At 47.5% G+C, this 287,324-nt stretch overlaps 1 protein-coding gene and 1 long non-coding RNA gene across 9 annotated transcripts; both read left to right on the forward strand.

Annotated features, from left to right (window-relative positions):
- Positions 1 to 10,234: 10,234 nt before the first annotated feature.
- On the forward strand, positions 10,235 to 214,279 carry ROR2 (receptor tyrosine kinase like orphan receptor 2). 8 transcript variants are annotated; one of them, XM_070590364.1, is made up of 10 exons: positions 10,305 to 10,615; positions 165,643 to 165,720; positions 181,435 to 181,722; positions 182,607 to 182,637; positions 185,043 to 185,135; positions 201,549 to 201,676; positions 205,319 to 205,633; positions 206,949 to 207,194; positions 210,219 to 210,421; positions 211,799 to 214,279. In XM_070590364.1, the coding sequence occupies exons 1-10, from the start codon at positions 10,528 to 10,530 to the stop codon at positions 213,242 to 213,244; spliced, it is 2,916 nt and encodes a 971-aa protein (XP_070446465.1). In that variant the 5' UTR covers positions 10,305 to 10,527; the 3' UTR covers positions 213,245 to 214,279. The 8 variants fall into 8 exon arrangements, with proteins under 8 accessions (XP_070446468.1, XP_070446470.1, XP_070446465.1 ...); XM_070590362.1 differs by lacking the exon at positions 10,305 to 10,615 and adding an exon at positions 11,493 to 11,658 and having other exon boundaries at positions 211,796 to 214,279; XM_070590363.1 differs by lacking the exon at positions 10,305 to 10,615 and adding an exon at positions 11,493 to 11,658.
- Positions 127,995 to 128,802, forward strand: LOC139078662 (uncharacterized). The gene is made up of 3 exons (XR_011531685.1): positions 127,995 to 128,127; positions 128,458 to 128,563; positions 128,680 to 128,802. It is a non-coding gene; the product is annotated as an uncharacterized lncRNA (long non-coding RNA).
- Positions 214,280 to 287,324: the final 73,045 nt, after the last annotated feature.

A 287,324-nucleotide genomic window follows, 5' to 3' on the forward strand; every position in this document is an offset into this window, starting at 1 on the left:
CAAGAAGGGGTGGCACCTACATCAGAAGTTATACACATGGCTACTCCTAAACAGAAAGGAAACCAGTCATTATAAATTATTAGCTGAGTATATTGCTCCATCAACCAAAATGGGGGTTTTGTTGCTAAGGAATAAGTAGAGAATATCTAGGAGGTAGGTCACAACCAGTGTTTACTACACACAGCGCCAAAACAAAGTGTAGTCTAACTAGATAAAACTATCCTAAACTTTTATGCACCTAACAATGTTGCTGAGAAATACAAAAGGCAAAACATGACGTGGTTATAGGAACAAATTTACAAAATCACAAGTTTTTAAACAAGCCTCTTTCAGACATTGATAAATCAAGCAGGCAAAAAATAAGTAAGAATAGGGGGCTGGCCCCGTGGCCGAGTGGTTAAGTTTGCGCGCTCCGCTGCAGGCGGCCCAGTGTTTCGTTGGTTCGAATCCTGGGCGCGGACATGGCACTGCTCATCAAGCCACGCTGAGGCAGCGTCCCACATGCCACAACTAGAAGAACCCACAACGAAGAATACACAACTATGTACCAGGGGGCTTTGGGGAGAAAAAGGAAAAAATAAAAAATCTTTTAAAAAAAAAAATAAGTAAGAATAAAGAAGATTTAAATGAGTGCTAGTCAGAGTTTAGTCTGTGTACCAGTGAGCTGCAAGGCTAGGAACTTACGCTGGGATGTAAATTATGCTCTCGAGGCCACTGTTCCGTTCAGCTAATAGCTTTTTTTATGGCAAAACTTTCTTAACGAAGGAAGCTGTGCATTGACTCACATTCTAGCACAAGCTCCTTACCCTGTCTCAGGCCTGAGAAAGTGCTTACAGACAGACCAGCTACTTTTTGAGTAACGTTGATTTAACTCTTCGTCCACACATAACGATTTCTTCTTTGATCAGCTGCTTTGAGTAATGCTGGTTTAAATAATAACAAGCTTGAACCTAACAACAGATGATAATTATTTTTTCCTAAGAATTACTATATGCCAAGGCTTGATCCTGACAAAAACCCAAGGGTGCACTCTGCCACTGTGCCCAGCGTGGGAGGTCAGCTCAGTGGTGGGGAGCCTAAGTCACGGTGCTCATTTCATCCTCCACGTAAACACTTCATCTTCTGCCAGTGTGTGAACAAGATCAGAGCAATTCACAGTTTCCATCACACGGAGAATGGCTGATGTGTTATAAGTTTGAAACACATTTCAATTTTACCTTGTTAGTTCCATCAGCTAAGCAAAATCCATTTACGAGGTTTATTTTCAGAAAGCCCTGGCCCTAAGATGGAGGAACAAAGATGTTCATTTCTTGTGCTGGAGAGGGACAAGCCAAAGGCTTGGGTGAGGTCTCATTCTATGTTGTAGAGCACATTGAGGAATGTAGAAAAGACACATCTTGACATTCCACAAACCTTTTCTGTGCTCAGTGTCATCCTTTCAGCTTCCTATGAATTGAGGGCAGACATCATTGTGAGGAAAATAAGAAAACAACTGGAATCATAGATATGACTTGCCCTTGCCCTTTACCTCAATCTCATTTCCTTTTCCGCATAGGCTGGCACTGTTTGCAGCTTAAATTGTATCCTTCAGGTCCCTATTCTATGCAGTCAGAGTGTGCAGATCAGGACTGGGGTTCATCTTTTATCATCATTATTTTACAAGAAATTCTATCTTGCGTTTATTGCGTTGTGACTTGCTTTTTTCACTTACAACATGTCTGGAAGGTTTATCTGTCAGTATATATATAGATCTATCCCATCCTGTTATAACATATATATATGTTATAATGTTATATATAACATTCCCCTATTGATAGATATTTAGGTGATTTCTAACTTTTTGCTATAAAAAATAATACTGTGTGTAGTATTACCTAGTCTCCAAAGACGGCCCCCAACAAAGTTCACCTCCAGGTTCCATGTCCTCCTATAGTCCCCTCCCGCGCTGAATCTGGACTGACACTGTGACTCGCCGTACCCGCCAGAATGCAGGGGAATTGGTGCTGTAAGAGCTCTAGAACTAAGCCTTAAGGAGGACCCGCAGCTTCCACTTGGAGCTGGCCACCACGTAAGAAGTCCAATACCCTCCTGCAGAGAGGCCAGAAGCAGAGGCCTTAGAGGAGGACATGCCCCACACTTCCCTGGAGGCAGAGGCCACATGGAGGAGCATGAGGGTGCCAGACGGTGTGAGTGAAGAAGCCATCTTGAATGTTTTTAATCCAAATGTTTAAGCCTCCAGAGTTCTACCGTCCAGTGGAAAACCATCTGGCTGAGCCCGGTCAACCCACAGAGCCCTGAGGGATAATCATGAGTTGTTGTTTTAAGCTACTGAATGTTGGGGTTTACTGTGTGGCAATAGATCAGCGACACTCTGCAATAAACAGCACAACTCCATTCCTTATCTCTCCGTATGTGGTGAACTGAATGGCTAGGTCATAGGGCCCACATATCAAATATTAATAAATCCTGCTGAGTTCCTCTCCAAAATGGCGGCACACCATTTTATATCCCCATCCACAATGACTGGGAGTGCCATTTTCCCTTAAAGTGCTTGCCAGATAAAAAATGGGATTTCATTTCATTTTCCATTTCTCTGATTACTAGTCAAGTTAAGTATTTGTTTTTCTTTGTTTGCTGGCCATTTGTGTTGACTTTTCTGTTAGCTGTCTGTCGGAGAAATGAACAGGATTTTCTGCTGGGTTGTCCTGTGGCTTCTCTTCCGATTGCCCTCCTGGGGCTGCTCCAAACCTCCACCTCCCAAGGTTGCCAGGTACTGTTGGCATTTGTATGCAACTCCTCACAGCTGACAGTCAGCTGCAAGGTATTTATCTGCCTTGGCAAGGCCACTCTCATGTCCACAACAGCCCCATTGTCATACACTCAGGTGGACATCACCAATACTCTCCCAAAGTCTCAATAAAAAAGGAGAATGGCTGCGTGCAGCCCAAGCAGTCCCATCCTGGGACGATAGAGACCAGACACTGTGTACATCGTCTGGCTACTGGCCTTCTGAACTGTCAGGGAATTATGACCCTAAGCCCCTGTTCTGGCCACAATACCCCATCAGCTCACATTTGAGAACTGCCTAAGACCCAGAGACAGCCACTGCATCTTCTCAGCACTGAAGTACCAGGGTGGCCTCATTTGTATCTCTGTCAGACATGCCACACCTTGTGGGAGGGGTCGCATACCTAGAGCGCCCATCACATCCGGCACCACATAGTGGGATTTGCTACGTATGAAGACACCGCTCCCTCCACAGGGCTGCATGTGTCACTCTCCTTGCCTAAAGTTGGAAGATCCAGTCTTTCCTGGAAGCTCTGGTTCTCACTCTGTTAGAGTCCTTGCAGTGGATCCAGTTCTGGAAGGGCCTAGTGAGCCCCAGAGAGCAAGAGCGCCCACATGGACGAGGTGCTCACTGGACCAGCCCTCACTTCTTCCTGCAGGTGAAGGCACTGTGGCTTCGTTCCTCTAACACCAGAGAATGTGCGGCTGTGTCGATTTCATCCAGTTTAGAGAGTATATTGGACAATCTTGTGTTATGCTTAACAATCTTATAAGTAATAGTAAGTAATTTGAAAGGACCCCCTCTTCTCTGTGTCCATTTATTACATCGAATGTGTCCTACAGCTGCCGTAACAAAGCTTCATAGGCTGGGTGGCTTAAACAACAAGATTCATTTTCTCAGGTTCTGGAGGCTGGAAATCTGAGATCAAGGAGTCGGCTGGGCGGGTTTCCTCTGCAGGCACTGGGGAAGGATCTGGTCCAGGCCTCTCTCCAGCTTCTGGTATCTCCTTGGCTGGTGGCAGTGCAACTCCAAATCTTCCCTACGTGTCTTCCCTCTCCACGTGTCTGTCCCTGTGCCCAAATGTCCCCTTTTCATGAGGACACAGTCATACTGGATTAGGGCCCACTCTGATGACCTCATCTTAACTTGAGAATCTGAAACGACCCTATTTCCTAATAAGGTCATATGCACAGGTACTGGGGTTAGGACTTCAACCTTTCTGGGGACACAATGCAACCCATAACACACATCCAAACCAGCGGGGTGAACGTAAGGCAGCTCCCTGCAGGTCTCAGGCCGCCAAAGCTTGAACTGTGGAACCAGGACGGTTTTCTGTGTATTTCAGAGATTGCACTACATAGGAGAGGAGCTGGACGCATGAGCACTGTCCAGTAAGACCATAAATGATAGAGATTCTATATTTGCTTTTAAGATTGAGAAATAAATTATTTTAAAGGGGATTTTTGTAGATATTATAGGCATGAAACGTTGTTGAACAAAAACCTTAGCAGTATTAGTATTTTCATCCAATAATCCTATTCTAGTAACCATGGTGATATAAATATATCTTGGTTTTATTGACTTTTCTTTTCAAAAAAGAACAAACTATCATCTTTAACTGCTCTGCCAGGAAAAATATTCTGACCACATGTGTGGTATAATGGGAAATTTTTGGTCTTTGCCCCTGGTTCCTGGCACGGAGCTGCTAAAGCCCTTGGAATCTCCTGAATGACAGGAGTGTCTTGTGTTATTCATAACAAGCCCCTCTCAACCAGACCTGAGTTTGTGTTAATGAGGTGACTGCTGGAGAGCCCCTTAATAGCTTCATGATGGAGGCTGGTCATCAGAAACACCAAGCCATGATTAGAGGGTTGGAACTTTCAGCCCCGCCCCTCAACTTCTGGGGAGAGGAGAGGGGCCAGAGATTGAGTTCAGTCACCAATGGCCAATGATTTAATCAATCATGCCTACATAGTGAAACCCCCACAGAAACCCCTAAATGAAGAGGTTCAGAGAGCTTCCAGGCTGGCGAACACATGGAGGTGCTGGGAGGGGGGTGCGCCTAGAGAGGGCGTGGAAGGGCCACGCCCCTCAAGCCCATACCTTGCCCTATGCATCTCGTCCATTTGGCTGTTCCTGAGCTGTGTCCTTTCCAATAAACTGAATATAGTAAGTAAAGTGCTTTCCTGAGTTCTGTGAGCTGTTCTAGCAAATTATCAAACCTGAGGAGGAGGCTGGGGGAATCCCGACTTGGCAGCCAAGTTGGACTGGAGTGTCAGTAATCTGGGCACTTGAGGCTGGCTCTGAGGGTATCTCATGGGACTGGGCCCTTAACCTGTACAGTCTGATGCTAACGGCGGGTAGAGTCAGGCTAGAATTAAATTGTGGGACTCCCAGGTGCTGTTCGGAGAAATGGAGACTTGGTGTTGGAAAAGACCACACATTTGCTGTCAGGAGAGGAAGAAGACCTCTTAACATGATTAAGGAGATTCAGACCAGAGCTCCAACTAGTAGTGGCTTCCTCAAGATGACCACCTGCCAGGTGGGGATCATTTGTGGACAAAATGACGAGCAACAAGGGGCTGGCCCTGTGGCCGAGTGATTAAGTTTGCGCGCTCCGGTGCAGGCGGCCCAGTGTTTCATTGGTTCGAATCCTGGGCGCGGACATGGCACTGCTCATCAAACCACGCTGAGGCAGCATCCCACATGCCACAACTAGAAGGACCCACAACGAAGAATGTACAACTATGTACTGGGGGGCTTTGGGGAGAAAAAGGAAAAAAATAAAATCTTTAAAAAAAAAAAAAAGACAAGCGACAAAGGAAGGTATTGTTTCCTGCCAGTCTTCCCACTGCCCTCATTTCTTGACATAAAGATTGGAAATTTAAGATGAAGTTTCTTTGGTATAATGGTTGCACTCAAGCTTTGTGAACTTCTAAAGTTTGTACGTAGTGGTGAAAACTGGAATCTTTGTTCCATCGTACCTGAATCTGAATTTCTGGAAACCAGAAAGCCTATTTAAGCTGTATGTAGACATAAATGGTTTGAGATAAAATATACTTTACAAAGCCATTGTAGTTTTGGATGGATGTGTAATTTCAGGATAAGCCTATAAAAAAATTCATTCAGTGATGTAAGTGTGAAATGGAGAACCTGCTAGCATTATGTTGTAAAGATTTGCTACACATTAGAGAGAAAGGCACTGGGCCAGTAAATGAAGAATTTATTGTATTTGTCCTAAATCAGAGTTCAACACATGAGCATTTTCCTGCCTTACTTCCTGCCTCCCAGCCTCCCTCCTACATATGCTGCTACCACATCGCAGGCATTGGTGGGGATACACAGGCTGCTTTCCTATGGAGCTTCAGACCATTAGGGAAAACAGACCTCAATCAATAAGCTTGCATCATACGGGTAAGATTATAACTGTGAAATGTGCCTCCAGGGGGCCCTAGGCTCTGTCTGCATGGATCCGTGATCATCGTGGGGTGATGGAGGGAGAGGCAGCAGCCCTTAGGAAGTGACAGCCGAAGGGAGGAGTAGAAGGTACCCAAGTGAAGGAAGTCAGGGAGAACATGTTCCAAGCAGAAAGAAGAGCTTGTGGAAAGGCCCCATGTGGAAGGGAACTTGGCTTCTTGAGGAAATGAGCAAGGACTGGAGCAGAATGAGGCTGGGCATATATGGGTCAGATCCTTTATGTAATGTAAAGGTTTCCATCTTTGACTTGAGAGCACTAGCAAGCCATGGGGCAGCAACGTAGTTAGACTTGGGTTTAAAAGATCTTTCCATATGTGTGTGGAGAGCAGACTGGAGCTGGGTGATGATAGAAATGGGGAGACTAGTACGGAAGCTCTTATCCAGGCAAAAGATGAGATTATCTTGAGTTAGGGTGCTGGCAATGGGGACAGAGGACAGTAGGCAGAAGGCATGCAGAAGGTAAAACCAGTAGAACATGGTGGAGAGGCAGGTGACAAGGATGAGGATTCAGGACTGGCAAGGAGAGTGGAGAGAGGAAATGGACCATCTTTTTTTTCTCCCTAAACCCCCAGGACACAGTTATGTATTCTAGTTGTAGGTCCTTCGAGATCTTCTGTGTGAGCCACCACCACAGCATGGCTACTGACAGACAAATGGTATGGTTCTGTGCCCGGGAACCAGGCCTGAGCCGCCAAAGCAGAGTGCACCGAACGTGAACCACTAGGCCCCCAGGGCTGGCTGGGAAACGGACCATCTTGTTTGACAAGCTGGGCTATTATCTTGTTTTGTCCTTGGACTTTTGTATCACTCGCTGCTAGTAGAGCAGAAGGGTATAATTCAGTTGAGGATTTTCCCAACTGAAAAAGAAATGAACAAGTGAAAAATCCCCTCACAGGGATGAGCGTGTATTCCACACAAAAGCCCGACAGGCAGAGGGTTGTGGACTGCAGGCACCTACTTTCCACAAAGTTTGGTATGCACAAGACTCCACTCTCACTGATTTTGTTTGGTCTGATCTAGCATTTAGTGAGACTCAAAAAGCACTACCTATAAGAGAAAACATTGATAAATTGGACCTCATCAATATGAGAAACAGCTGCTTATGAAAAGACACGGTTAAAAAATATTAAAAGACAAGCCAGAGACTGGGATAAAATATTATCTGTATCTACAGCTTTATCTGCCTGAAATGAACTTACATCCAAAACACGTAAAGAACTCTTGAAAATAAGGAGATATACAACCTAGTTGCAAGAGGAGCAAAGATTTGAACAGATATTTCACAAAAGAAGGTATGCAGGTGGCCAATAGGCTGCTCCTCAGATACCCTCAGACCCCTCGGCCTTGAAGCCTTGACATTGGCCAGACACTGCACCAGGAAGGTTTTTCCCCAGATGTCTGCGTCTCCCTCTCAAGCCTTCAATGGGTGCCTACCATCTTCCTGCCACTCTTGCTGGCACACACCACGCTCATTTCCTGGCCCTCTTGCCTGTCCTGAGGCCAGCACGGCTGTGCTCCATGTAAGCGGTCAGTCTCCTAGTGTACACACCTCTCTGTAGTCCCCTCTTAAACGAAGAGTGCCAGCAGGTGACACAACAGGATACTGCGGAAATGGCTGTGCGTGAATTTGAAGGCTGAGTTATAAATGATATCGCAGCTGCCACCTGGCTCTCTCTCTGGGGAAGCCAGCTGCCCTGTTGTGAGGATGCTCAAGGAGCCCTGTATCGAGGACTGGAGGCCTCCTGCCCCGCCTCAGCACTAACTTGCCAGGCGTGTGAGCAAGCTGCCTTGTGAAGACCCTCCGGACCGGGTCAAGCCTTTGATGCAGCCTTGGCTGAGGTCTGACTGCGGCCTCGTAGCTGACCCCGGGCCAGACCTCGATAAGCCTCTCCTGCATTCTTGACCCACAGAAGCCACGTGAAATTATAAAGTTTTCTGTTTTAAGCTGTTAGGTTTGGCGTGATATTTATGCAGCAATCGATAACTAATACAGGTGGGGGGAACAAGTGGCTGTAATTGGCTTTGGACCTAAGCTACATTCTGCTAACTGCTTAGAAAGCGCCTATTTTGGCCCCTCTCATTTATGAAGATAAACTTATTGTGTTTATCCTTCAGTTCTGAACCTGGAGAAAGGGGAGGAAGGACGGAGTGAGGGGGAGACAGGGGAGAGCCGGCTGGAGTTATAGGTAGGGAAAATTTGGGGAAAGAGAAATGCTGAAAAGATAATTTTTAAAAAGCTTTAAGGAATCATATGTGATATAACCCACATTTCTGACCCCACCCAAGAAACTGTCAGCAAAAATCGATGTTGTTGTTTAAACTCTGGGGTCAGGTTTGTGAGGAACCCAGTCATGGAAAATTGCACACAGATGAGCTGCTGAGGCGTGATTAGGTCATTTCCCCTAGGTTCACACCGAGAATAAACGGCAGAGCTGCTGACCGTATGGTTCTGGAACTCCCGCCTCAAGCCACATGCAGTGCAGCGCCACAGGAGGACAGGCCCGTGTCAGGGACAAAGCGGTGCTGACCCACCGGTTTTTGAGGGCAAGGATCCCAGGACCCTTGCTGCCGCCAGGTCTGGTTTTCACTAGATCCAGAATGGCGGAGTCTGGAACTAAGTGCTTCAAGACCAACTCTTAAAGCCTTATTTACTCTTAAAGCATCCTTGAGGGCCCCCAAGGGAAGAAAAACCCAAAGATAAACACCTGGCAGTTCTTAAACAGCCCCCAGGAGAGCGGCACCAGCGCGGCAGAAGGACGGCCTGTGCGCCGGGCTGGGGGGCGCGTCTGGATAATGATTTTACCATCGTCTCCCTTTTCCCCCTGGATCCCCGGCGGCCTCTGGTCAGTCACAGTCGCAGGCTCTCCGGTCTGCATTAGGAATGAGAACTGTGTGGGCTGTTCCCCCAAACAGATTCGGCAGAGACAGTGAGAGGCCTTGATAATTTTAACAGGGGTAATGGCCGGGGCTGGCTCGGCCATGTTGTCAGCAGACCCCAGCAAGCGAACTTGTATTTCCTGCCCTGTGAGAGGTGGTGGAGGGTCAATTCCAGGGGGGCAAGCTCAGCCGCCTCAGGGTCTCGCACCCAAGGCCCGGGCTCTCCCTAATTCACCCCAACTAGCAGGAAATGGTGCTTGAGCAAAAAACGCCCAACAATCTGCCTGATAATCAGTTAAAAGATAAATCTCACAAAACAAACAACGGAGACGCTGGAGCTTCCAAATCCTTTCTCCAAGAGAGCAAAAACAAAGAAAATTCCTAACTTACAAACAGGAGGGTCAGGCCTTCCAATTCCAGACCTTGGCACGTGTTAAGCGAAACCAAGAATAAGCAAGAAAATATGCTATTTGAATTGCGTTCAAAATGTCTTTTACAAGTGAAGCAAATTACTTCTGCATGTTCTGGGGCTCTGCAGAGAACAAATAGTGTTCTGCCTTTAATAGGTAAAATTATACAATTTGCTTTTAACAGTCAACCAAAAGCCGCAGTGGCTTCAGATAGCATCGCGCTCCTGAGGGCTCCCTTCACGCAGCTGCACTCCCAGCGGTTTCTGAGCATCGTGGAGGGACGCGATTGTCCCGGAGGGCGCCGGCGGGGACGCAGCCTGTTTCTTTCCTTAAACGTTTCTTTTTTCCAAGCCCTCGCTTCTCTTGCTCCCGCGCCGCGGATTTGCCCCAGTGGAGGCTGGCGGGGCGCAGTGTCGTCCTGAGTTACTGATTTGTGACCAGGCCTCCGGGGGTCCCGCCCCCTGAAGGTGGGTGCTAACTGCTCCGGGCGCCTCTGCGGCGAGGGCAGCCCGGGCCAGGTCTAGCTGGACGCCCCCAAGGCGCCACCTTTGCGGCCAAGTGTCCTGGGGCGCAGGCCGGAGGCACGTCCGGGGAGGGAGCGGCGGCCCCCGGTGCCGGCCCCCAGCTTCCCGCGCGCCCCGCCCGCCGCAGGCGCGTCCCTCCGGCAGAGGGCGCCGGCGCCGGTCTCGCGCTGCCCATCGGGGCGGGCGAGCCGGGGACCCTGCCTCCTGCGCGCCCGCGGTCCGCCCCCCGCGCTCGTCCCGGCGGCCGGCGGGACGCCCGAGCCCGCGCCCCGGAGCCTCGCCGCCAGCCCGCGCCGTGGCCGGAGCCTCGCGGCGCATCCGGGCCGGGAGAGGAGGAGCGCCACGAGTTCCTCGAAAGGGACCAACTTGCGAAGCGCCCGGGAAACAGAGCAGCGGACGCGCGGCCGACAGGGGTGGTGGCTCCCGCGCCCCGGCCCGCACGGCCCGCGGCATGGCCCGGGGCTCGGCGCTGCCGCTGCTGTGCGTCCCCGCCGTCTGGGCGGCCGCCGCGCTCCTGCTCTCCGTGCCCCGGACCTCAGGTAGGACCCGCCGCCCCGCGCCTGCCGCCTCCGTGCGCCGGGGGAGGCTCGCGGCTCGTGCGTCCGTCCCTTCCTCCGCGCCCGTGCCCCCAGCGAGGGGCGCCTGGCAGGCCCCCCCGCGCCCGCCTCGCTCCGGCTCCCCGGCCCGCGCCCGGCGCCCCGCCGCCCGGGGCTGCTTCCAATAAGGCGCGCTCTGGGGACGGCTAAGTGTTTCCAGAGGCCGGGGCGGGCGGCCCCGGCGCCTGCGGGGCGCCCCTCGCCGGGGGTTTCCGAGGGTTGTGAGTGTGGATGCGGCCCGGCCCGGGCTCCGCCGACGTGTCCCCAGGTTCTCAGGCCCTTGACTCGGCCCTACTCCCCAAGGTTACCCTTCCAGGACTCCCGGCCCCCGGGACCTCCATCTGCCCCGGAGTCGCCCCCAGGGTGGGCGCCACGGTCGGACGAGGCCCGGGGAAGGGGGCTCCCGACCCCTTGCCTCTGGGTCGAAGGGTCCTTGGCTTCCCTTTTGTTGGTCCTCTTCCCCCTCCCCCATCTCCGGGAGGAGGCCGAGGCAGCGTTTCCTGTGCCTGGGGTCGGGGGTCCTTGGGCTGCTTTTGGGCTGTTGGGGGCCAAGCCGCCTTCGGGCTGCACCCTTAGACCTGGGACCAGGGACGAGGCGCAGCTGGAGGGCGGGCTCAGCTCCTGGGTGTCGTTCTCCTCGAGGGGCACCCCCTGTCCCCCGGGGGCCCTGCGTGCGCTCGGCTCCGTGGACCCCGGGGCGCGCAGGAGCTGCGGCGAGGCTCAGAGGCGGCGCGCGGGACCGGCCTGGGGTGGGTGGAGGCTGCGCTGGCCCACATCGGCCTGACCGGGAAGCACCTCCAGCCCGCGCGCCGCCTGGCCGGATTTGGGCACCCTGATGGTGGGGAGGGCGGCGGTGCGCCAGGTTTGGAGGCCGAGGAGGTTCGCCTCAAGTCCTAGAGATGTGAGCCGCCGCCTTACCCGTGAGTGGGTTCCAGCGTCGCCCACCGCATGCATCGCGCACCCCCTCCCCGCATTCCTGCGGGCAGGTGAGCATTAGGGGACCGGCGCGGGGGGCGGGGGTCTCAGCCCTGCTGTCCACTGTGCTCCAGGGACCGGTGCTCCGAATCAGGAATGCTGGGCGGCCTTTCCTGGGGGCCGTTCAAGCAGATGCTGATCACGTCGAACATTCCTGGTTACTTGACTTGGCTGGGGGTTTGCATTTATGTCTCTGCCCCTTAAAGCATAAACCGCTCAGGGTGCAGGCTGAAAAGGTGAGTGAGGTAGGACATTCTAAGTCAGTCTGTGGGATTCCACCACATCCCTGTGGATTTCTGCATCCCTGGCCCCGCAAGAGCCCCGCAGGAGCCCCGCAGGAGCCCCTCTGCCCTTTAGAGTCAGGCTCCTCTTGCTGCGCTGTGGGAGGGGGACAGGAGGGGGCTAAAACCCGGGGACTCGACGTGCGCTCGCGCAGCGTTTGCTTGGCGGCCACGCCGGGGTTAATTCCTCCGCCAAACTCGGGCTCCCAGACGTGGGGCTGCGGGCGGTTTGGGTTGCGTTTGCGGGGGAGGTGCCGTAGGCAGGAATTCGAGGGGGGCGAAGCAGGAAAGGTGAGGGGTCTCCTGCTTACGTCGAGGTCTTAACAAGACCGGGAAAGTTGCTCGCGTTTCAGGGTGGAGAAGTTGAAACATTGCCCTCCTTTCCGTTCGAATTTAAGAAATCTCTGAGGAACAAAGCAATCCAGAGTCAATTTACTTAATTTTTGGACCCTAATTTTCTTTTTTCCAGTAAGGCAATAATAACCTCTATAGGGGAGGGAGTAGGAAAGCTGTTTATAATTCTCTTCCTTCTGGAATGCTAGATTAAGTGAAAATTCAAAGAATACGATCATCCATATTTAAGATATAAGAACAATTTTGTGATTACAGGAGATTTGAGTGTTAGGCATCTTTTCTCCTGTGAAGAGGGATCCCTGTAATTTGAGTGTATTTTGTACACTAAACGTGAGTTGCTATGTGAAAACAGGGAACGGGTATTTATTCTAAAAGGATATGTAAATTCTTATTCTGCATATTTATAGAAGGCTCTGTTCTCTAAGGAGATGAATACCGATTGCGGACTATGTGCCCCTTCTAGGTAGGGTAGGCTGGGACGTGCTGCGAGTGGGGGTTTGGGGGTCCTCCTTCCCCCCCATATCGACAGAGTAGTGTTTACTTCTGGCCCAGATCCCTGGAGTGGTGGTCATAATAAATAATGATAGTGATCCTTCTAGAAGGAAATAAACGAAAACATCTTGAATAAGAAGACTTTGTGGAAAAAGAAAAGTTTTTATGTATATAGCAAGGCAACATGTTTTTCTTATTATGGCTGTGTACCAAGCAGGGAAGGAGCACACATCTGAAATGTTTCCGTTTTTAACGGTGGGAGTGAGTTTAACCCTGCGTCTGCGTGATGGAGAACGCCATCCTGAGACCCTGCACAAGCCGGCCGTGGGACCCCCGGTGTAAGCTGCTGTGTCCTGCGGTGGGAGACTGCTGAGTGGCTCTCATCAGGGAGGCTGAACTTTTCCTTAGTAAAGCAAGTCATGGTTAGAAAATGGACAAGAAATCTGCTTGATATTCTGCGTGCAAAAAAGCAACATGGGTTTAAAAATATGCGTTTACCAGGGGGAGTTTTTGGTGACGGTGATCTGCCCGTTTACGAGGCAATGTGATATTGCATTTCTGTTTTTATTGTGAAACCTTTTTTCTCTTTGGTCAAAGTACAGCCACAGTTGGCGTTTGTGTGTCACTCTCTGTTATGGTGTGATTTGTGGTGAATTACGTGTTCCCCGTAAACGTGCAGCCTCGGTTTAACCTCTGAGACATTTTAGCCTGGCAGAGTCTGGGCTTAACGCCGCTCTTGCCGTTGGAATCTTTTCCAAGATCAATGGGATAGAAATGCAGGAGTAGGGGAACGGCCCATCTGGTTGGTAGGGAAGATTAATCCCCTAAAGGGGGATTTCTAAAGCAAGATTTCAACTGGAGAAGTGGCGCGCCTTTAAAATGCATTCCACGGGAGGCCAGGATGTGGAAAGTTATCATTATGATTGAAATGGAGACAGGGTGTGAGGGGCTTGGCCTCCCTGTGTTCGGCTCCCCGGCCAGTCTGATTAAGTACAGGAAGTTTGTGTACTCTGTGACTCTTTTCCCTGGGAGAGCTCTAAGTGCTCAATTCCAAGTTGTAGTCAGGGAAAAGAAAGTGGCCTACTGAGTGTTATCCCTACCCCGGGTTTATAACCATCTTCTAAATCATTCATTGATGTCAGAGGCCTTTTGGTGTTTATCTGGTCCATTCCCCAGGGGCCCCCCCATAGGCCTTCCCCCCTCCCCCAGCATCCTGTGGTTACCACGTGCAGAAGGGCTGGATTTACCCTGCTGTGCCCCACGGGGGGCTCCTTACCGGCTGTGACTCTGTTCCTGGTAAAGAAAGTTATCATTAAGAGATTTCCTTCTTTGGGGACCCTGCAGTGACTGCCAAGTGGACCCCATGAGTATCATGCATGAAAGGTTTCAAAGCGAAGTAACCAGGGGCTCTGCTTTCAGAGGAAGCTTTGCCGGTTAAGTCTGGATTTTGCTCGGGTGGGCAGTAGCAATTTCGTGAAAGGACAGTTGGGTTGAAAAGGACTAGTTTTGAAAACGCTGCTCAGTGACCCTCTGGGTTCTTTGGTTTTGTGTCGTTCGACTGCAGTGCTGTAACAGAAATGTTCGCAGTTCAGTGGGTAGTGCTGGCTTCTTGAGTTTCGAAGTAAAAATCTAAGCAACAAGAGTAGCTCCAGCCCATTAATTATGGCTGCAACTGGCTGGGGTTTGTACCAGCCTCTTTCTTCTAGTGTGTATTTATTTGGTTTTGTCGAGGACCTTGCCAAGTTGGAAAGAAGGGCGGGACAGCTCTGCTTGCCTGTGCAGTTGTCATGAAATATGTCTGGGGTGTGATCTGTTTAAAATCATATTAACAGAGTGGCCAAAGAATTGTTGAACAATGTTGGGAATTTTCAGAAAGCTTTTCAAAAATAGGGAATTGTGTTGGTGTGGTCTGCACCATTTTTGGGATGTCTGTTTTTTTCTTTTTAAAGTTCTGTCTCTGAAAGAAGCAAAAAATCAAAAGCCAAAGGGAAGGAAATAATTACAAAAAAATTTAGCCTAATTATACTAAGTGGCTCGTCCTCTAGAATGTCTTGAGTTCCAGGGGGAAGTGGTATGTGTGTCTTTAATTGTCATTGGAATGAGCTTCAGTAAGCACTCTGTCACTTTTGAGATGTTATCTGGGGAGAATGTGGCTGCTTCTTCAAGGCCTCCTGAGTGGGGGAGGGTTTCCCCAAATCCAAAATGCTCCCGCCTGATGGTCTCCACACCCCAGCGCCCTCCCAGAGGGCTAGTTAAGCCACTATGCAGTTGAGTTACAGATAGCCTCATTGTAGACTGGTGCTGTGCAGTGTAGTAGCTGCTAAGTATGTGTAGCTGTTTAGGTTAAAATTAATTAAACTGAAATGAAACGAAAGATTCAGTTCCCTGACCCTGCAAGCTGCATTTTAGTAGTTGAATGTGGCCGGTGGCCCCACTCACAGAGAGGACGTTTCCATCCTTGCAGGAAGCTGTGGCTGCCACCACTGGAAGAGCTGGTCCTCCTCTTTCTCCAGGGTCTGAGTGTTTGTCACTGTTGCTTCAAGAACATCTTGTAGACTCCAGAGCAAGGAGGGGCTTCACCTTTTTTGCTCAGAGTTGTGTTTGTTGACTGCGGGAGATTGGAAGGCAAAATGAACTGGATTGACTCTCATCTGTGGAACTCGAGGGCCCTGCCCTGAGAGGGGCTTAGCAGATGTGTGATGACCAAGGCACCAAACCCTTAGCGCTGTGCTTGCATACCAGACAGTGCCGATTTGGGGGAAATGTTAGTTTTTAAGCATTTGCATGTACCTTTTGGAGACGGGGCTAAACAATATGAACATGTGTGTGCACACACATACGTGTGCGTGTGTGCGTGTGTTTGGGAGGGGCGGCACCCTGCTTCAGGGCCATTAAAAGCCCATGAAGTGAGGATAGTGGCGACTGTTTACTTGAATTAGGCTGAGGCTGACGCAGTGGGAGCTCTTCAAGTGGTGGAAGGAAATGGATGTCATGGAAAGTGCAGATGTGAAGAGCACCAGCTGGGGAAAGGCCCAGGAAACCTCCCCGCTTACCTGTCAGGCCCCCGAGCTGTGCCAGGCACCTTTCGGGGTGCAAACGCAGGCTCCCACGTGGAGACCGAGATCACAGGGCCGGAGGAAGAGGGAGAAGAGAGATGACACCGAGGACGTGCTCATGACGGATTCAGAGTCAAGTCCGAACGGGAACGGAATCGAACGTGCATCAGCTGGGACGCGGTGGGGCCTTCCTGCCGGCGGGCAAGGAGATCTGAGATGAGACTGGCCATGTGGGACTCGTGGAATGTGTGTGCAGATGGGAAGGGGCTGAGGAGAGAGGAGGGCAGAGGAACTGAAAGCCCCCGAGCTCGGTGCTTGGAGCAGGGAAGTGGTGTGCAGTGAGGAGCGTCAGGATCTTGGCTGGCAGGGGGTTCGGGACGGGACCGGTGGGCCAGGATGGACTGGGCAGGGCAGGGGTGGCTGCTGCAGCCTGTTTGAGGGGGATGACTTGGCAGCTGCTGGTGGGGTTGTGGGGTAGTGTTTGTACCTAAGAAGGAAGGTGCGTGAAGAATCAAGGGGCCTGGTGTTGGACTTGTTGGGGAATCCCCAGGAAAGGTCCTGGGTGAGAAGCATCCTGAAGAAACTGAGGCAGGAGGAGAAGTCACTCAACCCTGAGGAGTCTAGGGGAGGACGCACACAACGTTTGGCTCCTGGAAGACAGCAGGCTTTGGAAAGGAGAATGAGTAGAGTTTGGGCACGATGAGGAGTTGGGTGGGGACGTGCGGGTTCCATCTGGAAGGTGAGCCGCCCACGGAGGGACAGCCGAGGGACTAGGAGGGAGCGGGGCGCCGCAGGCTGAGGACGCCTTCGGGCACGTTCGGGGCAGTCCACCTTGTAGCCCTATTTAGGATGTGATTCTGTGTTTTCAACTCTTACAGAACATTTGGAAATGGGGAATCTTCGTTCTGACAGTGAGGGAACCCCCAGGTCACCGTATGGCAGTCTTTGTGTAACATTGGATGCGTTTCTAGCCCGGTGTAGTGAAGGACTGGGGGCCACGGTAGGTCTAGAGGAGGAGATGGAGACGGCAAGAGCTCTGTCTTCCGTGGGCGCGAGGGGAGGGTGCAGGGCAGGATGGGGGCCTGGCTGGTTGAGCATCTGTTTCCTTCCGCAAAAGAAACACAGAAAGGAGAAAGCAGAAAGTGACATAAGTTACCTGAGATCTTTTTTATTATTATTATGGTAATATATGCATAAAATAAACTCTTTTGATCATTTTCAAGTGTACAGTTCACTGGCATTGAGTGTATTTGCCTTGCTGTGCCACCATCACCACCATCCATCCCCAGAACTTTTTTCTCCTCCTCAAAATGAAACTCTGTACCCATTAAACAATAACTCCATATTCCCTGTCCTTCCAGCCCAGGACAACCGCCATGCTACTTAGTGTCTCTGAACTGACTCCCGCGGGTGCCTCAGATAACTGGAATTCCAGGGCATTTGTCTCTCTGTAAGTGGCTTCTTTCACTTAGTGTAGTGTTTTCAAGGTTCGTCCATGTTGTAGTATGTGTCAGTATTTTCTTTCCTTTTAAGACTGAGTAATACTTCTTTCCATACAGACACACACACACCCCATATATATACACTGCATTTTGTTTTTCTGTCTGTTGGGGGACATTTGGGTTGTTTCCACCTTTTGGCTGTTGTGAAGAATGCTGTTATGAACATGGCTGTAGAGACACCTGTTCCAGCGTCCCTGCTTTCTGTTCTTTCGGGTCTGTACGCAGGAGTGGAATTGCTGGATCCTATGGTAGTTCTACTTTAAACTTTTTGAGGAACCACCATACTGCCACTGCTTGTCATTTTCTGTTTTATTGATAATAGTCATCATAATGAGTGTGAAGGGGTACCTCATTGTGGTTTTGGTTTGCATTTCTCTAATGACTAGTGATCTTGAGCATCTTTTTATGTCATTTGTATGTATTTCATGGCCATTTCTATATCTTCTTTGGAGAAATGTCTGTTCACATCCTTTGCCCGTTTTTTAATCAGATTGTTTGGATTCTTTTGGTTGAGTTGTAGGAATTCTGTATTTTGGATATTAACTCCTTATCATATACGTGATTTGCACATATTTTCTCCCATTCCGTGGGCTGTCTTTTCACTCTGTTGATGATGTCCTTTGATGCACAAAAGTTTTTAATTTTAATGAGTCCAGTGTATGTATTTTTTCTTGTTTTACCTGTGCTTTTAGTCTCATATCCAAGAAATCATTGCTAAATTCAGTGGCAGGAAGATTTCCCCTGTATTTTCTTCTAAAAGTTTTATAGTTTTAGCTGTTATGTTTTAGGTCTTTGATCCATTTTGAGTTAGTTTTTGTATATGGTGTAAGGTAAGGGTTCACCTTCACTCTTTTGAATGTGGATGTGCAGTTTTCCCAGTATGCTTTGTTGAAAAGACCGTCCGTTCTTCGTTGAATGGTCTTGGCACCCTTGTCATTTGCCATATATGTAGGGTTTATTCCTGGGCTCTCTGTTCTGTTCCACTGGTCTGTGTGTGTGTGTGTCTTATCCACTGTCTTGATTACTATAGCTTTCTAGTATGTTTTGAAATCAGGAAGTGTGAGCCCTCCCACTTTGTTTTATTTTTCTAGATTGTTTTGGCTATTTGGGATCCCTTGAGAGTCCATCTGAATTTTAGGATGGATTTTCCATTTCTGCAAAAAAACATCATTGGGATTTTGGTAAGAACTGCACTGAATCTGTAGATCGCTCTGGGTAGTATGGACGTCTTCATAAGTCTACTTCACAAACGCAGGATCTCTTTCCATTTGTTTAGATCTTTAATCTCTCTCAACAATGGTTTATAGTTTTTAGTGTGCAAGTCTTTTGTCTGCTTGGTTAAATTTATTCCTAAGTATTTTATTCTTTTTGATGCTATTGTGAACGGAAGTGTTTTCTTAATTTCCTTTTTGGATTGTTCTTTGTTAATGTATACAATGTACTGATCCTTGCCTGTTGATTTTGTATCCCGCAAGTTTGCTGAATACATTTATTGGCTCACATAGACTTTTTGTAGCTCTGTGTGTAAGATCCTGCCGTCTGTGAACAGGCATAATTTTACTTCTTCCTTTCCAATTTTGGACACCTTTTATTTCTTTTAAAATTTTTTTCCTAATTGCTCTGTCTAGGCCTTCTAATGCCATGTTTAATAGAAGTGGTGAAAGTGGACACCCTCGTCTTGTTCCTGATCTTAGAGGAAAAGCTCTGAGCGTTTGCCCGTTGAGTCTGATGTTACCTGTGGGCTTGTCATGTATGGCCTTTATTATATTAAGATAGTTTTCTTCTCTTCTTAGTTTAGTCTCATGTCTTTTTGTATAGTTTTGACTTTTGGAACATGTTGATGTTCTGCATGTTCAAAAAATAAAATTAAATCACTAGAGATAGCAGGAACCTAAACCTGAATTCAGGGAAGTAAATAAACCCAACTGTATTGCAAATGTCACATGACTACAGTGACGGAGAAGAAACATCGTTCATGTGAATGTGGACCCAGGAGTTTGACTGTATATCCTCAGTCTAGATTGAAAAACAAAACCTGAAAACAGATCTTGCATTTTTCTTAGTAGGTTTGTTTTTCATAGTGGTGTGGATATAGCAATTCTGAAACTGTTTTGTATGAGTTGTGGGATTAGGCACATGAGAAGTGTGTTGATAGTGCTGGAGTCAGTGTTCCCGCTGTGGAAGAAGGAAGATGCAAATTTGGAGTGAGGGAAGGCTGGGAAGAACCTGGAGGGGCTGGACTGGAGTTGGAGAGATTGGTATAACTCATGATGTCATGTATATACGTAGACATACACACACACATGTATACAAGATACACAGTATGTATTATGTTAAGATTGTAAGCTCATGATTTGTAAAATATGTATTTTCCTATACCTTACAGTTATTTCCTAGCGCCTCATTAGCAGTGAGCACTCTTAGTGCCCAGGCCTTGGTTTCTAAATACTGTTACACGTTAAAGAAACTAAACCAGCTTGGGCGAGCCAAGAGCATGTTCTTGTGATAGAAAATAAGTGATCACAATAATGGTGACGTATCAGTTGATTCTCTCATGGTTCTGGAAACTGGAAGTCCAAAATCAAAGTGTCAGCAGCCCATGCTGCCTCTGAAGGCCCGGAGGGAGAATTCTTTTTTGCTTCTTCTGGTTCCTGGTGGCTCCTGACGTTCACTGGCTTGTGGCAGCATCAGTCTGATATCTGCTTCATCTTTACATGACCTTCTTCTCTATGTGTCTCTGTGTGTCCCCTCCTCTTCTTTTTTTAAGTATGCTTTTTTTTTTTTGATGAGGAAGATTGGCCCTGAGATAATGTCTGTCGCCAGTCTTCCTCTGTTTTTTTCCCCCCTCCTCAAAGCCCCAGTACATAGTTGTGTATCCTAGTTGTAGGTCATTCTAGTTCTTCTGTGTGAGACGCTACCCCAGCATGGCTTGATGAGTGGTGTGTAGGACCGTGCCCACGATCCGACCCGGTGAACCCTGGGCCGCTGAAGTGGAGCGTGTGAACTTCAGCAGTTGGCCACAGGGCTGGTCCCCACCCCGTATGTGTAAGGACACTGGTCATTGCATTTAGGCCCACTTTATTTTTTTTAATTTTTATTTGTTTTAAAGATTGGCACCTGAGTTAACAACTGTTGCCAATGTTCTTTTCTTTTTTTTCTTGCTTTTTCTCCCCAGATCCCCCAGTACATAGTTGTGTATTTTAGCTGTGGGTCCTTCCAGTTGTGGTATGTGGGACGCCACCTCAGCGTGGCCTGATGAGCGGTGCCATGTCTGTGCCCAGGATCCGAACCAGCAAAACCCTGGGCCGCCAAAGCGCAGCACGCAAACTTAACCACTTGGCCACGGGGCCGGCCCCCTAGGCCCACTTTAAATCCAGGATGATTTCGTCTCGAGATCCTTAATTCATTACTTCTGCAAAGACTGTTTCCAAATAAGGTCACATTTGAAGTTCTGGGTGGGTATGAGTTTTGGGGGGATATTATTTAACCTGCTACATTATATAAATAAATGGAAGGGCACTGCGAGAGGACTCTCCCTTACAGCAAAATGCCAACTAAGAAATCTGAGGTAAGTTAGAAAAATCACATTTTGCAAGAATAAATTGTACAGATTGATTTGGGCAAGAGTTGTCAGTGAATGCTGAACCTAATTGATGGGAATGTTCATGGCTCAAAGTATTTCCCTCAGAGTCCTTCTATGCAAGGGGACCATTAGTGACTGTAGACTAGAGAAACTGCCCGTCCCCCACACTGAGTGACCGAGGCTCGCACCACCAGTGCGCGCAGATGGACGTCGTCCTTCCGAGAAGGACATCCTTAGGTTGTGGTCCAGCTGGGGAGGCAGAACCCGAATCTGATGGTGACAAAACCCAGCATGCCCAAATGGAGGGGCATTTTATGAAACACCTGGCCTGCAGTGGAAAACATCAGTGTCCTGAAGGACAGAAACAGCCGAGGAACGGGTCCAGCTTAAAGGAGACTCCAGGATGAGACAGCTAAATGCAGTGTCATTCCAGACGGGGCGAGAAGACACGCTCATGTGGATTCATTGGAGCATTTGATGAAGTTGGAACGAGGAGGTAAATTATTTAAAAGTGTCATCACAGTTAGCTTTCCTGAATTTGGGATTGTGTGGAGGTTATGTAAGCAGATGTCCTTGCTCTTGAGAGGCATACGGCGCATGTTAAGGGATAAGGGCGTGGTGTCTGCAGCCTGCTCAGGGGGTGCAGAATGAAAACAGTGTGCACGGAGAGGGGTGATGAAGCACATGGGGTGAAACGTGAAAAACTAGTGAATCTGGTAAAGGGCCTGGGGGAGTTTTGTGCATGAATCTTGCACCTTTCTGTAAATTTGAAATTATTTTGAAATAAAAAACTAAAAATGTTCACTGGTACAAACGTGTGGCTGTAGCCACTGGAATCAACAAGAGAGTTCAGCAAATTCTCTTAGAAGAAAGACTCAAACGGTTCTAGTTTTGTTAGAAGTGGTGTCACACCTCACACGGGGAGGGGAGGGGCGGCATCCACGTGCTTTGGAGGCCAGGCAGCGTGTCCTGGACAGGACTGAAAATCACCAAATCTTAGTCTAGTTTCTGGATCGCCAGAACTCCTAACATGCTTTTCCTTAGTTTTTTATTATAGAAAACTTCACAAACATACATAAAAGTAGCCTAGGACAGGTGACCCCTATCTCTTTTTCACCCAGCTTCCACAGTTCCGCCTTCTGTTACTTTGTTTCATTTCCCCTGGCCCACTGAATTTATACCTGTAATGCGCCAGCACGAACTGTAAGGACGGTTTTCCATATAATCTCAGTGCTCTTTCTCAGGCAAGCATCATCTGATGCCCAGGCCCTGCCCAGTTTTCCCAGCTCTCTGGAAAATGGCCTTTTCCACGTGGTTTGTTTGCAGTGAGGTCCAGGCAAGGTGCGCCCGTTAACCTTGGTTTTCACCATCAGAACGGCCTTCAGCCAGACCCCGGGCTTCCCGTTGGATCTGCAGCTCTGAATTGCAGCAGGTGCATTCCCAAAGCCGTGGGCTCTCGGAGCAAGAGGGAGCCCCGCAGAGCTGGGTCCTGGTTGCAGAGGCCCAGGGTGCCCCCTTGGAGGAGCGTGGTGTGTGGGGGTCCAGGGAGGGCCCCATGAGCTTTGTCTAGTCTGGCCCTTCCCCGTCCCTTCATTCTGGACCCCTCTTTTGGCGGGGTGCTCCTGTCACCACCTCCTGAAGTGCCCTGCAGTGCCCCGCGTGGAGTGGGCCATCCCCACCTTTCTCAGAGCCCTGCGGCCTGTATGACAAAGGTTCTGAAGGAGGGGGAGGGTTTCGCTTTCAGGTGTGTACTGCCCCCCCTTTTCTCAACAACAACAATAACTCAGGACTCAGTTTTGTGCTTCCTGGTGTAGAGGGTTGGATGTCCCACTTGAAAATTCAGACTGTCGGATGAAGAGAATGAGTTTACACCATATCGGACAGATGAGGGGGTTTGTGTCCAGAATGTGTAAAGAGCCCATAAGACAAATAAGAAAATAAACGCACCACTTTAAAGAGAGACACAGGGTACAGCAGAAAGTTTGCGGAACAACACATACAAAAGGCCAAAAACTTAGGAAAAGATTGGACTTTATTAGGATTCAAGAAAATGCAAATTATGAGACAGTTATCCCAGTGTTCTGACCGAGCTTAGGCTGAAATCAGGGGTGGGTAATGAGGAGCATGTCAGCGATGATGTGGCGTGTAAATCGCCACCTTGGGAGCAGTGTGACATTTCCTGTTAACATTTAAAATGCACGTATTCTGTGGCGTGCTGGTCCCGCTGCACCATTTCTAAGAGTGAGGAGTTGGAAGATCAGCCTGGCTCTTAATGGGGGCCAAGGAGGCACCATGTCTCAACTCTGGATTATTGTACAGCGGCCATAACGAATATGGAGACCTGTGAGTGCCAACAGAGGGAGATTCAAGGAGAGGTTCTGGGTGGGGAGAAAATCAAGTCGCAGAAGGATATGTGCTGCCTGTGATTGATCTAAAAAATCCCAGCCCTGTCCCCCCTTCCTGTGGGGCCGCCAGTCCCCAGAATAAGGTCTCTGATCCACGAGTCAGACTGACACTAGTGGGGGAAGATGGGCGGAGGTCATAGGAATCTTCAGGATCTTTTATACCATTATGCCCCCTCTGCTAGTGATGACTTTGTCAGATCCTTTCCTTAAGCCCCTAGGGAAGATGTTTAAGTAGGGCTGCTGCCACAGTTACTGCCTCTCTCCGATCGTCTTCCTCCTCGCTTTGTCAAAAGTCCTTGTCCGGCTCTGGCCAGAGGGGACGGTGAAGGGAGAACATGGGGAGTCAGTGTATTGAGGAGAGCGGTGCATCTTCAGGGCGCGTCTTGATCTTTGGGGCGTCCTGTGAACAGGTAAAGGAATGGAAGGTTGGAAGAGCAGGGAACTCATCTCAGCTCTTCTCTGGGTTTTCAGACTCTCCATGAGGGGCGTGTCTTGGCTTTATAGACATTTCGTCCACATCCCATGTTAGACCTATTTAACATTTTCAGAGCTGTGATGGAAACTTCCGCCCGAGGCTACTCATGCCAGCCCTACGGTGCGTCCGCGGGCATCCTTGGGCCACCCTTGTTTGGTGCAGACGGGAGCAACCATCTCTGTTTACTCCTGGAATCCCGAGTTTGCACCCAGAGCTGTTGAAATACTTCTACCTTCTGTAAATGGCCCAAGAATCAGACTTCCCTTGATATTCTGAAACTAAAGCAAAATACAGGACATCTAAAAGGATGCTGAGGTGGAAATATGATTGGATCCGTCTTTCAAAACTTACGGTTTCAAGTTTTTATGGCTATTCAGATGGAGATTCATTGCTCTCACTTAATGACTTTTTATAAAGAGAATATTACACTGTTAGAGGTTGAATTGTGTTTCCCCCTAAAAAGGTAGATTGGAGTCCTAACCCCCAGTACTTCAGAATGTGACCTTATTTGGAGAGGGGGCCTCTAGAGGTCATCAAGTTAACATGAGGTCATTAGGGTGGCCCTAACGCAGTATGACTGGTGTCCTTATGAAAAGGGGAAATTTAGATTCAGAGACAGACACGCACAGAAGGAAGACAGTATGAAGACACAGGGAGATGACAGCCGTCTGCAAGCCCAGGAGAGAGGCCTCAGGAGAAACCAAGCCGGCTGACACCTCCATCTCAGACTTCCAGCCTCCAGAACCGGGAGATGGTGAGTGTCTGGGCTTTGTTATGTCTCACACGTACACATCTACACTGACTTGCGTGCTAAGCATGTGCTGCTTTCTATTGATTTTATTTTTGGAGCATCTGCATAGGGATTTATTTGATAAAAAGCTTCCACTGCTCACCGACACCGCTTCTGTTCAGGAGCCCTCGGGGCTTGGGGTGGTAGCTAACTGGCTTGGTCCCAGGACTGGGTAGTGCTGTGGTCAGTAGTGGGGCACAGACTCCGGCACAGACTCACCAGGCCCAGCACGGGCCTCAGTCGGGGCGCCTCTTTGTGCCCCTGGCCTGACACGTTGAGTCACTTGGCATCAGAGGGCAGCTCCATCCTCCCGGAGAGACTGTCATCTGGCACTGCTTCCCTGGATGGTGCTGCGGCCAGCCCCGTGTGGCCTGTGGGGCACCTCTGTGCGGCCGGCCGGGTCCAGGCCTGTTCCCTGGGTGGTTGGTCAGCTGCCCATCGTCTCCTTCACCTTCCTACCAGCTGCTTGCCTGCCTCTTGGGAGGGGACTTGAGGCTCTGACCCCCGGCCTCCCAGAGGTCCAGGCAGAGTGAGGGGCTGGCGCCTCACGTGCTGCCCTCCCGGGCAAAGGCCCCGAGATGCCAGGCGCTGTCCAGGCCTTTGTTTCCTTTGGGGGAGCCTGGGTGACTACAAAAACAAACCCCAAGCGCACAGACATCCTCGGGCTGGGCCCGTGCGGCTGTCAGCATGTGTGATTTGTCCGCCCGGGAGCCTTTGAAGCTGAAGACGGCTGGACTCCTTGGAGGCCGGCACTGGGGAGGCTGGACGAGCCAGATGGAGAGGCAGGGGCCAGGCCGGCTCTCTGCGTCCGGGGCAGGGTCCCGGGAGGGCTGCAGAGGGAAGGCGCTCGCTCGGAGGGGCCTTGCTCTGTCCTCTGGGTCAGAGGGGCCTGCCCTCACTTTTGTGCTGTTCCCAGGCACGGGGTGGCTCCGAGCCAGTGGAGAGTTCCCTGTGGACACAAAAAGGCGTCGACTCCGCGCCGGCCCCGAGTCTGCCAAGGGGGGGCTCCTCGGTGGCTTTTGTGGAGACCCCCGGGCAGTGGGCGGGGTGCATGGCCAGCGGCTCATCGGAGAGGCACCTGGTGGGGGCCCTGTTGGGGCTCGAGGCTGGGGTACCCGGGGCCACGTGGAGGAGGCGTTAGGAAGGGGCACATGTGGGGTGTCAGCTGGAGCCAGGGGCTGGGGGCCCCTGACCTAGGGTGGCTTTAACAGAAGGAGCCCAGAGGATGCTTTGGGTGGAAAGGAGCTGGGTCCTTCTGGTACAGCCTCCTGCTGGGATGTGTAACGGTCAAGCCCATAATTGTTTTACTGGTAAGATTCAGCTAACTTTTAAAGAAAAATTTTTTTTTAAAGATTGGCACCTGAGCTAGCATCTGTTGCCAGTCTCTTTTTATTTTCTTCTTCTTCTTCTCCCCAAAGCCCCCAGTGCATAGTTGTGTATTCTAGTCGTGAGTGCCTCTGGTTCTGCTATGTGGGATGCTGCCTCAGCATGGTCTGAGGAGTGGTGCCGTGTCTGTGCCCAGGATCTGAACTGGCGAAACCCTGGGCCCCTGAAGCAGAGCACGAGAACTCAACCACCTGGCCACTGGGCCGGCCCCAGCCAGGTGTTTTGAAGTACACTACTTTCCTTCACGATTTGCAAAATTCAGTATGTCATTATCAGTTTACTTTGGAAGAAGGAAAATCTGTTGTTTCGCAAGGCAGAGCCCGGGCACAATTACCTCTAATTAGTGAAGTGTTTTCAGAGTTCAAATGAGGTTCATGTACTTTTTTTTTTTGCAATTATTCTAAACTGTGAGTCCACATTTTCTTTCTTTTTAAAAAATAATAATAATTAAGAAAAAAAGATAGTCAAGTTTCTTCTAGTTGACTAACCACAAATTTCTATGGGGTCTGAAAACCAAGCTGATTCTGAATGAAACAAAACAAAAGAAAAAGAAAGAATGAAAGCCAAGTGTGAGTATAAGTTGATCTGCCCAGGATTAAGTTTTTAAAAATGCTCTTTATGCTTGCTTTTAACCCCAGCCGTGGGATGAGGCTGCTATGACTTTTGGGGGTGTGTGTGGGATATTGAGGGAGCTTGGGCCCAATTATCTATTTATAATTGCAAGTGTTTATTTTTTAAAAATCACTATTAAAAACCCTCACAAACAAATTTTACATATTTTCTGTCTTTTATGTCGGCAGTTGCTTCCAAGAGGTCCCTCCTGGTGTTGGGGTGTGACCCAAAGGGACGTCACGTGGCGTTCTTTGGAATGTTTTAATGATATATCTGGGGAATGTATTTATGACTTAAGTAAAAATAAAGAAAAACAAAACAAAAACAAATGCCGATGGTTTGAAAAAAACACAAAACAAAACTGAGAAAGATGTCAAATGAAAAGCATGCCTCACTTCTCACCTCCCTCCCGCTGAGTCTCCCCCAGATAACTCAGCTGACAGTCCGTGCTTCATTCCAGACATTTTCTAGGCACACGTGCTTGTCTGCGCATCTCCTTTATTTTTTTTTTTAATTTCAGTAAAATATACATAACATGAAATTAACCATTTTAAATTACACAATTCATTGGCATTTAGTACATTTACAGAATCGTGCATCCACCACCTCTCTCCAGTTCCGGAACATTTCCAACACCCCCAAAGGAAACCCTGTACGTTAGCAGTCACCCTCCATCCCCCGCCCCCCACCTCTGGCAACCACTAATCTACTTTCTGTCTCTGTGGATTTGCCTATTCTGGAAATTTCATATAAATAGAATCAGACAATATGTGACCTTTGTATCTGGCTTCTTTCACTGAGGATAATGTTTTCAAGGCCCATCCATGTTGTAGCATCCTTGATTTGTTTTTATATACAGTGAGATTGTACCATGCACGCTGAACCGAGGTTTACTGTTTTCACGGAACAATAGTTCTTGTAAATCTTTCCATCTTAGTGCGTACCAGGCACCTCATTTTTTTTGAACCTTTGCTGTTATCTGTCATTTGGATATACATAATTTATTTCACCGGTCTCCTATGGCGGATACTCCTGATTTTTAGCTATTTCATAAAACAGTGCTGTAGGGAACATCTGTACATACATTTTTTGTTTTTTTTTTTCACTTGTGTGAGTATCTCTAGAGTCAGTTCCCGGAAGTGAAATTTTTTTGTCCAACGTATTTCTATAAATTTTTGATAGATTCTACAAAGTTGTTCCCCCGGAAGGTGGCAGCAATTTATACTCCCAGCAAGGATGTGTGAGCTTTTCAGGTTTTTCTAAGCCCGGGCGAACGCTGGGAATTGTCAGGCATTTTAATCTTAGTAAGTCTGAAACAGAAATGGCATGTTAATTCTGTGTATTGACATTTTGAAAATTGTCAGTGAGGGGGCCAGCCCATGGCCAAGTGGTTAAGTTCACGTGCTCTGCCTTGGCGGCCCAGGGTTTCGCTGATTTGGATCCTGGGCGCAGACATGGCACTGCTATCAAGCCATGCTGAGGCGGCGTCCCACATGGCAGAGCCAGAAGGACCCACAACTAGAATATACAACTATATACTGGGGGGCTTTGGGGAGAAGAAGAAGAAAAAAAGAAGATTGGCAACAGGTGTTAGCTCAGGTGCCAATCTTAAAAAAAACCCAAATTGTCAATGAGGTTGAATGTCTTCATAAATCATTTGTGTTTCTTTTTTCTGGGAATTAAATGCTTTTTCTACTAATTTTCTGTTAGTTCTTGATTGTTTCACTGATTTCTAAGACTATTTAGCTCTCTTCCAGATCATATGAAAACGTTTTTCTCTCAGGTTGTCCTTCGACTTTGCTTATGGTATGTTTCCATGCAGAAAGTTTCATGGAGTCAAACTAAGCTAGCTTTTATTTTATGTATTGTGAGCTTTGAGTCATACATTGGAATCTCTTTGTCATTCCAAGATTATTTTTTAAAAATTATCCTTTTTTGGTGAGTTCTTATGATTAATTTTTTATGGTTAAATCTTTCATTCACGTGGAATTTAGATCCAGCTCTTCTTAGTCTCCCGGAGAAGTAAGTTGCCCTGAAATCCTTTATTGAATAATCTGTTCCTTTTCAATGATTGGAAAAGCACTCTTTTTTTTTGGTATTAAAAATTCCATTTTAGTTTGGTGTTATTTCTGAATTATTCAGTGTCCAACTTGTAATTATCATAGCTTATAAATTTTAATATTTGGTAGGATTAATCTGCCCCCTTACCCATTTCACACAGAATTTTCCTGACTAGTCTCAGTTTTCTAGATGAATCTTAGAACAATTTTATTGTAAGTAAGGCTAGTTCTTAAGGGTATAAATTTTCCTATGAGTGTAGCTTTGGCTACAGCTTTTATATTGTTTTACATGTTGCATAATGTTTTTGTTACTTTTCAGATACTTCATAATCTAATTTAAATTATTTCCTCTGTGATTCAAGAATTGTTTAAGAAGAACTTTTAATACTTCAGGGAGATATTTTCTAGTTTTATTGGATTTCTCTCCTAGAGAGTGTGGTCTGCTGTATTCTGGTGTTGGGGAATTTGATGTTTTTTAGTGTTAAAATATGCTAATTATTTGTTACTCCCAATGGGAACGTAGATATAATCTCAGTTAAGAGCAACCTCATTGATTATGTAATTTCATTTTTCTTTATCTTTACTTAACCTTTTTCTTTTCTTTATTTGCCTAAGGCAGAGAGGTGAATTCGAGCATCCTATGCCATTTTTTCTATTTCTCTGATTTTACTTCAGTTTTTGTGTTTTGGACACTGTGATAGTTGCTACATATACAGAAGCCCTCCCATGCGGATTTCACTTTCCTCAGATCCAGTTACCCGTGGTCTGAAAATATTAAGTGGAAAATGCCAGAAAAAAAAATTCATAATTTTTAAATAGTGTACCATTCAGAGCAGTGTAATTAAATCTCATGCCGTCCTGCGCCGTCCTGTTGTGTCCCACCCAGGATGTGGCTCAGCTGTTTGTCCAGCAGATCCATGCTGTAGATGCCATGTAGTCACTTATTAGCCATCTTGGTTATCAGATCGACTGTCACAATGTTGTGGTGCTTGTGTTCAAGTGACCCTTGTTTTAGCCTCAAAGTACCAGAGTAGTGATGCTGGCAATTTGGACATGCCAAAGAGAAGCTGAAAAGTGCTTCCTGTAAGTGAAAGTTCTTGACTTAATAAGGAAAGAAAAATAATTGTATGCTGAGGTTGCTAAGATCTATGGTAACTTTTATTACAGTATATTGTAATTGTTTTATTTTATTTTTAGTTGTTGTTAATCTCTTAGCATGCCTAATTTATAAATTAAACTTTATCCTAGCTATGTATGTCCAGGAGAAAACATAGTATATATAGGGTTTGGTACTATCCACAGTTTCAGGTGTCTGCTGGGGGTCTTGGAATGTATCCCCCACCGATAAGGGAGGGACTCCTGTGTTCATGACAGGTCCTCATTGAGAATTATACCCTTAATAATTTTAAAGTGTCTCTTTTGCTTTTAATTAATTCATGTATGTTAATGTTATGTGATTCTTTCTTATTTGTGATATTTGCCTAGTCAATCATTGCCCTTAAAAGTTTGTATGCCTCCTAGTTGTTTAGAGTTAGACAGATATTTTAAATATAGCAAATAGCTTTATTTGGATTTGATCCTATCTGATTGTCTTTTTCTTCTAGACGATAAGAACTTTTTACTTAGTTATATTTATTGAGAGAATATGTCTGGCATTAATTCTGTCACATTTTTGGGGTTATATTTTCTGTTTTCAGTGCTTCCTTTTTCTTTCCCTTTTGTTTGATTTGTTTCCTTTGACTTCTATGTAGCATAACCTATCCAAATGCAAGTGACCAGAGGTGGAAAATAAAAAGAAGGGCAAAGATTTGAAAGGCAAATATTATGAATTCTTGAAATTCAGTAACTTCACCAGTTTGTGCTCTGATGACCGATCTGTACCCATTTTTCTTGTGACCCATTGTGCCACTTAATTAATTCTTCCTTTGTTTCATTTTCGTGTGTTATGCCTCTGCATGTATGTTCTTCTGTTTGTTGTGTTCTCTCCTCAGGGTCCCTGCTTGTAGGTATGTTTCGTCTGTGCCTCTGTAGTCAGCAGGTCCGCCCTGGCTCCTCGACTTCCCTCTAACCGAGGGATTTGCAGCCTTGCCTGCGAGATGGACTCCCTTGTGGAGCTTCTCATTAGTCTCGAGTGGGACCCAGGTCGTGTGCAAATGCTTCCAGTCACTCTAATGAGGATCTTTCTTTTCTGGAGAGCTTTAAAAACTATGGTGTCTGGGTTTCCCCCTCCCTCCATAACATTCTAATTAAACTGGCAGGCGTGTGGCTTGCATGTCCTTTTTTTTTCATTTGAGTTCATAACAGTTTACATCAGTGTGCAATTTCAGTTGTACATTATTTCTTGTCTGTCATCACATAAATGCTCTGCTTCACCCCCTGTGTGTACCCCCCACCCCCCTTCCCCTGGTAACCACTGAACTGTTTTCTTTGTCCATGTGTTTGTTTATCTTCCACATATGAGTGAAATCATCTGGTGTTTGTCTTTCTCTGTCTGGCTTATGTCGCTTAGCATAATTCCCTCCAGGTCCATCCATGTTGTTGCAAATGGGATGATTTTGTCTTTTTTTCTGGCTGAGTAGTATTCCATTGTATATATATACCACATCTTCTTTATCCAATCATCAGTTAATGGGCACTAGGGTTGCTTCCACGTCTGGGCTATTGTGAATAATGCTGCAGTGAACATAGGGGTGCATAAGTCTCTTTGTATGGCTGATTTCAAGTTCTCTGGATAAATACCCGGTAGTGGTATTTATCATATGGTATTTCTATTTTTAGTTTTCTGAGGAATCTCCATACTATTTTCCATAGTGGCTGCACCAGTTTTCATTCCCACCAACAGTGTATAGGGTTCCCTTCTCTCCACACCCTCTCCAACATTTGTTATTTTTAGTGTTAGTGATTATGGCTATTTTTTAAAAATTTTATTGAGTTTATGATAGTTTACAATCTTGTGAAATTTCAGTTGTACATTATTGTTTGTCAGTTGTGTTGTGGGTGCACCCCTTCACCCTTTCTGCCCACCCCCCATCCCCTCTTTCCCTTGGTAGCCACTAATCTGTTCTCTTCGTCTACATGTTTAAATTCCTCATATGAGTGGAGTCATATAGAGATTGTCCTTCTTTATCTGGCTTATTTCACCTAACATAATTACCTCAGGGTCCATCCATGTTGTTGTGAATGGGACGATTTTATTCTTTTTTATGGCTGAGTAGTATTCCATTGTATGTATATATACCATATATTCTTTCTTTATCCAATCATCTGTTGATGGGCACTCAGGTTGCTTCCATGTCTTGGCTATTGTAAATAATGCTGCAATGAACATAGAGGTGCATGGGACTTTTGGAATTGCTGACTTCAAGCTCTTTGGATAGATACCCAGTAGTGAGATGGCTGGGTCATATGGTATTTCTATTTTTAGTTTTTTGAGAAATCTCCATACTGTTTTCCATACTGGCTGCACCAGTTTGCCTTCCCACCAGCAGTGTATGAGGGTTCCTTTTTCTCCACAGCCTCTCCAACATTTGTTACTTTTTGTTTTGGTTATTTTTGCCATTCTAATGGGTGTGAGCTGGTATTTTAGTGTAGTTTTGATTTGCATTTCCTTGATGATTAGTGATGTTGAACATCTTTTCATGTGTTCATTGGCCATCTGTGTATCTCCTTTGGAAAAATGTCTGTTCATATCCTCTGCCCATTTTTTTATCAGGCTAGTTGTTTTTTTGTTGTTCACTTGTGTGAATACCTTATATATTATGGAGATTAACCCCTTATTGGATATATGATTTTCTAATATTTTCTCTGAATTGGTGGGTTGTCTTTTTGTTTTGATCCTAGTTTCTTTTGCCTTTCAGAAGCTCTTTAGTCTGATGAACTCCCACTTGTTTATTTTTTCTTCTGTTTCTCTTGTCTGAGAAGACGTGGTATTTGAAAAGATCCTTTTAAGTTTGATGTCAAAGAGTGTACTACCTATAGTATCTTCCAGGAGTTTTATGGTTTCAGGACTTATCTCCAAGTCTTTGATCCATTTTTGAGTTTATTTTTGTGTATGGTGTGAGATAATAGTCTACTTTCATTCTTTTGCATGTGGCTGTCCAGTTTTCCCAACACTATTTATTGAAGAGACTGTCTTTTCTCCATTGTATGTTCTTGGCACCTTTGTCGAAGATTAACTGTCTGTATATGTGCAGTTTTATTTCTGGGCTTTCAGTTCTGTTCCATTGATCTGTGTGTCTGTTTTTGTACCAGTACCATGCTGTTTTGATCAGTGTGGCTTTGTAGTACATTTTGAAGTCAGAGATTGTGATGCCTCCAGCTTTGCTCTTTTTTCTCATTATTGCTTTAGCAGTTCAGGGTCTTTGGTTGCCCCTTATGAATTTTAGGATTCTTTGTTCTATTTCCATGCAGAATATCCTTGGGATTCTGATTGGGAGTGTATTGAGTCTGTAGATTGCTTTGGGTAGTATGGACATTTTAACTATGTTTTTCCAATCCATGTGCGTGGAATCTCTTTCCGTCTCTTCATGTCGTTATCTATTTCTTTCAGTAATGTCTTACAGTTTTCATTGTATAAGTCCTTCACCTCCTTAGTTAAATTTATTCCTAGGTACTTTATTCTTTTTGTTGCAGTTGTACGTGGAATTGTATTCTTGAGTTCTCTTTCTGTAAGTTCGCTATTAGAGTACAGAAATGCAACTGATTTTTGTAAGTTGATTTTGTACCCTGCAACTTTACTGTAGTTGTTAATTATTTCTAATAGTTTTCTGATGGATTGTTTAGGGTTTTCTATACATAAGATCATGTCGTCTGCAAACAGTGAGAGTTTCACTTCTTCCCTCCCTATTTGGATTCCTTTTATTCCTTTCTCTTGCCTAATTGCTCTGGCCAAAACCTCCAGTGCTATGTTGAGTAAGAGTGGTGAGAGTGGGCATCCTTGTCTTGTTCCTGTTCTCAGAGGGATGGCGTTCAGTTTTTCCCCATTGAGTATGATGTTGGCTGTGGGTTTCTCATATATGGCCTTTATTATGTTGAGGTAATTTCCTTCTATCCCCATTTTCTTGAGTTTTTATCATAAATGGCTGTTGGATCTTGTCAAATGCTTTTTCTGCATCTATTGAGATGATCATGTGGTTTTTATTCCTCATTTTCTTAATGTGGTGTATCACATTGATTGATTTGCGGATGTTGAACCATCCCTGTGTCCCTGGTATGAATGCCACTTGATCATGATTTGTGATCTTTTTGATGTATTGCTGTATTCAGGTTGCCAATATTTTGTTGAGGATTTTTGCCTCTATGTTCATCAGCGATATTGACCTGTAGTTTTCCTTTTTTGTGTTGTCCTTGTCAGGCTTTGGTATCAGCGTGATGTTGGCCTCATAGAATGTGTTAGGAAGTGTTACATCTTCCCTAATTTTTTGGAATAGCTTGAGAAGGATAGATATTAAATCCTCTCTGAAAGTTTGGTAGAATTCCCCAGGGAATCCATCTGGTCCTGGGCTTTTATCCTTTGGGGATGCTTTTGATTACTGTTTGACTCTCTTTACTTGTGACTGGTCTATTCAGATTTTCTATTTCTTCTTGCTTCAGCTTTGGGAGGTTGTACAAGTCTAAGAATTTATCCGTTTCCTCTATATTGTCCATTTTGTTGGTATACAGTTTTTCGAAGTATTCTCTTATAATCCGTCGTATTTCTGTGGTATCTGTTGTTATTTCTCCTCTTTCATTTCTAATTTTATTTATCTGAGCTTTCTCTTTTTTTCTTTGTAAGTCTGGCTAGGGATTTGTCAATTTTATTTATCTTCTCAAAGAACCACCTCTTTGTTTTCATTGATCCTTTCTACTGCCTTTTTTGTTTCAATAGCATTTATTTCTGCTCTGATTTTTATTATTTCTCTCCTTCTGCTGACTTTGAGCTTTGTTTGTTCTTCTTTTTCTAATTCAGTTAGGTGTAGTTTGAGATTGCTTATTTGGGATTTTTCTTGGTTGTTAAGGTGAGCCTGTATTGCGATCAATTTCCCTCTTAATACAGCTTTTGCTGTATCCCATATGAGTTGGTATGGTATGTTTTCATTTTCTTTTGTCTCCAGATATTTTTTGATTTCTCTCGTTTCTTCAATGATCCATTGCTTGTTCAATAGCATGTTGTTTAGTCTCTATATCTTTGTCCCTTTCACAGCTTTTTTCTTGTAATTTGTGGCTTTATAGCATTGTGATCTGAAAAGATACTTGTTATTATTTCAGTCTTCTTAAACTTATTGAGGCTTGCCTTGTTTCCCAACATATGGTCTATCCTTGAGAATGTTCCATGTGCACTTGAGAAGAATGTGTATTCTGTTTTTGGATGGAGTGTTCTATATATGTCTATTAAGTCCAACTCGTCTAGCTTTTCATTTAATTCCACTGTTTCCTTGTTGATTTTCTGTCTGGATGATCTATCCATTGATGTGAGTGGAGTGTAGAGGTCCCCTACTATTATAGTGTTGTTATTAATATCCCCTTTTAGGTTTGTTAATAGTTGGTTTATGTACCTTGGTGCTCCTGTGTTGGGTGCATAGATATTTACAAGTGCTATTTCTTCTTGATGGAATGTCCTTCTGATCACTATATACTGCCCCTCTTTGTCTCTCTGTACCTGTCTTATCTTGAAGTCTACTTTGTCTGATATAAGTATTACAACACCTTCTTTCTTTTGTTTGCTGTTAGCTTGGAGTATCGTCTTCCATCCCTTCACTCTAAGCCTGTGTTTGTCATGGGAGCTGAGACGTGTTTCCTGGAGGCAGCATATTATTGGGTCTTGTTCATGAATCCATCTCGCCACTCTGTGTCTTTTTATTGGAGAGTTCAGTCCATTTAAGTTTAGGATGATTATTGATATGTGAGGGCTTAATGCTGCCATTTTGTCACTCATTATCTGGTTCTCCTGCATTTCCTTTGTTTCTCGTCCTGTGCATTTTGGTCTACCAATCGAGTTATGTAGTTTTTTATGTTGTGTTTCTTTGTTTTCTCCTTATCTATTATTAATGTCTCTATTCTGCTTTTTTGTTTAGTGGTTACCATGAGGTTTGTATTCAAAATCTCGTGGATAAGATAGTCCCTTTTCTGATGGTCTCTAATTTCCTTAGACTAAACCGATTCAGTCCCTTTCCTCTTCCCCTCCTAAGTTGTTTTTCTCACATCTTACTCCATCTTGTGTTAGGAGTTTATGGTTAAAATGACAAGATTATGTTTGTTTTTGGTGTTTTCCTTTTGTTTGTCTTTAATGCTATTTTTGAGTATTTGCTATCCTGCTCTGATTCTGTCTGCCAATTTATCTCCTTACTCTGTGCTTTGTGACCCTTTTCTCCTGTTATTTTTTTCAGGTATGAGGGCCTTCTTGAGGATTTCTTGTTGGGGGGCTTGTATCTCTTGGCTGTGAGCTCCCTTAGCTTATGTTTGTCTGGGAAAGTTTTTATTTATCCATCGTATCTGAAGGATAGTTTCACTGGATAGAGTATTCTTGGCTGAAAGTTTTTGTCCTTCAAAGGTTTGAATATGTCCTTCCAGCCTCTCCTATCCTGTAAGGTCTCTGCAGAGAAATCTGCTGAAAGCCTGATGGGGGTTCCTTTGTAGGTTATTTTCTTCTGCCTTGCTGCCTTAGTATTCTTTCTTTGTCATTCACTTTTGCCAGTTTCACTACTATGTGCCTTGCACTAGGTCTTTTTACATTGACATATTTAGGAGATCTGGCAGCCTCTTGCACATGGATTTCCATCTCCTTCCCTAGGTTTGGGAAGTTCTCTGCTATTATGTCTTTGAACAAGCTTTCTGCTCCATTGTCTTCTCCTTCTGCTTCTTGAATACCTATAATTCTTATGTTGCATTTCCTAATTGAGTCAAATATTTCTCAGAGACTTTCTTCATTTCTTTTTGGTCTTAGTTCTCTCTCCTCTTCTATCAGGAGGATTTCGACATGTCTGTCTTCGATTATGCTGATACGCTCCTCTATGATATCCACTCGAGTGTTCAGGGATTACATATTTCATTCTATTTCTTCCATTGTGTCTTTCATCGCTAATATTTCTGATTAATTCTTCTTTATAGTTTCAGTCTCTTTTGTGAAGTGGCTCCTGAACTCATTGAATTGTTTCTTTACGTTCTCTTTTAACTCATTGAGTTTTTTGATGATAGCTATTTTGAATTCTGTCGTTTAGATTACATATTTCTGTGTCCTCAGGACTGATTTCTGGGTACTTGTCCTTTTCTTTCTGGTTTGGAGATATGATGTTTGATATTGCTAGAGGCAGTGGTTCTTTTTTTCACATCCTGGTGTTATTTGGTTGCAGTTACTGCCTATCACCACTGGGTGGGGGGTGTCAAGAGCCATGTAGTCTGAGCCCTCTGCCGTCAGCCAAGATCCCAGGTGCTGGAGCAGAGCTGCATGGGTGGGAGGAGGGGCGCTTTCTCCCATGTGCTCTCGGGGTTTTCTTGCTCTGCTCTCACTTTCTGCTCTCCTGGGGTGTTAGCTTGATGAGGTCACCCCCCGCGAAAGCTTTTGCCCCAGTAGAGGGCTTCCCTCTAGGCTGCAAGAGCCCACCAGGGTCCTTGATGTTCCCGTGAATGAACGCCCCCTCCCCTGTTCCTTCCCTCTCAACACCTCCTGTGGTCCCAGATTGCAGTCTTTAGGGGAGGAAGTGATATTTTCTCTTACCCCTTTCCACCTCCTCCAAGGTGGGCTCCAGTCTCTCCGCCCTCTGTCATATGGCTGTGTGGGTCTCTGACGTTTTTTGTGTTCTGTCTGGATGTCCTCTGTTGGAGTGTGAATGTCCTTTCCATTGTATGTTGGAGGGGAGAGATTACTGGGGAAGCTCCCTCTGCCATGATGCTGATGTCACTCTCAGATTTTTTTTTTAAAGCATCCATTGAAACCTATTGCACCATCCGAGTTGAGCAGCTGCTGTAGGACCTGAGTGTGGGAATTTGAAACAAGGGCAGTAGATTTGCTTGGCTTTTCCGTCACCCTCGCTCCCTGGTTTCTGTGATGTGGAAACAAGCATGGGAGAGCTCCTTGCTGAGCAGTGACCCGCAGTCCTGTGACCTTTGTCCCTGATGAGGCTGCTTGTTCGCTGTGGTTGGGCAGGGATGCCTCTGGAAGCTTTAGGGTCATCTGTTTTCCTTGTGAGGTTATGGGGGTGAGTTTGGGCTCCCTCCTGATTTGTTTCTAGTTTTCTGGTGGGTTGGAGTTCAGGCTGTTCTTACATTGTCTTGAAAATGGGGAGATCTCGCATGGGGAGTAGACTAAAACATCTCGGCTCTCCCATCTTTTATCAGAAGTCAAAATGTGATTGGATCATATGTTGAGTTGAAAAGAAGTTCCAAGAGGACCAGAAGCAAATTCTGATGCTGATTCTTTTGTGTCTTTGGATGTCACTTATTCTCTGGGTGCTGCTTCCATCTCTTGATGATGAACGCCCTCCGTAACACAGGATGGGAGCCGTCTCTCTGCTGGTCACCCCATCATGGAGTTGTCTTAGTCTCCTCTGCTTAACTGCAGAGTATTTGTAGTCTGGTGGCATCCATGCTGACTGCTGTCCTGGCCTTGAAGCTGCCACAGCCTGGTGTGGGTCTCTCACATTCTCTTCTGTGGCTGCAACAGCGTTTCCCAAAGTGGGTTCACCTGTTCACTCCTCCCCTGAATTCCTTCACAGAACAGCTCTGGGGCAGCATACTTGGAGACTGACGTATGCCGTTTCACAAAAACCTGACTTGTACTTTTTATGAGGCCTGAGCCTTTATTGGGGTTTCCTCGGAAAGGCAAGCCTGGGCAGAGTGAACAGCTTAGGACTGGCCAGTTTGAATAATTCTGGGGGGCTTCGGGGTGTGGGAGCTGTCCCCCGTTGTCAGGTATCCAGCCTTGGGATGATTTAGGTCCTAAGAATATTGGCTGTGTGTGTGAGAGATAAAGGAGGTGGTGGGGGTGTGGGTTGTTTGCATATGAAAGTCGTGCCCTCCCACCTTTGCTGTCTCTAAGAGCTGGCCGCCCCTGGGAGGGGCAGTCTCTCCCCAGTGGTCAAGGCCACAAATGCCAGAATACAGAAAATAAGAAAATATAGTGAATATGATTGGGCCTGTGAGGAGTGATGCCAAATAGACAATTCCAGAATCTAAGATGACACAGTGAGAACCCCTGGGTGGGTGGGCCATGCCCTGCGCTTTGGCCCTGGCGGGCTGTCCTCCTGTGAATGGAGAGGAGGGGACAGGAGGGTTCTCCTGTGGGCAGGCTGCCAAGCCACACCTAGGCTCCAAGTATGTGGTTGTTTGGGATTTGGATGAGCAAATCCAAACAGGGTGGGGACCACCAAGTGACTTTAAGATCTCAGTTTCCAAGGGTCTTGGGCTGCTCTGTACTGTGTCGTCCTGTCCCCATCATTTAGCCACTCAGAGTAGTTATTGAGCACTTGCTGTATGTCTGGGGGCTGCTCGTTTGTTGGTTTATTCAACAGTGTCCGTGTAGCATCTCTATGTGCTATGCACTTGGAAGTCCTCAGAGCTGAGTCTTTATAGGGTAACAACATCTCTTGACTGTCTCATACTGTTATTATAAATGTCTTTTTTTTAAGTTGGAAATATCTTTGGGACAAGGGAGTGGCTATATGAAGGTGGAGGCGTCTTGGGCAGGACGTGCTCGGTGGGGGCTGGGGGAGGCCGTGTCCACTAGCGCCCTGGCGGGATGGGCTTGTGGGGACAGTGCTTGGAGGGGCTGTGAGCTGTGCACCCAGGAAGGAGGGGCTAGCTTGGGCTGGTTTGTGGAGCCTGACAGGAGAGGAAGTGCTAACGCCGAGGAGTCAGTCAACAAGCTTTGGAGAAGAGTCGCATCTCATGGTTTTAAAAAACATTCTTTAAATCTTCTTAACGTTCAACATTTAATGTGGACACCACACTGTTAATGTTTAAACCATTTCTCATTGGATTGCAAAGAAGATGGGACCAACTGGGGAAGCTGGTGTGGCTCCACTCGCCCTCGTGCAGACCATTGGCGGCTCTCCTGGGCACGTGGAGGCGCCGGACTGTGGGTCGGGGTGTCTCTGCCTGTAGGTTTTGAGGCTCCACCAGACTTTTCCACAGCGGCTGCACCATCTTACGTCCTGCAGCAGTGCGGGACGGGGTTCCGATTTCTCACTTCCTTGCCAGCGCTTGCTGTTGGCCTACTTTTTGATAATGGCCCTCCTCAGGAGGGTGCAGTGGTCTCATTGTGGTTTGATTGGCATCTCCCTCATAGCTAGGATGCTGAGCATATTCACATGCTTGTCGGCTGGTCCTACGTCTTTGGAGAAACGTCTGTTCACATCCTTGGCCCAGTTTTACTTGGTTATTCGGTGCAGGCCTCTCCGTCCCCTCGAGGTACAGGGGAAGAGCCTGGTGACACACGGAGGCTTGAGGTGCTTATGATTAAGTACAACGTGAGCCGTGTCCTCTCCCCGCCTGATGTGCCTGGGATTCCCCAGCCCCTGCGAGCCATTGCCGTCCTGATTGTCTCACTTGCCACAAATACATTTTAAAGAAAACTGGGAACAAGTGTAATTCACCCACATAAAAGATTTACCACGTGTGATTGGTCCAAAACTCTGATTCAAAGTTTTTATCTGAAGTCCACTTTTAACTTCACTCTGTATTAAGGAAAGATGTTCTGTTATGTGTTGAGGTTGAGTTCTTGACTCACTTTGTCCCGCAGGTCACAGGGAGCATGAGGATGTGCCCAGAGCCAGCTGGGGGACCCTTTGGGGAAAAGGGTCAGTGCTTCCTCCTGTCCGCCCCTACTTGGGGCTGGCCACTTGTCACTTGGCACTTGGCTGGGATGGGAGCCTAGTGTCCACTCCAGGATGCTGCGCATCTCCCCCCCCAGGGGCAGGTCCACCTCATGGCAGAGACTCTGGCGTGAGGTTAGCTCTCTGGTGCTGGCTCACGTCCACAATGTGTGGCTGATTTCATTATTAGCTGGTTCTATATTTTAGGTGCTGAGAAAGTACTGTATATAAAACCTCGAGCTTCCATTTTGATACAGGTGCGTGAGGCACATCCCTGGCCCTGCCTGATTGTCTGGGGCCACAGTACTTGAGTTATGTTCACTTTACATGTTGGCTTCCATTTCCCATTTTGTCCACAAATGTCCATCCCCTCCGAACATACTGTCTACTTGATCTATTCATGATGCGTGTCTTTTTTTTTTAATTGCTTTTTCTCCCCAAATCCCCTCCTTACATAGTTGTACCTTCTAGTTGTGGGTCCTTCTAGTTGTGGCATGTGGGACGCCGCCTCAGCGTGGCCTGATGAGCGGTGCCATGTCCGCGCCCAGGATCTGAACCAGCGAAACACTGGGCCGCTGAAGTGGACCACGCAAACCTGACCACTCGACCACGGGGCCTGCCCCGCGTGTCTGTTTTGTGTCTGCTTGCCCGGCCCCGGGTGCACGTCTTCCTTTCCTCTGTTGATAGACCCCCCGGGCGCCTGGAAGAGCACCTGCAGGAGCACCTGGAGCACAGCAGGCGTTCAGGAGGTGCCTGCAATGCCAGCCTTCCCCCTCCGACTCTGCCCCCTTCTCTGCGTGTCTCAGGTGGGAGGGGAACGCACGTGCCTGTCCTTAAGTACAAACAAGAGCCAAAAGTTGAAGGAAAAATTAACACCATAGTTCCAGAATTTTCCAATCAGGCACTATGCTATAGGTCAATATTGGGGCCTGATAAGAACCTGTCATCTCCTATATAATTCACTGAGGATTAAGTTCTTTTCTAAATTGTTACCAGTTACTCAAAAGAGGAGGAGAAATACCTCTCAAAATTTCCATTTCACAAGGTGTCCTCTTAATAGTGGGGGTTGAATTGGACTTATGGGGGCTTTCTGTCACTTGCAGACACTCGGGGCTCAGGTGGCCTTGGTGGGGCACATGTGGGTGGCGGCCTGGGCTGCTCAGGGCAGTGCCATCCAGCCTGGGGAAACATGTTTCAGAACACGTAGGTTCAGTAAATGTTGGAGCTGACGGTGGGTTCTTCTCTTCCTCGACTCCACCCCGTAGTGCATGGTAGATGCCTGCTCTAAGGGCATCTAAGGCCCCGGCGAGGTCACAGGGAGCAGAATCCGAGGCCGGTGGCCCGCTCTGCCCCTTGCAGCCCCTCGCCCTTGCCATAGGCTTGAAGACCTGAGTGCGCGGGTGGAAGCAGCTGAAATGAGGATTTATATCGCCAACTGTCAAAAGGACAAGTTCCTCCAGAGACTGACAACTAAATTGGTATTGTAGGAACCAAGGTACACATTTGGTAAGAAGAAAAAAATTAAATGAGGCCGTTAAACACGTGAAACGATCCTCTGAGGGTTTTGAACAGCGTTAGTGCTGGCAGCGAGGGGAGGTGGAAGACTAATGCTTGGCAGGCTGTAAATCTCGGGGCGGTTGTTCAGATGGTCCTGTGTCAGAGACACAGGGATCTGTGGGTTCCAGCGAACCGTTATTTTTACGAGCTGGCCTCTGCTTTACTGTGAATTTATACTGGATGAATTTGGTGTTTAAAGAAAGAACAGACTCACAGAAAGTAGGCCCGTGTACAAGTCCAGAGCACATCGTGTCACGCAGTTGGGCTGAGGAGTTCTGGTTGTCAGAGAAATCAACTGTCTAAACACGAGGAATGTTCTGTAAAAACCCTGCCTGTCCTCAGGAACGATAACACTTACGCAGTGCCAGTTTAAGAGCAAAGTGTTGTCTTGCTGACGTGAAGAAGTTCGTTCATGACATAGTGTTTGTCCTTAGAGATTTTCCGCTGTATTTGGGAAGCTGGACTGTGGACGTTTAAACTGATGTGAAATGCTCGGCGGTGCGATTGTGCTGAGAGGCGTGACCTGGACAAGGAGGTCAGCAGCGGGTGTGGACTGTGGAGGCAGGTTGCTCTGGGCGGGGAGCCTAGGGACGATCTGGGGACGGCCAGGAAGCTCAGTGTGTGGGCCTGACCAGGGCCCAAGGGGCCGAACGTTAATTCGGCCTGGTTTCGTTATTTCACCTTCAGTCATCTGCAGTGAAAGCAGTTTTTGCTCTGCGTAAGCGAGGCTCTTAGATTTGACCACAAACAACATGCTCAGGACATTGGCGGCTGCTTCCTGCCCCTTACATGTTAACTACAGAATTATTGAGATGGAGTACACAAACCATAAAGTTCCCTTTCACTGTGTACAGTTCACCGTTTTTTAGAATATTTACAGACTCCGATAGTCATCACGACTATCGGATTGCAGGACATTCCATCACTTGTGCCTATTTTGACAAGCTATGAGGTTGCACCGTCGAGACTGACTGTCTTTGACTATTTTCAGCCTGCAACAATGGCAATCTCATAGGTTCCAGCTTTCCAGCATTTGTCTTAGAAGACCTCCTCTTGAAAGCTGGTGTAAGGTCTTTCCTCCATCTTGTTTTAAGCCATCCTAAAAGTGTTTGGGGTCAGGAACCCCATGTGTGGAGAAGAGTGAAAGGGAATTTCTGGGCAGGCCTCAGATCCTTGACATCTGTCACGTGGGAGAACTTGCCCAGTGGCTCAGTGCGCTTTGTCTTCAAAGGGGACAGTAGGATCACTGGATCGCCGGGAGGAGGTTATTGGGACCCAGGCTTCAGTGTGATACGACAGTAGACTTTCTAGTTATAAAGCTGCCTGACCAACGAGCCGGGCTGCGTCCAGGTATCACTGGGTGAGCTCGAGTGTGGTGGGGTTGGGGGTTGCTATGGCTTCTGCTCACCTGTCCAGGTGCTCTCCTGAACACCCCACATGGGGTGCACACTCAGCATCCTCGGCTTGCAGGGGCAGCCTCTTCTGCCCGAGAAGCCCCCATGTTTGCCTGGCAGACCCCACTCCCGGAAGGTGCCAGCTTCAGTGGGTCTTTGTCCTTGTCTGGGGTCCCACAGGTGAAGGATGGTGGGACCCCTCTCAGGGCTTGTGTCCCATGTGGTCTCGGGGCCCTGGCTCCCCTGATGGACCTGAAGCTCCCCGAGGACAGGACTGTGGCCGCCCTCCTCACTGCCACGCCCCCAGCCTGCTCTGTGGTGGGCACAGGGCCCTGAGGTTCCCAGTCAGGGTCGCAAGAAATGACGGGACTGACCTCGTGAGCAGGCGAGTGTGTGCACGTGTGTGCATATATGTGTATACATATACATATGTCTTATTTTGTATGCATCTAAAGGAAAATGATTCTATTAGGTTGAATGAGCAGTAGGAAATCATTGCCTTTGTAGGTCAAACGTAGTTGTTAGTAAGTGAAAGAAGCCAATCTGAAAAGGATACAGACTGTTTGATCCCAACGATATGACATTCTCGAAAAGACAAAACTATGGCCACAGTAGAAGGGTCAGTGGTTGTAAGGGGTGGGGAGGAGGGGTGAACAGATGGGGCCCAGGGATGTCAGGGCAGTGAAACTACTCTATATGATGGTGAAATGGCAGGTACGTGACTTAGGCATTTGTTAAAACCCGTAGACCTTTGTAACAGAGTGAGCCCTAATGTAACTGGGGACTTCAGTTAACAGCGGTCTGTAGATGTTGGTTCATCATTGTAACAGATGTCTCCCTCCCACGCCAGATGTTGATGATAGGGGAACAGTTGAGGGGGTGCGGAGGGAGGGGGCATTTAAGGAGGGGGCACATGGGAACTCTTGGTACCTGCTGCTCAATTTTTCTGTAAACCTAATCTGCTCTAAAAACAAAGTCTATTAATTTAAGAAAAGGTTGAGTAGCACCAATTTGATATGATTAAACTTTCCTTCTGTTAGATTCTTTTAAAATAACAATAATAGGGGCTGGCCCCGAGGCCGAGTGGTTAAGTTTGCGTGCTCTGCTTTGGCAGCCCAGGGTTTCGCCAGTTTGGATCCTGGGCGCGGACATGGCACCACTCATCAGGCCACGTTGAGGCGGCGTCCTGCATGCCACAGCTAGAAGGACTTGCAACTAAGATATACAACTATGTACCGGGGGGCTTTGGGGAGAAAAGGGAAAAATAAAATCGTTAAAAAAAAAAAAGAACATGAAATGCCTTTAAAAAATAATAATAATAATAGCTTTATATGATTTGCATACCATAAAATTCACCATTTTAAAGTGTATAATTCAGTCATTTTAGGACACTCACAGAGTCGTGCATCCATCTCCACAGTCAGTTTTAGAACATTTTCATAACCGCCGAAGGAACCCTCCACCTTGGGCCCTGGCCGCCCGCCCTCTGCCGTCTGTCTCTGTGGCTTTACCTGTTCTGGATATTTCATGCGGTAAATGAGATCATACAATAGGTGGCTTTTTTCATTCAGCATGATGTTTTCCAAGTTTGTCCATGTCATACCATGTATCAGTACTTCATTCCTTTTTAAAATTAGAATAAATTCTTTAGAGCAGTTTTAAATTTACAGAAAAAGTGCAAAGATGGTCCAGAGACTTCTCATATACCCCACACTCCATTTCCCTAATTCTTAACGTCTTAGACTAGTATAGTCATTTCCCAAAATTAGTGAATCAAACTGCAGTCCACACTTTATCCATATTTCCTTGGCTTTTACCTGGTGACCTTTTTCTGCCCCAGGATCCCACATTACATTTAGTTGTCACATCTCCTCAGGCTCCTCTTGGACCTTGTTTTTGATGACCGTGATGGTTTTGGGGAGTGCTGGTCTGGTGGATGGAGAGTGCCCCTCCATTGGTGTTTGTCTGATGTTTTTCTCATCATTAGACAGCTTGTGGGTTTTGAGAGGAAGAGCACAGAGGTGCGGTGCCCCTCTCAGCACATCACATCAAGGGTGCGTGCTGTCAGCCTGGCTTATCAGGACGATGTCCACCTTGGTCACCTCTCCCTCCTTTTTATTGCTGAATATGTTCCAGTGCGTGAAATACCACATTTTACTTATTTATTTGTCGATTAATGGGCATTTGATTCGTTTCCACTTTCTGGCTGTCGTGAATAATGCTGCTGTGAGCATTCATGGAGCAGTTTTGGCATGGACGCACATCTTCAGTTCTCTTGGGTATCTATCTGGGGCTGGGATTTCGGGGTCATATGGTAACTCGATGTTTAACATTCATTTATTTTTTTGGTGAGGAAGATCATCTCTGAGCTCACATCTGTTGCCAGTCTTCCTCTTTGTGCTTGAGGAAGAGTGTCCCTGAGCTCACATCTGTGCCAGTCTTCCTCTGTTTTGTATGCGGGACACTGACACTGCATGGCTTGATGAGCAGTGCTAGGTCCACGCCCAGGATCTGAACCAGCAAACCCTGGGCTGCTGAAGTGGAACATGTGAACCTAACTACCACGCCACTGGGCCAGCCCCTATGTTTAACATTTTGAGGACCCTCCAGACTGTTTTCCACATTGGCTGCACCATTCTCCATCCCCACCAGCAGTGTATGAAGGTTCCAGTTTCTTTACATCTTCACCAACCCTTGTTACTGTCTGTCTTTTTGATCAATTCTGTTTTCTTAAGAGACACAGGGCTAGCTCTTTGAAATTACCCCTGGACACTTTCTGAGTGTCACGTGTGTTCTCTGTCCTCGAGGCCAAGGAGTTTAGCCGTCTGTCTGTCTTGCAGCTCAGAAGCAGCAGGGAATGGGGTCTGTGCCTGCATGGGAAGCATGTCTGGAGGGTTGGCAGATGTTGGGTGCTGGGTCCTCCCAGGAAGCCTTCTCCGTGTTTCCAGCTCATCCATCTCTTTCAGCACAGAGGGCTCTCTGAGGGTCCAGGAGATGTGGCCCAGTGGCGCCTTCCACAATGAGGGCACAGGATCTGCCCACCTGTTGCATGATGAGCAGTGTCCCAAGACTCCATGGCTTTTTCTGTGACATTAATTGTACTTCCCCATGAAACTTCTTTTCCTGGCAGTTTTTCTCCAGGTGTCTTCTTCCCTTGAGTATCTGGATTTTGATTCTTTTTCCTGAGATGATTTTCAGATAGTAGTGGCCAAAAGTTTGGAAGTAAGAAACCTGCAGAACAGTGGAGGCGGGGAAATGATAGTGTGAAAGAAAGAACCTGGATCTGTCTGAAGAAGGAATTTGAAGTTCGTGCCAGACCAAAAAGGGCTGAGCCGAAGGGCTGCTCTTCTACTGTTTAAGGGAGTGGAAGGGATACAGCAGGGTCAGGAGGAAATTAATGACCGACGACGGCCGGTTGGTGATGAAACTGATAAACAACACTTGAATAAACACAGGGAATTAATTTTGGAGCTACCGGGAAGGAGAAAACTAAAGAATTATGGAAGCACACAGTGTCTCGTGGTTTCATTTGTTGCCTAAGACTCGGGTGCGGCAAACATTTTCCATCCGAGGATGGGAAAGCCTTGACCTCCCGTGGAGCCTGGTCTTTCTAAGGATCTTGAGAGTCTTTCTACCCTGTTGGTGGCCAACCGCAGTTTTCTTCCTTCTTTGCCTCTTTCTCTGGAGAAGGTGGTAGTTCAGTATCATTGACATAAGGTTTCACATTCTGTAATTCAGCACCATTGATATAATAAGATTCCGCATTATGAGTGTTGCTAAGTTTCTCTTCTTAAAATTACCAAAAAACAAATAGATTTATGAAATACCTGGTATCAGAGCATGGAAAAGGGCCCCAAACACAGTAATTGTCATCTGTTTGGAGGCTGAATTACCATCAGGAAAACAATGACCATAATGCAAACAGATGGGATCAACTGGCTAATGGTTAGAATACTGATCTTAAGGGAGGGTTTTTGGATTTGAAGTCCAGTGGACGTTGCCACTTGGGCAGAGGAGGGGTCCTGAGGATGGAGGTGAGGCTGGGAGTGGGTGGAGGCCAGGCTCCCTCAGGGTCACCCTGCAGGAGGGAGGTGCTCAGAGAGGCTTTGGGAAGGAGGACCGGGGAGGCAGCAGGAGCCAGGCGAGATGGGGCTGCTTGCTGACTGAGCATCCACAGGCAGGGCGTTCACATGGGAAATGCTTGGCGAGAGTGAAGAACTCACCAACAGAAAAGTCTTGGAAGCTTCCCCTGAATAAAATAAACTAACAGGGCTTGAAATCCCTGTAAAATTATTCATGACTTTGAGTTTCTAATTTCATTCCAGAGTTATGGGCTCCTGGGAAGACCATGGGAAAATTCCAGGTGCCCAAATGATTAGTGGCCGAGGAAACAAATTTCCGTGATTTGATGGTCAGCATTGGCTCCCAGGAAGAGTCACCTTGCCCTCCTTTCTTGTGGCTCTCCTGAGTGGAGCCGGTTGTAGCCAAGATGTGACTTCACACACATCCCAGAATCTGCTGGGCTTCCTCAAGTCCTCTGTAAGACTGTGTTCCTAGAGCCTTTCTCAGTAGATGCTGCGATACGATTGAGGAAGAGATGTCAAGAATTGCCCAACACTCAGTTCTAGAGCCTAAGCGAGCAGCCTGCCCTTTGCATCCCCCTCCTCACTTCCCCCAAAGGAAACAGAAATGTTTTGAACTCTTCTCATGATGGGTGCATAGGAGGAGACGGATCCTAATGAAAAGAGGGCCACTTATGGTGGGCCACCTGTACAGGTTGTCTGTTGGGGGCCACGTGTGGCCGTCAGAGTCCTCGGTTCGCGTCATGATCCTGTGTGAGGTGGAGGCCGTTCTACTTGGATTCCTCCTCCATCACAAGGGGGCCGACACCGGCTGGCCACTAAGCTTGGTGTTGAGACATCAGTGCCTGGAAACACCAGGTACAGAAAGCCTGTGGGCCCCTGCTGCACTTCTTAGGATGGCGGCGCCTTTGTTTGAAGGGCCAGTTGCTGACCCTAGAAGCAGTCCTGATGTCAGATGCCACATTAGGGGAATGGAGATGCTCTACAAGAATGATGGAACCACCTGTGGGTATAAAAGGTGGCAGATCGGCTCTTAAGTAGTGGTGTTGAGTAGACTTGTGATGTTTTAACCTGGAAACCAGCCAAAGAAACAGAAGGATTAAGCCTTGTCCATGTTCTCCTCCACCTTCCCTGAGGGCTGCCCTGCCCACCTTCTTGTGTCTGGGAGCAGGGTGAGGTTCTGAACTTAGCCAGGGCCCACAGGACCACTAGTCATGATTGGCCAAGACCTATCATGGCGACCACATTCTCCTTTGCCGGTGATTGGTCTGAGGCCAGTCTATATCCTGGTTCTGACCACTGAGATGTGAGGGAGGGAGGGGCTTCTTTTCCAGGAATGAAGAGAGTTTCTTGGGGAAAGCCTTTGACCATGCCCCCTCTTTGCTGCTCGTTGCTGGTGTGATGCCTGGAGCTGCCATCTGTGACCATGAGGTGACCAGCAGGAGGGCATAAAGGTCACTGCTAAGCATGATGGGATGGACAAGGAACCTTGGGCCTCAGTGCTGTCACTAGACCCCTCCCTGCAGACCCCTTCCTAAGGAAAGACCTTTATGGTTAGGATCTTTCTGTCCTACCTGGGGCCCCAAACATCCTCGCTGCTGGACAGGAAAGAGTTGTATTGCGTGCGTCTCTCTTAGGAATTTAGTCTCATTCTAGTGCTTGATTTGCTGAACAAGACTGAACTGAACTTTATTGGAGGCTTACACTCTCTGAAAATACATTTGGGATATTGTCACATTATTTTTGCTGGGAAAAATAAAATTGATCCAACTACAGGTAGACCTAGTGAGCTAAAACGAAGCTCATCTGTGCCTGACTTCTTCACTTGTGAACTTGAGGTTGACTTAATTCTGCAGAGTTCCATGCCTGTGGCTTCCATCCTTCCTAGGGCCTGGCCGTGGTCGAGGCCCTGACGATGGAGCATGGCCGAGCCAGCAGACGGGTCCACCTGGGCCGGTGCAGCGGTCAGACTGCTGGTTGACTTTGGTGAGCAATAGGCTGAGTATTTCCAATTCGGTATGAAGAGTTTCCCTGGCTGGAAACTCTCCAGAGGGACCAGTAATCTTATTCTGGGAAAGCTTTTTATTTTTTTAACATTTCGAAAAATTGTGGTTGCCTATATACATAAAACTTACCATTTTGGCTGTTTCTAAGTGTACAGTTTAGTGGCCCTAAGTGAACTGTACACTTAGAACTTTCACATTGTTGCACAACCATCACCACCATCCGTCTCCAGAACACTTTCCATCTTGCAAAACTCAAATCGTCCCCATTGAACACTGACTCCGCGTTCTCTTCTCCCCTCCAGCCCCGGGCACCCATCATTTTACTGTCTTTTTGAGTATCCTAGGTATCTCAAAAGTGAAAGCTTTTTGAGAATCACATTTCGTAAACTCTCAAGGCAGGTGAAAGCATAGACTGGCCGGAAGAGAGGAGCACTTGGGAGAGCTTGGAAAGGATGTCCCTGGGCCTGAGCCTCCAGGGGAAGCAGAGCTCGTGCCCTCGGGGGAGTTCTCTACAGAGCAGGAGGTGTTCGTTGCCGCTGCCTAGCAGTCATCCTGAGTTAATCCCTGCCCGTCACCGGTTCTCAGAGCCTTCCCTGGTGGATTTTAATTCTCACCTTCCCATTGCCAACTAGCTTTAACCAGCTGTGTCAATTGATGTTATATTCTTTTTTTTTTTTTAAAGATTTTGTTTTTTTCCTTTTTCTCCACAAAGCCCCCTGGTACATAGTTGTATATTCTTCGTTGTGGGTCCTTCTAGCTGTGGCATGTGGGACGCTGCCTCAGCGTGGTTTGATGAGCAGTGCCATGTCCGCACCCAGGATTGAACCAACGAAACACTGGGCCGCCTGCAGCGGAGTGCGCGAACTTAACCACTCAACCACGGGGCCAGTCCCTGATGTTATATTCTTAATTAATGGTGGATTCTGGGGCAGCTTTTGGTAGTTCTGTCTTCCTCTTGGTCACCTTTGGCCAGTGAGTCCCTAGAAGGCAGCTGAAAAGTTCTGGTGAGTTCTCCCAGCTGCCACACCATAGATTTCATGCCATTTTCATTGATTCACAAAGCCGGGACCTTTTTGTAGAGAGAAAAGAGACTAAATCTTTTCAGCATGATTTCATTCCAAAGAATCAAAACTCCTCAGCCTGTATCAAGCGCGAATCCTCGTTACCAGGTGCAGTTGAAGGCTTTATGTCAGATGGTGTCATCTGATAGATTTTTTTTGGTCATTTTAAATTCTAATAAATATTGTCAGTTTTTCCTTTAAAAAGGTATACCATTTTATCCTTTTCACAGGCCTATTGCTTAAGTATTTCCTTTTTTTTTGAGGAAGATTAGCCCTGAGCTAACTACTGCCGGTCCTCCTCTTTTTGCTGAGGAAGACTGGCCCTGAGCTAACATCCATGCCCATCCTCCTCTACTTTATATGTGGGACGCCTACCACAGCATGGCGTGCCAAGTGGTGCCATGTCCACACATGGGATCCGAGCCGGCGAACCCCGGACTGCCGAGAAGTGGAACGTGCGAACTTAACCGCTGCACCACTGGGCCGGCCCCTTAAGTATTTTTATTTTTGTGATCTCAAGAAAATATTAACTAAATATCTAATTACTCTATTAACTCTAATACAATATGGGAAATAGAATATTAAAGAAATAGTCCAGTTAAAAATTGCTTAAAGAATAATTATAGCTGATAAATCAAAAAGATCCTAAAATTTCACCTATTTCATGTTTGATGGATTTGCTATTTTTTTCCGCAATATTTATCGATAACTTCGTATTCTTTCACATACAAAGGTTTTTGCTTTAACTTCAGAAGAAAGTACATCCTAGCAGAAGAATACACACACCCACACCTGCATTATTTCTCTTTTGAAATACTTTTACATGTATAGAAACGTTGCAAAAATAGTGCTGTTCCCCACACCCTTCACCCAGCTCCCCAGTGTTAACGTCCTGCATCAAAGCAGCACGTTTATCAAAACTAGGAAATTAACGTTGGCGTGATACTGGGAACTGAACCGCAGACCGTATTTGAGTCTTGCCAGTTTTCTCACTAATGTCTGCTTTTGGTTCGGGAACCAATCCAGGATCCCACATTCCATTTAATTTACATGCTTCCTTCTTTTCCAGCCTGTGACAGTTCCTCAGAATTGCTTTGTTTTTCTTGACCTTGATACTTTTGAAGAGTACTGGTCCGTCATTTTGTAGAATGTCCTTTGATTTGGGCTTGTCTGTTTTCTTATGCTTTAGATCTGGAGGATATGTTTTTGGTTGGTCGAGGACGGAAGCGATGCTGTATTATATCAGGAGGTGGTGATGTCCACATGTCCCTCTGCTGCGCACGTTAGCATGATCCCTGGGTTAAGGTGGTGTCCACCAGGTCTCCGCTCTGCAGCTTCTGCTTTTTCCTTTTTGATTAGTGCCCATCTTGCAGGGACATACTCTGAGACTCTCGATAAATGTTTCTTGCCATGCTCTTGCGCACTGATTTTAACAACCAGAGTAATTACTGTGGTTTTTGATTAAGTTGGCTATGTATTTCCATCATCCTTTCTACATCTGGCAATTGGAATGTCTACCTTCAAAGAACCTGTGTGTAGAACACTGAGTGTTGTCTCTTTTAAAAGGAGCAGGTGACAAGATAAAGTCAGAGTGATGGGACCATCACGGGCCCGGATCCCTTTCTTTGTCCCAAATGTTTGTTTGGAAGCGTCATCAGCAGTGAATGCACAGGGTGTTTTAAACATTTTTCTACCGTCCTTCCTATATTAAGTTACTTCCATTGCTCCATATCATCACTAGTGATACATATTTTATGCATTAAATATAAAGCTAAATTTCCTTGACTGTGAGTGTCTCTTTGTGTTTACAGCTGTTTCTGAAGTGTGGATTCCCATATGTGAAATTCCTAGGTCCTCAGCATATTTTGGGGATGCAGATATTAGCTGTAATAACAATAATAGGTCCAAGTATCTTGCGGTTTGATAGATCTGACCAGATGGCCTCCAGCACACGCTCGTCAGTCTGCTCTCCAGTCAGCAGTGTCTGCGGTGGCCTGTTCACTACCCCGTTGCCAGTGTCGGACATTGCCACTTAAGTTTCTTTTCTGCTAAATTGACAGGTCAAAAATAATGAGACTCATAAGGCTTAAAAAAAAAGCAGATGATTTGAAGGAAAAGCAGACTATTAATTTTGGGGAAAAAGTTTCCCAAGGGATCAAAATCCGCAGTTGGAATGGTGGGTTCCCAGATCCAAGGTGCAGTTAATCGTGGGAGTGAGAGGCAGAAGCGGGTGAGTACTCTGTGGAGGTTTGGTCTTCGCTCGTGGTTTCCCAGTCAGTGGGGATGGACCTCTTGCCTCCCGTAAGAAGAGGAGCTTTCCTGCTTTTGGAGATGGGAACTGGCTGTGTCCAGCCTCGTGTGTGCTGTTTGTCGTCCTCGACTTGTTTGGGCCGCCTCCCAGGAGGCAGCTGTGCGGAGGGGTGGACGCTGCTGCCTGGGCACAAGGATGCACCTACTGGACTCTAGCTACCCCGGTGGGCACAGTGCACCTGTACCCAGAGATTCCAAGACAGATCCCTGGAGAGGAAAAGCTGTTAGCAAGCGTTCTAATTTTCTCATCCGAAAGAAATTCTATAGGTTGTTTTTGGCAAAGCAGTGTGTTGCCATCTACTCTGGTGCTGTGTAAATTAAAGAGTTTTGGGGTCATTGTGGTTTCTTCTTAAATTCCTTTTGTTGGCTCAATGCCTCCAACAGCCGGAACCATCATGATGTGCTAATTTGGGGTGATGGAAGGGAAACTTTCCCTCCTGGTCAGCAGACTCCAACTGTCCAAGGTGTCAGCTTTATAGGTTTCCATAATGAAATTATAAGGGGTTTGCATTTCTAGGAATTTGAGTCACTTTTCTTAATTGGCACTTTCCACTTGAAATCTCAGTGCTGTTTCTCTTGGCTCAGTTGAGTGTTTTAAAATCTCAATGGAGCTCATTTTGGATAATCTCTTAAATATGACATTAATTTTGTTATTCATATCAATTAATAATCAATCAGTTTTGAAGGAACAGTGGAGGGATGTTGAATTTATTTTAAGCATCTTTCTTTGGGACTAATATTATTTCCCCATGCTAATGGTGCTCTGGATTCTTATATAAAAACCCCTCCCCTGGGGTAAGTACTGCTTCCAAACTGTCTCATGGGGTCCTTGTCTTGGGAATTACATGAGTTAATAGTTTTACAGCCCTTAGGACCAGGGCTTGGCTTGCAGAAAGTGCTAGATGGGTGTTTGTTAAAATAACTTCTATAGACCCTGTTTGTGCTCCTTGTTAAAAAGTCATTAAAATTTATATTTTCCCTAGCTAAATATTATATTTAAAAAGCCATTTGCATTCCCATGGTTGGGAGATGTTCTCAGGGGCTGTATCTCCAAAAACAGACTTGTCTCCGGCCTCCTTTGGAGTCTACTAGCCTGTTCTTCGAGGCATGGAGAACGTCCCCTCCATTCCCCTGTGACCCAAGCCGATGAGTTGCTCCCAACTCCCTCATCTCTTCAGCCCCCCCTCCAATTGATAATGCGGTGATGTCAGTTTCAGCCCCAGATTAATTTTGGATTCCTCTCTTGTTCTTATTCCTCCCACCTAACCAGTCCCCTGTCTGCCACCTCCGCTGTGGGTCCCACTTAGATCTGCACAGGACCCTCATGTTGACCTCATCAGGTCCTTTCCTCGACAAGGGCCTACACGTTCCTCCCGCGGTGCAGAGGTGCCTCCCGCAGCTGCACCGATGTGGGCAGGCACTGCTCCTCCACAGGCACTTTGGGGGTGACACTCAAGCTGCTAAGGAATTCAGAAGTGGCTTCCAGAAGCAGCCTTAGTGCCTGAGGATAACCCCACTTCCTTTGCCACGCCCTCTCTTCCAGGCTGTGCTCCTGGCAGCCGGCCTCCCCTCCTGCTTCCATGACGCCTCAAATGAAAAGCAGAGCACAGGAGGCTGGAGGACAGTGGCGGGCTTCGTTTCAGGGTCGACATTCCACTGAGCTCGCATCTGCCTTCTCCAGCCTCGTGACTTCCTCATTCTTACCCCCGCCTCACTTAGTCATCACTGTGCATATTTTGAGCGAGCCCTCTGAGATTATCACTGATGGGAAGAGGCGAATTTCTGGCAAAATGACAAAGCCCAGGGTGAAAACTGAAAACTTCCCTGAGGAGAAGAAAACTAAGGCCACCTTGCTTCATAAGGCGCTGCCCATGAATCCTGGTGCTCGTTTAGAAGCATCTTTACCAAATCGAGAATCTGTGGTCCTCAGGCACATAGCTCGGCTCATGTCTGTGGTAATGAACAACTTAATTCCTGGTTTATTAACTTGGAAGGGGGGTGGGGGCTGCCTGTTCCTGGGACCTTGTACCCGGTTCCCTGTTGTCTCCCAAGTGCCCAGATGCACGGAAGACCCTTAATAACTCATCTTGGATTTTTCTTTTTAAAGATTTTATTTTTCCTTTTTCTCCCCAAAAGCCCCCGGTACATAGTTGTATATTCTTCGTTGTGGGTCCTTCTAGTTGTGGCATGTGGGACGCCTCCTCAGCGTGGTTTGATGAACAGTGCCATGTCCGCGGCCAGGATTCGAACCGACGAAACACTGGGCCGCCTGCAGCAGAGTGTGCAAACTTAACCACTCGGCCACGGGGCCGGCCCCTCATCTTGGACTTTTTTAAAAAAATCTTAAAATATTTTTAATTGTGTTAAATCATACCTAACATAAAATTGGCCATTTTAACCATCCAGTTCAAGCAGTTAAACAGTTAAGTTCAACAGTTCTGTGGTATTAAGTACATTCGTGTTGTTGTGCAACCATCACCACCGTCCATCTCCAGAAGTTTCTCTTCTTCCCAAACTGAAACCATTAAACAACAACTCCACATCCCCCTCAGGCCCTGGCAACCGCCATGCTACTTTCTGTCTCTGAATTTGACCCCTCTGGGTACTTCATGTGAGTGGAGTCATCCAGTGTTTGTCCTTTAGTGACTGCTTATTTCACTCAGTATCACGTCCTCAAGGATCATCCCGGTTGCTGCGTGTCAGGATTCCCTTCTGACATCCCATTGTATGGATAGACCTCATTTGGTTTCTCCATCCCTCTGTCCGTGGACGCTTGGGTTGCTTCCACCTTTTGACTATTGTGAATAATGCTGCTATGAACACGAGCGTGCAAATATCTCTTTGAGACCCTGCTTTATTTCTTTTGCTTTCAATTCTTTTCCATACCCAGAAGTGGGATTGCTGCCTCATGTGGTAATCCTCTTTTTGATGTTTCATTGTGGAGTTTTTGCCTCATGGCATTTGCAGTCTCCAAGGAAGTTATTTTCCATTACAGTTGGTTCCGTCACAAACCCCAGATGTTTCCGGGAGGACCAGACTCACTTTCTTTCACCTTACTCTGCACGTTTGCAGTGCCTCCACTGGCGGTGTGGGGTGTCCAGGGCCCGCCGGACACATCCTGAGCCTGGAGGTGGGGGCGGCCCCCAAGTCCTGCACCACAGCTGGATGACTCGGAGGAGCCTGTGCTGGCAGGAGGCTCACCATTCATTTCACTCCATTCTCGGGTCCATGTACAAGAGAAGAGTTTCCTTAACGTCTCCCGAGAAGATGACTTCTATTGCAGGGATGCAAGCTGCCCCTCTAGATATTAAAGTGAGTGGAAACTCCAGGTGTGCTGGCCAGGCGGGCCCTCAGTATAGCTGCTGAGGATGCGGTTTTCTCAGAAACATGGCGTAATGGATTCCACTTTGATCCCTTCTGTTTTCACATCACTGTTTCCAGCCCTTTATATTTTGGTTTTCCGTTCTGCAGAATCCCACTTCACTTCGGGATTAACATGGTGAACTCCTAAAAGAACTGGGGCCGGGAAGCCGCCCAAATCCTCAGCCCGAGGAGTGCAGGGGAGTCTGTCCTTCACTCCCTTTCCTTATGGATTTTGGACAAATTCTGTGCATCCATCTGTGTTCGGGATGGACATTCCCAAGTGTGTCGGCTCCCATGACACTGGCACTGTCCTGCCCCGTAGTGCGAGGAAGGGTCTGGGGACTGTGTACTGTTCAACTGGCAGGAAAATATGAGTGCCCCTGAGGCATGGGGCCTGACCTCCTTTTAGGGAGTTTGTAAATAAATGGCTTCCTGTTAGGGTTGAGAGATAATCCTGGAGATTTCTCACTTATGTGGAGCTTCATTGCTGCTGAGGTTTGGCCCCTGTTAGTTGATCTCCCTTGATTCAGAAAGTAGATGAGATCCAATGGGGAGCTGTTGGGGGGGGCAGAGCCTCAGTTTTGCAAGATGAGAGGATCTCTTAAATGGACGGTGCTGCTGGCTGCACAGCTGTGGGAAGGTACTTAGTGCCACTGAACTGCACACTGAGGAATGGCGAAGACGGTAAATTTTACTTTGTGTGTTTACAATTTAGGAAATCTTAAAAACAAAAATATCCTGAAGACTGGAATGCCCTGGGCTGGGTGGAAGCTGTGACATTGGCCAGTAGTCCCCTGTTCTTCTCAGACTGGCAGGGAAAGAACTGCGTGATTTTTTTCCCCCAATCATTGCAAACCAGTGCTTTTCTAAAATAGAATAAAGAGAATTAGTAGAAGAATAAAGACCAAACAGTAAGATGAAATCTATTTAATAATGCAAAGTCCATATGACCATGACTCGGAGGGAAAAGCCAATCAAATAAAGAAGACCGAAGGGATTTTCTTCAGCCCCGTGAAGGAAGGGCCGGTGTGCGGTGAAAGAGCCTGCCTCGCTGGTCCTGGGGAGGTCAGGTGCCGGAGGGGCAGCCCGGGTTAGGTGGTCCTTCGGCTAGAGCTGGGATGGTACACGTGTGATCGCAGCTCGGCGATTTTGGTGGCACCCTGCCACCACGTGGCGGTGGGAAGGCCTCCTGGGGTTTGGTTTGAGCGCAGATGTTGAGCTATCTTCCAGGGGCTCTTGGTTGCTATGCACAGACCTTGTTCTATTGGTCAGGGAAGAATTTTCTTTATAAACCTCAAGTTAGTCATTGCCCACATCCCAGGTCAGCACCGGGGATGAGCTACTGAAATGTCCATCTGCCCTCCCGGGGGTGCTGCCTGCAGCCTGGGGACACACAGGCTCCCCTGAAGCAGCTCCTGCAGGCCAGGCCCGCGGGGGCCCTGGGGAGGCTGTTCTCTGAGCCCACGCGTCCCCAACCCTCCCCCTCCTCCTGCAGCGAGAGCTGAGGTCACTGCTGGGACAGCAGGCGCGTCAGGGGCAGCCGATGCCTCTCAGGGTTTTGGTGTGGTTTAAAACGTCCACTGAGTTTTCTTTCTTCTGCCTGCTCAGCAATTATTACTATTTTTTTTAAAGAATTCTCTTCAAATGAGCAGTATTTTTACCTCTTCATTAGTAATAGTTTCTTAAACCAGCAATTCAGCGTTGTACATAAATCTAGTCTGTAATTTTCTACATTTTCTTTAATATGCAATCTTCTACTGGGATCTAGAATTTCCCAGGAAAGGCTCCACTCTTAGGTCTTAAAAGAAAAAAAAAAAGGGCGTGCTGGTCGGCTCCCTTTCTTTGTTCTTGAACTATCTCCCTGATTTCTTCACATTTGCTTTCATTTCCACTTCTGTTCCATTTCGTTTCTCTTCTGCAAAGGGTGCCTTTTTGCTCCCTCCTCTCCCTCGCGTTTATCTACCATGTGGATGAAGGGCTTGTGGTCTTCGAAAAAAGAAAAAAAATTGGACTGTGTGTGTCCATGCATGTATGTGCACGCGTGTGCATGTGCGCCTGTGCATTCACGTACATGTGCTCGTGTTCTGCAGTTGTGAGCTCGGCGCAGTCCCAGGCAACAGGTGGTATTGAAGGCGGTGAATAATGAGCATTTTGAATTTTCCCTTTTGTATGTTCTGTCTCATTCACTTGGAACCAGGGGCCCCTAAAGCCACAGGTGGCACCAGAAATGAGGAGCCGTCCGAGGCCCACTGGGGAGTGAGGGGATGAGCCGGGGGTGTCTGATCTTGGAGACTCAGCCTGGAAGGGCCCTAAAGTGCGCCTGGTTGTTCTCCACCCTCACACCTTCCTGTAGGGCTGGTGGCTGCTTTCTGTGTGCCGAGGGGAGGCCCCCGCCCTCATGTCTCAAGGGTAGCCTGGGGTGGCTGGCACAACGCCTGGACGTCTCTTGCCCTCTGCTTCAGTCTCCTCATTGGGAAACAGAAGGGGTGAGGGTGTGTCTGGCTTTGGCCCAGGTCCTGCCACCCACTTCCGGAAGGTGGCTTGGAGGAAGACGTCCCCTCCACCCCCAGGCTGAACCGGCCTGCTGGAACCTTCTTGCACCCTGGTGACCTGTGGGCATCCTTGGGTCAAGTGACGAGCTCTCAGGTGCTGAACTGGGGACTCTCCTCACTCCGATATCCTCTTATTGTCCTGGTGCTCAGTCTGGCTCAGGGTTTCCCTGAGGCTGCCACTCTGACAGGGTGGGGCAGCGAGGCCTAGCGTTGTGTTTGGCTCACCTTGTTATCCTTGTTCCTCTGAATATGTAAAGCCACTGCCCTTTAAACATCTTTCAGCTGTCAACTGATTGTGTTCTTGGAAATCAGATGGATTTTGTTTTGAGAATGCTGCAGTATCTCTTTAAATACAGAGAACAAGCATGCACATTTTATTGCTGTGTACTTCTTAGCCGACTCCAGTCTCGGGTATTTTTATGAGCTCCTGGTAAGCTTGCTCTAGAAACTGACTGAATTGCTCATCAGCCCCCTTTGTCTGCAGAGCTGCTTGCAGGTTGACCGTGGAGGGGGGTGGCGGGCTGCCTTCTGGAACATTGAGAAGACCCATTTCTGGGGAAGGAGCCAATTTGCTGGCTTCAGGGAGGAAATTACCTTCACAAAGTACACTTAAGTTGAGGTGGTTTGTTCTGCTGGTGTCTGCCTTTGAAATGTGCCGTGGAAGAATTTGGAGACGTGGAACTGGACTTCATTTCTGACTTGAGAAGAAAAAGTGTGGTTGACCTCTCGGGGCCCAGGCCACCCCAGGCTGAGGCACGGACCCGGACTTTCCTTTGGCTTTTCCAGCGGGGGGTGCCACAGCAAGCGTGTCAGAGCCCCTTCGAGGCATCCACACAGGCTCCTGCCCAGCCGGCAGGATCATGGCTGCCCACGGGTCCTTCCAGCCAGAGCACAGAAAGTCTGATCACTCTCTCAAAGCGGCAGTTTTCCTTTTCCTTGAATTCATACTTTAGCAGAGATTTTTCTGTTTTTTGTATTTTGTTATTTTTGAGTGTTTTTTTTCCTTTGTTTTTTTTATGGTGGTAAAATATACACATCATAAAATTGACCATTTTCACCATTTCTAAGTGTACATTTTGTTGGCATTAAGTACATTCTCCTTCTTGTGCAGCTGTCACCACCATCCATCTCCAGAACTCTTTCCATCCTGCAAAACTGAGACTCTGTCCCCATTAAACACTCACTCCTCCTTCCCCTCCCCCAGCCCTGGCACCCACCCTCCTACTTTCTGTCTCTATGAATTTGACCCCTCCAGGGACCTCATATACGTGGAATCATACAGTATTTATCCTTTTGTGACTGGCTTATTTCACTGAGCGTAATGTCCTGGGTTCATCCATGTTGTAGCAGGTGTCAGAATTCCCTTTCTGGTATATGGCTTTTTAACCGGCCATTTGTTTTGCCAGCAGATAAACAGTTCATTTGTGAACTCCACCCCGATGACCAGGTTCATATTAAAATGAGGTCAGCCGTGTTCTTTCATTGTTACTATGGGCTGGTGTGTCAGGGAGGGCCAGTCCCACCCGTGGGGTCTGATGGGGGTGGGATTCTGGACATTCCGGGCCTGACCCACAAGCAGGTAGGGGGTCCCGGTGCGTGGACATCTGTAGCAGCCCCCCATCAAGACCCGCCTTGGGAGACCGGCTCTCGCTTGGCGCAGCTGCAGGCCCACGGGGCTGGAGGCCTGGGAAGACCTGACTGCAGCTGAGGTGGGAGGGTGGGTCTGCTGGAGAGCTGATGTAGGGCCTGGGCTTGGGGTTTCCTGGAGGGAGAGAGAAGGAAGGGCCCTGAGAGGGCAGGGGAGGCTCACTTTATTTTGTGCTAAGTGAGGATAGAAAATTGAGCATTCTGCTCAAACTCAGAAATGAGGTGTTTCTCCCTTGTTGGAAAGAGTTAAAGGAAACACGAGGAAAGCTTTTTTTATTAATTGCTTCTCGCCCTTTCCTCTCCATTTTTGTGGAGTTCATGCTCTCAGTTATTTGTGGAGCCTGTGGAACGTCAGTCAGCCATGTTGAGACTGTTTTCCGCGTGACCCGTGGTGGGTGGACTCTCGATTTTGGAGGAGATTCCGTCCTGTTCAGGCCTCGCGTTTGTTGTTCAGGAGAAAGCGCCAAGGCAGAAGGTCCCGGAGCTAGGACCTTGAGCTGGGGGGAGCCCTTGTGAGTTATTTCATCTCCTGGGCCTCAGTTTCTGCATCTGCAAAATGGGCGTGACGACCCCATGGTGGGGATTAAAGTGTTGGGGCTTGTTGAGTGGACTGAGGGAGACGCCCTGCACCCCGCAGATGGTCTCTTTCAGGGGCCTCCACTGCTCTTGGTCTGATGCTCTAGCCTGGGCCGTGAGCCGGCACCTGGCGCAGGTACAGATGCCTCGTTGGCACCACAGCTGAGAAATGGTAAACAAAGCTCCTCCCCAGCCTCGGGTTTAGAGATGTCACAGCACCTTTCTCTTTAACCCTCTGCAGAAGGGGACAATGTACTGAGCCAGCGTTGGACGTCACAGGGAGCTTAGTTCTAAATTGGGGAGAATAAGCCATTTGGTTGTTGTAGGTTTGGTTACATTTGAAGCAACCTGTAAACTGTGTCTGTCTCCTCATTGTAGGAGTTTCATGATTTCCCACAGGTATCCCAAACCCGTCCACAGACTGTTAACGTGCAGCCTTGCATGTCCGATGGGTATGGTTGGATATAGTATAATTTATACTAGATATATGGTAGAATTTATCTATTTATATACACCAGGTAATTTATACTGTCCCTATTTATAGTATAGTTTGCATTTCAGATGGGTAGAGTTGGGCCTTCAAGTAAAAAGATTTGACAAGACAGCCCTTGTTTCTTTAAGTTGAATGACAGAGAAAAATGAGAACCACGAGGGACGATGGCGTTGAGGGTCCTGTGCCCGTCTGAGCCGTTGGCAGAGGGGCTCACTGTGCAGTTTCCTGGCCTTTAGCTTTTTTTTTTAATCTGCCCAGAAAAGGGATTTATAATCTAGTACCTGATTAAACAATGTGTTTTTCAATTCCAAGAGTTTTGCTTCTTAGTTGGTCTTTAATTAATAACGGATTCCCTTCCTAGAAACAGATGTGCATTCCTGACTTGGAAGTTTTTTGCCTCCATGAGGGACTTATGTTCCTCTCTTTTCGCAGAATCAAGGTGCAAAGTAGGTATAGCCATAGTGACAGTTTGGGGACCGTGGTTTAATGACACAGACGAGAGCTGGCAAGGGGGGTCAGCATGCCCGGGAGCCCACAGTCTTCCCTTTTCTGGCTGCTGCTTTTTCAAGCTCCCCTTGGCCGCTTTTGAAAGGTTTTCTCTAGGAAGCCAGTGTATCGACTCTGGAAACTCTTCCTCAACGTTTTCCCCCAGCACCACGGGTATTTAAAATTGCTGTGCACATTACCAGCTCGCAGAGTTCAGTCATTTCTCGTCATTTTGTGTCCCGGTCAGCCCCAGCCTTCACCGCAACCCCAGCCTCCACCCCAACCCCACCCTCATCTGTCAGCCCTCAGGGCAGAATGGCCCCAGATTGAGAGGCTCTGCTGTGCTTCCTGGCCTGGGGGCTGCCCCCACCTGCGCAGACAGGGAGGCCCCCCGCCCAGGGAGGCGGGTGGCAGCAGGCGGGACCACCATGGTCTGTGGCCAGGCTCGGGGGCACTGCTCAGCCTTTCCACCTGATGTCTTCTAGGGGATGCTGTCCTCTCCGGGACCCCGTTTGTCGCCACTGCTGCTCCAGAACGCTCCATGTTTGTTTCTTCTTCACATCCACGTGGTGCCAGCCGCTACTGAGAGGTGCAGGCTGGGACCTGGTGCAGCTGAGAACTAAAGTGTGGGCTCCACGGGGCCTCTCGGGGTTCAGACCCAGGCTCTTCCCTTGTGTTTTTGGGCAGGTCATTTAATAGCCTGGGTCCCAGTGTCTGTCTGTAAAAGGAGACACCACTCCTCCTTTCTCAGAGGTGTGACCGGTCAAGCACTGGCACAGTGCTGGCCACCTGGTATTGAGCGGATGACCACTGTCATCACTTGGGGTCTTTAAGTAGGCCACAGGTCACTTTCCCTCTGAGGGAAGTTTGGAATGGACCATTTGGAGAGAAGAAAGTGGCAGCCATGTGGGACTTCTTTTCCGGAAGTGGTGACCACAGTGGTGAGGCCCCAGTGGTGAGGCCCCAGTGGTGGCGCGTTCTGTGTGGCCTGTCTGTCACGCTCCCTCCATCTTCAGGCATCTTCCATCTGGTCCTTTGTTGCTCCCAGGCGTGAGGGCTGCTCCTTCTATAAACACAAATATGCACGGGGACGTGGTGAGGCAGCCCAGGATGCCCCAGGAGCGCCATCATGAGGGAGGGAGCTCTGGGTGTCCTGGGTGGGTCTGCCCCTCGGATTCCCACCTGGCCTCTCTCTCGGAGCCTTGGAGTGGATGTCCCAGGACGTCAGGTGATTTCGTTTAGAAGTGGCGAGGTTCTGAGTGAGCTAGCCCTGTCAGAGCCCTTCTTGGGTGGGCCCCAACAACTGCCCAGCTGTACTCCCTCCTCTGGGCTCCAGGAAGCCTGTCACCTGCCCACCCTGGGCTCCTCACGCTCCACCCACATCCCAGCCTCCACACCTTTGGCTGGCCAGTTCCTTCCATCTGGAATGCCCTCCTGCCTCTGCCTTTGGAATCCTGCTTGTTGGTCTCAGTGTGACTTCCTGCTTTTATCTGATGAAAATCCTAGAGTGATGGAAGTGTGCACTACTTTTTAGGGGGGCCCCACCACGGGATTATTTACACCATTTATTAGCCCCATGATCTCTGGTAGTGCATTAAAGGAGGGCATTCCAGGAGACCCCAGTACAAATAGGGTGGGAATGTGTGCCCTGAATCTCCATGTGATTATTTTGACCTCAAATAGGAGACTGTGTTTGGATGCACTTTGAAAATTAAGTCATATAGTTTTACTTGCTAATATTAATAATTAGCTTGACTCTCAAGTCTAATGGGACTGGCAAACTCTCCACCTCCCATTTAATTTGGGGGTGTTAATTCTGATCACAGCACCTTGCTGGTCTGGGCAGGGGTCTCTCAGTGTCCTTACCATGACCAGGAGGTACCCGGCTCCCAGCACTAAATTTAACCAAGTAGGAAGAGGAGCTTTTCAGGGGGGAGGAAACAGCCTCCTCCTCTTCTCCGCCTCGCTCTCTCTCTTCCAGTGAGCTGTGTTACCCTCAGGAGAGGGTCTGAGGAGAGCATGAAGGGTGGTGGAGCCCAGCGGTGTTCGCTGGGGCCCAGCCAAGTGGAAAGCGGGCCTGTCAGGAATGATTAAAGAGCCCAGTGTTGGAAAAGAACAGGCCTTTATGTTGGTGGTAAAGTGATTAGGAAGTAATAAGAAAAACGCAGGTTTGGACAGAACATTGTTTTGTTTAATCAGTTCTAAGCCCAAAAGGAAAAAAAAAAAGGACCCTTAGAAGTCATTTAAAAAGGGGATTACAACATACACGTGAACATTTTTCCACCCAGTTTACGGGTTTAAGCTTTAGGGGGAAGGGGCCAGACAAGTCGCCATTCCTGCTTCTATTCCTCATTCGGACGAGGCAGTTTCTATAATGGGAACCTGAAGCAGAGCAGAGGGTGAGTGAGAAGCAGACTGATGTGAGCAGGAAGCGTCACCTGGTGATTGGCGGTTCTGTCTTCTGCACAGATCTTCCCAGAAGCCGAAGGGAGAAACCTGGAATTTGATCACCTTGCAAAGAGAAATGGAGCTTGGTTTTAAGTTAGAGTTTCTGAAGATAAACTTGATGGGGACAGAAGTGTGGGGAAGCAGAGGGTCCAAGATTGCATCTAGAAGATTCAGCCAGAGACAAAGTCACCGGCTACGAACGTGCCCCATGGAACGGCACTGGCAGGGCCTGATGGGGTGGCCTGATGCTGCTTTTTCTTATATACTACAGGATACAGATGACTTGAATTCCCCTTCTCGAGGCAGGAAGGCAGGCAGATTCTGGGACACTTTTCCAATTGTGAGTCCTAATTTCTTTTGGACCTCGTGGATTTTTATCATTGCTTGCAATGTTAAACTTTGGCATTTGTCAAACATCGTGCTGGCTGAATATTGTTAAATGATTTGACACAGGTTAATGCTAATATTTAGCATTTATATTTTATTAATATATTATATATAATATATATTTATTATATATAATATATTAATATATTAGCATTTATATTATATTTATATTTAGGTTAATTTACTAATATTCTAGCAGTCCCAGAGCTGCTACAGGTCCCTCTGTTGAGAAGCGTTGGCTCAGGGCTGGTGTGGATGGACAAGGCCTTCTCTACATCACCAAAAGCCTGAATCATCAATGAAAGGAAGAAGGGTTTTTGTTTGTTTGTTTGTTTTTAATGGACTTTATTTTTAGAGCAGTTTAGGTTCAAAGCAAAATTGAGGAGAAGGTACAGAGGTTTCCGGTATATACTCTCTGCCCCCCACATAAGCACAGCCTCACCTGCTATCACCATCCACCGCCATCACGTATCTTTGTTATAATCGATGGACCTACACTGACACATCATAATTGCCCAGAGTCCATAGTTTACATTAGTGTTCACTCTTGGTGTTGTACATTCTATGGGTTTGGACAAATATATAGTGACAGGTGTCTACCATTACAGTGTCACACAGAATAGTTTTGCTGTCCTAAAAGATCTTGTGTGCTTCACCTATTTACCCCACTTTCCTCCCCAACCCTTGGCAACCACTGATCTCTTAACTGTCTCCATAGTTTTGTCTTTCCCCGAACGTCATATAGTTGGAATCACACAGTATGTCGCCTTTTCGGATTGGCTTCTTTCACTTGGTAATATGCGTTTAAGCTTCCTCTGTGTCTTTTCACGGTTTGATAGCTCGTGTCTTTTTAGCACTGAATAACATTCCATTTTCTGGATGTACCACAGTTTATCCATTCACTGAAGGACTCTTGGTTGCTTCTGGGTTTTTTTTTAAAGATTGGCACCTGAGCTAACAAGGGTTGCCAATCTTCTTCTTCTCCGTTTTTTTTTCTTCTTCTCCCCGAAGCCCCTCAGTACATAGTCGTATATTCTAGTTGTGAGTGCCTCTGGCTGTGCTTGCTTCCGGTTTTGACAATTAGGAATAAAGCTGCTGTAAACATCCATGTGCCGGTTTTTTTGTGGCCATAAATTTTCATTTCATTTGGTTAGATACCAAGGAGCATGATTGCTGGATCCTGTGGCAAGAGTATGTTTAGTTTTGTAAGAAACTGCCAAACTGTCTTCCAAAGTGCCTGGACCACTTTGCATTCCCGTCAGCAGTGAGTGAGAGTTCTTGTTGCTCCACGTCTTCAGCAGCATTTGATGCTGTCAGTGTTGGATAGGAAGAGTTTTCAGTGAGGAAATAATTGAGTATCCTGAAGGGACCAGGAAGGACAGAATTCCCTTCATCCCCAGGAATAAAAATGGAGATGCCCAGGGACATCCAATGTTTCAAACTAGGGTCCTGGGCGTATTTTGGTCACCTACAAGTTCTCTATGAAAATTTTCAAGTTTTGTGTTTTTCTCTTCAGTGGTAATCTAATCTACAATTGGTGTTCATCAGTTAGCAAATGCACATATTATGATGTCAGGGGAGATCAGATGAGCCTAGAGCACACTGTGCAAATGAAGGGAGGAATGAGAGCCAGAAGCACTGGGATGTCTGAGGGAAGACCTTTCCTGGGAGAGGGAATGGCCAGTGCAAAGGCCCTGAGGCTGGAACAAGCTTGGAGTGTTTGAGGAACAGCACAGAGCCTGTGTGGCTGGAGGTGGGTCCTGGGGGAGCAGGGCCAGGGCTTGTAGGGCCCTGCAGGCCACACTGGGGATTTGGATTTTCTTCTGCATGCACAGGGAAGCTTTGGAAAGTCTTTGAGCAGAAGAAGGTTGTGGTCTGGTTTTATGAAAAACACCGGCCCCGTGTCAGAGCCAGAAGTGGCGGAATATGGAGCTCAGGCTCAGGTGTCTGGCCTCAGGGCCAGGCTGTTCTGCCTTTCCTGCCCCACTCTTTCGTCATTCCGTTCTATTATGTGGCATGGTTGACTTTAAGAAAGGGAGATTATCTGGCTGGCAGTGGCCTTGTCGAGTGAGACCCAGCTGGGTCTAGAGGTCAGAGACAGGCAGCCAGGAGTGGAACTGTGAGAAGCATTTGATGGGCGTCGCTGGCTTCGAAGATGGAGGGGGCTGCGTAACAAGGAATGTGGGCGTCCTCTAGGAGCTGAGCGTGGCCTCTGGCCGACAGACAGTCAGTCAGGGAATGGGGACCTCGGTCCTCCAGACAAGGAACTGAATCCAGACAACACCCAGAGTGCGTCTGGAGGTTGACTCTTTCCAGAGCCACAAGAAACAGCCCTGCTGACCCCTGGTTTTAGCTTTCTAAGCTCCTGAGCTGAGGACTTGCCACGCCAAGCCTGGACTTCTCATCTACAGACCTGTGAGCTAATCAATGGGGGTTGTTTTAAGGCTCTAAATTTGTGGTAATTCATTATGCAGTACTAGAAAACTAGTATACTGAGCACAGATGCCTTCTGAACGCTTGAAAACACAGAGGCAAAAATCCTGTATAGAATTCAGCAAATAAGACCTGGCAATGTGTTAAAAGAACAATAATAAAAAAAAGCTTTATCCTAAGAATTCTAGGATGATTTGGCATTAAAAAAATCCACATTAAATATTAGAGGGAAAAATAATCTTTTGCGTGCTATAAATGCTTGTGCTAGTCTTCGGGATTCTTTGCTGATGGAAAAATTAGCAAAACAGGCTTAGATAACGCAATAAAAGGAACGTTTTGGAAACCTACAGTGAATATTACATTTCAAGTAAAACATTTGAAAGTCAGGGACGAGGTATGAATGTCTGCTTTTGTTGTTACTATGCAGTGCTGTTCTGGAAGTCCCAGCCAACAGGGTAATTAGAAAAGATGAGAGAAAGCTGTCATTATTTGTAGATTATATAAATGTTGCTCTGGAAAATTCAAGAGAATCAAGTGCCAAGTATTGTAACCGAGGAGAGCGTTTAGCACGGTGACTGGATATGAGTTAACATGGAAAACCCGTCAGCTTTCTGATGCATCGAGTGACCTATTAGAACAAAACCAAAAAGTATCCAACACCTTGAAATAAGTATAATAAGAAATGTGCAACATCTATGAGAAGAAAACCATAAACTTTACTAACAGACGCCAGAAGAAGACTCACATGAAAGGAGAAACTATGGTTGTCCAGGAAGACTCAGTTTTGTTAAAATGTCAGTTCTCCGCCAAATAATCTATAAATTCAGTGCATTGTTAATCCAGATCCCAAAAGGCTTTGTCATAAAACTCAACGAGCTGACTCTAAAATTCTTGTAGAAATGTAAAACCTCAAGCAATCAAGACCATTTTGAAGATGAACAACAAAAGTGGGGTATCTTACTAGATACCAGAATATAGGCGAAGGCGCTAGTAGTTGGGATCGTGTGATGTTGACATAGGAGTGGACAACTGCTTTGGGCTGAATTCTGTCCCCCACCAAGTTTGTACATTGATGTCCTAACCCTGGCTACCTCAGAATGTGACTGCGTTTGGAGATAGGGTCTTCAAAGAAGAAATTAGGTTAAAATGAGGCCTTGAGGGTGGGCGCTAATCCCAGGGTGGGTGTGACTGGTGACCTTGTAAGAAGAGGAAGTTAGGACACAGATACCACAGAGGACAGACCGCATGAAGACACAGGGAGAAGGCAGCCGTCTGCAAGCCAGAGAGAGAGGCCTCAGGAGAAACCCACTCTGCTGACACGCTGATCTCAGACTGCCAGCCCCCAGAACTGAGAGAAAATAGATTTCTGCTGTTTAAGCAGCCAGCCTGTGGTACTTTGTCATGGCAGAAAACTAATAGAAGAGCCAAATCGGAAAACAGAAGAATCTGGAAACTGAGCCGTGTCTGTGTGAACATCTAATATGAGAAAGATGTGGGGGCTGTTGGGGGTTCATTTGGGGAAAAATAGCTCTTCCCTCACCATTCACAGAAATGAATTTCAGATGGAATATTGATCTGAAAGGTTAAAGAAGTGCATGTGAGCGGTCAAGTTTATAATCCTGGGATGAAAGTCTTCTTAGTGAATACGAAATAAAAAAAAACTACGTAGGAAAAGATTCCTGCGTTTTTTATGGGAAACATATCATTCCACAGTGACGACTTCAAGTGAGTGATTTTTTTCTATTACTTTCCTGAGAAAATCTCCACTTTGAAATCTGATTCAGCGGTCTCTTGTTCTGGAGAAAGGAGGCCAGCTAACGGGAGGGGGTCGGAGAGACCCCGGGTGGGTGGTGGAGGTGTCGCCAGTGCCGTGCGGGGTTAGGGGTTTTGTCTGAGAGCCATTCAGATCCAGACATGTTTCTGCCGGGTCACATTCATGGGACAGCCAGTATCAGTGTTTTCTCACAAATCCTTGTTTTAAACCGTGTGTGTCAGGCATAGAATCATGGTGTTTACCCCAAAACATGCAAAAAAAAAAAAAAAGCCTCTTTGGCTACATAGAGGGGATCCTTTTTCTGTTGGAAGAGCCATGGAATCATTAATGGACTCAGCGTGTAAATCTTGGTCTTTAAACATTCGTTTTGTGCGGCATCTTTTGAGCCCCTTGAAGCCCAGCTGGGTTTTGTAAGCTGTAGTCACAAAGTCAGTCCAAAAGTTCTGGATTCGGGGTGAGCAGACAGTCTACGTGTACACACGCGGGGGTCCCTGGGGCACCCTGACAGTACCCGGGGCAGCCGGAGCATCTGGGCTCCGCTCTCTGGATGGGGGTGTGGGGAACGAGTGCTGGTTCGAACAGCCTGTCACAGAGAAGTCTGGAGGGGTGGTGGGACACACTGCCCGCAGGAGGGAAGTGGCACCATTGTCCCGACGGACAGGCTGCCCAGGGCCCCTAAAAGTTTCGAGGAGCTGGGGTTCACGTTGCCCTGCTTGAGGCTGAGCGCGGCTCCCTGGGGAGCTAGTCTGCTCACAGGTGTATCCTTGCCCAGCTTGTTGGTGTCCTCAGAGGCGGCCTTTGAATTGCTCTCTGGCCCCTGATGTTTTTCTTCCAGGGAACTGAGGAAAAGAGGTTGTTTCCACTTTTTAGAAAAGAAGGCCTCTGACCCACACTGGGCTCTTGGTGGTCACACGGCTGCAGGCGTCACCCCCCACCCCCCCTCGCCCCACCGTTCAGGGGGCAGCCGATCCGGGTGGGTTGCAGATCCCGCGAGGCCTTCCTGCTCTGCCTCGGGTGGCTGGGCTGGAGCCTCGGCTGCAGGAGCAGCGACTCCCCGACCCCAGCATCACCGCCAGTGTTCCCAGGGGCCCAGGCCGGAGGTATTCTGGGGCCTGTCCCGTTCGAGGGCCTTCCTGTGTGGGTCAGCCACGCAGCACTTGGTTTCTCAGCCTGCAGCCCCTAAAGAGGCGAGGAGCACAGAGGTGGGTTGTAAAGCTGAGCAGTGGGTTTCCGACCTCGAGGAGTTTCCGAGTCAGCCTGTCTGAAACCAGGCCTCTGGGCCCAGTGTGGGGGAGTCAGCAGGTTCTGGGCTGTCTTCGAGGCTGCCCTTGGCCCAGGCATTCTTAGGAAGCCCGTCATTGTCATTGGGGCTGAGGCGGGAAGGAACTGCACAAAGCTCTGGCCCACCAGGTCCCAGGAGGTGCGGTGGCCGGGAGGTGTGCCGGAGAGGGGGCCTCTGTCCAGGCCCCCAGAGGGAGGGATGACGGGTCCAGAGCTCACGCCTCCTGACCTGCAGGCCCAAGCATGGCAGGTACGTGTCGGGACATTTCTTCTCGGTTGCCCGTGGGGTGACCTTCACGATGTTGGCTCGAGATGAGGGCCTTCACCGAGTGTCGGCCTGTGGGCCCGTGTGTGCAGTGGCCCAGCGGTTGTGTGTCTGGGGCCCCTGAGGGCTTGGGCATGGGCCCGCACCTGGCCGCCGCCTCCGCAGCGGCGTTGTTGCTCAGCTGGTGCCCTGGGCCCGCTGCGTCCTCCTGCCCTCTCGCTGGAGAGGGATCAAGACTTAGCACTGCGTTGCCCACGAGTCAGGGAAGCTGCCACCAGCCTCTCTTTCATTGCACGGCCTCTCTCCCGAACGCGGTTATTCTGGGAGCGCCTGTTTTTTGCGAGGAGTTGTTCAGTTCCAGTTAGAAAGTGAAGAAAAATGGATAGAGCCATAAACGTTAAAAAGGGTTAAAAAGCTTGTTGGACAGCCTGAGGATGAGTAATAGTGAGGAAGGGGCTTCGCCTGGAGCTCCTTGCTCTCCCACCTTCCCCCCGGCGCTGGGGACCAGGGTCAGCTTGGTGGCTCGGAGGGGCTCTCTGGGCCGAGGCCGCTCCTCTCCTGGCGGTCACTGGTTTCTCCTTGTTGGTTTAGTCTGGGCACCCCTTCTCCAGTTACACACCTGAACACGTGCTTGAGATATAGCCTTGGCCTTGATCAGCCTCTGAGGACAGAGTGGTCCAGACGCCCGGGCAGGGAGGGGAGAAGGGTTTCCTTCTGTTTCACCCCCACCGAACCCCCCACACTTGTGACTCTGTAGACAGCGAGGTTAAGCCGAGAGGGAGCCTTCCGAGTGTCTACTGTTAGCTAGAGAGCTAGTGGAACGGTGCTGCATCGAGTCTCAGGGGAGGGCAGCAGCGTCGGGGGAGGGCGGTTATAATCCCCACCGGGTATTTTCCTGCATACATCGTGCCCTGGTGTGTATTTCCCATAGATCAGTGTGGTTTGTGGTCCATTGTTTGTACCTTTAAGTCTGTGTGAATATCCACATTCCCCTCTATCTGAATAAATGGAACTCAGAAATATCAACAGGCAGTTCTCCTGGGGGGAAGCCTCGGAAAGACTCATGAACTGGGAAACGCAGGTTAAAGTCTCGAGGAGGTCCGCTTTGGCCCCACCAGGCTCACAAAATTTAGAAATCTGGCCCTTCCAAGTGTTGGCAAAAACGTGCTGTAGAAGAAACAGCTGGAGGGAGTGTCCGCTGGTACACCCACGTTATCAGGCAGCTGAGCCCTTCCTGGAAAAGTTGAATGGTGCGTGTCCACCTGCAGTTCCACTCCAAGGCGTGTACCAGGGGTACCCTCACCCAGGGTGGCCGAAACCACAGCGCCATGTTCATAGCGGCTTTGTTGGTTCGCATAAACTGCAAACAACCCAGATGTCCACTGACAGAGCAACGGGAAGACATGGTGATATATTTACTGAGTGGAGCCAGAGGTTCCAACGTGGATGGCTCTCCAAGCATAGCCAGAGCAGGGAAAGCCAGTTGCCTGGGGTACTGTTTATGTAAGGTTAAATCTATGCAAGCAATCTTCTGTGTTGCTTTGGGGTCAAGACATGTGGTAAAAGCATACAGCTATGTTTGGGAATGCTACATATAAATTCAGCGTAGTGGGGACCTTTGGAGGAGCATTGAGAAAGGGAATAGGGCCTTACTTTGGCTGTTGTATTATTCATTCACTTTTTTTGGGTACGTCTGAAGTGTTTACATACTCAAAATATTTCCAAACCTGAAAAACAAATGGACCCTGAGACCTTTGAATAATTGGGTGTTAGAAATGGACCTTTAAAAGATTTTCTTCTTCCCGCTCATTTGCCCTGTGCCCGGGATGGGAGATGTTGCCTGAAAGCAAAACCCCGCCTTGCCTTTGTGGCTCTCTTCTGGGAGCCTGCCTGAGACGTTAAAAGCTGTTTTGCTCTGGATTCTTGAAGAGGTTGAATTTCCCTACCCTCCTGGATAAAAGAAAGGCGGGCTGTCTCCCCGACTGTCAGGGGAGCGGCTTCTGGGGCTGTATTTATGTATTCCTAGGATCCTCTCCTGCCGGGCTTTTAAATGGTAAGTAATGGGTTCATGACCCTCGGTGAGAAGAAAGATAACCCCAGCAGGTAATATTATCTTTTCCTTTCATCTGCTAATCTCCCCACGGCCGGCCAGACACCCAAGAGCGAGGGGTCTGTGTGCTCGCCAGAACCCTGCAATTACACCCTTTGCCATCCCTCCCCCCCACCCCCCACCTCCCCGAAGCTGGAGAACCTGATTTTCTTAAGGAGCAAAGAAAAGAAACCTCATCCCGGGAACGGAATTTGGTGTGTCTTTCCAGAGAAATGTGGGGTGGTCAGGGATCACTTCCTGCCCCTCCAGCACAGCCCCCAGAGCGGGGAGTCCCGTCGGGGAGCAGGAGGATGGCCTTTATCTCAGCACGAGGGGCAGCTGCTCCTGGTCCTGGCCCCTCTGCCCAGATGCTGCGGGGTAGACAGTCCGCGGTGTACATGGAGGGTAGACAGTCCGCGGTGTACATGGAGTCCTCCGTGTGTATGTCATCGGTCCAGCCGGGTCAGCCTGGACTCGTGTTGCTCCCTTGAAATGGGGAGGGAGAGGAACTGATGGGCAGTTTGCATGACAGCGAATTTCAGACTCCTGCAGACGCGAGGGAGCGGTGTGGACCTCCCACTGGCTCCAGCAGTGATTGCCCACTCTCCTCCCTTCTCTCCCCCTCCTCTCCAAGACATCCCATCATTTCATTTGTAACCATCTTATTATGTGTCTGAAAAAGATTAAGGACTCCTTTACGAAGGAACCACACTGCCGTGATCACACCGAAAGCGGTGAACAGTAATTGCATAATAGAAAATGTGCAGTCAGTGTTCACATTTCAGTCTTTATTTCGTGGTTTTTAAAAATTTTTTATTGTTCAACCAGGATTGAAATAAGGTCTAGACATTGCACATGGTTGATTGACGTAAACACATTAAAATAAATTAAATTAAATCTCACTGCTGGAGGAGAAAAATCACAGCCTGGGGGGAGGGGCTCTGAGGTCTCCTCTTGGCGAGTCCCCCCAAACCTTTCAGATGCCAGCCTCACCCAGGCATTTGGCCCTGTTCTTTAATTATATGCTGCGTCATACTCACCTGGTGCAGTAATATGGGCGGTGGGGTCGCACTCTAGTTCTGGCCACTGCGAAGCCACTCCCCTGCCACCCCATGGGGGGATAAAGGGATGCGAAGTCAGTTTAAGATAAGTGGTTGTCCTGACGTGATAGCGTGCCCTGGGAATTCAGCTTTATGAAAAGCACAGTCCTTGGAGGCTGGTTCGTTGCTGGTGAAGAGGTCCAGGAACGGGGCCTGCAGCACCGTAGCCCGCCCCTCAAAAACTTCAGGAGAGGGTGTGTATTTGTTTTAACTTCTCTGCTGCCCTTTGCCCTTAGCCTTCCCCGCCCTCCCTTTGTTCTCCAGCCGGCTGAGGGCCACGCTGCCATTTGGAAACCAGGCTGTCTTGTCGGCCTGATGAACAAATGGGAGAGAGCTGGGACGCCTCTCAGCGAACGTTTTGGGGGAAGGTGGAAAGTGGAGAGAGCTGCTGGCTGTATTACCTTGGGTTCTGGGAACGGCCAGGTCTGGGGCTCCTGAGCTCAAGGCTGTTAGCTGTGTAAGTGGAAGGCTTAGTGAGCTTTGCCTGGTAACACAGAAAATGCTGAGTTAAGGCAATAAAATGTTTCCTACAGTGTCTCCCCGACCAATTAATCACCTTCTCAGCACAGGAAGTCCGTGACTTAATTTAGAAAATATGATTGAAAAAAGTTGGTCCAAAGGCTGTTTGGACTTAATTCAGTGTGTGTTAATATCTATCCAGATTATATCCTGACATTCATTAAAAGGAAAAAAAAGACTTAAAAGTTTTGCCAAACTGGAAATGGAAGTGGAAGCATGCTCAGTGGACGGAACAGTCTTGGATGTGCTTGGCAGCCCGAGGGGTGCTCTAGCTCCAGCTCAGGCCGAAAATCCAAGAGAGGAACCAGTTTGTCAGATACTCAGATCAGAGAGAAGACTGAGGTAAGGCCGCCAGCATTAATTTTCTGACAATATTAAAAATGGTCAGAAAAACAGGCATGGGGAACAGAGAATGTAGAATGTAGAATTTCTTATCTAGAAGGCTTGCCTTTTTTTTTTTTTTAAAGATAATCAAGGATAAGTGGGTAGTAAGTAATCCTCTTTGTAAGTCAATTAGCTAAATTGCGCCTAGATCCTCCCTTAGTGATTCCTGGAGTGGGTGCCATCTGTCATGGGGCCCGCCAGCACATATCGCCTCGAGGTGAAATCTGAAATGCTGGTTCCGAGGCCCTTGACTGGTGTGCATTGTTGCCTGTGTTTATTTGGACTTAGTTCAGCGGAAGCTGTCATGTGGACGGGTGAGGCGGGCTTCATTGGATGGCGTTGAATGAGGAATGATGGAACTGAACTGAGCGGGACTGACAGATGGACAGAGTGGTGACAGGAAGGAGAAAAGAAAGGGATTAGACCAAGTACCTCGACTTCCCACATTGAGATCCCCTGTGGCGACTCCTCCACATTCTTTTCTGTTGAGTAGCGTGTTGGTCCTAGCCAACCAGAAGGTGGGGAGTGTGTCTTCTCTCTGCTTTTCCCTTAGGTCTTTCACGGTGACCATAGCACACTCTTTCCAAGACATGCATTTGCCTGGCGACAACTGTGCTGGTGTGAAATCTCCTGAGCTTTTACTCCCAGCCGGAACTCTTGCTGGAAAAGGGCCCGGGGTGGGGACCTCCTTAGGAGAAGGGATTTTGGCGGGATTTCAGCTCTAGCAAGGGCTTTGTGGAAGTAATGCAGGAACTTCCAGCAGCAAGGGCACCCTGGAGGGTTGGGGCTGCAAAACACAGAACAGAGGCTGAGGTTTCCTCTGGGGAGGGAGAGGATTCTAATCCTTGGATGTTGTGTCCTGATGCCTCTTGTTGGCAAAATTGTATGGAGCAGCAGGGTCCAGTAGAATCTCCTGCCCGGATGGAAATATTCTTTATCTGGGGTGTCCAGATCAGTGGCTACTGATGGCTATTGAGTGGCTGTGGAGCACTTGAAATGTGACTGGTGTGACTGAGGAACTGAATTTCTAATGGTGATACTTGATTTTAATTAATTTAGATTTAAAGAGCCCCAGGCAGAGTGGCCACCATGCTGGACAGTGCAGGATAGAGATCCAGCTCCCTTTCACCTTTAAACGTTTAATATCATCCATGCGAAAGAGTCTATAAAATGCAAACGTACAGTGTGAAGAATGATGAAGTGAGCAGCTGGGTGTCTGCCACCCTCTTTAGGAAACTGAGCTTCCTTCTCAGTTCCTGTGAAGCTTGCTGGGTCCCATTGTCTCCCAAGGAACAATTGTCCTCCATCTTGAGTTTGTGATCCTCTTGCTTGTCTTTGTAGTTTTACCACGTGGTAGTGCGTATCCCTGAGTTAGCGTCCTAGGGCTGCCATAAGAAGGCACCACAGACTGGGAGGCTTGGACAACAGAAATTTATTGTCTCACGGTCTGGAGGCTGGAAGTCCGAGATCAAGGTGTCAGCAGGGTTGGTTTCTCCTGAGGCCTCTCTCCTTGGCCTGCGGATGGCTAGCTTCTCCCTGTGCGTTTGTGCTTCATCTTCCCTCTGTGTGCAGATTTCTTGTATAAGGGCATCAGGCATATTGGATTAGGGTCCACCCTAATGACCTTGTTTTAACATAATCACCTCTGTAAAGGCTATCTCCAAGAGACAGTCACGTTCTGAGGTACTGGGGGTTAGGGCTTCAACCGACGAATCTTGGCGGGACACCATTCAGCCTATAACAATTACTAACTGGGCTTTTTTTGTACTGACATTCTGCCTGGCTAACGTTTGTGCTGAAAATCCAGTTTTGACCTCTTTAACCTTGCTAAGAATCTTCTCAGACAACGTGAGTGCAGACAGAGACAAAGGCTGTGAGTTTAAGAAGAGGCGTGGCAGGATGGAGGTTGGAACTAGACTCTCTGTAGTTCCTGTCTAGGTTAATAAGACTCTGGTGATACTTGGCGAGGTCTTCCCTTGGTCTGTGGGGTCCAGGCTGCGGCCCAGACTTTTCCTGGGGTTTGTCTCTCGGGGGGCATGCCCGATGTTGCATGACTCATGAGGAGGTTTGGGGAGGGATGGTGTGGGTTTGTCCAAGGCCAACTTAACTCCTGCCCGGGCCCCTGCAGTTCTGACCAGCATCAGTGCATGACTGGACATCAGAAGAGAGCAAGGATTTATGGATATTTAAAGAAAGCTGAGGTCATTGCCTCTGCGGAGTAGGGGATGGGTGGCCTGGGGATAAGGAGGCCTTACTTTTAATTCCTTTGTAACTTTTGAATTTTTTGCCTTGCACACACACACACGCACACACACACACATAGAACCTATTCAGAAAATAAATAGAATTTATCTTTGAAAAAAGAAAGTAGAGCGATAAAGAGGGTTGGTGTTGCCTCTCACAGCTTGTCCTTTGTCCTTAAATTTAGAAGGACGTTGTCACCCTCTCGGCTGCCCCTGTGTGGTGGCATGGCCCGGGATGCTGGGATCCCCTGTCTCCTCTCCTGGAAATAGAGCCCAAGTCCTGTTCTCCGGTGATGTGGCTGAATATATGGCACCCATGAAGAGCTCCTTTTTCTGTGTTTGGTCAATTTCCATGGCCTTTCTTTTGGATTTGTGTTTTAGTGAAAAGTGGAGTTTTTTTGGTAATGAGTTCTTTGTTGGGGGATTCTGGAAATATGGTTGGCGTTTGATTTTTGGTCTCCAGAGAGTGAGAGCCCTTCTTACCTTGTGTACTTCTTAGAAAACAATGGACCACACTTTGGTTTAGGCCTCTGAATGGCGTCGCAAAGAGGCCAGTTTTCCTTATTCATCTAAAAAAACCAAGGGGTGTCAAGGCCAACAGAGTGCTGGATGTGTAATGAGGAGCTTCTGGGACTGTTGGCAAGGAATACACACCCTGTCCTCAGGGAACTCACATTTTATAGAAGGAGCCGAACAAGTGAATTATTGTTCAGTTTGGTGGATGCTGTAAGGTGGGTCTGTATGAAATGCTGTGGGGACCTAGGCAAAAAACACTTGCGTCTGCCAGGTGAGGCCAGGCAGGCTTTGTGGAGAGGATGTGGCCGCTGGAGCTGACCATGGGGGGCAAGGCATCTTCACAGAGAAGGAGGAGGTGTGAGGAACATGGGCCTTAGACCCAGGGAGGGGAGGGGGCTATCGTGGTCTGTTGAGGCTAGATCCATTCATTCATTCTTACTGCCCCTGCCTTCCCCTGCACCCCACCAGACTGTAGAATAAGTGAATTTAATGGACGTTTGCAAAGTGCTGCTCTGGTATTTTCCTAGCAATAGAGGGATTTCTCAGGTACTGTAAATATTCCATTTGTTGGAGGAAGCTGGAGGTGGTACTGGGGCCCTGTGAAGTTCTAAACATTCTGGAAGTCTTGTTAAAGCTGGAGGCTTAAGCAAATTAAGGGGTCTCCATCCTTAAAGCCTTTCTTTGTTAGCCTCCTTTTGAGGAGAAAATAATTGATTATCTTTGGGGATAATAATATCTTGAGTTACTTATAGAGCTCTGGAGCAGTTTGCAAATGCAATCTAATTATAAGTCTTACAACCTCCCACTGAGGTAGGAGGCAAGAATTAGTACCCCTTTGGCCCTGCCTGTTTTAGCAGAAATCTACACCTGGGAGATGAAGCGACTTGCCTGAGTTTAATTTAGTCTGTCAATAGATGTAACAGGAATGTTTGGTATATAACAAAACTCCAGCTGTAAAATGACTTGATAATGTCATTTGTGATGGTTCTTGAGAATTATCAGATGCTGAACAAGAGTTGACTCTTGGGGGTGAATGGTATAGTCTCATCTGGGAGCAATTAATACCTTTCCTAGAAAATCCATTTATTTGGGTACATCTAGATGTTAATTTTCCCGTGATAGGTATATCTCTTCTTTCCCTGAATGCCGTGGTCTTTGGCCTTTTTGATCTTTTTCTGGTCACAGAACCCCTCAGTGCCCTGGGGAGCTTGTTCTGTGTCTCTCTGCCTCCTGTCAGTCTGTGCTGGGCATGTGACTTAGGAGTGGGCTTGCGCCCTGGGGCTGCCTGAGCTTCTTGCAGGAAGTGTGGATCAAACCTTGAGTGTGTGGTGGTGAGTGAGGTGCGTGGAGGGAGGCATAGGAAGAGGAGACAGGAACGTTCTAAGAAATGCTGTGTAAATGGTAAGTTACACACACACACACACACACACACACACACACACACACACCCCTCCCCCTTGGTAGCTTGGCTGGGTATCATTCTCAATCGAATGTCATGTTCCTTGGAACCTCACCCCATAGTCACCTAGTGCCTGTGCTGCCTTCTGAGAGGCCCACTGCCACTTGGAGCCTCATTTCTTTTCTGGTGACTTGTTTTTCTTGGAGAGATTTGGGGATCTTCTCTTCCTCCTTGGCGTTCTGAAATTTCATGATGATCTATTAGATGCACCTGTCTTTTGGTTCATTGTTCTGCTGGTTTGGCTCTTTTAATATGGATTCTCGAGTCTTGCAGCTTGGGAATCTTCTTTGGATCCTTGCTTAGTTAACCCCCTCTCCCATTTTTTCTGTTCTATCTTTCTGAAACTCCCCTTTTCCTTTTTGTTTTCCGTGCTGTGGCTTTTCAGCTTAACCTTCTGACCCTCTATTGAATTTTGCTTTTAATTTTGGCATCGTGTTTTAATTTCCTACAGCTCCTCCTTCTTTGTTACTTTTTCACTGCATTCTGGTAATTTTTAAGGAATCCAATACCTTCTCTATGTCTCCATGGATTTAATTTTCTTTCTTTTGGCTCCTCCAGAGTCGTTTGTTTCTTATCTTGGCACCTCTTTTGGTTTTCTACTCGTCCAGCTATAGATTTGCAGTCCTGCTGTTTTTCACCCCTACCTGCTCTCTGATGCACCTGGGATTTCTGAGTTCTGAATCTTTCTGTGCCTGTACTGGCCACCTGGACCCCTGTGTGCTGTCTGTCCTTCATTACATCCCTCAGAGATCCCCTGGGCTCTGGTTCTCCTGCCTGTGGAACTGTGCGTCTGTTGACTTGCTTCCTTCTACAAATTTGTGGCGCTCTCTCATCTCCTGTGACCTTTCTCTTGTTCTGTATGTGGTTATGGGTTTGTACCTTATTTTATTTCATTCCTATTCTTTTGTGGGGCTTTTAGAAAGGAAAACAGAAAAGCATGTGGTCAATCCAACATTTTTTCACTGCTGGATATAATAATTTGAGAAGCACTGCAATAGGCCTTTTCCTATTTTCTGCTGGCTCTTAACATAAGAAAATTAACCAGTTACTTTCTTAAGGGCACTTGGAAATTCTTTAAAAGTGTTTACATTTCTACACCTCTGTCCTGTGGCTTGAGAGCATTACTGGGATTTCTTCATACGCTTCTTATTGCCAGATGTTTGTTGCTTCTGATTGAGTCAAATTCTTGTCCATTTAAAAAATTGGTATAGAGGCTGGCTCTGTGGCCGAGTGGTTAAGTTTGCATGCCCTACTTTGGCAGTCTGGGGTTTACCAGTTCGGATCCTGGGTACAGACCTACACATTGCTCATCAAGCCATGCTGTGGCAGCACCCCACAGAGAAGAGTTAGAATGACTTACAAGTAGGATATACAACTATGTACTGGGGCTTTGGGGAGAAAAAGAAAAAAGAGGAAGATTGGCAATAGATGTTAGCTCAGGGCCAATCTTCCTCACCAAAAAAGCCATAGTTTTAAAATAAATAAATTAATTAAAAAAATTGGTATCAACAAAAATATGAAAGCACTTGGAGAATATCTTCAGACATTTCACTGACAGCATCACATGCTGAAATTGGAGTAGACATGGGCTTACGCACTGCCATGGGGACCCGTAGCTGGGTGCGCTAACCAAAAAAATGCCTTTTAAAGTTAGAGGAAGTAATAAAACAATACATCCATTTATTAAACATTGTATTCAACTTAAATCATATAAATGTCTGTGAATTCACCAGTCTTTTGATGTAGGCCAAGGTGTTACAGTGAAGGTCACCTGATAGAGGCCCCAGTTGTCTTTTTTACATAAACTGCATCCAGGGTTTTCAGTTTTGCTTTTTTAGAGATGGAAAGAAAATTGAAAGAAACTTGTAAAGCAGGCCAAGGTCAGACATGTATAATATTTTTTAATCATTTACAGTTTTATGTCCCACCCTTCATTCTAACACAGTTTTTTTCATTATGTTGAGTCTTTTCAAAGCCAACTTAGTTTTCCTAGAGAGAACTCTTTCACCCTCATATTTTCTCATAAATGTTACATATTTAGATATTTAGTTTTATAATTTGATTACTGTAATAAGTGCCACTGGCATAAACAGGTTTGGGAACAGATGTGGTTGTGTCCTGGTGAGCGTGTGCGTCACTTCACGGACGGGAGTGAAGAGTGTGGACTTGCTGTGATTCATCAGTGCATTTGACGGGGGCCACGAAGAGCCTAGCGTAACCGGAGGAGCTGGTTGAGTCGAAGGTGGTTGGGAGCCTTTTGCTGGAATAATTTTGCTCTGAAGCAGACTGAGTTGCCCACCATCCGAGTCGAAATAAAGGATCTTCTCTCTTTCCCTGAGTGCGAGCCCAATTTTAAGGGCTCCTAGAGGCCCCTTCTGGGAGGCAGGCTTTGTCAGTCCCCTTCCAGGTGGCTGCTGTCATTTCCCCCTGACCTAACTTGATTCTTATGGACAGACACTGAATTACATGCTGCAGGTCATCGTCGAAGCAAAAGAAACCCACTCCCCCAGCCAATTCAGCAGACCACCAGACGGAAGGGCCTTTAATGTACTCCTTTCGATGCTCTCCTTTTAAAGTCTATCTCCAAGGAGAAGTGAAATGAAAGTTAATTTGTCAAAGGTAATTTACAGCCTGAATTTTCAGGGGAGAAAAAGTTTCCCTGAAGGCACCTCTTTGTGGAAGAATCTTGATGTAGGACGAGGCGTTGGACTCTGGGATTCAGCTGCTTGGCACTGGATAAATTACAGTGCTGTCAACGCACCGATATATTTTGCCTGGCTGGGTACAGAACGTTACTGTAGAGGTGCTGTGCGCACTGCCCTGGCTGAAATGCACTTCAGATGTCCGTGAAATGGCAACGGGGGGCCTGTTGCACCCTGTCTTCCCTCTGGTGGTATTTAGTCTTCTTGCTGGAGAGTGCTTCTTCCAGTGGTTGACTTGGGTGTGTGGGCCAGATGCACACAAGCAGTAAGTGGTAAATGAGTTGACGTGCAGTTATTTAAGTGGAAGTGATGGGATGGGGACAGCGCGAGGAGCGGGTAAAAAACAACCCTTATGTTGTTTCATCCAGAAGAAGGAACCAGACCCATGGGGCCAGAGCGTAAGAGTGGGGACAAGCCTTAGCCCACAGCTGTCAGAATTGGAGGGAAGTATGATGGTGACAACAATGATGATAACATGAAAAAGTTGAGTCTCCATGAACTTTAATAAATTTCAGAGGAACTATACCCAGGTTCTTCTGCAGAGTCAAAGATGTAAGTCATGCCACAGTCAAGGGGACACTGGGCCTGTAGATCTGTGTAGGTCTTGTTCTTTAGTTATGTGCAAAGCACGCCAAGGTGCCTTTAATTTTTCTCAGTGTGAACAGGACCGCAGTGTCCAGGTCCTTCTCTGCTTCCCAGCATGTGTCGTTACGTTGGCTGTGAGCCATGCCTTCCTAATTTACACTGAGGAGCTGCTAAAGGAGTTCTTATTCTGCGTATTTTTATATTTCTAGCCCAGCCTCCTGGGTTACATAGTAAAATGCATGCCCTGTGTTTTGGCAGTCAACAGTGCTGCCTACTGAGCCATGTGTAGGATGAGGGGCTGCACTGAGGACCTTGCCCTTTAAGCACACCAGCCCTAAGTGGGAGTTGGGGAATACTGAGATGAAAGAAGAGTTAAGTTTCTAGTAACCATACAAAAATCCGTGCTGACAGTAATAGGGTTGATTTCGGTCTAGTAGAAACCCTGCCTGATGCCTCCTCAAGGCTGAGCAGGAGAGTGAGGAGGAGTTGTTGGACATATTGGAAATCTTGGGGATTGCTGACATCTGTTGAGAGAGAATAGCAGCTTCCCTTGGGTTGTGTAATTATTCATAGTCAAAATGACAAGATGGATCAAAGGGCCAACAGTGCCAGCCTGAGGTCGTGGCTCTAAATGCGTTTGTCTGAGGGACCCGGGTCAGAGCATTTCCCGGGAGTTGTAGACATGGTGTGACTGTACCAAAGGTGGGGAGTCTCTTTTATGCTGTTTTCCAGAAAGCACAAAAAGAAACAGAAAAAAGGCAAATGAGGTTGAATAAATAATGTAAACGTCTTTATTTAGAATTATTTATGGAGAGAGTGAAATTCCTCTACAGATCTGTTTTGGTTATCTATTGCTGTGCAATAAAACAGTTCACGACTTGGAGGTTTAAAATGATAATTTGTCATTATGTCCCCCAGTTCTATGGGTCAGCAGGGTTCCTACTTGGGATCTCTCATGTGGTTGGTGGTAAGATGTTGGCTGGGGCTTCATTCTCACCTGAAGGCTGGGCTGGGATGGATGCTAAGATGGTGCACTGACGTGGCTGGTGGTTGATATTGACTGTTGGCTTGGAGCTCAGGGGGTCCTTCCACCTGAGAACCCATACGAGGCCTCTCCACATGCTTGGCCTTCTCAGGGCATGCCACCTGGGTTCCAAGGAATCTCCCAAGAGTGAGTGTTCTAAGGGTAGAAAGTGAAATCTGGCCAGTTATGGGCTTCATCCTGAACTGGCGCATGGTCACGTCCTTTATATTCTATGGGTCAAAGCAATCCCAGGGCCCACCCTGATCCTGGAGGGTGGGAGATAGACCCCAACTCTTGATGGGGGTCTGCCAGGGTCACCTTGCAGAAGAGCATGTGAAATGGGAGGTTTTATTGTTGCAACCTTCTTTGGAATATATAACCTGTCACAAGATTTTAAAATCAAAATTGGATATAAAATCCCTTTAAAATAGGCATGTGCACTTTTGTATTCTTACAGCACATGAGCACATTCTTCTAATCTGCAGGTTGATTCACTCATTCGTTCAAAAGACTTTTATCTAGTGCGTGCTATGTGATGCATCATGGCCAATAAATGATGAGACGGGGAGGAATGCTAGAAACAGAGAGTAAAAGACACAGATAATGGTTTAGATAGAGAAAGACAAACACAGAGTGATATATATATCAGACAGCTGCTCTGCAGTTGGAGGGAGCCCAGTGTATAAACAGAGAAAGTGAGACTCTCACGAGGGGAGAGGGGGAGGAGAGCTGCGTGTTGGAGCTGATGAGGGGCAGCATAGGACCGACCCCCTCAGTCGTCCTTTCTCAACTCTGGAGACAGTGGTGGACTCTCACCCTGTGGGCCATGTTAAAACAAACAGAAATTTCTGTGGCCCAGAGAGTCCCTAAACCTGGATGTTAGTGCTTCTTTCTTTAAAGAGTAATTTGATTGAGTCGTAGACTAATACTGCTTTTAATGTTGGTGTTAAGCATTCTTTGTGATTGTACTTAATACAAACTCTTCTCGTAGCATTCTGGAAACTAAAGGATGGTCATGCCTCTAGTTCTCTTGCCCCTGTGAGTGTCATTAGAATATTTTCCCCAGGTATGTAAAAATATTATACACACTTGCTCAGACTCTCCTTAAAATCAGTTCCGAATCTGTGCCTTAGGGCCATTTGCAGGCTGCGTGAAATAATGCAGTCCAGATTTGTTGAAATATGAGGGCTTTTTTTTCCCTTCTGACATCTGTGCTTTCAGCATTTAGTGTTTTATTCAACATTAAAAAATTACTTTTGATCCTGAGTTGCTTTCAACATCACAAGTATAGATAGATTTGTGTAACCACCAAAAAAATCAAGATGCAGAACAGTTCCAGTATCCTCCCAAACTTGCTTGCGGTACTCCTTTATAGCTGGCCCCCCCACCCCAATAAGCCTTGGCAACCACTGATCGGTTCTCTTTCCTATGGTTCTGTCTTCTCAAGAATGTCATCTAGTAGAATCATAAAATATTTAACCTTCTGAGTCAGCATAATTAATACCTTTGTGATTCACCCATACGTTGTTTCAGGTATCAATAGTCCATTCCATTTTACTGCTGAGCAGTAGTCCATTGTATGGACAAACCACAATTTGCTTGTCCATTCACCTGTCAAAGGGCATTTGGGTTATTTCTGATTTTTGATGATTATAAATAGAGCTGCTTTAATATTTGTGTATGGATTCTTGCGAGAATATGGGTTTTCATTTCTCTATGGTAAATACTTAGGAGTGGGATTGCTGTGTCACATGGTAAGTGTGTGTTCAACTTTATAAGAAACTGCGAAACTGTTTTCCAGAGTGGCCGCACCATTTTGCATTCCTGTCAGCAATGTAGGAGGGTTCCTTTTCACCATTTTTGTTCTTCTTTCATTCCTGATCATGGAAGTTTTTCTGATATTAATTCCGTTCTGTATAAAGTGCTTTCTTTAGCAGTTCTATTACTGCAAGTCTGCTGACAATGAATTCTGTTAGTTTTGCTTCATTTGAAAATGTCACCTTCATGCCTTAAGGCTGTTTTCACTGGATGGGTATGGAATTCTGGATTGATATTTTGTTTCTTTGAGCGCTTTAAATATGCTGTTCCACATCCTCTGACCTTCATTATTTTTAATGAGAAATCTGCAGCCATTAAAATAGTTTTTCCTCTATAAATAATTTGTTGTTTTTCTGTGATTGCTTTTTAGGTTTTTTTCCTTGTCCTTGTCTTTAGTTTTTTGGCAGTTTGATTATTATATGTTTGGGTGTAGATTTTTTTGTGTTTATCTTCTTAGGGATTCACTGAGTTTCTTTATTTTGTGGGTTTATATTTTTTGCAACATTTAAGAAGTTCTTGGCCATTACTTCTTCACTCTTTTCCCCTCTCCTGGAGCTCTGATGATACAAATGTCAGACCAGTTAATTTTGCCCCATAAGTCTTTGAGACTCTGTTCATTTTGTTTTCAGCCTTTTTGTCTCTTTTGTTCAGATTCTGTAATTTTTATTGACACCTCTCTATCATCTCCATGCTAGTATCAATCCCATCCAATGAGATTTTTCTTTCAACTACTACTATATGTTTTCATTGAAAATTTCTGTTCTTTTCTTTTTTATATCTTCAGTTTCTTTGCTGAGACATTCCATTTTTCTGTAGGTTTCCAGAGTGCTTATCCTTCCTTGGAGCATTTTTATAGTAATTGTATTAAAATTTCTGTTAGGTAATTCCAACATCTGTGTCATCTTGTTTTTAATGTCTGCGGATTGTTTGAGATTTTCCTGGTTCTCTGTATGTTGGGTAATTTTGGATTGTATTGTAGAGACTTAACACATTATATTTTGGCTGTGAGACTTGAGTGTTGTTGAACCCTTATGAGGAATGCTAATTTTCTTTTGGCAGGCAGTTGATCCATTTGGGTTCAGCCACAAGTTCCAAACAGCCTTCTGTATTTGTGGTTCCAATGTCAGTCATGCTTTCGAAGCCTTTGTAGTGCTCTTTGGATCTGTCCCATGTTGCACCACGCTCTGGCCAGTCTGGGACCTGGGTGGTGTTCCAGTTTTCAGTTCTATTCTCAGGGTCTGTTTGGGGTCAGATCCACACATGCACAGCTCATGGTGGGGGGTCCTCAGGAATTTATAAAGAACTTTAAGGAATCGCTTTTCTGAATTTCTCCCTCCCCACAATCTCCCCTGTACTTTCTGGTTCCCTGGGGCTCTTGTTTTCAATCCCCTGGCACAAAACCTTCGGCTTTAGCTACCTGTTCTGCTACATACTCACCTTGACTGTGCCCGTGTCCAGGGCTAAGCAGCTGGAGGACAGAAAGAGCAAAAGGCAATGGGGTTTTACCACCTCTGGACTCCAGCTCCTCTGACTGCAGAGGTAAGTTCTTCTGCCTCAGAAGTTTACGCTTCTGCAGTCACCTGTTGCCATCTCCAGCACCACCTCCATAGCACCCCCTAGGGCTAGGGACAAGAGAATGAAGAAAATGAATTGGGTGCTCCCTACGCTTTTAATAAGGAAAGGCGTACCTATCTTTACACCCCACAAGCAGAGCTAGAAGTCTTCTCCAGGCACTCTCCCTTCCATGCTGGTGTCTACGCGTTTTGGGCTGTGTTAAGTTCAGGTCTCGGGGCATTGCCGAAGCCCCAAGTAGCTGCTCCCTGCGTTCGTTCAGTGGGAGAGATGGGCAGAGTGTGCTTACTCCAGAACCACAACCCTCAAGGTGTTTTGATCATGGTAGATAATTTGCAAATTTTATTTTCTATTTTGCCGTAAAACACAATAGCCCCAACCTCAATTTGAAAAGGATTGGCAGATTTCAAGTTGTTTCAAGATCCTATCCATTTTTTCTCCCAAGCAAAAACATCTACCTGCAGTGGTTTATTAGATTCCTTCATCAGTTATGTTCCACAGAACTTTGGGGGATGATGGAAATGTTCCACATCTGTGTGTGATAGCCACTTGCCTCATGTGTCCCTTTAGCACTTGAAATGTGGTTGGTGGGCCTGAGTACCCAAATTTTAAATCCTCTTTAATTTTAATTAACTTAAATTTCTGTAGCCCCGTGTGTCTAATGGCCCCCTTACAGTACAGCGCAGCTCGAAAACGTGCAGCTGCCCAGCTTGGATTCGGGGCGAGGGAAAGAACATCTCAATTTCTCCCTTTGCCAGTTCACACAGAAGTGTTTTCGCTGTAACTTCAGCGTTGTAACACGACACCTAGGTGCAGTGTTTTGATTTAGGTAATTCAGGAAGTGGCTCTTTTTCAATATGTGTTGCTAACTTTGGATAGCGTCCTGTGTTAGAGGCATATCCTCTGGGGCAGTTGAAAGAAAACGTCTTCGTCTTCGTATTACATTTTTGGCGGGGGTGGCGGGGGTTGGGGGAGCCCTATTGAACATCTCTGGCAACTCTGATTAAGCTGTTTAAGAAATGGCCTTGGGCAGGTTGACGTGGCCTCGGAAGAAGCCAACATTTTTTCACTGTTTCCTCCACCCATGCTTCTAGCTGAAAACCAAAGGAGGATTTATTCCACAATCTCATAATTGCGCGTTTAACATAAACTCGTGTCTCAGGCCCATATTTGGAAAATGAAACGTTATCATGCCCTTGTCTAATTTTTTAAGGAATGGTGAAGGACTGATCTCCAAAAGGATGTCTCCTTCTTGCTTAGAATAGGATATTTACCTAATTGCTTTTGGTTGCTGTGTGTGCTTTTAAAAATGAGAGGACTCTGCCGCCCTCCCTAATATTACTCCTGCAAAGTTAGCACTTGGATATCCTAATCTGTCAAGAGGAGGAAAGTTAATGTGATTAAAGTCACATTATTTTCTAGTTATATTAGGGAAAAAAAATCTGGTTTCACAATTGAGTCATTTGATTCCTCCAGTCTCTAATCTGGGGACTGTTTTCCTAGGCTGAGGTGTCACTTACAGAGAGGTGTCACTGTCAGTCACAGGAAGAACCTGTTAGTTGGAAGTGTGCAAACTGCCTGTTTACTGCGAGTGACGGGCTTAAGAACAGGGAGTGCCTTCTTGTGGTTTCTCCCTTTGTTGTCCTAGGAGAGAACTGGTGGAGATCTTTTTAAGCCTTTTATTGCCGTATAGAATTACCGTATTTGAAAACTATACTGAAAAAAAGTTTTAGCCTTAGCTTTTACTTTGGAGATTTTGTAGGTCACAGAGAACCGAGTCAAAGACTTGGCTGTTTGGGGGAGAGTATTTTGCAAAGCACAAAAATTCCTGGCTAAGGGAAATACTGTGGCTATTTAAATTTCCTTTTGAGGAAGGCTGTCCGTGAGAGCAGTGTGAGGGAACTTGATCGTCATGATTCACCCTCGCGCCTGCAGAGCAGACAGAAGGAAGACATAACAGCGTGTGGGACATCAGCACAAGTGAAACATATGGTGCATTTGGATTTACCAAGATCTGATTTATCTGTTCCTTTATGCATGCTCCGTTATGGTGAAAATAATCTATCTTTGAAATAAGTTGTTGTCTAAAACGAGCACGTTCTGAACACATGCTGGCCTCGTTGACTCCTCTGGCGTGGCCTCATGGACGTTGGAAACAGTAGATTTGGGACTTCTGCTTGGAAGGGGAGCCAGTTTACCGCAGACCCTCTTGATTCCTGTGACTCTTGCAGTCCAGGCTGGGCGTCCTCCGCGTGCTTTGATGTACGGCGGCGTTTTCCTGCAAAGCTTGGCACGAGAATCATACCGTCTCTAAGTCGTAATTGAGACTGGATGATGGGGCTGGAATAGCGTCCCTTTTGCAGTGTGTGCATTGACGCTGCTTCCTGTTTCATGCTCCTTCTCCTCCTCGTGTCCGGGGCCGTATTCTCAGCTCCCAGGAGAGGGCTGGATAGGGGACGGAGAGTGGGTTCATTGATGCGGAGTGGAACGTGGGTTTTGCTCCATTGCAAGAACCAGGCCCAAACCAAAGACGAGTGTGTCAGAAACGGGTGGACCTGTTTCCCAGGGTGATGTCTGGTAATCTAACCAGTCGTGGGTCCTTTCCGGTTGAGTTTAAATTTTAGGGGACACGGATGAGGAAGTTAGTCTGCCTACGAGGATAAGGATGGGAACCTTGTGTGTTGAAGTGGGTCCAAGAGTTCATCTCCCAAACGGAGGCCACCTCCTGCTTTCCCTGAAACCACTCTATTTTCCACTTTGTTCCTGCTTCCTTGCCTTTGTTCTAGCTTTTACATGCCGGAGCCTGTCCCCTTTCCCTTCCCAATTGCAGCGTCTCCAAATTTTATCGAGATTATAATTTACATACAAATGCAATTCAACATTTAAAGTGTGCAATTCAGCAATTTTTAGTATATTCATAGAGTTGCGCAACCATCTCCACCGTCACTTTTAAAACATTTTCATCACCTCAGAAAGAAACCCATTCCCTTCAGCCACCATCCCATCTCCCCGTCCCCCACCGCTCAGCCCAGTCCTTCACGAATGTGCTTCTGTCTCTAGGGATTTGTCTCTGCTGAGCATTTCATGTAAATGGAATCATCCGTATGTGGTCTCTGTGGCCAGCTGTTTTCTCACTTAGCTTAATGTCCTCACGGTTCTTCCATGTGGTAGCATGTGTCAGACTTCATTCCTTTTAATGGCCAAGTAGTATTCTATTGTATGGCTAGACCACATTTTATTTGTTTATTTATCGGTGTGTGGACATTTAGGTGGTTTTTACTTTTTGACTCTTACGAACAATGCTGCTGTGAACATTTCTGTGCAAGTTTTTGTGTGGACATGCGTTTTAATTTCTTTTGGGTATATGGGCATACCTTGGAGATATTTTGGGTTCTCTTCCAGACCACCACAATAAAGTGAATGTCGCCATAAATCCTGTCACATGAACTTCTTGGTTTCCCAGCATATAAAAGTTATGTTTACACTATACTGTAGTCTTTTAAGTATGCCAATAGCATTATGTCTAAAACAGCAATGTGCCTACCTTAATTCAAAAATGCTTTATTGCTAAAAATTGCTAACAGTCATCTGAGCCTTCGATGAGTCATAATCTTTTTGCTGGTGTAGGATCTTGTAAAAAATGCAATATCTGCAAAGCTCAATAAAGCAAAGTGCAATAAAACGAGGGATAACATCTGAGAATGGAATTGTTGCGTCATATAACTGTATGCCTAACATTTTGAGGAGCTGCCAGACTGTTTCCCAAAGCAACTGTACCCCTTTATATTCCCACCAGCAGTTGTGTGAGGGTCCCATCTTCCCTGTATCCTTGCCCACAGTTGTTATTATGTATCTATTTGATTGTAACTATCTTATAAGGTGTGAAGTAGTATCTCATTGTGATTTTGATTTGCGTTTCATGGATGGCAATGATGTTGAACATCTTTTCATGTGCTTATTTGCCATTTGTGTATCATTGTTAGAGAAATGACTATTCAGATCCTTGGGCCATATTTTTATTATTTGTCTTTTTTGTTATTTAGTTGTGTTTGTCTTAGTCACTTGGGCTGCCATAACAGAATACCATAGACTGGCTGGCTTCAAAAACAGAAATTTATTTCTCGCAGTTCTGGAGGCTGGAAGCCCAAGATCAAGGTGCCAGCATAGTGGGTTCCTAGTGAGAGCTCTCTTCCTGGCTTGCAGACGGTCCCTTCTCGCTGTCCTCACATGGCGGAGAGACAGTATGAGCTCTCATCTCTTCCTCTTCTTATAAGGGCACTAATCCCATCATGGGGTCCCCACCCTGATGACCTCATCTAAATCTAATTACTTCCCAAAAGCCCCAGCTCTAAATACCATTACCTTGGGTGTTAGGGCTTCAACACACGAATTTTAGGGGGACATATCATTCAGTCTGTAACAGTGTTCCTTATATATTCTAGATACAAGTCCCTCATCAAAGATGTCATTTGCAGAGTTTTTCCCCCATTCTGTAGATGTCTTTTAACTTTCTTGGTGATATTCACTGAAGCACAAAAGTTTTTAATATCGATGAAGCCCAATTTATGTATTTGTTTCTTGCCTTCTGTTTTGTAGTCATAACTTAGAGAGCATCATCTAACTCAAGGTCATGAAGACTTACAGCCATGTTTTCTTCTAAGTATTTTATAGTTTTAGCTCTTGCATTTAGGTCTATGATCTATTTTGAGTTAATTTTTGTGTATTTTGTGAGGAAGATCCCAGCATCAGTTGAATTGTCTTGGCAGCCTTGGCAAAAATCAGTTGACGTAAATGTGAGGGTTTATTTCTGGGCTTTGAGTTCTGTTCTGTTGATCTATATGTCTATTCTGTTTTAGTACCATGCTGTCTCAGTTACTGGGAAGTGTGAGACCTCTAACTTTGTTGTTCTATTTCAATATTCTTTTGGCTCTTCTGGGTCTCTTGCATTTCCATATCAATTTTAGGAGAAGCTGGTCAATTTCTGCAAAAAAAATCCAGTTGAGATTTTGGTAGGATTCTTGTTTAATCTATAGAAAAATTTGGGGAGTTTTGCCATCTTAACAATATTAAATCTTCCAATCCATGAGCATAGGATGTTTTTTCATTTACTTAGATCTGTATTTCTTTCAACAATGTTTTGTATTTTTCAGACTTTAAGTTTTTTCTTTTTTGGCTGAAATTTATTCCTAAATTGTTCATTTTTTGGGTACTATTATAAGTGGAATTATTTTCTTGATTTCATTTTCAGATTGTCCATTGCTAGTGCATAGAAATACAGTTGCTTTTTGTATGTTAATTTTTGTATTTATATTTTGTATATTGATCATCCATATGCTCACAGGTGGATTAAATATCTCCCCTGTGAAGCTGGTCCTTCTTCCTGACTCCTCTGTTCCTGATAAGGTCCCTGTCTTCTTCCAGAGAGCAGGAGACAACCTTGGGTTGGATTCGATGTTTTTCACAATCAGGGATGTCCCCTGTGTCCTGCCTTGCTTCTTCACAAACCCCACAGCCCCCTTCTCACAGTGGAGGAGAGTGGGCTTGCCTCCTTGCTCTCTCCCCTCCCAGAGGTGGAAGGTCTCTGTAAGCTGGTCATGGGCTCACCTTTCCAGAAGTCCCTGCTAGGAAGGGCCTGAGACCTTGAGCCCTTCCTGTGGGTCTCCTGTTTCCTCCTGTGCCTTCCTCAAACTGCCCAACTGGAAACTCCGCTTGCCTCCCGGAGAAAGGCCTCCTGCCCTGCAGCTTTTCCAGAAGGAGCCCCATCACCTATCTGGATAGCATCCTGGGCCTGCAGAACCACACCCTCCCTAGTGCCCCTCTGAGTGGGTTGGGGATGGGGGTGGCTGGGTCTTCTCGCTGCAGTTTTCTTTGTGATGCTCCCACCAGCTGGAGCTGCGCACACCTGTTGTGGCTCAAGCACATGTCAAAGGACAGACTGTAGTTCTTAGGAACTTTACTCTACAACACTCCAGAAAATACCCTTGCCTTCATCAGAATCTTTATTGGGTGTTTGGGAGAAAGACTTTCAAATGTTAGGTCTAATCAGGGCTGAGTTACCCCCGCTGGGACTTTCATGATCCTCACCCTTCATTTGGGGCAGAGTCAGTGCTGGCATCTCCTCGTGGGTCCCCAAAGTTCTCATTGACTGGCCTGCCCTGGCTGGGCCTTGCTCTTGGCTGGATCCATAGGCTCCTGAGCCGTCTGCCCCATTGGCCTTTCTAGCATCTGTGCTTCATCACTCCTCAGCGGGGGCTCTGGAAGGCCGGACTGGGTCCCATGTGATGACTGACATGGTGTGTTTAGGAGGTGGATACTGGGACCTGATTCACTGGCCCTGATACGTCACTAGCTGTGTGACCTTGGGCAAGTTACTCACCCTTTCTGTGCTCCAGTTTCCTCACCTGTGAGGCGAGCTGTTGGTGCTAGCCTCCAAGGTGAGTGCCCTTGTTATTACTGCGTGAGAGTCCATAAAGTGTTAAGTGGACTTGTAAAATCACTCTTTTTTAAAAAAGCATGTAAATGGACCTTATTTGTAGGGCAGATTTTGGTTCACAGATAATTTGGGTGGAAGGCACGGAGGTTTCCCATATACCCCTGCCCCGCACACGCGTGGCCTCCGCCTCCATCAGCATCCTCATCATCGTGGGTTTGTTACAGTCGATGGACCTGCACTGAGACATCCACAGCACCCAGAGCCCAGAGGGGCTTTAACTTAGGGCGCACTCTTGGTGCGTAGTCTGTGGATTTGGACAGATGTCTAATGACGTGAATCCACCCTCGGAGTGTCACGCAGAGTAGCTTCACTGCCCTAAAAGTCCTTTGTGCTTCCCTTGTTCATCCCTCCCTCCCCCTGCCCCCCGGCAACACTGAGCTTAGTGTCTCCGTGGTTTGCCTTTTCCAGAATGTCATACAGTTGGAATCACACAGCATGTGGCCTTTTCACATTGGATTCTGTCACTTAGTGATAATGCATTTCAGGTTCCTCCAGGTCCTTTCATGGCTGGCTAGCTCGTTTCTCTTCAGTGCTGAGTAATACTCCAACTCCTCTGAATGGCTCTCTTATTTTAAAGCCAGTATTTGGCCTCTGTGAACTCAGACCTGTGCTAGGGAGCTGCGGTTCTCCACCATTAGCCTGGGGGGCTTGTTACACAGATTGCAGCCCCACCCTCAGGTGCTTGATGCTATAGGTCTGGGGTGGGGCCTGAGAGTCTGCATTTCTAAGGACTTCCCAGGGCTGCTACTGACCACTAGGCACTTCGGGAACCACTGTTCTGTAGGGTATGTGTGTGCATGCATGTGTGCATGCACGTGAGTGTGCACATGTGCACACATACGTGTGCACGAACATGTATGTGCACACACGTGTATGCATGTGCATATGTGCACGTGTGCATTCATATGAGTGCATGTGTATACCTGTGCATGCATGCACAAGTGTATCTGTGTACCTGTAAGCACGTGTCCATACTTGTGTACCTGTGCGTGCATGTGTATACTTGTGTATGTGTGTTCACATGCACACACATATGTGTGAGTGTGCATTTGCATTTGTTTATGTGTGTATATCCGTGTGCATCTTTCCATTGCCCAGGTGGGCTGCTGATGGTCACCACCCTCCCCAGGTCAGCCCTGGGGTGGGACAGAGGAGCCCAGGTTGGGGGCTGCAGGAACATGGGCCCCCGGGACAGCCCGGGTGGGCATTGTCTTTATTCCCCAGTGTTGTAGTCAGGCGGGGCCGGGCAGCCTCTGCCCCCGGCCGGATTCTGAGTGGGACCCGGCCTGGGTTTTCATTTCCTGGGCTGGCTTCCTCCTAGAGCCAGAGGACCTGTGGGCGTAGTTTCCACCCCTCTTCACATTCACCCCTTTATTTTCTCATGTTCGTTTCAACAGGATTTATGCTCGATTAAGTTACTCTCTTTTATCATAATTAAAGAAAAATGTGGTGGGAGAGCACTCCAAACTCGGCTCAATGAAAACCAGATTGTTGAACCTGCAGGCAGACAAGCGCGGCCTGTCGCGCCTGCGCTGGCGTGTCCCCGGCCTCCGGGGAGACCGAGGGGCCGTGGCCACGGCTGCCTGCCCCCCCATCCCTGGGCCTGCCGAGGTGCTGGGCCCACAGTTGGCTTGAGTGCAGCCACAGCCCGGCTCATGGAGGCCCTTCCTGGAGGCCTGCGAGCCCCTCCTGCACAGCCCGCGTGACGTCTGTGGAGAGTGCCTCTGCTGGCTCAGTCCCCCAGAGAGGTCGCCTTCGCTCATAAAGGCGACACTGTGTCCGCGTCCCGATGCCACCCTGCTGGTCTCAAAGCCCTCACTGCTCGCCAGGGCCAGGGAGGTGAGGGCCCTGGAGGACGTGACTCAGCGAGGTCGAGGCTGGCGGCGGGGAGGGTCTGGATGCGGAACAAAGACTAACAGGCTGCTGCTTGTGAAATTGCTTCTGTGGTATACGTGGGAGGTTTCGAATGCTCAGGGACGGAGCTCCGAGGTCACAGACCTGCAGAGCTGGACGGGGAGGGGAGGAAAGGGTGCTGAGGAGGGGCGACGGCCACCAGTGAAGTCAGGAGCTGTTGTCCAGTCCCTGTTCTGCTGCCCCCCTCCCACCCCCCACAAGTGTGCACTGGGTGCCCTGGTTAAGGGGCCGTTAGCTGTGTGGGTGTGAGCATGGATTCTGGAACCTCGCAGCCCGGCTCCCAGTCCTGGCCCTGCTGCCTACCAGTAGGGTGAGCCTGGGAGAGCGACTTCTGCAGAGGATGGCCACGTTTGTTCCTCTGTCCATTGTGGATAATAAAAATAATACCCATTGTATGGGGTCGTCGTGGCGACTGAATGAAATCACACACCTGAAGCATCCAGAACAGCCGGCATCCAGCAAGCGTCGGGAATCGTCGCTGTTGTTATGGGCTGTCTGTCTCAGGAGGCAGGCCTCGGACCACGGCATTGTCCCGGTCAGTCGGGCTGCCGTAACAGAGCACCACAGACTCGGGGCTTGAGCCACAGACATTTATCATCCCTTAGTTCTGGGGGCTGGAAGTCTGAGATCGGGGTGTCAGCAGGGCGGCTCCTTCCGAGGCCTCTCTCCTTGGCTTGCAGAGGGCCGTCTTCTCCCTGTGTCCTTGCCTGGCCTTCCCTCTGTGTAAAGAGAGACTGCCCCCTGGACTGTGGAGGAGGCCAGTGTCCAGGGAAGGTGATGCAGGGAGATGGAGGGAGGTCAGGTTTGTCACTCAGCTGGTGCTCACTGAGCCCTTCGTGTGCTGGCACCGGGCACGCAGCGCCTCTGCCCTGACGAGGCTGACAGTTCTGGGGTCTGTCCTCAGTCCTGTCTGCCTCTTAGACCCTCACCTACCACCTGGTTGCAGGAAGCTCATGGGGATGCACTCGTAGAAATATCACCGACTTTGGCTAAGGCATTCTTTGTTCAGCCACATTTCATGAATCCTTGTTTTGCTGACAGTTCACCCTTTCCTCTCGTCTTCTGTGTCTCTACCATTTTACGCAGTCCGTACGGGCCCCACGGCACTGTCAGACCGCGTTGGACATTCATACGTGGAATATGACAGAACTCAGCTGTTCATGCTTTACTGTCATGGTATCAGCCCTGTGCATCGTCAATTCACGTAGCAGGATGTCAAGCGGGATATGTCTTGTTGTCTTGAATTGGCAACCAAGACTCAAGCTGAGGAGAGCTGGGTGAAGTGTTCCTAGGGGTGGTCCCCACTCTGCAACTCTCCCGAGCAGGCCCTGCCACCTCCAACGCTGGGTCCACCTGAATCTCCTGCTCATGACGATTGGAGGGTAGTGAAGGGAAGGAAGCTGGACAGTGGTTCTCCTAGCCACCTCAGTTTTGTCACAGTGTCTTGCATGACCACAAAGTTGATCCATGTCGATGGCTCATGTGATGTCCTGGGCTTCCTCATCTCCAGGCACTTCTCCTTCTCCCCGCGCCTACACCCAAAGCTCTGTTATCTGGGAAAACCTCCCCTCCTTCCACGTCGTGGGAGCCGCCAGCCCACCTGACCTGTTCACAGTGTGGTCACCACCCTGCCTATTCACCGCGCACGCACCTTTTCTGGTACTCTTTCTTCAGGTCTTTAAACTTGGTGCCTTCTGGTCATTTAGTCCTGGCACCATCTGGTAAGGCCCAGCCCTGGAGAAGTCCAGCTGGCTGTGGTCTTTGAGTCTGGGCCTGGGCAGCTGTGCACAGCTGGAGGGCATCCCATCCTGTTCGAGTGGTCCCATCCTGTTCACTTGTGATCAGGACCCCCTGTGGGGTCTCTCACTGTTTGGCCGACTCATCACCTCGCTTGGGGGGCTTGTCGTCTTCTGCTCCACAATGATTATTTTCATCCGTTCACTCAACCGGGATTTCTTGAGTGCATTCATGGAGCTTAGGTTCAAGAGGGAGCAGAAAAGCAATAAGCAAGCAGACAAAGCTGGATAGTGTTAAGTGATGTGCCGCACATCAAGCAGGATGTTGCGCTGGGTGACTGAGACCAGCTTCACTTGCCCAGTTAGAAACCTCCCTTCCTTTCACCTCCTCGCATGTTCCTGCCTTTTGAGTGACAGAGAAGAAAGACGGCTTCAGAAGGGAAATCCCTCATGTTCCTGGCCTGCATCCTACCAGCATCCTTGGCTTCTCCCTTCCTGCTAGGATGGAAAAGATGTCTTTCTTTTTGAAGGCCAGTTCCTTGACTTACTTTGTGGACCTCATTCTTTTCCAGCTTATTATGGGCTCACATCGTCTTGCATTGATTTCGTTTGTTTGTTACCCTGACCTGTCAGCTGGATTCTTCTCGTCTCGCTTTAGATGGCTCAGATTTCCTGCATTTGGGGATACAGTTCTGCCCACCACACCTCTTGAAGGAAGTCGCCCTGTATTACATCTCGAATGCACCCCCTGGAATGGAATGGAGTGGGGTGGAATTAGTTGCTTTATTTCCCGTCACACACTGGGTAGTTGTATTGTAGTCATATCCAATATTAGGAGAGGCGAAAGCAGTCCCGAGAACACTAGGAGGTCGTAACGAGCCAGATGAGTTTATTTGATACAACAAAGTTTCTCCAAGACAGAGTTAAATGAGGCAAACAAAAGGTATATATTTTTTAAAGTGGTGAAACTATTATTAATTGCAGTTGGTTCAGATTGTCTGTGTATAAAAAATGCAGGGAACTCAAGTTAAACATTTTAGAACTGAGAAGGAGACATGGCGAGTTGGCTGGATTCAGGGTCAACTTAGACACATCAGTATCGTTTTTCTATCCCTGTAATAAACTATGAGAACAAGCAATGGAGAATAGTCCTGTGCACAGTAGCAACAAAACCCATCAGATACCCAGGAGTAACCTTCGTAAGGTGTGTGCAGCAGCTCTGTGACTTACTGAAGGATGTAAAAGAAGGTTGGATTAACCCGGGAGGGAAACCGAATTGTTGGATGGGAAAGCAGTATATGAAAGATACCAGTTCTCCTGACATTAACATATAAATTTAATACAGTTCCATTTAGTACCCCAGTAAGTTATTTTATAGAATTTGGCTTGCTGTTTCTAAAATCCGTGTAGAATTGAAAATTAGCAAAAAGAACCAAGGTAATTTTGACAAAGAAAAACTACTGTGGTCTTTGTTCTATCTGATATCAAAATATGTTATAATAATGAAATAGACAAATAGATCGAAGGAATAGAATAGGTAGTGCATTAACAGACCCACAGAATATATGGGAATTTATTAAATGATAAATATCCCCTTTCAAGTGAGTGGGGGAAATATTGAAGTTTTTAATAAATAGTGTTGGAATAATTTAAGTGTGCTTTTGGGAGAATATCATATTAGACATCTGCTTTCTACCAGTCACCGAAAAAAAAAAAAAAAAAAAAGAAGGATATAAGAATTTGTTTATGACCTTGGAGTAGGGAATTCATTCTTAAATAAGGCACCAAACTCCATAATAGAAATGATAAATCTTAGAAGCTCTGTTGGGCAAAGGATATTAAAAAAGGAATTTACAGAAAGGAGTAAAAAAATAGACAGTAAAATTAGAAAAAATACTCATCTTTAGTAGTTGTGCAGTTTCTCAGTCTGTTGTAACAAATACCATAAACTTAATTGCTCAAAACAACACAAATGTGTTCTCTTAGACTTCTGGGGGTCAGAAGTCTAAAATGGGTCGTGGGGCTATGCTGCTGCTGGAGACTCAGGGGAGAATTGTTTCTGTGCCTTTTTTAGCTTCTGGAGGTGCCCACATTCCTTGGCTCCTGGCCCCTTCCTCCGTCTTCAGAGCCCGCAGTGGAGCATCTTCCAGGCTCTCTCCCTCTGCTTCGTTGTCACATCGCCTCTTCTTACCCTCCTGTCTCCCTTTTATAAGGACCCTGGTGATGACATGGGACCCACTGGGATAATCCGGGATAATCTCCCATCTCAAGGTCCTTCACCTAATCACGTCTGCAAAGTCCCTTTTGCCATGTAAAGTAACAGAACAGTAGGTTCTGGAGATCAGGACATGGACATCCTTGGTGGCCTGTGATTCTGTCTACCACACTAGTATTAGGAAACAAAATGAGTTATGATTTTTAGCCATCATTTTGTCAGGGTTTGAGGAGTTCGTTAAGGGCTGGTGAGGGTGTGGGGAAATGGGCATTTTCGTAGACTGTGGATTGTAGATCGTGCATCCGTTTTGGAGGGCAATTAGCCATCTTTCTTAGAATCAGCCACGCGTGCCCCATGGACCTGGTGATTGCGTGGCTTGGGCTTGCGTTCCAGACTCCCTGAGTGTGAGGTGCCGGGTGTAGGAGGTATTCCTGGCAGTGTTGTTTGCGAAAGAGAAAGAGAAGCATTAACTCTTCGTTGCCTTGGAAATGGCCAAAAACCCCCAAAAACAAACTCACAAGCATGGCATATTCATTCTAAGGAATATTATACATTTTCTGTGAATGAAATGAAAAAAATGAGGTGGCTCTGATTTCAAAGATCATGGCTCGGTGAACAAAAGTCATTTGTAAAATAACATGCGTACGGTGATGCTATTTAGGGAAAAAGATACACTCAAAACAACATATTTCTGTGGCGGAGAAAGATTTGGAAGCATAAATGACACAGTGCGAACTGGTTGTGTCCGGGGAGGAGGAGCTAAGTCAGAGGGAACCTCAGCTGTGTGTACGCGTGGCTCAAAGTGGGCAGTGCTTTCACCTCCCTTATGCACAGTGTAAAAGAAGGGTGGAAAAGCAGGGGCGGCTTACTTGAAACAAAAGGTCAGATATTGGGTGGTGAGCCCCTAGCAGTGTGGGTTCTTTGGGAACGTGAATGGGATTCCTGGGCTGTGGGTTCCGTGTGAGCTTGGCCGTGTGGCTGGGTCGGAGGCTCAGGCAGGAGCCTCGGCTCTTGGCAGTGGGCTTCCTTGTGAGTGTTAGTCCTCACGGCAAGTTGAAGAGCAGAACCCGGAAGCACATGTCAGAGGTTGCGTTTTCTCACCACTGGGGCCACCTGGCTCGTCCGTGTGGCAGTTTATCTCCACCTCTGGGGCCCCTTCGGCTGGTCTCTTGTTCTCTGTTGCTGCCCCGGGACTCTCAGTGTTGAGATAAGAGAAGCCTGGGAATGCTGTGTGACGGTGGCTGGGATGTACAGTGGAGTTTGCGGGCACAGTGCCTATGAGGCGCCTGAAATCACAGAACCACACAAACGAGTTTGGTCCCACATTACAGTTGACCAAGATGATCTCGCACAGCAAGCAGCCGTCCTGTCGTCGGCTCTGGAATGACACAGTGTGAATATGGACACTTCAGTGGGCTTGTGGATGGTGACGGCAGAGGTCTTGGGCTCTCAGTTCTCTCGGGTGGAGTGTTAAGAATCCTCATTTTCCTAGAGAAGAGTACTTCTGAGAGTTGAGATTGCTTTAAATGTCTTTGAACACAAAAGTATTGCATGTGTTTCTTTCCTTCATGTATTACCTGAAGATTATTATAAGAATGTCCCCAACTGTAGGCCAGCAAGAGTCTGGCATGATAGTATGTACTAAAGCCTTATGTCCTGCTGTTTATTGAAAAAGTAATGCTTCAGGCAAACTGGGGAAGAAAGTGGACAGCCCTGTGCACCTAAGTCATGCCTCCTTGCGTCTCTGGGTGGGTGGACACGCAGATGTCCAGCCCTTTCTGAAAAACCAGCAGGGCTTAGATCAACCTCCCTCCCTTGCTTTAATGACCTTAGAACCTCTCTCTGAATCCTGACCTTTGGGGACGTTCTCAGGAAAGTGTCCTTCATCTGGCTCATGGAGTGGCCTTTTCCCCTGATTGATGAGAACCAGTGTGCATCCCTTATTGGGAATAGAAATCAAGAAACAGAATCAAACCAACACATTTCCTTGTCTGGTTTTTCCATAAAGCACATCCCCCGCTCAGGTGTGAGAAGACTCGGGTATCATTAGTTTTGTGCCCCAGGTAAGAAACCCCTTCAAGTTTCTGCTTGCTCTGAAAGATTCCACAATATAAATAACTTTTTCTGTAAAAGGCTCATCTGTTTTACATTTCGAGGCCGTTTCGACACCGCTGGGTGGGGGATGCTAGCCTGGGAGTTCTGTGGAAGCTGGTGTATGCGTACTTCCCAGCCTGGAGAATGAGCCTCTGTGCTTCTTATAAGATCAAAGACGGATCGCGTTCAGCCGAGCAGAACTTCCGCTCTGGGGAGTGTAATTTTTGGGGGCGGTGAAGACAGGAAGGATGCCTTCTTGCTCGGCAGCACCCTCTTGGATGCAAAGAGCAGGGTCCACCGTATGCTGGGGGTGTTCTCACCTGATCTCCCGCCTCACCCAACACAGAAATGAGAAGAACAGCGAGTTAGCGGATAGTTGCATCTTACCTGTTAAGACTTATTTTTAAAGGTTGGAATTGTTGCATTGTTTGTTGCCTCTCCCGTCATCTCCTCTGGCGTCCTTGGAGCCTGCCTACGTTGGGGGCTGCTGGGGACTGAATATCTGTGTCCCCCAAATCCATATGTTGAATCCCCAACTCCCAGTGTGATGATGTCTGGAGGTGGGCTTGGGGAGGTGATTATGTTTAGATGAGGTCATGAGGGTGGGCCCTGTGATGGGATTGGTGCCCTTATAATCAGAGAATCAGACCAGAGCTCGCTCTCTGGACCATCTGAGGACAGGGAGAAGGCAGCTGTCTGCAAGCCAGGGAGAGAGTCCTCACCAGGAACTGAATCTGCCGGCAACTTGACCTTGGACTTCCAGCGTCCAGAACTGTGAGAAATAAAGGTCTGTTGTTTTAGCTGCCCATCTGCAGTGTTTTGTTCCAGCAGCCCAGCTGACTGAGGCAGGGGCGTTAGGTTTGGGAGCCCTACGGGGCGTATTCAGGCTGCTGTGTGGCATGTGAATGCAACCTTCTGTGTTTCCGTGCATTGCACAGAGAAGCAGGGGGATAAGTAAGTACTCAGTAGGAAATGTGACCTTGAAGGGACCTCTGGGAGCTCAGAGAGGCATAGCCCTGCCTGCTATAATTAACATAGGCCTCTGCCGAATGAGAGGACCCAGGAGAGGGATGGAAGGTGACCTCGCCCAGGAGTCAGGTACTGTGCCCTCTCCCCCAGCCCTCGGCTTGGAGCCTGTTGGGATTGGGGGGCAGTGCTCCTTTCCAGACCCCAGCCTGTCCCAGCTATTTGTGGAGCTGGTGCATGCTGATACCTTGAATCTCATCTCATTCCTCTGTTGAGTTTTCTGAAAGTGGGACAGGGTTCTAGCCTGGGCTCAAGGGCTATTGTGAATGGCTGCCCATACAGTAGCCCCAGGATACTTTTGAGAAGGATGGGGGTCATGCTCACTTCAAGCCCAGACTCCTCTGTGCAGCTGCTGCCTCCCACCCTCTTTGTTCCCCACTTCTACCCCACATTGTTTTGTGCCTTGGTGCCTTTGCACATGCTGTTCCCACAGCTTGCCATGTCCTTCCCTCCATTTCCTGGGAGATCCACTCATCTTTGAGCCTTGGCTCTGCCCATGGCATCTCCACACTGTGTGCTCTGGTTGGCCTGGTATCTGATGGGCACAGCTTCTTACGCATGTCTTTATGCACTTAGACACACAGTTTCTGGACGCACAGTTCTGTCCCTGAAGTCATTGATATTTGGATCATGGGCTTTTCCAGGGTCACGTGTCCCATCTTTCTTGGAAGGCAAGGGAGCAATAAATAGAAAGACAGTCTCCAGCCCCGCAGCCTTCCAAGGGTGCTCTCCAGGGCACTGGATTCAAAGGAAGTTCACCCACTGAGGGGGCAGCGAGACCCCAAACCCCAAACCCCTCACACACTTGAACAAGGTAGATCCCTCATGTGTTGAGCTGTGAGGTTTCACCTGAGATTTCCTTCAAGGAAATGGTTCGGCTGCTGAGCTGAAGACTGTCGTGGTCAGCTTGGGGTGCCACAACTGAACAGCACAGACTGGGGGCTTACACGACTGACACTGACTTCTCACAGCTCTGGAGCTGGCAGTCCAAGGGCAGGGTGCCGGCACGGTTGGTTCTGGTGAGGGCTCTCTTCCTGCTTGCAGACTGCCTTCTTGCTGTGTCCTCACATGAGAGAGAGTGCTCTTGGATCTCTTCCCCTTCTTATAAGGACACCAGTCCTGTGGGATCAGGGCCCCACCCTCACGACCTCACTTTACCTTTGTCACCTCCTCATAGTCCCCATCGCCAAATATAGTCATATTAGGGGTTAGGGCCTCAACGTATGGATTTGGGGGGACACTGGCCAGTCTAGAGCAAAGTCCAGATCCACTGTACAGCATCTTAGTTTTAAGATGAAGAGTTTGAGGCTTAGCTTGATCAAGGTCATCCAGATTCGACCAGCAGGCCTGGGACCAGGCCCCCGTCACCCCCACCACCCTGTTGGGCTGTTGGTGTAATCACCTAGCCCACAGGAGTTCTCGGAGGCGGCATGCCCTCCTCTTGTATCACAGCCATCTCTGACCATGCCGGCTCACTGCGGTCAGTTCTGCCAGCTGCTGCTTAGAGCTTCTCGTGGCCGTGCTCACATCGGTGTCTGTATTTGTCAGCACTCACCAAGATGTACACCTAAAATGGGTGCATTTTACTGTCTGTGACTTATACCCCAGTGTAGTTGATTGAGTCGTTCTTTGGTGGGACGGCGTGCTGTGGGTGTACGCCCCTTTGAGTCTACCCCAGAAGAATGGTGGGTCAGGGTTGGAAGCGCGCTCATCAGGAATTCTCATGTGTTTGTCGAGTGGGCGAGTTTTGTGTAAGAATTAAATGGTGATGAGAAGGACGGTGGTTTTTCAGGATGGATTTTTCGTGAATGTCCTTTGGGTTCAACACCTCTTTCAGCAGAGTTGGCCAGGGATTCTCAGCTTTGCGGGGAAGACCTGACCTTGCGGCAGCCTCAGAAGAGATGACGACCCCCCCGGCCGTGAGTCAGGGCCTGGCAGCCCAGGCTGGACACTGGGGGTAAGGGATGCTGGAGGGAGGGGTCCAGAGGCCCCACTGTGTCCTGTGTTGCTGGACAGAGGGCCATTTCTGAGAAAGTGCTCCCCGTCCCGCTGGGGGCACCTGGGGGTGGGGAGGGCAGGGAATCGGGACCCGTCCGTACACCAGCTGACCACTGTAACTTCTCCTATTTTTGATTGGACTCAATTTTGAACTGTGTCAAGAATGCATTTTGCTTTATTTAGCAGCATTTTGCAAACCGTGAAAGGGTTGCTTTAAGTCAGGACACGTGTGGAGAATGCAGGAATTATTCCTCCCTGCTTTCTCCCTTCAGCCCTGACCCACAGGACGACAGCTGAGATTATGGAAAAGAATTACTAAATGGGGCCTTTTTTGCCTCAGTGAATTCATCCAGGTTCTGGCTTTCCTTTCAACCCTGCCAAGTGTGTAGGTTCTGGAGGCATCATGGTGTTCCCCAGCCACAGAGGGAACCTGCTCTGTTGCAGACTGCCGAAACATCTTGAGTAAAACCACAGTGTGTGTGACAGCGATTGGCAGAGAAGTCAGTCGTGGCAGCGTCCTTGGGTCTGTCTTCCTGCCCCAGGCTAGGAACAAGTGCCTGTCTGTGGAAGGAGCCAGAGCGCAGAGCCCACTGCGCCTTCCTGGAGGAGGCCCCGGGACCAGTCAACAGTGTTTCTTTGTGCTCCCGGCTCCCAGGACGCACGGCCTGAAGCTGGTAGCTGGAAGTCTAGCCACCAGGCAGCGGTTTAAATCAAAATAATCACTTTAAGAAACGGTAGGGAGCTTAGCTGGAGAACCATTTCCTCTGCCCGAAATGCACACATTCTGATTTATGCTGCTGGCTCTGAGTGGCTTGCTGAAACTCAGTTATGATGACGCCTCCCTCCTTCCTCCCCCACTCCCGGGATGAAAAGCATTTCAGAAGGAGAGTTCACGGAGGGCCTTCAGTGCCAGCGAGTGGCTGTTGAAAGGACGCAGGTCTGCAGGGAAGTGGTGATGGGACGAGATGCGTGGACAGCGGCTGGGCCAGCTGGCCAGGTAGTGCCCGCCGAGGCTTGTTTCATTTCGTTCTGACTTGAGATTTTTAGGAAAGCTGTGCTCTGCCCCTCTAACTAAACAGGGTCACTTGAATTCGCTGTTGGAGACTCCCCTTCCTCAAAGAGAAGCAGGGACAGTGCCAGCCGTCTGTTGCATTGTCCAGTTGTGGGCCTGACACGCCACTGTGGAGTTACATCATGACGTCACGTAGCTCACCCTGAGGGTGACATCGCGAAGTCACGTGGCTTCTCTCTATAGGTGCCCTGGCTGCCTCAGTTCTCCCCTTAAGCAGATGTGGGTCTGGGGCTGGATGCCCATTTCCTCCCCTTGGCAGCAGGTGGGCAGGTGAGGAGAGCGCTACCCTGATGGGGTGAACGGGCCATGCTGCCTGGCACCCAGACCTCCCGGCTGGCTCTCGTGTCTCCTCCTTGGTCCAGTGAGGAGCGTTGCACTCTCCTGCCCTCAGGGGGGTCTAGTCTGTTGGCTTTTGGTTTTCATCCAGGAACACTTGCTACCTGTGCTTGGGGTGAATCCGATCTGGTCCCTCCTCTCAGGCAGCTTTGTTGGCAGGCAGGGACGACCTCCGGGGACAAGCGGACTCTGCCAGGTGTCTGGGGAGGCCTGAGTTCCAGGAAGAAGAGGAGGAAGAGAGAGGAAGAATGGCGGCAGGTGTTCCAGGCTCCCGTCTGCCCCAGTGATTTCTTACATAGAGACACTGATGTACACGTAGATGGACAGACTGTCGTGTAGGGTCTAGACATACCGTAATTGCTAAGTGGGAGCAAGCTCGTGGGAATGGGCAGAGAGCCCTGTTGGGAAAGTCCATCTTCTCCCAAGAAAGTGGGAAATTGAAGTAATAATGCCCTCTCCAGCCCAGCCGAGGTCAGCATTTCTTACAGATTGCTGTGGGCTGTCAGGATATATTATGTGGGGGATTAAGAACGTTTTTGCAACAATCAGTAATTTTAGGATAAACAGGTCGTCTTGGTGGGGCCATGTGGGTCTTTGACCTGCTCCTGTGCCTCCCCTGGGGGGAGTGTGGCGTGCCCACCGGGGACACGAGCCAGCTGCATCCCTGTGCCCCTGGTGGTCTTCCCACCAGCCCGCTGGCCCCTCCCGAGGCCCCCAGACATCCTCTGTTCTGAAATTCCCTGGAAAACCAGCCCCCAGCGGTGCATCGAGTGAGGAGATTGGGAGCACTTAGAAACCTGAGGGAGGGCAGAGGACAGAGGTGCCAGACTCTCAGCCACCCAACTCCTCAGGCCCCTGCAACCCCCGCACCACCAGCCGTGCGTCTGCTAGGTCTGTAGGACCCCGAGCTACCCAGCAAGCAGCTGGAGGCAAAAGGACAGACGTCATCTCAGGCTGCTGACCCCCCGGGGCAGCAGGGGCAGCATCCTCCCATGGGCCCTCCCATGGGCCATCCCATGGACCAAGGTGCCTGCACACCCCACTAGTGGAGCCCCTGAGGAGCACACCCACCTTGTGACATCACCAGGTTTATTCTTAATCTCCTGTGACACTGTGTCTGTGTCGTGAGCCTGGCCCGTGGGCGCATGTGGCCACGCAGAGGGCCCTGCGCCTTGTGGAGCGCGGGCCCTGAGTATCTTCATTTCAGTGTCCTTTGGACTCCTTGCCAAGTGCTCTTTGGACTTGGGACCCGTCCCTCTGGTGGGTTTTCCTCTCCACTGAAGTGAGATGTGTCCAGTTTCCCCACAGAGTTCACGAAGAAACCTCTCCAGTTTCTGCTGAAGTAGACTTCCACTGTGTGCCAAAAGATGATTTTCTTGTTCTTTGTGCTCTTTTAGTTAAAACTCCAGAGTGGAGCATTTGCTTTTGTGAATGTCGGATTTCGCAAAAGTTCATAACATCTGGAATGGTGAAATGCATAAACACACAATACCTGTTTTGCTACATTAAAAGGGCCTGGCAGGATAGATCACATTTTCTGACTGCTTGGGGTCCCCAGGATCCCAGCCCACACACATCCGGGGAGGACACAGCCAAGCTGTGGGTGTCCCCCTCTGTGCTCTGTCGGGCAGTGGGGGCCCTGGCTGCTGCACACTGGCTCAGAAATGGAGGATTTTTGAATGTGAGAGACCCTAAGTCACAGTGGAAACCCCTGGGTTTGATACCTGAGTGTTTTTGTGTCCTGTTTTATTTAAAGGTGATTTACGATGAAGGGAGACAAGGTAGAGGGCTGCCCTGCAGGCGGGACATAGCTGGTGGTTCTGGAATGTTCCAGGTGAGGGGGGGAGGGAAGTAACTGCAGGTACGTGCGTGGGGCAAGGACAGTTGCAGCCCCACCCATGGCCGGAAGGCACACTTGGGGACCGAGGTGCCTTTCCAGGTGGGCTTGGAGGAGAGGCCTTGCAGCTCAATTCTGCACGGCCTGGGCCTCTGACCAGTGGGAGCCGGGCCGCGGCAGGCACGATGGGCAGCGTGGAGCTTCCGACGGGCTGGACCCGGATCCTGTCTCTCTGGGTCATCAGGTTTATGCAATCTCAAACTTGTGGTTTGGGTGGCTTGCTTTGTCCCTGAATGGCCTTGTATCGCCTGGTTTAATTTGCTCGTACAAGCCATCAGGCATAGTTGAGCTTTGAAAGGAATTCTATTTCCCTCTTCTGTCAATTACAGCAGACTCATCTTTCAGGATTCAAAGGGAGAATGATGCACATCGGATGTGCCCAGATTAAGGCATAGGCTGAAGATGTTAACTGCCCAATCAACTCTAAATCCCAGAATAAACTCCTGGACAAGGCAGGAAAAGCTCGAAGCTGAGATGCAAACATGAAACTAGTTTTGTGAGGGTAGTGGGAATATGGGGGGGGGGGGTGGTTTCTGTTTTTCCCCAAATATGTATTTAATGTGCAGTTTGGCAATGAAAACTATCATTTAAGACTTTTTTTCTTTTATGTGTTCCAGTTAGTGTGTGTGAGCGAGTGGCACTCCGGTCTCCATCTCTTATTTTTTACTCCTGCTTTGTAGTTTAAAGTCAAGGTATGGGGCAGATAAATTGAACCTACAACAGCACTTAAAAAAATACTCTTTTTCTACTTGCCAGATTTGTGTGGATCAATCTAAGAATGCTGGGCCTTAAGACGTTTTCTTGTGCACAGTTGGAATTTTTCTTCTCCTTTTAAAACACTTTAAGCATCTTGAAAATGAGACAACTGGGAAATGAACAATTTATGAGAAGCCTTTGAGAATAACAGCCGACCCTTTAATTGGCCGGCCCCCTCTCCAGATCCCCTCAAGACCTATCGCCTTTGGGTCGTGTTCATCAAACGTGCGGGGTGAGGGCTTGCTGTAATGCAGCCAGGTTGTCCCCTTCCCCTCTTAAAATAGTTAAGTCTCAGCTTATAATATTTGGTGATTTTTTTTTATTGTTACAGTTTTTGGTTTCGTTATAGTGGATGTGATCTCGTTACATTTTTTATATTTTTTTTTGGTTTTAAGACTAGGAAACACTGCAGAACAGAAATTCTTAAGGAAAGATTTAATAATGAACACATAGGTAGTTTTTAAAATCTGAAATGAACTTTTTAAAGATTTGTATTTTTTTCCTTTTTCTCCCCAAAGCCGCCTAGTACATAGTTGTGCATTTTTAGTTGTAGGTCCTTCCAGTTGTGGCATGTGGGACGCCGCCTCAGCATGGCCTGATGAGCGGTGCCATGTCTGTGCCCAGAATTCGAACTGGCAAAAACCCTGGGCCACCGAAGCAGAGCACGCGAACTTAACCACTTGGCCACGGGGCCGGCACCCCGAAATGAACTTTTTAAATAGTTTTCCTTGGATATATATTCCTTAGAGAAAAATGATTTCATGGATTTTATTCTGATGGTTCTCAAATCCAATAATCTTAAACTATTGTAACTTCTTTCCTCTGGAAAGCAAGATACTGTATACCATTGACTGGAGGACTGGAGTTGCGAACAAAAATCACCCCGATTTTAAGTGTTGTGGTTAGTTCAGTGCATTGGAGCAGATAGATGGAATGAGGGACAGGGCTCAGGTGGCCTGAGGTGTTGTCATCTGGCACCTGGGCTGGGAAGCTGGAACCCTGGGCTGGCAGAAGTCACTCTTCTCTTTCCAGGTGTGTGGGACCCAGGGCAGGTGGTGTCTCACCTGGTGGTTCAGGCTCCCCAGGGAGTGCTCCGGGAGACTGGAAGCAGAGGTGGCCAGGCCCGTGAGACCTGGGCCCTAGAGCTGGCACCACGTCACTTCTACCTTACTCTTCTGGTCAGTGCAGCCATGGAGCCCGCCCAGGTTCAAGGGGAGGTGGGAGAGGACCAAGGCATTGGGCCGTCTTCCGTCTGCTGTGCTACCCCACCGTGGACGCCCCTTTGGGCCATCTCAATAAACAGTGAAGCCCACGCGCATGCCCGGAGACTCTGAGTTCATTGGTCCGGGGTGTGGCCTGGGAGTATGTATTTTTAAGAGTGCCCTCAGGTAGGTCTAAAGTGTGGCCAAGGTTAAGAGCCAGTCGTGATTGAATGGAGTTAGGTGTTTGGTGTGCAAGTTGGCACACGCGGAGGGCCTCAGCTAATACTTATTTAGTAGAGTGAGTTCCCCTAAGGTGCCTGCTTGGGCAGGACACGGATTGTTACAGAGATGACCGTCAGACCCCGAAGGTCTGGATGCACCAGGGGCTGCAGAAGGACATCGGTCCGGAGACTGTTGCTCCCCAACCTCTGCAGGAGCGTCCCAGCACCAAGCATGAGCACCGAGTGTGTCACAGACACGTGCATGGTTTAGTCCTTGGCACGAGTGTGACTCCTGATGGGACAGGCTGGGAAGACCACGGCTCTAGGAAGTTCCGGAACTTGCTGTGAGGTAGACAGCCTGTGAGCAGCAGCTGCACAGCCCCCAGACCCTGGCTGGGGTGGTCCCTGCATCTTCCCAGCATGGACACAGGAGACCTGGTCCCGAACATTCCCTCTTAAATGAGCAATGGCTCCATGAGTTGGGACCTCTTCAGATGCTGGAGTTGCACAGGCCAGTACAAACGCACGCTTTGAGCCACATGCCACGCCGTGGGTGAACCCCCACCAGGATGTCAAACCAGAGAGGGCAGCCATGGGCGAGTGTGTGGGATTCCACAGGCACAGTCGTTTTCACCCGGGCAAGCAGTGTAGGTGGAGGAAGTATACAGAAAATCGGGGAGGCGATTCCCACAAAGGCATTGTTGTAGTGTCGAGAAGTTGAGAGGCGGTCTCCTTCGGGAGAGTAAGGAGGACAGGGAGCAGGAAGGACACTCGGAGGAGACGTGTCATGTCTTCTTGACAGACAGGCCTCACAAGGCGTCCTTCCCAGGCTGGGGGGCGGCTTAGCCTCACTGGGTCAGCACCCAGTGTCCGCTGTGGGTGCAGGTGCGCATGTCACTGTCTGCTGGCCTGTCTGCCGCCTTCCTCTGCGGGTCTTCCTGCAGACTCCCTGCATGTTAGGTCACGGATCTTACTGAAAGATGCCCAGCGCTGCTGCTGCTGCGGGCTCCTCAGTCCATGGCTGCGAGGTGGGAGCATTACTGGGAACGTCTTTCCTCGTAGATGACGGGGGCCGGGAATGGGGCAGCGGGGCCCGGAGAGACCTGTCTCAACATACACTGGACTTGAAGCAGGCCAAGCCACTGGGGACTGGGCCTGCTGCTCTTGCCGCGGCCACCTTTTCAGCATGTGGCATGGGGGCTGGGCGGGGGTGTGGGGACAGCGATGGCGCCCTTAGACCAACGGGAGGTCACAGTGCAGATGTCTCCTTAAAGAGGCCACCAAAATGGGAGGGTTTGAAGAAGAGGAGACAAGGCTGGCTCTTGGGCACGGTTGGTAAGGGAGGCCCCTCCTTGCTTTCATTGGCCTGCGGCCTCTCTGAGCTGGCTGGCAGTGAAGCCACAGGGCACGGAGGGAGGCGGTCGCCGAGCCAGGCCTCGCCAGCCCCTTCCATCCTGGAGCTTCCAGCAGGAGGGCAGCGCGACGAAGGCCGAGGGGGCCGTGTTTCTGGAGCGTCCTCGGGCACCTTCGGTTCCGTCGCCGCGTCTTCAGACTCAGGCAGGCCCCTGGCCCTCGTCCCCGGCCGCCCGGTCACAGGCCGTTTGTGCTCAGAGACAGAAGACAGAGCGCATTCCTGCGCCCGACTGGAGAAGCAGCCATTTCCTGCCGAGGGCTTGGTGGAGCTGCACAGGGCCTCGCTGGAGCGGCGCCCGCGCCCTCGCGTTTTACGAGGCCTGTGTTTGTCTTGAGCCCCGCGGGAGTCAGGCCGCTGCTCGCTCGGAGCTTGTGGGTGACCCTGCGGGCTGCGACTGTGGACCACGCCTTCCTCCTCGCAGGACGCACAACTGTTTTCCTCGGCTTGAAAATCGCAAGAGCTTTCGCTTGGGACCCATGCCTTTTGAGAAGGCCTTAAAAATTCGATTCCACGTCAGGTTGTCATTTTGAAGCTGTGTTTGGATAGATGGGTCCATTCCAGTGACGTGTTTGTGTTTGGGCTGGAGCATAAGTCCCGCGCTGTGCGTGGCCTTGAAGGAGCAGCCCTGCTGACCGCGTGCTGGGTCGCTCCCTCCCCGTCATTCCACATGTGTGGTGCGGAGGGGGCGTCTGCCACTGCCACTAGAGTTAGATGTAATGAAAATTCACACGGAGCACACACTACCCAGTTCAGGATTCCCGTTGCTCTGTGGCTGGATTGAAAAATAAACCACAAAACACAGTTGTCCTTCAAGCAGGGCTGAAGAGCTAGCAGCTGTCGAATGACCTGTGGGTGGTAGATTTGAATGGTGGGAAGCTGTCCTGGTGGCTCCCTGGAGCTGGTGAAGTGAGGGGGAGAGGGACGACCCCAGGGATCCCCGGGGTTTGTCCCATGGGAGGCACACCCTGCTCCAGCTCCCTGAACCATGGCTCCCAGTCCTGTCCCCTGAGTCAGGGGTGTGCCTTTCTCTCTGGGTAACAAGATTTACTGGTCTTCGTCACAGAGATCAATTTGCAACCTGAGACACATTTTTACTTTCCACTCAGCAGCTGGAACAGAACTTGGGTGAGCTTTACAGCCCTGTGGCCCAGGAGGATAGGCCAGCCCTTCTCCATACCCTCTTGGATCATGCCTGATCTCAGGCATGGCTGCCTGAGGCTGGGGGCAGGACCACTGGAAGAAATCAAGTTTCTCATAAACACCTTGGATTTTTCCCAAAAGCTGAGCTGGGAGAAAGTGTTTCTGATCAGTGCATTCAAGCCACCCCTCACAGAGGGCCCAAGGAGCTCACTCTCATCGCTGGGGTGGGGGGTGGGGTGGAATACGAGCCTGTCCCCTGCATGGGGGCCCAGCAGAGTGGAGAGGAGAAGGCTGGCAGGACAAGAGTCGCTAAGGGTGGTCAGGTCACATGGGGTCCACAGGCTGGGGCAGGATCTAGGCTGTTCTCCTAGTGAGGGGAAGAGGCCCAGAGATGGTGCATGGAGCTGGGATGTGTGGATCCTGGTGGGGGGCCAGGGACCCTGAGCACCTGGAGGATGTGGCTGCCATGTGCTGGGAGGTGGGCAGTGGTGGGTGGGGGCAGAGCTCGGTGCACTTCCCCATCTCCATGTTCCTCTCTGGGGCTCTTGGGGGTCTGGGGAGAGTCCATCTGCGCCTCCCCACCTACTTGTAGTTTTCAAGCCTGGCAGTGCTGGGGGGCTTCTTCCAGGGAGAGCTGGGCGGGGTGGGGCCCCAAGGGCTGTCACTGCAGCCTCTTCTCTGGGACCTCTCCTCACCCACACCTGGAGCCCTCTTCTCCACTGAGATGCGGGCCTGCGGGAGTCTCCTGGTCCCCCCCAAGATGGAGATTGCATTTCTGTTTCTCCCTTGTTTTGGGGTGCTTGGGGAGTGTTTCAGTTGGGGGTCAACAAGAGAAACAACCAGCAGGAGATACGGATGAAGAGATTTATCGTGAGGAACTGGCTGGTGGGGCAGCTCCTGAGCAAGTGGAGACCCAAGGAGGGGTGGGCCAGGGTGGACCTTGAGGACGGGCTGGACTCCTGCTGGCCTGAGGCTGCTGCTCACAGCCGGAATCCTTCCTCCTCAGGAGAGCCTCCACCCTGATCAGTCAGGCCTGCCCGCGTCTTCTGGGATGACCCTTCCTTGATGCCAGCTGGTGATGGATGTGAATGACATACAGCATATACCTTCGTCTTTGATTGGGTGCTGGACTGTAGCCAGACACGTGAACCCGGCCATCAGAGCGGGGAGCACATCTTTTCTCTGCTGTCTTAATGCTTAATTTAACATCTTGTTGATGTTTTAAACAAGCAATCAGTGCTTTCTTCTGTAGCTAATTACTATGTTTAAATTTTAAAGTAGAAAAATGTACCAATGTCTCCCCACTGCCCGGAATGACATGGACTGGACAGCCCCTGTGTCCTGGGCACTATGACTGCCTCCCTTGGGCTCTCTCCATTCCTTGCACCAGTTCTATGAGGTCAGCCTTGCCATGTCTGGTCAAGATGACCAAATAGTCAGTTGGGAAGTCCAAACAGGGCAGGACACTGTGCGGAGCCTGACGTGCCAGGTCTTTGGTTTGGGGATTCCTGGTCTGGATTCCTCTTCTCAAGTCAAGGACATTGTAGGCTAGCACTTGGCCTCACACAGAGTGTCTTTTTATGGGGGTGGGAGATGGGGCAGCCTCTCCTGGCCGCGCAAGCCCCTTGCAGCCGCTCTCCTGCTGTTCTTCAAGGGAGCGATGCTGTGCGCACAGCTGCCTCTAAGAAATGGCAGCACCAAGTCTTTGTTGCTTTCCAACTAAATTCTACTGATCCCTTCCAGGAAGTCATTTGATTCATCCATTCCCCAAAATTTTTTCTTAAAAACAACAAACTTACGTTGCAAAAGTAATGATATGAATTTTGTTAAAAAATTCAAATCATAAACAGCATGTCATGTCAACTTCTAACTTCCCATTTCTCAAAGGCCAAATGTAGTTACTGGTAACAGTATGGTGTCTATCTTTCCAACTTTTTTCTCTACATATACAAAAACAATTTTTTCTTTTTGGTAAGAAATGTTCATATTAAATGTTTTTTAAAAGACTTGGTTTTTTCTCTTAATATGGCTACACAAACATCGTTTACTTCAAGGACTGGATGTATAGTTCTTTCTTATTCTTTTCAATGGCTGCAAAATAAACTAGAAGCTCCCTTCCCTCTGTGAATAAACCGACAGTCACCCACAGCACAGCAGCACGGGAGGCTGCTGGGTCCCTCTCCCCCTAAGGCTCCACATTTCTGCTTCCACGCTGGGGCTGTGTGTTGTTAGCTGTGTGTGTCCCCAAACCTGCTTCCAGGAGCTGTGCTTGTCATCGCACATGAATAACTTACTTGCATAACCTGTTAAGTCCAAGGGGATACAGTATAAAAGGAATGGAAAACTCAACTTGAATGCTTTGAAAATGCAGAATGAAGGAAAACTTGTTAAAACAGTTGCTGTTGAATTAGCTCTGAGTCATAATGAAAATTGATCAGAGTTTTGTGTTCAGGTTCCTAGGTATATGTAAACACGTCACTTTAAGGAAACCAACCCAGGAAATCGATGATGTAATATATGTGGTTTGTGAAGAAATTAATGTAAATAGAAATGAATAGCTTTTTGCTCAAAGAAAGAGTCTGGGCTCTCTATCAGTATGCTGATTAAATGATGGTTCATTTATGTGTTTTAGGTTAAAGTTAAAATAAAATCTTTATTGTAGGTATACGTCATTTTTTAGGATTTCACATCTTTATATGATGGACTTCCATCAGTCAATCATCTATGAATCCCAGTCATGTTGGTAAGAAGGTGCCCACTGACCTGGATTCCAGAACACGGCTGTGCCTTCTTCTCATCACTCCTTGCTCTAATTATTTCAAATTTTCTTTCGTGTGGTTCAAGATAATGTGTAAATACTCACAGATTACACCTGAGCTTGCTGCCTGCTGTGGGATGTCTATTTAATTACAAATGTGCATGCTTATGTGGCCCTATGTTTATGAGAATGGCATCGTGTGTTAACTCATTTGTCTTACTCTCAGTGCCCATCAGGGAGGGGACTGCACATGCAGGTTGTTAGAGGTGCGACAGTGTGACCATGGCTAGTTAGTGTTTGTTTAAGCTATTCCTTGAGGTCTTTTGAAAATAGAATTCTCCCTCATTGTCAGCTAGTGTTTACTTTTTGATATCTGAAATCATTTTTTTTTTTCTGCTTTTTCTCCTCAAATCCCCCCAGTACATAGTTGTGTATTTTAGTTTTGGGTCCTTCTAGTTGTGGCATGTGGGATGCCGCCGCGGCTTGGCCTGGTGAGCAGTGCCATGTCCGCGCCCAGGATCTGAACCGGCAAAACCCTGGACCGCTGACGTGGAGTGCGCGAACTTGACCAGTTGGTCACAGGGCCGGCCCCTGTAATCATTTTTAATGATTAAGAAAATTAATCACACATTTCTCCTTAAAAAAAACATAAACTAGAGAAAGAAGGATAACTTTTTATAATGTTAATTAATGTCTATGCCAAACTAAAAACAAATATTAGTGGTATAACCCAGATACTCCCATTCATAACGAGGCCAATTAAAAAAAGCTTTATGTGGCACTGAAGTCTTGACAATGTAGTAAGACATGAAACAGAAACAAGGGGGGATTTAATGGGTTGTACAAGATGCAGTTATTGCTTTTATGAGACTATGTGCCTTAAAAACCCAAGTGAATAGACTAAAAACTTTTAAAAGTAATTAGTAAATTTATTCATATATTTGGATAAAATATATATTGGAAAAGCTTTCCTATATATCACCAATAATCAGAAGCTGTATAGGGGAAAAATCCATGGCAAAAATCAAAAACAGATAAACCAGAGGCTGGCCTGGTGGTGCAGTGGTTAAGTTTGCACATTCTTCTTCGGTGGCCTGGGGTTCGCCAGTTTGGATCCTGGGTGCAGACTTATGCACCACTTGTCAAGCCATGCTGTGGCAGGCGTTCCACATATAAAGTAGAGGAGGATGGGTGTGGATGTTAGCTCAGTGTCAGTCTTCCTCAGCAAAAAGAGGAGGATTAGCAGCAGATGTTAGCTCAGGGCTAATCTTTCTCAAAAAAAAAAAAAAAACACAAAAAACCAACAGATAAACCATACCACCATATCATCAAAGATGTGTACTTCTATTGAAGTAACTTAAAAACTATACCACAGGATATGAGGGCATGTTATAATAATGAAATTTTTAAGAAGGACAATAATTTATTCATGCTCTGGAAGGCTCAATGTTATAAAGATGTCAGTTCTTTCCAGGGTAACAAACACTTAAAATAATCTCAATCCACATCCCAGGAGGACTTTTGGGGGATGCTGGGCAGAGTGACCCTGGGGCCCATCTGGAAGAATAAACAAATGATGAATGGTAAGAGAATTTTGAGTAGGAAAAGTGGTAAAAGGAGATCATTGCTGTGTTTTAAAAGATATTGTAAAGCTGCAGATGCTAATATGATTCTGCCCCGAATGCCAACTGGCCAATAGGAGAAAAGGCAAAGGAGACGAGTGAATTAGCAGGAGAAAAAGACTAATGGGCGGTACAGAAATTTAAAAAGTCCTCAGAATCCTTCAAAATCCAGAAATAGAAATGAAGCTTCATGATGGACTACTTTTTGGCTGTCAGATTGCAGAGTTTTACAAAGTTCTCCCCTTACACACAGCTGGTGGATGTGTGCATGGAGCAGCCTTTCTGCCCCGTGCTTTCCCTTGTAGGAATCCGTCCTGGGACCATGAGGAGACAAACAGACAGATTTACAGACAGGGCTGTGTATCGCAGCTTCATCTGGTGCAGTTCACGGTGAGGGGACAGTCTGAGTGTTCGGTCGTTGTGGAATAGTTAAGTCAGCTTTATGGGCTACATAGAGAAGTATTTTGTAGACATTTGAAAAATCACATTTTCAAAGCATAATCATACAGTGAAATCTTCATAGTGTGATGTTATCTATAATGATATGGGAAAATGTTTACAATATAATATTTATCTGTTTAATGATGACAGACTGAGTGCTTCCTATGCAACAGGCAGTGCCCCAAACTCCAGGCATCCCTTTCAACTATTGGCTGAGCCGGGATTTGAACCCAGGGAGCAAAACCATAGGACATCTACAACGATGGCGTCGGCATTCCCTCCTGGAAAAGCAGTTATTTCCCCCACAGCCGGGGGCCAGAACTGCCCTGTGCACCTTCCCATTTTCCCACCCAATTCGGTTTTCATAGAAGCCACAAGGGAGAGTGCCTAAAAGCCTCTGTCCCTGGCACCTGGGGATCCTAGCGGACTTAATGAGCCATAATGCCTTTCATTGATGCATTTGCTACAGGGAGGACCTTCTCTTTCTTTTCCCTGCTGGAAAGTCAGAGTGTTTGCCCCAGTCAGCAGTTTGTGGCAATGGAGAAATTCTGAGGATTCTCTCTGCGGTTTTGCTAAATTGATGGCTCTTCTTTCACAGTTCAATTCAGAGCTGAATCAGAAGTCCTGTGATTTAGAAAGAGAGGACATGTGATTGCTGTCCCCATTATTGCGGGGGTGGGGGGGGCCCTGTCCCTCAGGGCATCCCAAAAGATGGGAGCTGGGGTGTTTCTTCAAAGCTGCCTTCTCCCTCTGTCCTGGGTCTCAGGCCGGGTATTCCTGTAGAAATCATAAACAATTCAGGCAGTGGCAGCTCTGCAGGTCTTCCTAGGATAAGATCTCAAGGTGGTTTCTCAGATACTTTGCTCCCTGTGTCACCTTTTCACCCTAGACTGATTAGAGGCCCAGTTAAATGTGAGCAGGACCTACTGGTTGTCCGGCAGGTTTGGAAAGTTCCTGGCCCCTCAGCATGAATTATCCAGGCTGGGCATGTGGCCTGGGCCCGTCCTGAACGCCCCGTCTCGCACCTCGGAGCATCCGCTTTTGTGTGGGGACAAGTGGCCGAGTGGAGGTTTTCCTCTCTTGCTGGTGACTAGTCTTCCAGGACTCCCAAAAGCTTTCTTCCACATCCGGGGAGGGGCTGGTTTTAAGGGCTTCTGTGTATTACGGACTCATTGCCAGTGGTGGAAACAGATGTGTGTGTTTTTCTTATTGTCCCCTCAGTCTGAAAGACACATGTTATTTGTCACTGGCTTCCTTGAGGCCACAAAGAAACATTCAGGGCCCCAGCCATGTGGCCTGTCTGACTTGGGGCACGTGACTGAAGCCCAGAGCTCCCTCTTCACTTCATTTCCTGGAGGCCAGAGGACTGGGGGTGCCCTGTGGGCAGTGCTGTTCCCTGGGTTAAGGGGGCCTTGTTTTGGCAGAGAAGAAATTACGGCTGGCAAGGGGCCTGGCTGGGCCCTCCCCTCCTGCCGGGGCGGGCTGCTGCCTAATTGCAAACACATGGGCTGGTTCCAGAGCACGGGGATGGATTTCACGGCCCGCCCGGTGAGAGCCGTGTGTGTTTCACCCCGATGCCCTGTTTCTCGTCAAGGAAACCGGGGGGCCACATCCCAGGACCACAGTACAGCTGCCTCAGCTCGGGCAGGCCCCCAAATGTGCCTACCTCCAACATTTTTTGTGTAAGTTGGCGAACATCGGGATTTGGTTCCATTTCAGTCATCCTCGGTTTCCTCCTGCATTTTTGGCGAATGATTTTGAAGTCTTTCTCTCTTTTCCTTTCTCTTCCTCTGGACGTGTTTGCTCTTATAAATACACTCCTTAAACGGGGTGCCCTTCACACGGCCCCACCTCCTGTGCACACGATTCCCCAGGGCATGCTGTGGCTGCCCTGCTGGAGGCCTCCCTTAGAGTGGGAGGGCCCTGCCTAGACAGCAGAGTGGGTGGGGTTGTGGAGACCTCATGGTCTTGGAGCAGACCGATCTGTATTCAGTGCCCAGCTGCTCACTTCCTTGTGGCCCTGACACCTGTTGACCTTCCTGAGGTCCAGTCTCGATCTGTAGAATGCCGGCAGCAGTCTCTCCTGCAGGGCGGTCATGATGATGACTGAGAACGTGTGAAGGAGGGCCTGGCAAATGCGCGGTCAGGAGACCCCATTCTTATTTTCTCCCTGAGAGATGCATTGCATTGCTTTGAGCTAATGGCTCACTGTGAAAGACCTGCCTCCTGAGAGCTCAGCTTGTGGACCTGTGTGGGAAGAGCAGCAAAAGCTCTGAGGCCCTTAGAGGGACCACCCTGGATACAGCAGGTCGACATTTCAAGGAATTTGGGAGACTGAGAAGCCTCATGTGTCAGGAACTTTGCGGGTGCTGCATATCAGCACCCTCCCTGGGAACCTAGCCGTCTAGTTGTAACCCTGTTATTCTGCAGCACCCTGCCAGCGTGGGCCTCTTTGTTTCCCCTCATCTTTTGATCATGAAAGTTTTCAAGTATGTAAAAAAGTTGAAGGTGTGTGCAGCAGACACATATAAACTCTCCACCGAGACTTGACAGTCGTTAATGCTTCTTGTTCTCTCTCTCTGCCGCCTACACACACATTTTCTAAAACTGTTTGTTGAGTAGTTTGAAAATAAGTTGTTGACATCGCGACATTTCCGCCCACTCAATACTTGAGCACCCGTCTTGTAAGAATGTCTTTCTTCTAAGAATGTCTTTCTTCTACATAGCGGCAGTGTGGTTCTTGCACAGAGGACATCAATCATCAATGTTTGCCGGATAGTCACTCTTCTCCAGGTCTCTCCAAAGTGTGCTGGATTCCTTTCTTCTCCCCAAACCAGGATCCACTCAAGGTTCGCTCATTGATTTGGTTGTTATAACTGTTTGGTCTGTTGAATCCAGAACCTCCACAACCGCCACCACCACCCTTTCTCTCGTCTCCATGACATGGACGATTTGGAGCGCACAGGCTCGTTTGCTTGTGGAAGGTCGCGCGTTCTGAATCTGTCGGACTCCTTCCTCCCAGTGATGCTGTGCTGGTTCCTCTCTCCCTTGTGCTTGCTCTTAGGCCGACACTTGAATGTCTGTGGCCGGAATCCTGAATGGGTGAAGCTCTGTGCTCCCTGCCTTATTGTACGTGGAGGTCAAATGGTCCCACTGGCAGGGATGCTAATGCTGACCATGTGTGGTGACCACCCTCCTTTCCTGTGTCAAGGCGCATCGTTTTCCTGTCTGTGAAGACACTTGGACATCTTGCATAGATCCTGTTACCCAAAGAGGCTTCCGCTCAGTGCTTTTGCCTGAATCAGCTGTTACAGAGCAGGTTGCAAAATGACGATGTTCTCATGTAGTCATTTCTACTGAAAGGTGTCTCCCCACCCCAATTTTTGAGAATCGTTAAGGACTGATGATTTTTTAAAGGAACTCAATGTAGGATGATTACTTAAAGTCGTTTCTGTCTTTCCTGATACTCGCATTTGGTCAAGGGGCTGCATTAAGCTGGTGCCTGAGTCCTTCACTTGACTCTGCAGTGTTCGCTGCTTCCTTGCTGTCTGGCACAGTGGTGTCCTGGCTCACCTTTGCATCCCCTGTCCCAGACTGACGATCAGCCATTTTCCCAAGGAGCCTTGTGGTAGAGAAACCAGCGTGTGGGCACTGGGGTGCCCATAGCACCTGGGCTCTCGCTGCTTCCAGGCCCTTTCCGTGATTAGCACCAGGAAACATATGTTTTAAAAAATTGTGACTTTGTCTAGATACTTCCAATCCAAAGTTGATATTGGAACGCAGGCCTCTACATTTCTATCACTTTCCTGAATTCCCCAGGTCCCCCTTTTGGTTAGCTGTTTGTTTGCCATTTGAAGGGTCTTTGCTTGGTTTGTGTTGAGTAGTGAGTTTTTTAAGCTACCTTCCTTCCATCTCTTCTTTGCTCACGTCCACCCTTTGCTAAGTTAAGCACCAGTTTCACGTGACATGCCCAGGAAGTATAAAGAGAGGGACCCTAGGTCCTGGGCACAGGGACGATTTGGTCTTATGTTTTTCAGCCGATTTCTGCTTCATCCCCTTAGAGAAATGTACATTTCTGGGAGAGGGAGAGCCTCACAGCTTGAAAGAATTTGTCCAGTTTTGCTGTATCATTCCTAATGAGTTCAGTGTGTGTTAGACACCCGTAGGACTGTACTCCTGCCCCCGTGGGATATTGCCGTGGGAGGATTATCCTCGCTCCCGTGGCCTTTAGGATAGCATGCCATCTCTTTACAGTGGCCTGCTGGCCCCTCCTTGTGGGGGGCATTTTCAGCTTTCCTCACACCGTGGACGTCTTTAAACCCGTTTCTGTTCTCACGAGCGTTGTGACCCCCTCAGTTCCCTCAAGGAAGCTAGACTGACCCTGAGCCATCTTGAGTGTTCCACTTGCTGACCCTGTGCCCCGTGGCCAGAGCTTGGCTGGGCTGGCCGTCCCAGGAGCACCTTAGGAGCAGGTGCCACCGCTAGTGACCCGCTTGAGAACATGCAAGTGGATGACTCCTAGACAGGCTGGGTGGGTATGGGTCTCCTCTTGTCCTGGGATGTGGGGTGAGTGGCTGCTGTCTCCATGGCGAAGGTGGGTTGCTTTGCTGCCCGGCCTCAGGGTTCAGCAGCACTTTGCCTCGGTCCTGTTAGACTTCTGCTCCACCTCTGAGTGACCCCCGCGTAGCCCTGCAGGCCTGGATGACGGCGGCCCGGGGAAGAGAGGTCTTGCCTTTGTAACACGATATGTTGAAGCATTCCCCTTTGTGTAGAGATTCACGATAGCCAAGTGTTTCACTTGACGTGGATTTGTTGTTGGTGTTGCTATTTTGTTCTATTGCAAGAATCAGTTATCCAATCTCTGGGTTTTCTCTGAGGGTATCTGAAGCTTCTGGATCTGGAAGACCCCAGCTTAGGTCCTGCCGCCTGGTCTGCTCAGAAGGGCAGAGCCCAGGTGCTCGCCTGTGGCGGGTCACTTATCTGCAGCCCACCTTGCTGTGCCCGCCACGGGCTACGAGCCCACACAGAGTTTCTGGGACCCTGCCATCCTACCCTGGCTCGGCCAGGGCCACCCATACTTCCTGGTGGAGCAAGGTGATGGAATTAGGGGGGCAGCTGTGACAGGAGGGGTAGCTGTTCTTACAGAGACCCGTGTGTGCGTGAGTGTGAGTGTGTGTGTGTTCTCTGATGACTGGAGACTTGCTCTGCCCTGAGGGAGGGAATTGCCTTGTGCCCACGGATGGGATCTAATGGGTTTCATGAGCATCTAGTTTGTGCATGGCCCTTGGCTTTGTTCTCCGGGGGGATGTAGGAGAAATATAAGCCCTGGCCTTGCTCACTGGAGCATCCAGTCCAATTCCTGCTGGGTTTTTTGTTTCTTTGTTTTGGTGAGGAAGATTGGCCCTGAGCTAACATCTGTTGCTAATTTTCCTCGTTTTGTTTGAAGAAGATTTGCCCTGAGCTAACACTGTGCCAGTCTTCCTCTATTTTGTATGTGGGATGCTGACACAGCGTGGCTTGATGAGCAGTGCGTAAGTCCTTGCCTAAGATTGGAACCTGTGAACCCCAGGCTGCCAAAGTGGAGTGTGCGAACTTAACCACTACGCCACCGGGCAGGCCTCTGATTGTTTGTTTTGTTTTTTGGTTAATAAAGTTTTTATTTTCCCTCTGTTACTTTTATGGCTTGTCTGTTTTCTTTCTCAGTCATTTCATAGATTAGATTTGAGCAAAGCCACAATATGTTTTCTCATGTGGTCCGTCATCACACCTTGGTGAAACTCAGATCGGGCAATTCTGTGACAAGATCTCACGGGTAGCTTGATGCAGTCCTGCTCTTGAGGACATCTCGAAGGGAGCCTGTTCCACCAGTCCTGCCTCACTTGCTCCCAGGGACTGAAGCTTCCAGTGCACTAAGCAAGGGACCTTTGATTTCCAATTTCCTGAGCCAAGATCCACATGCCTTCTGTCTTGGAGATGAGGCTTCGAGAGCTCATATCCCATGCCTGGAGTGAGATGAGAACTGGGCTCCTCCAGTGACCGGGGTTTCTAGTGGCCTACCCTATTGAGTTGTCATGGGGTGGTGTGCACATGTGGCATTCACCACAGGGCTAGGAAATGCCAAGTGATGATGCTGAATGTGCCAGTGTGGTAGGATGGCAGAGCTACTGGGGTCCTTGCCCTGACAGCAAGATGGTCTTTCCTGGCGGAAATGTTTATGTCCTGGAGTGAGCGTCTGAGCCAAGCCTGTGCTTGAGGGAGTGGGAGACTGAGGGTGAGACCCAGGCAGGTCGGCCTGTGTCTGAGTGAGTGGAACGGGGTGACTGAGCAGCACTCTGGCTGTGGAGGGTGGGGTGACAGGAGCCGTGACCAGAGGGGCTGCCCTGGGGGGCAGCAGTGGACCTGTGGGTGTCACTGAGGGAGTGGGCTGCAGTGGGTGTGGAAAGGAGAGCAGGATGGTGTGGAGAGCAGAGTGGTGGCTCTGTGGTGGAGGGGAACATTCCGTCACTAAAGAGGAAGCTGGTCAACAACAACAAAGCGGCCTGAGTGCCCGTCACACACCGTCCACGTCAGCTGGGGCCGCTGTGACAAAGCCTGGCCCGCTGGCAGCTCCACCAGCAGACCTTTACCATCTCACGGTCTGGAGGCTGGAAGTCCCAGATCAAGGCGTCGGCGGGGTTGGTTCCTTCTGGGGGCTCTCTCCTGGGCTTGCGGACGGCCCTCTCTTCCCCGTGTCCTCACATTGTTTTCCCTGTGTGTGTGTCTTGTCCACATTTCCCCTGTTTATAAGGACGCTGTCATACTGGATAGGGCCCACCCTAATAAGCTCGTTTTAACTTGATGACCTCTGTAAAGGTCCTCTTCCAAATAGGGTTGCATTCTGAGCTGCTGGGGGCTAGGACTTCAGCCTTTGAGTTTTAGGGGATGCTATTCAACCCCTGCAGGTACATAGATTGTGAAGCTCTGGGCTACATAGTAACCAGTGGTGCTTTGGAAAAATCAGTGCCTACAGGTGTAGGAGGGGGCAGGGAAAGGAGCTTGGGGACAGACCCTCCCCGTGAATGGTTTGCAGCTGCTTTTGTGACTGTCAATCTTGGGACTATGTTGAAGCCACTGTGCCTGTTCTCTGTTCTGGGCTGGGGACGGGACCTCCTGGCTCTTCGTAGGGTCCCCAGGACACCTCCCTGCAGAAAGTTCTGGGCATTCCTCTTTACTTGTGGCATGCTATGCCGTTTCTAGGGCAAACCTCCAAATTTGGTTTTTCAACAGTTTTCACCTGCTGTGGCCACAAACAAGTAGGCAAGTGGACACTCTGCTTTTCTTGGATGAGTAGAGGCGGATGGTGGAAGGAGGGCTGCGCGGCTACGTGGGCACCTTCTGCGGTTGGAATTTCTAGACTTGCTTCTTACTCTCTTCTGCACCAGTTCTTGGTAGATTTTTCTTGCATAACTATTAACAAGTGGCAAAATCTAATGAAAAAGTGCATCTGACCCTGATCTGAGGTCTTCTTTGTTTCGAGGTCATCCCCCTTGTTAATGGCAGTCGTTTCTCTTCTGCTTCTCTGTGGGCAGATCCACTGGGCGTTCTTTTATAGGTGACCTCCACTTGGAAACATTCTCTGTCCTTCTCTCTTGTAGCCATCACCTGTGTGTCCTCTCCTGGCTTTTCTTTCTGTGTCCATCCTCTAAATGCCAAGGGCTGGGGCCAGTCTGCTCCCTTCCCCCCGTGCCCCCTGCCTCAGCTTTCAGGCTCTTGTGGAAGCTGCAAGCTCCCAGATACTCATCTCTGGTCCAGATACGGCCACGACAAGGTTCTCCTTTCCCTTGGAGACACTCCCGCGGTCATCTTGACATCTCCAGGCAGCTTCTCTCTAATTGCTGTTGCTGCCCAGGAGGGGTTATGTGGCCTTCGTAGGTGCCAGGGAGCTGGAGCCTGAGGACCAGGGACGCTGGCCTCTCTGAGGGGAGGACAGGAACCTGCACCATCCCAGGTTCTATCCGGAAGGGAAGAGGCGGAGGGAAGGGGGGGTGGGTTTGCGGATGGGTTCCCAGGGGAGCCAGGGTCAATCTGGAAGCCTGGAACATTGGTGCAAACGCTCCAAAGGGAAAGATAATAAGCGTTCCAGCCCTGGCACCTCCAGGTAGGTCACAAATCCTCAGGGGCCACAAATGGCCCGGTGTGTGCAGCATGATGGAGGTAGCCTTGCTGAAACACCGGCTGCTCTACCCCGGGAAGCGTAACCTCAGAGGACAGAACCGCAGCGAGGGGATCATGGCTCCAGCTTATATTGCCTGGTGTGATCTCATTTGCACGGAGCACTTTCAAGTCTGTTTATTCTTCTGTCTTTTCAACCCTGGCTGCATGTGCTGGAATTTCCTGGGGTCCCAGTCCCGGGGTTCTGATTGCATTGGTCTCTGTGAGGCCCTGGCATCCATCTTGCTCAAATTCCCCAGCTGATTGCCATGTGCAGGCAGCACTCCTCTGATCTAGTCTGCCCCCTGCCTTTTTCAGAAGGACTTGGGGCTTAGGCAGCTCATGAGCCCCGCCTGGAGCCATCCTCTTACTCTGGGGCTGGTACAGCCTGGCTGGAGGAGGTCCCTGACTCCCCAAATATGAGGCGACGGTGGTGAGCTCACACAGGGGAGGCCTGGATCAGGCACGCAGACCTGAAGATGACAGCTGTCTTTGAAATCTTTTTTTCTTTTTACTTAAAAATTAATATGAATTTTGATTGTTCTCTATTACAAAGCCATGTTTGTTTTGATTTTTTAGATTTCCCCTCGAATTTTCAGTTAATAAAAAAAACCCACTGCCTGGGAAGATGGACAGGTTTCCCCTGTGGCTCCTGACTCATCTAGCTCCAGTCACACACACATGCATACAGGCAAAGACACACAGACACACACACACACACACACACATAGATGTGCACAGAGACATATACACAGACACACACACACTCACACACAGACTTCTCCCCCTGCCTTGGGACCTCACGGGGAGGAGAGTGAGAAGCGTGTGCATTCTCTGTGTGGCTACGAGGTGCCCCGGAGGTGGAGGAATCAGAAGCCTGGGGAGGAGATGGAAGCAGACGGGTGCCGGCTGAGCTTCTGTGGTGTGATTGTTTTGTTCCTGTGCTTTATCAGTTCTTGCCCCATTAAAGGCGTAAACTGTGCTTCATCGGAACTAAGCCCTGGGCTGGTGCATCGTGAGTCCCCAGCGCCCCGGCGCTCTGCTCCTTGCCCCTGGCCCACCCCTCCGTGGGCTGCATTGGAAGCTTCCTTCGCATCCCCGAAGCCCACCTGGCCCAGGTGATTCCCGGTGGTAGGCACGTCCCTGAAGCTGGACCACCAGGCTCCTCGCTGGTGTTGACGCTGGGAAGGAGGGGTGACGTCTTCCGGGTCTGCTTGGGCAGGGCTGTGGGAGCAGTGGGGATATATTTTCTTCATGGAGCAGAAAGGAGGGTGCCATTTTCCAGAACAGAGAAGGTGACGTGGACACACAGAGAAGAGCAGAAAGGAGAGGCAGAGAGCGGATTCTGCAGGCCCGAGAGGTCCTCTTTCAGAACGTCCGCAGCTCCGCCGGTCGGAGGCAGGGAAGTGACCCAGGGTCCGGGGTCAGAGTTCGCTAGCGTTGATTCCCGCTGAGTTGGTTGCATCTGTTCCAACTCAGAGAGGCTGAAGTGCTTACTCCTGGAGCTCTGGGGGCGTCTCTTCCCCACTCTGGGTGGTGTTGTGTGTTTCCAGGCTGCCTTAGTCCTTCGGGCTGCTGTAACACAATGCCACGGACTGGGGTGCTGACAGACGACCGACATTGATTTCTGGCAGTTCTGGGGGCTGGGAGCCCGAGACCCTGAGATCAGGGTGCCGGCGTCGTTGGGTTCTGGCGAGAGCCCTCTGCCAGGTTGCAGATGGCCACCTTCTCCATGTCCTCACTTGGTGGAAGGGGCGAGGGAGCTCCCTGGGCCTCTTGTATAAGGCCACTGATCTCATTCCTGAGGGCCCCACCCTCATGACCTAGTCACCTCCTGAAGGTCCCATCTTCTGATACCATCACATTGGGGATTAGGTTTCAAATGTGAATTTTGAGGGGTCGCAAGCATTCAGACCATAGCACGAGTCCACCGGGGCGGCTGCAAAGTGCCCCTAAGTTCTGCCCCCATTCTTTCTGTTTTCTCTTGTATAAAAGGGTTAAACTTATCTACAACCAGCTCAGGCAGTTGTTCCAGTTCCTTCTACAGAGAGCCACGGGGGTTTCCTCTGTAACAAGTTCTTCCCCCCTCTGCCCCAGAGGGCTCTGTTAGGAACGATTTAGTGTACTCGGTATCTGGTGTCCAGGCAGCATGAGGTGCTCAGCGGGGGAGGGCTGGCAGTGCCACTTAGGGGAAGTGAGTGGCTGTGGTGGGGTTGAGGAAGAGGATTCGTGGGGACGTGTGGCCTTTTGTTCTGGTTAAAGATATTACAAGTGATACTAGTGCATGGAGAGTGTTGTTAAGAAACGTTGAGTGTTTCTGCCCAACTTGAATGAAAGAAAGGCATTTAGCTGTGCATATCAAAGAATAGAAATCTGTCATCTTAGAGGTCACTAATTTACAGTTATGTGACACAGATTTGAGTAATCAGAGGATTTGATCACCAGGCATGTGAAACCTATACAAATGTTGGTCGACGTTCTTGGAAAGAAGTCAAACTTTGAGACTGTTTGAGCAAGTCATGACTCTTTAAAGGTTGCCACAAACTGAATTGATTTAGTTTGGCAGAAACTACAAAAACAAACATGGAGTTTAGAAAAGCAGAGGCTCATGTGATCACAACTCTGGCCCCGGAGAAAAGGAAATGCTTCATAAATTGCACCGTGGACCAGCTTGCTAGGCTCCCTCCCCCCACCTGATAATTTTAAGATCGTCTGGAACAGCTATAAACAAAAGCTGGAGACGCTGAAACAGCCTCATCGGCCCCTCCCCCCTCTCCTGCTTTCTTTCCCCTCCTCCCGTTAATAACCCGCTGGGCTTGTGGTTTCTTTCTGCTTTTACTCCCTAAGTAAATCTTCATCATGGTAGTTAAACCTGGCCTTGACTGTTCCTCTGTTTCCATGGATACCAGATGGGGCCTGGGCTTTGCAAGATGGCTGCAGCACTGCCCAGATCCAGAGGGGCCGTGGTGCTGCGTCCCTGGGCATCAGCACCTAGACCAGGGGGACTGAGGGAGGCCCCTTCTTGGGGCCAGGCTCGTGCCTGCCAGGTATGAAAAGGTGGGATGACAGCCATCAGGGTGCAAACCCCCTTCTCTGGCTCCTTGTAGTACACAGTCTCTTCTCAGATGCGTCCACACACTCTGAGGCCACAGTTACGCTGGTCCTGACTTGGCCTTGCTCATTTATGGTGACCATGTGATCCCATCATTTAGCCATAGGGCTGGCATAGAGGTCTAGGCAGCCACCTCTATCTCTGGACACCATGGAAGGCCTCCCCAACTGTTGGAGACAGTTCACTGTCCTGGAACGACCTCGGGGAGTGGGGGCTACACCCACCAGGTCTGCCCCCAAGCTGGGTCCAAACCTTCCTCCCCCAGCTCAACCGCAGAAGTGAAGCAGAAGTGAAGTTGGCCAAGACTGAGGCCAAGGGCCTCGCCAGCATCGAGCTTCCAGGATGAGTTGCCTGTTGTGTTTGAAGTGGGGGTCAGTGCTCCCCCTTGCCTATGGGAGGGAGGGGAGCGCCTGGGAGGCAGGCAGAGCTGGGGGGTGCCAGAGGCCATGGGGCTCCCTCCCAAGAATCTTCATCTCTCTTTCTTCAGAAATGCATGGTGGCTTCAAAGTAATCCAGATGCATTGGCGGTCAGTTAAAATACATTTTGTCACATTTTTAGGAAAGTCAAAAAAATAATGTCAACTTAAAATAAAAAGTACAATTTGCTAGTGAGTGGTTATAAGTGTTTCATAAGTCCCATTTATAAGTGTCTTTTCTTTTTGAAGTTGGGTTCAAAACCAGTAACAAATGGTAAATCATGGTCATTGACTTACTGTGCTGTGTTCTTGCTTCTTTGTCTCATGTTTAAATTCCCTGTGGGTTGTCATGTCATTTCCCTTGAATATACACAACCCACCAATTCTCGACGGGAGTAGAGGCCATAAACAGCTAAAAAAACATACAAAGGATTGAGGACAGAGGTGAGGCAATGAAGACGGACTGTGAGGGGATGTGACAGAGTGATGGGGCCTGGGGACCGGGGGATGCTTTCAAGGAGGTGGCATGGAAGGCTAAGCAGGGGCTCATGTATGGAAAGCAGGCCAGCGTCTTCTGGCAGGAAAGGGTAGACCAGGGCCAGCAAGGAGGGCAGGCAGCTGCTCTGGAAGGAGAGGAGGCCTGCCACAGTGAGGACTGGCCTTTGCAGCGGGTGGTGAGGGCTGGGGGCTGCAGTTGAAGTGGGGTGGGCGGCTCCTTGGAGGGTTGGAAGCAAGGAAGTGACATCATGGGATTTATCTTTTGAAAGGACCCCTCTGGCTATGTGCTAACAGATGGGTTAGGGTGGTTGAGTGTGGAAGTAGGGAGCCTGTGTGGAGGCCATGTTGGTGGGCCAGAACAAGGATGGTGGGGTAGGGGAGAAGGAGAGAAGGAACTGGCTTTCGGACCTGTCCTGGGGGTGGAACTGGACTCCTGACACACTGGTGGCTAGGAGTTAGGGGAGGTTAGAGCAAGATGATGGCTGGTGTTTGCCTTGAACAACTGGACCAAAGGTGAGACTGTTCATCAGTTATTAAGAAGGTTTTTAAGAGAGGGAAGCCGTGCGCTCTTAGAGTTCTACAAGGCTGTCTGTTGTCAGTGGCCCGTGGCTGTGAGCCTACTGAGAGAAGGGCCGTGGAGAGCAGGTGTAAGGGCAGCCCGTCCCCTGTTGGTGGTTATTGCTTTTGTGTTGTTGCTGTTGGACTTTTGAAACATACCCATCTTTCAGACATCTGGGTGTTGCCTAGGGATTTGGTGATTTCCTCCTAATCAATTAAAAAGGGCCCCCAGAGCTACTCTGCATTGCAAAGTGGTCCTTTTTGATTTCTTTGGCATTCCATCAAAATAGTTTTGGTTTGCAGGGAATTTACATGATGTTTACATGAAGTTTACATCAGTTTCTCAAAGGCTGACAGTCGAGGTGCTGTCACATTTTCCGTCAGGAATACCCCTCGATAGCCAGCAGGCAATTTCTGAGCTAAGAACAGTATTTACACTGTTTATTTGAGGATTAGTAAAAATCCTGTAATTCTCTATGAGCCTGTCAGAAGCAAGAGGAGCTTGATTTAAGGCCTCAGTCTTGAGCAGAATGCATTCGTTTCACCTATAAATAGTTAATGTTCTCTTTTAAGCACCTTTTCTGACCCTTGTATTCTAATTGCCTTAAAGTTTATTTTTCAAACCGTGTGATAACTTTTATTATGAATGAAAATGCCTGTGGTTTCTTTGCGACTGAGAGGGAGCTGTAGGACTCTGCAATAACCGCTCATCAGAGAGCAGTCCTTTTCTGTACGCCATGAATCTGTAATGTGGCATCTTGGAAGCCATAGATCATTTTCAAATGTAATGCGTATCATTTATTATGGAAAAGGGTAGTTGACATTATTGGATTTCCTCCTTGAAAGGTAATCTATATACCCATGAAGTTTTTCTTAAACCCATTACACAAGTAGCCTTTCACAATTCACTGGAAGAATTAAATTGCTTGCAGTCGCCAATCCTGACTTAGAACCGTTGTCATTTTTCTGTGCTCTGTTTTCTGAACAGGTGCTGAGAGAGAACTTTGCTGGGTGGCACACACTTGACCAGGCACTCTGCAAGAACAGTTTATTTCTCATCCTTTCCTGTGACTGCAGGAAGCGGGGAGGACTGTCACCGAACAGATGAGCCCCGTGGGTGATGAGGAAGGGTGCTCAGTGAGTTGAGCTGTGGAAACCAGCAGGGCCTGGGTTTGAAATCAGTGTTCTTTGTTTTGTTTTTCAAATTCCAAAGCCTCAGTTCTTATTTTACAATCAAGCTTCGGGTAATCGGTAAACACCCTATCTCCTTTTCCTCGGAGTTCCATTGTATTCCCACCATCGTCCAGATCCTTGAGCTGCAGGAAGGAACCCTGTCACTTTTAGCTTACAGGGAAGGAATTAGGAGCACTGATGGAGTTCCTAAACCTCAGGGGAACGGAAGTGAACTTTTTTTTAATGTGGTCCAAAGTGTGGTCCTTAGGAGCTGGTCTGCTTTAGCAGTATTGCTTATAGCGATGTTCTCCTTTTGTTTTCTGTCTAGAAGTCAGGCTTGTTGGCGGTGCTGTGGTCACTGAGGGAGAACCCTAGAAGTTGACTAGAATCTGGGATGACTGCCATACCGTCTCCTTCAGGAAGCCCCTGGAGCCTGTCATATCTGCAGGGCTGGTGCCCCTCCTCGGCAGAGCGCGCACAGGGCTGCAGTGGAGGCCAGAGGATGTGTGCATGGGAGTGGTTTTCTGTTCTCTGGGTGCTGACAAAGCTGGGCTGTTGCCCTCCAGACATGGGAGATGACTTCCAAGGGTAGAACTATACCAAGGTTTCTTTTACTTTAATTTCTTTCCCCTTGAACATTTTTCTTCTTGACAGAACACCTCATTTTGCAATTTCTTCTCCTTTTGGAGAGAAAATTCAGTGCCATTCAGGATTACTATTGAGCACCCATAGTGCCCACCAGGTCCTCAGCTCTGCTGTTCTGCCATCTTTAAGTTTTCCCAGTGGATTTTGCTTATGTCCTTGTGTCCAAGGGCCTTGTCTTAACTGGGCTTGAGGAGTCCTCACAGTCCTGGGTCGTCAACACTCTCTCCCGTGGCCTGCATGGTTATGATGGGATGCATCATAGGGAGGGTCAGAAGGGCCTATTCAGAGAACTTTCTAGAGTGGGCCCTGACTTCATACTGAGTGGTGCATTGCAGCCAAGGGGACAGAATCTTCTAGAAGACTGCTCTGGGCTCCGGGCAGGGACGAGTTGGGTTTCTGCGGTTGGATGTTTTTTGATATCCCATTGCTGTGTGGTTACTCAAGGATCTAGAAAGCAGGCCTCACAATGTGGGCCTATTTACAATTCACAAAGACCCTCTCTCACGTCATAATTTCCCCTCTGCCCATTTATTTGGCTCCTTTAAGCGTGTGGGTTCTGAGTGGTGTTCCACAGACGGCAAACCCGCCCCGACCCAGACGCGCCAGCCCCAAACAATCTGGTTACTGTTTAAACAACCGGTGTAAATAATGAGTCCCTCCATTCCTGGGAGTATAAATACATTTAGACAAGTAGGAGTTCTGTCGAGTGAAAGTTTAGGTTATGCAAAAACAGCAGCAGCTGTAATTTGTAGGCCCTTGTAGAGAGAGGGGTGTGAGTGATGTAAACTGGAGAAAGCCTGCGTTCCGTTTATGTATATTTTGTCATTGTGCCAAGAGGCTAACTTTGCTATATTCCCTTCGCTGTGAATTAATCTTGAGAGGGCAGCACCTGCCAGAAATTCTTTTTTTTTTAGCCAAAAGTCAATTTCGTACGGGTGGCTGGTGTTAACGAGCACCCTGGCAGGCCTGGGTTGGGGATGACCGTTGACTTTGTGCGGGGAGCTGAGTTGGTTAGCTGCTCTTTTCCTAGCGCTGAGAAAATAATTAAAGGCAAACCCCAAAGGCGTGTGATTAAGGTGAACTCAGCAGCAAGGAGACAGAGGCGCACGCACAGAAGAGCCGGTGGTGGCGCTGGGCCGGAGCCCCGTGCTTCCCGACTCTCGCAGCCACGGAGGCGGCTCAGCCAGCGGCGGCTCTGGTGGGGCCCTCCTGGGGAACGGGCAGAGCAAAGGCCCCCTCTTTTTATTTTTTTGGCCAAGGTAGGAACTGTCTGAAGACCTATAAAATTAAGTGTTCTTCTTTACAGGGAGAAACCGGCGAGGCGAGGGTCGCTGGTCGTGGGGGTTTACTGGGCCTTCTCCCCACGATGCACCCGTCACGCCTTCCCGGCTCCGATCCAAGGCCTGTTTGAGAGGGTCCCAGTGTGTGAGACGGCCACACACGTGTGTGTGCCTGACCCTCAGAGGCACAGATCCCGCTTTATGTTTCAAAGTAACATTTCTGTCGATTTTCACAGTCACTGTGGATTTGTGGATTAGCTTCTGAGGCCCCCGCCCAACGTCGCCTCCCACCCAGATGCTCAGCCCAGCCTGGGGGCTGAGGACATCTTTGCTTTAAGATGACCCCTAGGGAAGGTGTCCGGATCACGTGATCTCAGCTAGCTGTTTGCCAATTCTGCTCATTTTCTTCCACGGCTCCACTTCCAGGAGACACTAGCTGCTGATTCCACACGCACACACGAGGCACTGAAGGGGTGGTATAGGTTTTAGTAGAAATGAAGAGTCAGGTGAACTGAAGCCCAGGGCAGGCCAAACCTGAGTCTAGAGTCAGAGGGAGGCAGGTGCTTGCTGTGGGGGGCCTTCCCCTGACAGCCAGGCCCTCTTCTAAAGTGTGCCTGGGATTTGTGTCCATCAGGTAGGGTGAACGCCCTGATGTGGAAATGACTGTCCTGAAGAGAGAAGTTCGTATCCTTGTGGATTCCTCGAAACAGGAGGCAGGGCCTGCAGGGCCTCGTGGGGAGCACCAGGGTCAGGCAGAAGGCAGAGGGGACATGTGGGCAGGAGCCTTTGTTATGGGTTTTGTGGGAAGAAATGGGTGAGGCCCAGTGAGCAGGCTGAGCAGCTTAGGGTGAGGGCCTGCCCTTGTTGTCTGGTCCCTGGCCCTGGTGATGAGGGCAGGGCAATGGGTGTGGGAGCCTGGGTTGGTTTGCGTATTGGCCAGCCCTGTGGGGATGGGGGGGCAGTCTCTCCAGGGTCTGCAGGCTCCACATGTCAAAACATCAAAAATACCGAAGATGAAAAGGAGTAATTCATACAGCCCCTTCCTCAGGGAGGCCTCTGCTGGAAAACAGCTGGACGGGGCACTTAGGGGAAGTGGTCAACTTTCCTCAGCAGGCTGAACACAGACTGCTCCCAGCCACATCCAGGAGAAGGCTGTTCTCCCACGGGCCTGGGCTTTTCCTTGGTCCCTGTATGTGGGCCCAGGTGCCCCGGAAGGACATCTCAGGGCCAGCATTCCCACTGCTCCCATGTGACAGCCCCACAGGGGAGGGCTGCTAGCCCGTGGTCTGGTTGGGGAGCTGACGGCGCTGCAGGGCAGGGCAGGGGTTCTGTAGGTTCTTCCTGGGGGCAGTGCAGGATGAGGGGGCTCAGTGTGGGTGCATTCCGTGCAGAAGCCACTGCCCGCCAGCATCCCCCATCCTCCCAGCCACCCCTCCTTGGCCCCTTAGGCAACAGGGAATGGGAGCTCTCCTCTCTGTTTGTCACTGTGCTTGGGTGAACTTTACCCACTCCCTAGTCCTTTGTGTGAGACTGCACATTGTACTTCTGCTGGGGAAAGAGTCCAGAGGCACGCAACACGGAATCAGCACCATTCCCCCACCTTCCCCGAGAAGCTCTAACAAGCATGTTGGGTGTTTGTTCTGGAAATGCTCCTCCACGACAAGACAGCCTTTTCCTATCATTCCTAGTCTGTTAACTATTAAATTGCCAAATCATAAGGACATTTGCTTGTGGTAGCAACAACAACGTAGACACAGTGACTGCAGAGCCCCAGGGGAGAGCAGGGTGCGTCCTGTGCATTCATGCCATGGACTGTGCTGCTGCTGCTAAGAAGAGTGGGGTCGAGCTCTGTCAGTATCGAGAATACTTTTGGAGAAAAGAATGGAAGGATGCTTGGCAGGCTGTACAGTGCTTACCAGATTATTTGGAATCAAAATGTGATCCAGGGGTTGGCCCCGTGGCCTAGTGGTTAAGTTCAGTGCGCTCTGCTTCGGTGGCCCGGGTTCACGGGTTGGGACCCTGAGTGTGGACCTACACCACTTGTCAGCCATACTGTGGTGGCAACCCATGTATAAAGTAGAGGAAAATTGGCATAGATGTTAGCTCAGGGCCAGTCTTCCTCAAGCAAAAACAAAAATAAAAAAATGTGGTCCAAGGAAAAGGTGAGATGTGTATGTCCCCGGGGAGATAGTCCAAGACTGTCTTAGACTATATGAATAGCTTAGAATATATATATGTGTGTATGTATGTGTCTATCAGAGAAATCATTTTGTTTAGCTTTTTTGGATCACAGAAATGTATTAGGATCCTGGGCATCAGAGTTCATTTCCTTCACCAATATGTGATACTTATATGAAGGAAAAACGAACTAAATCATTGTGAGAAGAATTTCAAACCACAGGTGGCCGGCCGACCCTTTCCTTGTGCTGCCCAGCTCGCCGTAAACAAGGCAGAGAGCGGTTCCAGGCAGTTACGAGATTGCAAAGCTTCTCATGTGTTGGTGTATCTATCGCCTTACCTTCTCCACTCATGCAGTTCTGGAAAGATAAGTCACCTGGGCGTGTGGTGCTTCTCTCTTCTTGAACCCGAGGCGCCATCATCTCACAATTCTGTGTGCTGGAATCTAGCCACTCGAAGGTGGGCCCCAGCCTGCAGCCCCGTTCAGCTCTGCCGTTTGCTTCCTGTGGGTTGTGCTCCTGAGCCTCCCAGGCTGGTGAAGACCAAGTCCGTATCCGATCAGGAAATGTGCTTTGGGATTCACTAGGCAGATGGTTTCGATGATGTTGTCATGAAGACCCTTGACTTCTTCTAACTATTCGCTGTTCCTTTCAAGGATACATAGGGATTCTAGTTGGACTCTAGAAATTTATTACCCGATGGGGCCTCAGAGTTCATTTATTGTCCCCTGTCCTCATCCCAAAAAGGAGCTGATGGCCGTGGCGTGAAGAGTTGGGGCTGTTGGTTCTGCTTCTAGCAGGACTGGAGATTTGCCCTGACGCTGCTTCTCATTGACGTTTTAGTAAATGGCAGTGGAGTGAGCAGCTGCGGGGAGCTTGGGGTTCAGCCCGGCATCGTGCTTCTTCACTGTGGACATCCTCCTCATCCAGTCCAGGCCCCTGCCTCCTCGCCATCTTGTCCCGCTGCAGACCACCCTCACTGCCCTGCTCGGTTTCCTGACTCTGGCATCTTCTCCTTCAGCCCGGCTACCTCGTCCTCCTGGTTCCCCTCACAGCTTGCCCCTTCCAGGGCCCTGGAGGGCCTCCTCCTGGCCGCACTCGCCTGTCTCCCCAGCTTCTCACCCTCAGCCCGACCCCTGCAGGGGACCGGCCACCTCCATTGGCACGTGGCAGGGTTTGTGGCCTCTCGCTGCTAGGTGTGAGCTGCAGGAGGGCTGGTGGGATCGTAGGATTCTTGGAGTCTTTCCTTGCAGGTGCCTGTGAGTTGTCCTTGTCTGCATAGGTGGCCACACCTGAAGCCTGGCTGGTGTGTGGAGGCCCAGCTCTGATGTTGTGCAGCCCAGAAAAGAGGATGCCTTTTTACACTGGGAGAGATGACTAAAAGCGGATTATAAATTGTTGCAGGAACAACAGCAGGTAAAAGCGGCAACAGCAGGGAGCCGGAGAGGGCTGGCCTGCTGTTTGACTCCTATGGGAGACGAGCACCACCCCGGGCTGCTGCAGTGGCCTTCGCTCTGCTCCTCTACCCTGTCAGCACTTAGCGACGGCTCTTCTTTTCAAAAGATGCTGTATTCGTTTGCCAGGGCTGCTGCAACAAAGTGCTGCAGCCGGGGAGGGTTAAACAGCTGGCATTCATGGTCTCAGTGCTGGAGGCTGGAAGGCCGAGGTGGGGTGTGGGCAGGGCTGGATCCTGCTGGGGCCTCTCTCCTTGGCTTGCAGATGGCTGTCTCCTCCCTGAGTCTTTGTGTGGTCTTCCCTCTGTGTGTGTCTGTGTCCTAACCTCTCTTGTAAGGACATTTGTCATAAGGGATTCAGACCTACCCTAATGACCTCATTTTACCTTAATAACCTCTTTAAAGGCCCTGCCTCTAAACACACTCCCATTCTGGAGTACTAGGGTTTAGCACTTCAACACATGGATTTTGGGGGACACACTTCGGCCCGTAACAGATGCCAACCTGAGAAAGCAGGAAAGTGAAGCTCATTCTATCCACGGGGCAGACTGAACACCAGTCAGTGGTGGGAATCCCTGCTGGGCTTCTGGGACCTCACCTTCTGTTGTCCCCATCACTGGCACCTTTGGGAGGTCTCTGGTCAAGGTAGGGAGCCACCCCCTTCCTGTGCAAAGTGACCAGGCCATGTGCAAGTCAAACACACCATTGTTCCCCTCTGGGCCCCTCGTCCTGGCAGGAGAAGTGATGTCATTGCCAAGGCCTGTCCTCACAGGGGCTACATTCCGTGTGTGTGACCCGCATGGCAAACAGGACCGGTCAGTGACTCCCGGCCTTCCTGGACGTCCCTAGTCCTGCTGTGCCCTCCATCACCTCCCAAGCCAGAGCTGTGAGCAGAGACAGCCTCGTCCCTGCTTCCCAGGCCATCTCCGTGACCCAGGCTGCAGGGCTCACCATGCTGCACTCAGTGAACCATGTGGCACCTTCTTTCTTGAGCATTCAGGCTTCTGTCGGGAGTACCTGGGAGGCGCCCTGTGTTAACACCCTGTTTGAGGGTGAATTTATCCTGTGTTCGCCATCTGTGGGCTGCAGGGTGTCATGTGTTGTGGCCTCCTCCTCCCAGTGTGGCCGCACGCTGTAGCCCTGGGCCGGGCTCCACACAGCTGACAGCGAGGAGTGCAGGGGCCTGGAACCGGGCGTGCCTCCACTCATCCCAGCCAGAAGCACAGAGGCAGGGCCAGCTTCCCAGCTTGGCTGATGTGTTTTGGCTCCTCCCGTGGGACTCTGTGACCGTGTATCACAGGATCACAGGTAAGCAATACCTGCAAAAACATCTGCTTAAGCACAGTGCAAAACCACACCTGTCAACCTGGCATGCCTTGGGGTCTTGACAGTCGCTTCTAAGAAGGCGTTTGCTGGCTGCTGCAGACATCCTTGTACACGAATGCTTTAGAATGAGCTTGTTTCCACCGTGAAGTAGTAGGATCGCTGTGAAAGCTTTCCCAGAGGCATGGGCAGGTGCGAGAACACTCTGGAAATTCAGGAAGTCCTTATGCCCCCTTCCAGATTCTGTCGCCGGGGCAGCCTCAGGCTTGGCGGAAACCAGCTCAGCCTAGTGTTGTGAGCGCGGTACCTGGCCTGGTGGCAGGCTGTCACCTCCTGTCACGCTCTTGTGCTTGGTCGTTTCAGAGGGTGGAACCTAGCCGCCTACACGGCAGAGTGTTGCTGGCTATTAACAACACAGTTTGGCTGGCGTTTTTCCTCTCGGCGCATATTATCAGTTTTATTAAATCGCCACAATTTTGTGTCTGAGAGAGGCACTCGTGTCCAGTCACGGCTGCCCTTACTCTAGACACTGTGATTGGGTCAGGAATGTGTTCAAGCCAATTCCTAGAGATGTCATTCCCATCCCGTTAAAGGTTGACATGAGCCCTTAGAACGTGCTCAGTGGGGTTCATGGAAACTCCGGGCCTGGACTGGGGGCATGTGTGCTTATGGACACACGAAGTAGTGAGGGCACCCACTCCCTTTGTCCTCCCTTGCTGCCCACCAGTCCCCAGAAACCACCAGGAGACGTTGCCACATGTCAGTGAAATGCTAAAAGTGAATCACCCTGGGGAGTGCTGGCAGGCCGCTCACTGGGATTGGAGTTTGGCCCAGGACCTGCCCCTTTAGTACAAGCTGCAAACAGCTAGGAGGCAGGCCTCCTCCCCCCCTTCATAGCTCCACCTCCTTCTCCCCTTTGCTCCCTCACCTCCTCCGTCTCCTTCTTCCCCCCACTCCTCCCCCACCTCCTTCTCTCCCTGTGAGGCAGCCCTGGCTTTTCCCTTTCACAGCCCTTCTTGATCCTGCCTCCTCGCCATCCTTTTCCCCTCCTCCCCCACTTCCTCCTCCTCCTCTCCCTTCTTTTTCTCTCTGTCTCTCTGGGATGTGTATGTGTGGGGGTCGGGCAGGGGGGTCAGTGGCTTATCAAAAAGGATGTAGAAAACTGTGAAGCAAAATTGTTGTTTTTGCCAGAAGCGTGACTGAAAACGTATGTGGTTATTTGCAGTGCAGCAGAAATCATAGGAAGCAGAGAAAAGCTAGTGCCCGCTTACTGCTGATGGGCCCAGATGACAGAGGGCAGGGGAGCAGCCCATGGCTCCTGGCCTAAAAGGACCCTAAACTCTGTGCTGGCTCATGAGCAAAACGTTAGGCTTCCTACCAACATTGCTATTGAAGGGATTGTCTGCATTTTTTTCAGGGAATATTGGCATAAAAGCATACCTGCTAAGGATGGGGGGAAGGGAGGAAGGAAGGGCATTGTGGACAGTTTAGGGACCCCGGAAGGAGGCAAACCATGGAGATCCCCTCATGGGAGCATGAAGCTTTTGATATCCAAAGGGGCACCCAAACTTTCCTTTCTTTTAGGGCATGTGGGGTTCCTAAATGAGAGACGGCCCTGAGGTCCAGTTGAGGAAATGGCATCGCACCTGTGGATTCTTCTAACGTGGCTGTAATTTCTGTGAATGCACCTAAATTGAGGGCCCAGTCTCAGATCCTGTCTCGGGTGTGGCTCAAATGATGTGACTGTGGGCAGAGTGTCCAGAGGGGCTGTTGTCGGGTTGGTCCTGGACCTGCAGCGTCACCTGGGGACAGATTGGACATGCAGGTTCCTGGGCCCACCCAGCCCTGCGAGCAGGAAGCAGCCGGTGGGCACAGCGCTCTTTCCACAGGCTCCCAGGCGATTCTGATGCCCACTCAGGCTTGAGGCCACTGGGTGCAGGAGGCTGCCCCTCTTACGGGGATGGCCTGTAGGGCCACGTGGGGTGGATAAAAACCAAGCGGTCTTGTGACTGTCGTCAGCGAGTGGGGGTGTCCAGAGCCTGTGCTGGCGCTGTGTGAGTGTCTATGTGACAGCAGCGGGCCTGTGCGTGTGCTTGGCAGTGTGTGCACGGAATGCCGAGGCACGAGAGAGGGATTCTGTGGGGGCGCGAGAACAGTCACGTGGCTTTTGAAGACCAGAAGCCGTTTAATACGGTGTAAGTCACCGAATACTGACTGCTGGAGTATTAAGGAGTGTTACATGGAGAAGTAAGCGCTCTTCTGTGAGGAGAGGAGGTTTATGGCACGTACCTTATTCCTTCCCTGCTTCTTCGTTTGAGCTCTTAAATCATAAAGAAAAAGCAAAAGAGATTTTCCTGGGTGACAAAAAGTACTAATGGAGAAGGTAGCATAACACAAATGAAGCTTTCGATGATTCGTTAATTAAAATGGGGGAGGACAACTCAAAAGTCGACTGCTAGAGGAATTTAACAGCCATGTCATTCATCCTTTTAGTCTCCAGAGCTCAGGGCTGCCCCACTCGTAATCCACTGCTGTAATTTCGTCCCTGAAGATTTGTTCTTGGTGGTGGATCTGGGACCCGGGGTGGCCTGGGGACTGTGGTGGCATCTCCAGGAATCGGCGCTGGGCAGGAGCCACCTAAGTACAAAGCAGCCGCACTAATGATGGCAGGCGGGGTCACGCGCCCTGGGAACGAGGCTCTGTGTCAACCTGCCAGATCCTGACCCTGAGAGGTGGTGGCCTTTCTGTTCCCTCCGTGCCCAGGCCAGGAGAGAGCCTTGGTCCTCTGTGTCCGTGCCTTGTGGTCACACAGCACTTGGCCCAGGGAGGCCCTGCTCGGGTGGTCCTGAGTGGCTGCAGTTTAAGAAGAGGCTGCCAAGCCAAGGCCCCTCCCAGGGCAGTGGGTGACCTTGCAGCTGTGGGGACAGGCACAAGCTCTGCCAGAACAGCTCCTGGGTAACAGTGGTGTGTCAACTGACTCCGTGTTTCAAATCAGAGGGCTGTTGGAGAGGAGAGAGTGGACAGCGTCAAAGACGGTCTGAAGTGCTTTCCAGCGTGAGCGCTGAGTTAGGTGATGCTTGCGGTGGGGCCAGCTCGGCTCAGTGCGCCTGGGCCCGGCCCCGTGCTGCGCACCGTTCAGGGCTGGGTGCTGTTACTATTGCTCCCCTTTCCAGATGAGGAGACTGAGCCACAAGGAGCTCCCCCGATGTCAAACGTTTAGAGACGAGTGTGTTTCTGGTGGTGATAGCCTCCATGGAGTCACAGTACATGACAAATAAAATCTGAAGTGTCTTCATCCAGAGGAGAGATGACCCCACAGATCATGTGACGTGGGCCTTGGTGTCGCCCTGACTCAGTGGGATTCTAGGGAGCCTTGAAGCAGAACTTGAGTAGTCAGAATAATTCTTGAAAGTGACTGAGGCCCCGTGGGAAGGACACACCATGCGGCTTCGTGTGCAAGGCTGCAGACAGTCCCCAGTGCACGTGCGCCTGTGTTCGTCCACCTGCGGCTGTGATCCCACCGAGGGCATGTACATCGTTCTGCATGAGGACGTTGGCACTTCTCTGCTTGGAGCATTCTATGTGGGTATCCCGGCTCCAGCCTCTTGTGTCTTTCTGTGGAGTTCTCATCTAGCTTGCGTGGGTTTGTTTTTTAATTGGGGTGAAAAAAACCTCCTAACATAAGCTTTAGCGTCTTCACCGTTTCTGAGTGTAAGGTTCAGGAGTGTTCAGTGCATTCACGTTGTTGTACAACCAAACTCCAGAACTTTTTCATTTTGCAACACTCTAGCTGTGTACCCATTAAACAACAGCTCCCCGTTTCTGTGCACGTGACTACTCTAGATACTTCATAGGAATCGTGTAATAGTCGTCTTTTCATGACTGGCTTCATGACTTAGCGTACTGTCCTCAGATTCATGTTATACTATGTGTTAGAATTTCCTTTTTAAGGCTGAGTTGTATCCATTGTGTGTATATTCCACATTTGTTTATCCATTCATTCATTCATTGGTGGACACTTGAGTTGCTTCCACCTTTGGGTATCGTGAGTAATGTGTCTGTGGACGTGGGTGTGGAAATCTCTCTTCAGGACCCTGCTTTCAGTTCTTTCGGGTGTATACTCGGAAGTGGAATTGCTGGGTAGTGTGGTGATTCTATTTTTAATTTCTTGAGGAGCTGCCATCCTGTTTCTCCGCAGCTGCACCGTTTCACATCCCCACCAGCAGTGTGCAAGGCTTCCAGTTTCTCCACGTCCTTGCCAACGCTTGTTATTTCCCGTTAATGGATGTGAAGTGGCATTTCGTTGTGGTTTTGTTTTGCATGTCTCTAACGATTAGTGATCTTTTCATGTGCTTGCTGGCCATTTGTATGAATGTCTTTGCAGGAATGTCTGTTTCTGTCCTTTGCCCATTTTTCGATCATTCCCTTCAACTCTTTATGAGGTGGCATCCCTGTGCAGCCCCCACGGCCCTGCGCTTGCTTCCTGGAGTAATGGTGTGGTGGTTCCTTCACCTCCGGGTGGTCAGGAAACCAGGAAAACCTTGCATTTTTTCCACCTTGGCTCTCCTGGCACACGTCGCCCGCTCAGCCTGGATTCAGGCCATTTCCTGTGGGCAAGAGGGGAGGCGTTGCTGGTGCTGTTTAATGGATGTTCTGAGAGCCTCCCCCCTGCCTTCTCTGCCTGTCTTTGCCGAGCCCTGGAGTTGAAGTTGCCTATTAAATGGCGTTTGAAGAAGCTCCACGGTGGGGAGAAAGCACTGCTCTTAGAGCCGTGGGCTACAAACAGCAGTGCCTCTGGAAATGGTTTCTTCTGCCCACAGTTGAGACTCAGGAGGAGTCTCCCCCCGATGCCTGCAGGGCTCAGGTGGGTAATATGAATGCCAAGTGTGTGCTCCACCTAAAACCTCCCAAATCAAGAAAAGGGTTCTTTGGGATGGGCTTTGTTGACCAGTCAAAGGAGCTGGTGATGGCTGCCAGTCTTAACCCTGCTCATCCAAACGGGCATGGCCCGTCTGCCCGGAAGCCAAAGACGTCATTGCTCAGAGGGGTCCACAGACCAGCAGCATCGCATTGCCTGGGAGCCATTAGGAATGCAGAATCCCAGGCCCCACCCACAGAGTCAGAAGCTGCTCTTAACACGCTCTTTGGGTGGTTTGTGTGCTCGTTCAAGTGTGAGAGGGCTGGTCCAAAGGGATCACCTCAGGGTAGACACTCACTGCTCCTGGCTGCTACCCAGAGGATGGAAACTTATGTTTGCACGAAAACCTGGCCACAAATGTTCTTAGCAGCTTTGTTTGGAATAGCCAAAAACTGGAAGCAGCACAGATGTTCTTCAGTGAATGAGTGGATAAACAAACCGTGGTCCATCCATCCCGTGGAATACTGTTTTGCAAAAAAGATGAATGAATTATTTCTACAGGCATCAAATTAGATGGCTTTCAAAAGCGTTATGCTGAGTGAAAGGAGCCAGTTTCAAAAGGGTGTGTAGGGGAGGGAAGGAATTTCCTCTACTCGCTGAGGTTCTGTGACTGGGACCTGGGAATTAAACTGACAAAAGACAGCTTAACAGGAGAAAAGGCATACAGATTTTATTGATGTTTATATTTTTATGTGTAGGAAGGCTTTACAGAAAAAAGTGAAAACCCAAAGAAGTGATTAGACTTGGGTGCTTATATACCATATAAACAAAGAGTGATAAAATTGTGGATATGTGATTAGAAAAGGGAAAAGAGTTTGGGCTTCTAGGGGCAGAAGATTGTGAGAAAGTGACTAGGAAATGTATGTGGGAAACTAATGGTGGGTAAGAGTTATTTATGCCAACTCATCTTGGTGCCGTCTCCATCTCCAGTGATGGGTTGTTCTTCCCTTCCTGGTCCAAGTGAGGATGACACCTTCACAAAGGGAAATTTATGTCCTGCTTTTAGGCAGATGGGGGAGGGCAGAAAGCTCTTCTTGTCTCTGCTGGTTCTCAGTTGTCTTCACTTCAAAATAATCCTTATGCCAAAGTGGCATATTTTTGGGGTGGCGTTTTCTGATCCCGTTCAGTTATATACTGTATGATTCCATTTTTCTCAAAAGGACAAAACTATAGTGATGGAGAAAAAGTCAGTGTGTGTGTGTGCACGCACTCGCGTGCGCATATGTGTAGTATGGTGTGATGTGTGTGTGACTGTAGAGAGAGAGCATGAGAAGAATTTTTTGGGTGATGACACCGTTCTCTATGTTGATTGTGGTTGTGGTGACATGAACCTATTTGTGTGTTACAATTCATAGATCTGTGCACCAAAAGACAAAATACAAGTCAATGAAAATGCAAACAGAAACAAAACTCAGTGCTTCAGTGAATGACCGTGCACACATCATTTCACACACGTGAGTCATTTTGTAGGATAAATTTTCTAGTGGTGGACTTGTTGGGTCACATGTGTGTGCCTTTGTGGATACAGTCATTGTCCTGCATAGTTTTTCCCAGTTATACACCCACCGTGTGTCCTACCCTCCCTCAGCCTGGCCTGGTCATGGTGTGACCCAGCCTAGTGACCTTTGCGCTCTGATGGGGGAAAGCCATCACGGTTTTTACATGTTGGGTAACCTTTGGTTCGTGGGCAGCTTGCAGCCTGGACACCCAGGTGGACTGTTGTGTGTTGGAATCGTTTCCACGGCAAAGCTTCACCCACTTCCCCTCCAGTTAAACTGAAAGAATTAACTCCTGTTGGCAGCCTGTCCACAGTAGTTTGTCCTGCATGTGCACTTGTCACTCAGGACATGGTGGCAGAGCAGCCCCAGGCCCCCTCCTTAGGACCTGGCCACAGTCCACCTGTTGACAGGTAAGGATGCTCCAGGGGGTTTGGACAAACAGCAGCCGCCCTGGAGTTCTCGTTTCTTCTCCGAGTCCATCCTTGTCCAGTCTGCTGTGCACGGCTGCTCCCTGGGCCCTCAGGGGCCCTCGTTTCTGATGGCCATCCCATCTTTGAAGATCCTTCTCTCCTTTCCGAGTGGACGCTGCCTTTGTCACTGTGCGGGACAGCCGGTGTGGCTTGGTCCGGGCACTGGTTTCTGTGCTCACCGAGGAGAATTTGTCCCCACCAGGTGCCTAGCTGTCATTCTTCCCTTTTGAAAACTGCCCTGGAGATGGTCTCGGGACTTTTCTTTCCTCTTTCACTTCCCCCTTTAGCACAAGGCCTGGGGGTGTGAGTCCACAAGAAGCCTGGGGAGAGGATGAAGCTTCTCAGGCTGTGGCCAGCCCTGCCCTGCCCATCTTATGTCTTGGTGGTCCCTGTGTTCAAAGCCTCCTCAGGGAACTCGCTATGGGAGAGCAGAGCTGCACAGAGCCCCCGGGACTGCTCAGCCTCCTGTCGCGTGTGTGTGCAGTAGACTTGTCACAGATGCCGGTGTCCACTTTATCTAAACTCGTCCATGCTGCAAATTCTTTAAACATGAAGATAACGGTGCAGAAAAGTGAGGCGGGTGGGGTCTGCTCCTGCTTCCTCTGTGGGAGCGTCTGTGCTGCTGGAGTGCGGAGTCCGGAGGCCACCTCATTGGATGCCTGGGTCTGACACCCCCATTTATGCAAAACCTTACCCTCCAGGACAGAGGTTTCCCATGTGTTTTTTACATGGTGTTAGACTTGGCGTCTGTTTTGGTAAATATTTTAAATAGGGCTGTGGCCCATTAGGAGCTCCGTACTGTCTGCATGCCAGTGCACACGCGAGGACGGCTTGTTTGCATAAATAATGAGTCTCTTTGGAGACGTGGCTGTGAACTTTACTGTGGTGTAGTAACTAAACTAAATGCGAAGCCAGCTGGGAAGGGTTTCCAGGATTGGAGTTGTGTGTTTGAGTGGGTGTGTCCGCCATAGCCTCTGGCCCCTTCATTCCCCTGGCCCCTTCACCTCTTTCCATGTCTCCTTCCTGATCCAGCCTATGTTCTGTTTCCTTGAACTTCCCTTTCGTGTTTGCTTTTTTTATTTTTGGTGAGGATGATTAGCCCTGAGCTAACATCTGCTGCCAATCCTCCTCTTTTTGCTGAGGAAGATTGGCCCTGAGCTAACATCTGTGTCCACCTTCCTCTACTTTATATGTGGGACGCCTGCCACAGCATGGCTTGATGAGTGGTGTGTAGGTCCGCACCTGGGATCCGAACTGGCGAACCCCCGGCCACTGAAGCAGAACATGCGAACTTAACCGCTGCACCACTGGACTGGCCCCTGTGTTTGCATTTTTATTATGATGAGAAACCCTGGGATGGTGAGTCCACGAAGTCCTTCTCGCCCGTGTATAAGGGCAAGAGTTTCCTCAAATAGTTCGAATGTCTAGGCAACCGGAGTCTCTCTCCAGCCAGCGACAGCATCCCCACCTGTCTTATACTAAGAGGGGCTGGCACTCCACAACACACTGATGATGACAACGTCTGCAATGATGTCGCTTTCTGAGAAGCCAGATCGTTATGAGAAACAAATCAAAGTCACAGAAAAGGAAAGTGAGGCTCTAAGCATTGGTTCTGCCCCTTCCCTTTCCTTCCTAGCTGTGACCTCCCTGCCTTGTGACCCCAGGTCACATATACCTGGTGCTGATGCTGGTCCCAGTGGCCGTGGGGCATCCCACTGAGGAAGGAGCCGTGGCCCTGGCTGAGAAAGCGTTCGTGGTTGTCCACAGGCCTCACAGGCATCAAGGGATATCTCCCAACTGAATTGGAAGAGGAGGAAAAGTTAGAAAAAGGGGGACAGATGGAGAAAAAGAATAAGCATTTATAGGCTTCTGTGTAAGGAATGTAGAGCACATCCGAAAAATTTTGTGTGAATCTCATCGAATTGTCACAGCAACCCAGGAGTGAGGCCTCCTTGTTGCCATTTCACATTTAATTAGACAGAGATGCCCAGAAGCCGTTCCTCTCACCCTCGGTTCAGAACTAGTCAGTGCAGAGGCAGGACTTGCGTGGGCGTCCGTCTGACTGAAGGTGGGGCTTTTCCGGCAGACCAGAACCTTTCGGAGGCTCAGTTTCTGTATGTGAACTGGAAGAAGGATGAGCAAGGAGTCGACGGCTGGATGAGAGTATGTCTAGATTTTGCTTCAACTCTCAGGCTTGCTGACTGTAAGAACATGCAGGAAAAAAGAAGTTAGAATGGACTCGACCAGAGTTCCTCAACCTCACACTGTTGACACCTGGGGCTCAATAATGCATCGTGGTGGGGGCCGTCCTGTGGACTGAGGATGTTTAGCAGCTTCCCTGGCCTCCACCGACTAGATACCAAGGGCACCCCCCCAAAGGTGTCTCCAAGCATTGCCAGATGTCCCCAGGGGGCAAAACCCTCCTGCCTGTTGAGAACCACTAGATAAAGGAAAGATCCCTTTGGGGGGGGCAGAAAGAGAATTGGACAGAAAACTGAAAAGGGTCCACTACAACTTCCTGTGCCCCCCACCAGAGACCCCCAAAATGAAAAGGGAAAATACAAAATTAAAGTGAGCGAGAGGGAGAGGAGAGGGGTGTGTGTGAGTGTGTGTGTGAGAGAGAGAGAGAGAACGAGTAAGGGAGAGGGAGGGAGAGAGAACTTGATCTCTATTAACTTGGTTCTGTTGGAAAATTCTTCACAGGTGCGTTTCCAAAAGGGTGTTTTGTCCATGAGAAATTGCCTGCAGATGAGCAGGGAGGGGATGTTCTCTCGCTGGCCGCTGCTCTCTCCCTCCTGCTTCCTCATCCCAGGGTCCACCCAGCCTCACAGAGATGTTAGGGGCAGAAATAGCAGGATTTCCTCTGAGTTATGCATTGGGAAAGAAAGTTTTAGGAAAGTAGAACACAGTGCTGGAAGATTTGATAGGAAGCATCTTGTGCTGCCATTTTCATGGCAAAGGAGGAGAGCCCAGGGGTGTCAGCCCCCACCCACGTGCCCAGGGATGTCAGCTCCCATCCGTGTGCCCAGGGATAACGGCCTCCACTCATGTGCCCAGGGATTCAGCCCCCATCTGTGTGCCCAGGGATGTCAGTCCCCATTGTTCTTTTCATCAGGTCACATTTTTCTCTGAATCCAACTGCTTAAGATTGCTGGAAGCTTAAACCCATGAGGAGGGAGCCACAGGGAGCCTCTGGGTCGCGGGAGCACGTGTGTGTGCATGTTTCCTGGGTGTCCGGCGTGTGTTTACATTCATGTGCGTTTTTGTGATAATGACTGGGAGAGAGCTTCCCGGGCGCCATTTGGTTGTTGAGGCAAAAGTGCTTTAAAATACCAAGCTGAGCGCGCACCTGCAGCCTTGAGAGACAGACAGGCCAGTCAGCCGCGTGGTGATTACCCATGACATTAGGCCATGACTGATTAGTTTAGGGCTTCTGGCTGTGAAAATAAAAAAGCCGCAAAGAAAAGCCTGAAACAACCGTGATTTATGAGTTTAAGAGTCTCAATTAGATAAAACGATGGATTGAAAAATGTCCTTTTTTATAGGGGCACGGGAAATAAGGAGTGTCTGGTGATGTGATTGCTAACTTAATTCTTTCCATAAATTCTTTTCTTTGAAAGGAGAAGCTTAGAAAAAGCAAAGACATTAATTTATAGACAAGATGATAGTTGGCAGTTACCAGTGGTGTATATTGCTTTCATATATTCAATATTAATTCTACAAAACTGTAACTATAAAATAAAAATATTTGTGTTGCTATTACAAAATCCTTGCTTTTTATATTGAAGACATCAGACATCATCCAGTGGTACCCCCTGTGGAAAGATGGTGGGTGGAAGATATTGAGGAAATAGAGTCTGAAGCCTCTATCTTCAAGTTGTTTGAAATGCGTGGGGATGGGGGCAAACAGAGAGACACAAATACAGCTACATCTGATGCAGTAGATATTTTAACTTATATAATTTATTAAATTGTTAACATTCTTAAAAAACTAGAGAATCTCGTTAATTACCGCATTTTCAAGGTGAATTATTTTCTTTTACTTTAAAAAAAGATGTAACTAGTGTTTTTTTTTAATTGAAAGTGAAATAGCTAAATTCATTAAAACAATTCAGACGCAGGCTCATGCTGTTCCCTGAAGTCTCCTCACTGATCTGTTTCCTGTGTAGCTTCCAGCGACTGTAACCAGCCCAGCCTGTGGGTGACCACCGGGGCTGGCAGTGCACAGTTGGTTCTTGCCTTGCTCACTTGTGAGTCTGTCTTTACCACTCTTCTGCATCTTGCGCACAGTTTCTTCGTGCTGCAGGCCCCGTGAAGTGTAGCTGTTTCTTTATGGGTGATTGGAGGTGACAGTAGACGCTCACGGGGTCCTTTGAGAGTTAGACAAGATAATCCGTTAAGTTATGCCCAGCATGGGTTAGATGTTCAAAATTTGTGGCGATTGCTATCATTATTGTGTAGGTACTATATCCATTATTATCTGTTACACTTAATCTTCTGTGTCTGTACCATTTACCAACCAGTAGTGGCTTGATCTGTATTCGGGTACCCTCCTGTCTTCTGCTGTGACAGCCAAGGCTGGAACAAGCACCCTTATAGTGGTACCTTCATGTCTCCAGAGTACCTGAAGGTAAACTGCTGGCCGTGGCATTGCTGCCCGGGGACCTGGTTGGTTGGGTGGATGGCCACAGTAGCAGAGATTCTGAGACCCTCTGCCTGCCCTGGGCCGGGCAGGAGGTGCCCGCTTCCCTCCCTTTCCGGTGCAGCATGTGAACGTTGGTCTCCCGCTTCAGTTCACCTTTGTTGAATTAACGCTGTGGTTTTAAGTCTTTTCTTAGATTTATTAGCCATTTGAATTTATTTGCAAACTCTTCATGTCCTTCCGCTCTCTGTATTGGGCTGTTGGTTTTTTTCTCATTCATAAGCAGAGCAGTTTATGCATGGTTTCGTATTATATGATTAAGTCTGTGATCAGCTGGAATTTAGTTTTTAATGAAGAGTGATAGAGTTTCAGCTTTATTTTTTTCCAGATGGCTATCTTGTCCTAGCGATTTGTGGATTCATTCCCACTTAGTTGAAAAATTTTATTTCTAATTGCTGTTTCCATGTATACTCGGGTCATTTCTGGATTCGCAAATACCATCCTATTGATCTGTCTATCCATGTACTGGTGGGAATAGACATCTCTCCAAAGAAGATATGCTGTCTATTTGTATTTTGTTGAGAACTTTTGTATCTGTATTCATAAGAGGTATTGATGTGTGGTTTTGATATTGATGTGTGACGTCTTTATCTGGTTTTTGATATCAGGGTAATACTGGTCTTAAAGAATGAGTGGAAACTTTCCCCTCTGCAATTTTTTTGTGAAGAATTGGTGTTAATTCTTCTGTAAACATTTGGTAGAATTCACCAGAGAAGCCATCTGGTCCTGCGCTTTTCTTTGTGGGAAGTTTCTTGATTACTAATTCAATCTCTTTACTTGTTATAGATCTGTTCCGATTTTCTATTTTTTCTCAAGTCAGTTTCAGTAGATGCGTTTCTGTAGGAATTTGTCCATTTTATCTAAGTTATCTAATTTGCTGGCAGACAATTGTTCATAGTATTCTCTTAAAGTCCTTTCTATTTCCATAAGGTCAGTAGTAATTTCCCCTCTTTCATTTCTGATTTTAGTAATTTGAGTCTCTTCTCTTTTTTTCTTGGTCACCCTAGCTAAAGGTTTGTCAATTTTGTTGGTCTTTTTGAAGAACCAACTGTTGCTTTCATTGATTTTCTCTGTTGTTTTTCTACTCTCTATTTTATTTATCTCTGCTCTAATTTTTACTCTTTGCTTTCTTCTGCTAGCTTTGGGTTTAGTTCACTCTTTTTTTATAAGTCCTCAGATATAATGTTAGATTATTAATTTGAGACCTTCTTTTTTAATATAGACATTTAAAGCTATAAATTTTCCTCTAAGCACTGCATTAGCTGTACCTCATAAGTTTTGTTATGTTGTATTTCATTTTTATTGATCTCAAAGTATTTCTGATCTCCCTGCGATTTCTTCTGTGACTCCTTGGTTATTTAAGAATGTTTTGTTTAGAGGCCGGCCCCGTGGCTGAGTGATTAAGTTCACACGCTCTGCTTTGGTGGCCCAAGGTTTTGCTTGTTCAGATCCTGGGTGTGGACTTGGCACCACTCATCAAGCCATGCTGAGGCAGTGTCCCACACAGCAGAGCTGGAGGCACTCACAACTAGAAGATACAACTATGTTTTGGGGGGCTTTGGGGAGAACAAGAAGAAGAAGAAAAGATTGGCAACAGATGTTAGCTCAGGTGCCAATCTTCAAAAAAGAAAAAGTTTTGTTTAATTTTCACATATTTGTGAATTTCCTATATTTTCTTGTTACTGATTTCTAATTTCATTCTGTTGTTAGACAACATACTTTGTGTGATTTTTAACCCTTTTAAGTTTGTTAAGGCTTATTTTATGGCCTATAATGTGGTCTATCCTGGAGAATGTTCTGTGTAAACTTGAGAAGAATGTGTATCCCACTGTTGGAGTTGGAGTGTTCTGTAGTGTTAGGTCTAGTTGGTTTGTAGGGTGATTGTTGTTGTTGTTGTTTTTAAAAGCTAACCTCTTTTCTTCGTTGTCGTCGTCTTCTTCTTCTTTTTTTTTTTTTTGGTGAGGAAGATTGGCCCTGAGCTAACATCTGTTGCCAATCTTCCTCTTTTTTTTTTTTTTTCTTTCTCCCCAAAGCCCCGGTACATAGTTGTATATCTTAGTTGTAGGTCATTCTAGTTCTTCTCTGTGGGATGCCATCACAGCATGGCTTGATGAGCAGTGTGTGGGTCTGTGCCTAGGATCTGAACCAGCGAACCCCAGGCTGCTGAAGCGGAGCACATGAACTTAACCACTTGGCTGCAGGGCCGGCCCTCGTAGTGTTGTTTAAGTCTTCTACTTTCTTGCTGATCTGCCTAGTTCTTACATCCATTATCGAAAGGGGGGTATTGAAGTCTCCAGTTATTACTGTTGAATTATCTATTTTTCCCTTCATTTCTGTAAGTTTTGCTTTGTGTGTTGGGGTTTTGTTGTTAGTTGCATGTATGTTTATCATACATTGGTGGATTGACCCTCTTATTATAAAATGTCCTTCTGTATTTGTAACAATGACTTTTATCTTGTAGTTTATTTTGTCTGATACTAGTATAACATTTCCAGCTTTCTCATGATTGCTGTTTGCCTGATACATCTTTTCAACTTATTGGCGTTTTTGAATATGAAGTGTGTTGTGTAGACAGCATACAGTTGGATAATTTTTTAAATCCATTCTACCAATTTCTGTGTTTTGATTTGTCCTTTTAACCCATTTGCATTTAATTTAATTACTAATGAGGTAGGTTACTTCTACCATTTTGCTACTTTTTTTCTATATGTCACTTCTTTTTTGTCCTTCTCTTCCTTGATTGCTGCCATTTTTGGTGTTAAATGCGTAGTTCCTAGTGTACTTTAAAAATTCCTTTATTCTCTCTTTCATATATATACTTTTTAAAAATTATTTTCTTAGTGGTTTTCATGAGGATTATTATCATATTTTTTAAAAATCCAGGTCAGATTAATACTGACTTAATTTTAATAGTAAATACTTTACTCTAGTATATTGCTTCTCTTTTCCCTCCTCACTGACCTATTATTGTCATATAAATTACATCTTTATGTATTTGAAGTCCATCAACGCAGTTTTATGATTATAGTTTTATGCAGTACTCTTTGAAAATGAATAGTAGAAGAAAAGAGTGACAAACAAGAATTTGTTTATATTATCCCTCATAATACTTCTGTAGTTACCTTCCTGCTACTCTTTCATTCCTTGTGTGAATTAGAATTCCTTCCAATGTACTTTCATTTCATCTTGAATGACTCCCTTTACTATTTCTTGTAGAGCAGTCTGCTGACAAATTTTCTTTCTTTTTTTTTTTTTTTTGCTTATCAGGAAGTGACCTAACTTCTTCATTTGTGAAGAAGAGTTTATCCAGATACAGAATTCTTAGTTGACAGTCTTTTTTTTTTTCCAACTCTTTTAATATGTCACCCCACTGGATTTCTGATGAGAAGCCAGCTCTTAATCTTATTAAGGATCCCTTGTATGTCATGAGTCACTTCTTTTGCTACTTTCAAGATTCTGCCTTTGTTTTGCGAGTTTATGATGTGTCTAGTTGTGGATATCTTAGAAGTTATCCTTCGTAGAGTTCCTTGGGTTTAAGTGTGTAAATTAATACCTTTAATCAAATTTGGTAAGTTTTTGGTCATTATTTCTTCAATATTTTTTTCTGCTTCTTAGTCTCCTGGACTTCCATTATGTGTGTGTTGGTATTCTTGATGGTGTCCCACAGGTCTTTAGACTCTGTTATTTTTCTCCATTCTTTTTATTTTCTTCCCTTCAGACTGCATCATCTCTATTCTAGTAAAGATATTAAACTGTCTTCCAGTTCACTGATTCTTTCTTCTGCCAGCTTGAATCTGTTTTTGAGCCCATCTAATGAATTTTTGTTATTGTTCTTTCAACCGTAAAATTTGTATTCGATTTTTTAATTACTATTGCTTTATTGATACTATTTGGTGAGCTAAAGTTGTAGTTTCCTTTAATTCTATGGATATTGTTTTCTTTAGTTCATTATACATAATTAGAATAGTCTTCGCCCCCTTGGGGACGTTTTCTGTTGGGGATTTTTTTCTTCCTGTATATGTGGCGTACTTTCCTATTTCCTTGCATATCTTTGTAATTTTTTGTTAAAAACTGGACATTTTAGATAATAATATTGTAACAACTCTGGTAGCAAACCCACCTACCCTTCAAAGTTTGTTGTTGTTGCTGTGGTTTTATTTTTCATTTTGGTTTTGGGTGGTGTTTTTCTTGTTACTGTTTATTTGTTTAGTGGCTTTCTTTTACTAATTCTGCGGGTTCTGTATTTCCTGTAATGTGTGACCACTAAGTTATCTGCTTTTCTTTTTTAAGTTCCTTAGATTTTACTTTTAAAACCACTTTATTGAGGTATGATTGACATTCAAAAAGCTTTTCCAGATTTTAATGTACATAACTTGGTAAGTTTGGAGATAAGTATACATCTGTGAAACCGTCACCACAATCTGTGCCATAAACATATCCACCACCTCCAAAAGTTTCCTCTCATCCTCCTCATTTGTTATTATCACTTGTTATTACTATTATTATTTCATGTGTGTGGTAAGAACACTTAACACACAGTCCTTTTTATTTTTAAGCCTGGATTCCTAGGGGTCCCATCTGAGTCAGTGTAATTGTGTGGTGAGCCAATCACTGGTCGGAAGACTTTCTTGCATACCTGGCTGTAGGGCTTGCACCCTTTGCCCAGGGGCTCTGTGTGAAAAGGCAGGCCGACAGACTTCAGCCTTAGCTGTCACTTCCTGATTGCACCAGAGGGGAGGGACTGCTGCCGTCTCCTTCCTCAGGTCTTTCTTGGGCAAGCGCATAGCCTTCATGTGTGCACAGCCTTTTTGATCCTGGAACCACATCGGAGCTTTTGAAGTTCCCTGTGGTCCTCTAGTTCTCGCGGATTTCCTTTTTGATTCTGGGCTGGGCTCATGTTTACTGCAGTTGTAGTCACAATATCAGGCAGCCGAGGTGTTGCCAGCAGTTTGTTGTTGTTTGGGTAATGCCCCAGGGGTAGCCGCCACCTGCCACCCTCCCACAGCCCACCCCCAGCCCAGCTCTGAGTCAGACCTAGAGGTTTCCCAGGGCACTGCAAGTCCAGACAAGATAGCGACTATGAGATGGCACTTGTAACAGCGCCTTGAAGCATCAGATCTGCTCGCTGTCTGCAGGGCTGCTGGGGACGGGGGCATGGTGGCCGCAGCCCACATTGACCTGGCACAGCCCTGTCGTCTTACTGAGGTTCAGTCTTTTCTCTTAGACGGATGATTTTTCTCTTCCTTCTGTGGCTCTGATTAATTCCTCAAGCTCAGACTTGGTTGGTTTTAGCTGTTCTGCCCATATTTTTGTTGTTTTAGAGGCAGAGCGAGTTCAGCAAGACCCTCATGCCACCATTCTGCGAGTTGATTCTCCAGTGTGTCGCTGGTGAGCCTGGCTTCTTTGACTTAGTGGAGTGCCCCTGAGATGCCCCGCTAGGAGGTGTGTAGTGGCAGTTGGCTCTTTTTATGGTGGAGTTGTGTGTGGTGCAGTTTTAAAGTTGTGAGGGTTTCTGGGGCTGGCCCCGTGGCCGAGTGGTTAAGTCTGTGCACTCCGCTGCAGGCGGCCCAGTATTTCGTTGGTTCGAATCCTGGGCGTGGACATGGCACTGCTCATCAAACCACACTGAGGCAGCGTCCCACATGCTACAACTAGAAGGACCCACAGCAAGGAATATACAACTATGTACCGGGGGGCTTTGGGGAGAAAAAGGAAAAAATAAAATCTTTAAAAAAAAAAAAAGTTGTGAGGGTTTCTTTTCCTTCGCTTGGAGTTGTAAAGATGTATATGCACACTTCAAAGGGCATGTTGTCAGAGAGATTGTGGAACGTGGGGCCTGGCGGGCTCCTCGGGGGGGTTTTGAGGACTCTCAGGTCCGAGAGCAGTTGAGTGGGGTAGAGTTCACTAATGGTTTGAAGGAGCAGGAGCTGGGCCTGCAGCAGGTCCTGAGGGAGCAGAGTTGTGACACCGTTGTCTGCGTCTGGGAAGAGGAGCTGAGCGGGGGCAGCGAGGAGGTGCAGGGGGCCCTGTCCACACCCGGAGCAGGTGCAGGCCCCACCCCATCCTTCACACCGTGCGCTGAAACTCAAGGCTTCTCCTACAACACGAGCATGATGGTCCCCCGACCCTGCAGAGTGTGTTTATTCCTCATACGGCTGGGGCGCGCCTTGTGCGTGCTGGGGTTCCAGGTGCTGCACACAGACCGTCACCCAGAGCCCGCTGTCAGGGACCACCCTCTTCTGACATGAAACAGACACACGCTGCTCTGCAGAGAAGTGCAGCAAGGGACTGGGCTAGTGGAATGCGGGCCCGGATGTTTTCAGTGAGGGCGAGGGGAGGCCCCTCCTACGAGCTCACGCAGGAGCAGAGGAAGCGAGGGGTGAGCTGCAGGGAGGTCTGGGAAGAGTCTTCCGGGCAGGGAGGAGAAGAAATGGAAACCCCAGAGGGAGAAGGGGCTGCAATTGTTGCTGAGGGTGTGGCGAGAGGAGGCGAGGGGAGGCCAGGAGGGTGTGTGTATGTGCATGGAGGGGATGGACAAGGGAAGCTTTGGCCTCTGAGGAGGTGGAAGGTGCTGGAAGGTGTTGAGCACAGGAGCATTCATTCATTCATTCGTTCATAAACGAACAGCTATTGCTCTCTGCTCCAGGTGCTGGGGATAGAGCAGTGGACAGACAGACAGAACGTCCTGCTCCAGGAGAGGAGACAGGAGAATAAATGAACTAGTTGTCTCTTGTGAAAGTGAAGGGGAAAAGAAGCTCGGGAAGCAGGTTGGGGGCAGGACTGTGTGTGTTGTGTGGAGGGAAGTGTTGGGCACAGTGAATGAGGGCAGGGCGGGCTTTGCTCAAGGAGGTAGCAGTGCAGGAGAGGATTCGAATACAAGAAACGTGGTGGGCTTCATGTCAGTGTAACATACGCAGGTAAACGGGCATGAAGTCCTACATTGCTAGGCCACGCCAGCAACCTCTCAGAAACCTTTCTTCTGCCCCTTCCAGCCTTACCCACAAAGGTACCCAGTCTTCCCACCTCCATCACTGCTGATGCCTTGGCTTCTTTTTGACCTTGGTGTAAGTGGAATCAGGCAATACAGGCTCTTTAGTGTCTAGCTTCTTCTGCTCAGCCTCACACTTTTGAGATTTGCCCCAGCTGTCATAGGTAATGGTCTTTGAAGTCACCCTTTTATTTTATTTTATTTATTTGTTTGAGGAAGATTGGCCTTGAGCTAACATCCGTGCCAATCTTCCTCTATTTTGTATGTGGGATGCTGCCACAGCGTGGCTTGATGAGCAGCACGTACATCCACACCCAGGATCCAAACTCACAAACCCCATGCCACCAAAGTGGAGTGCATGAACTTAACCACTATGCCACCAGCCCGGCCCCTGAAGCCACCCTTTTAGGGGTGCAGTGTGGCTGCTGCATGGAGAGCAGACAGCGAGGGGAGAGTGGACCCACGAAGTCTGTCCAGGAGCTGTCGTGTGGTCCAGCAGAGCTGGGAGCCACTGGGACTGGGTGTGAGCAGGGAGGGGTGAGGAGCATTGTATTCTGATGCATTTTGAAGTCAGAGCGACCGGCACTTCTTAATGGCTTGGATGTGGGATGTGGGAGGAGAAGGAGCCAAAGATAAGCAGCATCTGTGGCCTTAGCCCGTGGAAGGGTGGCGTCAGAATTTAGGAATGTGGGCAACTGCAGGGGGGCAGTCTGCGGAGGAGAGCTGGACTCGCGTTTGGACAAGTCAGCCGGGAAGTGTCTCTCAGACATGCAAGTGGAGGTGGGAGCAGGTCCTTGGATTCTGAGTCTGGCTTTCTGTGGAGAGGTCTGGCCCAGAAAAGTATGTTTGGGGGTTGTGGGCATTTTGCTGTCATTTAAGGCCAGGTCATCAAGGGGACAAATGCAGAAAGAGAGGGAAGCTTTTGCAGGCCCAGCTCTGGAGCGGTCCAGCGTTTAGAGGACCAGAGAGGAGGAGGCACTGGCAAGGGAGACCGAGGTAGGAGGAGATCCAGACGTGGAAAGTCAAGTGAAGGGAGTCGTGAGGACGACGTGCATAAAATGGGAAGCACTGTGTAAATGTTGAACAACGCCATTACCAAAAATGGTCAGACAGACCGCAGAAGGCCGGGCTCCACATCCCACCCCGGCATTCCCTCCAGGCCTGCCATGCTGCTCACTGGGAGGAGTGGCAGTGTTATAAATATTATGAGAAAAAGGAATGCCAGCCTGGGAGGAAGGGGCCTGGAAAGGTGCCACGGCTCCTGCTGGAAACCTCGGGGCCGTGAAGCGCAGAGGACAGCGGCCCTCAGGGTGATGAAGCACAGAGGACAGTGGTGCCCTGATGGATGTCTGTTCGAGGGCAGCCATGGGGGATCATCTTCAGAAGGAAGGAGCTGGAATGCTGGAGGAGTCAGCAGCAAGGTGCTGGCAGTTCCCTCGGGCATGAGGGCAGCCGCACCCCAGCACCTCTAGACTTAGTTCAAACACCTTGTTTATTCTTTCTCAGTGAGGCTTTCTCTGGCTCTGTTGGCCTGCCTCACGCAGCTGCAAAGGTCGCTTTCAAATCAGCATTGATTGTAAAGAAGCTTTGAGATGAATAACACTACCTGTTATGGGTTGAATGGTGTTCCCCCAAAGTCGATCTATTGGAGTCCTAACCCCCAGGATCTCAGAATATGACCTTATTTGGGGCAAGGGTCTTTACAGAGGTAATGAAGTTGAAATGGGGTCACATGGGTTGGCCCGAATCCAGTGTGACTGGTGTCCTTATTGGAAGGAGTGAAGACGCAGGCACAGAGGTAAGGCCATGTGAGCACACAGAGAGAAAGCGGCCACCTACAAGCCAAGGAGAGAGGCCTCAGAGGAAGCCAGCCCTGGCCACATCTAGATCTTGGACTGCTGGCTTCCAGAACAGCTGTTAAGCCGCCCAGCCTGGAGCACTTTGTTCCAGCAGCCCTAGCAAACCATCCAGCAGTTCCCTTTAAAAAATTACTGTCGCCACCATTGATTACAACTGACGTTCACCCGTGTTTGTTTCCTGAACTCGAGGCCATCCCTGCCCACCCATCTTCTGCCTTCAGACATGCCAACTGGTCGACCCCTCTGGGGCCAGAGGTTTCCGGCCACGTAGGCCGGAGAGAGATCCCTGTTTGATGGAGGCCTCTGCAAGCCTTCAGAACTCCTTCCCTGGGCATCTCCTTCACCCCACCCTAAGATTTCTCCAGTCAACCCTGGGTTCCCAGGTTGCAGCGTATGCAGCTGAGGCCTCCAAAACTCTGCCTTAAGCAGACGGAAAGTAACGTCCATCGTTGTCAGGGGCCAATACACAGTTTAGTTCTTTTTTTAGGGGCTGGTTTTTTAAAAAAATATCTTTTCCCTCCTTACCTTTAATTAAAAACATGCTAGAGATTGAGAGTGAAAAAGTGATTACTTGTGTGCGTGGGAATAACTGATACTCAGCATGGTCTTCTTCCCTGAAACCAAACGGAAACAGGGCATGAGCGAGGAGTCTGTCGCCAGCATCTCTGTTTGTTCTTTATCTGCTGGTTTCGCTGCAGTAACAAGCAGGCACGTCAGCAAAAGCAGGTCCGGAGCTTGTGTCTTGGTGAAGGGGTGGTGGGCCCGCCATCCCAGCCACCTCTGTCATGGGTGGGGGCGCCCAGCCTCCCGGCCCTGCTGCCACTGCAGGGGCTGTAGGTGTTGGGAAAGAGAGAAGGTCCATGAAAGGCCCCGATTCAGCCTCCTGAGTGGCCTCTCCCCCTCCTCAGCCAAATATTCGCCTGGCCCTGACAGTGGGACCTTTGTCGGGGGCTCTGGGGCTGCCAGGGACAGAAGGTAGGAAAAGCTTGATGAAGGCGGTATTGGAGGGAGTCAGGCCTGTGCGTGGACTCGTTGGGGGCGTTGATATTTTTGCTGCAGCAGTGGAATGAAAGCAAAGGTTCGATCAGTGGGAGACACTGGTTACTCCATGTTTAGGCTGTTGGACTTTGCTTTGTTTTTCTGGAGCAGAGTTATCCAGCCCTTTAAGGAACACAGAACCAGAGCCTAATATTTACTCAACTCAAGGTTAGAAATAATGAAAATAAAAAATTACAAACTGTTAAGACTGCTACCGAGTAGGTACTGGCAGCTCACCTTTAGTGCTGTGTGGTTTTCTAGCTGGCAATTAAGACACGCGGTGTAACGTTTTAATAAGCGCATTCCCAGAAACATTATCGAGTCTCTTTACTATTGACATACGTTCTCTGGCCCGGTTCCCAGACTAGTGGACTCACCTTTTAGGACTTTATACTCTGCTCCTTTCCAGTTATTAAATTTTTTTCCTTAACTGCTGCATTTCCAGCGTCACGGATGTTTTTGATCTGACGTGTGGCTGAGCTAAGAGATTGTTCTGCAATGCATGACTGACATTTCCAGTTGCAAATGGATGTACTGTTTGAGTTTTCACGCAGCACAGCTCATTGTGAAATCTCTACCTGCTGGTCCCGAGGCTCCGGGCTGCCGCATGGTTGCCCTTTCAGGCTGTGGTCTTTTCCTGTGCGTGACTGCTATTCCTTCTCAGATCCTGGAAATGACACCTTTGCATAGGGACAACCAAATCCGAGAATGCCGAGCTTTGGTGAATAAAATATCCTCACTAATTAAAAGGAGACTGCTTTGAAGTTGTCCAAATATGCCAGAGACTGCATCTAATTAAATCAGAACAAGTGTACTGATTCAGATCACCAGGTAGAGAGGAATGGATGAATAGTCTGAATAACAAAACATTCTTAAGAGGCACGCAAATCAAAAACATAATAGCACCATGGACTCAAATCCAAGGCGTGGGCTGAACGTCATTAGTAAATTCTTGCTTAATAGTGTCTGTGCCTTTAATGAGAGAGCTAGAATTTTAATACTAGAGGAAAAGCCTGGAAACCAGAACAGAGCCATTTGCTACTTTGCAAATTTGGTTTCTCTTATCTTATTGATGTCATAAACCAAGAAGTCACATTAGAGGCCCTGTTGAGAGAAGGTCTGCTGAAGATTTTGTTGGACTGGTGTGTGGTTTCTAATTACTCCGAATTTGCACATTTGGGTGGGTGTGCACCTCCAGCTGTTGCAGGCCCTGTGTGAAACCCTGACTACTTAACAAGCCCATCAACATCAACAACGGATCCTTTCATCTGGTCATTCTGCAGACACCAATTGGTTCAGCCCTGAATATGCGTGACATTGATAAGGGCTGCCAAGACTGCGACCGGCATTCCAGGTTAGGAGCTGGCATCACCATACCGGGACAATTAATGTAAGACTCAGCTCAAAACCCAACATTCTCCAAAGTGATTGAATTTCCGAGAATTCGCTGGCATGCTAGTGAATCTTTAAATAACCTATATTAAATTCCAGGATTCTGTGTTGTGTTCTGTTTATGCCATTAGCACTCAGGCCTGGCTTGGGGCCTGTCTCCAATGATTATGTCATTAAGAATGTAGGGCGTTGGGAGGCAGGATCATTCCTAAAGCTCTTCTTTCCCTGGGAGCCTTGGATAAGGGCTTGAACAAGGTAATGGAATGTGTAATTGCTTTTCAGTAAACTTTTATTGTACAGTAAAGATAGTATAGAGTAGTAAAGTACAATAAGGTAGTACACAGAGTTCCCACGTACCTCACACTGGTTTCCTGTAGCGTTAAATCTTACATTTGTGTGGTACAGATGTGCCAACATTGATCCATTATTCCTACTAAGATTCATACTGCTCACAGTTCCTTACACTTTACCTGGTATCTTTTCTCTGTCTGGGGTTCTATCTGGGTTACCACATTGTGGTTAGTCTTTGCTCTAGGTGTTCAAGTGTAATTTTGACATGGATCAAACATTTAATGTATCATTGCATTGCAACCTTTCACACTTAAATTTTTGTTTCACATTGTGTTCTTTTTTCTTTAAACATCAAAAAATGAAGAAGGAGCTAATAAATCACCACTACACGATTGATGCCTCCATAGATTTGAGTTTTCTGGTACCTTTACTGGTCTCCCTGTGTGTTTTTACAGTGAAAATCACCCACACCCAGTGGGAAAAGTTAGAGCATCATAGGTTGGACACCCTTGATGGACACGTGGCATCATGCTAAGCACACCTTTGAGTATTTTACAAAACAGAGGACATGTAATTTGCTCTGAGTAGTATCCTCATTTTCAGAAGGAAATAATAAAGCCTGAGGAGTGAGGGCAGACGAATCTCCTCTCAGAATCTTTTCTCTCTCTCACTCTTCCCCTTTGTCCCGTCAGCCAGCTGGGCTGAGATGCCAGCACCAGGTTAAACCCAGGTGGGCCTTTGTATAAAGAAGCACTCAGGATGGCCATATGGGCGATGTTACTGGGCGCACATGACCTCGGACCAGTCCCCGACTGGACCGGGCTGGCAATGCTTGTGAGGCAGGTCATGGGGTTAAGAAGGTAGATGGAGGTCGTTCAGCCAGCCCTGGTGGCATGCAGAAGAACGTGCTAGTCAGGGAGAAAGCAGACGATGTGAGTTCCCAAAGCTGCGACCATCATGGTGGCCCCCAAACTTGCGGTGATGACATCCTTTCTTAATCCATGGCGGGAGCCGCGCCTTTCCCGCAGCAGGGGCGTGGCCGTGCGCTGGCCTCCTCGCCCTGAGCCTCTCAGCAACTAAGCCGGCGCGTCTTAGGATCGGTACTCCTGACCGCTCTGGTGTTTTCAGTAGTTCTCGCTCTTCCATCCTTAGTCATCTCTGAGTCTCCAATGTGTCCTCCACATCCTGTTCCACATGGGGAGCCAGAACCTCCCCACAGATTCTGGGCAGTGGTCTGACGTGCTGATGTGGCGTTTAATGGCCTCTGTTAATCACCAAGCACAGCCTGCTTCCATGCAGCTTTCTTCCTTTTTTTCTTTTTCCTCCTACCAGGCATGAAATTTAAAAAAATCTAATCATAAGATTGATGTTTGTTCAAAAGGTCACATACTGTATGATTTCATAAAATATTCCAAATAGATAAATCCGTGGAGACAGAAAGCAGATTGTGGTTACAGGGCCCGGGCGAGGTGGGGATGAGGGAACAAGGTTTCATTTGGGGGTGATGAAATAGTCCAGAATTACATGGTGGAGATGGTTGCACAAGCTTGTGGATATACTAGAAACCACTAGATCGTGCACTTCAAACTGGTCAATTTTACGGTATGTGAATTATATCAATTTAAAAATTGGTGCTTATTTATGTTTTTAAAGATAAAAGAAGATATTTAAATTACCTCTGTAATTCCAGATAACTCATAGTGACATTTTGATGTGTGTGTGGTAGTTTCTGTTGTCTTGTTGTTTTTGTTTTGTGTTTATTTTTTTTCTTTGGGTTTTGTTCTTAACCCTTTTTGGGGCTAAGAGAAGCCCTGGTGGAATTTGCTGAGACACTGGACCTCTTCGCACTTGACCTCACTCCCCAGGTTCACGTAGGCCCCTGTGACATTTGCTTGTCAATTTTAGGAGGCTCAGTATCTTGAGAGAGGACGACCGTTCTGTGCCTAAACATTATGTAGTGTGGGAGAATGATACGTTTTAATTTAAGAATTATGATGGTGTCCTTATTTCTCAGTTAGGAAGCAACAATAGGGCCTAGTTTTATTGAAATGTAAGGTGTCAGTTCAAAGGACGGTGGCGATTGGACATCCTGGATTCACTCACGTATTTGACTTGTGGAGGAAATACACTGGGCCTTAGTCGTAGACGCTTAAGCATCCATGTCTCAAAGCTTGGGGGGCTCTGGTGTTGGCCTAGTGGGCTACTTGAAATTTTACCCGTTTGTCCAGATCTGTAGATGATAGTCTTTTGCTGAAATGCCCAAACTAGATTTTACCTAGGGTAACCTTTGAGGCTGACGGAAACAAAAACTCAAATCGCAGCCTGTGTACTGACCCGCGCAACATATTCAGAGAGGATCCCAGCATTTCTAATGTCAACGGTGACTTTGCATGTCTGGGTGGAGGTGACATCTGCTTACGAGTCACAGAAGCACCTGGATCACCTCCGGCTCTCCTCCCAGGAGGAGTGCGCTTGTCCACACGCCATGTCCAGTGCCTGTGAAATTCCTATGCTTCTGAATTGAAAGCTGCCTCGGAAGAGCTGGGAATCTTTTCCACAGTGGAATTAGACTAATGGTGCTTATTTTTCTTTAGGGTGTATATTTATTTGACTGTTTCACACCATTTGTCAATTTCTAAGCAGTTAATAATTTTTATGCCTCTTTCAGATGTGTGTATATAGTACAAGTGTGTTTTGATTTCCTGTGGTCTCTCTACATTTAAACACTGCTGAGTGATGGTTTGTGTAACATGCCAATTTAAAATTTCAAACTCAAACTGAAGCCTTTAATTCTTGAGCAGATATCTATTGACTGTCTTGAATAGCTTATGCTTCTCTCTGTTCTGTAGCACACCAGGATTCTGTTTAGGTTTCAATGCTAGCACCATTAGCCCTCCCTGGGGATGCCGCACCTGCTGTCCTCCAGCCGTTTACATTGCACCACTGACTCAGGGGAGAATGGTATGATTGCCACGGGAGAGGTGTATGGTTTGGAGGCATGGTTTTAGAGAATAAAGATGTTACTTCTGAATGGTTGATCGGGAACATTTTATGAAAGATGACATGGGAGCGCGGCTTCTGAAGGGCGGGCAAGTTTGGTCTAGAAGTGATAAAAAGAAGGAAACTTCCAAAATTGGATGTGGAAAGCCACGGGGAATTTCAGAAACAATCTCACGTGCTGGCCGATTGGGAGCTGGGGCTGAATTCTAAGAGCGCTATAGGCCAGCATGACACCTCGCGCATCCCGTGTTTTAGGAACCAGCAATATGGAGAGGATTACCTTAGAGACACCAGTGCCTTTATTTATTTAGCTAAACAGTTTGAAGAAGCTTGCGTGTCTGGTTCTGTCTGAAAATCACTCGTCTTCCAGTTTTAGACCTCAGCTTTTCTGAGCAAGGCGTCATCTTAAGAGGAGTCTGAAGTGTCTGGGTTCTTTGTTCTTGTCTCTCATCTCGTTTCTCAACCAAGTGGGATGACCCAATGTTGAATTATAAACTGTCTGACTTTTTAAAATACACAAAACGTAAAACTTACCCTCTTGGCCATTTTTAATTGCACAATTCAGTGGCATTAACGCATTCACATTGTCGTACAACCGTCACCACCATCCATCTTCAGAACTTTTTCATCTTCCCAGAATGAAACTCTGTACCCGTTAAGCAGTAGCTGTCCATTCTTCTGTCTCCTGGCTGCTGGCACCCACTGTTCGACTTGCGGTCTCTAGGATTTGGACTACTCTGGGTAGCTCGTATAAGTGGAACCATATGGTGTCTGTCTTTCTGTGATGGGTTCATTTCACTTAGCATAATGTCCTCAAGGTTCATCAGGATTTCCTGCCTTTCTAAGCTGCATCATATTCCATTGCATGTGTGCCCCACTCTTTGACAGGCTTTGATGCCGTAATCCCAGATCCATCCAGGAGATGTGTTGTCAGAGTCACCCCTGACTTCACCGTGTCTGACCTCCTATCCCCATCAGTGAGACCCAGTCCAGGCCGAGGTCCCAGATGAGAGTCTGAAAGTGAATGGGAAGGGGACTGGGTTGGAATACGGAGAAAGGTCTTTGTGAGGCCCAAATGGTTTCTAGGGCATCAGTCACACCAGCCCATCTTTCCCCTGGATTTGGGGATGGGAGCCCATGTCTTTGTGCTGTATTCCCAGTGGAGGGTCCAGACCTGAGCAGACCAGATCTTTCTTGCCCTTGGTGTTTATGAGTTTGGTGTGGCTGCTCCTGCTGACACAGTCTCTGAGGGGTGGGGTTGCTATTGTTTTGAAGATGAAAACCATCTGTCCTTAGGGGTGTGGGTAGATCCGTGCTTGGCCACTGGCTGCCGGTGGGTCTGGGGACCAGGAGTGGAATGAGCTGCTTCAGAAATTATCCAATTCTGAATTTATTCAGAATTATCAAGGGCCCATACCTGGAGGGTAACCTGCTTAGTCTGGCTACAGAAGTGTGTTATTTTGCCAGCTGGCGTTTTAATTTCTCGCCTCTCTGAATGAAGTGCAGGGCTTCAGCTGCACATTTGCTTTGTCTGTTCGGGCTGCAGACACTTACATTTTGCCACTCTGGCATAAATTTAAGAATCGCTTTTACTGTTATATCAAATCTGATGCTACAAATCCCTCCAGAAGTTAACAGAACGCCTTCTCCCTTTCGGTTTTCTATAAGCGGTGGGCGGTGTTCCTAGAAGACAGTTGTGTTTGCATGAGAAGCAGATGAAAGGGCCCTGCAGTGTCTCACTAACGAGTGTGCTGTGCTCTCTTGCCCAGGGGAAGTGGAGGTTCCTGATCCGAATGACCCCTTGGGACAACTGGATGGACATGACAGCCCTATTCCAACTCTGAAAGGTAAACTGTGCAGTGCTCTTTGCATGCAGGGGTTTGGAAATGTTCTCAGAGTACCATGTACAGAGGTTCCCGGTTGGCTGGCCATTTCTACTCCCAGCTTGGCTGGAATTGATGGCCAGGGTGCCGTGTGGCCCGGCGCTGCCCCATTGTGGGCGTGGGGCACGCTGACCTCCATAGCTGTGTCTCTTGACACAGTTGTGAGGGTGTTGAGGTGACGGGGCAGGGGTAGGTGGATAGCCACCAGAGGGAGGTCCTCTTTGGGGGTGGGTGCTTCGTGGGCCTGAGTGGTGCATTGGGAGCTGGACTCCTAGCTTGGCCACTAAGTGTCCTGCTGACAAGTGGCTGTCTCCTGGGGTTTTTCTCTGCGTGTAATTGTCCAGAGTGGGTGGGCACCTCAGGCGGGCAGGTGGCTTCCTCCACCGGTCACCAAGGAGCAGGTTCTTTGTCTTGTTGCTTCAGCCTTTCCCAGAGGTCAGTCAGGGTCACTGCTCACTTGTAACCCTTCGTAGGCATCTGAGGATTGTAGAGTCGATAGAACGCATTTCCTCAGATGCAGCCCAGTTACTTGAGAAAGTGGCTCTTTTCCTGCTTCGTCCGCTGTCTCCATATTGCCTTAGACTCTTGCCTCAGTCGACTCAGGCTGCATAAACACAGCACCACAGACCAGGCGGCTCAATCGGCAGGAGTTTATTTCTCACCGTCCTGGAGGCCGGAAGTCTGAGATCAGGGCACTGGCATGGTGGTTCCTGGTGAGAACGACTTCCCGGCTCGCAGATGGCCCTTCTCCGTGTGTCCTCGTGTGGCGGAGAGAAGAGAGCGCTCCAGTCTCTTCCTCTTCTTCCAAGGGCGCCAATCCCATCATGGGGGCTGTAACGTCAGGACCTCCTCCAACCCGCCTCACCTCCCGAAGTCCCCGCCTCCAAATACCGTCACACTGGGGGTTAAAGCTTCAGCATGTGACACAATTCAGTGCATAACAATTATCCATTAAAACAGCCACTTTATTTCTACTTGACTTTTTTTTAGCATTATTCAAAGCCGCAAAATAGTTTCTCAGCCCCCTGCACATTGAGAGTCCCCTCAGGAATGTGTTCACCTCACAGGTCCAACGCCAGGTCTCCTGAGGGTTGAGCAGCAATGACTGAGCCTGCCCATCTCAGCCTAGGTGGCTAGAACGTCTCTCTGTGTCCTCACGGAGCTTCTCGGGGTCACAAAGGGTGCAGAGCTCCCTTCTCCCCTCAGAGTGCCTCCCCGTGTCCCTGCTGTTTGTGTGGAGGTCAGTGATTTGAACCAGGCTGGGTGGAGCTCCGCCTGCTGGTGGTGTCTGGTGTGTAGAGGCGCCTTGGCGAGGATTCCTCTTCAGTATGTTAAATGTAGTAAAGGCACGAGCTGGTTCCTCGTATTGACCCCCTCACAGTCCTTACGCCGTTGCTGTGACCTCGCACCACCCAGGCTGCTCATGGGGAAGGTCTCTATCAGGGCCAAAGGCCTGTCCTCTGCACGCTTGTGTACCACGCTGGGCCTCGGGACATGGTTCTTAGGAAGAAAGACAGTTTTTCATGGTTAAATTCTGAAATCATTTCTCAAAAGTCTGACTTAGCCCTTGGTCCAGAGGGCCCACACATGTTTACTGACTGCCCCGCTGTACCAGGCACTGTGTGAGGCCCGGGCCCACTCTGCTGTTCAAAACGGGTGTGGTCTCTGCCTCCCAGAGTTCACTGGACTGGGGAGTCAGCAAGTTATTGTAAAATCAGGAATGGTAGTGAGTGGCCCGAAGGAGGAGGGGAGGACGTGGTGAGCTGGAAGGACAGGAAGGGCATCTTGATTTGGGGACAGGCTGTTGCACGGAGATCTGAAGAGCGGACATTGGCCAAGAGGAGGTGGGAGGGGCTGTGTCCTGCGCCCTGGGGAAGCTGAGGGGCAGGGGCAGCTATGGGCTGGGGTGTGAGGTCGGAGAGGCTGCGCTGGGGCCCAATACTGCAGCCCTCAGCCCGCGGGGCTCTTTAAATTTAAATCCGTTAAAATCAAATAAAATTAAGAATCCAGTTTCTTGGTTCTACTAGCTACATTTCAAGTGCTCAGTTGCCATGTGTGGCTAGAGGCCACAGAGACGGGCAGCACAGATCTAGAACATTCCGTCATCACAGAAAGTTCTGTCAGACAGCACTGCGTAGAGGGTGCACAGCTGTTTAGATGGCAGGAGAAAGTTCTGTTTCACCGTAAGGGCCATCCTCTGCCGTGGAAGTTTCCAGCCTGAGACATGGTGTAACCCGATGCGTTCTCTGCGAAGATCCTGCGCTGGCAGCCCTGCAGGAGGATGGAGGGGAAGTGGAGGGGGCAGTCAGGAGGGAGCTGGGGCTGGGTGAAGAGAAGTGATGGTGTAAAATCCAACTTGTGGTCGCTCTGTAGACTCTAATATGCCCTTGGAAACCCTCCTGAGATGCAGCAGACCTCTGCCTAGCCTGGTGTGCAGGCCTCTGGGTGGGCCTGGGCTGGGGGTCCGCAGGGAGGGGTGGGGAGCACCGACCCACCTACCACCGTCCTTTAAGCGGAGTGCCCGCAGTCGCCCTCTGGGAGGCAGAAGCGGCTGCACGGCTCATGGTCTGCTTAGATGGAAGATGCCTTTGCTGATCCAGGCGCAGAAACAACCATGGGCTGAATGTTTGCAGAAATTTTTATTCCCATCTAGCCACCAGCTCCAGACATTGGTGAAGCTGCTCAGGGCAGCTTCAGTGAGAGGTTGGAAGCTCGCCTTGGACCTTGCCAGGGCGTGGAAGCACCAATTGCAGAAGGTAACTGGTCAAGTGAGCGTGCATGCGTGTGTCTGCGTGTCTGTGTGTCCGTGTGTGCGTGCACGCTTGTAAAAGGGCAGTACAGAAGGACGCAGAGAACCACAGCAAGCTGGGCCCGTCTTCCCCGTGGTGGCAGTGTGGCAGTGCAGCTGTCTGAGCTTGGCTTGGCCAGAAGACAGACCTGGATCAGATGGTGGCTCCACCGTCCTGTCAGGGCCAGGGCACTGCTCCCGGCCCAGGGCCACCCCTGGCCATTGGAGGGACAGAAGGGCTCAGCGCACAACTGCCACCCAGAAACTGGTAGCTGGATGCTGCTGCCATTGGTATCACCACAATTAGGATTGTCAGCGTGTCTGGCAGCTTCCGGTGTCGAGGCCTCGCCGGCCCCTTGGGGACAGAATCCTAGTGAATGGCCCCCAGGAGTCTTGGGGAGTCTCAGGGGCTCCAGTCTTTGCCTTGCAGCCCAGTTCTCTGGTCCCATAGAGTGATTTTCCTTCCTTTTGGTTTATGGTCTTGCACAGAAAGGGCCTCACTCCACCCTTCCTTTGCGCGCGGCCTGGCACTGCCAGACTTGTTAGCCCAGGTGCTTTTCTGTTTAAGGAGCTTCAGGGACTGTCACTGCTTGGCCCCATTTGGCTTAAATCATATATAAAAAGTAATAATAGCTGAATGGACTGAATGAGCTATTTCTTTAATCCAGTTACTATTTGTGATGCCCACACATCTGTAAACTCACAGGCAGGTGAGAATGGTAGGTGGGCCAGTCTGTCAGTGATAGGACCGCTCTGCCTTGGCTGAGCAAAATAGGTCTGAGAATTAGTTACAAGCATAAAAAGCATTTGTGTTCAGATGCTGTGCCAGTATTGAGCACTTAACATTTAATTGGCGGTTGGTATCGAGAGAGAGATCCTAGAGCAAAAAGCCTATATAGAAGAGAAAAGGAACGCAAAAGACATGATTTACAGCTGCAAAGTTTGCCAGAATGTTCTGTGTGCCAAAGTACTGTCATCGGTAGGACTGAAGCCAGCCTAGGACTCCGGTTATAGTGCTGGGTTAACATGGGAGTGGAATTTAACGGGAGTTTTTGTATTCCTGGCTGCATTAGACATGCTATTTATTATTATTCTTATACTTACAAAAGCGTACATTTGGCCTAGAAACCATTTGCTCTTTTGTTCCAAGGCTGTGTTTTAAATGCATATGTAACACATCTTGGGTTTTGTAGAATCAGTACTTTGGAATGTTTGTGGGAAGTGGATGATTTCTGAGAGGCTGGGCGGGTGGGTGGCGCTGGTCTTGTCCGGCCTGCAGCCTCCCAAAATAGGCCTAGCATTCTTGTGCCTCCTGCCTTGGGAGAGGAGCTGCTCATCGCCCACCTGCAACCAGACGGCGGATTCCTGACTCTCCCCCTGGGGACGTGTAGCAATTGTAGATGATCCCAAAGGCATCCTTAATCACAGGGCAGGAGTCGACGCCTCACTCCCAAGCTGTCCCCTGACATTTGTGACATGTTATGCTGTGGTGCTGAACTGAAATTTCCCTGGACGGAGGAAGCGAAGCAATCAGCCGAGTTCACTGTGTTGGCCTGGAGACGAGGCCTGTTGTTTTCTGTTTACTGCGTGTTGGGCTCCTGATTTATGTAGGAAGCATGGATTGATTACCACGTGTGTTGATGCATTTCTGGTTTATTCTGGAACTCTCAGTGTGTGTGAGTGTGTGTGTGAGTGTTTCCTGGAGTTTACTACAGAGTGAGGATCTCCAAGGCTGACAGGGTAAAACTGATAACAGCATCCTCGGTGCAGACACAGTGTTAAGTCTGTGTCTGGGAACTTGGGCGTGGGCTCCAGCTGAGTCTGGGCCCCTGCACCTCCCCGCAGAGTGGCCCCTGGCCGGTCATTGAAACCTGGGGCTCTCCAGGCAGTGAGCAGAAGGCCTGAAATGTTTCCCAACTTGCTGTCGACAGAACCCACGTGGGGTTTCAGGGCTCTGAGGCCTGTGCCACTCTCGAGGTGACGGCCGTTTATGGAGCACCTCGATCCTCCTGTCAGTGCCCTTTGGGCTGTCCAGGGTCTGGAGAAACTGAGCGATGTTGGGAGATAACCCCAGCCTACAGATAAGACACTTCAAGCATGCGCAGTCGTGCTGTCCGGGGCCGAGACTGGGCGGCCCGGGGCCTCGTGCTCGGGCACATGAGCCCACCCCAGGGAGGGCGGGGATGCAGCCGGCTTCTGGAGCAGGGGGCTGACTTCTGCCTCCAAGACTTCCTCTTTATTCCTCCTTCCTCCCAGAGTCCCCCGAGCCCCCTCTGGCTCTCCGAGGCTGTCACACAGCACCACAGACCAGGTGCCTCAAACAGCAGAAATGGATTCTCTCTCAGTCTGGAAGCCAAAAGTCCAAAATCAAGGTGTGGGCAGGGTTAGTTCCTTCTGGAGCCTGAGGGGGAAGCCGTCCCTTGCCTCTCCGAGCCTCTGGTTCCTGGTGATCTGTGCAGTTCCTTGGCTTGTGGCCACATCAGTCCAATCTCTGCCTCTGTTGTCACACGGCCTTCGTCTCTGTGTCTGTGTCCCAATGTCCCTCTTCTGATAAGGACACCAGCCAATGGCTTAGGGCCTGCCCGTATGACCTCATCTAAACTTTACATCTGCGGTGACCCTGTTTGCCAATAAGTCACATTCACAGGTTCTGGGGCTAAGGATTCCAACACGCTTTGTTGGGGGACACAGTTCACACACTGCCCCCTTCTCCAGATGTGCAAGCAACAGCCTCACACACTTGTCTCCATCTCCCAGGTCCTTTCATTTCGTCTTCCCCTGTTTCCTCATTTCTCTGATTCCCATCCTTTCTAGTCTCACATCCTCTTCCTGCCCCCCTTGCTCCCCCCGTTAAGGCGCCCCCCCATTTTCTACAGCTAGTTCTCTGCAGACCACTAGACAGCTCAGCAGGAAAGTCTGAGCGGGAGTGACCCATAACCACTGTCGCCCGGTGATTTATTGATCTGTATATATGTCCCCCTGGGGAGAGCATTCTTTATGTCCTCCGTGCGGCTCTCAGGGTCTCCTCGTCACCTGCCCTTCCAGGCAGGTTGTCTGTTGTATTTCCCACCAGTCCGAGCCCTGTGACCTCTTGACCCTTAGTACATAAGCCTTTCCTTATCTCCTTCCCAGACCAGTCAGTGTGGCCTGGCAAACAGGCAGCTCCTCAAGCACCTAAGTAATCTGACCAAGTGGGTGAATGTATGGGCGGTTGGTTGGGATTAAAAAATCATTAATCCTCGATCTGACTGCAAGGCAGGAGTGGTGTCCCTGGTGACTGACTCTCCCCTTCCCTCTGCCCTTGGTGTGTCCTCATGCTTGGACTCGGCTCCACTGTCCGGAGTTTCGGGGTGAGCAGAGAGCTGGCCTGGGCATCGGGGAGACGGAATCCGTTGGCACCAGTTGTTAAAGCTCCTCCTCTGTGAGGAAGGGGAAACTGGCTCAGATAATTACAGGGAAAACTTCCATTCTCTTCTCTGACGCTGTGGGCGCCGACTGGATTCACATTAGCCGAATTCTCCGTCCCCCATGCCCGGCTCCTCTTGGCCTGTTCAGTCATGTCTGGAGGGGTTTGGGGCAGCTCTAAAGGAAGCCTTTGTGAGCTAGAGGAGAGCTTGGCGATGGTTAGCACAAACCCCATATTTTGCACATAAGAGAAATGAAGCTGAGAGAGGTTAAATGGCCGGCTGTGAATTAGACACCCAGGGAGAAAGCAACACTGTGCCTCACCTTCAGAGAACTTTCTCTCTGCCTTTCATTTTGGCCTCCAGAGAGTTGAGGATGGTGAAAATGGTGGACCACACTAACTTAACCACCCTCCCACTTAAATTACATACAAGTGCTCAGTGAAATATTAGTAAAAGATGTCAATGCTTGGATGAAATTGCGAGAGATGGTGAAATGCCCAGGAGCTAGAATAGAAAGGAAACAGAATTGTCAGTGACAGCCCTGGGCTGCTGCAGTGGTCCCACTCTGTTGGCAGCCTCAGAGAACAGCCCAAGTATCCTGGGGAAAAGTTCACCTGAGACAAGGAGTTGATTCTGCAGGTGGCCTGCAGTTATGGCATGGGCTCCCCAACACTGAAAGATGATGTCACCACATGGCTGGGGAGCTGATGTGGATGCATCCGCAGGCTCCAGAGCAGAAGGATGCCAGTAAGACAGAGACACCGCAACCAAAGCTGGTGTAGCAAAGGGCAGCTGCAGGCACATCACATCCTCCAATGCTTTGATGCTGGAATAGCCCCTGGGACATGAACACTACATTAGAGAGAACACTCAGGAGAAGAAAATTCCTGATTGAGATTATGTGAAATAAATCCCTTCAAGTTACTCATTTCGCTTGGAATTGGATGGATGGTCTTACATTTCCTTCAATCAGGAGAAATTAGGAGTTGAGACAAAAGTCAAGTTTGGTTTTAGGAAAATGAAGGAATTTACATTTCTTTTACCCTAATATAAGGCCAATGAAATATCATCCCTGCCATGGAAACTACTCTGCTAGGTTCATCAGGAGCCTTGGGTTTCAACATCAAGCCAGAAGGAGGCCCACGGGGGCCAGAGGACTCAGGTGTTGTAGGTAAGCCCTAGGAGACCTGAGGAAAGAGGGGTGGTTTCACCCATCAGCCAAGGGAGGTGGGAGGGGGGCTTGCGTCAGCCCTGGCTGGGGTGGCAAACAGGCTTTCCCACGAGAAATCAAACGTGGACCGCACCTCAGGAAACCGAATGTCCATTACCAGAATGTTGTGGGGAATCCCAAGCCCAAGAGCTAACATGAAAGCTTGGCACTGTCTGTCACAGGAACCCAATCCTTAAGGGATTCCCACGGAAAACCAGCCCTAACGTGCAAACTTACAGAGCAACTCAGAGAGGCCCGGGCTGAGGAGTGAGTGAGTAAACAACAAAGCCAGAAGGATTAAAGATAAAGGGAGAAAGGGCAGTGGTGGATTTGAAAAGGAACCCAAGAGACCTTCTAGAAAGAAAAAAATGTAGTCGGTGAAATGAGCGACTTGATGAACAGGCTAAGGAGTAGATAGTGCATAGCTAAAAATAAAGAAAGGATAGGGAATATAAACGTAGGTGAAGAGCTCCGAGGAATCAGGTGAGGAAGTTCGGCGTATATCTAGAAGGAGATTACAAAGGAGAACGGGGGAAGGGAGAGAGAATATCTTCTGAGACGTTGGTGGAGAGTTTTACAGAATCAATGGAAGGCATGAATCTTCAGATACGTGGAATGGCACTGAGGCCGAAGAAAATTCACAGCTAGCGATACTTTGGGAGGGAAGGAAAGTGGCCTATAGAGGTCAGGTTACCTGTCCAGGAAAAGACCAACAGGACTCGTGACAGTAACAGCCAGAGCCGGGGACAGCTCTGCAGCTGCCAGCCTGGAATTCCATACCCAGCTAAATGACGACTCAAGTGTGAGAGTCACAGGTGATTTGAGACCAACACCCAGCATGTTTACAACCTCAGTCCTTTACCCAAAGAACGAATGTGAGTCAGCAAGAGCTCAGCTGAACCCAGGAGGAAGGACTGAGATGCAAGCAGTGTTGGCAAGGAAAGAACATGGTACACAAGTCGGCAAATCTACATAGACCCCTTTAGTAAAACGTGGCAATAATGACAAGACTGGGGGCTTCTGAACGGAGTGTAACTAAACACTGGGAAGCAGTAACTCGAAGTGGTGGTGGCCAGGGGTGACTGCAGCTCACAAGAACTCATAGATTAACACACATGGACTCATCAATTAACATGTTAATTTTCGTGTTGTTTACAAGATTCGTGTCAAATATATAATCATAAAAAAATGATTTCAAAAAATTAAAAACATAGCACAGGCCTGTGTTAACTAAAAGTACTCTGAGGTAGCTACATTAATATCAGACAGAAGCCTTACATGACAATGTGAAGACCAGATGACGTAATAAACCTGATGTTTATGCAGCCAGCATCCTAGTTTCTAGTGTATGAACACACTTGATAGAATTATTAGTAGCCACTTGATAGATACAGAATCAGTTAACACAGAGGTCATTGAAACTAATAGATAAGCATATTAAAAATTTGAACAGCAAACTTGACAGGCTTAACCTCTGATGCTTCTATATAAACCCTGCACCGAGCAATTAGAGAAAACACATTCTGCCAATCAAATGTGGAACGTTTACAGGAATTGACTTCTGCTAGGCCGTAAAGCAAATCTCACTGGTACCAAAGAATTGTCATTACATGGACCATGTTCTGTGACAAGAGTGCAATTAAAACACGCTGTTAATAACTTGGGGCTAAAAGAAAAGACTATAATGTAAATTACAATATAATTGGGTCTGACCAACCATATGGAGATTAAATAATTTAATGGATGGCTAAAGAAGAAGTGGAAGGGAATTTTCACATTTAATGCATATATTAGAAAAGGAAAAAATTCATTACCTGCAGAAGTTAGAAAAAGAGCAACAGAATAAAGATTTGAACAGATAGCTACAGAAGGAGAGCCCCAGTGGGTGATAAACCTTCCAAAAGATGAGGAATTCGTGCTCCTGAGGAATTCTTAAGATGCAAACTGAAACAACAGCACTATTTCGTGTTCATCAGATGGCAGGCATGTCAAAGCCCCCGAACACTAAAGGTTGGCAAAATTGTAGGGCAGACACCTTCGCTCGATGTTGATAGTTGAGTGCAAATGGTTTCAAGCACTTTCGAGACCTGGGTAAATGGAAGGTTTCAGGGCCTTGTATAACTTATCACTTCTGCACCCAGGTGGATGCCTTCAGGGTATTCTTGTCTGTGTGCAGGATGAGACACGTATACAGGCGGTCGTTAAACACTGTTTGTGCTAGCAAAAATGTGGAAACAACTTACTGCCCCTCATCTGGGAAATAAAGAAATTGCAGTTTGTTTGCACAGTGGAATATTAGACAGTAATTAAAATAAGTGAACAACATCAAGAAAGATAAATCCCACACTGACTTTCAGCAGAACAAAAAAACAAAAACAAAAAACCCAACTAGCAAAGATGACCTTTCAGGGAAAATTTTCAGAAATATAATATAAATATGCATTGGAATAGTGCATCCCAGTTTTCTGGAAAGGGAGGGAGAAATAAAGGAAGGCTGGGCTTTATTTGCACTTGGGAACTTTTTTTTTTTTTTTTAAGTATTGTAGGTCAGATATGGTGAAATGTTAGCACAAAACCTTGATGTTGTGTACATGGGTACTATTGTGTTAATAGCTGTGTTTCTCCGTATGTTTGCAACTTTTCAGTATTAGAAATCATTAAATCAAGAAGAATTAATATAAAAAAAAACAACCAGGCAAAAGGAGATATGAGCAGTATGGATTTTGAAAGCATAAAGGCTATGTTATTATTATTTGAAGAAGATGATATCTGTATAGAAAATCCAAGACAGTCAACTCAGAAACTAACAGACTAATAAGATAGTTCAGTAAAATGGCAAGATAAAAAAAAATACATGGTGGGCAGAATAATGGCCTCCCAAAGATGTCCACGTCCTAACCCTGAGAACCTGTGGGCATGCACCTTTTCATGGCACAGGGACTTTGCAAGATGGAATTAAGTTAAGGATTTTGAGAAGGGAAATGATCCTGGATGATCCAGGTGGGTCCAGTGTAATCACAGAGGTCCTTATAAGAGGGAGGCACGAGGGTCAGAGTCAGCAGTTGGCGACGTGATGATGGAAGCAGAGGTTGGAATAATGCAAGGAAGGCACCACGAGCCAGGGCGTGTGGGCGGCCTCCAGAAGCTGGCAAAGGCAAGGAAAGAGACTCTCCCAGAGCTTCCAGAAGGAATTTGGCCCCATCCACACCTTGATTTTGGGACTTCTGACCTCCAGAACTATAAGATAATAAATTTGTGTTGTTTTATACTAAAGTTTGTGCTAATTTGTTACGGCAGCAATAGGAAATTAGTACAATTTATAGAAATCTAATAATTTTTCTATAAGCCTTAAGGTATTTAGAAATAATAGAAATAAAACCAATTCATAGTAGTAAGGAAAATTATAGAGGACCTAGAAATTTACCTAAAAATAAATGTGAAGATCTGTATGAAAAAAACGATAGAGCTTTTCTGAATCGATGAGGTCTGAAATAGAGACCTAAACCACACTTCAATATTGTCAAGAGGGCAGTTTTATACAGATCGTCTGTAAATGCGGTTCTCTCTCCAACACTACCCTAGTTTTTAAAAGAAACTTGTCAGGATGATTCTAAATTGAATGTGGAAGAGAAATAGCCATGAAATTGAGAAAGTTATCCAAAAATGTAACATTTGTTATTCTTGATGTCCAAATGTATTTCAGTCATCCTAACTTAACACATGTGATGGTGCCATAGCAAAGGCCAAGATCAGTGGGGTGGGGATGGGTTAGAAATGAACAGAGCTTGTTTTAGATGGCGCACCAGGGAAACACCCTCTATGGAGGTGACTTTTTGGCAGATAACTTGACCCTTGAGAAACAGCAGAGATCTGAGGACAGGGTGTTCTTGGCCATGCACAACAAGGGACCAGGTTGGTTTTAGGAAGAGCAAGGGACCCCCCTTCTGATGGAGGAGAGTGTGGGAAAGGTAGGGAAAATTCCAGGAGTGTTGACACCGTGGATATAAATTAGCTTTCCTCCATTATCTGTCTTCTAATTTCTTCCTGAAGCCTCAGTTTTCCTCACCTGCCTAGGGAGGGGGCTATGAATTGATGATGTTACCCAATTATCGACCTACAGCTTTGGTCTTGCTGAGCTTCCAGTAGAGCATGAAGGAGGCTGATTCAAGGCCTGGGTCGGGACATGGGTGCTATTTGTGGAGATCCTGCCCCGTCCGTTCCCGGCTGGACATGCCTTTTCTATGCCATAGCATCCGGGACTTCCCCAGGTGTAGGTGCTGGCCACTTAGGAACATTCTTTCCACTTTGGTGCTTCCCTCCAGCGGTGCTTCGTCTCAGTATTGTTTCTGGTCTGCCTCAAGTTCGTTCTTGGATGGGTTTGGTTCCCTGAAACCACAGCCCCTTCCTTCTCCTCAGCCCTTTAAGCAGAGGGTCTCAGCCCAGGCTGCACACTTAGAGCTTCTGACAGAGGCCACTGCCCAGGTCCCCACTGGGACGTAATTGCCGTGGGGTGCAGGTGGATCTTTCTCATAAGCTCCCAGGTGACCCCACTGTGAAGACGGAGTTGAGCCCCACTGGTTTGGACAGTGTAGGATGAGAAGAGTTGGTAAGAACTCCACCTGTGGACTGGATCACTTCTCTAGATTCTGCTTTGTTTTCTGTGAACGGAGACGGTGTGGCTTCAGGGCTGAGCGTTCATCTAGTTGAGAGTGAAGGGGATCTGGACAAATTGGGCACCTCAGGCTTGGAGGAAATCAGTGGAGCCCTGACCCCCAGGTCCCAGCAAAGCTGAAGATGGTCACCAGCACTCTGGAAAGGATGCTTTTAACAGAGGGGCCTCCCTCTTTGCCTGACACCCCTCACCCCCCCAGCTGCTTCTGCGTGGTTGGTCCATCTGATCTCGCCTTGCCCATTTCTCCTCAGGGGGTGTTTCCTGACCCCAGGACTACATTTGTAACGTTGTGCAACCATCACCACTCTCTAATTCCAGACATTTTCATCACCCCAAAGGGAGACTCCATACCCATTAAGAGTCACTCCCTAATTTCCCCTCCCCCAGCCTCTGGCAACCACTAATCTGTTTTCTGTCTCTATGGGGTGCAGATGAATATCCATTCTGGATATTTCATGTGAACAGATACAGCCAAGAGCGCTTTGATGATTAAATCAACCGTGTAAGGTGCTTGATTCCAACACACGAGGATTTCTTCAGTCCATGTTAGCTGTTACTACTAAAGCATCTAAAAGGGAAAGACTGGCACAGTCTGAATTTAGCCTAGCTCTGACTCCAGTACGTGGTCTCATAGTGTCCTGTGTGGAAGGATGGCTTAACACCAAGCTCTCCGTGCTCCTGTGGAGGGAGGGCAGAGCCGGCAGGAACTCCTCTTTCCTACTCTGCACTTCTCAAAAAGGAGTCTTCTTGGGGAACAGCAAAGACTAGGGCTAAATGTTGTCAATCTGGCGATCAAGGATGTGGGAGAAGCTGTTGATGGGAACAGTGAAGAAGAGTTCCATGTTTCCATAGCCGTTCCATGTAAAAAACATATTCTTGAAAAAATGTAGATCCCGAGGTCTATTTACGGTAATTGGACGGTCCTGGTTGCTCCCCAGGTTTCCTTCTAAGTTGTACAAAAGGAACCGTCTCCTTAACTTTCTTCTCTGACCACTCCCCTCTCTTTCCTCCCTTTCTAGAAAAATGTTTTTTCCATGTTGAAGACGATCCTTCTATATCTTTCAAGATATTTAGCTGATCAGTGGAGATGTCCCACGTTTTGATATATGCAGATGCCCTAAAAATGGAGGGGCATGGTGACAGGACAGCTCTCAAGTCAGTCCCCAAACGGTTGAACTGAGAACCAGCAGCGACTACCATGTCCCTGCCCTCAGAACCCCTGGGCCTGCTCCTTTTAGATTTTTGCAAGTCAGCTCGGAGACACAGACCCTCACATCCTACTTTACACGAAGCCATTGCGTGTGTCTACCGGGAAGCCATGGTTTGTCAAATGTCTTTGGAAGAACTGTCATCAGCGTAGAGACGAGAATTATAATTAAACTTGTGCCGAAAAGAAGAGATCATTGTGACTTTAATCTAATATGTCATTTGCTATTTTAAATTACAATTTGGTGACTATATCATATGCCCTCCTGTTCATTTAGTGTTATGAACACCTTAAGGTAGCGTCTGAGTATTAAGGAAGTTGAAAGTGCCTCATATGAAACCCTCTGGTTAGGACGCGCTCTGGCCGGAACACAGTGAAAGGGTGCGTTTGCTATAATCTGGGCAGCCCAGATGACATCGAAGAAACCGCTTCACGTTGTCAGATCAGATTCGTTCTTGTGTTCAAAGGGGACACGTCTCTCCCCAAGCTGAGCTTGAGCGGTCGAGTTCATGAATGAGCGTACATCCTGGAGGTCACCCTGCTTGATTCAGCCCATCCTTTCAGGGGGTTGTCATGGACACTTTCGTGACCTTCCAGCTTTGTGTCATCCCTAAGAATTCTCTTCTACAACTTAATTCAGAGCATTGAGAAAAGGGTTGGCTAGGAGAGAATCAAGGTAGAACCTGATGATGTTGTTACTAATAAATAATAATCAGTGCTAATTAGTGATACCTCTTCAGACAGATATCTGTCCGTTCTCCCTTGTGAATAAAATCCATCCCTTCCTGTATTTTTCCACCAACTAAATAAGTAATAACATATATGCCATCTTATAATCTTTTGACATCATAAAAAGAAGAAAGAATAGGGACCAACCAGAAATCAAGCAAAAAGACTCAGAACATGAAAATATTTTGTAGTCATTTTCAGATTGCTCTATTATCTTAGTTTTGTCTGAAGTGAATTCGTCTCCTAATGATTGATTGTCTTGTCTGTCCAGCCTTAGTTTTCTTCAGGTGTTATAGAATTTTAGTGTGTGTGTTTGTCTTGACAGAGTAACCTCCTGCCCCTGACTACATCATGCCCCTGCCCCCTGCACACACATCACACACACCACACACACACCATACACACACATACCTAACACCCTATACACACACACACCATACACGCCATACATGCACACATACTACACACATTATACACACACACATCATACACACACACACCCCTCCCTTCACTGTCCGTTTCACTTCCTCTGGTTGCCCACAGCCTGTGTCGCCAGCTGAGAGCTCCTGCCCCTGGCTGACCTGGGCCCCAAATTCGAAGGTGGTGTTTCCAGCCCCAAGTGCTCTGTATTCTGGGTACTCTTTGGCCATGTTTCCCCTCGGACTTGAAAGCCCTGGACGGCTTCTGCCTGCCTTCGGTAGCCCTCAGCCCCGTCGGTTCTCTTCTGTTCGGGCCAGTGACAAGCTTGCCTTTGAGGATTCCGTGTTTTGTCACACATGTTTTCTCTTTTCCTTTTGTGGATTTGTGCTTGGGGGCATGGTAGGAGGGAAGATGGACTCTCTGAGCAAGAATTTATATCGCAAATTGGTGAGATTAGAGTAGATTTAGAGCTTGGAAAGAGAAGTACCAGCCATCCTCATTGTTTGCAGATTCCATATATGTGAGTTCAACTACTGCCTAAACATGTTTGTAACCCCAAAATCAGTCCTCACGATGCTTTTGTGGTCACTCACAGACGCGTCCAGAGCAGTGACAGTCTCGAATTGCCCGATGCACACGTTCTCGGCTGAGGTTGAACAAGGTGACACTCTGCCTAATTGTTTCAGCTCATGCTGTGAACAGGTGTCCTGTTCATGGTCTATTTAGTCCCATGTTTTTCACATTTTTGTGCTTTTTGTTGGTGATTTTGCTGTTTCAAATGCCCTCAATGATAGTGTTGCAGTGCTGTCCTGTGTTCCTGAGGGCGAGGAGGCTGTAATGGCTCATGGAGAGAACACGTGTGTTAGATGGGCTTTGTCCAGGATGAGTCACAGTGCTGTTGGCCCTGAGCTCAATGTGCATGAATCAACAGTGCATATTAAATAAGGTGTCTGTAAACAGAAACACACATCAAACAAGTTCATGCATGGATCGGCTGATGAAAATGTGTGACCAGGGGCTCACAGGAAGCTAACTCTCTTTTTCCTGGGAGCGTGGTTCAGTATTTGCTAATCAGTGTTCTCAGCAACATTGTAGAGCATAATTACTGCCGCTTAGGAGAGTGGAGTGTCTGTATGGGAGGGAGGATGGAAGCCTTCCCTGAGCAGGTCACTGAGCTGGCCCCAGGCAGCCCTTTCTTCCAGCCCTCACTGAAGTTTGCTCCTCTGTGACCGCTCTCCTTTGCAGGTTACTTTCTGAATTTTCTGGAGCCAGTAAACAATATCACCATAGTCCAAGGCCAGACAGCAATTCTGCACTGCAAGGTGGCCGGAAACCCACCCCCCAGCGTGCGGTGGCTGAAGAATGACGCCCCGGTCGTGCAGGAGCCACGGCGGGTCATCATCCGGAAGACGGAATATGGGTCTCGGCTGCGCATCCAAGACCTGGACACGACGGACACCGGCTACTACCAGTGTGTGGCCACCAACGGGGTGAAGACCATTACTGCCACCGGCGTCCTGTTTGTGCGGCTTGGTGAGTCGGGCCAGCTGAGGCGTGTCGGTTATCAGATAGGAACGTTCACAGCCACCGAGTGGGAGGTTAATTTGCAGCTTGAAACTGAACACACACAAGCCCGCAGAGAGGAAATCAATAAAACCATTCCCCAAGGCCCTTCCCATTGTGCGCGACGTCCCGGCTTAACCTGTTACCCAGTTACTTGTCATTAAAGAAAATCGACACAGAGGGAAGGGTCTGTAAACATGGAGTGCAGAAAATAATCCCAGACGCAAAGGTGAGCTGCGAGGTGTAGGGGGAAGGCCGTGGGTCAGAAGGTCGCCCCATGGGGAGGCTAGCCACCCACAGCCCAGGGCGGCCCTGGGGGCCTCTGAGAGGCCCAGGCTGAACGAGACAGGTACCTATCTGCCCCATAGAAACCTGGGCCCAGCTGAGAAAGGGTGGAGAGCAGAGCACGATGGCAGTTCTGTGCTCTTGTGCTTGTCACAAGTGGCGACAGAATTAAATGACTGGAAGGAATGTGTCCTCTTTTCATCTCAGTTGTGAGAAAGTCCCCACAATGCCCCAGCTCATCACACAAGCCCCAGACCACTCTGTCACCCATTAGTAAAGTAGATCTCATGAATCAGGATTGATGAGAGGAGAGAGAGAAAAGACTAAAAACTCCCGAAATACCTCCAAACGTTTCTGCATGAGTGGAGAGCGCCCTTTCCGTTCCCTGTGGTTTTCTCCCCCGCTGGCATATAATCGTGGGCAGGAGCAGAGCCCGGGGCCTGAGGACAGCTCACCGCAAATGAGCACGCTGGGCTGTGGCCATCTTTTCCACCGTTGGCTGGGGTGGAAAAAAGTTTTATTCCAAATCATGAAGTATTAATAACTTGTCTTCTTTTTTTTCTTTTTAGGTCCAACACACAGCCCAAATCATAACTTTCAGTAAGTATCCGTTTTCCTCAAACCATTTTCTCATTCTCCGAGGGTTTCCGTTATGTAAGAATTCAGGTTTTAAATCCGGCAAACACATGTCTTTGCTGAGTTTGCTGGAAGTTGGCTGGACTTCACACAGGGATGGCAGTGTGCTTCCTTTGGGCTGGAAAACTTATGTGTTTCCTGTTTAGTGTTAGGAGAAAATGTCATGAAAACAAACATTGTTCATCCCTCTCAGCAATCGGGACCTTACAGGACAACTGGAAGGAGTGTCAGCATACAGACCAGGCTGCCAGGGCCCCCAGGACCTGGAGTCCCAAGGACGTTTGGAAATGGGGGGGCAGTTCTCACTGAAATGCCAGCACCACTCGTAACTGCGTCGCTGGCTGCAGTCTCTGAATGAGTGCCCCTCGAGCCGCAGGGCGCCTGCAGCCGTGGCCGGGGTCTCAGACCCGCCTCAGAGATAAGGAGACTGAGGCTCAGAGGCTGGCTCACGGGTCGTTATCGAGCTGTGGGGGGTTCGGGCTGTGAGTTCAGGCTCTCGTTTCCAGTTACAGCGTCTTTCCACCGCACCCGTCCGTCTTGGGAAGGCTCTCCTCTGGCCTTCACAGGTTCTGTCGTCATGTGTGTGAGGATCACTCTTTTCAGCGCCTCTGTTCGAGGTCAGCAGTGGCTGTTGGATTCCTCATTTCCCTGGCAGACAGATCCGAGAGCAAGGCTTCACTTCCAAATGTTCTGAACAATGACACGGAGGCCATGTTGGGTAACTGAGCAGCATCTGCTTATCCGTGTCCCCCAGGCACCTCGTAAACAGGGGCCACTGGGGTGAGGTGGGTGGGCGGGGGGGCTCCTGTTAGCAGACATCAGGTGCTGCTTGCAGAAGGCAGGCTTTTGAGAACGTTCTGTGCTGAGCAGTAGCCCAAATTGCATAGAGTCAGGAAAGAAGAAATTGCATCAAGGGCACACGTGTGAGGTTCAGAAGAGGTGTAAGTCGTTTCAAAAGTTGAATTATTGTTTTCTTTTATATTTATAAAATGTACAATTCATTTATATAAGTATACAATAGAAACATATTATAAAATATATTATTTTTATGTAATTATAATGTAATTTATTAACTATCAAATATATTTACATATTTAAATTTCATACAAAACTTTAACAATATTTTTACATTTATTTGCTTCACATTTTTAATTATGGATTAAATCAACACATTCGTGTAGATAATTGGGGCAGTTCTGGTAAAAGTGAATGTTTGCCCCGTCCGGGCTTGTGCCCCAGGATGGCCTCCGTGGCCACGTGGATGTGCCAGACCAGGTCCTTCTCAGTATTTGGTACATATACATACCTGGAGAGGTTCATCATCTCACTTTTGTTCACGTTTTTACATAATGATATTGAATTTGACATGTTTAATTAACAATGTCAGTATATGTCAAGTTTCCCTGACAATCTTTCTCCCTCTCTCTGTCCCCGGAGCATGTGACTCTGCCCACAGTGACGGGAGTTTCCATGTGTCCCATGTCCGTGTCAGCCTCCCTTTTTGTGTCCTGAGACCGGGGCGAGGTTCTCCAAGGCAGATTCCACAGAGCAGGCCATCAGGGCACAGGATGTGCCTTTCGTAAGCCACCCTGCCTGGGCGCGTGCCCAGGTCGCTCCCTGCCACAGCATGACAACCTCTTTCTCCTTATCTTCCCAGCTGATTTCCAGCTCTGTTCGTTTTTGCCCCTCTGAGGAGGAGAATGGGCATTGGCTGCTTTATTCTCCCCCGTCACCAATGAGGCATGCTCGGTGATACTCGTTTCCTGGCATTCGTGGTTCCTCTTTGTCAACTGTCTCTTCATTCTTTGCCCATTGCCCTTACATTGTTTGTTTCTTAAGGATTTTTTTTTAAAGATTTTATTTTTTTCCTTTTTCTCCCCAAAGCCCCCTGGTAGATAGTTGTATATTCTTCGTTGTGGGTCCTTCTAGTTGTGGCATGTGGGACGCCGCCTCAGCCTGGCTCGATGAGCAGTGCCATGTCCGCGCCCAGGATTCGAACCAACGAAACACTGGGCCGCCTGCAGCAGAGCGCATGGACTTAACCACTCAGCCACGGGGCCGGCCCCTCTTAAGGATTTTTAATGATTATTTATGTCTTATTTCTTGATCATCTAGGAATTAAAATTTTTCTGTCATTTATCAGTAATTACCCATAATTTCTATGGGTTTTCACGTTGTGTCTTGTTAAAGGAACTCTCTGATTTACTGAAAGCCAGCCCTGGTGGTCTATTGGTTATGATTTGGTGCTCTCGCTGCTGTGGTCCAGGTTGGTTTCCCAGTCAGGGAACCACACCACCCGTCTGTCAGTTGTCATACTGTGGTGGCTGTGTGTTGCTGTGATGCTGAAAGCTATGCCACTGGTGTTACAGATACCAACAGGGTCACGTGGTGGACAGGTTTCAGCGGAGCTTCCAGACTAGATGGACTAGGAAGAAGGACGTGGCCACCCACTTCCAGAAAAGGTAGCCATTAAAACCCTCGGAACAGCATTGTCTGCTACAGCGCCCGAAGGTGACAGGACGGTGCGGGAAGACCGGCAGGTTCTGCTGTGCTGTCACAGTCGCTAGGAATCAGAATCGACTCCACAGCGCTGACAACAACCACGGTCTCCTTGGAAACTTCTGATGCTATTTTGATTAAGATTACAGTGAATTTTTAGATAAATTTGGTGAAAATTAATATCTAAATTGAGTTATCCTATTAAGGACCACTTTCTTTGTGCTTTGATATTCTTTTTTCTTAACATTTTATTATGAAAAATTTCAAACATGGAAAAGTAGAAAGAATTTTGTAGTGAACCTCCAACCCATATATCTACCAACTGGACCCTCCCATTTATGTTTCACTGCACTAGCTTTATCAGTGATCTTGTCTCCATCCATCAATCCCTCTCACTTTTTGATTCATTTCACTGTAAGTTGCAGATGTTTGTATACTTATCCTGAAATGTTTCAGTATGGAAATCATTAACAAGCGTTCAATATCTGTGTACTATTCTTGTTTCTTCCTTTTGAATGAACACTTATATACTGGGGCCGGCCCCATGGCCGAGTGGTTAAGTTTGTGCTCTCCGCTTTGGCAGCCCAGGGTTTCACTGGTTCGGATCCTGGGCACGGACCTAGTACCACTCATCAGGCCATACTGAGGTGGCATCCCACGTAGCAGAACTAGAAGGACGTACAACTAGAATATACAGCTATGTACTGGGGGGCTTTTGGGAGAAGAAGAAGAAGAAAAAATTTGCAACAGATGTTAGCTCAGGTGCCAATCTTTAAAAAAAAAAGACACTTATATACAGCAAAATGCACAAATCTTAAGTATTCCATTAATAAGGTCCAATAAGTACAAAACCCTCTGCAATCCAAACCCCTTTCCAGGCAGAGAACATTCCTATCACTCTAGAAAGTTCTATCATGCAACTTCCTATTCCTAGTCAGCACCCTACCTCCCCAGCAACTACTGTTCTGATTTTTTTCTACCATACACTAGTTTTACGTGTTTTAGAACTTCATAGAAGAAATGAAATCTTAAGACACATAGCCACTTAAGCCTGGCTTCCTTCACTTAACATAAAGTTTTCAAGATTCATCTATGTTACACGTGTATCAGTAGGTTGCTGCTTTTTATTGCTGAATAGTGTTCCATCAAAGGACTATACCAGTTGCTTTATCTGTTTTTCCTGTTGATGGACACCAGGTTGCATCTCTTGATTGTGATGCATAAGCTGCTATGGATATTCTCATACATGTTTTTTGTGGCCATATATTTTCATTTCTGTTAGGTAAATACCTAGGAGTAGAATTGCCTCCTTTGGGGTATGTGTATGCTGAGCTTTGTAAGAAATACCAGATCTTCTTCTAAGGTACTTTGCACTTCCACTGGCAAGTAGAAGAATTCTGGTCACTGCACATGTTCACTAACATTTGGTCTGGTCAATCTTTTTTTCTTTTTCTTTTTTTTTCTTGATGAGGAAGATTGGCCCTGAGCTAACATCTGTTGCCAATTTTCCTCTTTTTGCTTGAAGAAGATTGTCGTTGAGCTAACATCCAAGCCCATCTTCTTCTTTTTGTATGTGGGACGCCGCCACAGCATAGCTTGATGAGTGGTGTGTAGCTCCACACCCAGGATCCAAACCTGTAAACCCCGGGCTGCTGAAGTGGAGTGCAAAAACTCAACCACTATGCCACTAGGCTGGCCCCTGGTCAATCTTTTTAATTTGAGCCATTCCGATGTGTATGTAGTGGTTCAAATGATCTTTTATGTCATTCTAGCTTCTTGAAAAAGTAATTTTTCTTAGCCATTTAAAATTTTCAAGCAAATGCATTTAAGACTATGAAGTTTCCTCTGAATACCATTTTGGCCACATCTGTTTCCCTTCCAGGCACATAGGCTTTTATTTTTTGTTATTTTTGTTACATTATTATCAGTGAATTTGGGGTGTATTTTACTTTTGGTAATTTGTTGAGATTTTCTTTGTGGCCCATTAGATGTGGTCAATCTTTGTGAATATTTCCTCTTGTTTCAAAAAATAAATGTACTCTGATGGTGGCCACACAGATCTCGATTCATATATTACATCACATATGTTAACTGTGTTATTAAAAGTATCTATATTTTTTTGTCCACATGAGTTACAGATATCTGAAAATGTGTGAAAGTCATCCACGGTCTTCTGGCTTTACCAATTTCTATCAGTTTTCTATTTTTCTTTTTATTTTGTGTGTATGTTCTTAAATACCTATAGGTGTGAAGTTGTATAGCTTTTGTTTTGTTTTTAAATGCTTTCAATGCTTTTCACCTTGAATTCACTTTTGCCCAACAATCATAATGCTGCACCTGCTTTCTTTTTATTCACATTTTTCAGGAACCTCTTTTACTATTCCTGTCCCACTTTCTTCTTCAAACTTTCTGTGTTCTATGTAGATCTCTTAGAAATAGCATATAAGTACATTTTTTTTGAAGGTTGATGAAGAGGGTTTTCCAGTCTGCAAGTCCATGTTAAAGTATGTAGGTTAAGTTCATTTTAATGAATGTACATACAGTAATCCCCCATTATCCTTGGTTTTGCTTTTTACAGCTTCAGTTACCTATGGTAAGCTGCAGTCTGAAAATATTAAATGGAAAATTCTAGAAATGAGCAATTCGTAAGTTTTAAATTGCACAGTATTCTGAGTAGTGTGATGAAATCTAACACCATCCTGCTCCATCCCAGGCGGGACACGAATCATCCCTTTGTCCAGCAGATCCACACTGTATATGCCACCCGCCAGTTAGTCAGTAGCCTCCTCAGTTATCAGATAAACTGTTGTAGTATCATTGTGCTTGTGTTCAAGTAACCCTCATTTTCCTTAATACTGGCCCCAAAGCTCAAGAGTAGTGATGCTGGCAATTTGGATATGCCAAAGAGAAATTGTAAAGTACTTCCTTAAAGTGAAAAGGTGAAAGTTCTCAATATGGAAAGAAAAATAATCATATGCTGAGATTGCTAAGATCTATGGTAACTTTTTTTATGGTATATTGTTAGAATCTTTCTACTTGATTATTAGTTATTGATGTTAATCTCTTACTGTGCCTGTTTTATAAATTAAACTTTATCATAGGTATGTACGTATAGGAAAAAAACACAGTATATATAGGGTTTGGTACTCTCCACGGTTTCAGGAGTCCACTGGGGGTCTTGGAATGTATCCCCCATCAAGGGATAAGGGGGGATGACCGTACTCCGTTCTGTGAGTCAGTCCCACTTAATTGTGCTTGTCCCTGCTGAGTGAAGGTTAGTTGTTTTCACTGATACAGACCGTCTGGTGTGAATGTCCCTTCTCCTTGTCCCTGTGGCTTGAGTCCTCCAGCATCAGAGATCTGGGAGTGGAATTGCAGGCATGCGCCTCCCACCTCTACCAGGTTTGGCCAGGTCGCCCTCCAGAGTGGCTACGGAATTCACAGTCCCACCAGCAAAGCAAAACTTCTTTCCCCATGTTTTCCAGAACGTCAGATTCTGAGAACTTAAAATTTCACCAATGTCTTGGGTGTCAAATAGTAAGTCATGGTAATTTTACATTAGATTTCACCAGTAAATAGTGAAGTTGAACATATTTTTGTTGTTTTAATAGCCATTGAATTGCCCATTCGTATACAGTCTATCCTCCTTATTTGCAGATTCCAAACTTGCAAATTCTCTTACTAGAATTTCTTTGTTAATCCCAAAATCAATACTCAGGGTATTTTCATGGTCACTTCTGGGCGTGTGCAGGGCAGGGAAAAATCTGAGTGGCCCGAAGTGCACGTTCCCAGCTGAGGCGGCCTTCCTGTTTCAGCCCCCCTATTGGAAATAAGTGTCCTTTTCCCGGTCTGTTGACATTTTGTGCTTTTCTCGGCGCTTTCGCTGTTTAGAATGGCCCCCAGCATGGTGCTGAGTGCTGCCTAGCGTTCCCGAGGGCGAGAAGGCTGTGATGGGCTCGTGGAGAGACCACGTGTTAGATGAGCTTCGTCCAGGATGAGTCACAGCGCTGCTGGCCGTGAGCTCAGTGTGCGTGAATCATGGACACATTAAATAAGACGTCTTTAAACAGAAACACACATAAACCCGGGTTATGCATGGATTGGCTGATGAAAACATTATAATCACAGACTTGCACAAAGCTGTCTCTGTATTTCCCCAAGAGCTATGGCGCAGTATTTGCTAGTTCAGTGTTTGTGGCGACTTTATAGAAAATAACTAGTGCAAATAACCAGAGTAGACTGTATTTTGTCCATTTCTCATTAGATTATTTTTTTTCTTATTGATTTGCAAAGATTTTAAAACATATTCTAGATACAATTTTGTACTCCCTCTAGAATTGATTATTATGCTGGTATAAGCCAGGGTTCTACTGTAATATTTTTCTACATCAATGGCCTCATGCCTTGGCACCATCTAATGAATAGCCTCATCTGTGATCACTAAGTTTAATGTCACCTCTGTAATATGTGAAATTTCTTTACATATGGATCTGCTTCTAGACTCTCTATTCTGTTCCAGTAGCTTCTGTACCTGGAATGATACCGCCATCTTCTAGCCTGTATAGCTTAATAATGTATCTTGCTATATGTAAAGAAATAGCCTCACCTACTGATATGGACTGAATTGTGTCCTCTTAGATGTGTATATTGAAGCCTTAATCCTCCCATGTGACTGTATCAGACTGGGCCTTTAAGGAGGTAATTAGGTTAAATGAGGTCATAAGGGTGGGGCCCTGATCCAGAAGGACTGGTGTCCTTATAAGAAGAGGAAGAGACACCAGAGATCTCTTTCTTCCCCTCTCTGTCTCTGCCATGTGAGGCCACAGCGAGAAGGTGTCCATCTGCAAGCCAGGGACTGAACAGGAGCATAGGCCAGCACTTTGATAGGGAGCTTCTCAGCCTCCAGTGCTGTGAGAAAGCACTGTTGTTTAGGTTCCCCGGTCTGTGGTGTTTGTTATGTGGCCTGCGCTGACGGATACATCCACCTTATTACTGTACCATTTCTCTAAATTATCTCGACCACTGTCTTTTACTCATATGTATGAATTTTATGTTATGTTGATTGGAATTGCATAGAAGTTCATTTTTGAGCTACTTTTTCAATTGCAAAGGTGATTGTGTAGTTTTTCTCCTTTCAACATGTTAACACTATGTTACGTAACAGAGTTCCGATTACTGAGTAACTTTCCAGTTCTAGACTGAACTCTTCTCCGTCTGAGTGGGTTGTTCTTTTAACGTGCTGCTGAATTGACCTGTGAACTTTGTGCTGGCAGATGACCTTTGATCGGATGCCTTGTGGTGTGAGGCTCCAGCCCATTGGCGGGTATCTTTCTGTGGCCATGATTTCTTTCTTCCCGTTGACTGTGATTGTGTTTCATGGGCTGCCCTCTTCCTCTTTTACACCTTTGGAAGTTGACCAAAATGAAGACAGAAGGAGAGAAAATCAGTGAGCCTAAAACAGAATTATCCACAGGTTCTCCTTCTTTGTCGCTGGAGTATCACCAGTGTGTCCTACGCTGTGACTCCTCCTTGGGCCGTTTCCTGAGAAACTGCACAGCGCTCGGAGCTCTTTCATTGTTGGTCTAGTGGTGTGTCCCGTACCTGCAGATGGAGAGTGGGAACAGTGGGTGATAACAGAGCCTTGGCTGACCCCTGTGTACAGCGAGGGAACGTCCGGACGTGCTCTTGTTGGTTCTGAAACGGGAACAGGCTTGGCTGCGATGACTCAGTCCCTCTGAGCTTGTCGCTCTCTTTCCCCAGCTGCTGCCCTCACATGTCCACACGCGTGGACGCCGGCAGTGTGGTGGACGTCAGTTTGTGTGTGTGGAGGGAGGTGGGGGGTGGAAATCCTCGGAGGTTAAGGCATCTACTACCATTTAAACATTGTTTTTCCTTCCATCCCTTTGAAAGGGGGGTGAGGACGGTGTCTGGAGAACAACAGCTTTAAGAACAGGCTGTTTCTCCACAGATGTAGGTTCAAAGATGGAGTTACTCGAGCTTACTCAAGTAGCAGTTTGGGTAATGCGAGGGGATTAATTTGAGGTCCTGTGTCTCACGTTTCATACATGGGTTTCATTTTTACCTGCTCCTGGAAAAAGTGGATCATTTTCATCATTGTAGACCATACATACCCTGGTGGGGCAGCCTGGTGGCATGGCGGTGGGGTGGGGGGGCAGGGCAGGTTGCGGTTGGTAGGGTCGGGGCTGCTCCCTGGAGCCTGAGCATCAGAGCTCCCATGTTCCCTGTTATCTGGGGCCAACCTCATGGCCCACAAGTATGTGCACGTATAATATGCTTCAACAAACAGCTGCTTAAAGGAAAGTGTTGTGTTCTTTTGCACAATTAAAACTTATGTTAATTATGGTATTGGCCTCTGGGAAATCACCTTCCTGGGGGCCATGTCCTGAGCCCTCTTATTTGCTAACTTCACAAACTGCAGGTAAGGCTTTGGCCATTCTCCACCTGTACGCTCATGACCCAGGAGTCTCCATTTCCAAGTCTGACTTATCTCCCCATCTCCAGGCCCCCAAATTCAGCCTCGTAGTGGGCATCTCCAGGCGGATGACTCACAGGCACCTCACGCTTTGCGAGTCAGAATGGAACTTGGCCACCTTCTACCTCAAACTCCTTCCATTGCTGTTTTTGGGGAGTTGTCATAAGTCTGCTTCAAACTTTATCCTAATTACAGGAAAACAGCACTATAAAAAAACCCCTGAAACTGCCAACTGACAAGCTAGTAATTAAAAATGACTTCAGGGGAACCAATCTGCCTTATGGTTGGTAAGCAAACGAACTCAGGCAAAAGGCTGACATTTAGCATTTGACCTCAAAGCCATTAAACACCAACCTAATCAGTCGAGGTGGGAGGAGGAGAGAAGCCAACCTAACTTTTATTCTCCTTGACTTCAGCTTATATAATAGGTTCTGTCTTCTAGAAAATGTAACTCTCCTTAAATCCCATAGTGTGCAACTGGAATAAAAGATAGAACTTAATTCATTTTAGTATCATGTGATACAAGCAGTAAGTGTCTAAACAATCAGTGGTGATTAGAGAAGACACACACGCTATCCTTAATTCAGACCACAGTGACAAAATGAAAATGTCTGCACTTTAGCAGTAATGATAACGTTAGCACTTGACATGTAGGAACACATTTAATGCTCCCATTAAGTCTTTTCGTCTTCACTGGAGCCCATGTATTAGCTGCTGTGCGCTGTTATGCATGGATGAGAGCTTTTTACACACCGACCTACAAAGCCACCCAAGGAAATAGCAACCTTTCGAGGTTTCCCTGGGAGGGACCAGCCCCCTGAACACTGTAGAAGAGAATAGTGTTTACTTCCCGGTAACGTTGGAGCCACTGTTTCTCTCCCACCCCGACCACCTCATGTGATCCTGGCCTTAGAGATGGCCGTGGCAAAAGCCAGTGTTTCTAAAAGGTTCTTTCTGAAACTTGGGTTTTTATGACACGATTTTGATGTTGGATGTGTTCAGTTGGGCCAAGTGGACATTATTGCCGTGTCTAATATGACATCAGTATAATTGGATGCTAGGAGTATTTCATCTTCGAAGTAGAAATAAGTATAAAGTATGGTGTCTGACTTTCAAGGAAATCATTCATTCATTTAACAAATTTATGTTGAGGACCAACTATGTGCCAGGCCCTGTTCAAGGTGTTGGGGAACAACAATGAATGAAACAGACAAAAACTAAAAATTCCTGCCTTGTGCTGCTAACATTCTCTTGGCAGACTCTTAGGTCGGGCTTCTTTCACTAAATGTGAAGGAAAAATTCACAGGGTCTTCCTGTGGTTGCATGGACAGCAGTTTGTTCTTCTCTACCGATGACAAGTATTCAGTTGTATGAAGATACTACAATAGGTTTATCTGTTTGCTTGTTGATGGACATTTGGGTTTCCACTTTGGGGCAATTATAAATAAAGCTGCTTTGAACGTTTGTGTTCAAGTATTTTTGTGAACGTGTTTTCATTTCTATAGAATAAATTCTAGGTGTGAGATTGCTGGGTAAGATGGTAAGCGTATATATAAAATCTATAAGAAATTGCCATAACCCTTCCCCAAAGAGGTCTTTCCACTTCACACTGCTACCAGCGGTGTATGAGGGTTCCAGTTGCTCCACACCCTCACCAGCATTTGATACTGTCAGTCATTTAATTGAGCCATTCTAGTGTCTTGTGTCCTGATGATTCATGGTGGTTTAATTTGCATTTCCTCAGCCACTAAAACAGGGACCGTCTTTTCAGGCCACACTTTCGTGAAGTCTCTCTTAGTCCTTCTGTCCAGTTTTACTGTGTTGTTTGTCTTCCTATTGAATTATAGGAGTTGTTTATATATTGTGTATACAGTTCCTTTGTCAGATATATAAAATGTTTCCGCAACCTGCCGTTTGCCTCCTTATTTTCTTCATGCTGTCTTTTGATGAGCAGGAAAATTTAATTTCGATAAGTTTAATTCATCATTTTTCTCTTTTCTGCATCATGTCTGTGAAGTCTTTGCTTTTGCCTACCTCAGTATTATAAACATATTCTCCTAGTTTCCTTCTGTAAGCATTATAATTTTAACTTTTGTGTTTAGGTCTATGAGCCATCTCAAAAGCAATTATTGTGTATGGTGTGAACTAACGGGTGTAAGTTCATTTTTTTTTCCCCATACAATTATCCACTTGTTCCAGCACCGTTTTTGAAAAGATTGTCCTGTCCGCCTTGAATGCCTTAGTGCCTTTCTTGAGAATCAGTTGACCGTATGTGAGGTATTTTGGAATTCTCTATCATGTTCTCTTGATCTGTTCTTACATCCCAATACTACATTGTCTTGATAATTATTACATTGCAGTAAGTCTTACGATCAGATGGTGTAGATCACTCTTCTTCTCTTTCATGATCTTTTCGCTATTCTAGTTCCTTTGCACTTGCATATAAATTCTAGAATCAGTTTGTCAGTTTCTGGAAAAAGTGCCTACTGGGATGTTTTAATTTTTGATTTTGAAATAATTTCAAACCTACAGAAAAGTTATACAAATAGTACTAAGTAATCCTGTATGGTCTTCACCCGGGTTTACCAATTTTTATCCTTTTGCCATATTTGATTTATCATTTCCTCCATGCGTATTTGTAATTACTATTTTTTCTGAACTATTTGAGAGTAGGTTGCATTCATACACCCCTTTGCCCCTTAATACGTCAGTGTGTCTTCCCTGAGATCAGTGGTATTTCCTCACAGACCAACAACTTCAAATTCAGGAGATATGTCTTTGAATTGCCATCCATACTCCAGTTTCTTTCATTGTCCCAGGGATGCTGTTTAGATCCGCCCTTGCCTCGGTCTTGGGTCCTCATCACGTTGCTTTGGTCTCCTTTAATCTGGAGCAGTTCCCCCATGTTTCGTGACGGTGACGTTTTTGGTTGAGTGCAGGGCACTTCTTGTATAGAATGTCTCTGCATTTGGGTTCAGCTTTCGTTTACTTGCGATTAGATTCTGGTTGTGTGTTTTTGACTGAAATAGTACATAAATGATGTTTCCTTCCCAGGGTGTCGCATCTGGAGGTGCGTGATGTCAGTTTGCCCCTTATTGGTGATACGAATTTTACTCACTTTTGGTTAAGATCCACTTTCTCGTTATATAGCTATTTTCCTATTGTAATGAAAAGTAACCTGTGGGGAAGTCCTGCTGGGATTTGATGGGGTGGTATTGCACGTTGGGAGAATGGACATCTTAAAACGATTGAGTATTCAACCTGTGAACATGGTATATATTTCTACTTAGGTTTTCTTTCCTTTCTCTCTGTAGTGTTTTGAAGTTTTAAATGTGTAGAGGTCTTGTACCTCTTTTTTAAGTTTACTCATAAGCATTTTAACCATTTGTAAGCGTACAGTTCACTGGCACTAAGTACGTTCACCTTGTTGTGCAACCATCACCACATCCATCTCCAGAAATTTTTCATCCTCCTGACACTCTGTCTTCATTAAACACTAACTCCTCATTTTCCCCTCCCCACAGCCCCTGGCACCCACCATTCTACTTTGTGTCTCTTTGAATTTGACTACTCCTTCGTGTATTTTTAATGTTATTGTGTATGATATGTATATATTTAATTCTTCTCCCCAAAGCCCCCCAGTACATAGTTGTGTATTCTAGTTGTGAGTGCCTCTGGCTGTGCTATGTGGGACGCCGCCTCAGCATAGCCATGTCCACGCCCAGGATCTGACCCGGCAAAACCCTGGGCCACCGAAGCCGAGTGCACGAACTTAACCACTTGGCCATGGAGCCGGCCCCTGTATATGATATTTTTTAAAAATTTCATTTGCTAATTGTTACTCACGTATAGAAATACAATTGATTATATTCACTTTCCTGTGGCCTTACTAAATCCATATTAGTTTCAGTAGTTTTTAAATATATTCCTTAGGATTTTTCTGTGTAAATTATGATATCATAATGAGTAAAGACAGTTTTATTTCTTCCTTTCCAGTCTTAAGCCATTTATCCATCTATCCACCATCTGTCTGTCTGTCTCCTTATAGCAATGATTAGGACCTCCACAGCAGTCAGTGTTGCATAGAAGTGGTAAGAGCAGGCATCTTTGTCTGGTTTCCATTTCAATGGGGAAGACATTCCTTATTTCACCATTAAGTAAGGTGTTCATACAATGAATACCGAGGCTTCTCATAGGTGCCCTTTTTATTAGATTGGGAAGGTTATTTTCTTTGTTTGTTGAGAGTTTTGATAATGAATGAGTGTTGAGTGTAGTCAAACGCTTTTTCTTTATCAACTGAGATTATTACATGCTTTTTCTGTCTCTGTGTTTTCCATGATTGGCTTTTAAATGTTGAAGTAGCCTTTCATTCCTGGGTTAACTCAGTTGGTCCATTACCCATTTCTGTGGTGTCTTTTTATTTTGTTGGGTCCAGTTTGCTGCTGTTTTGTGGAGCATGTCACCCCTTTGATCAGGAGGCATATTGGTCTGTAATATCCTTGGGACATCCTTGCCAGGTATTTGTATCAAAGTTATGCTTGCATCGTAAAATGAATTTGAAAGTATCTCTTACTCCTGTATTTGTTGAAGGAGTTTGTATAAAATTGCTGCTGTTTCTTCCTTAAATGTTTGACAGAGTTCACTGTTCCCGTTATTTGGGGCTGGAGTTTTAATCGTGGGAAGATATTTAATTATAACTTCAAGTTCCTTTAGAGATTTAGGGCTATTCTGAGTTGTTATTTCTATTTGCACTAATTTTGGTGTATTGTGTTTTTCAAGGAATTTGTCATTTTTTTCTAAATTGTTGGATCTATGTTCTTATGTTTCTTCATATTTCTTATTATCTTTTAACATTTGTAGGGTCTTTGGTAATGTCCCTTTGTGAATTCTTGATATTGGTAATGTGTGTTTTCTCTTTTTCTTAATCTAGGTGTTATCAATTCTGTTAATCTTTTGGAGAAGCAACTTTTTGCTTTACTGATTTTTATATTGTTTGTTTTCTATTTTATTGATTTCTGCTGTCATCATTAGTATTTTTTTTCTAATGACTTCAGGTCTAATTTGCCACTCTTTTTCTAAATTATTAAGGTGTGAAACCTTAACTAATTTAAGCATTTAAAGCTATAAATTTCTCTCTAATTACTGTTTTAGCTGCTTTACACAAATTTTTAGTATCCTTTTTTCATTTTTCATATTTTCATGTTCCATTTAAAATTTAATTTTCCTTGTATTTTCTTTTTTGAGCCCAAAGCTTATTTAGAAGTATGCTATTTAATTTCCACATATTTGGAGAGTTTCTAAATATGTATTTTTTATTGATTTCTAATTTAATTCTGTGTGATCAGAGATTTATGGTTCCAGTTCTTTTAAATTTATTGTGAGATACCTGTGGCAAGCACATGGTCTGTCTGTGTGGACGGGCCATGTACACTGAAAGGTGTACGCTGTCTTCTTGGGGGTACTGTTCTACAAATGTCCATTAGGTCAAGGGGTGCTTGACCTAATTTTTCCACTGTTGTTTCCTCACTAATGTTTTTGCGTAGTTCCATTAATTGCTGAGGGACAGGTATTGGAATTTTCCGTCTATAATTGTGGGTTTTTCTGTTTTGTCCTCTAGTTCTGTTCATGTCGTACTCATATATTTTGAAGCTCTGATATTAGGTGCATTCATGTTTATGTCTTTTTTGGTTAATAGACCCTTTCATTGAAAAGGTGTTTTTGCTGGGTATGGAATTCCGGGTTCACAGTTCATTTTCTCTGCCAGGGCACTGAAGCTGTCATTCCCTTGTCTTCCGATTTGCATTGTCTCTGATGAGGGGTCAGCTGTTATTTATCACATCTCCTTTTTCTATTCATCCTAGGTTCTCAGCAGGCGGACTGTGATGTGAGTAGGTGTGATTTCCTTTGTATTTATCCTGCTTGCTTTTCACTGACATTCCTTGATCAGTGTGTTACTGTTTTTTAATCAAATTTGGAAAAATTTTGGCCATTACTTTTTCAAACAATTTTTCAACTCCTTGCATCTCTGCTTTCCCCCCGGATTTGATTACACGTAAGTTAGATCCCTTGTACTTTCCCACAGATCACTCAGGCTCTATTTACTTTTTGTGAATCTTTTTGTCTCTCTTTCTTTCAGTTTGGAAATTTTCTATTAACCTGTCAAGTTTACTGATTTTTTTTTTCTGTTTTATCCGATCTGTTGTTAATACCATCCAGTGAATGTTTTATTGGAGATTGTGTGTTTCACTTCTTCCACTTGATGCTTTTACGGTTTCCATCTCTCCTGAAATTACTCATGTCCTCATTATACTTTGTTCCATGCACTCTTTTCCATCCTTCCAATTCCTTAAAGTCCTGGTCTGCAAAGTCTAACATCTGGGTCATCTTTGGGTTTGCTTCTCTTGACCATGGGTTATATTTGCCTGTTTCTTCACATGTCTGGTAATTTTTTATTGTATAGTAGACATTGTGGTTTGTACTCTAGATTTCGTTACCTTCCTCTGAGGAGGGTTCTGTTGCAGCAGCCCATTAGGTTACTGTCAGGGCTCCTGAAGCTTATGGAGGTTAGCCTCAGGCTTTGTTAAAGTGGTTTATTTCAGTTTATTCTTTGTGCTTTTGCTCTGCCCCCCATTAAATTGGAGATGTAGCTCCCTCTGCTTCATTCAAGTAAGCAGCCTGTTTATTACAGGCAGACCCTTTCATAACAGGAACAATTGTGAAAATGGTTTTACCACTTTTAACAAAAAAACTGTTTGGGGGAAAAAGTGACCTTCCTACGCCATATGTAACTACATTTAAATTCCGACATTGGTTACTTTTCAGCTATAAAGGAGCCTACTTTGCTTTAAAGGTCGTTCATTATTTACATCTAGGAATTTTTCTAAGCTTTTCTTCAAACCAGTGTTTATTTTCAGCGTGTTCCACTGCGGGGGCGGGTACCAGTCGGCCCCACCATCTTCTCGACCCTTCGTGAAGAAGCACTTTCTGTCACAGCATGATGGCCCTTCCCCGTTTCCTCTCAGTCTCCTCCTCCTTTCCTGATGCCTTTTTAAACCAGTATTGTGGTTATTTCTCTCTGACTCCTCCATGACTGTGAACTTATTGGTGTGTAAACTTCTTCTTCATCTGTGTCATTCGGCCTTGGATCAGTGCCTGCAGCATGAGGAACGTAGGAGATTTCCCAAATTGAATTGCCGTACACAGATGTTGTGTGACGTGGTGAGCACGTCTGTTTCACTGGCGCGGGTTAAGGGATTTTCAGACAGCTCTTGTGTGTCAGTGCTCTGGTCTCTAAGTGACTGGTTTTACAGACTTTGTCCAGCTCTGTCACTCTCCAGAGGTCCCACACTATGCCAGGTAAAGATAAAACATCATTCTTTTTGAAACTAGAAAGTAATTCCCACTTGCTTTCTGAAAACTTAGAAACCTTAAGGATGTCATTTTCCAGCCACTTCAGTTTGTGTTTTTGGACCTAAAATTCAGATCAGAAGCCCACGGAGCAGAGCAAGCTGTGGATGAGATGTGATGGCCTTGAGCCCCTTCTCAGCATGTCTTCCCTCTACCTCTGTTACTCTCCACATCCTGTGGGCGCCTGACAGTGGCCAGGGAGAAGCCCACAGCGAGGGACCAAGCTTTTCTATTCCTTGACTCTTGAATAGAGAGAAGAAATTGCTCACTCTTGCGGGGTCACCCCGAGGCACTGACTGAATCAAATCCCATACCCTCGGCATAGCTGACGTTAATCAGAGCACAGGCATCATGCATCGTAATGATTTTCCTGGCATGGTGGGCAGGCGCTCCGAGCCCAGCTTGCAGTGACATGGAGCACACACACCGGGGCAGGGGTGACTTGCACTTGTGTCCGTGTGTTTGGCAAGTGTGGCGTTGGTTTTAATTTAATCAGCAGTTAACTCCAGCTCACAAAGAGTGAAGAGGGGTGGGCTGGGTGTGTATTGTTAGCACGTGTGCTTGCCTATTCAAACTACATTTCAAACATCCTTGACCCAAAGAAATAACGGCCAGTGAGCTTGCAAGAAAGGGCGTCCAGCTCTTGTTGACACTGGAGTCTCCTTATTTAGATTACTTATGGCTCCAGGTTCTTTTCTTTGAAAGAAAGGTTTTCCTCAGAGGCTGAGAAGACAGCAGAGGAGGGAGGAGCCAGAGGCGGCTGCAGAGGGCGTGTCCCACCAGACCCCTTGACAAGAGACCAGATTTTGCATTTTCGAGAGAGCTAACATGGGGATTTTTCAGTCCATTTGGTTAAATTGCACACAACACACATTGCGTTTGGGGATGGTCTGAATCAGTGTACAGTGGAATGACAAGTGGCGTTAGGCTAATGTGCAGGTTGCAGATTTGCTAGAAAGTAGGTGACTTAATTGCAGGCCTGAGGCACGTGTCAGAAGCTTGTCCTGGGAGCCCAGGGCCCCTCTCCTTTGCCCTCATGTATCTGCTGTGGCCCACCTTTACTGGCTCCTTGGAGCATCCTGACGGCCACTTTGAAAAGCATTTAGGTACTGAGAATGACTGATTCCATCGGCTGAAGGATCAACAGGTTCTACCAGAAAGAGTTTGCTACACACTCCAGCGGGGCCCTGTGCAGGCTGTTCCCTGCAGGCTGGGGAGGTCGAACTGTGGGGCCAAGAGGGAGGGCTGCTGCTTCTGGGAGTCTCCACCTTCTGTCCACCGTCTGTACGCACGTAGTCTGTGCGTCTACGTGGCAATGACGGGGTCACACCCCTGTTGTAGGATAAGCACATCTCGTTGTGCAGATTCTTTGAGGGCCAGACATTGTGGAATCCCCTCCCCTGCTTTTCTCTGTCCCAGATTACTCTCCTGCAATCTGACGGTAGGACACAGCTTCTGAATTATCATCGTTTTCATAAAGTCCTTGCTTGCAAACAACCGAAGCTTATGGGCACGTGCCGTAGTGTTTCTGATGTAGTTTCAGGGGAAGATGAGCCGTGTTGATGTTTAGCCGTCTGTGTGTATTTGTACACACATGCGCACGAACACATCCCCACCCACATGTACACTTCACATTTATAAGCCATCTTTCACACTCAATTAGTCCTCCCCGGTTCATGTCCCCTCCTTAAAGATGCTAGATTTTTTTAAGTTAACTGACTTTATATTTTAGAGCAATTTTAGGTTTACGGAAAAATTGAACAGGAAGTACAGAGTTCTCATGTTCCCCGCCATCTACACATACAGTTTCCCCTTTTAGTAACATCTTGCGCTGGTGTGGTGCTTGTTACAACTGATGAGCTCATGTGGATACATTGTTATTAAGTAGAGTCCACAGTTTACATTAGGATTCACTCTTGGTGATGTTCATTCTCTGCGTTTGGACAAATGTATGACGAGTGTCCACCATTACAGCATCATACCGAGTAGTTCACTGCCCTAAAAGTCCTCTGGAGCCCATCTTCCCCTGATTCCCAGCCCCCGACTCAGCAGCCACTGATCTTTTTACTGTCTCCATAGTGTTGCCTTTTCCAGACGGTCATAGAGTTGGAATATACAGGATTGGCCTTTTCAGACTGGCTTCTTTCACTTACTGATGTGCATTTAAGGTTCCTCCATGTCTTTTCATGGCTCATTTGTTTTTGGTGCTGAATAATATTCCATTGTCCGGATGAACCACAGTTTATCCATTCACCTACCCAAGGACACCTTGGTTGCTTCCAAGTTTTGGCAATTATGACAAAGCTGCTGTGAACATCCGTGTGCAGGTTTTTGTGTGGACGTACGTTTTCAGTTCATTTGGGTAAAGACCAAGGAACAGGATGGCTAGACCATAAGATGCTGGATTTAAAAAGAAAAAAAACCATTGGGGATACTTACACCATCCGGCGTGCTTACAGACTGTGTGTTTTCCCAGAGACGACTACCATGAGGAGGGGTTCTGCCAGCCTTACCGGGGGATCGCCTGTGCACGCTTCATTGGAAACAGGACCATCTACGTGGACTCCCTCCAGATGCAGGGGGAGATTGAAAACCGAATCACAGGTAGGAGCCGCAGACCTGCTTTGTGAGGCAGTGCGCATGGGTGCAGCTGCCTGTGCCGCACAGAGGGTCCCATTTGTGTGTTTTGTCTGGTTACTCCCAGACCGGGAGCCCCTGTTCCACGTCTCTTGGATAGAAAGTCAGAGACCTTTCTTAGGAGTAGCTGCAGTTGCCACCATGGTTTGTCCTAAAATGTTGCTGTTTGTATGTTCAAATTAGCAAGTGCAGATGGCTTAGAATATACTCCTAACATGCTGAATGAGGCCCGCGTGTGTCCGAAGCCCTGAGCTGCCTTTTTTCACTGCATCACAGGGGTGTCCTGGCCCGGGGCTGCCACCCTGGTGCAGGCAGCCCGGCGCCCAGGACCTTCACTCTGCCTGCCTTCTCTGTTCTGCCTTTCCTGACTCTTGTGCCCTCTTGGAGTGTGCTGGGTTGAAAGACACACAGGCCTGGTGTCAGCTGTCCCGGAGGGAGCTTTGCAGGCTGTCGGCCATGCGTGGGGACGCTGCAGTGAACTCAGCTCTGCGTCAGCCTCGGTTCCCAGGTGTTCAGGCGCCTGCCTCACGGCATGAGAAGTGAAGCAGGTCATTTAGCAATGATGCTGCTCGTTCTCTGTCTCTCTAGGAGTCACCATCTCTGGCTGGTTGGTAGCTCTCAACACACCAACTTTCCCACCTTGTCTTTGGGGAAATTCCTTGAAAAGTGAGAAAATGCATTAGACCTGCTGTCTCTGCTGTCCCCACAAACACACACCTTCTTCTCTCCACACTGCAAGGAACAAGGAAAATCATGGGAAGACGACAGGTGTCCTAGTTTAGCTGGGTTCTCTACACAGTAGTTCTTGACCCCGGCCGCCCAGCAGGCTCTCCGGCTGACCTCTGCTGCCAGCTCGCCGGGAGGTTCTGCTGGGGCTGGTACAGCCCGGCCCCATAAGGGGCAAGAAGGACGATCTGCCTGGGACGCTGGCCTCGTCTTTCACCCTCAGTCTGGAGGGTCTGAGGTCATGGTCACAGAGGGGGCTGTCTGGACCCTGGTTGCGGAGCCCCCGAGGGCGGGGCCCGGTGTGCAGTGAGAAACGGAAGGGCAGTAATGGGACCTGGAGGATCCCGGAAGGCAGTGTCCTGGACCACTGGGAGAATGTTTTGAAACACTGGTATCTCTCATTGGGAAAGCTTTCTATGCCACTTAAAGTAGAACTTCTCAAACCTGTATGACCACAACACACAGTAAAAAGACTGCTTTACGTCTGACTTAGTATATGCACACATGGATTTCATAGAACCAAAATGGGTCACAGCAGACAACATTCACCCTTACCAAAAGCAGCCACTCGATTTTTCTCTTCAGTTTTATTTCATTAAAGTAAAAATTTGGTTATCGCCTTAATCCCAGCCATGCCCTCTGACATCCTCTGTTCTTTCCTAACTGTCTTTCAACATACTAGCCGCAGACTCCAGCATTAACTTTACCTCCCGCTAATGGGCCAACACTGATTCAAGGCACGAGATTGTCTCTCCGTTATTTCTTCAGGAATTGTTTAAAGGATGGAACAACTCAGATAGCTAAGCAGACTAATTTCATAGCAGTTTTTAGATAAAAATTTAGGGTGAACATTCTCTAGATTTGTGGATTTTTTAAAAAATCAGTTTGAAGGTGCTCTGGACTGACTTGTGGTTTAGACTCTGTATTGACTGTGCAGGCAGAGGTTCTGTTTAGAGAGCCTGCTTGTCAGAACTAGTTCCTGGGACTCCGGAAGCTTCCCAGGGAATGGGCCACAGGAAGCCTCAGAGGGACGTGCAGGGTGGACGACAGCCAGGACCTCAGTTGTTCGGCCTCCCCGGTGCCGAGAAGTGAACTCTCAGAAAGAAGCTCTCTCCTGATGCATTCTGAGGGCAGGGGGAGGAGGAGAAATCCTAAAAGGGTCAGCCGTGGCATCCTGTGGGTTGATTATCCCAAAAGCCACCCAGGTTTGGCTTCCTTAGACAATCTTTCCCTGCCTGGGGGTCAAGGCCATCTCCACAATGTGATGGGTTTGAAGTGGGTTCAAACCTGGGTCTTCGGCCAACTCCAAGAGACCCTGCAGCTTAACCTCTTACCTCTCTGTTCCTCAATTTTAATATTGGCCAGAAGGGACCAGGAGCACTAAGGATGATGTTACCAGCACGCCGCAGAGTGCCCGGCGCACGGCACTGCCCGCAGTGCATGGACACAGGCAGTTACCCGACCCTCCCTGACCATTCATCTTAGCAGCCATTTTATAGGCTCCATGTGGGCTTTCATTCCCCAGTGTGCAGGCTCAACACATCACCTGACAGATAAAGACACAGGCCCAGAGAGGACTGAGTGAGGGACAGTCCTGTAGTTAATAATGAGGCAGGGCCGAAACTGGGCGCCCGCTCCAGCTCGTCTAACCTGGCGGGGTCTCCTGGGGATAATGAGGGGGCCAGCAGCGCCACCTGCTGGCCGCACCGGGCATGGCACTACAAGTCATGGGTGGAGCAGGGGTGTCCCAGGGCTAAATTTGAACTACTTGGCTTTTCTCCCCTCTCAGCAGGGGGGGTAGGCCAAGGGGCCTCTCTTCCTTTCACTGTCCAAGATCAGATGGTTAGAAAGAGGTGCTTCACATGGCAAAGGGGGGCGGGGTGTCTGATGCCTTCCTTTGAGCCCGGGCTGCACAGCCTGGAGGAAAGGGCGAGCGCGGGGCCTTCCCTCTTGCCACAGCAACCCTGCCCCCTGCCCCACCTAGAAGACCTTGTCCCTGCAGCCCCCAACCCCTTCCTTTCTCCAGAGCAGGTGTCAGGTCCTTCTTCTCCGCATTCATTCCCATCACACGCAGATGTCCATCCTGTGATGTCTTGCCCCTGAAAAGCAAACCAGCCCTCGGTGGCTCCAGACCCTCCTGCCACGGCTGCTTCTCTGCCCCCCTTTACACAGAACTCTCCCTGATGTGTAACCCCGCCCTCTCCCCACTCTGCGTCTCCCCACTGTGCACCTCCTCCAGCTGTCTCTGGGTGCCCCCAGCACTGCACCCAAGGCCACTTCATCTCCTGCCACTCCCATCCTTGTACTCCGCCACCACTGACTTCGCAGGGCGGATGGTCCGTCTTTTCATCCCCTGGGTGCCCTTCCAGGCTGCTGCATCGTCTGCTTGCAGACGGGGATGTGGGGCGACCCAGGCTGGGTCTTTGGACCTCTTCTCTGATATCTCCTTCTAGAAGTCGCCCAGCCCTGAGGCTTCCCCTGCTGTCCTGGCTTGCAGAGCCCCCAGTTCATAGCAGGGCTTAGGAAGCGGGTTTGGGGTCTGAAATCGGAATCTTCTTGTCATGGGAGAAGCATCTAGCTGGATGAGATCTTGGGTCTAGTTTTCCCTCTTTGTTCCGCTTTCACATTTCTAAGTCAAGGACTTTCTACGTCTGGTGCAGCTCAGGGCAGCTCATATTCTCCCCGGGACCTTGCTGGTGGGAGAGCATCTCTGGGGTGGCGCAGGACAGGGTGGAGGGCTGGGGGGTGCAGGGGCGGGGGGAGGGGGAGGTGGGGCGGGGGCACAGGTGAGAGATGGGGGTAGGGGCGCCAGGTCGGGTGTCGGGGCTCCGGAGTGGCGGCCCACCGTGCCCTGACGCCAGCCTCGCCGCCTCACCCCCGCAGCGGCCTTCACCATGATCGGCACCTCCACGCACCTGTCGGACCAGTGCTCGCAGTTCGCCATCCCATCCTTCTGCCACTTCGTGTTTCCGCTGTGCGACGCGCGCTCCCGGGCGCCCAAGCCGCGTGAGCTGTGCCGCGACGAGTGCGAGGTGCTGGAGAGCGACCTGTGCCGCCAGGAGTACACCATCGCGCGCTCCAACCCGCTCATCCTCATGCGCCTGCAGCTGCCCAAGTGCGAGGCGCTGCCCATGCCCGAGAGCCCGGCCGCCGCAAACTGCATGCGCATCGGCATCCCGGCCGAGAGGCTGGGCCGCTGTGAGTGACCCCCGCCCCGCGCCGGCATCTGGGCCCCTGAGTCGTGCTCCTTAGAGCCTGGGACCCCATTCTGTCCCAGGAAGCCCCACAGCCCAGGCCCCTGTTCCAGTCGGGCAGTCACGTGGGGCTTACGAACAAGGGTGTCCGAGCCCTCTGTCTCCAGGCGCGCACCCCAGCCCAGCCCCCACAGCCTATCTTAGGGACTCAAGTCATCCCTCTGCCTGTCAGGCCTCAGACCACTTCTCTAAGATGGGAGTGCCTGCAGCGCTGGCTTCCCAACCCGCCTTGCGGTCCACAGCTCGGCTCATCACTGACCAGGTCAGGGGTGCCGCCTCCCTGAGGGGGACACAGGAGGAGGCCACCTTCCTCGAGGCCATGGCCTGTATTCACTTCTTTGGCCAGACTGGGGCTTCCGGGATACGGCCAGGCTCCTGATCAGGGCAGTTGGAGCCTGGGCTATGGACCCACTGCACACGTCCGAATCCTGGCTGCTGGATTGGTTTGACCTTGGACCAGTTGCCTAAATCCCAGTTTCCTCGTATTACATGGGGATAGTAACTGCTAACCTCAGGAGTTGCAATGAAGATTATGAGTTACTATTTAGAAAGTTCTTAGAACAGTGCCCGCACCTGGTAAGCACCATAACCGTTGTTCAGCAAGTGCACACCCCCCAGGTCTGGCTCCGAGAATCTTCCGAGTCTCCTTGGTGGAGGTGGAACAATGCATGGGCTCTGCTCACATGAGGCTCTGCTCACACGAGGCTCTGCTCACACGAGGCTCTGCTCACACGAGGCTCTGCTCACATGAGGCTCTGATCACATGTGGTTCTGCTCACACGAGGCTCTGCCCACATGTGGCTGAGCCCAGCCTCCTCGCTGGGCACCGAAGGGGACATCTGAGGTTGCGGGCCAGGCCTTGGAGTTTGTCTTCCCTCCTTCAGCTCGATTTTCTTTCTGGTACAAGTGAGCAGGAGTTGGAGTTGACATCCTCATTCTGGAGTGGGGTGCCTGGCGGGCACCGAGGGGTGGTGTTAGGGTCAGGGAATAATTCCTGATGGGGTTTCATCCCCATATATGTCCCTGATGCACCCCCAGTTTAATTTGTGGGCTTGGGACTTAATATTAAGTCATTACTTTTAATACTGCTTTTCTTGGAAGTTACGTAAAATCCTCTGGTCGTTTGGAATTCCAGTCTGGGTACATGCAGGCAGAGTGGTTTCTCATTCCTTCCTGGGGTAGTTGAACAGGGCACTCTGCCCTGGAGGAGGGATGCTTCCTCTTGGTTTGTGGGCCTCCTAAGGCATCTTCTCTCGCAGACCATCAGTGCTACAACGGCTCGGGCACAGATTACAGAGGAACGGCGAGCACCACCAAGTCGGGGCACCAGTGCCAGCCGTGGGCCCTGCAGCACCCCCACAGCCACCACCTGACCAGCGCAGACTTCCCCGAGCTCGGAGGGGGGCACGCCTACTGCCGGAACCCTGGGGGGCAGATGGAAGGCCCCTGGTGCTTCACGCAGAATAAAAACGTACGCATGGAACTGTGTGACGTACCCTCTTGTAGTATGTATTCTCTCTCTTTTTTTTAAAGTGTTGACTGTTGAGTGCACTTTGTGAAACGTGGGACCAGGAGGCGGTGGCTCTGGGTAGCCCCTCTCCCCAATTTCACCACCATGATCATTTGTTTTCCACAAAGCTGTTGCTGGTTGTCAAAGTAATATCTGGCCATTATAGGACGTTTTAAATTATAGAAAAGTCTGAAGAATAATGTGCAAATTCCCTTCATGTCACCACTCAGTGGGGACTACATTTGCAATTGGGGGCCCTTCTGTCAGCCCTTTTCCTACGTGGGGTCGTGGCCTCTCATTTCTCCATTAACATTGTCATGTAGTATTTCCCAGTATTATCAAAAAGGCTCCCCACTACGGGCACAGCCAGCTCCTCCGCCCAGCATCTGTATTGGGCGCAGGACGCATCTCACTCCCCCTCCCCTCGCCTCCCGCTCAGCTCAGCTTTTGCACGTAGACTTGGCAGAGTGAGGAAAAAGTGGAACTTAAGTCTCTTAACCGTTTCCCTGCTCTTCCTCTGTTATATTATGAATAGGAGAAGAGTGTGTAGTTAATGGTTGTAAACTTTCCAAGCATGATCATCTCTGTGTCTCAGTCATTTTCGTCTCACCAGCTCCAGGAGGCCTGAGACTCCACTGCCTCCTGAGTCTTACATGTGGGCACCTGGAGGTAGAGGGTTGGTGGAAAATTACTGTGAGACGATTGATAAAGAGAGATTAACGGGTGAAGCAAATCAAGGCTCAGGCTTCACCTGGAAACCCCCGCCTCACGGCCCAGGGACCCCGCCTGCCGCTGATGGGAGCGAGAGCTGGAATTTGTTACCTTCTGGAAGTGTGGTTCGGCTATTCCCTTAACTCAGCAGTTCACACACAGATCTTCAAGAGTGTGTGTTCACTGCAGGAGTAAGTTTTAAGAAGGAAATGTCAGTAGTTAGATGATAGTGTAACTACTCTGGACCACTACGGTGGTTTAAAACAGGTTCCTGCAAGGACGGATGTCCATGACATCCTGTTGAGGGAGAGAAGCAAGGTGTAGGACCATAGCTGGCCTTCTCTCTCCTCCTTTCTCTGTAAAAGAGACAAAATGAGTGAAAAGTCTGTGTGTGTGTGTGTGTGTGTGTGCGAGCGTGCACACAGGCGGCTGTATTTCATGGATGAAGTTCTGGAAAGATACACACCAAACTCAGCAGCGATTTCCCAGGACCTACAGAAATGTTCAAATATAAGACGTTTTTACAACGAGCAGCTAGTACTTTTGTAAGTAAAAATGAATCAAAGCATAAAGAAAAATGTGTATGTTCTTTGACCTGGCATTTCCAGAAATCTTATGTTGCAGAAATATTTGCACTTATAGGGCAGAAATGCCGGGATATTTATTGCAGAATCACTTTTATTAGCTAATAAGAAACAGACTCATTGTTGACCAGTAGAGGCTGGGTGCTAAGTGTATCCCTGCCACGGAACAGGGCGCAGCTGCTGAAGAACCAGGGCCTTGAGCTGTCTGTCCTACGTGAAACGTTGTCCGAGATACGTTATTCTGCCCCAAAACCAGGAGCAGGAAAATATGGACGAAATGATTCTATTTAAAATGAATTATACTTAAAATTCTATTTTAAAGAACCATATGAAACTGCTGCTTCTGTGTGTGAAAATAGTTGAATATCGGGTGTTCCATGTCCAACTTAAAGTATACATAAAAAATTAGGTGCACACCAACCTATTCACAGTGGTACAGCCTTTGGTGAAATGGGCTATTAGGAATATTCACGTTTCTATAATACTACAGTTATTAAGCATGGGTTCCGTTGGTGATTTAAAAACGATTGTGATAAAATAAATGATCGTACAAATGTTTGGACTGTGCTCACATCTCTGATCTTGGCCTGAGGGGTGTGGGGTCCCCCCAGCCCTAATAATGAGAAATGACCCAGTCTCCACGCCCTGAGGCCTGGGAGCATCTCCCTCCAGGATGGCTCTGTGTGGGGTTTAATTTGATTTTATCTTATTTTGGAGGCCAGGGCTGGGGGGGGAATTGGGGGCGCGACACTGGGTTTGGGACAATACTTTTTTACCAAGGTGGCGATAGTGTTTCATTTTTAGAACTGAATTAGCTCTTTCAGAAACCATCTTGACCAGAAGTCGTTTGTTTGCTTCAGATGGAGAGCTCATTACCCGATAGTCCCAGGGATGCCCAAGTCCCATGTATTCACAAGGTTAAGGAGAGAACTGCGGGGTGTTAGAGGGGGCCTCCTCCTCCTCCTCCTCGCAGTGCTCCACCCCAGCTCCCCCTCAGCGGCCAGCACCCCCTGCCTGGTGCCGGCTGGCGTCAGCCTTGCAGCCGCCGTGCCCGTGCACTCTGTGCCTCCTGCAGAGGGAGCCAGAGCACTACTGTTCCCTGTGGAAGAGGAGGACGTGCCTGGAGGCCGCACCCCCTACGTCTTACCCTCATTTGTCAAGAATGTTGCTGCCTCGTGCATTGGGTCAAACTCATCGGCCGCTGGTGCTCTTTTAAATCAAATGCGTGTTTAATTAGTGTCTTGAAAGAATATGTATTCATTATGCAAAAATGTGGGAAATCCTACAATGTTGAATGAAGAGAAGGATCAATTCTAATCCCACTGCCGAGTTTCCTCTGCCGAGGACAAGGGCGTCAGGTGCTTCATCAAGTTTCCTGAAGACGACGTCGGACAGAGCACCATGGTGTCCTGGCGTCAGCAAGGGGACTGTTACTGATTGCCACTGTGAGGCCTCCCGAGTTCATTTGCTTCTTGTGCTGTGTGTTCCGATTTGTCCCCGTGGTGGGCAGTTCTGCAGTGTGTCACAAATACACAGCAGGATGCGCATTTTTCAGTACCTCACCTTTTTTTTTTAGGTTTGGTGGGCCATACTGCCCATTTGTGCCATTTACCTGATTATTTGCTTGTACTTAACTGTTTTAGTTGGGGGCGGGGGCTGGTAGAGAACTTGGAGTTGAAGAAAGGGTGTTTTCAGGAAACTCATGAAAGCCTTGCTGTTCACAGGCCCCCAGGACGGCAGCAGGATGGGGATCCTGTACATCCTGGTCCCCAGCATTGCCATCCCCCTGGTCATCGCGTGCCTCTTCTTCTTGGTCTGCATGTGCCGGAACAAGCAGAAGGCGTCTGCCTCCACGCCACAGCGACGCCAGCTCATGGCTTCCCCCAGCCAGGATGTGGAGATGCCGCTCATCGGCCAGCACAAGCAGGTCTCCGTGCTTCGTATTTAAGGGGTGGCTCCCCCGGGCTTAACCTCTCCCTGGGGTTAGTTGCCTGCAACATCAGCGTTCTTAATTTACTTGATACACAGCACGTAATGCTTTTAAACCGTCCTTTGTCATGCCGTTTCTTCTCTGAAACATAGCAGGACATTTGTGTACACAAAGTAAATGGTAGGTGTGTTCAGAGCTCACCGGCCCACAGTCCATGGGCTTCTCCCTCTACCGAGACCAGCCCCATTAGCGTGGGCCCCAGAGGGTGTCCTGACTCTGTGACGATGCAGCTGTCCCCACGGGAGGACACAGGACAAGGGCTCAAGTTGTCCCCGCTCGAGGGTCACTGTGGCATTTCTAAGGGACAGGCGCTTGTTTTCTGGTCAGTTTGGGGTGGGGTTGGTTTTGCTTGTTTCATTTTCAGGGAAGGATAGAGCAACAGTCTCATAGTGGAAGTGAGAGGCCAGGCCAGCCCCACGTGCTAGGAGCTCTCAGGACAGTGAGAACACACTGGAATGCAGCCCAGCTGAAGTCAAGGGCGATTATATACATCACAATCTTTGGGGGGAAAATCATTCCCGTCCGGGCTTTGAACGGGCAGAGTGGACTCACTCAGTGCTGTCGTCAGGAGTCCCTGAGTGTTTGCTGGGGGCGGAGTTTCCTGGATGGCGGAGAGACCCCGGGGGCCTCTCAGAAGGACGGGGGCCGGGCGCACAGAAGGGGCAGGAAGTCCTAGAGGCTGAGAGGTGTGGATCCTGGGAATCCACCTCACCCCCGTGTGCTCCTGTCACTATGCTTCTAATCCAGAATCTGATCAAGAGGAAACGAGACAGGCCCACTGAGGAGCATCTGTAGAGCAGCTGGCCTGGACTCTCAAAATGACAAAAGTCGTGGGAAGTGTCCCCTCGGGGTTTGTGAGAGAAAGACGTTGGGTCTCGCTGTGATGAGCAGCAGTGGCTGGACCTCCCGTGTCAGGGAGCAGCAGGAAAGGCTTTGGTGGGGGGACACAGCTGGGAGAGCACAGGGGTGACTCTGGGGCAGCTGGCAGCTGGGGAGGGGGTGTGTGTGAATAGGTGCGTGCACACACATACACACACTCTGCAGTGGTATCCCACATATTGCCATATTTGGGGGGGGATGTAATTTGCAGCCTGGTTGGGGCCCATTGAAGGTTTCAGGCAGCCTCATGGCATCGAGCAGAGAGCAGTGTGTGGGGCAGGCTTAGCTTGGGGCCGGCAGGACCAGCGGGTCCTCTGCAAGGCCGTGCTGGCAGGTGGCACAGGCCTGACCCCAGAGCCCCCTCCCAGCCGCCCTGCTCTTCCTCCTCCTGTCGCAGTGACAGAAACGTTTCATTGGGGCTTTTCCTCTCAGCAGGCCAAGCTCAAGGAGATCAGCTTGTCCACCGTGAGGTTCATGGAGGAGCTCGGGGAGGACCGGTTCGGGAAAGTCTACAAAGGCCATCTGTTCGGCCCAACGCCGGGCGAGCAGACCCAGGCTGTGGCCATCAAAACGCTCAAGGACAAGGCGGAGGGGCCGCTCCGGGAGGAGTTCCGGCATGAGGCCATGCTGCGGGCGCGGCTGCAGCACCCCAACATCGTGTGCCTGCTGGGCGTGGTGACCAAGGACCAGCCCCTCAGCATGATCTTCAGCTACTGCTCGCATGGCGACCTCCACGAGTTCCTGGTCATGCGCTCGCCGCACTCGGACGTGGGCAGCACAGATGACGACCGCACGGTGAAGTCGGCCCTGGAGCCGCCTGACTTCGTGCACGTCGTGGCACAGATTGCTTCGGGCATGGAGTACCTGTCCAGCCACCACGTGGTGCACAAGGACCTGGCCACCCGCAACGTCCTTGTGTACGACAAGCTGAATGTGAAGATCTCGGACCTGGGGCTGTTCCGCGAGGTGTACTCGGCTGACTACTACAAGCTGATGGGCAGCGCGCTGCTGCCCATCCGCTGGATGTCCCCCGAGGCCATCATGTACGGCAAGTTTTCCGTGGACTCGGACATCTGGTCCTACGGCGTGGTCCTCTGGGAGGTCTTCAGCTACGGCCTGCAGCCCTACTGTGGGCACTCCAACCAGGACGTGGTGGAGATGGTGCGTAGCCGCCAGGTGCTGCCCTGCCCGGACGACTGCCCCGCCTGGGTGTACGCCCTGATGATCGAGTGCTGGAACGAGTTCCCCAGCCGACGGCCCCGCTTCAAGGACATCCACAGTAGGCTCCGGGCCTGGGGCAACCTGTCCACCTACAACAGCTCGGCGCAGACCTCGGGGGCCAGCAATGCCACGCAGACCAGCTCCCTGAGCACCAGCCCTGTCAGCAACGTCAGCAACGCCCGCTACGGGGGGCCCAAGCAGAAGGCCCAGCCCTTCCCGCAGCCCCAGTTCATCCCCATGAAGGGCCAGATCAGACCCATGGTGCCCCCTCCCCAGCTCTACATCCCCGTCAACGGGTACCAGCCGGTGCCAGCCTACGGGGCCTACCTGCCCAACTTTTACCCGGTCCAGATCCCGATGCAGATGGCCCCACAGCAGGTGCCTGCTCAGATGGTCCCCAAGCCTGGCTCCCACCACAGCGGCAGCGGCTCCACCAGCACGGGGTATGTCACCACTGCGCCCTCCAACACGTCCGTGGCGGACAGAGCAGCCCTGCTCTCGGAGGGCACTGAGGACACGCAAAACGCCCCAGAAGATGTGGCCCAGAGCCCCGTGCAGGAAGCTGAGGAAGAGGAAGATGGCTCTGTCCCAGAGACTGAGCTGCTGGGAGACAATGACACTCTGCAGATGGACGAGGCCGAGGTCCAGCTGGAAGCATGAGGGGCGCGGGGCTGCCGGGCGCTCGGGGCGGACTTGGGCTGCCTTGACAAGTGAGCCCCCGGCTCTGGTGGGCTGGCTGCAGCCTCCTGATGTGAAATCCTGCGCCTCTGCCCTCCTCTCACGCACAGAGCTGCCGCCATGGCCAGCTGTTTGGTTGGAGGTCTTTTAGCCAGTGGTACCTTACCAGGCCGGGGTGGTGGCCCAGCAGGATGCACGGTGACCCCCGACGCTGCCTGCATTTCCCCGAAGGCAGACCCATAGTGAGCGTTGCCTGCACTTTGAAGGAAAATGAGTGGCATCCTCCCACCGTATTGCATGTGGATTGAATATTGGGAAACTTTGCGAAAACAGGCCTGCCAGAGGCAGCGGGGTGGGAGCGTGGACTCTGCCGTTCCCAGCGACTGTCCCGTTGGTTGAGTATGGAGGAGGCCGCTTTCTCCCTGCTGTCCCCCTGCCAGTAGCAGCGCCCCTTCACCACCAAAGACTGGCGGGAGCAGGCCGAAGCCACCTGCCACGTGCCATGGTCCCATGAGAAAGGGGCTTCTGAAATGGGAGTCCCCGTATGGAAACAGAATGTGCCTTAAGAGAAACCGACTAGATTTTGTATTTTTGTGAAATGATTTTAATTATCCTGCATGTGTATTCTGCCCACTTCTCTGGAATTCAAGGGAAAGCGTTTCTGGGGTTTGGAATGTTACAGAGGAGGCAATATTGTACAGAGCACAGTATTGTTATTTTTTTTTTTAGAACCATGTACAGACCCTAAATGTAATTTATATGGTTTTTCTATGCCATTTTCAGTGAAGTATTTTGAGCTTAAAATAATGACTTAGTAATTTAACTGTTTACGTTCCCCACTTTGGGATGCCACCCAACTGTATTCTGTTTGCTAGCCTTTGTACCACGTGTGAACGAGGTCCGTCCCTTCAGAGCCCCTGCAAGAGAAGGCTCGGGGGCACCTGCGTCTGGTGCCCGGGATGGAGCGCTTGTGTAGCCCCCACACCTGGTGTATCCAATAAAGCGACACAGAACGTTTGCTCGGCTCTCTGCAGGTTGTGAGCAGGTCAGGCAGCGGGAGGTGCAGCGTGACAGAGACGCCGAGCAGTGATGGCTTGGCTGAGCCCTTGCAGTGGGCTGGGGGGCCGGTCCAGGGCCAGTGACTCCGTTTGAGTGTGGCTGTACGTTGGCAGGTAAATGATGGGAACAAGTTGCATTGCTTTTCTCTGGTGAGGCCTCTGGATGAATCGATGGCAGACGATGTAAAGTTGGCCTTTGGTTTTAAACCTCTCCCCTCCTGAGGTCCCAGGGCCCCTGACCTTTTAGACCTGGAGGCTGGCACTTTCCAGGGCACTGTAGCAGGGCTGGGGGTGAGGCCATGATGGGGAATCGGCCTTCTTCACTCCCTGCGCGGCCACCTGTGCCTCTGCTTCTCGGCCGTTCGCCCCCTGAGCTAGAGTACACCTGGGCCAGGGTCACCCGGGGGTCAGTGCTCCAGAGCTTCCAGTCGGGGGACGGGCACCGTAACACCGCCACAGCCTGGCTGAGGCCTGGAGAGCTTCTGCCCCCCAGCAAACAGCCCTCGGGGCCTGGCCTCCCTCCCCGGTCCTGACCTTCCCCCCCGCCGCCCCGCATGGCCTGGGAGGTTTCGTGTTTTTTGGAGTGGATCCACAGCCCTGGGGCCCCGGGAGGCGCAGCTAGGAGTTGGCTTCCCGGATGTGGGCAGTGGTTCTTCAGCCTGCCTCAGAGTGTCTTGCAGGGCTCGTCACAAGAGGAGCAGGTCTGGGTGGGGCCCAGACTGAGGACTTCTAACAAGCACCCAGAGGGTGCTGATGCTGCGCTCAGGGTCCTCAGAGAGCCACTGAGGCACTGAATTGAGGAATGCTGATTGTCCAGCCCCTCAGGTCATCCTGAACTTCAGGTCTGTCCTGTGCCCCCCTCACCCCGCTGCTGCAGCATAATGCGGCTCGCGATAGAGCCACACACACAAATAAAGCATCAAGATGTCTGAGTGTAGATCTGAAATCAGAGGGGATGCTTCCCTGGTTGGCGAAAGGAAGGAATGTGACCGGGGCGAGGACTGGGAGCCCCCCGGAGCCCCTCTCCCCGGCGAGTGTGGTCCAGATTGCATATTAAAAGAAGAGGGGGTAAAATGGAGCCACTTCTCAGTTCCACTGATCTGAAAGAGGAACTTGATCTGTCTAATTTGGTCCACCTGATGGTTTAACTGTTGAGCTGAGACCTGAGAGTCAAAAATGGGAAATAGCGCTCTGGCTGCACGGTCAGGGAGGCGAGCCGCCACTTCAGTTTACGGTCCCTCGGCCCCCAGACATGACCCGGAGGCTCCAGGCCACTGACAGCCCGCAGGGCCGGGCGGGCAGCCCAGGTTCTGCAGAAAGGCGGCTGGAGGGTTTTTTGGCAGAGCAGGGGAGGTTTTGATTTGGGGGATTTCTTTTTTTTCTTTTTTTTGCTAAATATAGCATTTGTTTGTTACGGCTCATTCTAACTGTAAATTCTTGATGCATCTTTAGGAAGATGATTGAGCTTTTAAAGTTCACGCACTTGAACAAAAGTGACTCTATTGGGATGCTCCAGAATAATTGTTTTTAGAGCTAAGTTGCGTGATTCAGATAATGTCACTCATCGCATCCACCCAGCAGCCTGCCTCCCACAAGAGGGAGATTTTTGCAGCTCCTGAGTTTTATTCGAGCCAATGAAGCCACAGATGCCTTGTACGCTCTTATATTCTTTGATAAACCATCCTTGTTGAAACAACCCATCGGGGCAACAGCTATCTTTTCTGCACTAATTTTAGGGTGTTTGACTAAAGGCTACAGTGTACAACAGCTTCCCACTAAATCAAGAGAATCCTCTTCTCCCCACAGCGGGACACGCTGTTTCCCTGTGCTCAACGGGGTTTACTTCCAGCTCTCCATTCACTATTGATAGTTATTTTCAGACAGTTTGTGATTTTACAACTATGTCTTGAGACGAATCTTACCCAGACGTCGGTTCTGTGTGAGTTTCCTACAGGAATATTTAAGAAGGAGGTTGTCAGAGTAAACTGACTTCAGAGCACTATCCCGAAACCCGGTCACAGCGAGCCCCTGTGACCTCCCCAAGGTCGGTCCCTCTCCCGCCCCGTCCACTCTTCTCCCCTCATCGGTCCCCATGGAGACTGTACGTATTTCTTGGCCTGATGCTGAGTGAGTGCCCAGTAATGGGCTCTGGAAATAACAGCAATGCTGTACTGAGGTGGAGAAGGCCTGGATTTAGGTCACCTGACACCTACACAGAAGGACATGAGCCTGTCAAGTGTTCACACTTAAGACAATAGAGCTTATACGATACTGTTTCTTTTTCAATTTCATTTCATTTCATTTATTCAGTTACTGAATAGCTCATGCATTCCTATAGTTAAAGACGCAGTGGGAAATCTCTCTCCATCCCCATCTGCCCAGCCTCCTTGCCCCACTCCACGTATTGAACGTCACAGGCTTCTTGTGGATCTTTCCACATTTTTTATGCCTGTATAAGTAACATACCTATATGTTATGTTTCTCCCTTTTTTAAAAAAAAACACAAGTGGTAGCTTCTCTACAAATTGTTTTCTGCCTTGCTTTGGTCATGTAACAGTGTACGTTGGAGCTCTTTGCCTGTCAGTAGGTGGGAGCGTGTCTGCGGAGGAATTCTTTGGTGGCCTTGCTGGTCAGTGAGGGCAGGAGTTGTCAGGGGGCGGTATCGCCTCTCCAGGGGGACGTGCAGTGTGCACTGCCCCAGCGCTGTCTCAACGGGCCGGTCCCTGGTCCCAGACCCTAGTCCTGGAGTGCCGTTCTCCTGCAGGTGCAGGTGGGGAGAAGGCTGTGCGTGGGGCGGACCTGGGCACACTTGCCTCAGCTCTAATGCGTGTTTTTAAAAAGACAGGGCAAGGTAACATTTTTAACTCATTAGTATTGTTTTTTCACTAATTTGTCCCAATCACTCTCTTTCCCAGTCTGAAGTGCTGAGATTTTAGTGGAAATGTTGCCCAGACGCAGAGAGGTAGATTCGAACCCCCCCATGGGTGTTGGAAGGCCTTGCGGGCTGTGCAGGTACCCAGGGGCGGGATAGAACCAAATGACCGCTTCCTGGAACTGCAGAAGTCAACTGCATCACCCCCCAGGATGGCAACTACAGCCCCTGCCCCCCGGGACAGCTACGTCTTCTCGCCATGGAAATACAGCAGCCACCCCCCAGGATGTCAACCCCCTCCCCCCCCTCCCCCCAGGTCACTACTGCGTCCACCCAGGAGCAGAGTTCAGAGGACCTGTGGGACCTGCTTTAATGGTGTTTCTCAGGTCTAGATGGACAGGGGGAAGGGAGCGGGTGTCCAGGAGGTTAGGAGAGAATCTGGGGGAGGGGGAGGCAGCCTGGCCCTCCCCATGCTCTGCCGCCCCCATTCCTGTCGCTCCATGTTGATCAGGTTTTTTAACAATCATCTTATCATTACCATTTGTATTACATTTTATATTTTGATGTCTCATCCCCGTGGGTCTTTACTGAAAGCTGCACTGAAGCCGCCCCTTTGGGGGAAAGCCAGTCTAAAGTAACAAGAATGTGGAACCATAAATTTGGTAAGGGAATTCACCATGACTTTGAGACACACAGAATAATCCAAATTAGACTGCAGGGGCCACGGGAAAGCCTGAAGAGACTAACGTGCCAGATGCCTGAAAGATAGGTTTCGTGTTTAGGAGGCATCCTCCTGCTGTCTTGATTTCCATTCTCAAGTTGCTGGACAGCTTTTCCCATCACCACGCGCAGGCAGACTTCAGCGCAGGCAGACTTCAGCCACGGCACTCAGACACTCGTTGGGAACGCGGGCATCCCCCTGCAGAGAGACAGCCTGAGGCAGGGCCGTGGGCCTTCCACGTCTGGCCACCGTCTTGCCTCCAGTCTCTTCCACGCTGCCCGCTTACACTTCTAACCTGGAGGCCCGGCATTTCGTGACAAGGAGTTCGAGTTCGTGCTGGGTCTCCCGGGAAGGCACTGCCCTTTCCCTCAGGTGGAAATCGTGGAGCTCACCTAGTCCCGCTGGGAATCTCAGAGAAGACTGAGCCACCACTTTTTTTTTAACAGCTTAATTTTGCTGTAATTTACTTCTGTACAAGTCACCCATTCTAAGTGTGCGGTTCAGTGATTTTTAGTAAATTTGCAGAGTGTGCAACCTTCATCCCAATCTAATTTTAGAACATTTCCTTCCCACAAGGATCCCTCATGCTTGTCAGCCCTGGGGTGGTCTGCTGTGTTTTCTGTCTGAATGGATTTGCCTTTTCTGGACATTTTATATAAATGGAATTATACCATATGTAGCATTTTGCTTCTGGCTTCTTCCACTTAGTGGAATGTTTTTGAGATGCATCCATGCTGTGGCACGTATCAGAAGTTCATGTTATTGCTGGCTAGTATTCCACTGTGTGGATGGACCACATTTTGTTTACCCACGCATCCATCCGTTCACCCATCGATGGACTTTTTCCACTTTGGGGCTATTGCGAATAATGCTGCCGTGAACATTGGCCTATGTTCGTGTGTGGACGTGTGTTTTCATTTCTCTTGGGCGGCTTCCTAGGAGTGGAATTGCTAGGTCATATGGAAAAATCATCGACCTTTTTAAGAAACGTCCAAACTACTGTCCAAAGTGGTTCCACCATTTTAACTGCCCACCAGCAATGAATGAAGGCTCGTTCCTCCACGTCTTCACCAGCTCTTGTTATCATCTGTTTTATTTTCGTTAGAGCCATCCACTTTTAAGAATATCAAAAGAAAACATTGCTTAGATGAAAGGATTGAGGTTGCAGGACGAGTTCTATGAATTGTCTTATTAACTCTCACCAAATGCCCTTCATTTGTTTGTTCATACAGTCATTCAACAAGTATTTCTTGAACATGTGCTGTTGGCTGGATTCAGTGGCGAACAAGATAGGAAACAGCATCCCTCCTTTCTCAGGAGGAAGGTTTTTAAGCAAGTATTGTGATAACAGGATTGTACCGTCTCCCTGGGGAAGCAGTGTTTGCTGTGCGATGATGCCCTGGGCAGAGCCTCGCCGTGTCAATGGATGAGGGTCACAAGGTGTCATTAGATCAGGTCCCTGAACTTGCAACTTGCAAGTGACAAAGGACAGACAGTGCCTTGTCTGTCATGGGCACACTGGGGGGCTTGGTCCCAGCCTCGTCTTCTAGAGCTTGTGAGTACAGGTGGCTGAGACTTTGGAGGCACAGCTCTGTCTCCATCTGGACATCCCAACCTTTCCTGGGTCCCAGGACACGGGGGCGAGCCCTACCCCCGAGCCCAAGAGCCCCCTGACCTGCCTGTGAAGGTAGGTGGGGAAAATCTCGAGTTCATTTTCACTAACCTCTAACTGAAATGTAGCATTTCCTCTTATTATAGACGTAGGAAAAAACCCAAAGATGTGTTTACCATCCTCGTGGCTGGTCGCCAGTAAAAATCGGTTCTTTTCATGTCACGCTGCCGTTGTGGCAGGTGCCTCAGCGTTTGGTTCTGCTCCTCACTGCTCCAAGAGTACGCCTGTTATCAGGCATGCTGGGAAATCTTGTTACCGAGTTAACACAGAAGCACATATATTACACCATAATGTGTTAAAAAATATTTTGATAATTTCAATATAGATATTTTCTTTGTAATTCAAGTCTTTTGTTTGCTGCATTAAAACCATATATCCCGAGAAGGGACCCCAGTGTGAAGGGGTCCGTCTGTGGTGCAGAAAAGGTTAGCATCGCTTCATTATGGCTTCTCTTTCAGGACCACGCCACAGAGTGCCGGCGCCCTGCTCCTCCCAGGATGCTGTCCTTCCCTCTTTCGTCTGCCCGAACGCTGCCCACAGACTCAGCCCCGCCCGTCTGCCAGCCCCAGCACCCAGGCCGTCCTCTTCAGGGCCCTGCCACCCATCCCACCTTTCCCACCCACACCCTGGCTCCTCCATCTGCTTTGGTCCCGGCGAGGTGGAGGGTCTGCAGAGGGGCGCTGTGGCACCCACCTCCTTCCTACTTTCTCATTTGGTTTCAAAAGTGCATGGCAAGAGCTGGCCCCAGGCCGAGTGGTTAAGTTCATGCACTCTGCTTTCGTGGCCCGGAGTTCACTGGTTCGGATCGTAGGCACAGACCAACACACTGCTCATCAAGCCGTGCTGAGGTGGCGTCCCACACAGAAGAACTAGAAGGACCTACAACCAGGATATACAACTCTGTACTGGGACTTTGGGGAGAGAAAAAAAATGTGCACGTCAGGAAGACATGGCAACACAGAGAAGCAGGAAGCTGAACAGGAGCACAAACTGGTTCAGCAGTTTTTCAAAGGAAACATCAATTGTGCTGCTTTGTCCCGCCGACGGTGCTCACAGGATCCTGCAACACAGTGGACATAGGGGCCATTCCCTCTGAGCGCCCCTGGCCCTGGAGAGCTCCGAGGGACCTCAGGCTCCTGCAGGCTCCATCTGCAAGGCCCCTGTCTCACCAGGGAGAGCAATGCTTTTTTTTTTTTTTTTTTGCATTCAGGTAAATGTTCTTCAAGTTTTAATTATTATCCAAAAAGGGCAAACTTCTTAAAGTAGTTTTTGGTATGGATTTAATTAGCATGAGATAAACGTCACATTTCTTTCCTACGAAATACAAGTTACCGTGTTTATTTTAGGAGTGACAGGGATCTGATGAGCTGGGTTGATATGCAGCCCCATAAATATGCGTATTCATCGCACAGGTTGTAGTCTCTTAATAAATTTCATTAACTTGGTTATAGCTTGGGGGCATTTTTTGCTAAAATAACTTAGCATGAAAACCTGATATGTGCAGGAAAACTAGAGTGCGTCTCAGAAACGCTCTGCTCCTGCTCTCCTAACAGTTCTTCAGCACAGCAGAGAGGGAGTTAACTGTGGGCGAGCTGCTCTGCCCCAAATGCAAAGGTGCAGCCTTACAGATTGGGCCACAGAAATCACAACGAGATCCCCAAACTGATCTGAGCGGAGATTACTAGCTAATCTGGCGACAAAAGCTGGTGGTGGCCTGTGGGGGGCCTGCTGCCGGGGTGGCGCAGAGAACCGAGTAGAGCCAGCAGATGGACCCAGCAGCCAAGGGCCTTCTGTAAGGTCTGCAGGGTTCGCGTCTCTGAGAAGACGCTGGGGGGTAGGGGAGGTTCCTTGGCCCGAGTGGGTAGTTTAAATAACCCGGCCTTCATTCAGCAAATGTGCATCTAAAAAGTACTGTGATCAAGAACCATCTAAAAAGGTTTGTCTTCAAAGTCCCTTCCTGTGTAGTGAGAAATGGCTTTTTCACCCTCTTTAACTGGAAACACAAACATCAGGTATAGCAACATAAGCAGTTCACTGATGCAAGAGAGAATCACAGAAAACCCAGAAATTCACTCCTGCTGTTAAAACAAAAATACATCCCCATAAACAATGAATTTCCGGTTCATGATGCTAGGATCTCAGGGTCACGGAGAATGGGAGAAGGAAACTGGTGGGGAGTGAATTGGGTTTTTTTGGGGGACAAGAAACCAATCTTGCCCCCATGATTAGCTTCGCAGGAACCTTCGGTTCCTCCAGCAGAGCTCGGAGCCCCCCCAGGGCGGCTGCTCGGAGCCGGTCCCAGGCCTGGGGGGGTCCTCAGCCTCTCTCCATCCCTGTCTCCAAGCAGAAGTGATGCAACTCTGAGAAACGCCACTAGAGGCCACTAGAAAGTGAATCCTGATTAATTACTCCGTTGAGAACCTTACATAGCTCTCTTTCCCTAAAAATAAATTTAGTTCACAGCCAGAAAAAAGAGCAAGACAGCTGCTTGGTGCACCAATTTTAAGGGAAGGGGGCACAAATATAAACACAAACGTGAACAAACATAAATGTAAATGTAAGTCAATGGAGAGCAGTGTGTCCCAGGCACCTCTCGAGCGAGAGCCCCAGGTCAGTCCCACCTGCAGAGCTGGGATCACGGGAGGGCAGGTTCCAAGGCAGGGATTTTCTCTCTCTATTTTATTCTCTGCTGCGTCCCTGGAGTAGGTGGGGGCTGGGTGACTTCTAGGCCTTGCTGGGCGGGATCATTAAATCTGGAGCCGGATCCGAATCGCCCAGAGAGGGAGGAGGAGGCTGTTGGCCCTGCCACGCCCAGGATGGCCCCCCGGGAAGGTGCTGGAAGACTTCTCTGCCCAATCAAGTGTCCGGACAGACCGTAATGAGGACCAGAACGTTTGTCTCACACCTACGCTTCGCTAAGAAGTCACTTAAGGATGTGTTCCAGCAAACAGGAGGAGGAAATTAAGAGAAAGGATGACGCGGGATCCAGGAACGGTAACAAGAAGGCCTCCTGAAATTCCTTTCCCAAATTTCCTAACTCGGAGTAGCTGCTGTCTCCCCACCTCCCTCCCTCTCTCACTTCCTTCCTCCTCCTCCCCATCTGCCTCGAGTCTCTAAGATGGCCAGAGGGCCGACACCACACACACACACACACACACACACACACACACACACACACACTAGCAATCTCTCTCTGTCTGCATTCACCCCCAAAGACTACAGTTCTTTGCTCACTGACTGCTTTTCTTTCTGAAAATCCTCATGGTGACTTTCTGGTGAGTGAAATTCTCCACGTCTACATGTGTTGAGTCTGAGCTATTTCTAAATGTCTGCCATTGTGATGTTGCAGCGAACATTCCTGTGCACAGAACCCCAACCTGCTGCCTGGCAGAGGGAAGTGTGGAAAGCTCTCTCCCATCTTCCGCGGAGCCCCGCTGAGCCGACACGTCTCGTCCGCCCTCCCTTCACTCTGTGTCCACTTTTGTTTGCCTCTGCAGTCGTGTCTGTTCTAATACCCTTTTCTCTCCTCTGAGCCACGCAGATCGTCTCTTCACGGGCCTGTGCCTGCTGATGGAAGCTGGGGGGACCAGTTTCACGTTTCACCAGACCTCTCATGTTTCAAGTCCACCCCTCTCTGCTGGACTTGAAGTGCAGCCGAGTAATAAAGCTGTCACACGCGAGGCTCTGTGGCCAGAGGTCTTGGTCACGGTCTGCAGGAATTCAAATGCACATGCCTTGTTGAAAATAAACGTAGGATAAAGGCCATGAAATTAAAGTATTGAGATTTTCAAGATGACCTCCCCCATGCCGAGGAAAAGTCTCTGTGTTAGTCTTCGTTCCCATTACAAAGCGAGACGCCAGGGTGGATGTGGGAGGAAACAGGGCTCATGTGGAGTGTGGACGTGCCGTCAGAGGTTAACCCTTCAGTAAGTTATGTCACCAAACGGTAGACGTCGTCCGCACGGGGCCAGAAGTGTCCCCTGTGCTTGTCAGGCAGAGGTCCTCGCCCACCCAGCCCTCCCCCCAGCAAGGTGAAGTGACTGGCCCGAGGTCAAAAAGACAGATGGAAAAACACAGAAAAGAAGAAGGAGGTCACTGTGAACATTAAATACAGCAGGATTTAGGGCCAAAGTACTCAAAGAGATAACAGGGGGTCCGCAAAGAAGTCCTGGAAGCACAGATGTTTACACACCAAGCTTGGCAGAGAAATACACAAAGCAACGACTCCCAGGAATGAACCGCCACGGTGGGAGCAGTCAATGCATCTTTCAGAAACTAAAGAGCAAGTCAGAAAACAAAAGCAAACACAGGGAGTATTTGAGTAGCACTCCCAAGCATGAGCTAATAAACAAGTGATAAGTCTTTTCTTAGGGCACACTTTCAATCATCAATCATATACCTGACAATAAAGTCAACCTTAACAAAAGCCCCAAAGCAGAGATGTCGCAGGCTCTCTGACCATCATCCCAGAGAACTGAAGATGGCCCTCATCTTCTGACGTGAGCAGAGACAGAGACACGCTTTCCTGATTTTCTCACTGGCGAGAGCGTGGGGCTCCGGGAGGCCTGGAATCCCACTGGCCAGGACAGTCTGTCCTCGGGGCTGTGCTGTGTGTGGACTGCTGCTCCTGGCTGGTCGGCTCCCTCCGCCTCCCCCGTGGGCACCGCCAATCACTGTCCACTGGCACATCTACAACAAAGAAGGAATGAACTTTTGAAACGATGATGCCCAGGAAAGTCTGGGGTTTTTTTTCCTTCTGTTTCTCGTTTGTCAGAAGTAAATTGGTAGCTATTGATTGCTGATGATTTTTTTAAAAAAACATTTTAATGATTCTATGACCCTGTAACTGAGCACCAGGCATGGGCGAGCCTTGCTATCATCTGGGTTCTCTTTTTGACCCACCCCGGGACCCAGGACCCTTGAGAAAGCTTTTCCATTCTTTCCACCTCTCTCACGGACACAATCAGGTGAGTGATTAGGAGGTGAGTGACCCAGGGGGAGGTTAATACAGGTCTGAGTCTAAAACAATCGCAGGCGGGGGGAGCCATGGTCTCCCCCCTTCCTTGCACGCACACTTGAATCCTCTGGGAAGATGACTCTTGGGATCAAGTCAGCATCACCCTGTGAAACCCTGAAGCTGCCCAAGTGTCATCTCTGTCCTTTTCTGGTAACAAAATCTAATGGACTTGTTTCCATGCTGGGTGTGTGTGAGGCCTGTGGTGTGCAGCCTCTGATAAAATTGCCCCCAGAACATCAGCCCTTTAATTTGTCTTTTCTCCTGGAAAAACTAAATCACACGGGTTAAATCTGGCGTTTCTTTAAGATTTCTTTCTTTCTTTCCTTTTCGCCCCAGGTATGGGTCAGGCCCTGGACCTAAGGCCCGCGGGCTCTACACCACTTTTACTGGGAAACTCATGAAGTCGGGGATGGGGCCGAGAGTCAGGGAAGGCGGGGGGGGGGGGGGGGTACGCCATGAGCTTCTGAAGAGAAACTGCTGTTACCTCATCTCTCCTCCTCCTCACAAAGCCCGACAGGGAGCGAGGCCGTCCTGTTCCCGCTTTTCAGCTGGGGCAACCGAGGCCCAGGGGAATTGAGCGACCCAAAGCGCAAGGCTGTGACCCGTGCCTGGGGAGTGGGAACAGACATTCGAGGTGGCGAGGTGCGGGGTTCAACACCTGGGGGGACATGGCCATCGGCCCTTCCCACCGCGAGGCGCGGCCTGTGGCCCTGCTGGGCGGCCGTGGGGAGCGGGTGGCGAGGGTCTGCGCGGGTCCACCTCCCGGGGGTGGAGCGCAGGGTCACGGGAGCGGGTGGCGCAGGCACTCAGCCGGAGGGTGGGGCCGGCGGGCTCTGGGGCTCACCGGTACTCCTCCCGGGGCTGGGGCGCGGAGTCTCAAGGGAGGTTAGTGTGGGAGGCCGGGACTCCTTCCGGGGGCGCCCCCGCGGCCACAGCGCGCTCCAGGACAGGGCCCCAGGACCTGCCCACGTGCTGGCCCGGGGTGGGGGGCGCTGGGCTGAAGGACCTCCTGGGGCTGCGGGACAGATCGCCGTGGCCCCCCAGAGTTCCCCAGGAACAAGCCTCAACCTGTCCCTGGCCACGGAGATTTTGGCCCATTTATTTTCTCTCCGTCAATTACTTAATGTTAATTTAACTAGAAACCCAAACATTAGCAAAAATGGGGTTTTATGATTTTGTTACCTCCAAAGGGGGGAAACCTGTTTTCTGCTTTTTAAAATACTGTAAAAATACATGTTAAATACCAAATTGAAAGCTTATGTTACTAAAACGGCATAGATCACCCTCCATTAGTTTTATTATTGTTCTTCATAATTTTGTATTCTATGTCCCAAGTCATAGAGCTCCCATTAGGCACAACCTTCTAGAGTGGAAGACACACATCTTTGAGGAAGTTGATTTCAGCAGACAGAGCTAGCAAACCTCAAGGTGATAGAGGAAAACCAAAAACATGAGAAAGAATAAATTGCCCATCAGAGGGTTGCTGAAAATCTTAGACAAAATTCTCCCAAATATCAAAAACATTAGGTACTGAAAATAAATACCTATCCTCTCCCCTTTAAAAAAAGTCTTTTTTTTTAACTGCTCAGGTTTAAATCTAGTTTTAAAAGTTTAACTTCTCTGATTTTTAAAACCTACCTCTGGGGAGGAATTCTTCAAAAGTTAGTATTGCCTGAGCGGGAAAACCAGAGAAGTCCATAAAATGGAAATAATTGATGAAGAAATCGGCCGTGTGCCCTTGGCTGAAGAATCGGTTAATGTTTGTTTGCTGTTCTAGTTTCCCAAGAACAGTGGAGGCAAGTAAACTGAGGCAGCAGGTGCGCGCCGCGCAGCTCGGGCACCCAGGCTGGGCTGGCAGGGGCCTTGGATTTCAGGGCTTTATTGAGGCTTCTCCTGACCTCAGGGACCCACCCGCTGTGGGGATACTCGGAGATTTAGGACACATTCCTGCCCTGGGGGACTCAGCAAGGGGCAGGCGGGTCACCTCTACCCCCCAGAGGGCAGAATGAAGCCACGGTGTGTGCAGTTAGGCCCCTGGCAAAATCAGAGATGGACTTTCCTGTCCTGCTGGTGTCACAATCACTTCAGAAAACTCTCTGGCACTTTCTTATAAAGTTTAACGCACACCGACCATATGATCCAGAAGTTCCACTCCTAGGTATTTGCCCAAGAGAAATGAAAGTGTATGCCTACCCACACGTTGTGCAGGAGCATTCATAGCAGCTTTATTCCCAGTGTCCAAACATGGGAACCCACCCAAATGTCAACCCACAGGTGAATGGAAAACCAATTCCAGTACATCCATACAAAGGAATACATCTCAGCAATAAAAATAAACAACACACACATCCCCCCACACACAGTAACATGGGTGGGTCTCAAACCTCATGCTGAGCAAAAGAGAACAAACAGAAAACGGTGCATAAGGTATGACTCCGTATGAAGTTCGGGAACAGGAAATACTAATCCGTAGCGACAGGCAGCATCTCCAGGGTTCTGTGGAGCCCAGGGTGCAGGTGCAGGCAGAGACGGCAAGGAGTGATGGGAACGTTCTGTAGCTTGAATGTGGTGATGGTCACACGGGTGTACACGTTTGTCGAAATTCACCAACTTAGACACTCTGAGAGGATGCAAATTATATACTTTAAATTATACTTGGAAAAAGTAGTGCCTTTTTTTTTGAAATACAAAGAACCCTTCTAATGCTCTTAAACACAGATGCTAATATTTCCCAATCACAAAATTTCAGAAAGGCAGAGTATTTACACATTCAAATGTAATTTAAAAAAAATCTTCACACAGTCATGTAGATAGAAAGACAGTTTCTTCTTCAAGCTTGGAGAGGGGCATGTCATTAGGTCATCAGGGGCAGGCCACACACAGGACATGTGAGGTGACCCCAGCCTCAACCACCAAGGGACTGCCAATGCCTGGGAGATCCTGAGCCCAGTCCACCCAGACTCATGAGCAAAACAGGTGAGTGTGGTGTTGGAACCACTGTCTGGTGTGGGTTGTTGGGCAGCAGGAGAACTGAAGTCACCAGGTGTGACGTTGGCTCTGGCAAGGATGGGCTTGTGTTGATGGAGATGGGACCCATCTCCTTGGATCTGTCCTCCAAGTCGCTTGTCTTTCTTCTCTCTGTATTTCCCTCTGTGTGTGTTTGCTTTGTGTCCTGAGATATTCATTCTACTCGATCTTCTGTAGAAGAGCCAAACGAAGACTGTTCTATTATCTGTATCTTGTGCTTTCGAGAACATGCTGTACTCTTTCAGCACCGAGGGAGATAAATCCCGTAAATAAATAAATCAATTCATAATGCAGATAGCGTCATTTTGCGCTGGCGCAGCAAACCCTAAATTTTGTCAATCTGATGCATATGAAATGTGTCAACTTAAAAAGCAAATTTGCCTGTTGTTTAACCCTCAAAATGAGTTTATTTGCGAATAGCCGAAAGAATTCCAATTTGGGATGTGCACCGTATAGCAGACCATAGGCAAATCCGGAAAATAAAGGAGGGGATTGCTTTTATAGAGCAAAAGGGGGAGTAGGGAGAGGCTGTTCTAAATGAAAGTTCATTGGAGGAAAGTAACAGTTCAGGGTAGCAGTGGCCTTTCATTGGCTGGGCTGTGGCATTTCTCATTGGCTGGGCTGTTGCTGGGTAGGGAGAGAAATCTTCCTTCAGTAGTAAAGTGTTGTAATTCCTATCCAGATGCAAGTGTAGGTCTCTTCCTGTGTGGAGTAATTGATGACGTATGATAGGGCATGAGAGCTCCCTCTACATGCCTTTCCAACTCCGATTTAGTTGAGGTTTCTTTTATTCATTTCCCAAATGGTACCTCATTTAAATTTTTTAATTTATCTTTTTAATTTGGTTTTAATTTGCACCTCCCTGATTACTTGAGAAGTTGAACACCTTTTCATATTTCCTGGCCATCTGGTTTTCTTTACCACAAATTGAATCTTCCTAACTTTTGTCTGTTTCTGTTGAGTGGTTTGTCATTTTCTTAGTGTTCTACAGGAGTTCTTTACCATATTCTCAATATTAATCCATAGTTGGCTGGATGAATTAAATATATCTTTTCTAATTTATTGCTTGACTTTTAACTTTGTTCATAATATCTGTCTCACAAAACCGTTTATTTTAACCTAATAAAGTTAATCAGCTTTTACATTATGCTTTCCATCTTATTCAACATTTCCTTCCCTATCCCTATGATCTGTAGGTAGCTGCCTATATTTTGTTCCAAAAATTTTACAGTTTGCTTTTCACATTTAGGTCTTTAACACATTTAGGATACAACTGTGTGTGTGTTGTGAGGTAGGGAAATAAATGTGCCTATTTTTCTATAGGATAGCCAATTGTCCAGCACCATTTGTGAAGAGTCGATGGTTCTTTGCCGATGAAATGCCACTTCTGTAACACAGTGTCTTATGTGTGGCTAACATACAAATGGACGGACAGCATAGGAAGAAGTCTGTTTCCAGACCATTTTCTCCACTGGTTGATTTGTCTTAACACGTTTTAAAAACAAATGCTTCTTTAAAGCCAATAATATTATACTTTTAAGATTCCATTTTTGTGTTTTATGCTGCCCATATAAGCAAATACCTTATGGTGGGTTGAGAAATTACATTCTTGTACCACAATCAACTAGTCCTAACTTACCCATCTCTTTCATGTGGGTGTTAGAGCCCAAGACGGAGGAATGCTATCGTAGCGTTGAGCCTCTGAGTCGCTGCAGGGCCACATGGCCCGTGCTGCTTTCTCTCACTCCACCTATGGATCCCAGAAGGCTTTCGGACCCTCGGGGTCACCCTCCTAGGCAATCAATCAGCAAACATTTGATTGATAAACAGTTTGCTTTCGTCCGCACAATGAGATTTTTTCTTAGCATGTAAGGCATGGCAATGCCAGTCTTGAGGAATTGTGTCGTCTATCCTGTTATTTGTTTATTTTTCTTTTAGAACTCCCTAGCATTTCATGATGTAGTCATGAAATTTAGCGTTGCAGGCTTCTGAATTGTTGAGCAGTGTTCCCAGTCTTCAGAGTTTACAAGGAGGAATCATTCGGGTGAGATGTACAGCCCATCTTGGATTAGCTTTATTTTCTGAAATAATATATACTCGAGAAATAATAGCTGTTTTTCCTTTTTCTCCTTTATACGTTTTGGGAATTAGATGTGACGATAACTGTGAGGGACAGCCCCTAAGGTGCCCCCTGCCATGATCCCACCTCCTGGCATTCATACCTTTGATGATCCCCTCGCTTTGAATGTGGGCAGGACCTGGCTCTTGCTTAAACCGATACAATGTGGCCAAAGTGGTGGGGTGTCACTTGGTGGCGAGGGCGTATTGTGTAGGACTCTGTTGCTCTAGACTCGCTCAGGTCTCTCTCTCCATCGCTGGCTTTGCAGAAGCAAGCTGCCAGGAATCCACAGAGAAACCGCCTCTGCCAGCAGCCCGAGGGAGCTTCTCAGTCAGGTGTCTGATGAGAGTCAGCCCTGGTGGACGTCCTGACTCCAGCCTGTGGCCCTAGGCAAGGACCCGGCTCAGAGCGCCTGGACTTCTGGCCCAGAGAAACTAAGAGATAAAAAATGTGTGCTGTCTTAAGCCGCAGTGTAGTAGTGTGGTAACTGTTACGTAGCAGTAGGAAACTAACGCATTAACTTACAGATAATTTCTGAAAGTTACTTTTCTGACTAATGCATACGTTGGTTGGAATGTTCCAACCAATTCCACCAAGTTCGTATTTATCCAGATAAGAGGTATGAGAATGTTTATATTAACTCTCTCCCAGCTGAAAAGTGGCTATAAAACAGACACCATTTCCTGCTTTCCCTGTCTACGTCCCCCGCGCTCCGAGTCAGAGTGCTCAGCTGACAGCCCAGGGAGCGAAGGGGCCGGTCTTTCCAGTTCGTGCTGTGTCCCAGCCTCCAGCCAAGGCCTGGCACACAGTGGGCTCGATAAATGTTTGTCGAAGAAATGGGTAAATGGACCAACAGTTGTCATCATATTCTTATTGTTACTGTAATCCTCTGTCTCAGGCTCTGTGGTAAGCTTTTTATATACGTCATCTCCCTGAATTATTAAAATCGCCTTGTTAGGCAAGTGTGTCAAGTTCATTTCACAAGGGGGGAGCTGAGGTTCCGAGAGCTTGGGGATTGCTCAAGAACAGGCGGGCCGGAGCGGCCGCCCTGGGGCAGAGCTGCTCCATTGAAAACGCAGGTGCGCGCACACACACACGTACATTATATATATACACACAAATATCTATACGCACACAGTCACGTATACATACATATAGCTATATCTATGTAAATTTTACAAAAAGACTGAAATTCTCTTTTATCTGCACTGATCACTTCCCTCTAAGGCAATTTCAGTTTGAAGCTCAGTGAGACCTGAGGTCTGTTGGCACTTCCCGCTTGTCCTGTCACCTGTGAATACCTCCGTGGGCTGTAGATGGCGCTTGAGGTCTTGTCGCTCTGGTTTTCTTCTGCTCCTTAGAAATCTCTGCGTTTACTCCCAGCATCCTTGGCTCTTTAGAGAGCTTATTTTCTCACAATTAGTACAGATGGGTGGTCCCATTATGGCCGATTCTTCATCTGTGAATTATTTAGCGTGAAGAGAAGTGCTGGCACATGCTTAATTTCTAATAGCGATTTAGAAACCTCCGTGCTAACCACGAGGAGGGAGATAGGAAAAGCTGAAAGGCTTTTTACAAATCTGCTGTTTTCCTGGTGAATGAAGGTAACCAGGGGTGGGAATTCGCATTATGAAGTGCTTACTCTGTGACTTTAAATGACTTACTTCACCTCATTAATCTCATAACATCCTTATGAGGGAGGTACGATTATTACGCTTCTCACAAAGAAGAGGAAACAGATCTGGAGGGTAAAAATATTCTAAAGAAAGGGAAGGATTGGGAGCGGCCCTTGGTTTAGATTCAACCCCAGAGGCTGCTCCCACAGGGTGCCAGCCCCACATCGGGCGCTGGTAGGATAGAAGGAGAGACCTCTTTAGGGACTTTTGTTGTCATTGCTTGTTTCCTTTGTGTGTTGACAAGACCGAGCCACAAAGCAATGGAGATGAGCTCAAACCTCATTTTTTTTTTTTTTTTAAAGATTTTATTTTTTCCTTTTTCTCCCCAAAGCCCCCCGGTACATAGTTGTGTACTCTTCGTTGTGGGTTCTTCTAGTTGTGGTATGTGGGACGCTGCCTCAGCATGGTCTGATGAACAGTGCCATGTCCGCACCCAGGATTCGAACTAACGAAACACTGGGCCGCCTGCTGCGGAGTGCGCGAACTTAACCACTCGGCCACGGGGCCAGCCCCTCAAACCTCATTTTTGACAGAGCCATCTAAGGGATTGTGTGACCCGTGGCCCCTATGGCACAGGGGTCCACACCCTACAGTCAAATCTTCCCCTGTTGAGGGAGGAAGGGGGTTGGGGAGCAGTGGAGAGCCTGAAGGCGGGTGCTGGTGACTTTGGGGGCCCAAGCGATGTGTTAGGTGGGTGTAGGGGGAGGGGTGGGGAGAGGTTGTCACAGAGGTCTTGCTGTTGTAAATAATTTCTATGTTATTTTCAAGAACCAACCCTAGAAAATATTAGACAAAATGGGATCCAACTAAACATGATGAACCAAAGGGATTTGAAATGTGGGTTGTTCTAGTTTACATCAAGGCTAGCTTAAATAGATCTGAGCTCTGGTTTCTGTAGGGTTCCATGGCGAGGGGTTGGCTAGTGGGGGAAAAAGCCGAAGAGAGATCCTTTCTACAAAGCCAAGGGAAGCATGCCTGACTTTCCTAATTCATCCAGTTCAGTGAGTCGTTGGGGCTGCCGGGAAGGCAAATGCCAGCCACTCCCTCTTCTGGCATCACGTAACTAGTTAGTCAGTTCCAGGACATTTAGAAATTTACCAGGAGACAGAGTCTCTTTTTCATTGAATCCGTGTGCTTGCCAGGGCTAACAGAGATCCTAATAAAATGATGAAACAAACACTACGAATTGAATTACGCTAATTTTAGCTATAAGAAAACCACAAGTTGTCGTTTGCATGATGAAGAAATCAGCATCGAGGCAGAAGAACTGCCTGATTCACTTGTAGGTGTGATGTGGAGGGGTCTGGCCCGGTGCGTTGCCCTAGGATTTTTGATCCCTCTCATCTGAGGCCATGGATTATTTATCACTCGGTTACCGAGGAGGCCAAGTGGTAGTGTTGAGTTGGCTTTAAATCCTTTTTTAGCTGAATGACTTACCCGCAACACTTTTCAACCTCACAGATTCTGCCACTTCTTTTCCAGAATTGGTGCCTTAGCACTCCTTTCTCACGTAGCCTTTCCAGACGTTTTTGTCTCGATAACACATGACGGGGGGCCAACACTCACCCTTGTCTAGCAGACTGAAGGTAGGGACTGTGTTACCAGTGTTCAGTTCGTAAGTAGAAAGTGCTCCATCGATACTGATGGATTGAAATTTGAGATGAATTTAATAATGTAGCCCAAAAGATAAAGAGACCTCATTCCCTTATTCCTCTGCCTCAACAGATCTTTTCTAAAAGCTTATTAGGGTATAAAGGAAATGACTGATTAACACTCAAGAGTGGGGCAGTATAAATTTAGGAGAATCTTTAAAACCCTTTATTCTGTTGCTTTTCTGGAAGTACACTTATAGACTTTTTAAATTACTCATCAAATATTCTGTAGGTGTATATTTCCTAATGAGCCAATTCCTGAGAATGCAGCAACCAAACACAGGGACCGTATTTTCTGGAGCGTGCAGCTTCGCAGGGAGACGGTCAATCAAGCAGCACAGGGTGGGGGAAAGTTAGAGACAGAGGGAGCTTTGGAGTCTATGGGACAACAAGAGTTAGACCAGCAGTCTAGAGTTAGACCCGGCTCCCCAGGAGGAGCAGGAGTTAGCCGGACGGAGTGTGGGAAAGCCTGCTGCAGCTTCGGGCCAGCCCAGCGAGGGTTCCAAGGTGCGAAGGGGAGAAGCAGTGGAGGACCTGAAAGAAGATGGGTGTGGCTGGGGCGTTGGAGGAGGAGGCCAGGAGACTCAGAAGGCCTGGAGAAGCAGGGTCAGCGGTGGCACGGTGCCCTCAGCAACGGGAAGAGTCACTGCGGCCTTTTAAGCACAGGAATGACCCGGTCACACTCAGGCCAGGAGGAGCCAGCAGGTTGGCAGTGCCTGTATTCTCCACGAGGGCACCCAGGAGAGCACGGCTGTCTCTTCTCAGCTCGGTCCCAGCGCAGGTTCATGAATGACTTGCTGTACGTTTTGTTCTTTGTCTATAACCTAAATTCATTGAAAAAAGTTTTGCAGCTGAATCCCCAAGGTGGTGTAACTCCATGCACTCATTTGCTTGGGCTGCATAACACAGTGCCGCAGACTGGTGGCTTAAACCACAGAAGTGTATTTGTCACACTTCTGGAGGCTAGAAGTCTGCGATCAAGGTGTCAGCAGGGCTGCTTTCTCCTGAGGCCTCTCTCCTGGCCTTGCAGAGGGCACCAGTCACATTGGATCAGGGCCCACCCATATGACCCCATTTTAACTTAATTGCCTCAGTAAAGACCCTGTCTCCAAACACAGTCCCATTCTGAGGTCCTGTGGGTTAGGAGTTCAACATATGAACTTGTGGGGGGCCACAATTCAGCCCACAACACTCCACTTAGGTAAAATGCTTTTCCCAAGATATTACTGCAAAAGAATTTTTTTTTTTTGAGGAAGATTAGCCCTGAGCTAACATCTGCCACCAATCCTCCTCTTTTTGTTGAGGAAGATTGGCCCTGAGCTAACATCCGTGCCCATCTCCCTCCGCTTTATATGTGGGATGCCTGCCACTGCACGGCTTGCGAAGCAGTGTGTAGGTCCAAACCCAGGGTCTGAACCGGTGAACCCTGAGCCTCCAAAGCAGAATGTGTGATCTTAGCCCCTGTGCCGCCGGGCCGGCCCCTGCAGAAGGATTTAGAAGCAAAGGAGCCAAGAGATTCTCTCTGGCGGCTCTGGGAGCTCAACCAGCCAAACTTAACTAAGTTCAGTTACCAGTGAGTGCATGCGTCGGCACGCAATGCACTCCTCTAGAGGAAAGCTTGTCTTCACCAAACCTATGGAACTGAGTCCCCGAAGATAACTTCCTCCTCCTCTTTCACTCCCTCCTCCACCCCGCCCCCGCCAAGTCCTTTTATCCCTTTCCAGTAAGGAGAAGAGAGAACTCTTCTGGGCATGTTTACATTTTCTCTTTAAACAAAAAGAAATGGAATCAGACACTGTAAGCCAGGCCATGTTACATGTCAATGTGAAATGAAGACTCTCTCTGACCAGACGTTGCCCTCCACCTGCACACAGGCTTCCAGCCTTCTCGGGGTACCTGAGACGGAACGTGGTGAGAGAGGAAAACGAGGGACTCACCAGGACCATTACAATATTTGTGACCATAAGGATGTTGTTACTTAAAAACCCTTCAGTGCTTTTTATTGAATTTAGAAGTTCCACGTTGCCTTAAATACTTCTCCTTTTTCCAATTTTACTGTGATTTACATCATAGTCTCTTACATAAAAATTACTCTCCAGACCAGAAATTCTTCCTTCTGACATCTGTCCAAAAATGTTCCTTCTGCAACTTGCAGTCATAACTACTTGTTTTAAACCACCACCTCCGTCTTCCTGCTGTCATGTTCTTGCAGAAAAGGCAAGTGAAAGGAAAACAGCCCTCCTGGGAGCCCGGGAAATGCAGGAGAATTCTCCCTCGAGTGATTTTCTATATTTATGTAACCCGTAGAAAACAAACACAGACATGTACTACAATCAGGAAACCCCAGCTTTCTCTATTTTAAAAAATCTTGGTCTGCTTTCTCAAGAAGGAAAGCCAGCTACAGCCAGAGTTTATAGATTCTTTATGCCGGGGACATCTCATGCAAAAATTAACTTAAGGACTTCTCATTTAAAACCAGTGAGATGAGAAAGTGGACCAGATGCCCCAGGTAGCATAGTACTTACTTTCCGGAGCTCACAACCCTACCACTATTGGCAGAAAATTGGGAAAAATGGAATTTTCCATAATAGAGTATTGTGGTGTGGTAGAAAAAAAATCACTGATGAGGAAAGACATATGGAGGCAGAACCTTATAATTAACCTGGTACGTATGAAGTGGAAGGTCTCTGATCTTGGCATCTCCATTAAGTATCCAGGGCCGATATGTTAACCAAAGACTTTTAATTGCTCTGAAACGGGACCATGAATTCTTTACAATTCAGTTACTGAATGAAGTGACTGGGTCACAGTGACCTTACATTTAATGTAACCCCAAAGGGAGTTGTGAGAGAGAACTCAACAAATTTATCCCAAACATTCTCTGAAAGAGCAAAACATAATAGCCCATATAATTTTAAAAAATAAAGAAAACTGGAGATTTCTTTTCCTTACCAGAAGCAAAACAGACTATAGAGACTTCTACTTCTGGGGAAATGGAGCAGATGGGCATTTCCCTATTCCTCCAATGGCTACAACGAAAGCCTCCAGCAATTAAGTACAAAACAAATATGAGAATATTCTGCTTGGCAGAGAGAAGAAGGCAGACTGTTTAGGGACCTTGGGATCCAAGGAATGACACAGTGGGTTTTCTTTCTGCTTCGTGTATCTCAGACTGGACACTGGAGAAGCTGGCACTTGTAAACACTACTGTGCACAGGACAAAAAAAGTTCCAAAGAAAGGTCTACCCCTCCAGACAAAGGACCAGGAAAGGAGCAGCCTTGCAAGAAAACTTTCCCACAATAACTGCTATGTTCAAACCAAACACCACAGAAAAGGCTGAGGTCCAACCTCCATGTGCACAGCTGGTCGAGTGGGGAGCCTAGAATTTCACCCTTGACCAGCCAACAAGATGCCCCAACCTCCCACTGGGGTGGTGTCAGAAAGGCAGAGGGAGGAATCGGGACTTTCATTCGCACTGGGTGGTAAGAAGCCCTTCTCTTGTATCCTGTAGTGTCGGTGGAGTTCACAGGGGGAGGTTGGACTTTCACCCCCACTCAAGGTGCACCTGCCCCTTCTCACAGGGGTGATGTCAGAGGAGGCCAACTAGAGAATCAGGACTTTCACCACCAATCAGTGGTTAAAAGGCCATCCTCCCAATGGTGTCACGGGAGGCCTTCTCCCCAGGATGGTATCAGTGGAGGTCTCGTTGGGAGCCTAAAAACCTAGCCCTGTCCAGCAATAACAATAAATTCCTCCCCTCCAAGGGTCAATGGAGACCAGTTGGAGGACCTGGAATTCCACGCCACCTGGCAATAACAGGGTGATACCCTGCCTCCACTTCATTCCCTAGAGTGGTATCAAGAGAGGCCTGCTAAAACTTGTCTTATAACATAATACCCACGAGTCCAGGTCACAATCAAAACCACTTGGCATACAAGAACCAGGCAGGTTTCAACTTGAACAAAACAAGACAGTGAATAGAAACCAGTGCGACGATGGCACAGATGTAGAATTATCTGACAAGGACTTACAGCGGACATTACAAAAATGCTCCAGCAAGCAATTATAAACACTCTTGAAATGAACGGAAAAATAGAAAGTCACATGTTGCACACCTGAAACTAGTATAATGTTATATGTCAGTTATACCTCAAGAAGAAAAGTAGAAAGTCTCAACAAGGAAATAGATGATATAAAGAACCAAATAGAAATTTTGGAACTAAAGCATACAATGACCAAAATAAGAACTCGATCGATGGGCTCAACAACAGAATAGACAGGACAGAGGGAAGAAATTTGAAGATAAAATAGAAATTATGCGATCTCAACAATAGGGAGAAAATAGACTGAAATAATGAACAGAGCTATTTGGACATGTGGAACTGTAACAAACAGATCTAACATTCACGTCATTTGAATCCCAGAAGAAGAGGAGAAAGACAGTGGGGCTGAAGATTATTCAGAGAAATAAGGGCTTAAAAAATACCCATATTTGGCAAAAACATAGACCCAAAGATTCATGAAGCTGAATGAACCCCAAACATGATAACCTTATACCACAAACTTGATAAACTCAAAGAAACCCACTCAAGGACACATCACAGTCAAACTTCCAAAAATTAAAGACAAAGAAAAAGTCTTGAAAGTAGCCAGGGAGAAATAACAAATTACCTATAGGAGAAAAAACAATTTAAATGATAGTGGATTTCTCATCAGAAACCACACAGGCCAGAAAGAAGTGGCCTAACATTTTCCAATGTGCTGAAGAAATTTTTTCAACCCAAGAATTCTATATCCAGCAAAAATATCCTTTAGGAATGAAGGTGAAATCTGATTAATCTTAGATGGAGGAAAGCTGGGAGAATTTGCTGCCAGCATACCTCCCTGAAAATAATGGCTAAAGGAAATTCTCTAAAAAGGAAAAATATGAAAAAGAATATTGGAACATCAAGAAGAAAGGGAAAACATGGTAAGAGCAAAAACATGGATAAATACAACAGACTTTCCTTTTCTTGAGTCTTCTAAATTATGTTTGATGGCTGAAGCAAAAGTTATGTGGTTTTCAGTGTATGTAGAGGAAATATTTAAAACAATTATATTATAAATTGTGGGGGCAAAGGGGTATAAAGAGAGGTTATTTTTCTCTACCTTGCTTAATATTGATAAAATAGCAACACCAGTAGACTTTGATAAGTTGTGAGTATATGAAATACTGCCTAGAGCAACCACTGAAAAACCAATACAGAGATACAGTCAAATTGCAATAAATAAATAAAAAAGATCAAGTAACCCAAGAAAGGGGGGAAAAAGAAGAGAGAGAATGCAAAAAGGAAGGAAAAAACAGAAAAATAAAATGGCAGACTTAAGCCTTAACATATCAATAATTAAATTAAATGTAAATATTCTAAATACACCAATTAAAAGACAGAGATTGACAAAGTGGATTAAAAAACATGACCCAACTATATACTGTCTACAAAAAAATCATTTCAAATATAATGATAGACATAGGTTGAAAGTAAAAGGATGGAAAAGATACACCATAAAAATGTTAATCAAAAGAAAGCAAGAGTGGCTACATTCATATCAGATAAAGAAAATTACCGGGGCGAAAGAGAAATATTACATATAGTCCACAAAGAAACATAGCAATTCCAAATGTGAATAAACCAAACAAAAGGGCTGCAAAATATGTGAAGCAAAACCAGATAGAACTGAAAGGAGAAAGTCAAGTCCACATTGAGAGCTGGGGACTTCCACACTCCTCTCTCAACAGTTGAAAAAACTAGATAGAAAAATAGCAAAGATATAAAAGAGTTCAACAACATTATCAACAAATAAGATCTAATCAACGTTTCTAGAATGCTCCACTGAACAACAGTAGAATATACATTTTTTTCAAGAGCCCCCAGAACGTATACCAAGATAGAGCCCATTCTGGGCCATAAATTCAACTCAACAGATTTACAAGAATTGAAATCATGCAGAGTATGTTCTCTGACCATCATAGGATTAAAGTAGGAGTAAACAACAGAAAGATAACTGGAAGAATATCTTTTGGAGGTACTTTTCTCCAAGTGTATGGAGAAACATTTGAAACATATACAGTACACTTCCAGATAATCCATGGGACAAAGAAGGAGTCTCAGAGGAATACGAAAAAACACTGAACTGAATGAAAATGAAATCACATCTTGTCAATGTTTGTGGGAGACAACTACCACAGTGCTGAGAGGGAAACTTGTAGCACTGTGTGTTTACATAAGAAAAGAGTAAAATTCTCAAATGAATAATATAAGCGCCCATCATAAGAAACTAGAAGAAGAGCAAAATGAACCCAAAGCAAGTAGAAGGAGGGAAATAATCAAGATAAGAGCAGAAAGCAATGAAATTGTGAACAGAAAAACAACAGAGAAAATCACTGAAACAAAAGACTGGTTTTGGAAAAGATCAATAAAATTGACAAACCTCTAGCAAGACTGACAAAGACACAAATTATTGCTATCAGGAATGAAACAAAGGATATCGCGACAGATCCTACAGACATAGAAGGATAATAAGGAAATTCTGTGAACAACAGCACACACGTAAATTTGACAACCTAGATGAAATGGACTGATTCCTCCAACAGTAAACTGCCACAATTCACCTAATATGAGAGAGATCATTTGAGTAGCCATTTAACAATTAAGACAATTAATTTGTAATTAAAGGCTTCTGAAAAAGAAGTCCCCAGCCCAGTTTCACTGGAGAATTTCACCAAGTGTTTAAGGAAGAATTATCACCAATTCTACACGCTATCTTCCAGAAGATAGAAGAGAAGGAAACACTTCTCATTCTATGAAGCATTACTCAAATAGCAAAACCAGACAAAGATAGTACAAAACAAGAAAACTATACACCAATATCTTCATGAAGATGTAAAAATTCTTAATGAAATATTAGCAGATGGAATTCACTAACATGTAAAAAGAATTACACGTCATGTCCAAGGTATGCGAGGCTGGTTCAATATTCAAAAGTCAGTCAACGTAACCCACTATATTTACAGGCTAAAGCAGAAAAGTCACACGATCGTGGCAATTGATGAAGAAAAAGCATTTGAAAAATCCAACACTCGTTCATGAAGAAAACTCAGAAAATTAGGAGTAGAGGGGAACTTCCTCAACTTGACAAAGAACTGCACAAAAAACCCACAGCTGAAAATCATACGTAACCGCGGAAGGCTGAATGTTTGTCCTCTACGATCAGGCACAAGGGGAGGATGTCCACTCTCACTCTACCATTCGGCACAGTGCTGGCGGTTCTGGGCCATGCAACAAGGCAAGAAAAGGAAATAAAAGTCATATGGACTAGAAAGAAAAATATAAAACTGCTCCTATTTGCAGATGACATGATGGTCTGGGTAGCAAGTCTCGAGGAAAATACAAACAAGTAAACAAAGAAATAAATAAAAAGTTCCCCAAATCCTACAGCCAGTAAATGAATTCAGCAAGGTTGAAAGATATAAGATTAACATACAAAAATCTGTTTCATTTATATATACTAGCGATGAACATATGGAGACTGAAATTTCAAATGCTATACACTTTACAATCACTCGACAAATAATGAAATGCTTAGGCATAAATCTAAGAAATCATGTATGGGACTTGTATGTTGAAAACTCATTGACTTTCTAAATAAATGGAGAGAGAATCTGCATTCATAGATGGGAGGACTCGACAGAGTAAGGAGGTTAATTCTCCCCAGATTGATATATAGGTTTAAGACAATCCCTATAAAAATGCTAGGAAGATTTCTTTTTATAGATATAGACAAGATTATCCTAAAATCTATATGGAAAGGCAAAGGAACTAGAGTAGCCAAAACAATTGTGAAAAAGCAGAATTAAGTGGAAACAATCGCTCTATTCAATTTTAAGACTTACATATAGCTATAGTAATCGAGACTGTGTGCTATAGACAGAAGGATAGACATGCAGGTCAGTGGAACAACATAGTGGGCCCTCAGATAGTTCCAGAATTATGGCCAACTGATATTTGACAGAATTGCAGAAGTAATTTGATGGAGGAAGGATAGCCTTTTCAACAGAGAGTGTGAAGCGATTGGATATTCACAGGCAAAAACTTACAAAAGAACCCTGACCTAAACTTCACACTTCATGCAAAAATTCATTCAAAACGGATCATAGACTTAAAAATAAAACATAAAGCTTTTAGAAAAAAACAGGAAAAAATCTTTGGGAGATAGGGTGTGGTGAAGAGTTTTAGTCATGACATCAAAAGCGTGTTCTATAAAAGAAAGAAATCGATAATTTGGACTTAAGCAAAAATCAAAAATTTTGTTTTGCAGAAGACCCTGCTAAGAGCGTGGAAAGACAATGGAATGAAATATTTGCACGCCACATACGTGACAAAGAACTCATATCTGGAATAACAAAGAATTGTCAGAAATCAACATTAAAAAATAATCTGGTTAGAAAATGGGCAAAGTCATGAAGAGGACGTGCAGATGGCAGATCACTTGAGGAGGTATTCGGCATCCTCAGCCTAATTTGCACTAAGGAAGTACGAATCAAGACTGTGGCGGGGGGTCACCGCACATCTATCAGACCAGCTAAAATAAAAAGTAGTGATATCACTGAATTCTGGTGAGGAAGCGGAGAAACTGGGTCCCTCATGCATTGCTGGTGGGAAAGGAAAATGATACAGCCGCTTCGGAAAATAGAGTTTTAAGAAAATTTGCAGTTTCTTAAAAAACTAAACATACACTTACCAAACAATCCAGCGGTTGCCCCCTTGGACATTTATCTAGATCCAAGAAAAACTTAACGGCTGCAGAAAAACCTGTAGATAATGGTTCATAGTAGCTTTATTTGTAAGAGCCAAAAAGTGGAAACAATGCCAGTGTCCCTCAATGGATGAATAGTTAAGAAAACTGTGATACATCGTACATGGGATGGACAGTCAACACACGGAGCCACTTGGATGGGTCTCAAGGGCATTATGCTGAGCAAAAAGCCAATATCAAAAAGTCACATACTATATGATTCCATTTATATAGCATTCTTAAAATAACAAAATTATAGAGATGGAAAACAGATTAGTGGTTGCCAGGGGTTAGGGGTACTGGGATGGGAGTCGGGGGTGGGTGTGTCTATGGAGGGTCCCACAGGGCAGATCTCCGTGATGATCTGGATTCTGCATCGTGACTGCAGTTGTAGTCACACAGATGTGCATGTGGGGTAGAATGACATGGAACTGCACATGCATACACCCACTGTACAACGTCAGCTTCCTTGTTCTGATATTGTGCTGTAATTGTGTAAGACATAACCATTGGGAGAAACAGGAAAGGCTATATGATATCTTTGCAACTTCTTATGATCTATAATTATATATTTTAAAAGTTCGAAAAATAGCAAAATATAGAGTTACACTAATTAAAACAGTGTGGTAGAGATCAAAGGATCAATGGAGCAGAACAGAGTCCAAAAACTCAAGTAAGGAAATATGGAAATTTGGTGCATGAGAATAGTAACATTTCAAATCAGTGTAGAAAATATGGATTATTTAATCGAGAAAATTGGCAATCCAAACCAAAACAGGTTAGATATCTAGACCAAGTTACAAAGAAATTCCGGAAACATTCAAGAACTAAAATCCTATTTATGAGCGGCAGGAAACAGATAACTTTTATAATATTCAGATGGAAAGAGTCTTTCTAAGCGTGATGTGGAATTCAGAAGCCTAAAGAAGGATAACAGACTTGGTACTTAGAAATAATGCATTTGTACTCAGTAAGGCACACGATAAAGAAAACAGTAATACCTATGACAGATTTAGAGACTATATTTGGAAGACAATAATGAATAATAAGTAAGATGCTCCTATTAATGAGAAAGGGAATATGCAATAGAATAATTGATCAAGGAAGTGATCAGGGAAGAGAACAATCAAAATCCAAGCAACATCTGGAAGAAGCTCAGTCTTACCAATAATCAGTGGGACACAATTGCATATATTATTGAGATATCATCAAACATTTCTCACGTTGGCAAGGATTTGAAGCGGATCATTTTCCCCTGTGTTCTGAGGATGTGAGGACCTGGGCGCGCAGAGAAAGCTCATGAGCGGCGGCACTATTGGGGTTACGATTTGCAATTGCTACAAAAATTTAAACATGATGACCCTTCTAGAACTTTATCTCATGAATTACTTGGGAGAGAGGGTCAACTTGTACGAAGAGGAAGTTATTTGCAGCGTTGTTTGTAAATCTCCAAGATTAGAACCACTTTAATGTCTTTCACTCAATAGTTAATTGGTTAAATAAAATGTGGTGTATCCATATATTGGAACATTGAGTGGATTAAAAAATAGTGAAGCAGAGCTATATATATGCTATATATACATGCTAGATATTTGAAAATGTAGGAGGGGAGCAGTTCAAGTGAATTTGAGAGAATGAGGAGTAATTTAAGCTTCTACCACATATGTTGGCAATTATATGTGTATATATTTATACACATATAATTATATATATAAATATAATATACGTTCATAGAATATTTATAGATAGGCTATTTATAGAATATTCATAGATATTTATAAAAAGATGCACAAGAAATTGATAAAACTCTAGAGAGCACTGTGTGATGGGGAATTTGAGAAGGATTTTTGTTTGTTTGTGCTGAGGAAGATTAGCCCTGAGCTAACAGCTGTGCCAGTCTTCCTCCGTTTCTTTGTATGGGACACAATGTGGCTGGTGAGTGCGGTAGGTCTGTGTCCGGGATCTGAACCTGGGAACCTGGGCCATCAAAGCCCGGATTATTTCTCTAATTTTTATGGAAGTGATACAGATATGGTGACTAAAATGTGAAACAACACTACAGCGTTTATAATGACACCAGCCATAAGTGTGGATTAAAGGTCTCCAGTTAAAGATAATTTGAAAAGGAGAAAACACCAGTGAAGAAAGAAAACAGGTGACACTGAAAATGAAAGAGAACAAAACGTGAATTGGCCCTTTCAGGGATCCACACGTGGCAGAGACACGCATTTATCTTCCTATTTTGTGATTCTTTATGAGCAGAACACTGTGGAACCTTCACTGATATTTCCAGAGTAAGAGACCATCTGTATTGATTTAGGAGCCAACCAGGCCAGGAAATAACAGTGGGCATGACCAGCTCCTTGGCGTCTGAAGGACATGAGTGAGTCAGACAAATGAAATCAGCAGGAGTGTGCGTCTCCTCTCACGTTCTAGAAAATCGTAGCAACACATTATCGCTTCCCTGGATGGGGACTGGCCAATGTATGATCATGAAGACACCAAAATTTCCCCGAGACACCAAGGGCTGGCTAGACTCCCCACTTTGTTTCCTCGGATTCACAAATGTGCCACACTCAATGGTGGCACCTGGAATGTTTGGTCTGCAAAGCAACATGGTGGACCCACAAAGATCACCAAGGGTCCGTGCTGCACATGCCTCAGACTTTCCATGGAAAACTGGGAAAGGAATCTGCAATATGCTCATTCTTGCTGGACCCTATTCCTTAAATTCCAGAATTCATGCTTTGTTCAAATTATTAAGCTTCTTTTCAAATGGTTCTGGGGACTGCCAAGCGTGCAGTATTTCTCTTAGTATTTTATGTCTTTCTTTTACGTTAACAAGCAGCAGTGTTTTCTTTGTGGAATTAAACTCCACAAAAATATCTTTGCAAGCAGATTTGTGTCTTGATAACAATCTGTTGATTAATTTGGCTGCAGAATGCTGATGGAATGCATGAAGCTCTGGGAGGACTTCCAGCAGATACGCATCGGTGTAATTAAATTCTTCCAGCATTTTACAACTGTCAGGGTGACGTTCTACCATTCTGACACCCGGTCTGCCTTCAGCTTGAAAGGGTGTGAGCGTGTGTGTGTGTCTTTCGCAGCAGTTCGTGTGCCGTGTTCACACTGCCCCCTGCCCCAGTTTCTTTGGCGGCTTCCTAAAGATACACGAACTTGAGTTCCAAGGGAATGCAGGCCTTACTCTGCTATCCTCCTTTCCCCAAAGAGCCTTCTCTGCTTTGTCCGAAGGTGATCACAGAGGCATAAGAAGAAGGCAGGTAAGAAGTGGGGAGGAGCGTGGGTTTTGGAGTTAAACAGAGCCACATTGAAATCCCGGCACAGCTTTTTCCAAGTTCTGGGATGGAACCTCAGTTTCCTCCTGTGTCAAATGGAGTAACAATGTTTTAATAGGAGATTATTTCACTCAGGGTTCTCAGGAGAAACAGAACCAATAGAAACAGAACAATAACAATATTGTTATTATATTATTATCCATATTATAGACAGAGATTTATTATAAGGAAGTGGCTCACATGTGGATGTTGATAAGTTCCAGGATCCGCAGGGTGAGTCAGCAAGCTGGAACGCCAGGAGAGCCGATGGCTTAGTTCTAGTCTGACGGCCCGCAGGCTCAAGACCCAGGAAGGGCCGATGTTTCAATTTGAGTATAAAAGCGGGAAAACTCTGATGTCCAGTGTGAAGGCAGTCAGGCACGAGGAATTCCCTCTTCCTCGGGGGTGGGTCAGTCTTTGTGATCTATTCAGGCCTTCAACTGATTAGATGAGGCCCGTCCGCACTGGGGAGGGCCATCTCCTTTACTCAGTCCACTGATTTAAACGTTCAGCTCATCCAAAAACACCCTCACAGAAATACCCAGAATAATGTTTGACTAAATATCTGGGTACCTCGTGGCCCAGTCAAGTTAACACATAAAATTAGCCTCCCAGAGACTTTTGAGGATTAGAAGTGGATGTCTGGGAACTGCCTTAGCACAGAGAGAGGGACATATGGGACTTAGAAAGTTCTTAATAAATGGTTGTTAAAATAAAAAAATGTTTTACGTTATTGAATCATTTTGTCCCCATAACAACCTGAGGAGGTGGGTAGGGCGGAGGTATTCGCCTCGTCTTAGAGGGGAGGAAATCAAGGCATCAGTTGGTTGTACTATTGGTTGACCAAGGCTTTCCAGAACATACCAACCCTTGTGCTTTCGAGGTGGGGTGGGGTGGGAACAGAGGGGTGCATATAAAGACTAAGAGCGTGAGGGCGAGTGAGGAGCGTGGCACGTGTTCTAAGCCAGCAACAGGTATGGAGTGCTCCAGACTCTGAGACCTACGAAAACCTTTGAGGGATAGTGGAATGGAGGCAGCGGGGTAGCTGGAGAACGGCTGCTTATTTATCTTTTTGTGAGTAAGTCTGAGAGTCGATTACCAAATGTGGTAAATCTTCATAACGCGGTAAATCCTCTTCACACCAGGAGTGGTTGCTCTGACGGGGTTCAGCGTCGGTGAGTGGCAAGGAGTTGGGAAGCAGAAGCCACACGGGGACTGTTTAGAGCCCACATCTTAGAATTTCTGATAGTTCTACCCGCGTGGGTCTGCAGTTTAACTGCACTGTCTCGTGAGTCACAGAATGTGGGCATTGGAAGGGACCTGAACGTGAATCCAGCGTGGTCACCCATGACTCCACAACCGCATAAGGATACCTGACATCCCAGTGAGCCAGGGTTTGTCAAACGCTTTCAGGAATGTTGTTCACAACAGACGCACATCGTGACGGGAGAGGTAAATGACCTGTTCAAACTCTCACGGCTTCTAGACAGGAGCCAGGACAGGGGCTCCAGGGCCTTTCTGGCCTCTGCGAACCTCCTGGAGACGGGGACACCTGCGCCCCACCCGCGCCCCACGCTGTGTAACACCCTGCCGCAGGTCGCTCTGTGTTGAGGCTGTTTTCCCTTATTCCTCGTCCGCTGACTGTAAGGTCTTTATCTGTAATACGTTTGTGTAACGTCTGTGGGTAACTCATCAAAAAGGGCCAAATCTCTCTTCCAGAGGACAGCTCTTCACAGTTCAAAGACGACTGCATGTGCCGCGTGTGCCCTCCTTTGTACTCCTCTCCGCCAGGCCACACCCCCAGTTCCACGAGCCCCCACAACCCACGGCAAGACGGAGCCCTGGCAGTCCAGTCGCTTTGCTGGGACGCACCCCAGTAAGTCCTTACAGAGGGCGTCCTGCTGGCAGCTGTGGGGCTCTGGCGTGGACTCAGCCGTCAGAGCAGCACGCGTGTTCGTCCCTGGACCCTTCGCCCCAGGCCCTCACAGACTGAAAAACGCCAACGGCGAGCGACAGCAGCTCACGCGGCCGGGCTGTCGCCCCGTCTCCACCTCCGCTTACTGCCTCCGCTTTGCCCCACCTCCAGTGCTTTCACGGTTTTTTGGCCCCTGGTGTGATGACTGCTGGACCCTACACTGACCTTCTTACATTTGGGCTTCCCTCTTCCCTCTGCTGGGTAGGTGGGTTTGGGCCTCACCATCATCTCCTGGATCCCTGGAACTAGACAGACAGGGCTGACCCTACAGACAGCATGCACACGTGCAGGAACTGCGGCCGCCTTGCTTCTACACATGGGAACCTTGCTGATGCACTCTGTGCCCGCATTCGCTTTACTGAAGAAGTGCTGGTACTGGTTACTGTCAGCGAAGCCCACCTCCAGGCTCTCTTCACACATCCGCTTTGTGTTGTGCTGTTAATGGCTTGGATCCGAGCACAGGTGCTCACATTTACCCCATTACACTTTCCTTTGTAACATCTGCTCTTCATCCTGCAGTTTAAGGGAATTTTGTCCTTTCATCATTAGTGCTCACCTTGCTTCAAAGCTTCCAATCATTCATTAAGCTGACTTTCATTTAAAAAGCTTTCCCAGGATCCTTTCTTCTTCTTTTTTAATGTTTGAAGTCTTTTCTTGTTTCCGCCTCCTTGTCCACCTAATCATGAGCACACCTGTGGTGACATTTTACTTCTCTTACATGCACATACACACACATACACACGCGCACATTTTCTTCACTTGGGGGTTTAAGAGTCCATGTTGAAGGAGAACCAAGACTAATCAGCCCTGGTCAACGTTCACCAGGAATTCAACTATTAAATGAGGATTGGGAGCCCCATGGGAGGCCCACCAAGACTCACATACCTGCAAGATACGGTCCCGTGGGAAACCTCAGAGGAGGAGGAAAGCGCTGCAGACCCCAGCGTGTGACAGCACAACTCAAAATCAAGGAAGGCCGCTCCAGGTCACTCCATCAAGAATATGATGGGAAAGATGGAGAAGTGAAAAGTTTCTGCTAAATGGCAAGGATGCTGCCGGTGCCACTTAGCAAAGTATTTGTCTTTTGAGTTGCCGAGAAACCCAATCAGGGCGGCAATACCTTCACAAATTCTGCTTGACGCGTGTTTGGGACTTGGGACTGAGACAGTGGCTCCTTCTACAAAGAATCCCAAGAGAAGAATGTGGCTCACCAAGCGCCAGGACAGAATGCCTGCTGGTTTCTTTTATTATTATTATTATTACTATTATTATTTTTTGAGGAAGATTAGCCCTGAGCTAACTACTGCCAATCCTCCTCTTTTTGCTGAGGAAGACTGGCCCTGAGCTAACATCTGTGCCCATCTTCCTCTACTTTATACGTGGGACGCCTACCACAGCATGGCTTGTCAAGCAGTGCCATGTCCGCACCTGGGATTCGAACTGGGGAACCCCGGGCCACCGAAGCAGAACGTGCGAACTTAACCGCTGTGCCACCGTGCCGGCCCCTGCCTGCTAGTTTCTAATATAGGAGTGAAACATTTAATGAGCATTTCGACAATCATCTCAAATACATTTAAATTCAGTGTTGATGTTGGAACATTTCACCGATGTATTTTCCCCAGCTATTATTGTCTTCACCATATCGAATGCGTCCTGGGATTCCCTGCTGCACGCAGAGTGAATCTAAGTGCTATCTCTGGTCGTTCAGTCCACCATATGAACTATTTCTAATATGTAGTAAACGATCATATCTTATATAGTGTATAATAAAGTGTATAATATATGACATATAATATGTCAGGGATTGACAAACTATGACCTATAGGCCAGCCACCTGTTTCTGTAAAGGTTTCTTTGAACACAGCCACATTCACTCATTTGCAGGTTGTTTTGGCTGCTTTTGATACAAAAGTAGAGATGAGTAGTGACAATACAAGCTGTGTCCCCCATAAACCCAAAATATTTACTATCACTCCTCGTAAGATAAAGTTTGCCCAATCCAGTAATATATAATATATAACATATATGTAATATATCACAATATTATATATAAACATAATATGCAATATAGGACAATGTATAATCATTATATTTGTCTAAAGTTTCGGGGTAAGGTATTTGGTGGTTTGTACACTCAAACCATTAAAGCAGTTCTCTAATTTAGAGCATTTGTCATGTTGGAAAATCTGAAAATTGTCCTGTGGGACTGATTAGAACATATAGAAACTGTTCTACGAAAACAGTGATTGATACAGCAATTAACAGACATGATTCTAGTTGAGTTTTTTTCTGTTTTCCAAATAAATCATTAACAGCTGGAGTAACTTCTAAGGCTGGTCCACATCAAGGACAATGGTTCCAATCGGGGTTGAGTGACTGATTCTCTGAGCCGTTCAGAGAACACACACATTGGCATGAAATCAGTAGATTTGAATTTTGTGGCCCAGATGGAGAAACAGCTTTGGGGTCTAGAGCATTCAAAAGCTAATTCTGAGGGCTATGGTATAAAGTCCAAATGTGTTGAGCAGACGTATGGAGATTTTTCACTGTGTGCCTGTCTCAGACCCATTCGGTTGCTGTGCTCTGCTCTCCGGCCGTCTTTACTGCACAGTACGAGGGCAGAGTCGGTACGATCAGCCTTTACCCCACACGATGGCATAAGGAGTCAGGTCATTTACCTCCTGTAGAGCTGTCGGCGCACCGAGCCTTCCTTTCCTGCCCTCGGATTGCGGTAGGCAGGTCCCTCGTCACAGAGCTCTTTCGCTGGAACCTACGCAGCCGACGCAGGCCTTGGTTAACGTGCACTGACAACGAGTACGCAAACTTGGCAGGACTGCACACCGCTTTCTGTTTGTTGACAAAGAGACATTGCATAGTCTTACCGGAGCCAAACAATTCTCATCTGATGCCTATGAATATTCATTGAGTGCACAGGAATTAAATCATAAAGGCATCTGTTACACCGTGAGGGCCTTAGCGGCTATGCTGGGCACCTTCGTTTATTTGGAACCTCCACAAAGAGCCTTTTATCTGCATAAGGCAATAAAGGTCTAGCATACCTCTGCTCAGGCAGACAACAGAGTCCCTTCCACTAGTGTGGGAGCAAGCCGCGGCTGGCAGTCCATGCGCTCCCGTGGAACTCAGATCAGCAAGGTGGTGACATTGGAAAAGCTGGTGGTGTTTCTTTGTGGTCTCTAGTCACCCACTTACCCACCTCCTGTGCTTACTCTCCTCCCTCCTCCAACCCTGCTTCTTAGGGCATTAATTCTTGGAGGGTTAGTGACTGGCGACAGTGGCTTCGGTGGCACAGGAGATTTGCCTGTTAACAGAGGAGCAGTGTTAGAAAGCTTTAACTGGGAAAGATTTCTCTGGCACCTCTGTGTTTCTCAACAGAACATCTCCTGCAGGAAGAACAGTGTCCACTCGCTCGATATGTCTTGGACAGTGCTTTCCAGAATGCATCTCGGGATTTTTGTAGCTGGGCCACAGTGTGTGAGGGCTACATAAGGTGGACTACGCACTAGCTTCATCCTCGACAATGCTCTCTGGGAATACTTAGGTGTGAGCAGCTAGTTGTATATTTTTAATACATCCTTCTTTCCTACCAAAGGCAATAGTACCACAGTTTGGGAACTGCTGCCGCTGGACACCCTCTTGGAAATGGGCACCTGGGGCCTCACAAGTCTATCTAAGGATGAGAAGGAAAGGGGTCATGAAATGAGTGACACATGTAGCCTGCCCGTGGGTGGAGCGGGAGGTCTCGTTAGTGGGGAACCATGATAAAACAGAGGGGAAAACGATCCTGTAATTACCTGTGGACTTTTCCCTCTATTACTAATTAATTTTCCTCCCCATCAGGCAGCACCAAGCTCTTGCTGAGAGAAGAGATAAATATCTGCCCTCCCAGAGCCGTGTGCTCTCACCCCGTTGGCACCGGCATCAGAGAGCTGGCACAGGTCGAGGCATCGGCCTCGCAGATCGGTTCTGGCACAGCCTGTCTACCTTGTGAGGCTTACAAAGCCACTGACGTTTCGAAATCCTTTTGAGCTTTGTTGTTCTGCTGTTATCCCATCGTCCCTTGGGGGCAGTGTGTCATCTGCTAATTATTCCCGAACGCTCATTATGCTCATCCTGCTGTGATGTAAGGGGTGGGGGCGCCTCTCCACCTGCAGGTGGCCCACAACGGCAGCTACATGGAGTTCTGAGGGAGCCAACCTGTTGGCCTTGCGGTCTCACTTTGTTTTCACATCCAGTGGGTGCTGTTTGTTTGTTGACGTGGTGGATTTGGCAACTACTCTTCTTTCCACAGGTGCTGACAGCCCCAGCTGCACAGACGTGAGCATCCCATGTGCAGAGAACTTAGCTCTAGCCTCCCAAAGCTGGAGCATGACTGGACTGTTGCCAAGATGAGAGGAACGATGGGATCGACAGACAGACTTTGTTAGACGGTTCCTCAAAGCTGAAGCTGACTCTACGTCTGGGTTCGTCGAGACAGTCCTGGTTTGTGCCTGTCGTCCTAGAATAATAACTGACAATACTCCCTTCCACTCTCAAGGGTGTCCTGGTTTGAACATCACGTCCTATGGTTTCCTGCTAATAAGCAGTCTCCTGAGTGGGTTTGAGCTGGTGTCTACGTGATGAGACATGAGGGAAACCAAGACTCCACACTCATGCACAAGTGTCGTCAGCCTCGGTGTTCCAGCACCAGGTCCCTCCTGGGACGGGGAAGCTTTCCTTCTTAAAGGTCCTGTGTTCAAAGGGGTGGGTGAAGGAGCTAGACTGGTGAACTACTGACTTCTGGCTGACTACACAGTGCATTCATTCGTTTAATCCTCAAAGGAATACTGAGAGTATATCGAACCCAATTTACCATTGAGAAAAGAGGTTAAGAAGTTTTCCCAAAGGTACGAAGTAAGTGGGAAGATGGGGCTTTGAATTCGGGTATGCCTGCTTTGAAGCACATGCCTGTCTGTGATACCACACTCATAAGGGAGACAGGTGGCACATGCACTCCAGTAGCAGCTAAACCCTGGAGGATTGTCACGGGAAGGGGAAAAAACTCTCTCCTTCTGGGACTGAGTAATGTGGGAAGAAATGGAGATGGAGGAAGGAAGGCGACCCAAGGACGGAATTTCAGGGGAGAGTCAGGTGAGAGACGTTAAGAAGTAAGTCAGAAGCCGCCTGTTGAGGGTGTTCTCAGGCCCACACTTCTGGGGTGGGATGTGTAAGTGATTTTGGTGCCTGACCGGGGACCTCGTTGGAGGGGTCACTGAGACAAGGGTAAAGAGACCCTGCATACAAACAGTTCTTGGAGCAGGTTCTCTGGCTCCAAGACCAAATAGCTTGGGTTGAGGACAGGACCACGCTCCCAGCTGAGCATGCGTTTGGGGAAAGAAAGTACTCCTGCACAGAACTGGGTCTCTGCAGAGAAGGAAGAAGGAAAAATTAATGTTGGAAAATTGGACACTGATGTTGGAAAGGGAAATCAATGTTGGAAAGGGGAAATTGATATTAGGATGGGGAAATTGATGATGGGAAAGAGGAAATTGATGATAGGAATGGGGAAATTGATCTTGGGAACACCAATAGCATTTGCCTTGCCCTTCAAGTGGTTACCAGGTCACCCTAAGAATTCTTGGTTGCAGGCCTTGGGCCTCAGTGTTTGCCCCCCATCCAAGCGAGTCATGCCAGCTTGGGGTCTCGGATGGCTTGGGTTAATGATCAAGCCCATGGTCAGGCAACAATGGTAAGCAGAGGTCAATATCTCGACATCCCTTAGTATTGTATTGAGTAGATAGTAAAGTACCAGTAACCCTCCTTGATTAAACTTTGCTTTGTGGTGTCATGAAATTTCTGTTTCCCTGCAATCACAAGAAAGCAAGGCCCAGTCCAGAAGGCAAACCTAGCCCTAAATTTGGTAGGTCCTAACTACGCAGTGGCCAATAATCTTCTCATTCCATATCTGGACTCACCACTGGCCAGCAGCTTTTCTTCTAATAAGTTTTCTTTCCCAGACGGTGAGCCTTTTCTATTTTCTTCTAGTCTAAGATTTCCCTGCTGTCCCATAGCCTTGAGTCTGTTGACTTTGCCTCTCACCAAGAAGTGGATGCACTGGAGGGAAAATCCCTTTCTCTCCCCAGGGTCAAATCCTCACACTGCCCACTCCATTCCTGTCTGTGGCTGATTCCTCCATCTGAGCTTTCTTCCCACTTTAACCCCATTGTGTATCCCTCCCTTTCCTGGACCCCCCTCCCTCTTTCCTGATCTTTCCCATCAGTGTGCTATTGTGCTCCATATCCCCATCTGCTGCTTTCTCTCTATTAGTGTTTGCATGATATATATTTTCCATCCTTTTACTTATAACACACTATATAATTATATTTGAAGTGAGTTTCCTGCAGATAGCATAGAATTAGCTCAAGTTAAAAAGAACAAAATCCATTCTGATAATCCTTCCCTTCTAATTGGGATGTTTAGACTGTTTACATTTAATGTAATTATTGCTTCTAGGATTTAGGTTGTCCATTTTATTTGTTGTCTGTTTGTTCTATTTTTCATTACCTTGTTTTATCACTTTCTGACTTCAGTGAGTCACTCGAGCATTTTTTAGTATTCCATTATAATTCATCAATAGTTTTTGTGTGTATCTTTGTATATTGGGTGTGTGTTTGTGTGTGTATGTGTATGTGTGTGTACTCTAGAGACTAAAAATCCATCTTCTTAGTGTATTACAGTTTCATAGTATCAATATTTTACTACTTTCATTGGACTGTAGAAACTTATCATCATTTGTGTCCCTCTATCCACCACTCTTCTTACGATATAATTTTCTTAAATATTGCCTCTATATACGTTAAGAACAAAATCAGGCAATGTTATAACTTTTTGCTTTCTACCACAAAACATTATTTTGGCATCTTAAGAGGAGAAAAATAGCATATTACTTCCAACAAGATATTTATCTTTTCATTGGTCTTTCTTTCTTCTTGATTTTTCAAGTTTTCTCTTTTTTTATTATTTCCTTTCTGCCTGAAGAACTTCCACTAGCAGTTCTTTTAAAGCAAGTCTGTTTACCATGAATTATCTTAGTTTTCTTTCATCTGGGAGTATCTTTATTTTACTTTCCTTCCTAAAGAATATTTGTGATCAATATAGAATTTTTAGTTGACATTTCTTTTCTTTCAGCATTTGAAATATATTGTGCCACTTTCTTTTCATCTTCATGGTTTCTCATGATCAATCCAGACTCATCTGAATCACGCAATTAGTGTTTCATATCTCTCTGGCTGCTTTCAAGTATTTTTCTTTGTCTTGTATTTTCAAAAATTTGATTAAAATGTATCTAGATTCTTTGGATTTACCCTACTTGGAATTCTCTAAACTTCCTGAATATGTGGGTTTATTCTTTTCACCAAGTTTTGTAAATTTTCAGCCATTACTTCTCCAAATATTTTTTCACCCCCACATTCTCTCTCCCCTTCTTCTGGAACTCCTATGACACGAGTGCTAGATCTTTTATTATTTTTGTGCGGCTCAGAGGCTCTGTTCAATCTTAAATCTATTTTCTCTCTCTTGTTTAGTTTAGATCATTTCTATTGACAGATTTTCAACTTTATTGATTGTTTCCTCTGTCATCCTCATTTTGTTATCCAGTAAGTTTTATTTTCTATTTTTCAGTTTTAAAATTTTCATTTGGTTCTTCCTTATGTCTTGTATTTGCTGAGATTTTCTATTTTTCAATTGTTAGAAGAGTGTAATTGCTTGTTGGTGCATTTTTGTGGTTACTGCTTTAAAATCCTTGCTGGATCATTTTAGTGTCTGTGTTATCTTCACATTTGTATCTATTGATTCCCTTTTTTTAATTCAAGTTGAGGTGTTTCTGGGTTTTGGTATGACAGGTAAATTTGGGTTGATCCCGCAGATTTTAAGTACTATGTCATGAAAGTTTAGTTCCTATTTAAGTCTTACACTTTGTCAGGCAGTCAACCCATTTAGATTTAGAATGCATATCCTGGCTTAATTCTATGGGCTGTGGTTCGAATGTCTGTTTAGTTTCAAGTATTTGCAGTGATATTCTGCATTCCCCCATTGTGCGTTGCCCAGAGGCAATCTGAAACATGGGCAGCATTCCACACTGTAGCTCCATTCTCGAAGTCATTTCACACTTGGGCTACTCAGGGGTATGCCTAGGACTTTACTCTCAGATTAAAAGATTTCTTTCCTTAGCTTCTTCTTTTCTGTTAACCACTGCCCACCCCTTGCTCTATCACGACTTTGCTGTTGTTCTTTATAAGACAAGGAGTGCTCCACCCAGCAGTCTCTGTGCCAATGTGTCTGGTGAGAGAGGTTGAGGGCAGCCACCTCTGCTTGTGTCCCCTAGGTGTAGGGAGGGGATAGTCAGCGTGGCTCTTCTCCACGGTCTCTGTGGCTGACGTATCAGATGTATATGGGGATACGCCATCTCTTTGCCGATGTTCACTTAGTGTAGGGTGGGAACAGTCAATAGGGCTCCCTTCCGCCATCTCTACTGCACCCAGCGGTGAGGGGGAGGGAAGCTGTCATGGCTTGCGTTAGTGCAGGGGTGAGGGTTGACAACATTCCACCCCAGAGTCTCTACAGGCCCAGGGTCAGTGAGGAGGGGTGCAACTTCCTTTGCGGTGTTTGCGTTAAGTAGAGCAAGTATAGTTTACGTGGTTCCAACCTGCAGGGCTGCCGTATTTCCAGACTTCAGCTGGAGATATTAGGGCTTGCTTTATTTATTTATTTATCTGCGCCCATTGGTGATTCTGGGTTGCAGGTTGGTTTAGAACCCAGAACAGGATGTATAGGAAGCCAATAAATCCCAAGGAGCTCATCCTTAAGTTGTCTTTGGAGTCATGAGGTCCTTGGGCAGTCTCTTTCTTCTACTTTTCAGTCTTCTGATAGTTGCTTTATGCATTTTATCCAGAGTTTTTGGTTACAATTAGCAGAAGGAATGGGGTGCAAGGTGCCTACTCCATCTTTTCTGGAACCAGAAACTCCTCCCTTTTACTTTTGTTGGTAAAATCTTAATGCACTTTTGACTGTCTCCTTGCACCCGAGAATACACCAGTTTTCATGATGTTCCTCTCTCTCGAGTTCTTAAAGTCCTTTACTATATAATGTAATTCAGCACATAATTATACACCAGCTTGTAGTTCTTGCTGATTCATTCACATTTTTGGTCTTATCTCCATGTGGGAATACATGAGATGCATTCTCTAGCCCCATAGTGCTATCACAGTTCAAGTTCAAGGTTGGGACTCTCCACTTCTGGGATGAATTAAGTAGAACTCTGGAACCAATATGCTTCCAAAGCCAGATGGACCCGCATTCAAACCCTGTTTCTACCTAGTACTTGTCGTAACACCTTGAATGAGTTAACTTGGTCTCTTTGAGATCTGGTTTCTTTATTTATAAAATAGTTTTACTAATACCTTTATCACATAAGGTAATGTCGTGACAATTAAAAGTCAAAATCTGCATTAAATGCCTACCGCACTGAAACATAGACGCTCAACATTTTTTCCTTTTTCTTCTTTCCTCCTTTGTTTTGTGATAACCCATCCCTCAGTTCATAAAAAGAGAATGATAAGAGTTGAGAGACAAAAATGGAAGTTGGGAGAGACTCCAAATATAGCTTTTCTTTAACTGGGCTTACTTGAGTCCAAAATATTGCACCCTCGACAGCTCGTGCTGCGGCATAAGCTCTTTTTTCTTTGCTCCTCGTCGAACCTCCCTCGCTATTGAAGTGTCAACGTCCGAGCGTTCAGGAGTTTGCTCCACACGGTAGCTGGCTGTGGTACACCAGCACGGTGTTCCCACCCTCCTTTCAAACATTCGGGCCTTTCCCACTAGACCGTCATAGAAGTCGGCCCAGCTGATTGTATAAGCACGGGGGACACTTAAAAAGCAGCTGGATCCTGTAGACGAGGCCAAGAGGGAAAAAGGCCAGAGCTGTGAGCTGTGAGAGTTGCTGATGTTGACTCCTGGAGTCTGGGAGGCCCTGTATGCTTCTCCTGGGAACTAGTACTTGGAGTGTGTGGCAGTGCAGTCCAAGCAGCCACTGTCCCCAAAGGCCACGGTGTCTCTACACTGGTGGAACTGTTTGGTGAAAGGGAAGTGGGGTCAGGCCTAAAAGGGACACTGACTTCAGGTCACTGATGATGTGTTTGGGGCAGAAGGGCATGATTCAGGACAAGAAAACTTGTAAAGGGAGGAAAATTAATGCAACCAATTGATGAGTTTTGTTGAGAACACCAAGAAAGGGCTCCATGGGAGGTGAAGTTAATCTGGAAAGAGTTTGAGGAGATGGTGAGGATTTGGGGGTGGGTACGATGGGGACTCTCTTTTAAGGAGGATGGCCTCAAATTGTTGAAGAGAAAATCAAAGGGGCGTGTTTGCAGGACAGTGGGGCTGGCAGAGTGTGTTCAGTTATTCACAGGTCAAACCTGCAGGTGCAAAATGGAAGGTGGGCGGGCTTGGCAGAGTCAAGACGGTACCCTCTGTTGATGGAGCAGCACGAAGCTGGCTGGCTGTGCATCTTCCTCCACTGGGTGTCAAGTGTATGCTTATAATTAGGTCTAGCCTTGAAACTTGTGGGAGGTGAGGCACGAACAAGTTTAGTACCCCTCCAACTGGGAGTTCCACCCGGCTTGGGAGAGATTGAGCTGGTCTCAAAAGTTGGTGTTTAGATTTCCAAAATGGTTCATTGCCACTTTTTTCTATTCAATAATATTTGTTTTCCTGGGGAGAAAGACGGTGGCTGGGAACCACCCCTCCTGATACACACAAGCACAGAAACACACAAGCACACGCTACAGAAAATTTCAAGCAAAAGTTCCCAGAGCCAATGTAACTGTCATGTTTCATAATCAGCTCACAAGTATGCTGTAGCTGATGAAGAGCAAACGCTCTGCATTTTCACATCCCCATGCAAGTGTGCGATGTGTGTGGCTTATTGATGACCACTGGGGGAATTCCTGATTTGTTATTTGTAGGCATATATGAGTCTAGCAGCAACACTGATGTGATGGAATTTTCTCTGCTTAATTTCCCCCGTGTGCTTGTAATTATTGATTTACCAAATGAAAGAATTTTCATTTCAGCAGGCAGTCATTACTTCAGCTAGTCCTGTCCTGGCTCCATGCTGGATGAGCTCTGTGCTGTCCTATGCTTCAAAAGCCTGTGTTCCTTTCTTCTGGGCCCTGCCCCCAAGGAGCAGCGACATTTGTTTACGGGCTTATGGGCCTGTGATTGCATACAGAGCACAAGATCTATTTACTTGTGTGATTTCTGCAGTATTTTCATTAATTTCCAGTTTGTGTGTAAAGCTCTACACTACTTAAAGCCATACACCGCAATGTTTAAAATAAGATAGTATGATCTCCAGGCACAAGATGAGCAGCCGTCTCCCTACACTACACTATAATCAGTGTTCTGTCACCCCTGCAGTTCTCAAAGTGAGGTCCACGGCCACAGCCTCAGCATCACCTGGGAAGTGTTTGACATGCAAATTCTTGAGTTCAAACCCCGTGACCTGTGTTTTAACAAGTGACCAGTCTTTACTTCAGCTGGTACTGCTTTGGCTCTAAACCTGGACAGTGGGGACCTGAGGCTTTCCATGCTGTCATGGATTCCTCCTGGGGCCTGCTCAGCTCTCAGAGCCTCATCCCTTCCTCCTGGGCAGGATTCTGATGACGCTCAAGTCTGAGAAGCACGGGCCCTGCTGACACCTCCCTCTTAAGTGATATCACTTTTTCTCTATTCCTTCTTCCCAGAAGGAATTTCTTGGCTCCTTTTCTCAGTAGGGCGTCTACCTAGTCAGCTATTTGGAGCTCTCCATGCCCCTCTGGTCGCTGGCCACGTGCCCCACATATGGAAGTCCCCGAGGCTGTGACCCACCTGTGTGACAAGCATGGCACAGCTTGACTTTTCTTTCCACTGCCCATCTTCGATTTGCTTCGTGGAGTAAACTTGCCCTGCCCCGGAAAGCTTGGGCAGGTCCCATGACTTTTCCACTCACTCTCACCTTGGCTTGGAAATCAGAACGTCCTTTCCAAGACAAGGATAAAGCCCTGGACCTGAATGTGCTGTCAGCCCTGCTGCCAAGCCCGGCCAGGTGCACCAAGACGAGGTGGGGTGGGAAGGGCGCCATCTTCCCCTCGTTCTCACTCAGCCCAGGCCCCTGCCAGCTGCCCATGCTGCCCCCTGCAGGCTGGTGGTCAGGTGAGGGGGTAAGGAAGGAAAACCTGACCTGGTGGGATCTTAGTCTGGCTTTGCATCCTCTGGGCCTGGCAGGCGCTGCCTCTTCCTGCTGGAGCGGCTGACTTAACTCATGAGTTTTCTCTTGTGGGGCCCTGTGGAAATCACGGGGCGCTCAGAGGCCCTGCCTGGCATCTCCGACTTTCTCTCCTTGAAGTCCGCAGTCTGTGGTGGCCACAGCCCACCTAGCCCTGGTTCTCGGCTGTTCACTTCACACGTCCTGATCATGGGGTCCATGGCACCTTCCAGTAGGTTCTTTCAGGCAGGACTAACAGTGGCCAATATTGTAACTTTGGATTCTCCTCCAGGCCTTGGCAGTCGTGCCCCATGGAACCCCACTCCCCGCTTCCTGGCTGCGCATAGGGCATTTCTTCTCAGACACAATGGGAACTTGCCTTTTCTCCAACCTCACAGCCGCTACACCACCCGTCTCTCCCGTCAGCCTCATTCTCCTGGGCAAGAATCACTGTACTCCAGTGTGCGTCCCAAGGTCTCATGCTCATGTCCTTCCTCACTGAAGCCCCTCGGCAGCCCCGAGTGAGAGAGGTGGGGCCCACCTTCCCTAGGACTCAAACACTCCACGGCTCTCTCTCAAATCCTCCCCATAAAATCCTCTTTCTCCAACACCCCTCCCTCCTTAAGGCAGAGGAGCTCAAGAATTGTGAAGCTGGCTCTGAACCACCTCTTTTGAAAATCTGGGTCTGCATCTGGATCCTAGTTTTGTAATTTCATGTCTATCACGTCTTGGTGCTTCCGTTTTAACCTCTCGATGCAGCCGTTTGAGAGCTGTAGGGTGTCTTTCCGTGGCGACTCCCGCAGCTACTTACGGGGGCAGGTTCTGTTTTCCAAGGTTGGCTCCAACCACCTCTCCTGGTGCACAGGCTCTTCTGCAAGGTGACCCCGATGCTCCTCCCATCCAGGGGAGGTGTCTATGTTCCCTCTCCTGTACCCAGGCAGCCTGGTGAATCTATGTGACTTCTGAGGCGGTACAGTTTTTACTTGGTTCTCTTGGAGCTCTGAGTTGCCTTGTAAGAAAGCCAAAGCCGCCATGCTGTGGGGAAGAGCAGGCTGCGTGGAGAAGCCACGTGTGGTTATTCTGGCCGACAGCTCCAGGGGAGGTGCTAGCCAACTGCAGTGTCCACTGCTAGACCTGTCAGTGATTTTGTCTCCAGATGGTTCCTGAGCCCAGCCCTGGAGTCACTGCTTCTGCTTTTTGGTCCTCCCAGTTGAGGCCCCAGAAATGGTGGACAAAGCCACCTCCACTGTGCCCTTCTGAAGTACACAGAGCCAGTGAGCATAATAAAATAGTATTCTAAGCCACTAAGTTTTGGGCTAGTTTGTTACACAGCAATAGAGAATTGCTATCCTTGCTGGCTGTGTGTCAATGTCCCAGGCTGTCACTCTGGACCTCAGATTCCTCAGAGTCCTGAGGCCCAGGCCCAGGGACCCTCCTCAAAGTTTCTGTTTTAATAAATCAAACTTCTTTATCCCTCAGGCCCTAAGACTGGATGCTGCTTTTATGGTGGCTTATGGTTCTTTTTTTTTGCCATTTCAGTTGTCTGGTTAATACCTGTCTATGTATTTACCAGCTCTTTGTATTGGATTCTCTGTAGTCAAACAGCAGCTCTGGCTTCTGTCTTCTGACTAGACTTTGATATTAAGAAGATAGCTGCCATTTGTCACGCTGGGTAAAAAAGACCAGCAGTTTTTATTTCACGAAGACGTTTTTTAAACAATCTCAACCATTTAGAGAAGTTGTAAGTGCAATGCAAAGAAATTGTTTTTATTTTCCTGCACCATTTGAGAGTATGCTCCTGATGCCCCATTACACCTGAATGCTTTAGCTTGTATTTCTCATGGACAAGGACATTCTCCCACATAACCACAATACAGCCATCAAAATCAGCAAGTTAACACTGCTATATTACAAGCCTCTAATCCACAGGCCAATTCAAGTTTCACCAATTGTCCAAATAACGTCCTTTGTAGCAAAAATCTCCAATCCAGGACATGTGTCACATTTAGTTGTCATGTTTTTACCCTGGAATGATTCATTCCAGATATATACAATCAATTAAATAGGACTTCCAAAAAGAGTGAGCAGAGAAAACTAAGATAATAAAATTATATATATATATATGTATTTTTCTTTTTGAGGAAGATTAGCCCTGAGCTAACATCTGCTGCCAATTTTCCTCTTTTGTGCTGAGAAAGACTGGCCGTGAGCTAACATCTGTGCTCATCTTCCTCTACTTTATATGTGGGATGCCTACTACACCATGGCTTTGCCAAGCGATGCCATGTCCACACCAGGGATCTGAACTAGTGAACCCTAGGCCTCCGAAGTGGAATGTGCGCACTTAAGCGCTGTGCCACTGGGCCTGCCCCTAAAATTATATTTTTAAAAAATTGAAGGGAATTCCCAAGGCTGAATGAGGTGAATCTTCAGATTGAATGAGTCTGTTGACTCCTAAGTGCAGTGAATGAGAAAAAACCCCCCTCTGAGACATGTCCCCAAGAAGTTTCAGAACACCAAAGAAAAAAGGAAGTTTCTAGAAACTCCCAGACAGAAGCAAAAAAAACACAAAAGATCCTCTTTAAAGGAACGAAATTCAGACTGGCATCAGACTTCTTAGCATGAAGCAACATCTTCAATGTTTTAAGATAAAACTATTTCTTTAACTTAGAATTCTCTTTCCTATCAAAATTCAGTGAAGAGCAAGGATTCAAAAATTGTTCTCTCTTTCTTGGAAAATCCCTTAAGCAAAATGAGAAAGTTGCGAAGAAATAGGAAAGCTGAAGATCCAGGAATGTAGCTTCAGATGAGAAGAATAGTGAAGAAATACCCCAGGATACCGTCACATCTGGGGATCTTGGACCAGTGCCATAGCCCATGGGTATCATATTCCTTATCAATGAGGGGGGGAGAAGGTTGAAAAGACCCTCTCATGGTGAACATTCCATAAGTCTATGTGTTAGTTGTCTGTGCTGCATAACAAATTGTCACAAACTTAGCATCTTAAAACAACATACATTTATGATCTCAAAGTGTCTGTGGCCAGGAGTCTGGGTACTGCTTAGCTGGATCCTCTCCTTGGGGTCTCAAAGCTGCAATCAAGGTGTCGTTCAGGAATGGGTTCTCATCAGGGGCTCAACTGGGGAAGGATCCACTTCTAGCTGGGCCTCTACAAAGTCTGTCCATAGTCTGCCTGTTCTAATTCTCATAACACAATGTACAATTTCTTTAAGACTGAGAAGTAGACTATAAGCCACAGCTGGAGGGTTGTGGCCAGGAAGGCTGGGCTCCATTGTGAGGCAAACGGGAATGTGATCTGTTGGCAGGAAAGTGCACTGGGTTTCACAAGCAACTGAGATGCTAGGGCAGACAAGTGAAGGATCTCAGAACCGGAAGAGGAAAACCTTACTGACTCTTAGAGGAGAGATGGGGGGACGCTGGGTTCTCTGTCATCTTAACACCGGGTAACAGGCCTTACTTCATTTCTGTGAGATTTTCTAAGGAGAATCCACTCCACTCCACTCGGAAGGTCTCTGATTGCTGGGAATCCTGAGGTGAAACTGCTGGTATCCATGAAGTTCACTTGGTTACTACAAAAGTAAAAGATAAAGAAAGGAGGGATAAATCATCCATAAACGGATTATTCTTGGATGTTATAAACACAGATTGAGAGAAGGCCTTAGGGAAATAAAAGTTTTCTCATCTAGTCTTTTAGTTTCCTTTAGAAAGAAAAGAAATTATTCAGGAAATATTGTGAAAATGTCACATTGTTCTTTCTGGAACATATTTTACAGTCAGTATCTTGTTTTGACAATGTGTTCTGAGTTTAAAGAGGCTGTAACTATTAAGTGTTGGCGTACCCATTTCTTCTTGTCTTTATTAAAATAGTTTACAAAGTAAAAAATAGCCTATTGTTTATCCTTACGGCTTTTTATCTACACACTTTGCAGTTTATTTTCCTTTCCTTTTTGCCTTTTTCTCTCTTTCTTTTTTTTTTTTCAACAATCATTTTCCTACATTTTCCACTCAAACAGCTTTATAAAGCACCTTTTGTTGCTGAAACCCAGGCTTTTGTCTCTCTCAACAGACTAGCTGGTGAACATTTTACCAAACGCTTTCTGGAATTAGTCACCAAAGATAAAGCGACATAAAAGAGAGTCACTTTACCACAACCCTTATGCTTTGCTACTCTGTTGCCCAGAGTTTCCACGTGGGTAATTTTTGTTTTCAATGAACCTGCCTGGCTTTAGAGATTTTCATTCATCTTTTCCCAGTTTGATAGCCTGTCGTTAATTTTGTCTTTAATATGTTGATGAGATGAAATATACATGAATATTTCAGAATTACAAAATCAGAAAAAGAACCCTGGAGGATACACTTATGGTCGTTAGGAAAGAAACAGGTACGTATCTATGCTTGATGGACTCTATCCATGACTTCTTTGTGAAAAATATAATGTAGTTTGGAAACATATGGCTCCATTCTAGTGCTTATTAGCAGGTGCCATAGCTTGTAAGTGCCTTAACTTACTCTACACCTTATCACCATTTAAAATGGATTTTGAAGGATTAACTTTAAAACAGGATACTATTCTTCAAGACACCGTATAACCAACTCATACACAAAAGTCACTCCTGCCACTCTTGTTGATGTGTGAGAGAGACTGGGAAAGTCCTTGAGGGGACCTAGGCCATGCCTTAGATAAACCACTCCAACTGAGCGCAAACACAATTAGAACGATTGACTGGAAAGGACCGTGTGGGCCCACAACTAACAGGAGAGGTGAGACTGGACAGCACAGCGCATGGATATGCTGGAACAGAGAAGAGAACCAGAGGGACTGGAGGAAGATCCCCCTGCCTCTACCTCTATTTTTACTTTGAGCTCTTTGAGGGAGCAAGTGGACTTGCAAGGATTGTATCATTTTTAGTACTTGAGAACTCATGAGTACCCTGTGATACGGTCTAATCCTTCAGGCCAGTTAGTGAATGAGTCAACCTTAATGAAACTCTTCATAGCCGTCTCCACCCGTTACAAGTAATCTGTTCTGTGTATGTAAAACAGATAACTATTAGAGTGTATCAGGCTGGAGAAGGTGGCACAGCCCTGAAGGAGGGAGGCTATGCAAGGGGAGTGGCGAATGTGGGTGAGACGCTCAATCCAGGTGTACAATAGATTCCTCGTTTTATCACATCGTCCATTGAAAAGGAAGTGAGTTTTCAAGCTAATATCATCAGAAACCCAGAGGCTCCTTGACAAGAAGGCTTTTGACTGACCCTCAGATGGACATGTTAGCTTCCCACCACCCAGCGTGGCATCATTATTCCACCCACTTTCTCTGCATGTCAGACTGGCTGCAATTTTTGGTGTGCCATCGACACTGGGCACAGAACCACCAATAGAGGCCCACTGAATGCCCTGCTTCCCAGACCTCCCCCTCCTATCCCCGCTTTGTAGCAGCAACCCCATCTTCTCATGACAGTCAGGGTCAATGACTCCATCACACAGCAACTCATTCCATCACCTGCTGGCCCACAGGCAACCCAGTGTCAGCCCGCAGTGTCCAGGTGGTATGTACAGCTTCAAGTGCAGCAGAGCGCTCACACGGCTCCCCGGTGGAAGCACTGCCCGTGGGAGTGGAATTGCTGCTGGAGCAGAGTCGGAGTTTGTGGGAATGGGAGGACTTTTCTCTGCTCTCCTTTTCTTTTCTTTTCTTTTACCTCCCTCACTCTCTCCTTCTTATCAACCATACTGAGGTAGAATGTATCTGCAATAAAATGCACACATCTGAAGTATACCATTTGATGACTCGACAAATGTACATACCTGTGTAACATCACCCCAGAGAAGATATAGATCATTGCCGTCATCCCTGGCCCCCTTTGCAAGTCCAGGAAATAAAAAGATTTTCAAGGCAGTTCTACTCCTCAGGTGCTTTACTACCTAAATGGAGCCATAGGGCAAACACATTTTTTTCTCCCACTTGCTGGCCCAGAGGCCCTTTGTTGGATTCTCTCTTTTGAAACCTGGTTTCGTGGAGTGTGTATTTCATTACTGTTCCAAATCCGGTGCTCACAGCTGAAGACCATGTCCTGGAGGCATAATGGACTGAGAGCAAATTATTTTTAGTTTAATTAACAAAATGCGCAAAGGGATCAGGAACTCCATGGCTGTATGAGGCTAAGGAAATTGGCTGGTGCCCTCCGTTCCCGCCCTGCAAAGCCACGATTCTGGCCCTGATGAGTGCTGATGCCATTTCTGGGTGAGGGAGAATCTTCTGCTCAACTCCTGCCATTCCTCAGCTTGCTTGTACTCCTTATCCGCCCTCGAAAGTGAGATTGGGCTGCATAATTCTGAGAGAGGCAGGGAAGAGAGTTGGAGCTTCTTTTTCTCAAGTTTGCCTCTTCATTTCCCAACCCCTCACCTCCTGATTGTTCGAATGGCTTTACTTCTGATCCCTATCTCTATCTCTCTCCACCCTTCTCTCTCTCTCCCTCCCTTCCCCTCCCCAGACTAGGAGTTGGCCAGGTGTGCTAGGAGGAGCTGGGGGCCAGGCCTGTCAGAGAAGACTTTGTGCTGAAGGTAGGACTGGATTTGAGAGAATCTTGGAGGAGTAGGATGAAACACAACCTGGACTGGGAAAATGGCAGGAGCAGAAGGGCAAAGACAAAAATCTAAACAGCAGAGAGAGATGGTCTGATAATACAGGTCTGGGGAGTCTGACAGAAACTTTCTACTGTTGAGAGACTTTGGGCGAGTTATTTAATCTCTCTGACCATCAATTTTCACATCTTTAAAATGAGGAATAATGAGTACCTATGTTGAAGGTGGATGTGAAGATTATTGCTGACATATGTCGAGTGTGTATGATGTGCGTGGTGTTCATGAAATGACGTGAAATGATGGCTATTATCATAATGGGATGCGGTCAGGAGCAATGAGCAGACCAGTCTGGCCGAGGAAAGGGCAAGCATATAGAATTTGAAGAATCCAGTAAAAACCAAATCATGGAATAGTATTAACTGATATGATTTCTTTTAAAATCAGTCTCTACTTCTCAAAGCTTCTTAAAAATGGAAATACGTGGAGGATGCATGGAAACTGCCTCCTGCCTTTTGAGATTTTTTTCAGATAAAAAGAAAGTTAAGGAACTAAATGCAATCCTACCACTGTGCTCTATGTAATGAATGGGTCTGCACTCTTCATTATTATGAGTAAGGTAATGTAAGGAAAATACACTGAATGACTCTTGATCCTAATGCAATATGACTTCCTGTTAAGATAAAAAGGAGTTTATTACGGTGGTGTTGAGAGAATGCTGATGCTGCTGAGAAACTGACCCTAAGGAAGTGATGGGTATGAATGTAAGTTTCCAGGGACAATGTACTCAACAAATATTTCTCAACAACACGCATGAATATGTGGTGAATGCCAAGCTCTATTTCAGGTCTTCTGCCCTTATTCTATACTTCGGAACCCAAAACTCCACTCTAGAGGTGCAGATGGACAGTGTCCGAGTTTGTGACTGAATTCATTTCTATTATAGCGTCTTGTCTCCTCCTTCATTTGGTATGTATGAGCTTTCCCTATATTAACTCTGTATTATACAGGAAGTATCTTCCCCAAGTTTTTTCCCCAACTTTGACAGTTTTATTGAGATATAATTGATCTGCAATAGAGACCACATATATTTGTTAAGTTTCGACACATGTATACATCCACTAAACCATCGTCACGACCAACATAATGATCATCACCTCCGATGGTTTCCTCTTTCCCTTCGTAGTCCCTTTCTCCCACCCCTTATTGAGTTGTGGGCAACCCTTGGGAGGTGGGGGCTCCGTTCCTCTACCCAGCCCTGACTTGTGGAGTGGACATTCTACCTTTGGCACAGCATGCTGAGAATACTGGGGTCTTGATCACCCTTGCCTCAACTCATGAACAGTGGTTTCACATCAAGAGAGTCAAACTAAGATAATCTCAGGCTTCAGCCCCCTTTCACTGTGCACTCAAGTCCTAGAGTGGAGATGTCACTGTGAGAGAAGACTGCCATTGTCCCCACCTTTAGCTTTAGAGCTCTGGCTCAGCGATTTTGTCTGGAGGGGAGAAGCAGGTCATAAAACAGATAGCCACTAATCTCCTTCCAAAGGAACTGATTTCATTTGAAGTAGAGCATAGAGAAGTTCAAGCCCAAGGGCACTTTCAAGAATAGTGGAGATTTTGTGAAAGGCAATTGGAAGGAGCTTCAAGACACAGGCTAAACTGCGGGCCTTAGTTTACAGGAGAGAACTGGGGAACAAGACAGCTGAGAGTAGACCTCCTGGGCTCAGAACAAATATTAAATACTGGCCTCAGAAACTATTCCTTCAAAGGAACCAGAATTTGATTGGATTTGTTTGTAGAGCAATTTATGCCCCAGGACATTGTTGAAAATTATAGAGCAATCAGTTGTCAATTAGTGGAGTTTAAAAGCTGGGGGTGGCCAGGGAAAGAGAGGAAGAAGTCCTGCCAAAATCACCGTCATCCCAGGGTGACTGTGAGCACACCCAAAGCCGAGCCTCCCTCAGGGGCAAAAGCAGAGGCTTAATACTGTGTGTGCGGTGGCTGGGGGAGAAACAGACCTTCCTAAAATAATACTGCCGGTCGCTAAACAAATAAACAAGCAAATGACAATAAGAAACCCCCAAGGGGGGAGGGGCTACCAGTACCTGGAGTCGCTACAACATGTAATCTAAAATGCCAAGTTTCAAACAAAAAATTATGAGGCATACAAATACAGAAAAGCGTGACCCGTACACCAAAACAAAAGCAGGCAACAGAAATTACCTGGGAGAGCAACCAGATGTTGGATTTATCAGAAAAAGGACTTTAAATAGACAAATAAAATGTTTACAAAACTAAATAAAACAATGATTAAAGAAGTTAAAGAAGGTATAGTGACAATTTTGCATCAGATAGAGAATATTGATCAAGAGATAGAAATTATAAAAAAAGAACAAAATGGGAATTCTGGAGTTGAAATGCATGACTAAAATAAAAAACTCACTGGATGGGCTCAACAGTAGATCTGAACTGGCATAAGAAAGAATAACCAAGCTTAAAGACAGATGGATAGAAATTGTGCAAGCCAAGAGAAAAGAACAGAGAAAAATGAAAAGAGCCTAAGGGAAATGTGGGACACCTTTAAGTGTACCAACATATGTATAATGGGAATACCAGGAAAGGAGAGAGAGGAAGGATCAGAAAATGTATTCAAAGAAACAGTCTTTGGAAACTTCCCAAATTTACTGAAAAACAACCAGCCACACATCCAGGAAACTCAATGAACTCCAAGTAGGATAAATGCAAAGAGATTCACAGATACATCATAGTGAAAATACTTCGAGACAAATAAAAATTCTAGAAAACAGCAAGAGCAAAATGACTCATCACTTACAGTGGGTCCCCAATACAATTAACAGCTGACTTCTCAGCAGAAACAATAAAGGCCAGAAGACAGTGGGATAACATGTTCAAAGTGCTCGAAGGAAAAAATGTCAACCAAGGATCCTATATCCAACAAAGTTATCTTTCAGAACTGAAGATAAGACAAAGACTTTTCCAGATAAAAGCATAGAATTTGTCACTAACAGACCCACCTTAGAAGAAACTCTAAAGCAAGCTCTCCAGGTTGAAAGCAAGAACCCAAGATGGTAATTCAAATCCCAACAAACAAAGGGCACTAGTGAGAGTAATTATGTAATTACAAAAACTCAGCATAAATGTATATTTTTGTCCTTTCATCTCTTAACTGATTTAAAAACAACTATAAAATAATATTATAAAATGTATTGTTGGGCCTATTACATATGGAAATGTAACATATATTATGTCCTATATTTGCCAAATAATAGCACAAAGGAGGAGTAGGGAGCAGAGCTCTATGAGGGTAAAGAAATAACTACAGATGGTAAAGAAACAATTATAACTATTTTTTGTTGTATTTGTAACATTAAGAGATATAATATGTATAATAATAATACCAGAAAAAGGGAGAAAATGGAATAGAGCTTTATGGGACTAACATTTCTATGTATCACTGGGAGTAAGTGATTATAAATCTGAAGCTGATTTGATATGTTAAGATGTTTATGTGAACCCTAGAGTAACCACTAAGAAAATCCTAAAAAAACATAGTGAAAAAATCACTGGGGGCCAGCCTGGTGGCATAGTGGTTAAGTTCATATGCTCTGCTTCAGTGGCCTGGGGTTTGCAGGTTTGGATCCCAGGCATGGACCTACACACTGCTCATCATGCCATGCTGTGGCAGCATCCCACATACAAAAAATAGAGGAAAATGGACACAGATGTTAGCTCAGCAGCAGTCTTCCTCAAGCAAAAAGAGGAAGACTGGCAATAGATGTTAGCTCATGGCCAATCTTCCTCACACACACACACACACACACAAATCACTAAAGACAATGTAACATTAGAAAATATTCACTTAATTGAAAGAAATGAGTAAAGGAGGAAGTGAAAAACAAAAATTAGTAAAACTGCAGTCCTAAATGCGGCTGTCTCAGTAATACGTTTAAATGTGATGAAGCACATACGTAACCCAACCCAGAGGCAGGGATTGTCAAACTGGACACAAAAACATGACACAAGCATGTACCATCTGCAGGAGACACAGTTTAGATTCAGAGATATAAATAGATTAAAAATAAAGGCTGAAAAAAGATATATCATAGAAAAAGACACCACAGGAAAGCTAGAGTCGATATAATAAAGGCCAGTGGAGAAATTAACGAAATAGAGAAGAGAAAAGCAGTAGAGGTGGTTCTTTTTAAAATATCAACAAAATTGACACATCTTTAGCTAGACTGACCAAGGAAAAAAGAGAACAGACTTAAATGACTGAAATAAAAGGGGACATTCTTACTGATTCTGTTCAGGGAGGAGGGTAAACGTGGTCCCTTGTCCTCCATCTTAGAGGCGGAAGTCTCTTGTGAGTGACAAGTGGACTACACGCATTACCACATGGTGATGAAGGGACGGCATGCAGGGGTGGGAGGGTGGAGGTCAGGGGCACACTCAGGGATTAGCCCCTACCTGGACCTGAAGGAGGAAGGAGGAGGGAGGTGTCACTGGGACCTGGGGAGAGCGTCACTAGAGAAGAGGGCCATCTGGGAGGAGCTGGGACCACAGGGGAAAATAGCCACTGCCAGCACCTTGGGGTGCAGAAAAGAGTCAGGTGGGCCTGACTGCTGTTCTCTGAAAGGCCTGCTTGCAAGGTTGGCCTTTGGCTGGCCTCTGGGAACTTGGATCTGGGAAGAATTCCCACCACCCTAACTGATAAGACCTGCTCACTGTGCCTAAACTGTGTGCAGACAATGTGATTTGTCCTGAGCCCCTGTTTTCCTTCTGGAGTCTGGAATTCCAGCACAGGCTGGGCAGAGGGTGTCTACATGGACCAGCCCCCCAAGAAAATTACAGGGAGCTGAGTCTCTAATGAGCTTCCTGGGTTGCAACATTTCACGTGTTGCCACATCTTTTTGCTGAAGGAATTAAGTGTGTGACTCTACTGGGAAGGGACTGGGAAGCCTGCGCCTGGTTTCCTCGAGTCGCGGCCCCACGTGCCTTTTCCTTTTGCTGATTTTGCTCAGTATTTTTTCACAGCAGGAAGTCATCCTTGTAAGTGTGACTTGTGTCGAGCCCTGCAAGTTGTCCTAGCTAATCATTAAAATGGGGGTCTTGGGGACCCAGACACACTTGGAGAGGCAAGGAATGAGCAGGGGACGTATGTACTCCAACTTCTCTCTCTGTCTAGGGCTGACTTCCCGATGGTGAGCAGGACTCGTCTGGAAGCCAGAAGGCATGGAGCTGGATGGCGCAGAACAGAGAGGGGAGCCTCGGAACAGGGTGGGGTGGAAAGGGTGGGGAGTGGACGGAGGGCTGGGAGGCAGAAGGCGGATAACCAGCATGGAGTCAGAGCAGGCACCACGGGCTCCCTGCTCTGCAGCGACGTCCCGGGGCCGCTGGATATAACACCAAAGCATGCGGGGCCACAGGAAAAGTTAAATTCTAAACTGTAAAAGTTCAAAAGATAGCAATTTAAGTTTTAAAAATTAAACCTAAAAATTAGGTTTAAAAAACCTAACATTGGGAGCTGTAATTTGATCTAAAATTCTCGATTTATTCTCTTCTTCAGTTGTCACTTTCAACCTTCAAATACCTTTATTAGTGAAAAGTGCTTTCAATGTCAATGATTTCTGTAAACATCATTGTTGAAGAAGACTAGTAACAGGACATCTATGGGATTAATTTAGGAACTTTCTTAAAGGAAATTCCGTTTTAAATTTAGTTATAAAGAACTTTCATTTCGACCAAGCCAGTACATCAAGCATTTGAGCGATCTTGGCAGTTTTCTTCTCCCTTGGTACCAGCATTAATTTCTCCACACAGTAAGTAGTTTTCGCATACCTACTCTGTGATAGGCACTGAACGAAGCATTTAAAAAATAGCTAACTTCCATTTCAAAAGCAGTGATGGTTTTTCTTAGGAGAGATTTATTATTAGACCTTACAGAATCTGATATTTCTGTCTGTGCAGTGTTCTCTCAGACTCTCATTTAAACTAGAGGGTGAAAACTTGTGCATACCTTTGCAAAGATCCCCTCTAATCTGTCACATCCCAACTCCTCTACTTGGTAAATAACAATTAAATGAAATTCTTAGCGTCAGTATTAAATATCACTGAATCCTTAGCTAAGCAAATGCCTTTCTAAGTGTCCAAGAGAAATGAAAAGTCGTGAAAGGTTTTCTAATTGAGATGACATTCTAGAGGGGTCCAGAGGACATTCTGAGGACACTGTAGCTGTGTGGTGCTGTGTCTCCCAGGATTGCCTGGCTGACAGCAGCAAGCAGAGTCCTTGGAAGTTCCAGGTGAGAGGTGAGGGGAGGCTCCGCCTGTCAATCAAGGGCTTCCCTGTGGTTCTCCAGGAGGCAGTGGTGGGCAGCAAGGGGGCATGACCAGCAGAATGACAGCCTTTATCCCAGGCACGCTGCCTTGTCTTTCTCACCAACCACCACCCCCTGATAACCCTTGGACTCTTAGTTATCCAGAAGGAAGATAAAACCTGCTGAAAAGCTGGCGGGTGCATAGAGCTTGGAGTCTATTCTAGTTCCAGCTGGAATGTTTACGGTGTGAACCTACTGGCCAACTTATGTAACCTTTTGAGCTTTGGTTTTTGCATCTGAAAACTGGGAACAGTGGCGATGATATGACCCGTAGTATAGGTTTGTGTAGACTGCTGAACTCAATTAATATTATCTGCCTTTAATTCACTTTTAGCTACTAAGATTGAAGGTGTTGATGCAAAATCCCCTGCATGCTAATCAGAGTCCTGAAGACCTATGTACCCTGCAATGTCTGCAGTGAAGGCTTCTTCCGTGAGGCCGGCGAGAGCGTAACAGGGTACACTGCTAGGAGAGATGAGTAGAGATTCCCTCTGTTCTTGGTTCTTTACAGCCCTATCTGAATAAATCTTTTTTTCAATGTGCTAATTTTATTTTGAAATCCAAGTATTGAGAAAAGTTGCAAGTAGTGAACTGTACAAATAACTGTTTTTTCCTGAACCATTTGAGGGTAAGTTGTGGCTGGGATGCCCCCCCCCCCCGACCAGTACAGCCTGCACGTGGGGTAACAAGGACATTCTGCTGGGTAACCCCAGAACAACCATCAAAGATCAGGACAGTACACTGTGCGTTACTGCCATCCAATCCTCAGACCCCACTCAAGAGTCACCAAAAGTGTCCTTTATAGTCAAAGGATCCACCCCAGGAGCATGTGTTGCACTCAGCCACCAAGTGTCTTTAGTTTCCTCACTCTGGAACAGTTAAGACCTTGACACAGGGGGCCAGCCTAGTGGCATAGCGGTTAAGTTCATGATCTCTGCTTCGGGAGCCCAAGGTTCGCGGGTTCAGATCCTGGGCATGAACCTATGCACCACTCATCAAGCCATGTTGTAGCAGGCATCCCACATATAAAGTAGAGGAAGATGGGCATGATGTCAGCTCAGGGCCAGTCTTCCTCAAAAAAAAAAAAAAAGGCCTTGTCACGTGAAGGAGGCATTCTGTAGTATGAGCCTCATTGTGGGTTTGTGTGTGACTTCCTCACACAGTTGGTTGCAGGTATGAATTTTTGGCAGAATATTACAGAAGTGCGCTGCGGCCTCATGCCTTCTGCCAGGTGCTGAGCAACTTCAGCGTGTCCCATTCGGGGTGACACTAATGTCGGTCTGGATTGAGGAAACCTAGAGTTCCAGGTTTCCCTGTAAAGCTGTCCTTCCTCTCTGTGTAAGTGGCATTTTGTGGAAGGGTACTTTGAGACAACATGATTGCCCAGTTCCTTATCAAACTTACACCCACTAGTTTTAGCTCCTGGTGATGTCTCTTGGCTGAATTAATTATTATGATGATGTTTGGCATTTTCATTTAAATTATTGGCATTATATTGTAAGGAAAGATTCCTTTTCTTCCACGTGTATTTGTTTTTGTGTTTACATCTGTATGGACTCACGGTTCCCTATTTTATCAAAAGGGTTATAATCCTTTATAACCTTTATTTGTTTTGGTATTCACATTATCCCTGACTCGGCCCGTGGGAGCCCCTGCACATCTGCCTCCAGGTCCTGTTGCCATGTTCCCACTGTTCCTGAAGCACTTTCTCACAGAATGTTCCAGGCTCATCTTATATTTGTCTTACTCCAGCCCTGGAATCAACTATTTCTCCAGGAAGCCCTGATTCTTTTTAGTGGGGAATCCCTGAGGATTTTCTCCTAAGTTCGGCTGCATGGCTGGGTGTTCCTCCGGAGCTGACGGCTATAGACCGTGAGCTCACGTGTGACTGAACTCAGTCTGAGAAAATCCTCAGGGTTATAATAGGTCACTTTGCAACACAGAGCATTTTGTTTGCATCGGCTGGCTGGAGCCTCACAGCCGGTTCGGGAGCTTGCGCCCAGAACCCTAACCCTGCCGTGGTCCAGACTCGACTTTCTCTTTGCCGTGCCGTTCTCAGGATTTCTCTCCGGATCTTCACACCTGCTCCCTGCTCTGTTCAGGTTTCAGCTCACCTTTGCCCTCCCTTTTCCTCCTCGTCTTTCTCATCCTTGCTGTCTTAGGAGCCACGCGTGCCTGTTCTAGTGAGAGAATCCTTCAGGGTATGGAGCATCCTGCAGCGTCAGCCGCATTTGATACCCGTCATGAGAGTCTACAGCGAGAGCCATACAGCCACAGACTTTTTAAAAACGTAAATCTTTCCTGGTTGCAAACTCTCAAGTGGGCCTCCCCTCACTGAGAACAGAATCAAATACCTTCCCTTGGTCTCTCAGGCCTGCGTGGTGCGGTCCACGCCTGGTCCTCTGACCACCGCATGCCTGGTCCGTAAGAGCATCCTCTTGTCCTTCAACAGGCCCGCCTCGCTCCCCTTCAGTTTTGCACTGCATGTTTCCTGCTGGAAATTCTCCCCGTTTCTCTCCAGCGCCAGTTCCCTCCCTGGCCAGTCTTTGCCCGATCAAAGCTTTCTTAGTCAGATCTCAGCAGCAATGACGCAGCCTGACTTTCCAGAGCCACGCCACCGAATGCCATCTCCCCCACACACACCAGCCACTCTGTATCACGTTTGCTTGATAGCACTTATCACTATCTGAAATTGCTGTCATTGGTTTTAAGTTTCCTCTGTCTATTTTTCTTCTTTACTAGAACGTAACACCAGGAGAACAGCGACTGCTGAGCTCCATGCTGAGAAGTTCTGGCAGAGTAGTCACTCAATAGATATTTGTTGAATAAATAAATGAAAGAAAAGTTACAACTCAGAAATACTGTATTAGAATCCTCGAAAAGTACATTCTCTTCCATTAGGAACCTATGTGGCGCAAGGAGAGAGATGGAGTAGGAAAACCAAGGGGGGGGCTTGCCCTCTGTGTCCCTGTGTTCAGCGGGCCATGTCACCTCGCTGTCTTGTTCACAGTCCACCAGCCCGGCATTCAGAGTCCACGGAAGGTCAGCTTTTGGCTTTATCTCTCAGCCAGAGTTTACTCTTTTATTCACTGGGCAAAGTAGGGTGTGCTTGCATCCACTCAGGGTTTTGGGGTTTTTTTTAGTATTCCTGGAACTCGCAAGACTTTGGACAAACACACATACCCACAAAGCTAAAAGATACTTCAAAACCAGTCCTGTTGAATCTACCTAGACACTCTTACCGGGGCAGCATGATAAAAGTTGCTCTCTCGGGATCTAATTCAAAAAACGCTTGTGCATACTGCATGCTCAGGAAATAAAACATTGATGGCGCTTTTTGGTGTAAAGTGGGGAGAAGCCCAGCTCTTCTTCCTTGTTCGACGTCAGCCCTGTGCCTGGCGGTCTACACTCTGGATCCTGCTATGTGCAGGGGACAGAGACCGCAGCCTGGGCTCCATCTGCTTGATGAAAATGTATTTTACTTTCTCTCTGGCTCTCTCTTTTCCTCTCAGTCATGCATAAACTGGAAACTGGAAACACATATAAACATGTCACAGAAATTCAAGCATTTAGAAATGTCACTGTCCTGGCAGATGTGGTTAGTCTTCAGAAGATGGTCACAATGACCCCTCGATGACTTCATTTTAACCTTACCAGTATTGATTCTTATGGACGCAGGGCTCCTGTGAGGTCCTGAGAACTACTCGGGACCCGAGCTTAGCGTTTGTCTTCAGGGACTTCTCTTTATTTTTTTGAATTTTCAAGCCTCACTGCTGACTTGAGGCCAACCAGCTGTGTTTTATATTGTAAATTGGTTTTGACTCTGAAGTTTGCATTTGCACTCAAGCCTGACACTAAGGGTTTTGCAAACCTGGTTTTCCAAGCCTTCTCATATATCTTGGTGCGTGATCCATGCTTGTGTACATTGATCACGTGAATAATCCTTGCTCTTGGCAGAAATCAGTTCCAAGAGGTGAACTTTTAAAACAATTTTCTGAAGTCCAATTCTCTTCTATTTATTGCCTCCAGGATGGTGTACACTATACCCCCAAAAGCAAGATCAACAATTGTCATTAGTCATCGTGGCCAGAGAGCAGCAGTAGCAATGTTACCTTCTTCAAGTGAAAAATAGGGTCCATTGTCACTTAGTTTAGTTTTTCTCTTGGATAGGTTTTGGGAAGTCATACAAAGGAGGAGAAGGTATTTAGATTTATTCTTAGGCAGTAAGGGGAGATCTTCACATCTCTCTCTGTTGGTGAATAAGAATTTCACCATGTAACCATGAACAAGCTATGAAGATGCTGTATAATGAAAAGCTTGGCTGGTCTTGGTCCCGGGTTGCTGGCATGGAGCTGCTAAAACCCTTAGAATTCCCTCAGTGACAGAAGAGTCTTTGTGACTTACGAGACCCTCGGATCACTCCTGAGTTTACACTCATGCTGTGAATCCAGGAGCGTCTCTAAATAGCTTCAGGATCGGGGGAGTGTCTCCAGACAGAACAACCACGTGCTTAGAGGGTTGGGACTTTGAGCCAGCCCAAGCTCTGGGTGGGGAGGGAAAGCTGGAGGTTGAGTTCAATTGCCAACAGCAATGATTTAATCAATCGTGGCTGTGTAATGAGACCACAATAAGAACTTTGGCGGGGCCGGCCCCATGGCTGAGTGGTGAAGTTCACACGTTCCGCTTCGGTGGCCCGGGGTTTCACCAGTTTGGATCCTGGGCACGGACCTAGCACTGCTCATCAAACCATGCTGAGGCGGCATCCCACACAGCAGAACTAGAGGGACCTACAAGTAGAATATATGATTATGTACTGGGGGGCTTTGGGGAGAGAAAGGAAAAAAAAAAAAGAAGTTTGGCAACAGATGTTGGCTCAGGTGAGACTCTTTTGCTTTTTTGAGGAAGATTAGCCCTGAGCTAACATCTGCTGCCAATCCTCCTCTTTTTGCTGAGGAAGACTTCAGGGCCAATCTTTAAAAAAAAAAGAAAAGAAAGAACTTGGGACACTGAATCTCAGGGGAGCTTCTTGGTTGATAAACACATTGATGAGCCAGGAGTGGGACGGCACTCTGATTCCATGAGGAAAAGGCAGAGAAGCTCCGAGTTTGGGGCTCTCCCCGACCTCACCCTGTTGTCTCTGCACTTGGCTGGTCCTGAGTTGTATCCTTGATGATTAAACTGTAATGGTAAGCATAGCACTTTCCTGAGTTCTGTGCGTCACTCTTGCGAATTATCAAAGCTGATGGGGCCGTGGAAACTCCTGAATTTGTAGCCAGTTGGTCCGAGGTGTGGATGGCCTGGGACCCCTCTGACTGGCGTCTGAAGTGGGAGCAGTCTTGTGGGGGATGGTGCCCCTCGTTTGTGGGGTCTGGGCTAATTCCGGGTGCTCAGAGCTAGAATAGAACTGCGGCACACAAGCTGGTGTCAGAATAGAGGCAACACGAAAAGCTTTGAAGCAGGCTAAATGACAGACCTGGTACACACATCTGGGGGAGCATTTAAAGGCCTCCTGAGGGAAGAAGGGTGGCGGACAGGCTGCACACGAGGCCCACGTTCTGCTCATTTTGAAGCACCGCTTCCGTCCTCCTCAGGAGATGCTGGTATCTATTTCCATCTGTCCATATGGATAGGGGATTCTGTTTTGTGTCTTTGGAAGTCCTCACGGGTTTTCAAAAGGGCAACTGTCACCGTCACCGTCAGGCAGAAAAAGGGAGACTGGGTGGCAAAGGGAGTGAGCGGGTCTGCCTCCTGCCCTGCTCTTGAGCCAGTGGGGGCCTTAGTGGTGGAGAAAGAGGGGGCCAGTGCTGGAGGAGCCACTGTCCTGGGAGACTCTGGGAACACACCCTGGTGCTTAAGAGCCAGCTGACAAGTCCCAGCAAAGAGCTGGGGACCGGGCCATTCTCCCCACGTTGTGTGCAATACACGTACGCTCTGGCTTCTCAGAATTTGGAAGCTGGGCAGCATCAAGAGGCATAAGAAATGGTATCGTCGTGATGAGTCCTGTAAGCAGTGATGGCTGAGACTCCCCTAGTGGGTTCAGGACTGTGGACGTATCAACAAGTCGGACCTGGAGCTGCGAGAGGCAGCACCGGCTACGCCGAGTGGGGACTGTGGCTGGTACCCTGGTTGGGAGCTCAAATGAGACACCACTTGGGGTGGCCTGAAAAGAATCAGCTGAGGTGGTTCTTCGAGTGTGTAAGGGAGGACCTGGCCGTGCCGCTGTCCGTGTGGGTTCCTGCGTGTGTGGAGGGCAGGAGGCTGTGGCGTTGAGGTATAATGGGGTCTTCTGGATGCATGACACGGGGCCAAGGCCCCTTGAGACAATTGCTAGATGAGGTTTATAAACAACATTTATTTTAAATTTCAGGCACGCTTCGGTGTGCTCCCCACCACGCAACACAAGAGCCTGTGGCTTAGCGCAAAGAAAGCTTGGGGACGGATCTGCAGGGAGAATGAAACACTGGAAAAGTGACCTGCCTGGTTTCAGGCCAGTCCTCTTGCTGAGCCCTAGAAAACCCAGACAAAAAATCCCTATGAAGGAACTGGAAAGTTGGCAAAAGTGCAAGGAACTAAGGTCACAGAGGCCAGCCTTGGGTGCTGTTTTTCCTCTGGAGGCATCTGATGATTCTCCGGCAGCAGCTGAGGGGCTGGGAGGCTGAGAGCCGCTGAAGTAGGAATGTCCGAGACCACTCTCTGTGGGGATGGAAGGTTCCATGGTCTGTGCTGGTCAGTATGAGACCCCCTAGCCACACAAGGCTTCTGAGCACTTGAACAGGGCCTAGTAAACTGAGGGGCTGACTTTTTAATTTGATTTAATCTATTAATTGTAATTCATCCACAGTTAAATTTAAAGAGCTTCATGTGGCTGGTAGCTCCTGCATGGCACAGCGTGGACCTAGGGGCCCATGAGGGCCTGGGGAAGGAGGGGTGGCAGGGCATCAATCCCGGCTTGGTCCGGGGTAACTGTGAGACCTTCGGGAGATTAATTTCCTTCTCTGTGTTCAGTTTCTTCATCTATAAACAGGGAATAAAGACTACCTCATAAAATTGCTTCATATTTGAGGGCCTGCACATAGTATGCATTTAATAAAGATTAGATGGAAAAATCTTTAGATAATAAGTTGGAAAAAACCTACCTCATTTTTGAAAGGCTACTTTTATTGTCTTCAAAACCAAATGTCAATGTTTATGTTATTGAACTTATTTTTGCTTGTATTTGCTCTCAAAAACCCACCCACATGTTATATTTGGAAACTAAAAATATCTTTCACCATATATATACTCTAAAGAAACTGCTTTCTTAGGGAGCTGCCCAGGGTTAAGTACATTATCCAATAAATATATCTCGACTTGACCTTCACATGAAATGATCTGGGACAAAAAAGCGTTGTTTTCCTACCACTTGGAGGCCTTTTTCTCCTTTTTAGCAATAAAAAAAGCTAAAGTATGGTTATTCGCATAAAGAAATAGCACGTTAGGGGGCACACCGTCTTTGGAAGCCACTTTCAGAAAAGTCTTGGTGCTGAAATGGGCGCCATGTTTACTGTTCTGTGGGCAAGAAAGACTTCTCGCCAGGGTCACTCCCCCGAACACGCCAGGAGCCCACTTGCAGTGGTGATTCAGGCTTGACGCCATGAGACACAAGCAGAAAATAATGTTCAGCTGCTTTCGATCACAAGAAAAGAGCTCTGATTGTAACTATGGACCTTAGGAGAGCGACAGCGAAGGAGAGAGTATTCCGGAATGTGCCAAGACACTCCCAGCAAATTACCACGTAGCGTGGTAACGTTCTCTGCGCCAGACCAGGTCGTCCAAAATTGTAAGTGATATACCTTCCCTTTGAAGAAGGAAAGAGATGCTTGGGGAAATGTGGAAAAGGATAAAGTGAGGATTTCACCACACACCGGCCATTTCACCATCATGAGATGGAGTGTTGCCATCGCTCGAGTGTTTGAGGCGATGTGTGGGCACTCAGGCTGCTCCACCTCAGCTCCACCCCCCACCCAGGAGAGGACATTGTGTTGACCTTGAAGTGTGGCAGAATTTTGTGGTGGCAGAATTTGGAGTCAAACCCAGGTCCCCGTCTCCAAAGTTGATTCTCTTCTCTGCCAACTGACGCCCTTCCCTGCGGGACGCATTGAGGAACGATAATCCTACATCTTGAAGGGCTTTTATCTGGAGAAAATAGAGTGGACAAGATTCAAAATAAGTTTGTGCCAAGATGTTTGTACTAACCCACGGGAAAAATCATAAAAATCTGAAATGTGTTTCTAATAAAATAAAATGCAGTAGTTGCTGTGCTCTGAGCACTGTCCCATAGTTTTATACAGGAACTCACCGATGTTGACAAGAACCACAAGAGGGGTGTTCTAATATCACCCCCTTTCCCAGATGAGGAAACCCAGCCCCGGCAGTCAGTGACCTCCCCAAGGCCCCACAGCTCGTGGGAATGCGGGAGCTGGGACATGGGGCTCAGGGTCTGGTCCAGGGCCTGCACCTGTCTTATCACAACAAGAACAGTTGATAGAGGACAATCACAGAACAGCTGATACTCAGGGGCGCACTGCTGGATCTGTTGTGTCTTCGGAGGGCTGTTTCTTTCGACGGTCCTCAAGGTGAGTCTCATCAAAGCATCTTTCAGCAACTTCTTTGGAATATTCCTCAAAAGAGTATTTTATAAAAAGAGGAGAAAACCTGGAAAAGAGCGCCTCTTGGTACCATGGACTCTGCCCCCTTCCAGGGACGGCTGGCTGGCATCCTTGGACCCCAGGGGGCTGCAGAAGCAGCCCATGAACTTTGTAGACAGTCATGAACTTGGCCTTCCAAAGAGGACCTCTGGAGCTGTCCCTCTCGGGTCAGTCAGGAGAGCTCCTTCCCTTCTTCCCCAGAGCCCCTGGCTTGTTCTCTTCCTCCAGGACACTTATCCTGTCTCTGACTGCACTTGGCTCCTGGTGTCAGCAGCGGAGAGCTGAGTCAAGCCGAGACTGCCTTCCAACATACGGCGCATCTCGGTGGGAGCAGAGACTGATCTGGCCGCTATACTCCACTCTTATTCTCCTCGCCCCCTTTCCCTGCCTTTTATCAAAAAAAAAGAAATCTTAATAGTGTTTCTATTTTTGTGAGCTGCCTTGAATCGTTATTTGAATCAGCCTAGTTGTAAATATTTAAACAGTTGTCTTTTGTGTTTTACGTAGGCATGGGTGTCTGATTTTCTTTCTCTTTTTCTGCTTCTGTTAGTTCCACCTACACCACAGGGAGAATGGAACACTCGAGAAAGTGTTCTGCTAGGTAGCAATCAAAAAGAAAATGTTTCCATCCTTGGGGTAATTCCTAGCTTCTGGTTCAAAAATCTTCTAGAAGAAGGCTCCTTCACCTGGCCCTGAGCAGTTTCACACAGGTCAGGATGCACCCTGAGCACCTGTGGGTCAACGTGCCGCTCCCCTCCTACAGTAGAATCAGCGAGGGGGTGCATTCAGAGCTTGGTCTAGGGATGGAGGTGATAGTAATGTTGTCTTTAGTTTGCTTGCTTATTCCTGCCTTCATTTATTTAACAGAGTTTTTTAACTGGGAAAGATTCGCCCTGAGCTAACATCTGTCCAATTTTCCTCTCTCTTTTTTCTTTTTCCTCCCCAAAGCCCCAGCACATAGTAGATTCTAGTTGTAGGTCCTTCTAGTTCTTTAATGTGAGCAGCTGCCACAGTGTGGCAACTGACGGATGAGTGGTGTGGTTCCACATCTGGGAGCTGAACCCGGGCTGCCGGAGTGGAGCACACAGAACTTAACCACTAGGCCATCAGGGCTGGCTCTTAACAGAAATTTATGAGTACTTTCTACTATATGATACACATTTTTTCTAAATGCCTGACATACATCAGGGAATAAATGAGACAGAAATCCCTACCCTACGGAGTTTACATAACAGGAGGGGGAGGAAACAGAAATAAACAATAAACATAGCCAATACATAGATAAGTATAAAAATAAACACATTAGTAAACATGGTTAATAAATAAGTACAGAGTCAGCAAACCACAGCCCATGAGCCAAACCCAGCCCACCGCCCGGTTTTGTACAACCTGGAGGCTAAGAATTGTTTTACATTTCTAAATGGTGGAAAAATGATCAAAAGAAGAATATTTTGTGACATATGAAAACTCTATGAAGTACAAATTTCAGTGTCCACAAAGGAAGTTATTGGAACAGCCACATGCCTTCAGTTGCATATTGTGTCTGGCTGGTTTTGCCCTAAAACGGCAGTTGAGTAGTTGCGACAGAGGCTGCGTGGCCTCCAGAGCTGGCCATCCTCACAGTCGGCCCCTGTGGATTTGCTGGCCTGTGCTCCGGACGATACCCTTGGACCAAAATGTAAAATAATTGTGGTTAGTAAGAATGTTTTGCCTGCAAAACAAGCCTAGATACTTTATGTTCACAGAATAGCCATTACAAAAATTATAAAGTATACAGAAGTGATTAGGAGCACTACATATTACGACACGTAAAAGAAACAGTGTGCAGAGGAGCAACCATGCAATTAAATGAATTTATTAGAAAAGACAAAGAAATAAAAAACTCATGAGTTAAGGGCTCAACTCAGAAAGCTATATTAAAAAAACGAAACAGATTAAACCAAAAGCAAGTAAGGAAATAAGGAAGAAATAAGGAGCAATAAAGAAATTAGAAAACCAAAAATAGCAGGGAGAATTAGCAGAAGCAGGAGCTAATTTTTGAAAAGAAATGGAGTCTAGAAGCTGTGGAGGGTTTAATTAGAAAGAAAAGAGATGACAGCAAGGACTGTAGGGGAGTGAGCCCAGGGCAGCTGCAGCTCACAGGGAAGTGAGAGCCCCACTTGACGCATGACTCCGTGCCCAGGAACGGGAAAACTCGACAAAGTGGTCATGCTTCTAGAAAAAATGCACGCTCTCAAAATGGACGCAAGAATAAATCAAAAACCTGAATACGTCTATAACCACAAAAGAAATTAAATCAGTAGTCAAAAATCATTGAACAAGTAAGCACCAATCTTAGATGATTTTATGAGATTTGCTATATTTCTGGGCAACCAATAATGTTTTGTCGGTAGGACAGCTCCATGAGAGAGCAAGAGAGAGAAAACCCAACAATCTCACTTAAGAACGTGAATGCAAAAACCCTAAAAAATTATTTACGAACAACGTGCTTCAAGTGATAATATTATCACACATGAGTTTATGACACCTGAGAATGACAAAGATAAACATTAGGGAATAGGCTAATACGATTATCATGCCCAGATTAAATAAGGAAAAGAATCACATCCTCAAAAGATACAGAAAAAAAGCATTTGATGAAATCCTGCTCTTACTTATTATAAAACACACTAGGAAACTGTAATAGAAGGAAACTTTCAAAGCCAGGTAAACAATATCTACTGAAAATCTACAGTAAATATTACCACTTAGCAGGCAAAGATTGGAAATGGTCCCTTTAAAATCAGGCGTGAAGTGGGGCTGACAGCCATCACGGTTCTAGTCAGCATTGTCCTGCAGGCTGGCCAGCAAGACAGGACAGGGGCAAAAAAGAGACAGAACATTTAGAAAGAGAACAAAAGTCAAAACCATTGCTTGCAGATGATGTGTTGAAATATGGAAAATGCAAGAGAAAGCAGAGACAGAAGTGTAACCAACAGAAGATTGATATTTTCATAATATATGAAGATTTATGCAAATCAATAAGAAAAAGACAATTGTCTTAGTCTGTTCAGGCTGCTATAACAGAACACCACAGACTGGGCGGGATAGAAACAACAGAAAGATATTTCTCACGACTTGGAAGCTGGGAAGTCCACGGTCAAGGTGCTGGTGGATTCAGTGTCGAGCGAGAGTCTGCTTCCTGATTCACGGGTGGACTTCTTCTCGCTGTGTCCTCACACGGTGGAAGGGGCGGGCATGGGAGCCCTGTGGGGTCTTGTATAAGGGTGCTAATCGCATTCCTGCAGCCTCTACTCTCACGACTCAATCACCTCCAAAGGTGCCTCCTCCTAACACCACCACGTCAGAGATTAGATTTCAACACATGAATTTGGAGGGGACACATTCAGTCTAGAGCAACAGTGCAATAGAGACAATGGGCAAAAGAAGAGGTAATTGACGGAAAAGAAAACCTGCATGGTCAGTGAACGCTGAAAGAGGATTAACCTACTAAAAATGCTGAAATGTAGTTTATAAATGAAATAATTCACACCCATCAGATTGGAAACGTTATTAGGTCTGATAATTCCAAGAGTGGGTAGGACGTGGAATGGTGAGGATGGTTGCTTTGTGGAGTGATTTAGCAAAAGGCGGGGAGGTACTTGGCAAATTCAGTCCTAGGTGTACTTAAGGGAAATCAGCGAATGACCACATAGAGACCTAACAGAGGCGTGTGTTGGAGCATTGTCTGTAACAGCAAAAATCTGAAAACCACCTGGTTGTCTGCCTTTAAGGAACTGGATAAACAAATAGTTTTATATTTATACAATGAAGTAATGTTAATCAGTGAGAGTGGATCTAAAGTCCTAAGTATCAACAGAAACCAACCTTAAAAACACTTGTTGAATGAGAAGAGTAAATTGTTGCAAAGGAAGGCATACCTGGGTAAAATCTTAAAACACACACTGCAATATTACAAATTGGTTTTGGATACGCAATAGTAAGGTAAAGGTCTCATAAATCCCCACACGCTTCGGCAGAGGGGTTCCATCTGGGAGAAAGGAGCACGGAGCCCGGGGCTCACCTGTATGGGTGAGGGTGTACTGAGAAACAGAAGTGATTGTGGCAGTTGTGAGCAGGTGATACATTATTGCCTGTACTCTTTGCTTGATTTATCTTCTATGGAAGAAGAAAGAGAGGGAAGGCGGAAGGGAAGACGGGAGGGCATACTTCCTCGCCGTTGAGAGGGTCCAGCTCCCTGTGCCTCTCTTGGGGCTCCTGCGTTAGCAGGTGCACTCTGCAAAGCCTCCTGAAGGTGGAAACCCTCAGCGCAGTGAGGTGAGGAGGGTGCTCCCAGAGGGGCGGGGCCGGGGCCAGCTTGCCACCTGCGGAGGGAGACCTGGTCCTCGAGTTCAACCCGACCTCTGCGGGGAGACCTAGCTGATGCACCGGCTCTAGTTCTTTTTAAGAAAAAACCAAAATGAGACAGAAAACAAACCACTGGCTGGGGTGCGCCGTCCTTCTTAAGGTCCATTTTGAGTGGAGCTTCCAGGAGCCAAAGCTCTGGAGCCAGAGATCTCTCCGGATTCTCTGAGGGAGTGGCAGTGGAACCCTCTGGAGGGCTTGGGGAAGCACGGACGATGTTCCCCTGAAGGTCCTGACTCTGCAGGCCCAGGGCGGGCACCGTAGGTGCATTTCTAACGCATTCTCAGGGGATGTTGAGGCTGCTGGCCTGGGGAACACACTTTGAGAACCACAGTTATCTCAAAGCCGATTGGCATCTGGATGGCGAGAAGACAAAGGGAGGGTTTCAGCTGTGTACTCTGAGCCTTGGGAACGGTTTTGGAGTCAGTGCGGTTTGGCACCGTGCAGAAGACCCTGTACTCAGTGAGAGCCGAGATGTGTCTATTCCCGCCTTCACCTTTTGGGGCCCAGAAAGAGTAAGAAAGAGGACAGGGACTTTCAGGTTCCACGTGACTAAGCACAGGGAGGGAGGCAGTCAGAGACACCCCTCCCCCACGTGTGGGGACCGTGAGTCCCTCTGAGGCAGGAGGGAGCTGGTCGAGGCAGGAGGAGGGGAACCCAGGGTTGCAGGCTCAGACCTGTCTCTCGCTTCTGTGGCTTCTGGTGCCGAATCTCGGATGAAAGCTCAGCAGCTCACGTGTGCACAGTCGACAGCTCACTGTAAGCCTCACAGCGTTGCTCAGATTCGCTAGTAGGCTGCCTCTTTCCGCCTTGCTTCTGAATCTGCCAAATCCTGGCTCACCACTTTTCTCAGGAAGAGAAGAGCCCTCCTGCAGGCGTGGAGGAAGACAGCGTCCAAATCGGAAGGAAGGATTAAAAAAAAGAAAGAAACTTATCTCCCAACCAGTTAGCAACCAGGTGAAGCTGTTGGCTATTAGGAAATGGGGGCATTGGTTTGTTTGTTTTATTTTGTTTGATTTCCATTTGAAACCTGCCACAGAGATGTGCACAGAATTTTTTTTTTAAAGATTGGCACCCGAGCTAACGACTATTACGACTGTTGCCAGTCTTTTTTTTTTTTTCCTTTCTACTTTTGCTCCCCCAATCCCTCCCGTTCATAGTTGTATATTCTAGCTGTGGCACGTGGGCTACCACCTCAGCGTGGCCTGACAAGCGGTGCCATGTCCTCGCCCAGGATCCGAACCATCGGAACCCTGGGTCACCGCAGCGGAGCGCGGGAACTTAACCACTCGGCCACGGGGCTGGCCCCGTGCACAGAATTTAATGATCACGAATTTGATGAGACCTCCCTTCCATTTTCTCCTGATGGACTGTTGTCACCACATGGTGCTTCAGTGAACCACTGACGCCAGCCCTTCAGCAGGCCCGGAAGGAGAGAGAAGCCAGCGAGCCTGGGGTGGGGCGCAGGGGCTGGGTGGTCCCACCTCGTGCCAGACGCCCCTGGACCGGCCCTGGACCTGGCCTTGCACGGCTCGGGTGGGAGCTTCGGGTGCTTGGGGACCGCTGGGTAAGCTGAGCTCATGACAGTGTCTTCTAGATACTGGAACCGACGCACCGACTCTGCTGGACCTGGCCAGGGCGATCGCTCCCTGAGACATCTGTCCAGCAGACAGGGTGCAGGGAGGGGGCGGCTGCCATCGCAGACACCAACAGACAAC

Source organism: Equus przewalskii, chromosome 22 (assembly GCF_037783145.1).
Source record: "Equus przewalskii isolate Varuska chromosome 22, EquPr2, whole genome shotgun sequence".
Classification (NCBI taxonomy): Eukaryota; Metazoa; Chordata; class Mammalia; order Perissodactyla; family Equidae; genus Equus; species Equus przewalskii.

Bases quoted from the DNA above. Each gene is read 5' to 3' on its own strand.
- ROR2 (XM_070590362.1), top strand. From the start codon at position 11,508: ATGGTGGGGAGGGCGGCGGTGCGCCAGGTTTGGAGGCCGAGGAGGTTC. The intron at 165,721-181,434 runs GTAAACTGTGCA...TCTCCTTTGCAG, and splicing joins CCCTATTCCAACTCTGAAAG to GTTACTTTCTGAATTTTCTG. The intron at 205,634-206,948 runs GTGAGTGACCCC...CTTCTCTCGCAG, and splicing joins GGCCGAGAGGCTGGGCCGCT to ACCATCAGTGCTACAACGGC.